Source organism: Felis catus, chromosome B3 (assembly GCF_018350175.1).
Source record: "Felis catus isolate Fca126 chromosome B3, F.catus_Fca126_mat1.0, whole genome shotgun sequence".
NCBI lineage: Eukaryota > Metazoa > Chordata > Mammalia > Carnivora > Felidae > Felis > Felis catus.
The window spans coordinates 52,578,347-52,866,704 of NC_058373.1; the positions used below are offsets into that span (position 1 = coordinate 52,578,347).

Here is a 288,358-nt window from a genome sequence, read left to right on the forward strand (position 1 = left end):
AGTTTACGTCACTGTCTCTGTAACACTTTACTCATTCATTTCCTTAGTCAGAAGTATTCTTCCTTTTCAGTGGTGCATAGACTATTGTGTCTCAATCCCAACACTTTGGGCATTCTGCCTTTTTAGATAGTTGTGTCTTGGAATCCCTTCTATTCCCTTGCCCATACCTTTACACAGTATAGGTTCAAAAATTGGTGATGAATTTACCTGGAGCAGGGATCTGATTCCTGTATCAACCACCCAAAGTTTAGCATACAGTGGAAAAATCAGGTGATTCTGTGAATCCATGACATCACTCACGAAAAAGAGTCTAGAGGAGTCACCTGTCTCTAGGGGGCCCTTTCGCTATCTAGAACATCCGTGACAAACGGTGGGAGCAAAATGATTTGCTGTCAGGAGAGTACGGCTTCTCCAATAAGTTGCAAGATGCCTTTATTGTTTATGTAAAATTAAATACCTTACGTACTTAAGTGTAAAAAAGCCCTACAGGATCTAAGATTTTCCGAGGTGGAATTTCCCGGTGACAGGCGTCGTCCTGAGGTCAACTGCCCAGACCATCACACAGTGTACCAGGGAGTGGATTAAACACAGAGGCGTGTCCCCAGAGAACTGCTGCGTGGCCTTGAGCGGCCTCTGCTCCGCCCCGCCCCCATTGGCCGCAGCCGGGAGGCTCCGAGGGAACTCCCGCAGGTCTGCGCGCGCAATCCCGGGACAAGGGTCCACGCGGCGCGCGCAATTGCCCTGGAAACCACTGCGCGCGCACGCGCAAATGCGCGGCGGGGAGCGGGACTGAGCTAAAAGCCTAGCAGCGGGAGGAGGGGTTTGCCCTCCTACTCTACTGTCGCTCCCTTGGGGGTGGGCGCGCGCACCGCCCTTCTCTTTCGGGCGGAGCGTCCTTTCCGGCACGCTCCCGGCTCACGCGCTACCTCGGCACCACCCCCCCCACTCCCGCCCCCACCCTCGCCCCCGCCCCCGCCGTACACGCACCCTTGCGCTCCTCCCGCATTTGTGCGCCGGTGCAGCAGGCAGTGGGAGCATCCGGGCATTTCCGCAGCCGAGCGGCGATCCGGGCGGCGGCAGCGGTCGAGGAGCTCCCATGGCAGGGACGAAGAAGGGGGAAGGCAAGAGGGGGGCGAGGCGTTAAGCCGGAGCCGCCGTCTGGTGGGTCCCCAGGGAGGCGGAGGGGGAAGCGCTCTCGCAGCCGGGCGCGTGGCTCGTCGCTCCTCTCGCGCAATCCCTTGTCAGCCCGGGCTTCGGAGATGCATCTGCATCAGGTCCTCACCGGGGCTGTCAACCCTGGAGACAACTGCTACTCTGTGGGCAGCGTCGGGGATGTCCCCTTCACGGTGAGCGGCGTCCGGGTACTCGAGAGGGAGAGACCGGGGGTTGAGAGCCCCTGTCCCGGCCCACGCCTCCCAGGGGAGGCTGTGAGGTGCTGGTGGGCCCCAGTTGCGTCCCCTTTGCAGCCCAATTTCGGGGGGCGGGCGTGGTACTGTGAATCCCTGGGCTGGTGTAGGAAATTACCCGTCAGGGGAAAGGATTAGGAATCCACCGCGCCGTCTGCCCTCAGCAAACGGGCCCCCAGGGGTGACTGGACTAGAAGGTTCCTCTCCTAGGGCGGCCCTGGGTCTGCGGTGGAGGAAGATGGTTGCAGTAGCTGAAACCCCAGAGTGTCCTTTTCGCACCTGCTCTCGGCGTGGAGGCGAAGACTTGGTCTCGTCTCGGAGCATGAAGGCGATGCTGCACCTGGCTCCCCTTGCCCGCCTGTGGCTTAAAACCTGATACGACCCGATCTTCTATATCTCCTGATATGCAGAATCTTAATTCGAACAAGGAAATAGGGCATTTCATTCTTTGCCCCCGAAAAAAATCTAAATGGAAGGGTTAGAGTGACAGTGGCTTGGAGAGCTTTTTATCACGAGATCAGTTTGGTAACCTTCCTAGGTAATATTTAATCCGTTTGCAAGGTAGGCTGGTTTATTTGTTTTTAAACTAAGGCAATGCGAAAATGTTATAACCGTTTTTTTGTTTGTGCGGGTAAAGTGTGTGTAAACAATAATGTATTCGAACATCTTTAATATCTCGATGGAAAAGACATGTTTTCTCAATGAGCTTGGACCATCAGTCCTTTTGGAGAATGGATGTTGTTATTACAGCTAATTCCAATTAAGCCCTAGAACCTCTTTTTACCCATAGACGGACTCCCAGGGATCAAAACGAGTTCCTTTTCTTTATTAAATTTATTCAAGATCCTTCTTTGAAGACACTGTAGTCATAAGATCTTGATCAAATACACATCGTTATTGATAGCTTGTGCTTCATAAAATTGGAAATAGCTTAATGGTATGTTTTTTACACAAGGAAAACTCTTTGATGTCTGCTTTCCAATAGCATGTGTTTAAAGCTGCAGAAATAAGAAAAGCTCCAGCAAAACTGCAGAATCATTATGTAGCACAGTGCATTCTGGAACAGAATTTATCTATCGTTACGATACATTAAAAAATAAACCCATAAGATTGCCTTTGGCCATTTTAATTTTTAAATGTAATCAACTTCGCTTTGTTTCAGTTTAGAATGAACCTTTATGGATATAATTTGGCTGACTTATTTTGTTACACATGACCTATCAGTGGTGTCATCTGTGTTTTGTATCTAAAAATCTGTGTAGAATTGAGCTGGACTTCAAGTGTATAGAGACAGTTTGGGGCATCGAGAGAGGAAATTCCCCTCTCCCCAGTTCTGTAGGTGGGGAGAAAGTTCCCTAGCCTTAGAAGAGTAGGCTTCCTTCATCAAGAAATCTGGAGCCTTGGATTATAGGGTATTTCCACACTATCATGGTGGTGGTAGTTTTCTGTTTCCATCTAAAGTGGAGCAGTGTCTCATTGTGGGAACAGTGCAAAGAGCTAAAGAGGTTCAGATGCAGTCTGGAAAAGCCAGTGCAAGAACTGTTAGCATTGCACAGGTGTGGTTATGATGTAGACCATCCATGACCAGGACCTTGAGATCATTTTCAAGTCTTTTACCACCTCCCTAATTCAACCTGTCACCAAGGGTGGCTGACTCCTTACAGTGTCTATCAGATTTATCCCTTTTCATCTTCTTAGTTACCATCTTATTGTAGTACTTAAATTGTATTACTTAAACACTTGTAAACTAGTTTTCCTGACACTCCTCTCTGATAAGTTCATCCTCCACACAGCTGCTGGGATAATTTTCTTCAAATACCATTTCACCATATCATTTTTGGCTCAAGAATATTAAGAGTTCCTGTTAGATGTGTTATGAGATTTCAACTTGTCAGATATTCTTTTGTCATCTTTGACTTTATTTTTGATTATATGTACTCCTCACCTTGGCCCCTCTGCTGTAGACCTACTAATCTTTCTTACAATGTCCTATGTTTTTATGTTGCAATACGAGAACCCTTTTTATTTTCCTAAATGTAACTCAAAATTTACTTCGTTTAGGATGCCTGCCTAGGAGTCTGATTATTTTGGCACTTTGGCATTTACAGATACATGCTGCACACCATATCATTTTAATATCTTAGTTTTGAATGAACTGATCCGGTTATAATTTCATCATGAAGTAGAAATGACCTTTTGGACTCTAAGAAGAACAGATTTGCTTAAAAAAAATTGAGAACAAGCTGTTTTCGCGTACTCTAGAATCAACTAACAATCAACTGAATGCCTACATTAGTATAGTGAAAATAAATAATAAAAAAACAAAAGTAAAGCTCTTTTACATAGAGTGTGCCATTTGCTTTGTATAGCAGTCAGATGAAAAACTTTAGTTCTGGGTCAGATGATTAAAAAGGGGACTGGCCAGGACTGGAATGGAGGTCTTGTGACTTCTCATCTGGAAGGATTTTTTCTGTAGTATGTTTCTTTCCTATCAGAGTACTTGCTTTGAAGGGTATGTGTATGTTTGAAAGGCACAAACGTGGCCAATGTGGAAAGAAAGACTGTCTTGCAAGTAGACAGTGGGTTTTAGCTAATGATATCTTTCATGATAACCTGAGGATCTTTTCAAAATAGATCATTTATTTCAGAGTTTATAAACTGCAAGTTTTTAAAAAAGAATTGTTCTAAAAGAATTTTGAAGTGTTCGTAACATTGTAGTTGAAAAACAGTGTATATATATTGCACTGTGCGTGGTGGGTAGTGGGTGGTGTGATCAACTGGGTTGTGAATGACTGCTCATGTCACCATGGCCCAATCTGTGCTATGTTGTCATGGTGGTGCAGTTTGTAGTGGACAGTCCCAGTGATGTGTGTATCTGTAGTGCTAACATGTGCTAGGATGGTTTTTCATTTGTGTTTGGGCAGTTAGTGGTTTTTAAAAGCAATTATGATTTCATAAGTGTGGTTGTATATATTATCTTTTGATCATTCAAGATCTAAGTTCTGGAAATACTGTTATCCTGTAGTAAATCAGGTACCGGCTAGTCCAAGGAGATGATTTTGCCATATATGAGCTTTGTTGTCTGTATTTGGTCAGTGAGACATTCCCAGCTACCTTCTTATAAGTGAATGTTTTAGAGCTTAATGTAACAGATAGTGTTAATTTTCCTTAATTATGTTTTTATTGCTTTCCTGAAAAATAGTCTTTAGGTTTTTAAAATTTTTTCTGTAAGCATTAAGATATCAATTAAAATAATGATGGTGCATGATTATTAATACAGTTTAACTTTTTTTCACATTTTGGCCTTAAGGGGTACAGACTGTATTTTCAGTTATATAGGACAGTTGATGTTACTCCAGTCTGATATGAATTCAACACACTAATCAAAGTTTAAAAAATTAGTCATTTTCACTCCCTACCAGGGTCATATACTGGTAGAGATTAAAAATGATATACATAATTATAATGTAAGGCAGATGAAAGAGATCACATATAGTTGGGAAGATAAAAGATTTCATGTTAAGATTGACAGTTGTAAAGACAGAAAAGTATTAGGCCTTTTTGAATGGCAAGAACAACAAAAGCCAAGGAATGGTGTGATATAACAGGTAAATTATCGGGTGACTATTCCTTCACAAAACAATTAAAAAAGCCCCCACAAGACTACCTTAGTAAATAAGAAAACACCCTCAGAATGTGGAAAAATATAATTAGCAAATGTTACCTATAGATTTTTAGCTTTTTTTTTTTTTTTCTTCAAGTACCACCAGAAAGTTAGTAATGAATGCAAAAACATTCATTTAAACGTTAGAAGTTACTGTTATATGACCTTTTCCCCCCTGGCATTTAGATATATTTTAATTCTACTGTGGTATAATAACATTCCAGTCCTAGAATTATGTCAACACCAAATTTGGAAAATGATCAGCCTGTTCATATCCATTTAGCAAATATTTGTTGAGCACATAGGTCTATGAGGCTCTCTGGAGATTAACAGCAACAGCAATATCAAGAGAACAAAAACACATAGTACTGATTTCGAGGAGTTTATTGAAGAAGTATGGGAACCTGCTATCTACTTAGAGTTAAGACATGTACTTAACCACAGCTGGCTGGCTGTGTGGTGTTGTGAGGCACTTACATTCTTGTGGGAATTCAAGAATAAGAGATCACATTTGGCCGGGAGAGTGGGGAAGTTGGACAGAAGAATGCTTCTTTAGCTGGTGGGTTATCAGTGTCTATAACAACTTTTACAGCTATTGACAGCCTGTGCTGATAGTAAAGGGAAAGACAGCAGTCAAGAATTTAGAGTGGAGTTGTTTTCCAAGAAAAGACAGCTGGTTTATTCCTGGAGAGTAGCTTCTTGTTTATGTACATTGATACCTTTCAGAGTTTTTTGTGGGCATGTGTTTGGTGTGAACCTGTAGGTAGATAGGAGGTTATATAAGTTCTTACTTATGTCCCTGTGTAGATTGTTAGTTAGCCTTTCTGCTTATAGCAGCTACCGAGAAACTGTGGTACAAGTCCCAAATAATGCCCCCTTAGAAATGAGTGGTCAGAGACCAACAACTTAAGTGACCTTGGATAAAGTATTGAAACTTTTTTTAGGGTTTTCATCTGTAAAATGAGGTTCTTAAATTAGGTTCTTTTTAAGTATTCAGACCTTGAATGAGCATTGTATGGATTTCTTTAGAAATTTGTAAGAGGCGAAAGGGAAAATGGACCAGAACTGTAATGCGGTTGTGGTGAAGTTATAGTCTCTTGTATATTGCCTCTCCACTTATAAGACAGTTGGTCTGACTTTACAGTTAGGGACGTCCTTTCTGGCTCAAGGAATAAGCTACGCAGAGTGTTTATGAAATCGTGTGTCTTCTTTGGGCTCACAGTGGAGAAGATGGCTCTTGTTTACGATTGTACCCTCAGTGGATGGTAGATAATAGTTGCCCTGGACTGTCACAGTGCAAAATGAAGTGGGAGATGGGGCCAATGTGATTGTATTCAGGTTTTTGACCCTGTAGATATACTTACTTCTCTACTTTATGTTCTTAGGATTTGAGGTATTTATAAGATGACTTTTGAAATTACAATCAGTACCTTACCTTGGGTCTTGGGAAGTTTTTAGAACGAATCAAAGTCTCAGTATTTAATTATCAAAAAGAGCACAGGGTGTTGGGTTACAACCGCAGTGGCACAGTGGAAAAACAAGTCATGCCTGACCAATTTAATTTCCTTCTATGACAGAAAGCAAAGCAGTATTTAAAAGGGGATAATGATAGAAAATATCTGTAATTCACATTTAATAAGGCTTTTCAAGCTTGTGGGTTATTTTTTAAAGAAAGTTTGGAAGTCAAATATTTTAATAGAAATGTTAGTGTTTTCAGTCTTTTTGACTTTGTAGAATCCTTTTGTATTACATTTTTGCTCTGAAACTCTATTTCATTATGTAACAGGATATAGAACCTGTTATTGAGGAAGCAGGTGCAACTTACACAGGTGGTATGACTGTATTTTCTTTCTCTTAGATATAGCTCATTGTTACCCTGGGACTTGATGCATATATGTGAACCCAATTGCCTGTGCTTTTTCTTCTCAAAACTTCTCATTTCATGATTGCTAAGGGCTTGTTTAATGCTCTCCTCTCCTCCCATTCTAAGTGCCTGCAAAATAAGATGTTTATCTCCTATCCCTCTGATAGAGAAGTCAGTAGGTATAAAAGGGCCAGTGCATAGAGGGAGACTTCTTTAAACACTAAGTACATGATAAGTTGGTGGAATGATTTGAAAACTATAAATAATACCTTCTTAGATTATCAGTGAAGACATTCCTTTAGGGCCACTTTCTCTAGAAAATCAGGCTTCTCAGGATTTAATTTAATTTGTACTAAGTCATGATGTCTTCATCCTGTGGCTTTAAGAAAAACCGGGAAAGGGCACCTGGGTGGCTCAGTTGGTTAAGCGTCCAGCTTCGTCTCAGGTCATGATCTCATGGTTCGAGCCCTGTTTTGGGCTCTGTGCTGACAACTCAGAGCCTGGAGTCTGCTTTAGATTTTGTGTCTCCCCCTCTCTGCTCCTCCCCTGCTTGCACTCTGTCTCTCTCTCGAAAATAAATAAACCTTAAAAAATTAAAAACCCAGGAAACTTGAGACCATATGGGCATTTTGCAAGGTGGCATGGATGGACCCAAAAAATATATAGAAGTTTTGGCTTAGACTCAGTTCAAAGATACACGTAGCTTATATGGTAGTTGTAGTTCAGGAACAAAATAGTAACATTTTCCTAGGAGTAATGACCTTGGTTTTATGATATGCTAGCTGTGTGTATATTTTGGAGGATCTAATCAGAAGGAGATATTCAAATTATACTGTACTCTACCCATAGCATCTTCTGTCATGCCTTTAATGTACATAAATTGTCAGTATTTCCAGCAAAGGCCATTTCTTCCATTTATACTTGTGATTTTAAACTGGGAGCAGTTTTGCCCCCTAGGGGGCATTGGCAATATCTGGAGACATTTTTGATTGTTGTGACAGGGTTGTGGGGGGAGGACAGATAATTCCTGGGGAGAGGCCAGAGAGCCTGATAAATGTCATACAGTGCAAAGGACAGCCCCCCACAGAGTCAATATTATAGAAGTTTTGAGAAATCCTCATTAATAACCTAGTTCTTATCCCCTTTAATCTACTCAAGGGCATTGTGTCAGTTTCTCCTTTTCTCTCCCGTAAAATTGCTTTTTCTTCTTTATTGAAATACTTTCTTCAATAGCTCTCTTGGTTTTCCTCTACTTCCCTTACCTGCTCCTTCTCAGTCTGATTCCAAACTTCTGTATCCAGCTGTTTCTTTGATATATCCCTCTTGAATGTGGTTGGTATATATTAAAAAAAATTTTTTTCTTTTTGAAATGGTAGTATTAATGTTGATCTTGTATTTTAAATTTATTTTATTTTTTAAGTTTATTTATTTATTTTTAGTGAGAGAGGGGCAGAGAGGAGAGGAGAGAGAATCCCAAGCCTGCTCTGCACTGACAGGACAGAGCCTGAGTGGGGCTTGAACTCAGGAACTGTGAGATCATGACTTAAGCCGAGATCAAGAGTGGGATGCTTAACAAACTGAGCCATCCAGGTGCCCCTATTTTTTATTTTACAGAGAGAGAGAGTGAGAGAGAGGCGGGATGGGGGAGAGAACACGGGTCGGGGAGAGGGGCAGAGGAAGAGAGAAAGAATGTTAAGCAGGGTCCCCACTTAGCATGGAGCCTGATGCAGGGCTTGATACCACGACTCTAGGATCATGACCTGAGCTGAAATCAAGAGTTGGTCGCTCATGTGACTGAGCCACCCAGGCGCCCCAGTGTCGATCTCCTATGTTAAATTGGCACATAAAATGAAATGTTTTTAGTTTAGACCTAGTACAGGAATTTTAGATCTGAGAATTAAAGGATTTAATCAAAGACACAGCTAGACCTGTGGCATAATTAACACTGAAATCCAAGTTTATTCATATGGCCTTGTAGGTAATATGAAAAATGCAGGAGAAAGATAAAATCATTTGTATTAGTATAACCAGAGATAACCCCTCTTAACATTTTGGTAAATTGGACATAGGCCTCATGGAGGAAGCTTATATTATTGATTTGAGAATGTTTATCTGTACTTTTTTCTTGAATAAGTTTTAGATAGTTATTTTTCTAAGAATTTATTCTTCTGTGTAGATTTTCAAATTTCTTCCTATAAAATTGTTCACAGCAACTTATTATCTTTTTAGGGTCTGCAGCATCTGTTGTATTGCTTCTTTATTCTCCTTACTGCCATTTATTGTGACTTCTCTTTTTCTTCAGAAGTTTATCAGCTTTATTAATGTTTTATAATAACTTGCTTCTAAGTTTACTGTTTTTTTTTTAATTTTATTTATTTTGAGAGGGAGAGCATACATGAGCAGGGAAGAGACAGAGAGAGGGGGAGAGAGAGAATTCCAAGCAGGTTCCTTGCTGTGAGCACAGAGCCGGATGTGGGGCTGGATCACACAAACCAAGAGATCATGACCTGAGCCTAAATCAAGAGGTGGACATTTAACCAGTTGAGCCATCCAGCAAGTCGGATGCTTAACCAACTGAGCCACTAGGCGCCTCCTAAGTTTACTAGTTTTATTACATGTTTATTTTCTATTTCATTAATTCTTATTTTTAATTATTTCCTTCTATTTGGATTAATTTTGCTCTTTTCTCCCTAACTTGTTGAGATAAATGCTTAGCTCATTTCAGTCTTTCTTTCTAATAAATACATTTAAGAATGTAAGTTTTGGGCCACCTGGGTGGCTCAGTTGGTTAAGCATCTGACTTCGCCGCTCAGGTCATGATCTTGCTGTCAGTGAGTTTGGGCCCCTCGTTGGGCTCTGTGCAGAGAGCTTAGAGCCTGGAGCCTGTTTCAGATTCTGTGTCTCCCTCTCTCTCTGCCCCTCCCCCACTCGTGCTCTGTCTCCCTCTGTCTTTGAAAAATGAATGAACCTTAAAAAAAAAAAAACATAAGTTTTAGGGGTGCCTGGGTGGCGTGGTTGGTTAAGCATTCAATTTTGGCCCAGGTTGAGTTTGAGCCCTGCGTTGGGCTCTGTGCTGACAGCTTAGAGCCTGGAGCCTGCTTCAGATTCTGTGTCTCCTTCTCACTCTCTGCCCTGCTTGTTTTTTTTTTTTCTCACTCTCTGCCCTGCTTGTTTTTTTCTCTCTCTCTCTGTCTCTCCTCTCTTTCTCTCTCCCTCTCTCAGAAATAATAAATGAATAAACTTAAAAAAAAAGTTCAGCGGTGCCTGGGTGGCTCATTCAGTTAAGTGTCTGGCTCTTGGTTTTGGCTCAGGTCATGATCTCATGGTTCGTGAGTTCGAGTCCTGAGTTGGGCTCTGTGCTGGCAGTGCGGGATTTTCTCTTACTCTCTCTCTGCCCCTTCCCCAGTTGTGCATGCTCTCTCTCTCTCTCAAAATAAATAAACATTTTTTTTAAGTTTGTCGAAATTTAAATTGGTCAATTTTTATGAATGTTCCATGTATGCTTAGATGTGTGCTCTGCAGTTGTTAGGTAGAGTTGTTAGGTAGAGTGTTCTACACCTGTCCTATTGAAATCTCCTGAAACTTTACTGGTCTGCTTATTCATTTTCTTACTGAGAGATGTATTAAAATCTATGAGTTATAGATTTAAATCCCTGTTTTCTTGTAGATTTGTCAAATTTTGCTTTATTTATTTGTGCTTACAAATTTAAAGTAATTATATCTTCCTGGTGAGTTGACCTGTTTATCATTATGAAATAAACCCTCCCCCCCTTTTTTTTATTTGTGGTAACTTTCTGTAGTCTACTTTATCTGATATTAAAATAGCTATCTTGAGTTTCTTTTGGTTAGCATTTTCCAAGCTTATCTTTTTCCATCCTTTTACTTTGAATTTTTCTGTGTAGTTGCATTTCAGAATTGTGTCTTCTAAATATCCTATGCTTGGATTTAAAATTTTTTTGTGTTAACTAGAACTTAAAATTTTTCTAATGCTTATTTATTTTTGAAAGAGAGAAAGAGCACGCTTAGGGGAGGGACAGAGAGAGAGAGGGAGAGACAGAATCTGAAGCAGGCTCCAGCTTCTGAGCTGTTAGCACAGAGCCTGACACGGGACTCGAGCCCATGAACCATGAGATCATGACCTGAGCCAAAGTCAGACGTTTAACCGACTGAGCCACCCAGGCACCCCCGAACTTTTAATTCACTTATATTTAACGTTATTACTGACATATTCATGTTTAACTTTCTCATCTCATATTTGTCTCCTTTGCTCTTGCACCCCTTTTTCTCCTTCCTTCCCTCTTTTGAAATGATTTTGTTTTCATTCCCTTTTTTCCCTGTAGTAGTCCTAAAGTTGTATACTCTGCTTCTATCCTAGAAATTACAACATGTATTCTTAAGTTGCCATTTAACTTGCCAAAGTCTGCTCAGGCATGACAGTCCTTCAGGCAATACAGGGACCCTTTATAACGTTTTTACTCTTTTCCTGCTTATGATCTCTCCTTCAGTGATAAGTCTTCATGTTTATAAATCCTGTAAGATCTTATTATTATTTGACATAGTTGGTGCTTATTTACATTTACCTATGTATTTATTATCACTTTATTCTTTATTCCCTCCTGTGTCTTTCACATTCCATTTGGGATCATTTTCTTTCTTCCTGGAGAGGCTTCTCTATAGAATTTCCTTTGGTGTGGATCTGTTGGTGTTGTAATGTCATCTTTTGTTTGCATGAACATGTCTTCATTTTGTTTCATTCTTGGGAAGGTATTTTTGCTAAGTAGAGAATGACAGTATTTTCTTTTCAGCACCGTAAAGATGCTTTGTAAAGTCCTTTGTCTTCTGGCCTCTGATGTTTCTGATGAGAAGTCGGCTACCAGCCTACTGCTTCTTTAAAAGTTGTATTTTTCCTCTAGCTTCTTTTAGATTTTTTTGTCTTTCTGAAGTTTTACTATGTTGTGTCATAGTAAAATCTTGTGAATGTGTCAATCCTGTTTGCGACTTTTGAGATTTTTGAATCGTGAATTGATGTTTTTTTATCAAATCTGGAAAAATTTCAGGTAATATCTGTTTAAAAATTGCCTCTTCCCCATTGACCTTATGAGAGTAATATATCAAACATATATTGGACCTAATCACTTTATTTCTATATCTAATATCCTTTCTCTTCTGTTTTCTTTTTTATCCTTCTTTGCGGCATTCTGGATGGTTTCTTCTAATCCATTTGCTAATCCTATTTCAGTCATGTCTAATTTGCTTTATTGCAGTTACTGCACTGACTAGTACTAGGTTTTATTTGTTTTTGTAATGTCCTATAAGATGGAGCAAATTTCCTTCTATTCCATTTTTGCTGGAAATTTTTATCATGAAGGGATCTTGAATATTGTCATATGTTTTTCCTTCACTGATTAATATGATCATGTGATTTTTCTTCTTTAGACCGTTCATATGGTGGATTACATTGATTTTTGTGAGTTGAATTAGCTTTGTATTACTTGTATATTATCCTTTTTCTTTATGGCTAGATTCAGTTTGCTAGTATTTTATTGAGTCATTTTGCATCTCTGTTCATTAAAGATATTGATCTATTGGCCCCCCCCCCCCTTGTATTGTTTTTGTTTGGTTTGGTATTGTACTGCTGATTTCATAAGATGAGTTTGGAGGTATTCATTTTCTATTTTCTGTCAGGGGTCATGTAGAGTTGTTGTCATTTATTCTTTAAATCTACTAAAATTTCTTTAACAGTTAAAGGACTATTCAGGTAATATATTTCATCTTGGGTGAGTTTTTGTAGTTTCTTGTTTTAGAGGAATTAGCATTTTTGATCCATTTCTTTGTCATATTTATGTGTATAGAATTGTTTATAGTGTTTTAGTATTACCTCTTTAATGTGTGCAAGATTAGTGCTAGTATTCCTTCCTTTATTTCTCATATTCATAATTTGTTTCTTCTCGCTTTTTCTTTGTCTTCCTGGAAGTTTATGCATTTTATTGTTCTTTTTCAAAGAACCAGATTTTTTAAAAGTTTATTTATTTAGTAATCTCTACACCCATGTGGGGCTTGAGCTCACAACCCTAAGATCAAGAGTCACATGCTCTTCTGACTGAGCCAGTCAGGCACTCCTCAAAGAACCAGATTTTTATTTCATTCATATTTTCTATTATTTTTCTCTTGTCATTTTCATTGATTTCTGGTCTTTATTATTTCCTTTCTTCAGCATGCTTTGAATTTGTTTTGCTTTCCTTTTCTGATTGATTAAGATGGAAGCTTAGATTACTGATTTGAGAGTGTTCACCTGTACCTCTTCAAGCATTTTATTGTAGCCACTTTAATGTTTTTTTTCTGATAATTTTAACATCTAGGTGTGTTGATTGTTTTTTTCCTTTACCTTGTGAGTTGAGATTCTCTTAGTTCTTTGTATTGCTGAATAATTTTGGATTGTAACCTGGACTTTTACTTATTTTTAAAGTTTATTTATTTATTTTGACAGAGACAGCGAGTTGGAGGGGGCAGAGGGAGAGGAGAACTCCCAAGTAAGCTCTGCACACGTGGTCAGAGCAGAACTCAATGCAGGGCTCAAACCCATGAAACTGTGAGATCATGACCTGAGCTGAAATCAAGAGTGGGGCACTCAACTGACTGAGCCACCCAGGCATCCCTGTAAACTGGACTTTCAAAAACATTATATTATGAAACTCTGGATCTTGTGTAAATCCTACAGAGAATGCTGATATTTTTGTTTTAGCAGACAGTCTACTTGTTTGGATTTAGGCTGGAAGTTCTCACACCAGCCTTCTATGGGTGGTTGTTTCAATGTCAGTTCCATTTTTAAAGCCTTTGAGTCCCAGTAAGATATATCCTGTGTATGTTCCTCCTAGTGGCCAGTAAAGGACCTGGTCAGTGGCCTTTCCTGTAGTTCAGTTCTCAGAGGTTTTTGCTCTTCTTTTTAAGGTGTGATCTATGCATGTGTAGCCTGGGATGGAGCCCAGGAGTTTATAAACAGTTTATTGGATCGTTGTTCTGAGCTCTTCCTTTTCTGTGGTTTCCCTAGCACTTTCTGGTTTCTAGGGCTCCCCTTTGTGGTTCCCTAGCTGCAGAGTTGAGACTTGAGTTACTCTGCACTATACTCCCTGGGTGTGTACCTGTGTTCAGTGCCAAGTAGCAGTACGATAGGGAAAGAAAAAAAGCAGTGGGGGTTCACCTCACTTTCTTGGAATCATAGCTCCTTTTATGGGAGCTGTGGGATTGCTTGGGGGCTGGAATGTGAGAAAATGGAGAAAGGAAAGGATAAATGGAGAATTCTCCATTCCTTTCTTTGAAAACTAAGACTATTTTTCCCACTTCTTCAGCCAAAAATAAATGGTTTCTCTTGGAGCTCTCTGTTTTTGCTTCTTGGTTTTGTACTAACTTTAGTTAAACTCAGTGCTGGTATGGTAGACTTCAAATTTTGATCTTTTTTCGTAGTTCACCTGCTACCATTTACTTTTCAGAGTCCTCAAATAGCAGCTTCATGCATTCTGTTCATGTTTTATGGCTGCATTCAGTGGGAGAGACATAATTTATTGTGGTTCTATTTAGAACTGGAACTATGATACTATTTTTCATGCCATTAAAAAATACCAGGGACCTAGCAGTAAGTCTAATGATGCATGTAGAACACTTCTATGGTCAAAATTTGTAAAACTTTAGAGAGATAAATTCCATATTTATGGACTGGAAGATTCATTACTGTAAATTTATCAATTCTTTCCAAATGTATTCATAGCTTTGATATATTGCCAGTCAAAATCTTACGAGGATTCTGTGGAATTTGACAGAATGATGCTAAATTTTATAGGAATAGTTGGGGCCAGGAATAGATAAGGCAGTCTTAAAGAACAGTCAAATGAGAGGACTGCTTTGTCCAGCTCAAGACTTGAAAGTCGTGAACATCAAGATAGTGTGGTAGCCTCCTCAGAACAAATACATCAGAGTAATAAAACAGAGCACCAGAAACAGACTCACACATTTATTCATGTTTGATTTATGTCAAGGATGACATGGTAGAGCAGTACAGAATGATTGATCTTTTTGTGGGACATCTTATCTATATAGGAAAGAAATAAAACTTGGCCCTGTGTCATCCCATTTACCAAAAAAAAAAAAAAAAAAAAAAAAAAAAAGAACTCCAGGCGGATTACAGATGTAGATATGAAATACGGAATGATAAAGATTTTAGAAGGAATATAGAAAATTTATTGCTGTTGAGTTGTATAAGTTCTTTATATATTTTGGATATTAATACCTTGTCAGATATATCATTTGCAAATCTTTTACTTAGCAGGTTGTCTTTTTGTTTTGTTGACGGTTTCCTTTGCTGTGCAGAAGCCTTTTATTTTGATGTAGTTCAATAGTTTATTTTTGTTTTTGTTTCCCTTACCTTAGGAGACAGATTTTTTAAAATGTTGCTAAGGCAGGGGCACCTGGGTGGCTCAGTTGGTTATGTGTCCAACTCTTGATTTTTGCTCAGGACATGATCTCACAATTTTGTGAGCTCAAGCCTCACATTGGGCTCTGTGCTGACAGTGTGGAGCCTGCTTGGGATTCTCTCCATTTTTCCCGCTCTCTCTACCCCTCTGCCACTCACACTGTCTCTGTCTCTCTCAAAATAAATAAATAAACTTAAAAAAAAGTTGCTAAGGCTGATGTCAAAGAAATTACTGCTTAATGTTCTTTTCTAGGCTTTGATGGTATCAGGTATCACATTTAGGTCTTTAACCCTTTTGAGTTTATTTTTGTGTATTGTATGAAAAAGTGGTCTTGGTTTCCTTCTTTTGCATCTAGTTGTCCCATTTTCTAAATACCATTTGTTGAAGAGACTGTCTTCCCCATTGTATATTCTTGCCTTCTTTGTCGTAGATTAATTGAGCATATAAGTGTGGGTTTATTTTTGGGCTTCCTATTCTGTTTCATTGATCTATGTGCCTGTTTTTGTGCCGGTACCATACTGTTTTGATTACTATACCTTTGTAGTATATCTTGAAATCTGGGATTGTGATACTTCCAGATTTTTTCTTCTTCAAGATTGCTTTGGCTATTTGGGGTCTTTCCATATGCATTTTAGAATTATTCTAATTCTGTGAAATATGTTGCTGATATTTTGATGGGGATTACATTGAATCTGTAGATTGCTTTGGGTGGTATAGACATTTTAACAATATTAATTCTTCTAATCCATGAACATGGAGTATATTTCTATTGTGTCATCTCCAATTTTTTTCAACAGTGTTTTATAGTTTTCAGAGTACAGGTCTTTTAACTTGGTTACATTATTCCTAGGTATTTTATTGTCTTTGGTACACTTGTAAATGGGGTTGTTTCCTTAATTTCCCTTTCTACTACCTAGTGTATAGAAACAGAACTATGATAATTCTGGGTATTAATTTTATGTTCTGTAATTTTACTGAATTTATTTACCATTTCTAATAACTTAAAGAGTTCCTATTCGCCCAATCAGGGACAATTAGAGCATATAGATAAGTGATAATAATAGATTATAACCCTTTGTATGAAGTAAGAATCCATGACCCTTACTAATATAAATAAGTACAGAAATAAAGAAAACTCTTCCTTACAGAAGAAAGCCAGCTAATAACTAACTTTCTTCCTTCCTTCCTTCCTTCCTTCCTTCCTTCCTTCCTTCCTTCCTTCCTTCCTTCCTTCCTTCTTCCTTTTCTTTTCTTTTCTTTTCTTTTCTTTTCTTTTCTTTTCTTTTCTTTTCTTTTCTTTTCTTTTCTTTTCTTTTCTTTTCTTTTCTTTCGACAGAGCATGAGCAGGGAAGGGGCAGGGAGAGAGGGATACACAGAATCTAAAGCAGGCTCCAGGCTCTGAGCTGTCAGTACAGAGCCTGATGCAGGGCTTGAACCCACAAAGGCGAGGTTATGACCTGAGCCGAAGTCGGGCATTCAACTGACTGAGTCACCCAGGTGCCCCATAAAGCCAACTAACAAATAATGAAATGACAGAATTAGATAATTGCCATTTGGCAACTATCTTAGTAGTAACTTTAGGCAAGAAATGTCTGGTAGATACTAAAACTAGTGGGTAAAAGTTTGATAAGTCACAAGTTATTTACATAGCCTCAAAATATCTTTCTACAAGGTACTTATTAATTATAAAGGAAAAAATAATTTTATAGAGGAGAAACCTGGCAGACACCACCTTTATCAACTGATCAAAGTTAACTGCCAGGAATGGGGTAAATTGACAATTGTGCCTCTTGAAAAAATGCAATGAGAAGAACACTGTGATGTTTCTGTGATAATCCTTCTCAGAATCTAATCATGAGGAAACATCAGACAAACTAACTTTTGAGACATTTTACAAAATCTTTTCTAGAAAGCTTTAAATTTACTTGACCCAGATCTGTCAAAGGAGTCACTATCCATGGTAGTTGTAGCCTTATGAAATGCATTTTTCTTTTTTTTTTAATCAAAATATATTTATTACAGGAATAGAATTTAGTGATTCATCACTTATATATAACACCCAGTGGTCATCTGAACTGAAATGTATTTCTTAAATAATGGGACTTGAAAGTTGAAATTACTCCTTGACCCATGGGCTGCAGAATAGATGTTGTGGGAGAAGGCATGAAAATAACACCAATCTCATTGTACTTCTTTGTCACAGCTCCAGGATGACCAGGTGTGTTGACAGTGAGCAGTAATATTTTGAAAGGAATCTTTTTTTCTGAGCAGCAAGACTCAAGAGTGAGCTTAAAATGTACAGTGAACCATGTTGTAAGCAGATGTGCTGTCATCCAAACTGTGTTGTTCTATTGGTAAAGCAGAGGCAAAGTATATTGAACATCATTTTTTGAGAAATATAATTTATTGTCAAATTGGCTTACATACAATACCCATAGATTGAGCATCATTTTTAAGGGCCCTAGGATTTTCAGAATAGTTGAGTATTGGCTTCAGTTTAAGTCACCAACTACCTCAGCCCCTAACAAGAGAGTCAGCCTATCCTTTGAACCCTTGAAGCTGGGCATTGACTTCTCCTCTATAGCTATGAAAGTCCTAGATGGCATCTTCTTCCAACATAAGGCTCTTTTATCTACTTTGAAAATTTGTTGCTTGGTGTAGCCATTTTCATTAATTATTTTAGCTAGATCTTATGGATGATTTGCTGCAACTTCTACATCATTACTTGCATGCTTTGCCTTTTATGTCATGGAGGTGGCTTCTTTCCTTAAACCTCATGACTCAACCTCTGCTAGCTTCAACCTTTTCTTCTGAAGCTTCTCAACCTTCATAGAATTAAAGTAGGGACCTTCCTTTCAATTAGGCTTTGGCTCAAGGGAGGGTTATTGCTGGTTTGATCTTCTGTCTAGACCACTAAAACTTTCTCTGTGTCAGCAGTAAGGCTGTTTCACTTCCTTATCATTTCGTGTGTTCACTGGAGTAGCGCTGGTAGTTTCCTTCAAGAACTCTTCCTTTGCATTCACAACTTGGCCAGCTGTTTGACACAAGAGGCCTAGATTTTGGACTATCTTAACTCTAGACATGCCTTTTTTTTTTTTTTTTTTTTTACTAAGCTTAATCTTTTCTAGATTTTGATTTTAAGTGAGAGACATGCAGGGCTGCCTGGGTGGCTCAGTCAGTTAAGCATCTGACTCTTGATTTTGGCTCAGGTTGTGATCTTACCATTCCTGAGACTGAGCTCTGCCTCAAGCTTTTGTGCTGACAGCATGGAGCCTGCTTGGATTCTCTCTCCCCACCTCTCTCTCTGCCTCTCCCCTGCTTGTGTGCATGTGCACCTGGCTGCATACTCACTTGCTCTGTCTGAATAAATAAATAAATACGTTAAAAAAAAAAAGTGAGACACATGCAACTCTTTCATTTGAACACTTAGAGGTCATCATAGGGTTATTCATTGGCCTATTTTTAAATATTGTGTCTAAGGGAATAGGGAGGCTCAAGGAGTGGGGTGGGGGGAATGGCTGGTCAGTGGAGCAGTCAGAACACATACAACGTTTATTAAGTGTGCCGTCTTCTATGGGTATGGTTTGTGGTACTCCCAAACAATTACAATAATAACATTAAAGATCACTGATAAAAGGTCACCATACCAAATATAATCATGAAAAAGTTTGAAATATTGTGAGAATTGCCAAATGTGACACAGCTACAAGTGAGCAAATGCTCTTGGAAAAATGGCACTGGTAGACTGCTTGATGCAGGGTTGCCACAGGCCTTCAATTTGTAAAAACACAGTATCTATGAAGTACAGTAAGCAAAGCATAAAAAGGGAGGTATGCCTGACATATTCTAGGTCCCAAAGAATCACATATGACTATTTTAGTAACTGTATCTCTTTTATACATCCTGTTTTGCTAGCTTTCCAGTCTGTCTTCCTCATTGCATTCTCTACTCTAATTCTATAATCTAATCATAGCCAATTCCACATTTTCTTTGAGGCCCTGTTCTATGCAGTCCCAATCTTTGTATCAGTATTGGTTTTAGCACATGGGACAGATGAACTGAAGTAAAAGCTAGGTTTATTTCAGGATACACAAAGAACTTAGGAGGTGCAGTTGGGCTTCAGGGTGATTGGAACTAAAAAGCTGGTAGAATCAAGACTGCCTTCTCTTAGGGATTTTATGTACTTGTTTTTTTCATGAGTTTTTTGTTTTTAGATATCTGATCCATTTACTTTTTAAACTGGTGGTTTCAGTTTCAAATTGCTGACTTATCCCTGAACATGTATGACTTGTCTGCTTAGCCCTTCCTTCTAACTCTGGGTCTTATGGTTTGAATTCCTGAGTGGACTTTGCCTGGCTTAGCCCATCTCTTTCATCTGGCTGATAGCTACTGGTCATTAGTCTGGACCATCCTCACATCCTGTCAGCTGTGAGTAGGGGAAAGAGTTACAACACAAAGACCATTTAGCTGGGTTTCTATGTAAAATAGTGCACACTGGATTATTTAATCTTTTTATCAGGACTTTTTGAAGCAAATTTGTGCACTCATAGAATTACAGCTTAAAAATTGAAAGGAGTCTCAGAAGTGATCTAGTCACAATCTTTCATTTGACTGATAAGGGAAATATTACAGAGAGATTGTTATAGTTAGTATTAATACCTCTGGATTCTCAGGAATATGTTCTTTCCATCATATTGATGGTATTATATCGGGAGTTTAATTATAATTTAATATTTTAATCAATTATTTGGGAAATGATTTTTGGAACACTGTCAGGACCATCTCCCTCAAAATATCAGTATTTAGCTTAACCGAATATCTGGAAATTTCCAGTAGTTGCAAAATTGGAAGTTGTCAAACATTACGTATTAATATTGGTACATATTAGATAATGTACTGTTAAGGTTCTTTGAAATGTAAAATTTATTAACAAATTAAGGAACAAAATATTGAGTCACTTATTGTCTGTATTTGTAATAATTAAATATAAAAAAATATTGTGTTTATTTAGAAGTAACCATTTAAAAAAGTAGTATTTTACTACATTATTCTTTGTGAGGCCAAACTGTTATATATCTCAAGCTTTAGAGAACAGATCTGAAGCTGAAAGGTGGGTAGGTTTTTATGCATGTTGGCCAGTCCATGAGACTTACTTTTACCAATACTGCTGTGATTTCCCTTAGAAATTTTTGATAAGTAATACTTTGAGTGATTTATTCTCAGCACTGACATAAAATAGTTATTTAGAAGAGATGATTTTTGTTTCTACTTCCACACTTACTTTTTAGTGAGAATGCATGCAAGCTGGAGATAGAGCAGTATTTGTAATATTTAATTAGGACAAATTAATTAATTATTGCATATTTCTCTTTTCAAGGTCTCCTTTGCTTATCAGATATGATTTAGCATCAGTACATTTTAAAAAACCCATGGTTTGTTCTGTGTTCAGGGTTATAGAAATAAGTTTAGTTTGTACTGTGGGTATCTGTGGTTCCCTTTAGCTTAGTATTTAGAAGTTTGTTGTAGCTCCATCTATTTTGTCAGTAAATTATCAAAATTGGTTGCTTTTTGACTAATACTAAAGATTGTTCTTTTTTTAATTTAAAGTTTTAATTTTAATTGAAGGAAGTTCTTTCAGATCTGTTGCTTGTTTGGGGTTGTTACGAAGAAATTAAAACAAAAATTTTGTCTGTTACTATTTAATCACAAACACTGTAATATTTCTTTTTTTTTCCCACTTGTAGTATTTCTTGCGTTTTTATTTTTTTCAGCCATAGATTTTTGTTTTTATATATTATTAAAAATTTGTTTTAATATTTATTTATTTTTGAGAGAGAGCGAGCGTGTGAGCAAGGGAGGGAGGGCAGAGAGAGGGAGACACAGAATCCGAAGCAGGCTCCAGGCTCTGAGCTGTCCGCATAGAGCCTGATGCAGGCTAGAACTCACAAGCCATGAGAGAATGACCTGAGCCAAAGTCGGACGCTTAACCAACTGAGCCACCCAGGCACCCCTGTTTTTATATATTACTAAGTTTTGTCTTACGTTTCACTCAGTATACCACTTGCAGCTTAGCTTTTTCCTACTTTTATAAGTAGTCTGTTAATTTTGCATATCCTGATGTGAGCTGTGTTGTTTCTAAAAGTAACAAACCTTTGGTTACCACACATACAGTCATTATTATATTATTTCTGATATTGCTTCACTTGTCGTTGACTTGGGGTAATTTTTGTGCTCTTAGCTTTTTGCATACTATTTAGTTTCTTTCTCATTTATTTCTGTTCATTCAGCATTCTTGAGTGGACTTTAGGCTGTTAGAATGATTGAATCATATTAGTAAAGTCTGTTCTTAGTCACGTGGAGAGAAGAGCTGTTTGTTCAAATACTACCCTTTCCCCCTTTTCTAACTGTATGATGGACTTAACATCTGACTGGCAAGAAGCTTATCTATTTTGGGGGTGCTGATGGTAGGCAGTGATTGATAAAGGTTAAGGGTTTGATTTTAGGTGTAGAAACCTGTAGAAAGACATATGAGGCTGATTGAATGTATTGCTGATAAGTACTCTTATTTGTAGACTTAAATTTCATTTTGAGAACTCTATATTTTTATACACAAATTTATAAACTTTCCTGGTACTTCATAAATTGGGCCTTTAAACTAGTCCATGGCCCACTGTGATCTATATATATAACTTTTCAAATTGAAATTGTGTATTATATAAATACACTATTTCAATTAAAAAATAATGATTTGCCCTTTGCTTAGTCTATCTTTAGTTCAGGCATTAAAAAAAATCTTATTAGCTATATAGACAAAGGATGGATTTCCTTAATCTGTAAAGAGCTCTTGTAAGTCATTCAGAACAGACCCAGTTAAAAAATTGACCAATAACAGGAATAGTCAGTTTTCAGAGAAAGAAATATAAATGATTGATAAATATATGAAAAGATGCTCAACTTTCCTCCTAATAACAATAGAAATTAAGACAACAGGGAGAAGCTAGGTTTTGTTGGATTGGATTATCAGGGTTAGTGAGGAAGTGGAGAAACAGGTACTTTTATACATATGGGAAATACAGTGTTTTTGGAGGGCATTTTGCAGTACTTACTGATTTTAATCACTCACCCAGTAAATTACGTCTTAGAATTTATCCTTTGGGTATACTTGCACACATATGTGTAATACCATAAATACATAGGTGTTATACTGAAGCACGTTTTATGGTAGCGAAAGACTGGAAACAACCTAAAGTAATTATGGCAAAGCCACAAAATGGAAGATTATGCAACTATTAAGAAGAATAAAATAATTCCTTCTGTGCTAAGGAAAGTTCTTCAAGACAAATTGTTAATTAAGTGGAAAAGAAATTGCAGAATTGTGTATAGCATAATCTCTTTATATAAAAAATGTTTATACATATATATACACTAAACATTTCAGGAAGGGTTCATAGGTAACTGTCAGGCAATCACTCCTTAAGTGGTCAAGGGTAAGGTGAACTAATTTTTGTATTCAGTTTTTAATTTTCAGTTTATTTATTTTGAAAGAAAGAGGTAGAGAGTGTGTCCAATGCGGGAGAGGGAGAGAGAGAATCCCAAACAGACTCTGTGCTGTCAGCATGGGTGGAGCCTGATGTGGGGCTCTATCCTACAAACTCTAAGATCATGACCTGAACCAAAACCAAAAGTCAGACACTTAACCATCTGAGCCACCCAGGCTCCCCACCGATTTAGTTTTTAAATTAGCATGTGTTGCATTTTCTATAAAAAAAGAAAATCTTGTTGCTGAAAACATTAAAATCAGACATTTAAAATGGTTTATTTAACTTACAGGTGGCTTTTATGGGTAAGTGATACATGAAAACTCTAGCTTAATAATGATCCTATTCAAAAAGGAAATCTATTTGTTTCAGAGGTTAATTTTTTTAAAGTAATCTCAGCCCAACATGGGGCTCAAATTCATGACCCCAAGATCAAGAGTTGCATGCTCCACTGACTGAACCAGCCAGGTGCCCCTAGAAGTTAATTTTTAATTCTGAGAAGCATAAGCAGTTAGCTATTTAATTATGTGACTAAAAGGAAGAGGGAAAGGATATTTTCTTGGGAAATTTTGGTTAATATGTGCTTTGTTTTCTTGATAAGATTTTTTCATAGGTCAAGGCTGGCATTTTAAGACTTTGTCTATAGATAACTTGACCCAACCAAGTAATAATCAAAGTCAGACAACCCTGTCTTCTTGTTAGCTTTTTGTTTTAGAACAGCTGAAATGAAGAATTTAAATGAATTTATGTAATTAACAAACCAGTAAGAAGAACAAAAATTTGAGCAATAGAAAACAAAATGATGGTCCTAAGTGAAGTGGATATAACAATGTAAAGAGACCTGAATTTGCCTCTCAGCCTTGTATTTACGATTAAATCCTATGAACTTCCATTTCCTTATATTAAAGTGGGGTCAATAATAGCTAACTTCTAGGATTACTGCAGTCTTGAAAAAGAGACTAGGAATGTAGATTACATAGTATGTTACCCAGCAGGCTTTCAGTAAATGGTACCTCTTATAATTCTTGTAATTATTTTTTTTAGCTCTTAATAACAAGTACCCTCATTTGTAGAAGAGTGAACATACTTAACATGAGTCAAAATTCACTCTTAGGGAGAGGTGGGAATTTAACAGTAATACTCTTGGTAAGACCACAATACCTTGTTAAATTAGATAAACCTTTCAGCATGCTTAATACCTCTTAATTCACCAGTGCTTTTCTTCTTTTAAATTTAGATACATGTCAACAGTTTTCAGCGACCTTAAACTTTGACCCTGTAACTACCAGGATGATAGAGCATCCAGGTATTCCATAGAAAATACCTATGTAATTCATTTATTTGTATTTTATGTTCTCATAGGAAAAGACATGTTTGTGTAGGATTTAAAAAAAATTTTTTTTTAATGTTTGTTTATTTTTGAGAAAGACAGAGACAGAATGCGAGTGGGTTAGGGGCAGAGAGAGAGGGAGACACAGAAGCAGAAGCAGGCTCCAGGCTCCGAGCTGTCAGCACAGAGCCTGACATGGGGCCCAAACCCACGAACTGTGAGATCATGACCTGAAGTCAGATGCTCAGCTGAGCCACTCAGGTGCCCCTGTGTAGGATTAAAAAAAAAACCAAACAACTTTTTATTTCTTTATACTTTAAGACTTAAAGGAAATCTGAAAAATTAGAACAGTATGGGATACAAGTATTTGTTTGCTTTTCTGAAAATAATGTGGTTAAGGCAATTATATATAAAACTGAAGTTAGGACCATGATTGTGTTGTGTATTCAGATACACTTAATTGTTCACAGTGACATTAACCCTCTAGAGAAGGCAGCAATATCTTTATTATGATAATAATGCATTAACTCAGAGTACCTAATGACTTCAGAAGATGATATTTAAATTTTTTTCATCAAGTGAAAATTTGATAAGGTAAAAGAAGAAGGTAACTTTGTTTTTCAGCCTCAACTAATTGGCAGTGCCTGTCTAATGAAATTTTGGATATCATGACTAAAAACAGAAAAGAATGTTGGTAATAACAAATATTCAAGTTTTAGCTTCCATAGAATTATTATGGGGTTATATGACACACCCTGCACTTTGTTAAGGAAGAGATTCTTTTTAAAAAAAATTTTAAAGTTTTATTTATTTGGAGAGAGGGAGTAAGCTACCAGGAGTGGGGGAGGGACAGAGAGAGAGGGAGAGTGAGAATCCCAAGCAGGGTCCACGCTGATAGCAGGGAGCCCACGAATTGTGAGATCGTGACCTGAGCTGAAATCAAGAGTCAGATGCCCAACTGACCAAGCCACCTGGGCTCTCCAGGAAGAGATTCTTTTAGACAAACTAATGGGATCTGTGGGTACAAGAAAACAAGCACATTCACATGACTTTAAATATAATTTCCAGGAGTTCAGAGACCTCCTGAGACCATCTATGACTTACATCCAGGTTGAAAACTCTTGGTTTTAGCGCTCAAAGCACAGACTAGTTTTCTTTTTCCTAAAAGGATGGATTTGTTTTCCAATGATAAGGTTAAAGCAAGTGAAGATTAATATATTTGAAGCATATCTTTGATGTTAGGGCTTGTGCTACAGAATTCTCTCTTAATATGATTGTCAGCTGGTTATTCTTTATCCTCATCAGGGCAGTTCAGTTCTTCCATAAAAGAAATCCTCCCACATGAATGGAGGGAAAGTGTGTTTTTCTAAGATGTTTTCTCTTTTCTTGGGATTTGTCTCTGTGTTGGGGCCAAATCATATCCTTGACTTTGAGACAAAACATTTTATAGGTTGGTACTGTTATAACTGGTGTATAGTGCTATGGCACAGCAGTGGCTCTGCCAAGAACCCGAGGGAAGAAGAACCTGGCTAAGGGATTCCGATTGCTGCAGAAAAGGCTTACTGCCCCCTTTCCTGCTTTCCAGCACGATCCTGTGGCTTACCTCCCAATATGGAATAGTGTATGCTCCGCCAAGTCCATGATATTTCTTTTACCTAGTCGGGGCGCCTGGGTGGCGCAGTCTGTTAAGCGTCCGACTTCAGCCAGGTCACGATCTCGCGGTCCGTGGGTTCGAGCCCCGCGTCCGGCTCTGGGCTGATGGCTCAGAGCCTGGAGCCTGTTTCCGATTCTGTGTGTCTCTCTCTCTCTGCCCCTCCCCCGTTCATGCTCTGTCTCTCTCTCAAAAATAAATAAAAAACGTTGAAAAAAAAAAAGAAAAAAATTACCTAGTGAAAGAGCCCACTCCTTACTCCATGGGTTCATTTTAGTAATTGTGTGTAGTTCCAGTGAGCACCCTCTTTTCCTCCTGCACTGTAAATTCTTCCTCTTAAAGACCGAATTCTGAAAAAGAAGAATGGAAACAAAATTGCTTTTGCCCTAAAATTGAGAGAATGGGAATTTCTTAAGTAATTATAGGTTTTGTATAAACCTTATTAGCTGTTGGTTTTTACCAAGTACTTTGTGCTAGGGGCTGTGGTAAATTACTTGGGATTACAAGGATGAACATAGGCCTTCTATCACTAGGAAGACATCTTAATAGAGTAGAGGTGGGGTGAGGTAGTGGGAAAGAGCAGGAGCTTTATTATAAAGCAAATGAATCCTCACTCTGTGACCTTGGGCACACTACTTACCTTTCTGGGCTTGGATTTCTCCATCTTTAAAAGGTGGCCTGTGAAGATACATTGTTCCTAAAGACTTAGCAGATGGCCTTATATCATAGTAAAGTATTCAGTAAATGATAGATTACTGAGGAGGGCTTTGGTAGATTCCCTTCTGGTAGGTCTTCTAAATCCATATACTGTTAGGCTGGAAAATCAAAATCTTTCTTTCCTTGTGTAGGTACTATTGTAAAGTTGGTCAGTTCTGTCTGAACTTCATGTTCTTTGACTAGGTTTTAAGGTGCTGAGACTTCTAGAGCCAGAAATTGGAAGATTTGGATCATTTATTCACTATATGTATATGTATTGAGGGCTGCTAATGCGAAGTGCTGGGAGTACATGGTAGAACAGGACATGGTTGTTTGCTCTGATGGACATTCCATTGTAGTGGGAACCTGACAGATTCTAAACACATGCTTATGTAAATCATTAAAATCTTGTGAGATTTCAGTTATAGAATGTATGTGATTCAGTATTGACTGATTTGGGGGCCCTTGTTTTTCCCTGCTTTAGACTCTTTAGCTAAAGAGTAAGAATATGCTTCCTCTGTACTTTGGCAAACTGTTAGTGTGCAGTAGTTTGGGGGGTTCTGCTCCCGCCATGATCATAGATATTATTATATAAAATCGTAGGTAATGCCTACTTGTGGGTTCCAGGAAGCCAGTACTAGACACAAGTTGCTCCCTTTTGATGTGAATTATTAGTTTGATGAGGAATTTGAGATCATTTTAGACTTGTGGTGTCTAAACTTTTAGTAGCTACATAGTGTTCCAGTATATGGATAGTCAGTAATTTATTTAACCTCCTTTACTGATGGACAGTATGATTATCTTCAGTTTTTGCTGTTACAAATAGTAAGGCAGTGACTATCCTTCTACATATATTTTGGCAAACTTTAAAGTATGCTTGTAGGGTAAAGTAAAGAGTTGTTTGATCAAAAAGTATATTTAAAATTTTGGTAGATATTGTCAAATTCTTTTATTCATGAAGATTTTGATTTAGTAAGTCTGGGGTGGGACCAAACAATCTGTGTGTTTAATAGGTTCCTTAGGTAATTTTGATTTTGATGCAGCCAAGTTTGAGAACATATATTGCAGCATCAGAAAGATGTCAAGGTTCCCTACAGCTAAGGAGTATAGTCCATGTACTCTGGAAAAGATCTGCATTTTGAATATCTAGGGAAGAGTAAACATCCTTTTTGGTGATTGATCAGTAAAAGCCTGTCTGTCTCTAGTAGCAGTTGCTAGAAATGGCCCATCTTTAGAGAAGCAGGGATACTAATATTTATCTGGAATACTTTAAGTATCGTTGACATGTAATGTAGGAGAAAATAGCCTAAAAATTGTAAGGACTTGAGTTGGAACATCTTCCCCTTATTAACCATATAATCTTGGGCAAATTGATGAATTTTAATCTTTATACAATGATAACGATATCTTCCTTTCAGGTTTGTTGCAAAGATTAAAGGGGGAGTAACATAACATTTATTGAGGACCTTTTGTCTTCTGATATTTTGTGGATATCTCTGTCATGGCAGTTTGTCATTTAGTTGTGACTGGTGATTCACTTGGTTATCTTCCCGTTAGACTTCCCACGTCTTGTGGTTGTATATTCCCAGTCCCTAGCACAGGCTTGGGACTTCATGCATTGTTTTTTGTTGTTGTTGTTGTTGTTTGTTTGTTTGTTTTTTCTTCTTAAATGAATGATGTGTGCTAAGCATTCTGCAAATAGATTTTCTACTTTAATTTTCACAGTTGTCTCAAGAGGTAACTGTTACTTCTAACTTAAGATCACTTAGAATGGCCGAGCCCAAATTGAAAACCCTGCATATATGATTTCAAACTAAAGTTTATGCTCTTTTTTTTTCAGCTTCTAGTAACCACTTTACTTTATTTTCAAATACAAATAATTTTTTAAAAATATAATTTATTTTCAAATTGGTTTCCAAACAACACCCGGTGCTCATCCCAACAAGTGCCCTCACCATGCCCATCACCCACTTTCCCCTCTCCCCCTATCAACCCTTAGTTTGTTCTCAGTCCTTAAGAGTCTCTTATGGTTTGCCTCTCTCCCTCTGTAACTTTTTTTCCCCCCTTCCCTTTCCCCATGGTCTTCTGTTAAGTTTCTCAAGATCCACATATGAGTGAAAACATATGGTGTCTTTCTCTGCCTGACTTATTTCACTTAGCATAATACCCTCCAGTTCCATCCACATTGTTGCAGATGGATAGATTTCATTCTTTCTCATTGCCAAGTAGTATTCCATTGTATACATAAACCACATCTTTATCCATTCATCAGTTGATGCTCTTTTCATCAATTCACTTTGTTGAGATAATACTATAAAGCACTTTGGAAAATTTGAAATATTGTTCAAAGGTAGGATTATTTTTGTAATTTTAATAAAATGTTTTCTTTTGAGGTATAATTGACATATAACATTATATTAGTTTCAGGTGTACAGCATGATTCACTATCTGTATGCATTGTGAAATGATCAGCACAGTAAGTCTAGTCAACATCCATCACCATTCATAGTTATAATTTTTTTTTCTTTTTTTGTAAGGATTAATAACGTAATTTTAAAGATTATTAGAGTGATGCAAACATTGCTTTCTCCTATGCTCAATATTCCCTTTCAGTTTTGCTTTCTTGAGTGCTTGGTGTAGTAAATCTGCCTTGTCTATAAGAATATAAGTAGTTACTTCCTCCCAGAAGTGATTTTTTTCCATATTTCCCCTGCCAATAATTCTTTTTTTTTTTTTTTTTGGTGAACTTTTTGGTATTTATTAATACATGAGTTGAAGATGGTTTATAGTAGTTGCAGTAGGATTTTGGCAGTGTTGGGAGTTATAGTAACCAGTAGAAGTAGTATTTGTCTTCCTATCTGGTCTTTATCTTCATTTTCTCTTTCATTAGCAGCCATGTGTGGATCTCATCAGGACACGGGTCATGGAGTTCGATGTCATCACATTCAGTCCTGGCTGTTGGATATCTATGTTTTGTTTGTTTGTTTATTTATTTATTTATTTATTTATTTTTAATTTTTTGGATATCTATGTTTTGTAGGACAGGACTATATTGCTTAAAGGTGTAGAAATCGTGGGATAAAATACCACCTCATAAATCATTTTTTTGGTGTATATACACACATGTGTATATAAGGGGCTTTTTCACTTCAGGATTAGATTGTTAGGTTGTTTTGAATATTTACTCACAAGTTGAGTTTGGGAGAAAAAGGAAAAGTGTCCTCACGCTCTGCCTCTGCCACTTATGTCTTCATAAAATTCACAAAGTTGCAAAACAGGAATAGCATACATCAAGAAGTGTGGCAATAGGAAGAAACATTTGGTTTTACTCGTTATAGTTTTGTTGAACAAGGAATTTTCCAGGAACTTAATTTTGTGTTCTATTTTATTTTGCAGGCTATATAGTTATACTTGTCAACATTTTATATAAATCAGTTTATTTTTAAATTAAATTAAGTTAATTAATTTGTGTGTGTGTGTGTGTGTGTGTGTGTGTGTGTGTGTGTGTGAAGCCACTTTGGGCTGGTTTCCTCTCTCCCTCACACCTTGTAAGGTTGAAGGGGAGGAGAGAGGCAGACAGCATCATGGATTCACTCTTAGGCAGTTGATGAGTTTAAGTTTAGTCTTTGCCTTAGTGCATGTAATTCTGCCTTGGGGGCTCATGTCTATTTAACTAGCTCTTTAAGCCATGTGGATTTGTGTTGGAAAATTCATCTGATTTCTTTCTTGATCTTTGTCAAGCCTGGTTTGAACCCTGGGAACACAGTTGCAGCCTTTGATGCCTTATTATTTTCAGATGGAGGTTTTATTCTTTAGGGTTCACTAAGATGAGCTTTGGAGAGAAGCTCTGAACAGGAAGATTTATGACCTGCAGGGACTTAGGCTGTAGGGTTGAAGAACTAGAAAAATCCTTTCTTTGTTAGTACTAGTTGTTGAAAGATAATTCATGGGGTGTCATCATCCTGTTTTATTATGTGGCATTTATTTATGATGTGACTTTTAATGTCTTATTTGGAAATTGATAACTAAATATTCTCACATGAACTATCTTTGTAAAAATGTGTCAGAGTCTATGGTGGCAACAAAATCTAAGGTATAATTCATAAGTTACATATCTTATATACTGTAAAACTTTTCTCTTTTAGGCGTATGGATCAGGCTGTGATATTGTTATTTTGGCAAGTGACTTTGAATGTGTGCAGATCATTCCTGGTGCTAAGCATGGAAACATCCAAGTCAGCTGTGTGGAGTGTTCTAACCAACATGGAAGAGTAAGGGATTTAATTACTTTATTAAATGCCATCTTTTAATGCATTTTTATCCTTTTATACAAGGCTTGTTTACAATTTCTTATTAATACACCTTGCTTAGATGGTTGTTGACAGGAGTGGATAAAGTGATAGGATGTGTACAAATGGTAAGGGGCCATTAAGCTGATAATGAGATGATTATTCTGCAGGTGTACACTGTCTTGAAAGTTCTGTAGGCCTTACGGTCCTGTGCATACTGATGTTCTGCTAGTTGATAATTCTAGCAACTGTTAAGCCAGTAGTAGGGAAGTAAGTCAACTTTTCTGTTGTCTGCATAGCATCCCTTATCTTGCCCAAATCACAGCAACATTAAATTTTTATAAAGAAATCTGGCTAGTTATTAGTGTCTAATATAATATTTGTCATGTAACAGCAGCTTTGTAGAGCTTCTGTTAATTTAATGAAAGTTTATTCATTAATTGAAGAATCTTAAGGTTCGTTCATTCAGACTCTAAAACACAGGGTTTATTTTAAAGTAGTTTGCATCTCACATATACCTCTCCCCCAAAATACACATCAAACATGATATACATCAAATTTTGGTTGTATGTGAAGTAAATGTAGCATATTCAGTCTATATTCTAGCAGCTCAGTAAGGCCAGTGTTGCGTAGAAGAATTCAGTATCTCCACAGTATAAAAGTGAGACTTTTCCTGTAATAATTATAATGATTTAAATAGTCTTAGTGTTCTAGCAATTGTTTTTTACTGAGAAATAACACATTTTAACAAGGATATGTTAAATCAGAATTTTCATGGTGATAAATAGTAATGATGCAAATTTATGCCAAGTAACAAATTATTATTACACTATTTCTAGCGTCCCACCTTGCTGCTTGTATCAAGCTTGTATCAAGCTTGCTGCATTTACAAGCTTTGTGTAAATGTGGCACAATATGGCAATCCAGTGATGTAATTGACCTAGTATTGAAACACTTAATTTCCTGGTGTTTTTTGACACTTGTTTCCTGCTTTTCTGATTTTTATCCTGTTTTTTTTCCCCCACTAAGCGTTGCTTACTCTTAGAAAACACTGAGAGTGCCAGATTTCTTTCATTAATTTTTCATTGTTCATTTCCTTAAACCAAGTAGGGTATCTTTAAACCTGCTTGGAGTTGTATGATAGTTCTCCCAGATGAATTTTAGTAAGTTATTTATGGGCTGGTAATGATCACAATAAATTATCTGGGAGCAAAGTTTCCTTTCATATATACGACCTTAGTGTTCATAACCCTGTTTCCACTTTTCCTTACCTGGTTGAAGATAAAGAAGGCAAAAATGACACCTTCGATTTATTGTTTTTTTTATTGCCATCTTCTTTTATTTCCTTTATTGCCAGACCTTTTGGTGATAGCTTTGTCATTTATGACTATGTTAGCTAATTATAATCATTCATTCATCAGCTGACAAGTTGAATGTGATCATTCCTAACAGTTTTTGCCTGGGTGTTTACCTCGGGTGGGCATTTGAAGTAGCTTCCTCCCTACCATTGTAGATTAAGAGCTTTTTCGTGGAGAGAGTGTTAGATATTAAGTGACAGTTAAAATCACTTTTTGGTGTGAGAGAGCCCTGAGATGACAGTAGACATTTTTTGACTGGCCTTTAAAAAATATATGTACCTAATTTAGTGTTCTAGCTGTCAGCAAGAATGGTTTTTGGTCTGTTCCCTGTAGTTGATTCCCTCTTGCCAAGAGGAGGGTGAACTGGGAATTGGCTCTCAAGGAATTATTCGAAAAATGAACAAATCAGGAGACGATAGATGCTAGAGAGGATGTGGAGAAATGGGAACCCTCTTGCACTGTTGGTGGGAATGCAAACTGGTGCAGCCACTCCGGAAAACAGTGTGGAGGCTCCTCAAAAAATTAAAACTAGATCTACCCTCTGACCCAGCAATAGCACTGCTAGGAATTTACCCGAGGGATACAAGAGTGCTGATGCATAGGGGCACTTGTACCCCCAATGTTTATAGCAGACTCTCAACAATAGCCAAATTATGGAAAGAACCTAAATGTCCATCAACTGATGAATGAATAAAGAAATTGTGGTTTATATACACAATGGAATACTATGTGGCAATGAGAAAAATGAAATATGGCCTTTTGTAGCAACATGGATGGAACCGGAGAGTGTTATGCTAAGTAAGTCTTAGAGAGAAAGACAGATACCATATGTTTTCACTCTTAGGTGGATCCTGAGAAACTTAACAGAAGACCATGGGGGAGGGGAAGAAAAAAAAAAAAGAGGTTAGAGAGGGAGGGAGCCAAAGCATAAGAGACTCTTAAAAACTGACAATAAACAAGGTTGATGGGAGGTGGGAGGGAGGGGCGGGTGGGTGATGGGTATTGAGGAGGGCACCTTTTGGGATGAGCACTGGGTGTTGTATGGAAACCAATTTGACAATAAATTTCATATTAAAAAAAATCATCTCTACCAGGCTCTGGTAGCTTCCAGGAACAGAGGATTTATGTCCCTTTTTATCAGGTATGTGACCTGGAACCCAGATCTCTATCTTAAGTCCGATGGAGATGTCTACATCAGCTCTTTCTCTTCCACTTGCAGTGGAGTCTCTGATCTCTCCTTAGTCCATTTTCTCTATTCCTTTTTCTAGATGATTTTCCCCATTGATTTTTTTTTGTTTCATAGTATAATTAATGTCATTTTATTTGATGTCTTTTGAATACCTGTTTAATACTCTTTGATATCTTTTTCTGCTTCTCATGGTTTTTATATTATTTTTCACTGGATTATAAAATTTCTGGCAAATGTGCCATTGAAATGCTATCTTTGTTAATAAAGTTATTCCTATGTTAAAAAAATTCTTACAGAAGAGGATGATTTCTTTGAATAGTTCAACCTTGTATTTGATGTGTAAACTAAAGCCTGATGAATTTTTGACAACAGAGAAGGGATTCTTAAATCCAATTCTTTTCAAGTTATATTTATGGGATGGAATAAATCATGAATACTGTATTGGGATTGTATTATATGTAATTAGCTTATACATTATTGTGAAAAGGATGTTGTCTTTATTTTCTTTTCCTAAATGTTAATGCTTTGTTCATTTCTTTTTAGATTGCAGCTTCGTATGGTAATGCTGTTTGTATTTTTGAGCCCTTGGGCATAAATTCTCATAAGAGAAATTGTGTAAGTATTCAGTGGTAGTAGAAGTTTTTTAGAGTTAAGTTTAGAATCCAGTTGATAGCAGTAAAGAGTGCCTTACAAGAGCTAGTGCTGAATGTGGTCTGGAATACCCATCTGAAGTTGGTCTGGTGCTTTTGATGGTAGGATCTTCTACATTCACTAGAGATATACCCCTAGACCTTTTAAAAACCCAGTTTTCTATAATATTGCTAATTGATATTTACCTTGTTAATTGTAATCTACCTTAGTTGAACTACTATTTTTTCTTGCCTAGATTGCTGGAGTAGTCTCTGATATGTTTTATATCCTTCTCTTTTCTTTTCTCAACACAGCAGGTCATGACACACTTCTCCACCTAAAACTCCCTATTTCTCTCAGACACAAAGCCAAAAAGCCTTACAATAGACTCTATAGTCTTTTTTCCCTGTAGTACTCACTTAACACCTCTCAGAGCTCGACTCCTACTATTTTTGTCCTCTAATGTTACTCCAGCCACACTGGCATTTTTATTCTTTGAACAGTTACTTTCCCATCTTAGGTCTTTGCATTGTTTTTTCTCTTGTCTGGGATGTTTTTCTTTCTCTGGGTAACTCCAAGGTCAGCTCCTTCAGATCCTGTAAGTATTTTCTCAATAATACCTTCCCAATGGGGATCCGCCCATTTTTAAAATTGCCCATTTTAAAACAAACCACTTTTATTTTAACCCCTCATCCTTCTATTTCAAACTTTTTTCCCACAGCATTTATCTTGTTTGTTATTTACTGTTTAGAATGTAAGCTCCATGAGGGTATGGAGCTTTGTTTCTTTTGTTCACTGGTGCATCTGAAGTACTTAGAACAAGACCTGGAACACAATAGGTGCTTCTAAATACTTGTTGAGTGAAGGAGTTAGGAGCTTAGGTAAACTCACTAATCAGCTAAATTGTCTAGCATATCATATTGAGAACCAACCATTCAAATTCATTCTAGGTGCTATATTTTATTTTACTTAAAATTCACAGGGGCGCCTGGGTGGCTCGGTCAGTTAAGCATCTGACTCTTGATTTCGGCTTAGGTCATGATCTCATGGGTTTGTGAGTTTGAGCCTTGCATCCAAATCTGCATTGATGGTGTGGAGTCTGCTCGAGATTCTCTCTCTCCCTCTCTTCCCCTCTCCCCCCACCAATAAATAAATACACTGAAATATAAATATAAATAAATATATATGTATATATTTATAAATATATATAATTATTTTTAGATAATGAAATTCAGGTTTTGCAGTTATTTTAAAATTCTGGCTCTGGATGGTCATGATACCTTGAATGAAGTATTTGTTAAGTATTTAAAAAGTATCATACAGAGAGAGGGAATTTCTGTTTATTAAATTATTACTACTTGCCAAGCAGTTGATGTATAACTTGCCTAAGGTGACGTGGCTTTACATGCACTATACTTTACATAAGGACATTTTGTATTTATGTACTACAAAGAAATATCTCAACTTTTTTTCACTTACTGTATTTCATGGCAAAGGCCTTTGACTTTTATACTTTAAATCTTTCTATCTTTTAGAATGAAAATAGAAAAAAGACTGGAAATTAGTCAAATAAATATAATACACATAATATAGATTTGTGGATTATATATATTGTGTGGTTCAAATTTGTTGACTTTGGGAGATACATCTAGTTTTATTTTAGATGTTGAGTCCATAAGATTATGATAATTTTCACTTCTTTCTAACGTGCATTTGTTTTCACAAACATGTATTGAGTGTCTGCATATGTTCCAGCTATTACAGCACTCAAGACACAAAGCTTATTATGGCATAATTCCTGCCTTGAAGAGCTGGAGTTTACTAGGAGATTCAGACACATGCATGTGGCCACTGTTAAAATGGGATGTAAAGGGTCCCATGGCTGCTGCCAGGATGTCAGCAGAGGTGGTGATTTACCTGGATATAGATGTAAGCATGGGAGCTTGCAGGTGGAGAAGAGACAAAAAGCGTGTCTTACATCTGAGAATGTGTTTATAGACATGGAAGGAAGCCTGAGAGAACATGCTTTGGGCATGGCAAGCAGCTTGATGTGGTAGAGTAAATAAGTAACTATTGGAAGTTATTTTAGGAGCAATATTTTCAAAATAATAGTGAAATAGTTACATCTTTGTTTTAGATCATAAAGTCTTAAGGTGAATAAAATGATAAAATGGTAATATTTGTGGATATTACTTTAAAAACATATGTTTCTTTTTTCTTTCTATATGTTTCAGCAACTCAAGTGTCAGTGGCTTAAAACGGGGCAGTTTTTTTTGAGTTCTGTGACATACAATTTAGCATGGGACCCTCAAGGTATTTAGTGATTATATTTAGAAATTATAAAGAGTAAATGTTCATTTAGAAATGTCTGATTACAATGTAATATAGTTTCTCATAATAAAATGGTCAGTGTAGAATATTTTCTTTTTGTTAATGAGTGTATTTTTTTTTTCTTCTTGGTATACACTGCTTTGTACAGTGCTTAATTTACTTTGAGTTCTGTGCTTTTATTCCCTGCCTTTGAATGTTTTATTCTAGGAAACAGTGATGATTTGTTTCCTTAGTTAACACTTACACTGTGTTTAATAAGAAATAAACTCAGAAATAAAACAGGGCCAAAAAAAAACCCCTATCTCATTTTTTTGTGTGTTTTAGGAAATTTTGTCTTTAAATTTGAAAGATTAGAAACCCCTAATGATAATGGCCATTGCCCCTCTTTACATTCATGATTAATAAGGTTAATTTTGTAGAAAAACAAATTTCATTAATCTTTAGTTCTGTTTTATATCCTGAGAACATTCTATGTTTACATATCAGAGTGTTTTGCGTTTGTTTTGTTATTGTACTTTTGCTTTTTTTGTTTTGTTTTGTTTTTAAGATTTACCTGATACACAGTAGCTCTTTGCCAGTAAGCTTTTCTTTTTTGTTGTCAAGTTTCACCCGAGACTTACCCTTTCTTGTGTAGTAGATTCTTAGAACTTTGAAATGGATATGTCTTGGTTTTCACAGAATAGTTTATAAACCTAAATATAAGCCCACATGTGCAATTCTTTCTCCAGATAAGCCATGCGTATTCATTAGAACTTTCTTTAATTTTCAGATAACAGATTGTTGACAGCAACCGATTCTATTCAGTTGTGGGCTCCTCCAGGAGGTGACATTCTGGAAGAGGAAGAAGAAATTGATAATAAAATTCCTCCAGTTTTAAATGATTGGAAGTGCATCTGGCAGTGCAAGTTAGTGTCTAACACTGTTGTTCTCATTAATTAAAAAAACCAGTCATCCTAAAATATGTTCCCTTGCACAGTGATCTCTGTTTTTTGATAGTACTATTACATTTAGAAGCCTAGAAAGTGGACTTCTTCTAACCCAAACCCATATTAACCTTTAGTCTGTGTTACAGTTGATTGGTTAAAAAAAGGACAAAAATATTTTTCGAGTTACAACCTCAGAACTTGGGAATTACTCCTTAATGGATGAGATGTAGATCGGGATGGGGAAGAGGAAGATGTGATACAAGTTGCCAGCTACTCTTAAGTGGAAGAATGGCTATACCACTGACAGTATGAATTATGTGCAGGGACCCACTTAGCCAGGGGAGATGGGTGAGCTCAGTTTTTAACTTCTTATATTTTGGACATTCATGGGCAGGTAAGTGGAGATGTCTTTTATGCATGTTGATTGCATTCTTCTTTGGGTCTCCAAAGTCAACTTTGGATTGGTTTTCATAATTAATTTGTATTTTAAGGGAGGTGAAAACACTCTTGTTCTGATATGTTATGAAAATCTTGTTTTGACCATTTATATATACAGTGTTCCAGATTTTAAAAATGCGGACTGGTTAACTTTTTTTTTTTTTTTTTTTAGAACCTCAGTGTCTGTACATTTGATGGAATGGTCCCCTGATGGTGAATATTTTGCTACTGCTGGAAAGGTAAAGGACCAAATAAAACATAAACAAAAGAAATAAAAAAACAAAAAAATGTTCCTTTTTCATTGTCATTTTCAGTTTTCTCATCTGAGAAAAATCGGGGTAATCATACTCTGCAAAGCTGGCCTCAGAAATAGTGATAGTATTAATGGGAGATCTGGTATGCTCCCTGTAGGTAGTAGGCACTTGGAAAATAAATGTTATTTGACTTTGTTTAAAATTTACATTTTACAAAATTAATTTTTATGTTTAAAGAATAGCATATGTATGTAATTTAAGAAGTGAAATAGTACTACTAGATTCACAATGGAAAGAATTACTCCTTTCATCCCATTCTTATTCCTGTGTCCTGAGGGAGTTACTTGTCAAATTGCGTGTTTTGGTATTTCCTTTCATGTTTCTAAGTAACTTGCTAATGTTCCCATTTCTTGATTTTTTTTTTCCTTTTAGTTTTATGTATCCTCTCTTGTCTTCTTCCTGTGGAATCTGAGACTTCAGTCCACTGGCTGATGTCCCCCATCCCCATCTCTACTTTTGCCACATATACACATTGACTTCCCTTCCTCCTGTCTTGCTGATGTAGATATCTCATAACATTTGGGTAAATATTCACATTGCTAAGATTGTGTAAAATGCTCTTCACAGAATAATTACTTTGGAGTTACTAGTAACTTTGTTTTACTGTTTGCTTCATTTTGTATATACCTAATTCACCCCCAAACCTCTGGTAGTCTTTGGATCTCCTCTTGCTGTAATCCCACATAGGAGTTACCCTGGAAACTTTTTTGCCCCCACTCTGGCTTAGTTGCTCTCCAAGCCTAAAATAGCAGAGCTGTCATTTTTGAATTTTATGAACCTTAGGAGATTCTGTTTGCCCTGTTTCTTAGCATCATTTATCTTCTTCCCTTGCCTGATAGGGATACTCTTTAGTAGATTCCTGAAAAGGGTGAATGGGAAAAAAAAAGTTGAAGGTATTGCAAACCTAAAGAGTTCTTCTTCTATGCTTGATTTGGCTAGGACTAGAATTGTGTTGAAAATTTTCTCTCAGGGTTATGTCCTGGTTCCGTTGCTTTCTAGCTACCAGTGTTGCTATTTGAGAAGTACAGTGCCATTAGGACTGCCCTCCCTGCCCATCTCCACCTTATAGAGGTTTTAACAATCTTCTGGTGTTTTGGGGTGCCTGAGTGGCTCAGTCAGTTAAGCATCTGACTTCGGCTCAGGTCATGATCTCATGGTTTGTGAGTTCGAGCCCCACGCTAGACTCTGAACTGACAGCATGTATCCTGCTTGGGATTCTCTCTCCTCCTCTCTCTGCCCCTCCTCTCCTTGCTCTCCATCTCTCTTTCTCAAAAATAAGTAAATACACATTGAAAAAAACCCACAGGATAAAGTTTAATTGTATTTAATTGTTGTATTATATACAACTTTTATATATATAACTTTTTATATGTATGTAACTTTTTTATATATATACATATATACACGTATATGTGTATATATACATACATATATACATATACTTATACATACATATATATGTATATATATATTTTATATATGTATAACTTTTTTTATATGTATAACTTTTATATTACACTAAAACACAAGAATAGGTTTTCCAAGAACACCAGAGTTTATCCTTTTTAGTTCATCTCTAGTTGTAGAACACTCTCAACTGTTTTGTGGCTGAATAATTAGTTGATCCAGAGATAGTTGCTCAACAGGTGACCTTATAGACAGGAAGACTGCACAATATTATTGACAGAGAGACTGCAATCATGTGCAGTTCAGTAGTTACCTAATAACAATTTCAAAGTAGTAAGGAGTGTAAAAACTATTTTGAGATATTTACAGCAAATGTCGTGTAATCTTAAAACATCTGTGATTTCTGTTAGAGACAGAGTCATAGGTACCACTAATACCACTTTGGTCTGTCGCTTTTATTTGTAACTGAACTTTAGCATTTCCTTCAGTTAGCAGTTATGAAAATAGAGAAGTAATTGTTTTTCACCACTCTAGTTCATGGTAACTCTGAGTCTTAGTTGTCTTGGTTTCTCAAGAAGCAGATTCTGAGACAAGGATTCAAATATAAGTAATTCATGTGGGGAATGATCACCAAGAAATATACTGGATTTAAGGCAGGGAAGTGAAGGGGCTGAATAAAGCGTATGCTATCATGCAAGTGACTAACTTCAAGTTGGGATCTCTGGGTAACTCTGGGAGCTGGTGTTCCTCACAACATCATGTTCCTCACACATGTTCTTCATATGTATCAGTTGTTGGTTGGGGGCTGGTTATGGTATGGCAGTAGTTCTCAGCACTCAAAAACAAGTCCTAGGAAACTTCAGGCAGAGATACGTAGATGCCATAAGTTAAAAGTTGCACACTAAAATGGTAAGGCATGAGAGCATACAGGGTGTATCAAAAATATCTTTATATCTTAGAATTCTATCAACAGGCTCCTGGGGTTAGAGGACCTCAAAGAACCTGTGCCCTAAAATCTGGACATTTTGTGTTTTTGTTTTCCACATTTATGTCTAAAATCTATGTGGAATCATTTTTAGATACGATTTAAGGAAGAGGTTGATTTTTTTCTATATTGTTACCCAGTTGTCCAGCACACTATTGAAAAGCCTCTTCTTTCTACATTGCTCTGTAATACCACTTTTGTCGTAGATTTCAATGTCCATATTTGTGTGGGTCTGTGTCTGGGTTATTTTCTCTAGTCCATTGGTCTTTTGTTGCACCAGTGTCACTTGTCTTAATTGCTATAGCTTTTGAATTATTTTGATATCTGGTAGAACAAGTCCTCCTATCTTGTTCTTCTTCTTAAAGATGGTCTTATGTTTTCTTGGTCCTTTGTATGTTCAAATTAGTGTTTGGGTAAATACCCAATAGTGAAATTACTGGATCATATGATACTTCTGTTTTTAAGTTTTTGAGGCACCTCCATACTGTTTTCCACAGTGGCTCCATCAGTTTACATTCCCACCACCAGTGCACGAGGCTTCCTTTTTTCCCACATCCTTGCCAAGGCCCTTGGTATTTTCATGTAAATTTTAGGATGAGCCTGAAAAATTTTAAAAAACAAAAAAACTTCTTTTGATTTCGATTGGTATTGCATTGACTCTATAGGTCAGTTTGGGGAGAATTGATATCTTTACAATTGAGTGTCCATCATGAATGCAACATATCCCTTCATTTATTTTAGAATTTTTAATTTTTCTTAGTATTCTTTTATATTTTATGTAGAGGCCCTAAACATTTATTAGATTCATTCCTAAATATTTGATATTTTTTGATATTGCTATAAATGGCATCATAATATAAATTTAATTTTATAATTGTGAATGGTAGATAGAAATGAAATTAATTTTTTATATTGGTTTTAAACCTAGCAAATATTACTGATAAAGTCACTGATTCTATTAAATCCTCTGTAGATCTTTTGTTTTTCTCTGTACATAATTATCTGTGAATATTGAGAGTTTTATTTCATCCTTTCTAAATCTCAAATGTTTTGTATCTTTTCCTTTTTTTTACTACAGTATGTGGGACCTCTAGTATAATGTTGAATAAAATTAGTGAGAGTAGATATCTTTTTCTTACTCCCAATTTCAAGAGGATACCTTTCACTGTGTTACCTTTGATTATGATGTTTACTGTAGGTGTTCTTTCTCGGCTAAAGGACATTTCCTTATTTATAGTTTGTTAGAATTTTTTTTTTTTTTAAATCACAAATGATGTTGAATCTTGGGAAATATTTTCCCTGAATCTATTGAGATTATAATTTTTTTCTTTTTACTATTTTTTTTAAAAAAATGGTTTTAATGTTTATTTTTGAGAGAGAGAGAGAGAGAGAGAGAGAGAGAGAGAGAGAGAACAAGTGGGGGAGGGGCAGAGAAAGAGGAAGACGCAGAATCTGAAGCAGGCTCTGGGCTGTCAGCACAGAGCCTGATGCGGGGCTCAAACCCACAAACTGTGAGATCATGACCTGATGCTCAACTTACTGAGCCACCAGGCGCCCCATCTTTTTTTACTCTTTTAATAAGATAAATAGGTGGGCTTATTTTCAAGTATTAAATAAGCCTTGTGTTTCTAGAATAACCCTAAATTGATTGTAATGTATTATTCTTGCTGGATTTGGTTTGCTAATATTTTCTTCAAGATTTATGAGATCTATCTGTGTGTTAGAGTAAGATCACGTTGGTATATGTTATGGACTGAACATGGCCCCCCAACCCCCATTCATATGTTAAACCCTACCCCCCAATGTGATGGGATTTGGCTATGAGGTTTTTGAAAGGTACTTACTGTTAGATGAGGTGTGATGAGCATATCACCCTCATATAGGAATAGTGAGTACTTTTATAAGAAGAGACACCAGAGAGCTTGTTCTCCTTCTGTGACATGAATACATAGCAAGAAAGTAGTTGTCTGCAAGCCAGAAAGAGAGGTCCACCAACTTGATCATTCTGGCAGCCACATCTCAGCCTCCAGCCCTCAGAACTGTGAGAAAATACATTTGTTTAAGCCACTCAGTCTATGGTATTTTGTTATGTCAGTCCAAGCTCACCAATACAGCATAGCATGCCAGACATGCTATAATCTTGCCCATTCTGAAACAAGTAAACAACAGTACCAAAACTTTCTCTTGACCTTCTCTCAGCTTTTGCCACATTTCTTTGTCCCCCTTACAACACCTTCAGAGAGTTGCTTATAGTTGCTGTCTCCAAGTTTTTCTCTTCATTCTCTCTTCTGAAAGAGTCATTAGTGAATTCCTGTTACCAAATCCTGTGGTTAGTGCTTACTTACCCTAATGGCATGAATTAACACAGTTGGTTACTTCCTCACCCTTGAACACTTTCTTCAGTTTACTTTCAGGACACCATACACTCTCTTGATTTGCTTTTTAACTCTCTGACTGCCCCTCATTAGTTTGTTGGGATCACCTTTTCTTCCCTACTTTAAAATTTTGAAGTACCCTACTTTAAAATTTCTTAGACCTCTCCTCTGACCATACTCACTCCCTTGGTGATCTCATCTTATCTCATGGCTTTAAGTGCATTTAGATTTGTATCTTTTGCCTATAACTCTCCCCTGAGCTCCAGGCTAATTGTATGTGCATGTATGTGTGTATGTATGTGCACACACTACACACATGTATACACACACTGTACACACATGTACACACACACACACTACACACATACATAAAACTAAATTTTTTAAGTTTTAAAAAAAATACATCAGATGATATACATGCCAAAATACATGTTTTAAGGAAAACCTAAGTGGATACAATAGTGCCATTAATTGTATTTGAAAGAGGGTAATAGGAAAACATGCTTCAAATGCAGCATAGCATGCACAACACTACCCAAGCTGATGTCAGGGCAGTGACTATCTGGGAATATTATAAAGCTGCTTTTCAGTGTAAATCTAGAGTAGCTCTCTGATCACACTGAGTTTGTCCTCCATTAAATCATCATGATGGCTTCATCTACAACAGATATGTTAAATCAAAGGAAAGACTAGCCTTACTAATCATTTGTGAGTATATTGTATTTGTGAGTATATTGTAACCCTAAGAAATAGAGTAACAAAAAGAACAAATCTGTGGGTATGGCCATTTTTTCATGGTCAAGTTTTAGGAGTAGTGGAATGCTAGTTTTTAAAGATGAAAGCTTTAAAGGTGACTGTCTAGTTTTAGAGATCAAAGGCAAAAATTATATTCTTTTTTTTTTAAAGTAGGCTTCATGCCCAGTGCAGAGCCCAATATGGGGCCTGAACTCATGACCCTGAGATCAAGACCTGAGCTGAGATTAAGAGTTAGACACAACCAATGGAGCCACCTAGGCGCCCCTATTCTTTTTCAAATTATTTTTCCAGTGATTCTGATGTTTTCCTTTTATTAACCTTGTTTTTCAGACATTATGGAAAACTCTTCTTGCATCTCTACATTCTACACAGAAATTAAATATTAGTTTTTTTTTCATTTGTAGGTGATTGAATTGGCTTGTCAAGTTTTTCAGTGTTTGTTGTTGTTTTTTATTTTAGAGTGTGTGTGTGTGTGTGTGTGTGTGTGTGTGTGTGTGTGAGAATGGGGGAGAGGGGCAGAGGGAGAGAAAAAGAGAATCCCAAGCAAGCTCCACACTCAGCCCAGAGCCCGATGAGGAACTCAATCCCATGACCCTGAGATCATGACCTGAGCCAAAATCAAGAATCAGATGCCCCATGATGTACTTTTTTTTTTTTTTAGAGTTTATTTATTTATTTTGAGAGAGAACAGGGGACTGGCAGAGAGAGGGAGACAGAGAGAGAGAGAGAGAGAGAGAAAGAGAGAAAGAGGGAATCTCAAGCAGGCTCTGCACTGCAGGGCTCAAACTCACCGCGAGATCGCTACCTGAGCCAAAGTTGGATGGTTAACCAACTGAGCCACCCAGGCACTCCAGTGCTCTGTTTAAATATCACTTTTTTTCAGGAAACCTCCCAGACCAGGTCAAGTCTCTCAAGTATATACTCTCACAGTATACTTTTAATTTGTAGCACTTATAATTTTATTAAAACAATAATTTGTATCTGTTGTTTTTTTTTAAAGAAGTCTCCATGCCTAGTGTGAGGCTTGAACTCAACAACCCTGAGATCAAGACCTGAGCTGAGCTGAGATCAAGAGTCTGACTCTTAATTGACTGAGCCATCCAAGCGCCCCAACAATAATTTGTATCTTTATTTACTGTTGTCTTCCCTTCTGGAGTATAAGCTCTGTACAACTAGCAATTATATTTTGTTGTCTCCTATCTCTTCCTTCCCTTCTCCTAACTATATCCCCATCAGTTTATTTATTTTTTTATTATTTTTTTTTATTCCCATCAGTTTATACAGTGCCCACATTGAGTAAGGATTTATTGTTTGAGTGAATCAAGTGACCATTTTGTAGTATATAAGCAGTTAATAGCATATCATTATCCATTTATATGTTACAGACTAATTTTGTTTTTAAGGCTGAAACAGTCTGAAAGCTGTTGAATTTTCTCAGAGTAAAATTTAGCTCTTTAGCAGATCTGTATCTGGACATGATCACATGAAATATAAGTCTTATAAAATATATTAAAATGCGTGTAATTGGATTCAATTAAGAATAGTATATTAATGTAAATTACAAGATGTCTATCTTTTCTAAGTCTACCTTCTACCCTCTAGGTCCATCTGTGTTGTTGCAGATATCAAGATTTCATTCTTTTTTATGGCTGAGTAGTATTTCTGTCTGTGTGTGTGTACACACCGTATCTTCTTTATCCATTCATCTTTTGATGGACATTTAGGTTGCTTCTATATCTTGGTGATTGTAAATAATGCTGCAGTAAATACAGCATTGCATATATCTTTCAAATTAGTGCTTTTGTTTTCTTTGGTTAAATGCCCATCAGTGAAATTACTGGATTATATGGTAATTCTATATTTAATATTTTGAGGAACATCCGTAATGTTTTCCAAAGTGGCTGCACCAATTTGCATTTCCACCAAAAGTGCATGAGGGTTCCTTTTTCTGCACATCCTCACCAACACTTGTTATTTCTTGTGTTTTTGATTTTAGCCATTCTGACAAGTGTGAAGTGATATTGTGGTTTTGACATGCATTTCGTGATGACTAGTGTTAAGCATTTTTTTCATGTGTCTGTTGGCCATCTGTATGTCTTCTTTGCAAAAATGTCTATACATGTCCTCTGCCCATTTTTTAAATTGGATTATTTGTGTGGTTTGTGTGTGTGTGTGTGTGTGTGTGTGTGTGTGTGTGTTGTATAAGTTCTTTATACGTTTTGGATATTAAACCCTTACCAGATAAATCATTTGCATATATCATTCAGTAGGTTGCCTTTTTGTTTTGTTGATGGTTTTCTTCACTGTATAAAATCTTTTTATTTTGGTATAGCCCCAATAGTTTCATTTAGCTTTTGTTTCCCTTGCTTCAGGAGACAAATCAAGAAAATGTTTCAATGGCTTATGTCAAAGAAATTACTGCCTGTTTTCTTCTAGGAGTTTTACAGTTTCAGGTCTCACATTTAGGTCTTTAATCCATTTTGAGTTTATTTTTGTATATGGTGCAAGAAAGTGGTCCAGTTTCATTCTTTTGCATGTAGTTGTCCAGCTTTTCTAGCCCTGTTTGTTGAAGAGATGGTCTTCTTTCCATTGTATATTTTTGCCACTTTTGTCATAGATTAATTGACCATATAATCATGGATTTATTTCTGGGCTCTCTATTCTGTTCCATTGATCTATGTGTCTCTTTTTGTGACAGTACCATACTGTTTTGATTACTACAACTTTGTAATATATCTTGAATTCTGGGATTGTGATACTTCCACCTTTCTCATTTGTTTTCAAGATTGCTCTGGCTATTTGGAGTCTTTGTGGTTCCATACAAATTTGAGAATTATTTGTTCTTGTTCTATGAAAATGTTGGTAATATTTTGATAGGGATTGTATTGAATCCGTAGATTGCTTTGGATACTATGGACATTTTAACAACATTAATTCTTCCAGCCCATGAGCATGGAATATCTTTCCATTTGTTTGTGTCACCTTCAAATTTTTATAATTTTTAGAGTACAGGTATTTCACCTCCGTGGTTAAGTTTAATTTTATTCTTTTTGGTACAGTTGTAAATGGGATTGTTTTCTTAATTTCTCTTTCTGCTACCTCATTATTAGTGTATGGAAATGGAACAGGATTCTGTGTATTCATTTTGCATACTGTGATTTTACTGAATCCATTCATCAGTTCTAGTAGTTTTTGGTAGAATCTTTAGGGTTTTCTGTAGACAGTATCATATCATCTGCAAATGGTGAAAATTTCATTTATTTCTTACCAATTTGGATACCTTTTATTTCTTTTTCTTTTATTGCTTTGGCTAGGACTTACAGTATTATGTTGAATAAAAGTGAGAGTGGATATTCTTGTCTTGTTCTCTTAGAGGAAGGTCTCTCAGTTTTTCAACATTGAGTATGATGTTAGCTGTGAGTTTTTTCATAGGTAGTCTTTATTTTGTTGAGGTATGTTCCCTCTAAGCCTACTTTGTTGAGGGGTTTCATCATGATTGCATGTTGTACTCTGTCAAATGTTTTTTGTACGTCTATTGAGATTCTATGGTTTTTATCCTTTTTCTTGTTAATGTGATGTATCATGTTGATTGATTTGTGAATACTGAACCACCCTTGCATCCCTGGAATACATCTCACTTGGTTGGGGTGAATGAGTTTTTAAAAGGATTCTTGGGGGCGCCTGGGTGGCGCAGTCGGTTAAACGTCCGACTTCAGCCAGGTCACGATCTTGCGGTCCGTGAGTTCGAGCCCCGCGTTGGGCTCTGGGCTGATGGCTCAGAGCCTGGAGCCTGTTTCCGATTCTGTGTCTCCCTCTCTCTCTGCCCCTCCCCCGTTCATGCTCTGTCTCTCTCTGTCCCAAAAATAAACGTTGAAAAAATAAATAAATAAAAGGATTCTTGGATTCGGTTTGGTAATATTTTGTTCAGGATTTTTGCATCTACATTCATCAGAGATATTGGCCTGTAGTTTTCTTTGTGGTGTCTTTATCTGGTTTTGGTTTCAGGGTAATGTTGGCTTCATAGAATGAATTTTCCTTCCTCTTTTATTTTTTGGAATAGTCCTTCATGTAATCTTAATGTTTCTGATTGTCTCTCTTTGCTTACTCATTGTGTTATGTTTGCCTCAGCTGTGTGTCACAACTTTGAGACTATTTTAGTATATATGATCTTTTGACGAGAGGGTCATGTGGTACATTAAAAACTATTAATGACCCATGTAAGATGATCAGTATTCATTGTTTGAACATCTACTGAATTTGAACTCTCATCTCTAATGAATCCAAAAGATTCCTTTGTACTTCAGACACAACTAATAAGACTAAAAAAGCACATCCTCTCAAATGGGACATCTAGATTTTATGCTTCTCAAAGGTGGTTCTGTGCATGTTCCATAATACTTAGTATCTTTTTCTTTGAATTTTTATTACAATAGCCTTAGCAGTTGATTATCATTTTTCCCCAAGTATTAGTCATGTTTTCTTTGCATTAAATTCTCCTAATTCTCCTAAGAGATAAGCATTCTGTAATTCTAATGGAAAGATAAGAATGCCTTACTGGTAAGGATCCTTTAGAGGTTAATAAAATGTGTCGTGGGTTTAAAAAGCTTATTTCCTCACATTTTTGAGAAGATACTACATCTATTTAAGATCTTCATGAAAAAAGAACAGAAACTAACTTTGTAATGTTGGCATTTCCCTCCCCCCCCACCCCCCATCTGTTCTGCTTCTGTTAATAAAGCCGAGTTTGTCTGACTTGATGAAACAGATGGTAACTGTGTGATCTACCACTAGAAGGCATTTTCCACCGCCTCTGCTACATATGACAGGGTTTCAGTTCAGGTGTTGTGGGACTCAAAATCAGGTACCTTGAGGATTTTTAATGTTTTTAGTATTTCAGTTCATTGAGTACTTTCTATTTTGGGGGGGCTTAATAGTAATTTAACTTTTTATCTGAACTTTAAAGTCTTACTTGTTAAAGAGCTGTTTTTTTCCCCCCACAATGTGTACCTGGTCAAATCTTCAGTTAAAGAATTGTTTGCTTTGCTTGATATGTATTTATTTAAATTTTTTAGGTTTATAAAGTTTATATTTGAACACTTTCTATAAGAGTAGGTTATTTTGTAAAATTTGAAAGTGGTTTAAAATACTATTTTCTTTGGAAACTTTTTTTTTTTAATAGAGGATTAATGCTTTTGAGTAAAATACTGGGCTTTTTAAGGGCTTGGATTAGAATTTTTGATGAGGGTGATTTTGGCAGGAAGGAAAGCAGTAGGCTACAGAATGTTTCCAGAAGGTTTTCTTCCTCTTGAAATCACTTCCCTGTTCTTAGATTCAATGTTTTGGTTATTTAAGGATTGGCTTCTTGACCTTTTTTCCTTCTTTAAAATGGAATTATCTTTACTTTTCAAATGTGATAATGTATTGTAAAAAACATGCAGAGAAAATGAAAATCCTCTGCCAAATAGTCCTACCTTAAATAAAAAAGTTCACTGTTTTCTATTCAGTATATATTCTTTCAGACTTTTTGTTTCTTTGTAAGCCACATGGAAGTATGTGTGCATATACACACACACTCAAATTAGGTCATATTCTTTAAATTGTCTTTTTCACTTAACGTATAAGATTGCTGTGTCAATCACAGCAATTCTTTTTAAAGGTGACATAATTTCCCATTATATTAATGAATATGTGTTTTAACTTAACCAGATAACTATTAATGAACATTAAATAGTTCTGTTTTTTCTATTGCTATTAAATATGAGCATCCTTGTACATAAATCTTGTCCTGTTGTTTCCTTTTTACAATTAACTTTACTGAAATATAGTTAAGATAAAATGTATATTTTATGTGTACAGTTCAGTGCGTCTTGACAGATTTATGTACTTTGTCAAGATTGCTTTTGCTATTCAAGGTCTTTCGTAGTTCCATATATATTTTAGGATTTATTGTTCTAGTTCTGTGAAAAATACTGTTGGTATTTTGATAAGGATTGCATTGAATCTATAGATTGCTTTGAGTAGTGTAGACATTTTTACAATATTAATTCTTCCAGTCTATGAATACAGTGTTATCTTTCCATTTGTTTATATCTTCTTTGATTTCTTTCATCAGGGTCTTCTAGTTTTCAGTGTATAGTTCTTTCACCTCTTTGGTTAAATATATTCCTAGGTATTTTATTATTTTTGATTCAATAGTAAATGGGATTGTTTTCTTAATTTCTTTTTTACTATTTTGTTATTAGTGTATAGAAATGCATCAGATTTCTCTATATTGATTTTGTATCCTCCAACTTTTTGGAATTCATTTAGTAGGTATGATAGTTTTTTGGTGGAATTTTTAGGGTTTTTTATATGTAGTATGTCATTTGCAAATACTAACAGTTATACTTCAAAATGCCTTTTCTTTCCTTTCTCTTGTCTGATTACTATGGCTAGGACTTCCAGTACTGTGGTGAATGATAATGGTGAGAGTGGACATTTTTGTTTTGTTTCTGATCTTAGGAGAAAGGTTTTAGCTTTTTACCATTGAGTTTGATGTTAGCTGTGGGTTTGTTATATATGGCTTTTATAATGTTGAGGTATGTTCACTCTATGCTACTTTGTTTAGTTTTTATCAAGAATGGATGTTTGTCAGATGTTTTCTCTGCATCAGTTAAGATGATCTTAGGAACTTTATCCTTCATTTTTTTAATGTAATATGTCATGCTGATTGATTTGCATAAATTTAACCATCCTTGCATCCTGGAATAAATCCTACTTAATTGTGGTGAATTTTAATTTTTTATAAATTTTAATTTATTTTTGAATTGGTTTGCTAAGATTTTGTTGAGGATTTTTGCATCTACATTCATAAGGATTATGATGTAACCTATAATTTTTTTTTCCAGAATTGTAGAACTATTTTATTTTTGTTTTTATTTTTATTTTTATGTTTATTTTCCTTCCCTTCCCTTCCCTTCCCTTCCCTTCCCTTCCCTTCCCTTCCCTCCCCTCCCCTTCCCTTCCCTTCCCTTTCGTGTGTGTGTGTGTGTGTGTGTGTGTGTGTGTGTGTGTGTGTGTGTGTCTGTCTTTGTGTCTGGTTGTGGTATCAGGGTAATGCTGGCCTCGTAGAATGAATTTAGAAGGATTTCTCCCTCTTCTATTTTTTGGAATACTTTAGAAGGATAGGTATTAACTCTTCTTTAAATATTTGGTAGAATTCACTTGTGAAGCCATCAGGTACTGGACTTTTGTTTATTGGCAGTTTTTGATTACCAGTTCAACTTGATTGCTAGTAATTGGTCTGTTCAGATTTTCTATTTCTTTATGATTCAGTTTTGGGAGATTGATGTTTGTAGGAATTTATCCATTTTTTTCTAAGTTCAGTTTGTTGGCATATAGTTTTCTTTGTCGTAATCTGTAATTTTTATGTATTTCTGTGGTATTGGTTGTAATTTCTCTTTCATTTCTGATTTTATGTCCTCTGTGTTTTTTCTTTATTAGTCTGGCTAAAGGCTTATTAAATTTATCTTTTCAAAGCACTAGCTCTTAGTCACATTGATCTTTTCTATTCATTTTTAGTCTCTATTTCATTTATTTATACTCTAATTTTTATTATTTCCTTTCTTCTACTCATTTTGGGCTTTGTCCTTTTTCTAGTTTCTTTAGCTGTGAGGTTAGATTGTTTGAGATTTGTTTGTTTGTTTCTTGAGGTACACTTGTATCTCTCTAAACTGCCCTCTTAGAACTACTTTTGTTGCATTCCACAGATTTTGGACCATTGTTTTTCATTTTCATTTGTCTCCATGTTTTTGTTATTTCTTCTTTGATTTTTTCATTGACTCATTGGTTGTTTAGTAGCATCTTGTTTTGCAAACTTCATGTATTTGTTTTTTTCTTTCAGTTTTTTTTTTCATTATAATTGATTTCTAGTTCATACGTTGTAGTTAAAAAAGATGTTGATATGATTGCAGTCTTCTCAAATTTATTTAATGACTTATTTGGCCTAATGTGACCTATCCTGGAGAATGTTCTGTGTGTACTTGAAAAGAATGTATTCTGCTGTTTTGGGGTGGAATGTTCTGTTAAGTCCATCTGGTCTAATGTGTTGTTCAAAGACACTGTTTCCTTATTGATTTTCTTCCTGGATGACCTATCCATTAATGCAAGTGGGGTATTGGGATATTTAAGTTCTGTACTATTTTTGTGTTACTATAAATTCCTCCATTTATGTCTGTTAATATTTGCCTTATATCTTTAGGTGCTCCTGTATTGGGTGCATAGATATTTACAACTGTTATAGCCTCTTGTTAGAGTGATCTCTTTATTATTATGTAAAGCCCTTTTTTGTCTTTTTACAGTTTTTGTTTTTAAGTCTGTGTTATCTGATATGAGTGCTACCTCAGCTTTTTTTTTTTCTCCTCCATTTGCATCGAATATCTTTCATAATCCCTTCACTTTGTCTGTATTGTCTTTAGGTCTGAAATGAGTCTTGTAGGCAGCATATAGATGAGTATTGTTTTCTTGTTTTTAAAATTTTAATTTATTTTTAAAATTCAAGTATAACGTACAGTATAATATTAGTTTTTGTGTGTACAATATAATGATTTAATAATTCTGTACATTACTCTGTGCTCATCACAGTAACTGTACTCTTAATTCCCATCACCTACTTTACCCATCCACCCCTCCCACCTCCCCTCTGGAAACCACCAGTTCTCTATATTTAAGAGTCTGGTTTTTCGTTTTTTTCCTTTGTACATTTATTTTGTTTCTTAAATTCCACATATGACATCAGCTGTACTGAATAAAAAGCTTTTGCACAGTGAAGGAAATCATCAATCATCAACAAAACAAAACACAATCTACTAAATGGGAGAAGATATTTGCAAATTATATATTTGATAAAAGGTTAGTATATGAAATATATAAAAAACTAGTACAACTCCACACCAACCCCTCCCCCCCAAATAATACAATTAAAAATGGGCAGAGGACCTGAAGAGACATTTTTCTTTTTTTTTTTTTTTTTTAACGTTTATTCATTTTTGAGACAGAGAGAGACAGAGCATGAATGGGAGAGGGTCAGAGAGACAGGGAGACACAGAATCCAAAACAGGCTCCAGGATCTGAGCTGTCAGCACAGAGCCCGGCCCGGGGTTTAGACTCACAGACCGAGAGATCATGACCTGAGCCGTAGTCAGACGCTCAACCGACTGAGCCACCCAGGTGGCCCTGAATAGACATTTTTCTAAAGAAAACATACAGATGGCCAACAGACAAATGAAAAGTGCTCAACATCACTAGTCATCAGGATGTGCAAATCAAAACCACAATGAGATCACCTCACAATTGTCAGAATGGCTTAAATAAAAAACACAAGAAATAACAAATGTTGGCGAGGATGTGGAGAGAAAAGAACCTTGTGCACTGTTAATGGGAATGCAAGCTAGTACAGCCACTGTGGAAAAGAGTATGGACATTTCTCAGAAATTAAAAGTAGAATTACTGTAGGATCCAGTAATTCCATTGATGGGTACTTACCCAAAGAAAACAAAACACTAATTTAAAAAGATATATGTATTCCTGTGTTTATTATAGCATTATTTACAGTTTAAGTAATTATTGATAGGTATGTACTTCTTGCCATTTTGTTCATTGTATTCTAGTTTCTTTATAGTTCATCTCTGTTTCTTTTTTGCTCTCTCCCCTGTGGTTTTATGGTTTTCTTTAGTGTTAAATTTGGGATTCTTTCTTTATTTTTAGTGTATCTATTGTGCATCTTTGGTTTGTTGTTGCCATGGAGTTATATATAATACTCTATATAAGTCTGTATTGAGTTAATGTTTGTTTAAGTTCAAACACATTATAAAAGCACTACAGGGGCGCCTGGGTGGCTCAGTCGGTTAAGCGTCCGACCTCGTCTCAGGTCATGATCTCGTGGTTTGTGCGTTCGAGCCATGCGTCGGGCTCTGTGCTGACAGCTCAGAGCCTGGACCCTGCTTCAGATTTTGTGTCTCCGTCTCTCTCTGCCCCTTCCCCACTTGTGCTCTCGCTATCAAAAATAAATAAAAAATGTAAAAAAAAAAATGAAAAAGCACTACATTTTTACTCAAGTTTTATGCATATTATATCATATTTTACATCTCTTAATTTTGTATATACCTTGACCAACTTTTGTATGTATAATTGATTTCACTACTTTTGTGTTTTAATCTTCCACCAGCTTTGAAAGTGATTGATTTACTATCTTGACTATATGTTTATTTTTGCTAGTAAAAGTTTTTTCTTTTATAGTTTTCTTCTAGTTATGGCCTTTTCTTTCTACTTAAAAGAGTTCCCTTAATATTTCTTACAAGGCTGGTTCAGAGGTGATGAACTCTTTTTTAATTAACTTTTATTTGTCTGGGAAACTCTTTATCTTTCCTTTAGTTCTGAATAATCACCTTGCCTGGTAGAGTATTCTTGGTTGTAGTATTCTTCATTGTAGAGTGTTCTTAGTTTTTCTTCTTTTCAGCGCTTTGAATATATCCTGCCGTTCTCTATTGGCCTGCAAAAGTTTCTGCTGAAATAAGCAGCTGATAACCTTATGGAGTTTCTCTTGTATGTAACCATTTTCTTTGGCTGCTTTTATGATTCTCTCTTTATCTTTAATTTTTGCCATTTTCATTGTTGTGTGTCTTGGTGTGGACCTCCTTGGGTTCATCTTGTTTGGGGCTTTCTTTGCTTCCTGGGTCTGGATATCTGTTTTCCTTCCCCACATTAGGGAGGTTTTTAGGTAATATTTCTTCAAATAAGTTTTCTATTCTCTTCTCTCTCTTCTTCTTCTAGGATCCTTATCATGTGAATGTTACTATGCTTGATGATATCACAGAGATCCCTTAACCTAGCTTCATTTTTTATGACTTTTTTCCTTTATGCTGTTCAGCTTGGATGCTTTCCCTTATTGTATCTTCCAACTAGCTGATTCGTTCTTTATCCTCTAATCTGCTGTTGAGTCTCTCTAATGTATTTTTCTTTTCAGTTATTGTGTTTTTCACCTCTGATTGGTTATTTTTTATACTTTCTATCTCTTTGTTGAAGTTCTCAATGACTTCATTCACTCTTCTCTCAGTTTCTGGTGAGCATCTTTGTGAGCATTACTTTGAACTCTTAATTGGGCGTATTGCTTGTCTCTGTTTTGTTTAGCTCTTTTGCTGCGTAATTTTGTCTTATTCTTTCATTTGGGACGTATTCTTCTGTCTTCTTATTTTCTCTAATTCTCTTGTGTTTGTTTCTTTGTATTAGGTAGGTCAGCTGTATCTCTTGGTCTTGATAGTGGTGGCCTTGTATATAGAACGGGTCCTGTGGTACTTTGCAGTGCAGTCCCCTCTGATCACTAGAACCAGGTGCCCTGGGGTTTCCAGGGGCTTCCCGGTGTGGGCTGTGTGTACCCTCCTTTGTGGTTGAGCTATGACCTGTGTGGCTGTGCTAGGGGGTGTACTCATCCTGGGTGTATGCATTGAGCTAGGTGTGGTGGGCTGGGTGCTGCTTTGGAAGTGTGCCTGCTAGGGCTGGCTGGTTGGTTGGGGCAGGTTGTAGGAGTACTCTAGGCAGAGCATGCTGGCAGATGGAGTGTCAGGACTGGCTCTGGAAAGCTTCTGGCTATCTAGGATAGGGGAAAGCAAGAAAAAATGGTGCTGGCCAGCACTTTTGTTGACAGAGAATGCTCCTGCAAATCCCTGCCTCTCTGGCACACATTCTAAAATTAGTGTATCTTCTTCACATATATCTTAGGCTGTTTTCAATCTGCTTCTTTTATGCTGTGTCTTGAGCTGAGTTATTTGGCACACTGGCTCTGTAAGGGCAGAAACCCACTTTTCTATAGCCTCTGGCTATCTTGGAGTTAAGCCCAGCTGATTTTTAAAGCCATATATTATGGGGACTCAATTTCTCAGTGCAGGTCTCCAGGGCTGGGGGTGTCTAGTGTGGGGTCTGATCTCCTTGCTCCTCCTATTTGTGGGTAGCCAGGCCAAGGGTTTGGTTCCCCGTCAAGTCTCTGCCCTTCCTACCCTTTTCAGTTTGATCATCTCTATGGTTAGCTGTGGAAGATGTGTTCTGCCAGTCTTCACGTTGTTTTCAGAGTGAATTGCAGTGCCTATTGTTGACCTTGTTGTTTCTGTTAAAGGAGGTAAAGGTCAGGATCCTTGTACTCTACTATCTTTCCTACTTTACATAGCTTTATAGTAAGTTTTGAAATTGGGTAGTGTAAGTCCTCTAACTTTATTTTTCTTTAAAAATATTTTTGGTGAGCCTCTTCCGATTCTGTGTGTCTCTCTCTCTCTCTCTCTCTCTCTCTCTCTCTCTCTCTCTCTCTCTCTCTTTCTCTGCCCCTCCCCCTGCTCACACTCTCAAATATAAATAAACATTATATTTTTGGTGGTATTATTTCTTTGATGTCATACAAATTTTAGAAGGCAGTCAGTTTCTACCAATAAGCCTGCTGTGATTTTGGTTATGTTCACATTGTATCTTTATGGATCAGTTTGGGAAGAATTGGATCAGTAACATTTGTTTTCCAGATCCATGAAGATGGTATGTTTCACTTTTTATTTAGGTCTTCTTTGTCTTAGCAGTATTTTGTAAAGTTTTTAGCATACATGTCTTATACATAATTTAAGTTTATCTTCCTAATGTAAAAGGCATTTAAACAAATTATATTTCCATTGATTGCTAACATGTAGAAAGAAAATTGCTGTTTGACTTTTGATCTTTAGTCTTAAGACCTTGATATCAGGTCTAAGTCTTTTCTTTCTTTCTTTCTTTCTTTTTTTTTTTTTTGTAGATTCCTTAGGGTTTTGTGAAAAAAGACCATTTCACTTCTTCCTTTCTAATCTGTATGTTTTTTTTCTATTTTTCTGTGAATATTTTCTATTTTTATGCTATTTCTATTTATTTTTTCCCTTGCTCAACTTATTGAGAGTATAGGACCAACTTCTAGGAAAAGCATTCAGTCTTTCCCCATTATACATGTCATCAATTGTAGGTTTACTGTAGATGTACTTAATTAGGTTGAGGATATTCCCTTCTGTTCCTTCTATTCCTAGTTTGCAGAACAGCTTTTATTTCCCTCATGAATTAATGTTTACTTTTGTCAGTTTCTTTTTCTGTATATATTAAGATAATTATAGGAGTTGTGTTTTCTTTTTTTAAGATGGTAAAGTACAGTGATTGATTTTTTTAAAATATTTTTTTAATGTTTATTTTTTTTTGACAGAGAGAGTGAGATCGAGTGCAAGCCGGGGAGGGACAGAGAGGGAGGGAGGCACAGAATCCCAAGCAGATTCCAGGCTCTGAGCTGTCAGCACAGAGCCTGATGTGGGGCTTGAACCCACGAACTGTGAGATCATGACCTGAACTGAAGTCAGATGCTCATCTGACTGAGCCACCCAGGCACCCCAGAGATTGATTTTTAAATGTTAAATTCACTTTGCTCAGATAAACTCCACTTGATAATGACTTTTTTTTTTAATATATTGCTGGATTGGGCTTGCTATATTCATGAAAGATAGTTCCTTAAAGTTGTCTTATGTCTTTGGTTTTGGTATCTGGGTAATAATACTGGTTTTATACAGTGAGACCTTTTTCTCAATTTTATGCAACAATTTATATAGAACTGGTGCTATATCTTCTCTAAATTTGGTAAAATTCATCAATGGGCCTAGAGTTTTGGTTGTAGTTTTAGGGTTTTTCTTTTGTTTCTGTTTTTGTTTTGGTGAAAGTTTCCAAATTTTTTTTCCAATATATGAAATTTATTGTCAAATTGGTTTCCATACAACACCCAGTGCTCATCCCAAAAGGTGCCCTCCTCAATACCCATCACCCACCCTCCCCTCCCTCCCCCCCCATCAACCCTCAGTTTGTTCTCAGTTTTTTTTTTTTTTTTTTTTAAACGTTTATTTACTTTTCTGGGACAGAGAGAGACAGAGCATGAACGCGGGAGGGGCAGAGAGAGAGGGAGACACAGAATCAGAAACAGGCTCCAGGCTCTGAGCCATCAGCCCAGAGCCCGACGCGGGGCTCGAACTCACGGACCGCGAGATCGTGACCTGGTTGAAGTCGGACACTTAACCGACTGCGCCACCCAGGCGCCCCTGTTCTCAGTTTTTAAGAGTCTCTTATGCTTTGGCTGTCTCCCACTCTAACCTCTTTTTTTTTTTTTTTTTTCCTTCCCCTCCTCCATGGGTTTCTGTTAAGTTTCTCAGGATCCACATAAGAGTGAAACCATATGGTATCTGTCTTTCTCTGTATGGCTTATTTCACTTAGCATCACATTCTCCAGTTCCATCCACATTGCTACAAAGGGCCATATTTCGTTCTTTCTCATTGCCATGTAGTACTCCATTGTGTATATAAACCACAATTTCTTTATCCATTCATCAGTTGATGGACATTTAGGCTCTTTCCATAATTTGGCTATTGTTGAGAGTGCTGCTATAAACATTGGGGTACAAGTGCCCCTATGCATCAGTACTCCTCTATCCCTTGGGGAAATTCCTAGCAGTGCTATTGCTGGGTCATAGGGTAGGTCTATTTTTAATTTTCTGATGAACCTCCACACTGCTTTCCAGAGTAACAATGAAACAACAGAAAGACAAATAAAGAAACTGATCCCATTCACAATTGCACCAAGAAGCATAAAATACCTAGGAATAAATCTAACCAAAGATGTAAAAGATCTGTATGCTGAAAACTATAGAAAGCTTATGAAGGAAATTGAAGAAGATATAAAGAAATGGAAACACATTCCCTGCTCATGGATTGGAAGAATAAATATTGTCAAAATGTCAATACTACCCAAAGCTATCTACACATTCAATGCAATCCCAATCAAAATTGCACCAGCATTCTTCTCGAAACTGGAACAGCCAAATTTTGAATTAAACAATTTTAATTGATCCAGAGCTGTAGAGCTAGTCAGGTTTTCTGTTTCTTTGTCCATTTTTGAAATTGTCATTCAAAAAATTTGTCCATTTAGACTAAATTATTGGATTTATTTGGAAAAATTGTTCATAGTATTTGCTCATTATTCTTTTAGTTTTTATAAGATCTGTAATCATGTCCCTCCTTTCATGATTGATAATGGTAATTTGTGTTTTTCTCTAAACATTTTTGATCACTCTAAATAGATTATTATCAGTTTTATTGATATTTTCAAAAAGTAGCTTTGGGTTCATTGATTTCACTAGCTTTTCTTTGTATTTAATTTCATTGATTTCCATTCTTTCTTACAATTACATTTATTTACTCAGGGTCCACTTTGTTCTTCTTTACATGATGCTTCAAGTAGAAGCTTAGACCATTGATTTGGGACCTTTCTCCTTTTCTGATACAAGCATTTAAAGCAGTACATTTCCTTTTAAGCACTAATGTAGCTGCATCCCCCAAATTTTGATATTTTGCTATCCTTTTCATTCAGTTCAACATATTTAAAAAATTTCTTTGTAATTTAAAAGTGTTTTGTTTAGTTTTCAAATATTTGGAAATTTTCTGGCTATCTTTCTGTTAATGATTTCTGATTCACTTTTGTGTGGTTTTAGTTTTAGGCAGTAATAGATGACAGTGGGGCTGCTCAATTTGAGTGAGGGCATGCTGGTGGGATGGGAGAAGGGGCTAGAAGGCCACCTACTCATGGAGGCGCTCTGCCTTTCCTTTATGAATCCTGAGGGGGCTCTGAGGTGTCTCTGTGTTTGTTATGGTATGTGGCCTAAAACCACTGCTATAGATTATGTAGTACATTTGATCAGGTGAAAATGATGCTAAGTTGACAAAAGTACTTGGAGGAGAGCAACGAACGAGTACATTGTTCAGTGCTTGTCTCAGACTAAGCACTTAATGAGATTTGCTGTATCATTCAAATACTCAAATAAATGATACCTTAGTAGAAATATACAGGGGTGCCTGGGTGGCTCAGTCAGTTAAGTGTCCGAGCTGAAGTCAGTTAAGTGACCTTCAGCTCAGGTCATGATCTCGCGGTTTGTGACTTTGAGCCCCATGTTGGGCTCTGTGCTGACAGCTCAGAGCCTGGAGCCTGTTTCAGATTCTGTGTCTCCCTCTTTCTCTGCCCCTCCCCTCCTCACACTCTGTCTCTCTCTCTCTCTCAAAAATAAATAAAAATAAAAAAATAAAATAAAATAAAAGAAATCTACATTATGCAGTATAAATTGAAAATGAGTACCAAGATGGTAAAAAACCAGAAATGTTTGTCTAGTCCAGGTGATAGTATTTAGACCTATACACACTTTCCAGGAATACATAATTTCATTGTTTCTTAGGGTGAGATTTTTGCATGAATTATATCATTTTATTATTTCCCTTATGGCTCTATTCACTATTGAGGATAAAACAGTATAAAGCAAATAGTTTCTGTTAAATAAGAAAATTATTTGGGCCTTTAACAAAATTCTTAGAGCTAAGTAAAATGGTAAAGTTAGTGCCTATTGTTATGCTTGTAAATATATTATTAAGTGGGCATAGAGGTGATTCCTAAATGCCTTCACTTCGTTTAGAGTGGGGATCAGAAAATTGTGGTATTTACATTTTTAAAGAGTTGTAAGAAAAAAAAAAAAAAGAAGAATCTGTATCAGAGGTTGTGTGGTCTGCAAAGCTTACTGTCTGGCCCAAGGGAAAGCTTGCTGATTCCTAACTTAGAGTCTAAGAAGCAGTTCTTATTTATTTATTTATTTATTTATTTATTTATTTATTTATGTATGTAAAATGTTTTTTATTTATTTTTGAGACAGAGAGAGACAGCATGAGCAGGGGAGGGGCAGAGAGAGAGGGAGACACAGAATCTGAAGCAGGCTCCAAGCTGTCAGCACAGAGCCAGATGTGGGGCTCGAACCCACAGACTGTGAGATCATGACCTGAGCTGAAGTCAGACGCTCAACCGACTGAGCCACCCAGGCACCCCAAAGCAGTTCATATTTAAAAAGGATTGGTTTTGGGGCGCCTGGGTGGCGCAGTCGGTTAAGCGTCCGACTTCAGCCAGGTCACGATCTCACGGTCTGTGAGTTCGAGCCCTGCGTCAGGCTCTGGGCTGATGGCTCAGAGCCTGGAGCCTGTTTCCGATTCTGTGTCTTCCTCTCTCTCTGCCCCTCCCCCATTCATGCTCTGTCTCTCTCTGTCCCAAAAATAAATAAACGTTGAAAAAAAAATTTGAAAAGGATTGGTTTTGCCCTTACAGATCTCTTCAAAAAGGAAAGGATGATAACAGTGACTGATGACATGGCATCGTTCTTATCCTTTCTTATCTTATCCAAGGGCATCTGGTTTCAGAATCTTCTCTACTGTGACTCCTGAATATTTAAATGAGGGAATTTGGCTTCAGTCTCTATTTGAAAACCACCCTTATGCAGAGGAGATTGATAATGAGCAAACTGCCCATTTATTTTTCAAGAGAAGTATTCTTTAGAGTAATCATTTTACATTTGAGTTTGTACTATATAAAGGTTACATGTTAATTTTTATAGGTAGGTTCATTTTTAAAGTTTCTTCAGATCACTTATGTTTTGAGTTTTATATATTCAGATTAATTTTATATTGACCTATATATTTTTGCAGGATGATTGTCTTTTGAAAGTGTGGTATCCTATGACTGGCTGGAAATCCTCAATTATACCTCAGGATCATCATGAGGTGAAAAGGAGACAGGCGTCTACCCAGTTTTCCTTTGTTTATTTGGCACATCCTCGAGCTGTGTCAGGTTTTTCATGGCGTAAGACTAGCAAGTATATGCCCAGGTTAGACAAATGCGTCCTATAACTTTGGTTTGTTTGCTTATGTATTTGTAAAAATAATGAAAACAAAGGTCTTTTTACTGCGCTGACTGGTGAAATTGAAGAGCATAGGCTCTGGGTGTTAACTGCCTGAATTCAAATCCTGTTGTTGTTATTTGCTTTGTGAGCTTTTGCCTAAATTTCTTAAGCTCTCTATACCTCAGTTTTCTTCTCTGTAGGTAATAGTACCTAACTCAGAGAGTGGTAGTGAGACTCAATGTGTTAGTGTATGTAAATATTGATTGAAAGTGTTTGCACGTAGTATGTGCTTAGGCAGTGTTAGCTGATATTGTTAGTGGTAGCAGCAGTAGTAAAAGATTCCAGGAAGGAAATGTTTGCAGGTAACAGAAAAGCACACTTTGAAGAAAAATAAAACATGGTAGTAAACAGTCAGTAATACACATGGTAGGAAAGCGTATCATACACAGTGAATAAAGTATCTAGGTTTTTCTTAGGGCCATGTACAGAGCCTTCTCAAAGAATTTAATATTATAAATTTTTGTCACTATTCAGCATCTCTGAAAAGTATTTAGAAAATTAAACAAACTGTAGAACAGCTCATACAAATGATTCCTGTATCATATATATAATTATAAAACAACTTGCTTAGAAATCTGTATTTATATTTGAAGGAAGGTTATTTCATCTGTGAACTGTTTACACCTGATGGGAAATATAGCACACATTATAGAGGTGTTCAGTGAATGGAGAATTCATACATTTTTAAAAAAATGTTTATTTTTGAGAGAGCGAGCGAGTGAGCATGAACAGGGGCAAGTCAGAGAGAGCAGGAGACACAGAATCTGAAGCAGGCTCCAGGCTCTGAGCAGTCAGCACAGAGCCCAATGCGGGGCTCAAACTGAAACTGTGAGATCATGACCTGATTTGAAGTTGGATGCTTCACTGACTGAGTCACCCAGGTGCCCCAAGAGAATTCGTACATTTTTGAAATCTAAATAAAAAGTTTATTCTGCTTATTTGCATCTATTGAAAACATTTGCAAAATACTTCCTTTGAGTCAGATTCTGTGTAAGCATGTTTTTTTTAAAGGGAGAGTGATTTTTTGTTATTTTATAATGAACAGTTAAGTCACTTTAGCTGCTTGATGCTGTAACATTTTTGGTTATTTTAACTTAATGGAAGTTGATTTATAGTTTGAAATTGTATTATCCTTGAAGTTTTATTTTGAAGATGCTCATTTGTTACCTGTTTATAATCTTTTAGATGGTAAGGATGATACAAGATGATATAAGTACTCCCATAAGCCATACAGTTTAATTACATTTAATGATGTTTTAATATGGTCATTCTGTAATTTTCAATGATTAGGTTTTCTCTTGCTGTTTGTTTGTTTAGAAGATATTAATATTTCTGCAGAGCTCAGTTGTCAAGCAGCATGTGTATAATTGGGCATCAATATCTGTTTCCTTTGTCAAGACTGTTTCCTAGTTTTTATGGTGTTCACATTCACAGTGTACTGTGTATGATTTCAAGCTCTTTGACCACTCTTGCTCCATACACTGTAATTTCTAAGCAATTGGAAGCATACTATACTGTTATTTAGCCTAGCTGTTCAAGACATGATTTTATTGAGTTACGGTGTCAGGGATAGCTAGGTTCTTTGTATTTTATGGTAACTGCAGCCCTATATTCAGCCTTCCACCTTGCAGGTATGAACAGGTAATAAATGGGATTGGGTAAGACTGTGAAATAGCCTGTGTAAATCCATTACCATTACTGGAAAAATAACTACTCTTGGTTCACTGATGCTATTTTTATTTGTGAAGAACCAAATATTAATAGCATTTAATCAGTGGCACTGATTTTGTTTCTTTCTCTTTGTCATTAGAGGTTCTGTCTGTAATGTGTTATTAACTTCATGCCATGATGGTGTCTGCCGACTCTGGGCAGAAACCTTATTACCAGAAGATTGTCTTTTGGGTGAGCAGATTTGTGAGACTACCACTTCTAGTGTTGCCAGCAACCTCACTCATGCTGGAAGACACAAAGATAGAATTCAGCATGCTCTTGAGGTACTGTATTATTTAAAATGGTAAATAAATTTTGAAGTTATGTGAGTTTAATGGGAATTTATAAGCTAAAATGAAGATAGTGCACATGGTACATGTAATGATGAAATTAATAATAAGTAATTCTCACTAATTTGTTTTATGCTTGTAAGACTGCTCATTTTATGCCACTTAAAAGCCCAATACAATAGTAATGATCTTAAACATGTAGTCCAGGTGAATAGTATAATTTTAATTTTTTCATTTTGCATGTCACATATGAAAATCTATTGGGATAAGCAGTTTTGATTAGTAAAACACATGAAGATCTCTGAAATTAGTTGTAATTAAAAAATGTTTTGCTTTTGTGTTAAAATTTAATTTTGCTTTTGTGTTAAAATTTACTTTTGTGTTATAATTAAAAATGTCTATTTGATTCTTAAGAATAAAGATGGTGAGATATTAAACACAAGTCAACTTTTGTATAATTGCTTTATAATTTTTATGGCTTAATATTAGGAAAGTGAAATAATTTTTCTAATTTTTAAATGCAACATATATGAAATAAAAGTGCTTCCTATAAAATTAGATTATTTATAATATAAACTTTGTGTCCATTATGACTCGGGGAAAAAAAATGAGATAAACACATTTTTGAAAATTACCAGAAATTTATTAAAACAAACCTCGATTATTAACATTTTCTTACTTTTTGCATGTGACTTTTTACTATACAAAGAATATGTGTTATTTTAAAATTAGAGAAAATGTGGAATTTTAATCCAGTTACTCCAGTTATGTGTGTATGTGTATTTTTTTTTGTATTTACAAGATTGAGATAATATTATACACTAAGGTTTTATAACTTGCTTTTTTATACTTAATGTGTTATAAGCATCTCTCTACATTACTAATTATGTTTTTACATTTTGTATTTACATGAACAGTTTCATGGTTGTGTAGCCAAAATGCTTTGCTGTTTTAGCAAGCAGAAATATTTTCTGGGGTTTGATAGACTGAGGATGTGCTTCTTAAAAGTTTTATATAAAGTAGGCTTCTTCTGATACTATCTGTGATTGGGCAGTATTTATACATTTTTTTCTTCCAAAATTCAAAACATAAATGAAATTAAAAGGTCAGAACCGTTAAAGTTGTATTTTGTTTTAATATTTATTGAAATTTAACAAGACAAAGTACTTAATTTACTGCATGTTTGTGGTCATTTATATATACCTATGTAACATTTTATCTTTAAATTACAGATGAACTTTTGGAACCTAAGTGCTTTGAGACATCTTTGTATCTACCTCCATGTTACCTTATATATTGCTTTTCAGGTGTTAAATTGAATTACTAATTGCTACATAAAATAAAAGCAAAAATATAAACATATGTAATGAATAATTTGACAAATTTTTGCAACCTTTTAGTAATGTTATTAATAGTTAAAAATTGTTTTTAACAGAAAAAGCTTAATTGTCTGATCCATAAGCTTCCCTTGCTTTCTGACATCCTTTCATATGAAACTCCTAATTGCGAGGTCTATATAATTCTTTATATACTTAAATTATACATTTTGTTCCTAGGAGAAAATAATCAACCAGGCTTGCTAATATAATTTAAAATAATAAGATAGAGGACACACCATAGACCTGATACTGTTTTTCATATGAAAAGGGGTAAGGGTTGTGGAAATTGAAAGGAAGGACCAGATATATTACTTTAATTCAGAAAGAATTGAGAGGACACCACATTTTGTTTAACTGTGTGGAACAAAGGAATAGAATTGGAAATTATTGTAAATCATGGTATTGGGGTTTGGGTAAATGACAGGATAAGGAAGTACTGTGAATTGGGGTTGTGGTGTAGAGATCTTTTCTTTTTAAAATAGTTCAGGGGCACCTGGGAGGCTTATTCAGTTAAGCGTCTGACTCTTGATTTCCGTTCAGGTCATGATACTGTGGTTCATGGGTTTGAGCCCCATCTGGGGCTCTGCACAGGGAGGAGCCTGCTTGGGATTCTGTCTATCTGTCTCTCTCTCTGCCCCTCCCCGGTTTGCACTCTCTCTCTCAAAATAAATAAAAATAAATTTTATTTTTTTAAAATGTTTTATTTATTTTTAAAAGAGAGAGTGCGATTGGGGGAGGGGCAGAGAGAGGGAGACAGAATCTGAAGCAGGCTCTGAGCTGTCAGCACAGAGCCTGACGTGGGGTTCGAACTCAAGAACTGCGAGATAATCACCTGAGCCAAAGTCTGATGCTTAACCTACTGAGCCACTTAGGTGCCCCTAAAAATAAACTTTAAAAAATAAAGTAAAATAAAATAGTTCAGATGATTGAGGATGCTAGTGGAGAATTTTTATCATATAGATACACCTCAATTTAAACAAATCCCATAGGTCAAAACTTTTTGTGAGCTATTTCCTGGCTACAGCTACCTAAGTAAATTCTCCTTATTCTGTATTTTTGTACTCTATTTTTTTTTTCTTTATAATAGGGATTGTATATGATTTGTCTGTAACTGTGTAGTTAGTTGTAAGTGAGAATTTTAGGGAGAAATACTTTTCTTCCTGATAGGAAGATTCAGAATTTTTTGTTTTGTTTTGTTTTGACTAGTAAATTTTATCTCAGTAGTGGGATATCCTGAAAAACCTAGACTTGGGACTCCTAATCTCTTCTCTTTAAAAAATGTTTACTTATTTATTTGGAGAGAAGAGAGCGTGTGTGCTAGCAGAGGGAGGGGAAGAGGGAGAGGGAAACAGAGAATCCCAAGTAGGCTGTGTGCTGTCATTGTAGAGCCCGGTGCAGGGCTTGGTCCCATGAACCATGAGATCATGACATTAGCCAAAATCACTAGTCGGCTGCTTAACTGAGCCACCCATGCACCCTGGGACTCCTGATCTTAATAGAAATTTCTATAGATAGGGGCGCCTGGGTGGCTCAGTCGGTTGAGCGACCAACTTTGGCTCGGGTCATGATCTCATGGTTTGTGAGTTTGAGCCCCACATCGGGCTCTGTGCTGACAGCTCAGAGCCTGGAGCCTGCTTCTGATTCTGTGTCTCCCTCTCTCTCTGCCCCTAACCCACTTTCATTCTGTCTCTGTCTTTCTCAAAAATAAATAAACACTAAAAAAAAAATTTTTAAAAAAAGAAATTTCTATAGATAATGAATATTTTTGCCTTGTACTCTTGTATTCTGCCTTGTACTATAAAATTTACAAAAACTGGGGTGAATATATTAGAATTTTTCAGTTGAAGTTAAAGTTTCCTTTAAAGTGTTCAGATTTTACAGAGAGGAAAATTATAAAATCCTTAATAATCAACAATACTTTGATCAGCATTTATTAGACTTTTCAGAGTTGGATTTAGCAATTATTTTTCTATTTTAGACAATACACCATTTGAAAAATTTAAGAAAAGGACAGAGGAGGTCTTCTGTTCTTGTAACTCACACAGAATTAATGCCTGACCAGATGGCAACACATGAAGTTCAGAGACACATTTCCCACCATGCAAATGCACTGTGTCATTTCCACATTGCAGCAAGCATCAATCCTGCCACAGGTAAGTAATAGTAAAGCTTTATTTCCTATAAATATGCTGAAATGAGATAAATAAATAGAAAAGTGAGACTACTTTTAGAACTCCCGTATTTTATGTTAATACTCCGTGTTTCCTTTAAAAATACTTCCTAATTCATTAGGAAGATAATATAAAGTGCCATTTCTTAAATTGAGACTAAGTGATTCTTAGGAAACAACTTCAAATAAGTATTTTTGGGACACCTCTGTTTGTCTAGTATATAGCAAGGGTTCTACATAAATTAGAGCTTTAGTTGAACCTGGGAGCACAAGTGGTAGCAGTGTAATTGGAGTGATTTCCCTGCTTTTTATATTTTCACTATTAATCTTGTCAACTCTTCTTTGTAACTTAATCTAAATATATTTTTTACATAGTTTTCTTTATATTTCAGCATATCTTGTTTTCTGCTCCCATAGACTTCCTTCTCCTACACTAAGGAAAGATATTTTTTCTTCTAACCTCGGTATTTTCTTTTTGCCCATTTCCTGCTATGAGGTTGAGAAGTGTTTTTGAGGCAAGTTGTGTTGGCCAAAGCATGTTTGAAAACTTCTATTTAAGGGCATTATTTTCTTTGTGCATGAAAATCATATGAGAAGGCCCATAGATAATTTCATATTACATTGCTGGTAGAACTAACTACATTTGTATAAAGTTACAGACATATTTTATTGGAATGGAAATCGATATATTGCTTCCGAGTGCAGAATTTATTTTTTAAAAGTTCTTTTTTTATGTTTATTTTTGAGAGAGAGAGACAGAGCGTGAACAGGGGAGGGGCAGAGAGAGAGAGGAATACACAGAATCTGAGGCTCCAGGCTCTGAGCTGTCAGCACAGAGCAAGACACGGGCCTCGAACCCATGGGCAGTAAGATCATGGAAGTCAGACACTTAACGTTTAACTGCCTGAACCACCCAGGCGCCCTAGAGGAGTTTAAATGTCTGGTTGTATAGACATGATATTTAGTAAACACAGTTCCAAAAAAGGTAATCTTTAGGACCCTCCCCCCTACATTGTAACAGTGGCTCTGCATATGTGCTGTCCAGTATAGTAGCCACTAGCCATGTGTAGCTCTGTAGTAAGCACTTGAATTATGGCTAGCCCATATTTAGAGTTATGCTGTAAAATACATACTGGATTTCTAAGACTTAGTACAATAAAAGAATGTAAAATCTTTATTTCATATTGATTACCTGTTGAGATGATAATATTTTATGTATATTGGGTGAAATAAAATATTAAAATTGTTTATTTCTTTTACCTTTTATAATGCAGTTACTAAAATAAAAATTACCTATGTGACTTGCATTTGTGGTTTGCATTATTTCTCTTGGATAGTGTTTTGCTAGCTGGTTAAACATTATTTTGCTTACTGATCTCACATCTTAATTGTATTCTAAGATCATCTTTATAATATTAACTTATTTTCAGAATGTTACTGGTTTTAGATATTTGTAAATTTTTAACCTTTTTAAAGGAAACTTATCTTGAATTATTGACTGTAGGGGCACCTGGGTGGCTCAGTTGGTTAAGCGGCCGACTTCAGCTCAGGTCTGATCTCACTGTTTGTGAGTTCAAGCCCTGCGTCGGGCTCTGTGCTGACAGCTTGGAGCCTGGAGCCCACTTTGGATTCTGCATCTCCCTCTCTGTCTGACTGTCCCCCACTCGCACTCTGTCTCTCTCTCTCTCTCTCTCAAAAATAAACATTAAAAAAAATTTTTTTGAATCATTGACTGTGATGAAGATCTGACTTCAAATAGAAGGCAATTAGTGATGGTATGCAGTAAATTCAACACACATTAGAAAGGATGACTTTTTAACTGTATATACTACCCTAATCAAATGGAATAGGATCACAGAATTGTTCCTTGTGAGTAGGTATTCTCTCACATTATTTGAGTATAGGTACTGGATATGTTCTTGTAGCCCTTGGACCTTGTCTTTCAGCATCTTTATTAAATACTCTTCACCTTTTATCTAGTTTTATCCATTTTTACTTAGTACATACTCTTTTAAAAATCATTTTGTTAAAGTATTTAACACCATGCATTTACAGGTACTGTATGTAAATATAACACTTAGTTTCGCCAAATTGATTACTAAATGCAAATAATTTTGTATTGTAGGACTCTTCCCCTTTTTCACCTTTCTTCATGATACTTTTTTTTTTAAGTGTATTTATTTTGAGAGAGATCGCTAGTGGGAGCAAGTGAGGGACAGAGAGAGATGGGGAGAGAGAGAATCCCAAGCCAGCTCCATGCTTTCAGTGCAAAGCCCAACCTGGGGCTCGATCCCACAAACCTTCAGATCATGACCTAAGCTGAAATCAAGGTCAGATGCTCAACTAACTGAGCCACCCAGGCGCCCTTCGGGAAACTTTTTGAATTTATGTTAAGGCTGAAAGCATAGTTCAGTGAATACCCATATACCCCATTAATATCTTGTATGCTTTTACTCTCCCCTTCTGCTATGGATGTATATCTTTGCTTCCTCTTCCCTAATTTTTGGCTGAGCCATTTGAAAGTAAAGTTGTCACTGTCGTTATTCTTTATCCCCTAAATATTTTATGACATTACCTAAATGTTTCAAATGTGTTTTCTAATAGAGCACAATAGCTTGCAATAGGTGGCAGTGTTTTTTGGTTTTTGGTTTTTTTTCCTAATTGTTTATTTTAAATATATAGACATTTTTATTTGCAAAAAAAATGTGGCTTCTAATAGAAAGATTTTTCTCCATTACTACAATACTGTTATTAACGGATAAGATTATATTTAATATATAGTTCATATTAAGGTACAGATTATTTTATGCATTTGATTGTCATTTCTTTTAAACTCTATTCTATAGTTCCTCTCAGTTGTCAAAAAACATCTCTTCTGTCACAAAGAAGTTATCTCTGTTATCTTTCATAGCATCTTGCAGTCTGAATATTTATGTTAAGGTTTAGGTGAAACATTTTTAGCAAGAAAACTACATAGGTACATAGGGGATGTGTTGTTTTATAGTATTCTAAATGTACAAGTCCTGTTTTATATGATTTATTTCATTTTTATCAGAAGACCAGGACTGTCATCCAGGAATTAGAAAAATAGAACAACCTGGAACTTTATTTAACATTGGTATTTATTAACAGGACTCTACCAGAATATCCTGTGCATTTTTACTTTTATTTTTATTTTTAAATTTAAATTTAATTTAATTTTCTTACAGCATGGTGGGGGAGAAGGGCAGAGGAAGAGAGTGAATCTTAAAAAAAATTTTTTTTTAACGTTTATTTATTTTTGAGAGAGAGTGTAAGCAGGAGAGGGGCACAGAGAGACACAGACACAGAATCTGAAGCAGGATCCAGGCTCTGAGCTGTCAGCACAGAGCCTGATGGAAGGCTCAAACTCAGGAACTGAGAGATCATGGTCTGAACTCAAGTCGGATGCTTAACTGACTGAGCCACCCAGGCGTCCTGAGAGAGAGTAAATCTTAAGCAGGCTCCATGTTCAGCATGGAGCCTGACGTGGGGCTGGATCCCACCACCCTGGGGATCATGACCCTGGGATAATGACCTTAGCTGAAATCAAGAGTTCGACGCTCGACCCACTGAGCCACCCAGGTGCCCCACCCTGTGGATTTTTAGACTTTCATGTCTTTACAGGGGACAGTGTTTTGTGGGGTTTTTTTGTCGTTGTTTGTTTTGCTTTTTATAGAATCAATTATTTGCAATATGAATTGGGATTAAGGAGATTAATTTTTTAAATTATACTATTTTCCATGAACTAATCTATATTGTGAACTTCAGTTACTCCAAATAGAGGAAGCCTGCTGTACTTAGAAATTTGCTTGTCTTCCTTTTTTCTTCAGCATTATATTCTTCCAACTTTTTAGTTTCAAACATTTAGAAACGTTGGAAGAATAGTACAGTGAATACTCATGTATTCTACATAGAACAATAACAGCTAACATTTTGCCCCAGTTGCTTTATTCTCTCAGTATATATATGTTGGAGGAGGGTGACATATTGAGTGAAATTTTTCCTTAATCTTTTTGAAGTAAATTATGGCACATCACTCTCACATACTTCAGAAGGTATCTCCTAATAATAAGGAAATTCTCTCACGTGATTACAATGTCATTACTATGCCTAAGAAAATTAGAAGTAATTCCATAATCTTTAATACCCAGTTCATATTTAAATTTAAATTTCTTTAGGGTTTTCTGGGTGGCTCAGTTGGTTAAGCGTCCCACCGTTGATTTTGGCCCATGTCATGATCTCATGGTTTGTTAGTTTGAGTCCCACATCGGGCTCTATGCTGACAGTGTGGAGCCTGCTTGGGATTCTCTCTCTCTCTCTCTCTCTCTCTCTCCCCCCCCCCCTGCTGTTATCCCACTCACATGTGAGCTCTATTTTTCTCTCAAAATAAATAAATAAACATTAAATAAATAAATTTAAATTCTCAGTTATTTCAGAAATGTCTTTTATGGCTGCTTTTCTGTTTTATTTTTTTGTTCCTCCATCCTGAAAGCAGGATTTAATAAAGGTTTATGCATTTGGTATATTTGATTTTTAAGTTAGTAATTTAATTCTGTTAGTAATTTAAGTCTATCCCATTAATTCTTAGCATTTACATTTACCATTAAATTCAATTAAAGTTTTTACAAATCCTACTAGAGTTGACTTGTTTAGCACCTTTTCTGTATAAGTATAGAATAGTCTTTATTAGTACTTGGTAATCTTTTTACAGACATTAAAAATTCATGTTGAAATCCTACCTTTTTTCCCCACAGATATTCCAAATGTCTTGGTTGGCACTGTATTTAACATTGATGATGGAAATGGGGGCTTTGTGGTTCATTGGTTAAACAACAAGGAGTTTCATTTTACATCATCTACTGAAATATTTATGCAGCAATTACGAAAACTTTCTGAGAAGCAGGTAGATCATGAAAGTGACGAAGGAGATAGAGAAGATGAGGAACGTTCACAGGAGGAAAGAGAGAGGGGTTTGCATATGAAACTAGACCATGGTTAGTATTCCATCTTCAGATTTTTCTTTTTGGCAAGTTAACAGCTTTGTGTGATACCACTTTTAGCTTATAATCCTTCCTTCCTGCTCTTCTTTTTTTACTTTTCTGTTCATTCCATTAATATTTACTGACTATCTGCTATCTAGCTCTGTATGCTTTGTTATACATACATTGCTTTGAGTAATGTAAACCGTTGGAAGCCATTTTCTTTTTTGGGGAACATGTTTTGCTAATGGTAATAATGATAGTATGAATGAAAATTTGATTTCTTTAGAAGTAAGAAATAATAGTAAATTTCAGTTAAGACTAGAAAATGTTTTCCCCTCTTTGTTTTTTCTACCCCTGCCTCCCCCAGTCATAAATTGGAAAAAGAATTCATAGTTTCTAAAGATAGTATGCTATGTTATACACAGCATACATAGTCGAGTATGTAGATGAATTTTTATAGTATTATTAGTATATGCTGATAAATTAGTGTGTTCTGATAAATTTATTTTCTGATTCAGAATTATCCCTGGATAGAGAATCTGAGGCAGGTACAGGATCATCAGAACATGAAGATGGAGAAAGAGAGGGAAGTCCTAGAACCTTTTCACGACCCAGTGTACCAATGCCACTGCCCACGGTCCTGCTTGATCGGAAGATTGAAATGCTGCTAACTGAATGGAATAAGAATCCTGACATGCTTTTTACTATACACCCTGTAGATGGTACCTTCCTAGTGTGGCATGTAAAGTATTTGGATGAATATAATCCTGGAATATTTAGACAAGTCCAGGTATATTTTACTGATGAAGCAATTATTACATTTCTTAAAAATAAAGATACTATTCAGATGAACCATCTTTTCAGAAATACTCAAAAGATTTGTTTTGAGAAGCAACTGAGAAGAGAATACTTGTTCTTGTCACCAAGGGGGGGATCAATGACCACAAATTTAATAAACCTGGTTAATTCAAAGTAAAGTGAATTGGGCTTTGAAATGTCATATGGACTATTTGAATATATATGTGTTGGGGTTTTTTCCCCCCTAGGAATTCACAATGTTTTGAATAAACTTAAGAAACTACCCTAAAAACGTGACTCAGGATGAGCGCCCCTCCCCCCAGTTTTATTAACTAAATCTAGCTACCTTTTTCCGTTATCTTCCTGAACTTCATTTCTATTTAGAGTTGTGGTTGTGGTCATTCAGCTGTACAAGCAAGGCACTTGAACTTTTTTCTTCAGGCTTCTCTTAGGCTGTGAATAGAGATATGATATTACATAAATAGAGGCAAGGCATTAGACCATAAAGAGGTTGAAAATGATAGTTTTTGCTAGGAAACTGAGATTTGACATTTTGAAAATAGAAGTATTTTTGGAAGACTTTTTGAGAGGCGTAAAACTACTTACATTGAATCATATTATTGTGTTTTTCAGGTTTCTTTCTCTTCTCGGATTCCTGTAGCATTTCCGTCTGGTGATGCAAGCTCTCTTAGTAAAAATATCATGATGTATGCCTGTATAAATGCTACAAAAGATCCTCCCCACACCCTGTTACACCACGAGATGATGGCTGTAGGCAGTCCTCATGGATCACAAACATACTCTAGATCACACAGTACAAATATGAATATTTTAGCTCCCACAGTAATGATGGTCTCTAAACACATAGATGGTTCTTTAAATCAGTGGGCAGTCACTTTTGCAGATAAGTCTGCCTTTACCACTGTTCTGACTGTATCTCACAAATTTAGATACTGTGGCCATCGATTTCACCTCAATGACTTGGCATGTCATTCAGTTTTGCCGTTGTTACTGACATCTTCACATCATAATGCTCTGCTGACTCCTGAGTTGGACTGTCAGTGGGACTCAGACAATAAGTTAAGTAGACTAATGGATCCCATAAGACATATAAAAGGTTCCTCAAAACAACCTCTTAGAAATGCAGCGACGCGTACATTTCATGACCCAAATGCAATATATAGTGAACTTATTCTGTGGCGTGTAGACCCAATAGGACCTTTGTCCTACACTGGAGGAGTATCAGAATTGGCTCGAATTAACTCTTTACATACATCAGCCTTCTCTAATGTTGCTTGGCTTCCGACTCTTATTCCCAGCTATTGTCTTGGTAAGTGTTCATTTTAATTGTGAAATTAATAAGAGCTTTTAAACTTTTTTTTAATACATAAAATGATTTACATTTGTCATTAGTAGAAGGATTTTTAGACTTATGTTTAGAATTTCCAGAAGTTTGTTCAAAAATTTGTTTTTAATTTTTTCCCCCCTCATCACCTATTTTCTATTGAATTCTTTTATTAATAATTTTATATCCATTAATTTTATCTGTTTAATTATGATTCTGGACTATGGTTCTGCCTAAAAAGAAAAGTGTGAATATAAGTTTCTCCTACTTCAGCCAAAAATAAAAATAAACCACATAATATAATGCAGAGCATTTACTTTCTTTAGGCACGTATTGCAATTCTGCAAGTGCTTGCTTTGTTGCTTCTGATGGCAAAAATTTGAGACTCTATCAAGCAGTGGTGGATGCAAGGAAATTATTGGATGAATTATCAGATCCTGAATCTTCAGTGAGTATTTCCTAATCTTCGTTAAAATACCTAGGCTGATAAGGAATTCTCTTTTTACTTTGTCTAGGACTTTTATTTGTTAGTTTGGGGGGTGAGCACATGTTCTAGGCTCTATGTGACAGATTTATGTGGTTTTTTTTTTCTTTTAATTTTTAAAACTTTATTTGGGAGGGAGAGAGCATGAGCAGGGGAGGGACAGAGAGAGAGGGAGAGAAAGAGGATCCCAGCAGGCTCTTCACCATCAGCATGGATCCTCACGCAGGGCTTGAACTCATGAACCTCGAGATCGTGACCTGAGCCAGAAACCGAGTCTGACACTTAACCGACTGAGCCACCCAGGTGCCCCACAAATTTACATGTTCTTAATTTGTATTCCAGGGTATATGCCTCAGTATCACACATCAATACATTTTTACATTTAAATAAATAAATGACTTTTTTCCTGAGTTACCATGATTTCTGCTTGACGTTTTTCACTCTATAGTTTGGTTCTCTTAATCTTTTCTTGCTCTAAGGCAGCTTTAGCAATCTCTTTGTTTAGGCTGGAAAATTTGAACTTTTCTGAGCATTATTGACCATTTTGAAAAATTCTGTGGTTAGAATATGTTATCAGTGAGTGGCAGTATCTTATTCTGGTAATTCTGAACCAGAAGTCATGTATATTAGTTACTGTTCAGATTTGAATAGTGAATTTTCCATCTACCTATGAAAACATGCCTTTTATAAAACACTTTTCTAATGAAAATGTTTCCAGTGTTGAAAACCAAAGTATTTTTGAGTATCTGCTATGTGTCCTTCAAAGTATGGAGAATATAAAGTATAACTTTCTGTGTGTGGCTTTAAGAAGCTTTTAATTTAGCTGAGGAGAGAAATTATTAATAAAAGATTAAATAACAGTTTAAGACAGAAGCGGTGTCTGAGGGTGGTATGTAATTTATTGCCAAACAGATGGCACTAGAAATATTTCATAATCCGGAAGAGAGAGAGATCAGATTAGGGTAGGCATAGAAGTCTTTATTACAGTATTTAGGTTTGTTTTTAGTAGGTGGATAAAGTTTAGAAAGACAAATCCTTTGCCTTGTCCTGAGTGAGAGACTGGCCTGAAAGTATGCATACAGGAAAGTACATGTATAAGTAAGACTTCTTCCAGGAGCGATGAAAAAACCACTTGGACTGGAGCCAGAGGTTTGGCATCGAGGAAGTAGCATCTTCAAATCATGGAATTGGGAGATACTTTATAGGTCACTAGTCTAACCTGATGCTTCATTCTTATCCTTGACCACATTCCTGCCAATTTGTCATCTGGCATCCTAGGTAGGGGGGAGTCTCAACTCTAAATGCAGCTCATGACACCCTTACTACTATACTGAAATTAAATTTGTATTCCTTAAATTCTGCTTGTTAGCCCTGGTTCCATTTAGAATAAGTCTAATATTCTTTACATATGAGATCACTTCAGATATTTGAAGACAACTGTCTTATAACCTATGAAACTTTTTTCTTCAGGCCAAACCTGCTCCCCCTCCACCAATAAACTAACTCTGTTTTATATTTGACCCTGGTTACTCTTCTTAGCAGTTTTCAGTTTGTCTATATGCTGGGCATTGTGTAGCAGTATTATGACCCGTCTCATTAGATTCTATTTTGTTTTGGGCAGGCATGCCAGGTTCTTTGTATGTAATGGACTCATACTGAGCTGACTCTGAATTAAATATCCAAAAGTCTCTTCTTGCCAGTAAGCCGTCCTATATTTGTGCATTTGAGTTATGGCCCAAATGTAGGCCTATTTTCACTTTACATTTTCACCTTCTAGAGTCAGTCTTTCAGTATCGCTTCGAATCCAGATCTGTTTTTTGTGTTACTGCTTTATGACTTACGTCACCAATCTGTTTGATGAATGTTGTTTCCACATCTTTATCTGAGGCAGTTATAAAAAAAAATGTTGAACAGGATAGGACTGAAAAAGAGGCTAGTAGTGTACATGTGAAATCTTTTTCCATTTTTATTGTCTTAAATGTTTCTATAGCTTGTCCCTGGGATTTCCATGAGGCAGCTTGTCATGTACTTGGCTGAAATAAATTATACCCTGTCTGCCAAATATTCTGCAGTCAAAAAGGAAGTCAAATTTGTGTGAGATGATTGTTTTAATGTATAAATAGGTTAATGTATGTACCCTGATGTCTGTTGGTGACTAAACCATTGCACTAAATAGACATCCAGCTCTTTAATCTGCCTTTTTTTCCTTTCTGAAAATTGGAATATTTACCTCTTGCTAGTATTTTGGCTGTGTCATTTCCTCTGATTTTTCAGAGAATATCTTGAGTAGTTCATTGGTCTCATTTGAAAAATTTCCCACTAACCTGGACATTACTTTTCCAGAAAATATAATTTTATTTAGAGCATTTAGATACATTCTTGAAATTTCTTAACTTATCCTGGTCTTCTACCCTCCCTGCACCAATGTACATTTTTTTCTTAAGCCTTCTATTTTTATTAATTTTTTAATGTTAAAAAGTAACACTTATTCATTGTAGAAAATTTTTGCTTTATTTTCAATTTTGTGCAAGCTAAATTCTTGAAATAGAAGACCAGAGACAAAGAAGGAATTAGGAGTTCTTTATTCTCTGAATTTTTGTTAACATTAAAGTATTAGCCTCTGTTAATGAGCTCATCTTTTCCTGTTTTTTTTTTTTTGTACTCTGAAAACAGTAATTTATTCAATTACTTACTTTTTGAATACATTTTTAATTTTGGAATAGTCCTAAGATTTACAGAAAAGTTGTACATGTAGTACAAAGTTCTCATATACATCACAACCAGTTTCCCCTATTGTTAACATCTTGTATTACCAGAATATATTTGTCACAACTAAGAAACCATCATTGGTATGATATAATCAGTTAAACTCTAGATTTTTTAAGATTTAACTGATTTTTCTGCTTATGTCCCATTTGTGTTCTAAGATCTCACCCAGAGAGGCACTTGGGTGGCTCAGCCAATTGAGCTTCTAACTTCAGCTCAGGTCATGATCTCGCTGTTAGTGGGTTCAAGCCCTGCACTGGGCTCTGTGCTGACAGCTCAGAGCCTGGAGCCTGCTTCAGATTCTGTGTCTTCCTCTCTCTCTGCCCCTCCCCTGCTTGCATTCTGTTTCTCTCTCACTCTCTGAAAAAAAATAAATAAATAAAACATTCCAAAAAAAATTTTTTTTTTTTAAATTTGAGATCTCACCCAGAAAACCACGTTATATTTAGTCATCATGAATCCTTAGACTTTTCTGGTCTGGAATAGTTTCTCAGTTTTCTTCATCTTTCTCAGTATTTCTCATGACTTTGACAGCTTTGAGTACTACTGGTCAGACAATTTGTAGAATTTTCCCTCGATTGGGATTTATTTGTCTGCTACTTTTCTCATGGTTATACCAGAGTTATGGGTTTTTGGGAAGGGTACCCCAGATATAAAGTATCCTTCTCAACACATTTTAAGAGGGTACATGCTATCAACATGGTAATTAGTGCCTTTCTTCTTTTTTTCTTTTCATTCTTGCTAGAAGTTTGTTAATTTCATTGATATTGTCAAAGAATGAGCTCTTTGGGGCGCCTGGGTGGTTCAGTTGGCTAAGCGTCCGACTTCAGCTCAGGTCATGATCTTACAGTTCGTGGGTTCGAGCCCCGCGTCAGGCTCTGTGCTGACAGCTCAGAATCTGGAGCCTGTTTCAGATTCTGTGTCACCCTGTCTCTCTGACCATCCCCCGATCATGCTCTATCTCTCTGTGTCTCAAAAATAAATAAACGTTAAAAAAAAAAATTAGGGGCGCCTGGGTGGCGCAGTCAGTTAAGCGTCCGACTTCAGCCAGGTCACAATCTCGCGGTCCGTGAGTTCGAGCCCCGCGTCAGGCTCCGGGCTGATGGCTCGGAGCCTGGAGCCTGTTTCCGATTCTGTGTCTCCCTCTCACTCTGCCCCTGCCCCGTTCATGCTCTGTCTCTCTCTGTCCCAAAAATAAATAAAAAACGTTGAAAAAAAAATTAAAAAAAAAAAAAAAAAGAATGAGCTCTTTGTTTCATTGATCTCTTTGTTTTGTTTTCATTTTCATTAATTTCTGCCCTTATTTTTATTTTCCTTCCTTACTGCCTTTTTTGGGGGGTGTTCTGGTTTCATTAAATAGGAGCTTAGAGTTTTGTAACTTTTCTTATTTTCTAACATATGCATTTAGTGCTTTAAATTTTCCTCTCAGCACTGCTTTGGCATTCTGATAAGTAGTATTTTTTTTTGTTGTTCATTTCACTATATTTTTAAATTTTCCTTGAGAATTCTTTTTTTAAAGTTTATTTATTTGAGAGAGAGAGAGAGAGAGACCAAGTTGGGGTGGGGCAGAGAGAGAGAGAGAGAGAGAGAGAGAGAGAGAGAGAGAGAGAATCCCAAGCATATTCCACTCTGTCAGTATGAAGCCTGATGTGGGGCTTGAATCCATGAACCATGAGATCATGAGCTGAGGCAAAATCAGGTCACTTAACCAACTGAGCCACTGAGGTGCCCCTCCTTGAGAATTCTTATTTGACCCATGGGTTATTTAAAAGAGTGTTGTTTAGCTGCCCAATAAATACTGGGAAGAGATTTTCCTTTTATCATCCTGTTACTGCCTTCTAGTTTGACTCCATGATGGTAGGAGAACACACTATAATTTCAGTCCTTATACTTTTATTGTAAAGTTTGTTTTATGGCCAGGACACTGTCTGTCTTAGTATGTATTCCGTGGCACTTGAACATATTCCACTATTGTTAAATGGGGTGTTCTACATATGTCAGTTAGATTTTATTCTCATTAATGTTGGTGTTGAGTTCTTGTAGATCTTTGCTAATTTTCTGTCTAGTTCTACCAATTCTTATGAGAAGGGTGTTGAAATTTCCAACCGTAATGGTGAATTTGTCCATTTCTCCTTTTAGTTCTGTTAGTTTTGTGTTTCACATGTTTTGCAACTCTGTTTTGCATATACATTTAGTCTGAAATCAGGGGGTTGGCAGGGCCATGCTCCTTATGAAGGCTCTAGGGGAAGATCCTTTCTTGTTTCTTCCTAACTTCTGGTTGCTTCTACTGATCTTTGGTGTTCTTAGACTTGAAGCTACAATACTCTAGTCTCTGTCTCTGTCTTCACATGCCCTTCTTCTCTCTGGGTGTTTTGTGTGTACTCTCCTTAGTCTAGTATGACCTTATCTTAAAGAGATTAGATCTGCAAACATCCTTTCTCTAAATAAGATGGCATTCTGAGATTCTGTGTAAACATGGATTTTGATGGGATACTATCCAGCCCATTATACTAACCAACATTTTTTCCCTCATAAGTTATATTTACAGTTGCATAGCCAGGAACCTCCAAAGTCTCTTGAGTCATTCTGACTTTCAGAGCCATATATTATGAGGAATTGTGAGATTTTTGCCTTTCTGAATGATAGACTACAGGGCATGCCTTTATTGTTGATCTTAAATTCTTAACATCGTTGCTTCCTGTCGAGTTTCCATTATTTCTGCTGATCTTTTTTGTTTTTTTTTGTAAGTCAGAGCAGCAGTTTTCTCAGTTACTTCCTCTACTGATTGTGAGTTGAAATACAGAAAGAAGTTGTCACATGCTGTCCTCTTCCTCAAATGAGATTTTTAGTAGATGGTGAGTAGAGGCTAGTTTTTTTTTTTTTTTTTCCCTCTAAGAGTCATCTGAAAAGATTTGAATTTTATTCTGGGATTGAGAGATGGATTTAGGGGACACCAAAATTTTTTGGACGGGGAATTAAAGGGGTTAGTTTGCAGGATCGAGTGTAGTTGATAAGGTATTGGAAGTCTATTGAGGTCATCAAAGCCTGTGGTAAAATAAACTTGACCTAGAGTGGTATTTGGCAGATATTGAGAAAAGGTAAAGTAGGGCTTAGTAGTTGCTTGACTATGGATACTAAAGGAAATGACTCTAAGGTTTCAAGTTTGTGATAGTGGATCCACTAGCTTTGGTAAGATACTTGTGAGGTGTTGATGATGACTTAAGTTTGAGATACATTGAGTGTGAAGTGATTGAGCTTTTAGGTAGCAAAATGTAGTTAAGATAATCGTTTTGCAGGTATTTGGAAATAAATTCCTAGTGTTACATGTCAGATACCAGTGTATATTTGGTATTTATTATTACGAAAACAGTACTTGAAATCTTGAGAGCTCTAAAGGCATTAGTAACAATTAATGTCCATAAAAGTGACCCTGAGTCATCAAGAAGGCATTTAAATTGAGAAAACTATTTATGAAGGCAGAGATTTAAAGATTTTATTTTTGATTAATCTCCATACCCAATGTGGAGCTCGAACTTCTAACCCTGAGATCAAGAGTCCCACCATCCACTGACTGAGCTAGCCAGGTGCCCGGAAGGCAGTGATTTAATTAAAGCTAAAAAGAATTTTCCAACCAAAATACTGAAGATAAAGTTGTTCTGGTGCCTGAAAGCATAAACTTTTGAACTTTCTTGCCAAGTGATGCTTGGTCAAGGGAGGTTCGTTCATTCATTCATTCCACAAGTATTTCATGAGTACTTATTAAAGTATTCTATATATTATTCTGTGATTCAGTAATGGGAAGAGAGAAGTGTGGTGTTGAAAGGTAGCTGTTGCTGTTACTAAAAACAAGCCTTTTGTTTACTTACTTAGAGAGTGTGTGTGTGTGTGTGTGTGCATGCACATGCATGTGTGCACATGTGCAGGGAGGGGCAAAGAGTGGGAGAGAGAAAATTGTAAGCAGGTTCTGCACTGTCATGGGGCTTCAACCGGAAACCTTGAGATCATGACCTGAGCCAAAATCAAGACTCCAGATGCTTAACCGATTGAGCCACGCAGGCACCCCGTCATCTCTACTTTAGAGATGAGGACACTGGTGTACAGAGAAATGTAATGACTTGTGCCAGTTCAATTAGCTAGTAGTTGTAGAGCCAGGATTTGAGCCCAGGCAGCTGGGCTCTAGAGACCAACCTCTTTTTTATTATTTATTTTTAAAGTTTATTTATTTTTGAGAGAGAGAGAGAGAGAAAGAAAACGGGAAGGGAGAGGCAGAGAGACAGAAGGAGACACAGAATCCGAAGCCGGTCCAGGCTCTGAGCTGTCAGCACAGAGCCTGACATGGGGCTCGAACTTTGAATGGTGAGATCATGATCTGAGCTGAAGTTGGATGCTTAACTGACTGAGCCAATCAGGCACCCCTAGAGACCAAGCTCTTAACCACTATGCTGTGCTGCCTCTAAAAAGCCATTTGCTTCTACATGTTTGTCAAGTTGTACCCATTGTTTTAATTCTGTAATTTAAATATATAAATTGATGATACGTGAGTATAAAAATTTTGATTTTTTTAATAAAGAAATGTTTTGGAAGTATATTGAAAAATAATTGCTGTTAATTAGGTATGGTGAGACAACTATAAAAGAATCTAGGGGGAATTGTAAAACCAAAAAACTGCACTCATTTCTTTGTAGGTATCTTTCAGTTGTTACTCCAGTTTATAAAGAACTGAAAAAGACATAGCCACGGCCTTACAGGAGGGGTTATGCAAGAAAGACGAAAGACATTTAATTCCTATTAGCAGACGCATGTACTTAAAGGCCCTCACTCTACACCAAAATACCAGTTAGTTCATGTGCATTTATGTTTTAAATAAAACAAAATATCGAAGGTATATATGTATCATTTTAAAATGATTCTCTGGGTTAAGCAACCTTGTTGAGTAATTAGTCATCTCTCTCTCAATTGTATGGGATAAGAAGGCTTATCCTGTGCATGGAAGGAACACTTAATTCAGATGGTGGTGGTTAGGGAAGAGTTTCTAGTGGAGAGGACACCTGACATGAGACTTACTGAAGGTATGAATTGAAAGTGAAGGAGGAATGACCCAGCAATAGCACTGCTAGGAATTTACCCAAGGGATACAGGAGTGCTGTTGCATAGGGGCACATGTACCCCAATGTTTATAGCAGCACTCTCAACAATAACCAAATTATGAAAAGAGCCTAAATGTCCATCAACTGATGAATGGATAAAGAAATTGTGGTTTATATATACCATGGAATACTACTTGGCAGTGAGAAAGAATGAAATATGGTCTTTTGTAGCAACGTGGATGGAACTGGAGAGTGTTATACTAAGTGAAATAAGTCATACAGAGAAAGACAGATACCATATGTTTTCACTCTTATGTGGATCCTGAGAAACTTAACAGAAACCCATGGGGGAGGGGAAGGGGAAAAAAAAGGGAGGAAGGCAAACCATAAGAGACTCTTAAAAACTGAGAACAGTCTGAGGGTTGATGGGGGGTGGGAGGGAGGGGAAAGTGGGTGATGGGCATTGAGGAGGGCACCTGTTGGGATGAGCACTGGGTGTTGTATGGAAACCAGTTTGACAATAAATTTCATATTAAAAAAAAAAGTCAAGGAGGAAAAGAATATTCTAGGTGGAAGGAACAGCCATTAAGAAGAAACAGGTATAATAAGTATAAGAAAATAGAAGAAGTATAAGAAAGTGCATGATAAACTATAAGTATTTTATTATGCCATGCCTATTATAGCCATAGCATTGAATGTAAATGGCTGTCGGAAGTAGATGAGATTGGATAGGAAGGTACAGGCTAGATTGTGGAAAAAATATATTTATTTATGATTACACCCTGCTTTCTTTTTCCTCCCTCCCATTTAATTTACCATATTTACCATTTTTAAGTGTATAGTTCCATAGTGTTAAGTATAGTCATTGTTGTTCAACAGATACTAGAACTGTTCTACAACTCTAGAACTTTGAAGTGTTTTTTCTTCAGCTTTATTGAGGTATAATTGACAAATAAAATTGTAAAATATTTAAAGTGTACATTGTGATGATTTGATAGAAGTTTGTCTTACAATACTGATACTCAGTATTCATTAATCTTTAATTCTTTTTCCTTCTTCTCCCACCAGCCTTTGGTAACCACCTTTCTACTTTCTGTTTCTGTGATGTTCACTACTTTAGGCACTTCATATGAATGGTATAATACAGTATTTGTCCTTTTGTGATTGGCTTATTTTGCTTGGTATAATGTCCCCTGGGTTTATCCACATTGTAGCAAGTGACAAGATCTTTTTAAAGGCTGCATAATATTCCATTGTATGTATATACTTTATTCTTTAACCCGTCATGGACATCTGGATTGCTTCTGTCTCTTTGACTCTTGTGAATAACACTGTGATGAACATAGATATGCAAATATCTCTTCGTGATTCTGCTTTGAATTTTGGGGGGTATATGCCCAGAAGTAGGATTGCTGGATCAGTCAGTAATTCTGTTTTTAATTTTATGAGAACCTCCCTACTGTTTTACATAGTGGTACACCATTTCACATTCCCATAAGCAGTGCACAAGGGTTCCAACTTCTCTGCATCCACTCCCACACTTATTTTCTATTCTTTTGATAGTGGCTGTTCTGATGGGTATGAGGTGATATCTCATTGTGGTTTTGATTTGCATTTCCCTGATGATTAATGATGTTGAGTACTTTTTCTTGTGCTTATTGGCCACTTGTATGTCTGTTCAGGTCTTTTGCCTATTTTGGCTTTTTTGTTGTTGTTGAGTTGTAGAAGTTGTTATGGATCCTGGATGTTAACCCTTTATCAGATGTATGATTTCTACTTAATTCTTTGATTCTGTAGGTTGCCTTTTTACTCTGTTGATTGTTTCCCTTGACAGGCAGAAGTTTTTAAGTGTGTTTTTTATTTTGTTCCCTGTGCTTTTGATGTCATATCCAAGAAATCATTGACAGAACCAATATCCTTTCCCCATGTTATCATGAATTTTAGGATTTTTTTTTCAATTTCTACACAATATGTCAGGAATTCCATTGAATATGTTGACTGGTAGTATGGACATTTCAACAATATTAAGTCTTATAATCCACAGCATGAGATATCTTTCCATTTATTTATATCTTTTATTATTTTTCTTAGGAATGGTCTGTAGTTTTCAGTGTATAAGTTTTTCTTAAGTTTATTTATTTTGAGAGAGCATGAGTGGGGGTGGGGCAGAGAGAGAGAGGGAGAGAGAATCCCAAGCAGGCTCTGTGCTATCAGTGCAGAGCTCAATGTGGGGCTTGAACTCCTGAACCATGAGATCATGACCTGAGCTGAAATTGAGAGTCAGACATTCAACTGACTGAGCCACCCAGGTGCTCCTTCAGTGTATAAGTCTTTCATCTCTTTTTTTCAGTTTCTTCTTAATTTTTTTTATCCTTTTTATCCTTTTTGATGCTCTACTAAATGAGATTGTTAATTCCCTTTTTGGATTTGTCATTGTTAATGTATAGAAACAGACTTGATTTTTTGAATAAAAAAACTTTGCTGAATTCAGTTCTAACAGAACTGTAGAACTTGTAGAACTTGTAGAATTTTTGAGGTTTTCTACAGATCATGTCATTTGCAAACAGATAATTTTATGTCTTTTCTAATTTTTCTGCTTTTTATTTTTTATTTTTTTGTCTAATTGTTCTGGCTAGAACTTCCAGTCTGTGTTGAGTAGTAGTGGTGAAAGTGGGCATTCTTGCTTTGTTCCTGATTTTAGAGAAAAAACTCTCAGTCTCTTCCCATTGAGTATGACCTTATCTTTGGGCTTTTCATATATGTCTTTTATTATATGGAGGTAGTTTCTTTCTGTTCATAGTTTGTTGAATGTTTTTTTCATGAAAGCATGTTGAATTTTTTCACTGTTAAGTCTGTGTCTCTGTGGGAGGAAGGTGGTTAAGACTTCCTTTTCCACTATTTGCTGATGTTACCTTCCCATTATGCCCTGCTTTCTTACAGTCTGTTCTCAACAGAGAAGTCAGAATGGTATTTTTAAAGTGTAATTTGGATCATGTCACTCTTTTAAGCCAGTGTCTACAGTGATCTGTAATACTGTACAGTGTCTGCCTCTTACCTCTTATCCTGCCTTCCTTCATTTCTCTGATACTGTGTTTTTCTACTTTTCCTCTACTTCATGTTGGCTTCAGCCACACCAGTCTCTTTACTGGTCCTGGAACATGGCCAACACTCTCTCATCTCAGTGTCTTTTACTTACTGTTCTCCTTGCCTGGAATATTCTTCACTCAGATAACACATGGTTGTGTTCTTGCCTCCTTTACGTCTTTAGTCAAGGGAGGCCTTCCTGACCACCCCTGTCCACTACTTCCTGTCCACTTTACCACTTTATTTTCCCCTTGGCACTTAGTACTATTTCACAGTTTGTGTACTTTCGTATTTGTGTGCTGTTTGTCTTCTTTCGAATGTAAGATAAGGCAGTGCTGTATTCCCAGTGCCTGATATCTGATAAGCACTCTTTAGATACTTGTTGAGTTGATGAATGAGTTAATGAATATCACACTGAAGAGTTTTATTACCTTGTGAAGACAATGGGAAGCTGTTCTACCAATGTGTACTTCATCAGTGCAGTATATGATACAGGTTTTCTCCATCTTTTTCTTTCTTCTATCAAAATCTTCACTATTTTGAACTGGTATCTAGTTATTTTGATTTGTGCACTTTTTATTATTGCAGAAATTGAATGGTTTTCATATTTTTATTGGCTGTTGTGTTTTGTTTTGAATTGCTTGTTCATGTTCTTTGTGGGATCATAGTATTTAAATTGAGAAGGAAGACCATACTAAGTCGGAGAAGCTACACAAAGATCTTTCTTTTGCATTTTATGGAGAAGAACACATTGGTAAGGGTTGCACTTTTTCAGGGAGAGACAATCAGTACCACTTTGTTTTAGTCTCTATGTCATTCACTCAGAGCCTAGGTGGGAAACAGATGACACACAAAGGTTTAACTGAGGAGAGTTTAATGAAAGAACTCCTTACAGAGCTGAGCACATGGTGATAATAAAGCACTCAGAGTCTGGTAACAGGATGAAGCCATTATTACCCTGTGGTAGTAAAGATGTTCCCAAAGATGTTCACATGCTAATCCCCAGAACCTGCAAATATGTTACCTCACATGGCCAAAGAGACTTTGCAGATGTAAATAAATTAAGGACCTTGAAATGTGGAAATTATCCTGGATTATTTTGGTAGGCCCAGTCTCATGAGTCCTTGAAAGCACGAGAACCTTTCTTGGCTGTGGTCAAAGAGAGATGTGACAAAAGAAGAATGGTCGGAGAGATGATATTACAGGTTTTGGGGAAGGAGAGAGGGGGCCATGAGCCAAAGAATAGGGATAACCTCTAGAAGTTGGAAAAGGCAAGGAAATCGAACTCTCCCCTAGAGCTTCCAGAAAAGAATGCAGCCCTGCTGGCAAGTTGATGTTCAACGAGACTCCTGTCAGACTTCTGGCCTACAGAACTGTAAGATATTACAGTTGTGTTGCTTTAAGCTATGAAGTGTGTGGTAATTTTTTGCAGTGGCAATAGAAAAATGTATCTCTATGCCTGAAGGGATAAGAAGAGCAATAACAGTGTACCAAAGCCTGGTGAGAGCTAACGCTGTGGAAAAGGAGCTGCCTGTTGGGAGAGGTGGCCACACAGGAACACAGCTACTGCCAGAACTGTGGGGGAGCAAAGGGGATAAATGCCCCAACTTCTCTTTCTCTTTTCTCTGCAGTCTCTGACCGGTCCCTCCCATTGACCGAATTCAGCCTGAAGCTGAAGCGGGGTTGGGAACTAGGTGATACAGTCCTGAAGTCAACCTCTTGGAGCACAGAATAAGGCAGACAAGGGTGGAGAATACACCAAGGTTTAGATGCAGATGAAGAATAGCCAGCAAAGATGCCCTTTAGCATCTATTGCTATTCTTTATTTAGATGAAGAAACTTTTATCTCCAGCACCGGGGAAACACAAATTCTGGTTTGGCATTGTATCATTGTGTAATGATGCAATGTGTAATGATGTAATGTACTTACAGTCCTACTTGGGACCTGAATTGATGTTGTCCTACTATCAGTCCTCATCACAGCAGAGAAATCAGGGAAAAAGGAACAACACAAAGGAAAGCTGTCATAACCCCTGCTTCCATAGATAGTCACAGAGCCTAAATTTGAGAATCGCAGTCTCCTCACACCACCAAATTCCACGTTCCCTTACACTTTTGTCAGCACCTTGGGTGTTTGCCTTTTTTTTTTTTTCTTTTTAAACCTGGTGGAGTGGCCCAAATGTTAGCGTTCTCATTTTCATTGAGTAGATACCCATAGTGGAATTACTAGATCATGTGGTTTTAGTGCTGTATTTTAATGCGAAAAAAATCAATGATGAACAGAATGACAAAATTTTTAAATAAAGACAAATCCTACGGTACCATGATGAGCCTCGTTGGAGCCTGGGGAAAAAGGAAGAATGTGCACTCTATAAACGTTTCTGTAATTTTTCAATGGTTAATTTTTCCCAGAACATTAAAGTAGTTGAAAAGTATTGAAAGTTGGAAGTAAGTATAGTGAAATTCACAATATTATTTTAAGTTTAAATATTTTATTTATGCCCCAAACCTTACCTTTCTGGCTTTAACAAAGCAAACACTTCAATAATCTGATCAAAATTTACTTCTTTGCTAATCCAGTTTTCAACTGAGATTTGTCAGATGTAATAAGAGAAAGTAACTTTGGAAGTATGCTTGATGAGTGTAAATGAGAGGTATGAATATAGTTCCTGAACCTGAAAATGAATTTTAAAAAAGGGACAAACTAGACATGTATGGGGGGCACCTAGATGGCTCAGTCAGTTAAGTGACTCTTGATTTCAACTCAGGTCATGATCTTGTGGTTTGTGAATTTGATCCCCACATACAGCTCCATTCTGAGTGGGGAACCTACTTAGGATTCTCTCTTTCCCTCCCACGCTCGTTCTGTCTGTGTCTCTCTTTCAAAATAAACTTTAAAAAAAATGTATGAGTTAACAGATGTGTTATTATTATTGGAAAAAGAGCCTATCAAGTAAAAATTAAGGAGATTGTGGGATTTTTTCTTAGTTTCTGACTGCTGATACAACAAATAACTACCATCAAATCGGTGGTTTTAAAACAATACTTTTATTATCTTACAGTTTTGGAGGTCAGACATCCTAAAACCCAGGTGTTGGCAGGGCCATATTCCCTCTGGAGGTTCTAGAGGAGAATCCTTTTTCTTGCTCTTTCCAGCTTCTAGAGGCCCCTGCATCTCCTGGCTCATGGCTCCTTCCTCCTTTTTAAAGTTAGGAGCGTAGCATCTTCAAATCTCTCTTTCTCTGGCCTTTGCTGCTTCTGTCACATCTTTCTCTGAATCTGACCACACTTCCTCCCTCTCATAAGGACCATTATGGTTATAGTGGGCCCTTCTACCTCTAATTCAAGATCATGTCCTCATCTCCAGATCCTCAATTTAATGACACCTACACAATCTCTTTTGTCATGTAAAGTAACATATTCATGTGTTCTGGGAATTAGGATGTGGACATTTTGGGGGGCCATTATTTTGACCCCCACAGTACAAATTAGTGCAAATACTAATTTCACGTTCAAAATGGAGGTATGAAAATTAACTGAAGTGCTTTAGATCTTGAAGTTTTAACTGGAGAAAAGTTACATTATATAGATAATCTTGTTTACAAAATGCTTGGCTCATATATGTTTTGATAGTTTAAGACTTAGGGAAATTTTGTCTGAAATAGTTTTAAGTGTCATGCAGTGTCCATGATTTATAATATAAAATCAACATTGTTGATTGGATCTTCTAAAACTGACTCACAAATTTTGCTTAGTGCAGTCTTACATTTGGAAATGTACTTGAGAACTTAAAGAAAATAATACTGGTCACAAAGTTGTCCTGCAAAAGAAGTTTCAGTAAGTTGAAGTTAATTAAAAATCATTGAAGATTGTCTCTTGGTCAAGAGACTATCAAATAAGTTGTCTGTTTTGAAAACAAGATAAGCAAAAAGTAGATTTTAAAAAAATTGATAAGTTTGCTGCCATTAAAGCCAGGAAAATAAAATAATATTCTTTTGGGATAAATAAATTTAAATTTAAAATAATGTGAATTTTAATGTACCTACTTTTCAGTAGTTTTCAACCACCTTAATGTTCTAGAAAAAAATTAACCATTTAAAAAATACATAAAAACATGTGTGTGAAGTTTTGCTCTTAGGCTCTAATATGGCTCATCAAGACACTTTTTTTTTTTTTTTTTAAGTAATCTCTACACCTAATGTGGGGCATGAACTCATGACCCCAAGATCAAGAGATGGTTGCACGCTTTTCTGACTGAGCCAGTCAGACACCTCATGACACTATTGAATGCTGTATTTAAAATTTTGATATTTGAGGGGCGCCTGGGTGGTGCAGTCGGTTGAGCGTCTGACTTCAGCCAGGTCACGATCTTGCGGTCCGTGAGTTCGAGCCCCGCGTCAGGCTCTGGGCTGATGGCTCAGAGCCTGGAGCCTATTTCCGATTCTGTGTCTCCCTCTCTCTCTGCCCCTCCCCCGTTCATGCTCTGTCTCTCTCTGTCCCAAAAATAAATAAAAAATGTTGAAAAAAAATTTTGATATTTGATTCATTTTGAATTTTTTTGCATTGATTTTGATTTAAAAATCATTTAAGATATTATTTATCTTGATTATTGAGTTTTTGGCACCCCCTCTTAAATTTTGTATTCAGGGTGAGTATTTTCACTCACTTTATCCTAATTCTGGTTCTATCTTCTGCGTAAAATGGGTTCCTTTGTTGGAGGTGGGGTAGGATCCTGTAGTGTTAAATAAGGCATTTGTTAAGGCCATTAGTTATAGTTCCAGGAGAAGAGTTGTTTGCAGGCAAGGCAAATCCTTAGCTGGAATGGGTATCCCTACCAGGGGATTACAGCCTTGGCTGCATGTCAGAAGCACCTGAGGAGCTTATAAAATGCCTGATGCTCAGATTGTACCCTAGACGAATACATCAATCTGTGTGCGTGGGACCTAAGTATCAATGGTTGTTAAAGTTCCTCAGGTGATTGATTGTGCAGCCAAGGCTGAGAACTGTTGGTTTACATCAGTATTTATTAAACTTCAGCATGTACACAAATCATCTAGAGATTGTACATGAGATTAAAATGCAGATATATTCACTTCAGAGCCTGAGAGTTGCATTTATAAAAAGCTTCTGGATGCTGCTATCGTTGCTGGTCCATTGACCACACTTGAGAAGCAAAGATTCATGGTGTATTAGAGATATTCCCGTGTTTTAACCTCACCACCTGTAGGCATCCAGATTTCAGTGAACAAACCCAGCCGACTGTTAACACCACTTGCAGGTGTCTGAGCTAACACTTTAAATACGGAATCTTGGGTGAAGGTACTTGTAACAATAAATTCAGCCCTACCCAACCACCACGTATCTTGTCCTCCTTGGTCTAATAACCCTAGAATCTGTTCCCATACATGGTTTCTGGAATCCTGCTGACAAGAAAGATCCTACAGCTCCAGAGTATGTGCTGTTTTCCCAGAGCCAATCTTGTATAAATGCCCCTAGGCTAAGCTGGGATCTAACCCCTCTTCGTGGCCTGGAGGTGGTAAGAAGTAATAGAGGTGATTGATACTAAGGAGATTGGGCAGTTCCTTGTGAGGCAACTGCTTCAGGTGAAGTTACTGAAAGGTTTTCATGCAAGAGAAGCCTGATTGGAAAAAGGGAAAAGGGACTGTTTTTTTCAGCACAAGGGTTTTGGAGTTTGGGGGTCCAAAGTTAGGCTTCCTGTGTTAGTTCGAACATCCTCATTTCAAGGCAGAGTCTCACTTCTCAGCCATCGCCCTTACCTTCTAACTGGCAGAATTGTACTTTTATTTTTTTAAGTTTTTAAAAATTTATTTATTTTGAGAGAATAAGCAGGGGAGGGGCAGAAAGGGGGGGGGATGGAGGATCAGAAGCAGGTTCCGTGCTGATAGCAGAGAGCCTGTTGTGGGGCTTGAACTCACAGAGATCATGATCTGAGCCAAAGTCGGACACTGAACCGACTGAGCCATTCAGGTGCTCCTAATTTTTAAAAATATTTATTTATTTATTTCGAGAGAGAGACTGGGAGAGAGCAGGGGAGGAGCAGAGAGAGAGAGGGAGAGGGAGAGTATCCCATGCAGTCTCCATGCCTAGTGTGGGGCCAGACATGGGGCTTGATTCAATGACCCTGGGATCATGACCTGAGTCAAAATCGAGAGTCAGATGCTCAACCTACTGAGCCACCCAGGTGCCCCCAGACTTTAAATGGTATTGCAGATCTGCAAACCATACACATGGGCATTGGGCCAGACCCTCAGCCATGTCCGTCTTGAAGCTTTAAGACAGCAAAATGAGACATGTTGAAAAGAACTAGATGCCTTGAAGTTAAGCACTATTTAGGTAAACACTATAGATTTTTCTAATTGGTTTGTTAATGTTAAACATGAGAATAAGATTGAATATAGAAGTTTGAAATATTTCTTTGAATGTATGAATTGCCATTGCCAGTAAGTGAATATTTAGAGGATCCCTCAATGTCTGAGGTGCTATATCATATTGACAGATTCATGCATTGTTGATCATTAACATTTTGTGTTTTTTGTTTACAGAAACTTATTGGAGAAGTGTTTAATATTGTGAGCCAACAGTCTACTGCTCGACCTGGCTGCATTATTGAACTCGATGCAATAACCAACCAAGTAAAAACATGCTTGTGAATTGGGGATATTAATATACTTCATCCCAGAATGCTTTATTTGCATCTATTTCATTCTCAGAATAATTTTCTTGTTTAGTACTAAATGTAGCCAGTTTCTCTTGATTTCCATAATGAAAATCTAATGATTTAGGAATTACTCTCCAGTTGAATTGTACCTGTAGCCCTATTTCCTATTTAAAGGTCATTTGATTGAGTGAGGGAAACCATGAAGGAAAATACAGTACAGCTGCATAGGAGCTTGGTTAGTGGTTTCTCTTTATATTATTACTTATTTCAGCTCAGTTGATAGTTTCAGCTTCAGAGTGTTGGCCTTGTTAGGCTGAATGTTAGATATTTTATATCCAGTAGAATGCAGATGAAAGTATACATGTACTTTCTAATCACAGTCTTTTGTGTAGTCACTGTTCTTCCCAGCTACTATCTCGGAAAGAGGGAGAACCCTTCTCCCTACAGCCACTTTGTAAATTCCTTTCTAGCCCTTAGGATATTTGTTTCTTCAGGATCATGTTGATGGACTAAGGGATAGAACTAATATATTCATTCTAAATAGGAAAAAAAAAAAGATTTTTTTGGTGAGGAAGTTAGCAATATTTTCAAACAAGGAAATGAGGAATGAGCTAATCATATTTAAAAATAAATATAGTTATGTTGTTATTTTTTCCATGATGCCTTGCGTATTCTGTTGGGGAAAATGTAATAATTTCCAGCAATGAAGAGAAACTATCATGTCAGCTCTTGGCAACAGAAATGTGGCTGCCAGACTCAAATTACTAATGCCTTCAAGGAGGTCCTTAACCTGTGATTTCCTTTTTCTCTCCTCCATAGAGGTATAGGAGAAGAGTGGATTGTCTTCATTCCCATAAAGGTCTTAATTTTTGAAGGACTGGGTGTTAAAGTCATCTCCCACTTTAGCTCCTTCTCTTCGGGGGCCACTCTCACTTAGCATTATGTTTTTTACTTCATACCTGTTCAAGATTTTTTCCCCTCTAGTTGTGGTTATCTTTAACACAATGGCTGGTAAACAGCAAGCACTGATAAATGGCTTAGGCTTATAAATTACAAAGTTTAAAACTCATTCTAGGTGTGGGCCCAATGTGCTGTATGATTTTTATATCCATGAAGACGTCACCCTTCCCTTTTCATTTATTTTTTTTTCCTTTGGGGCGGTTACCTTTTGTTTTTATTATAAATGTGAAGGGAATTTTGGTTTCTATCTGGAGAGACATAAAAATACTATATAACTTTCATAAAAATTCTGTGGGTCAGCCTAATCTTACAGTTCTTTTATTTCTGTGTACTTTGCAAGGAGGTTGATTTCCTTTATTCTGTAAGATTCAGCCCACAAGGAAGATTCATTCCTTCCTTGAAATCTGTGGCGTAGTCATCCAGTTATCTTGACACACTTCCATAATAAGATTTTGTTTGGATTTAGTCTTTCCTTGAATTTCAGCTCACTTTTGTGATTATAAGGAGCCATTTGTGATTATTTTTATCTTTTTTTCTGTATTGTTCAAAACCACATTTAGCATAGCAGTAGCAGCTCACAGTGATGTGTCATCCCTCCTTTTAGAAATCCTAGTTACCTACATGTAGCTACATTAATCCAGAGATGTGTCACTCAGCTGCCTGTTATAGGGCCCCTCATAATTCCCTCTAGACAGACTGGGAATGCTTTGAGGATTTATTTGGGTTCTCAAGTGGAATTAGGAAAACCAAGTGAATCCTGTACCAGTTACCTTATTACATAGTCAGCATAGCCTTCTCCAGCCAGTCACGAGACCTGATATTTTTGAGTTCCCAATTGTATAGATCACTTATGGTTGTGTGTGTGTGTGTGTGTGTGTGTGTGTGTGTGTGTGTGTGTATTCAGAAGCAGATCTGTTCATTTCTTTTGATTATTCAATTCTGCTATGGGCTGTAGCATCTTTTAAAGCAGTTTTCTCTGCCCAGGTGATTTAATGATTTTTTTCCTGTTGCTTTTTCCTTTCTAATTCATTAGTTAATAAAGAATAGAAATTGTTAGATTTATTTCTTATACATTAGTGTTCTTAGGAGATGAGGGGTGGAAGATAGGGAATTTCAATGATAAAACTTCATTTTTTTTTCATATTTGTAGTGTGGCTCAAATACACAGTTGCTTCATGTGTTTCAAGAAGACTTCATTATAGGATACAAACCGCATAAGGAAGATATGGAGAAAAAGGAAACAGAAATATTTTTTCAGCCATCACAAGGTACTTTTAAAAAATAGTCTTGACTTTGATACCTTAATATTAAAAAAAAAATCTCCAAATTTATATTGAGTGTGGATCTTTATATCAAAAGTCATCATTCATAATTTTTAGTAAATAATACCATGTGATTCTGTAAAAATTGCTTGTTTGTGAAGAAGGCATGTGAGTGAAACTTACATTTTTAAAGATAGTTTCATTGATGACCTAGATTTTGCCAAGAAAATGTTAGTTATGAAACCTAGTTTAACTGTTTTAAAAATAATTTTAATTGTTCAATTCTACAAGTAAATTGTTTTGATTGGTAGTAAGTTTCCTGTGGTGTCTTAAGCAAACCATTTAATTTTAGTGTAAGTATTTTTTTTAAATTTTTTAATGTTTATTTATTTTTGAGAGAGAGAAAGACACAGAGTATGAGCAGGGGAGGGGCAGAGAGAGAGGGAGACACAGAATCTGAAGCAGACTCCAGGCTCTCATCTGTCAGCATACAAGCCGATGCAGGGCTCAAACTCACGAATGGTGAGATCACGACCTGAGCCAAATTTGGACCCTTAACCGACTGAGCCACCCAGGAGCCCCTTAGTGTAAATTTTTAAAAGTCCCCAATAAATTGCTAGAGACCACTGATGAATATAGAATATAAGACATTGTTTTGTATGCTATATCAGGAACCTCAGATACACTGGGAATTAAAGGTACCACCTCATAATTTCCCCCTCTGATGTGTTGTATTTGTTTTTGTGTTTTGGAAGAAAGTAGTTTTCCATAAGAGCTTTCAGGAATAGACCCCATATGATGTTTAGTTGAAACTTTATTATTTAGCTTAAAATGTTTCTTTTAAAAGTCAGAACTTTGTAATTATAAAACAGTCATGTTCTCTTTGAATGTAGAACGTATTTGAACATAGAACAAATAGAATGTTTTCTTTTTGAAAGAAGGAAAGACATATTCTACTTTAAGAATGCGTTTTATATGATGAACATTCTTTTAGTTTACAAAAGGTTTCCAGATGTTTTATCTCATTTGGTTATAGATTGTAAGTATCTAAATGGACATATTTAATTTTCTTGGTATAGCTTGTATCACAGAAGTATATATAGATATTTCAGTACAGTATTTCTACCAAATTTATACAGTTAAGTGCCTTTTCTTTAGTGAAAAATAAGAAAGAATGAATTTTTATCTTCTATGAGGCTTACCTTAAACATATCTTCACTGCTTACTAGTAATTTTTTTCCTTTTATGTATTTTGCTTTTTATTTGAATACTTTTCTTCTTGATAAAGTTATTAGTTGTCACATTGTTTTATTTCACTGTCACTAGGGCATAAAATTACTGCTTTATAGATTTAAAACGTGCTTTTCCATAGTATTTCACCTTTACAAAGATTTAAACTCTTTTATATGCTTTCCAACAGACCTAGGTACTGTTTATCGTTCTACTTCTAACAAGAAATTCATGCCAGTCTACTAGAAAATGCTTATAGAAAGTATTTTATTATAATATTTTTAATTGAAAGACTTAAATTTAAAAATATTTTATTTCCCTCTTTTGACATTTCTTTATGTCATTGCAAAATTATGCCAAAGGATTTCCCAATGCCTTTCTTGGTTTTCCTTTAGATGTTGTACGAAATTTCTTTGACATTCTTCTTGATTTGGAAGCTATTTTCTTAAAAGACTTAATAGGTAGACTTTCTTTTTTTTCCTGCCCCTACCTTATTTTGTACTTTCTAAGTTTTAATTAAAATTTAATTTCTTTTAATTAAGAAAAATGCCTATTACAGACAAAAGTAGAGTGCATAGTCTAAAGATTTTAAGATTTTGTTGCACTTGCTTTACCTATCTTATTTTCTTTTCCTTTGTTCCTGAATATTTTATTTTATTGTATTTTTATAAGTTTTATTTATTTGTTTTGAGAGAGAGAGAGAGAGAGAGAGCGAGCGCGCACACAAGCAGAGGAGGGGTAGGGAGAGATGGAGAGAGAGGATCCCTAGAAGGCTCCCTGCTGTGAGTGCAGAGCCCAATGGGGCTTGAACTCAAAACCATGAGATCATGACCTGAGCCGAAATCAAGAGTTGGATACTTGGACTGAGCCACCCAGGTGCCCCTTGAAACATTTTAAAACAAACCTAGTCATCATATTGTTTCACTCCTGTGTACTTCCATATGCATTTCTAAAAATGACCTTCTTACATGAGTGCTTTTATCACATTGATAAATAACAAAATTCCTCAGAATTGTGTAATACCTAGCCCATGTTAACTTGATTCAGTTGTCTCAAAAATGTCAAAATTTATTTTTTAATTTGTTTGGATCTGTATCCAAATAAAGTTCACACATTGTATTTCATTTTTGAGAGTCTTTTAAACTAACGTGACCCCCCCTCCCCATTTATACTCTCATTATGCTACTTGATGTAGAGAAAGTTATTTTATAGCAATTTCTCTAAGTAGTTACTTGCGGTGTCATTCAAACTTTCTCCTGTAAAGTACAAATTACCTCTGTAGATTTTATTAGATCCAGGTTCAACTTCCTAGGTGAAGCTGTGTCCTTTATAGAAGGACATAAGAAAGAACATCACTTAGGATGTCTCATTTTTAGTGATGCTAAGATGCAGAAGATTCATATGATAGGTGATTCCAGTGTAATATTTGCCAGCAATCTGCTATATCATGGTTTCTTTTTCTTTTTTTTTAATTTCTTTTTACATTTATTTATTTTTGAGAGACAAAGTGAGACAGAGCACAAGTGGGGGAGGGTAGAGACAGAAGGAGACACAGAATCCTAAGCAGGCTCCAGGCTCTGAGCAAGCACTCAGCACAGAGCCTGACATGGGGCTCGAACCCACGAACTGCGAGATCATGACCTAAGTCGAAGTCGGTCACCCAACCGACTGAGCCACCCAGGTGTCCCTCTTTTTCTTTTTAAAAAAATGTATATTTATTTATTTTGAGAGAGAGTGCCTGAACAAGCAGGGGAGGGGCAGGCAGCGAGAGAAGGAGAAGTCTCCCAAGCATGCACTGTGCTCTCAATGCAGAGCCCAGTGCAGGGCTCAATCCCATGAACTGTGAGATCATGTCCTGAGCCAAAAGCAAAAGTTGGACTTTCAGCCAACTGAGCCACCCAGACATCCTGTCTACTATATCATGGTTTCTTCCATGAGTGTTTTTTACTCCATTATTTCATTAAGGATTGCAAAGTTATGTTTTCCTAATCTTATCAGTTTTCATTTATTATCTGGAAAGTATTTGTAAAGAAAAGCTTTCCCTTATCAACTGAAGCTATTTGGTTACTTTGAAATACAGAGTTATTTTTAGGAAATGTATGGTAAGTATTTAGCTTCTTCCCTTTAATTGGCAATTTCAGAGGAAGGAGTTTGTGCCCAAGTTATCAGCAGGTATTACTGATGAATATGATGTTGTTTGGTTCAAGTTGGTCCAAGTTTGTCCTGAGTCCTTTTGACACAATCTCATTGTTCTTGCTAGTTTACTTTCTTTCAGGCACCATAAGTCATCCTAAGCTCAGGTTACAGATATCCTTTGCAAAAATGGAGTCATCCCTCCAAACTGTTCTTTTTAATGAGGTGTGGTATTTAGAGACCACAATTAGAGCTCTAGCAGTGCTCGTTGAGTTGTCATTGAATGTCAATGAGTTGTCATTATGGATTTTCTTTCTTTCTTTTTAATTTTATTTGAGAGAGAGAGAGAGAGAGAGAGAGAGAGAGAGAGAGAGAGAGAGAGAGAGAAAGAGAAAGGGAGAGAATCTTAGCCAGGCTCTATGCTTAGTGTGAAGCCTGACACAGGGCTCTGTCCCACAACCCTGGGATCATGACCTGAGCTAAAATCAAGAGTCAGATGCTCAACTGACTGAGCCACCCAGGCGCCCTGGGTTTTCATTTTTAAAGACAGTTTTTGCTCAATATCACTCATAAGCAAGGAAATGCAAATCAAAACCATAATATCACCTCACACCTGTCAAAATGGCTAATATCTAAAATACAAGAAATAACAAGTGTTGGCAAGGTTGTGGAGGAAAAGGAACCCTCATGCATTGTTAGTGGGGATGTAAACTGGCAGAGCCACTGTGGAAAAAGTATGAAAGTTCCTCAAAAAATTAAAAACAGAGCTAGCCTATGATGCAATAATCATACTACTGAGTATTTACAGAAAGAATATGAAAACACTGATTCAAAAGGATATATGCACCCCTATGTTTATCACAGCATTATTTACAATAGCCAAAATATGGAAGCAACCCAGATGTCCATTGATAGATGAGTGGATAAAGAGGATGTGGTATGTGTATGTATGTATATACACACATACATACACACATACGTACACACACACACAATAGAATATTTTTCAATCATGAAAAAGAATGAAATCTTGCTATTTCCAGCAATATGGTTGGCACTAGGGAGTATGGTGCTAAGTGAAATAAGCCAGTGAGAGAAAGACAAATAACATGTGATTTCACTCATAACTGGAATTTAAGAAACAAACTAACAAAGGGAAAAAAAGAGACAAACCAAAAAACAAACTCTTATCTATAGAAAATAGATGGTTACTAGAGAGGAGGTAGGTGGGAGGATTGGTGAAATAGGTAAAAGGATTAATAGTATGCTTATTTTGATAAGCACGGAGTATATGTAGCGTTGTTGAATCAGTATATTGTACGCCTGAAACTAATGTAATATTATATGTTAACTACATAGAAGAAAAAATATAAAAAGTTTTTGTTCTGTGTAGATCTCATTTTCGTATATGAAAAATAAAATTGTCAACAGGGAAAATTACTTCCGCAATGCCTTATCATAAAAAAATGCATGAAATTTCTAAACAGTCTTTTCTATATCACCACTACTGCCCCTCCTCGTGACTTTTAATTTTTTTAATGCTATTTTCATATAGGAAAATCAAGATAAATGTTACTTCAGTTTTCCAAATAAGGAGTTAATGCCCCAGTTACTGTGAGGGGCATTGAGTGAAGCTGACTATGCTCTTGCATACTCTCTTCCTTTTTGCTCTATGTCTTTCTTCTTTTTTCTCTCTCCTTCCCTCCCTCTCTCTGCCTCCCTCTCTCCCCCCGTTTCTCTTCCTTCCATTCCTTTTGTTTTTTCTTGTCCTTCCTTTCCTTTTTCTCTTATGTGCCCTTTCTTTCTCTTTTGGTATTTTTATAAACTCATGGTTTTCTCTATAGTCAATATGTTCTAATAAATTACATTCACTTATTCTTTGATGCTCAAATTGTCCATCTTTGACCAATAGGTATACCTTCATATTGGCTTTTGTGTACTTTTGACATAGCCTCATTAGTCTTTGACAGCTACCTAACTTTTGACATAAAAATGAAATATAATTACTCCTAAATATCCATTCTGCCATCTTCTTCCTAACTTGTATATATATCAAGAGATGTTTTTAAAAAGTATCTTTCTTTTAACCCAATAGAAAAATAACTTAAATAAACTTTTCCTTTGAACAATAGGGTATCGTCCACCACCGTTTTCAGAAAAGTTCTTTCTAGTAGTAATTGAAAAGGACAGCAATAATTACTCTATTCTCCATATGTGGCACCTTCATCTTAAATCTGTACAGGCATGTTTAGGTAAGTAATTGTATTATAATTGTATGCAGAGATGATATGAAGTGAATTCATTTTACTGAATGTTTTAGGTTGATCAATTCTTTAAAATGAAGATCCAGTGAGCTATAAATTGAGTTGCTGGATTGAAGTATGGATATGCCAAGATTTTAATTACGAGATCATACATAATTGATGAAACAGGTTAATATAAAAACAAACCAGTCATGGGTGTGTTAGACATCTATTTAAAAAGTTTGATCAATTTATTTTTTTCAGTTAATATTTATTGAATTGTTCTAGGTACTGTTCTAGATACTGTTTCTGTAAATCTGTTTTTACCAAAGAATTAATATTGTGCTTTTCTGTGGATTAATACACACTGCACACACAGTATACATTAGCTTTAGCATCACTCTGAGAAGCAGATTTTCTATTTATAAAAACACGATGGAACATCTGAAGCTCATAAGTAGAACTGTGTAGAATGTTAAGAAATCCAGCAATACATTATTTTAGCCATGGTTTTGCTGTACACATTCATGTTAATTTCATAGCATATTAGAAAATCTGTAGTATGAAACAAAGAAATTGATCATGGATCTTTCTTTTACAACAAACTTTTATTTTTTTTTTAAATCTTTTTTTTTTCAACGTCTATTTATTTTTGGGACAGAGAGAGACAGAGCATGAACGGGGGAGGGGCAGAGAGAGAGGGAGACACAGAATCGGAAACAGGCTCCAGGCTCTGAGCCATCAGCCCAGAGCCTGATGCGGGGCTCGAACTCCCGGACCGCGAGATCGTGACCTGGCTGAAGTCAGATGCTTAACTGACTGCGCCACCCAGGCACCCCAAACTTACTTTTTGAGAGATCATTGTTAAAATGAACTGCACAGATAGCCATACCAAACTGTAGCTGCTTTAAATTGGTTAACTCAGAATACTTAAGAGTTTTTTTTTTTAATTTTTTTTTAACGTTTATTTATTTTTGAGACAGAGAGAGACAGAGCATGAACGGGGGAGGGGCAGAGAGAGAGGGAGACACAGTATCGGAAGCAGGCTCCAGGCTCTGAGCCGTCAGCCCAGAGCCCGACGCGGGGCTCGAACTCACAGACTGCGAGATTGTGACCTGAGCCAAAGTCGGACACTTAACCGACTGAGCCACCCAGGCGCCCCTGGAATACTTAAGAGTTTTCAAAAGATTTTATTTTTTCTGGTGGTTATATTATTCAGCTGATTTTATACACATTAAACATTTAAAATACAAGTCAACTAATATATATTTTTTCATTCCCTTTGTAATTCACATTATCATATAACTGTAAATAGCTGTTCTAACTGGGCCATGAACTAGTGTTAGAAAAGCCAAATGATTTGATAGAAACTTTACTTGTGCCCAGTTGAGCCTAATCATTTTGAGGCAGCAGGAATCCAAAAGTTCTTTCAAAAGAAAGTTCTGAAGTTAATTCTTGGTGTTACATATTGTTTCACAAAAATGGAAGAATAGAGTGATCTTAAACCAACTTGTCAGGAAGAGAATTTTTAACACACTGGAGTTGGACACAGAACCAGGAATGGTTCTGAAGAGATTAATAGAGGTAGTAACAGATCCTTGTGGTAGGACAGGAAGAATGTGATACCTTCTGTCCCCACTGCTTATGAGGGAAGTGTTCCCACTGCTATTCCCCTAAAGCCAGGGCTAGTATAGAGTTGCTTGCTTACTCTGTTTCTAATAGTAGTAGAAGGTCACAAATAAGAAGATTACAGTAGAGGCAAACAAATAATATGCTCCCTTCAACTACAACAGGAAGCATCTTCTATCTTTTGGTTCTAACGTTCACAAGAGATGTAATATAGTATATATTGTCATTCACAGCTTATACTTGACTATATCAGTATGTTGAAAATCCTGGCAGAGAATGAAATTATGGGCTTTAAATTTAGATGGGGAAGGAACAGGTTTACTACCTTTCAAGTGCCAGGCACTGAGATAGATAAATACTTTATATGTGTGAGATAGATATTATCCCCAGTGTAGTAATGGAATAATATTAAGTAACTTGACCAAGTCCCACATCTAGCTTATCATAGGACCAAGTTTCAAAATCAGGTTTTCTGGCTCTACAGCCTTTGTTTTTTTTTTTCTTGCTCTTATTTTCTTTCTTAGCATGAGATATACATTAGAAAATTGCCTGGTTTACAGGAAGAGGAATAATATAGTTCAACCTTATTTTGCAGATGAGAAAATAACCAGAGATGGTCAGATGCCTTGTGTGAGGAAACATATCTAGTTAGTGGTAGAGCTAGGAGTAGTGCTTTTTTTCTGCTGAATACTGATGCAAGTTTGTAGTCTCATTCTCTTTTATGGACAATGTTTTTATATTTCTCATCTAGTGGTCTGCCATTCTAAAGTAGATGGATACATTTGCCATCCACCAGAAGCAAAAGGGGATTACTTACCATCTCTTATTAATCTACAATTAATATACAAAGCAAGCATCATCCTTGCCCTTGATAAAGTCATAGTCTAATTGGAGTAGACAGGCACACAAGTAAATAAATGCAATTCAGAGTGTCCCTCCCATGTATCAGAAGCACAGATAACTGAATCTGCTTAGAGATTTATATTCCATTCTAATGTAAAAGCTGGAAACTCTTGGGAAGAAGATCAAGGTCAATATCCCTTACAAAGCTAGTCAACTAATAATGTCTTAAAATTGCTTAGAACTTTATTTTTTGTGTTTGTTTCTGAAATCATCTTGTTGCAACACTTGGTAGTCAAGAGGCTGGTGTTTTAGTGTCTTCTTTGCTCCTAGCTAATTATATGGCTTTAGGAAAGTCATTATGCTCTCCAAACCTAAGTTCTTTCATCTACTATGTGAGGTAATACCTTGTTATTTCTCAAAGTTTGATTCATGATGCTATGTTTCAGAAACACCTGGGATGCTTATTAATACAGATTTTTGTGGTCTACCCCAAAACAACTGAATCATTCTTTGTGTGGTGAGGCCCAGGAATCTGCAAGTTAATAAGTTCCACCTCAAGCTTTTGATATTTTTTATAAAGGTTGAAAACATTGGACTAGATAACTTGAGGTTTTTTTCTAGCTTTTACATGTGATTAAGTCTGTCTGTGTGATGGAGTTGGTGATAGTAAAATAGTTAAAAATCTGTCAGTGTAACTGAGCAAAAGTCTAAAAATTGGCCTTGTCTCCAGAGCACTTTAAAAAAAACCATGTTTCTTAAATGATAACAACATATTATTCTAGCTAATGTATATAGTGATGATAGTAACATATTTCATAATTTATTTTCAAAGCTAAAGCTTCAGAAGGTATTTCATCAGAGAGTCTACTTTCAGTCCCTGGACAGAAGAATGTAGACTCTTCTCCAGAAACATCTCCTAGTGTGAGCCCCATGCCACATTCTGCATCAATTGCCAATCTTCAAACTGCTAGTAAACTTATTCTGAGTTCTAGACTGGTATATAGCCAACCTCTTGATCTCCCAGAAGGGGTTGAAGTAATAAGAGCAACACCTTCAGCAGGTAAGGTAACTTTAAGACTGGGCATTTGCAGCTCAGAGTGGTCTTCAGTCATGAAATGCACAAACCCTTCTGAAATATGTGCTATGGTGACAATTGTTAATTTTCTGGTAATGACGTATATGTTTAGAAATATGTCTTTATTAGTTTTCTGTGATGAAGATAATCGGCCTGACAGAAAATGATGTAAATATTTTAATGTGAAGTTTCTTGCCTGCACTATGATTTCCTATAAATAGGAATGGTATGATAGTACAATTGTAAAGAACATATGTATCCATTTGCAGATAATCAAAACTTTTTTTTTAATTAAGCCTTTTCATTTATGTTGTGCTAATCATGTGTCACTTTTATTAAATAAGTTTGAAGAGGAATTGGCAGATACTTTGGGGAAAAAATGTAGGATATGAGATTATAGTTTGGCTAGCCTAGAATGATACTGAATTTAACAAGGTGGATAAGACAATTTGGAGGGCAGGTATATTTAAAATGATCTGTCACTTGTAGAACCATAATTGAAGAGTTCCTAGAATAGTATTTTTTGGGAACTAAAATTGGAGAGTCAAGCCTATTCCAGTTACTGGTGAATGATTTTGAATATGAGAGTTCTTTTATTCATCCATAAGATAGGTTTGAATTCAGAGTTAGAAAGATGACATTAATGGTTTACTCTGGGCTTTCGTGGCTGGTGCAGATATGGGCCAGTTTTTGAATCTTTCACAGTATTTGGAAAGTTTGGGATGTACTCAAAATAAATTTATTGGAATTGATAAAAATAAATTCTGTTTTGTAGGGGCTTTATAAAATGTTTTTAAATGTGTTAATTGGCAGTAACACTCCAAGGGAAGTAGTAACATGACCCCTACTATTTAGATGGAACAGGCTCAGATGTTTAAGTGGCTTTCTCACTGTGCAAAGGTATTGATAGACCAGAACTTGAATCCAGGTCTTCTGAACCCAGTCCTTATTACTGTTACTCCTTAGGTTATAGTTGACAGTGGATGTGTGGTGTTAGCCTTCAGCAGTCAGGAATAAATATGAGGATTCTGATTCACTGTTAAGAGAATATGAATTAACCCTGGTAAAAATGGTGAGATCTAGCAGTCTGTTTAGCTGTCTGAAAACATTTTGATGGTAGGGGTAGATCGAGGGTCTGGATTATTCGAGGGCAGGTTAGGGACATTTGAATGGGAAATTGTAATGACTACTTAAGAATCCACGTGGAGAAAGACAGATACCATATGTTTTCACTCTTATGTGGATCCTGAGAAACTTAACAGAAGACCATGGGGGAGGGAAAGGAAAAAAAAGCTGGAGAGGGAGGAAGCCAAACCATAAGAGACTCTTAAAAACTGAGAACAAACTGAGGGTTGATGGTGGGGGGGAGGGAAGAGAGGGTGAGTGATGGGTATTGAGGAGGGCACCTGTTGGGATGAGCACTGGGTGTTGTATGGAAACCAATTTGACAATAAATTTCATATTTAAAAAAAAATCTATGATGAAAGGGGAAGCTGGGTGGCTCAGTTGGTTAAGCTTCTGACTTCAGCTCAGATCATGATCTCATGGTTCGTGAGTTCAAACCCTGCGTCGGGCTCTGTGATTACAGCTTAGAGCCTGGAGCCTGCTTTGGATTCTGTCTGTCTGTCTCTCTCACTCTCTTTCCCTCCCCTGCTCGCTCTCTCTCTCTCTCTCTCTCTCTCTCTCTCTCTCTCTCTCTCAAGAATAAAATAAACATTAAAAAAACTGAAAAAAAAGAACCTATGATGAAAAGGATTAAAAATGGAGACTGAATTCCAGTGAAGGCATATATAAATTATAGCAGATAACAGATTTAGTGATTAAGGATTGACTTGTTTTATTGTGTTTGAATTTTATTTTAATGGAATATTCACCTCATTTAAACGTAATTACCTAAAAACTAATTGATGATTATTGCATATTTTTATTTCACCACTGGACTGTTTAAGCTTCATATAGATACTTTAGCCAGTGAACATTTAGTATAAAGCCCTAGTTAAGGGGAGTTTGCAGAATTATGAAGAAGCTTATAGTGGCTTTGGATTTATCACATTCTAAAACTTGATTATTAGCATTTTATTTTATGGTTCTATTGTCATGACTATCTGATTTTTCTTTTTTAAGGCCATCTGAGTTCTTCTTCAATTTATCCAGTATGCCTCGCACCTTATTTAGTGGTTACAACTTGTTCTGACAATAAAGTACGCTTCTGGAAGTGTAGTATGGAAACCAGCCTGCAATGTAAAACTGATGAGAAGGAAGCTTACCATTGGAGGAGATGGCCCTTGATGAATGATGAAGGAGAAGATAATAGCAGTACAGTGAGCATTGTGGGAAGACCAGTTGCTGTTAGCTGTTCATACACAGGTCGCCTTGCCGTGGCTTACAAACAGCCTATCCACCACAATGGTTTTGTTTCTAAAGAATTTTCCATGCATGTTTGCATCTTTGAATGTGAATCTACAGGAGGATCAGAATGGGTTTTAGAACAAACAATTCATCTTGATGATTTGGTCAAGGTTGGGAGTGTACTTGATTCAAGGGTCAGTGTTGACAGTAACCTATTTGTGTACAGCAAATCAGATGCACTTTTGAGCAAGGATAGATACCTTATTCCGAATATCAAACATTTAGTACATTTGGATTGGGTATCAAAAGAAGATGGCTCCCACATTCTCACAGTGGGTGTTGGCGCTAATATCTTCATGTATGGGCGGCTTTCAGGAATTGTGACTGAGCAGACCAATAGTAAGGATGGAGTAGCTGTCATTACTTTACCACTAGGTGGTAGTATCAAGCAAGGAGTTAGGTCAAGGTGGGTTCTTCTTAGATCTATAGACTTAGTGTCTTCTGTGGATGGTACACCTTCACTGCCTGTTTCTCTCTCCTGGGTGAGAGATGGGATATTGGTGGTAGGAATGGATTGTGAAATGCATGTATATGCACAGTGGAAGCATGCTGTCAAATTTGGAGACATTGAAGCTGATATTCCCTATGCAGAAGAGACAGTAATACAAGATCATTCTGCCTTTAAATCTAATATGTTGTCAAGAAAAAGCATCGTTGAAGGAACAGCTATTGCTGATGATGTTTTTTGTTCACCAACTGTAGTCCAAGATGGTGGCTTATTTGAGGCTGCACATGTACTTTCACCTACTCTCCCACAGTATCATCCAACTCAGCTGTTAGAATTGATGGATTTAGGGAAAGTTAGAAGGGCTAAAGCTATTCTCTCTCATTTAGTAAAATGTATTGCAGGTGAAGTTGCAATAGTTAGGGATGCTGATGCTGGAGAAGGAACTAAGCGACATCTTTCCCGAACCATTAGCGTTAGTGGCAGTACAGCAAAGGATACAGTCACCATAGGAAAGGATGGTACTCGAGATTATACTGAGATAGATTCTATTCCTCCACTACCATTATATGCACTGCTTGCTGCAGATCAAGATACAACCTACAGAATTTCAGAAGAAAGTACAAAAATACCACAGGGCTATGAAGATCCTACCAAAAGTGAACCAGAAGATCAGTATTCAGAGCTGTTCCAAATCCAGGATATAACAACAGATGATATAGATTTAGAGCCAGAAAAGAGAGAAAACAAATCAAAAGTAATAAATCTTTCTCAATATGGACCTGCTTACTTTGGCCAAGAACATGCTAGGGTACTTTCAAGTCACCTTATGCACTCAAGTCTACCAGGCCTTACCCGTTTGGAGCAGATGTTCCTTGTAGCTTTGGCTGATACAGTGGCTACCACCAGTACTGAGCTTGATGAAAACAGAGATAAGAGTTATTCAGGTAAAAATTCCCACTAAAATTTATTAAGTTATGAATAGAACCATTTGTATAATTTATATAGTGACTCACGTATTAAATTGCAGTCTTTTTATAACCTTGCAGTGAAAAGACTTCTCTAGCTAACAGTTACTGTTAAATAATATGATTAGTTGTAAAAGAAAAGACAGTTGGGGTAGGCTGTGACTTGCACATGATTTCATGAATTTTGATGTCTTTGTGTGTGTTCTTGTATGAGTTTTTACTCTGAAAGTTTTGTGTGATTTTAGATATATGTAGTCTTTTGTTTTTTCAAACATATTGACTCCTGTGACTTATTTTAATTTTTATTTACTTTTAATAATAATAATGGACCATTTGTTAGTTTTACTATTGAACCATGAGACTTATAGGGACCATGAACTCAACCGTTTCTAGGTATAAATATTTTTTTACAATTACCTAATTTCTCCAAAAAGTCTCTTGAGAAGGAGGTTTTATACATTTTACTATAATGTGTGTCTTGATTAATTTGCTCTAAACCAGAACATTTTTGGCTGTCTCCTGAAACTAGATTCCATTCTCTTTTATGCAGATAGTTGAATTATAAATGATGGCATTTGTGTTGATTATAAATGATGGCATTAGCAAAGGAAACCGAAAATTATTGATCATTCATTCATTCAGTAAATATTGTGGAGGAGTGAACAATGGCTATGTGCCAGGCACTTTATGTACTTTATCATACTTAATTATCACAACAATCTTCTGGTAGGTAGCTATTATTATACTAAATTTTGTAGATGAAAACACTGATCCTTAGGGAGATGAAGTGACATATGAGATCACACAGGTAGTAAGTGGCAGAACTGGGGTTCATATGTGGATAACATTGCCTCCCAGCCTGTACCCTTACTATTTCACAAGATTTCTAAATTTGACGGTAAAAGACTGTTCCTCAGAGCTACCTGGAATATCTCTCTTCATATAGGTTTATATACTTAAATCTCCAAAGTTTTCTCTTCATAGATTAAAATAACTAGAGACCTTAGGTTTTTCTATGACCTATTTTCTAAACGTGTTAATTTTAAAAATTCTGATTATTATGATAAATTGTGTGCAATAGAGCAAGCTTCTCCCCAGAATAGCCTTAAGCCTTTGTTGAAAATTTAATATACATTAGAATTTTTACTCTGGGATATTAAGAAGATAAATATGCCACAATCCATGAAAAACAGTTTAAACTTTCGGATACAAAACAATATGATTGGCTAGGCAGTGTAAAAATGGCTCTTCCTGGTTACAGTGGACTTTCATGAAGTAGATAGCAGGACTTAATGTCTCCATTTCACAGGTAGGAAAGTGAAGCTCAGAGTTTAAATATGTTGCACATCTCAGTGAATAGATTCTAAGTAAATGGATTCTTTTAAATGGAATTAGAGGCATTCCTGACTCTGTTTTCTTTCACACCCCATATCCAGTCTCCTGACAAATGCTACTGGTTCTTTCATATCCAGAATTCAGTCATTTCTCACCACCTCTCCTGTTAACACTCTGGTCCAGGTCACTGTCACCTCTTTCCTGGTTATTGACGGTCTCCTAAACTGCCTCAGTCTTGTCACCTCAGTCTGTTCTCACATAGGATCCAGTGATTAATCACATTTAATCTCTCTGGTGCTCAACATACACGAGTGGCTTGCTATCTCACTTTAGACTAAAAGCCAGAGATCCCTGTGTGACCTGTGTTCATTTTCATTCTACTACATTGACCTCCTTGCCAATGTACAAAGTACACTACACACATTCCTGTCTCAAGGTCTTTGCACATATTGTTTCCTCTGTGTAGAATGCTCTTTTTCCAAATTTATGCCTGGCTCATTCCCTTACCTCATCAGATTTCTGCTGAAACATCATCTTCTTGGAAAGTTCTTCCCTGGCTATACTTGATAAAATAGAACCTTCTTACTCCAGTACTCTCTGTCAAACCTACTTTTTATTTCTCTCTATAGCATTAACTTTCCACCAGACACTTTTTGTTTGTTGTTTCTGTGTCCTAAAATATAAGCACTATAAGAGGAAGGATTTCCTCTTACTCACTGCCAAATCCCCAGCACCTAAACTATGACTCACTTGTAGTAGATGCTTGATTTGTTGAATGAATGAATGAATGAATGAATGAGTGAATGAATATAACTAATGGGAAGTAGAGCTGGAACTTGAACTTTGAGAATTTAAAACATTTTATTTTCTTCTAGAAAATATTATTTGATTCAACATTCTTAGCACTTTCTAAGTGGCAGTTACTGGGCTGGGTGCTGTTAATAGTTTTGCATTGCTTTTTTCCAACAGTGGCTGTAGTTTGATTAAGCTCACCATACTTTCATACCTTCATGCAACTTGTAAATAAGAGTAAGTTTGTGGAATTAGGTTAAGATTCAGCCTTAACTCTGGAAAACTAGCCTAGGGAATCAAATTTCAAATCTTTCATGGTACTATATTTCAGTTGAGCTAACCAAACTAGAAGATACTGCCTAATTAATGATAATAATGATAATAATGATATCATTTTAGATATGTAATTCCTATATTTTAAATCTCACCTAGGAAATGCTTTTTAAAATTATACTTAGCTTACTATAGTTAATATATTCTTTATTGGATTTCAAGATTCCATTTATTATGAATAGCTATAATGACTGTTATTACCTGTACTAATAGACAATTATGTTTTCTCCAGTCATTTTCATTTGGGAATTTTAGCCTTTACACATTTTTTTTTGTAAAGATACATGTTCTATATATACTTTATATATATATACTTAAGTGTTCACAAAGGAATACACTCAAACATACATTTTGTATATATTATTATTACTGAATTTAATGTTTATTTCCTAATTTTTTTATTGGTTTGTTACCTATTTCCTTAAATATATTTTCTGCTTACTTTATAGGAAGAGACACATTAGATGAGTGTGGTTTGAGATACTTATTAGCTATGCGTTTGCACACATGCCTTTTGACATCACTGCCTCCTTTATACCGAGTACAGCTACTTCATCAAGGTATTTAACTCATTGTCTGAACCTTTGTGCAACTTTTATTTCATATTGAAATGAAATACTTGGATTTATATTTGTGTATAATATGCATATTTATCATTAGCCTTAAGATCTTCTTGTCACATAGTACCTACTTAACCACTTTACTGTGCATCTTTTAGCTCTGTTCTGTGACTTTTACTATTTAGTTTCTATTTCAGTTTCTCAGCTTTTACTCGCTGAAGTTGTAGTAGCCTAGGAGTAAACCTGATAAGCTTGAGGCCATAACCCAAAGTCGCCCTGAATTTCTGTGACGTCTGATGTCTTTTCTATAAAAATTATGTAAATTTTTCCCTGTGTTTTTTATGTTTATCTTAGTATAAGCATTTTAAGTCCTGTACTCACAAGTAAAGCTGATATTCCAAGAATATCTGCCATCTAGAGATGCAGTAGCTTTGCATACTTGTAGCACAGTGCCACACCCCCTGATTTGAGATGTAAGGATTTCTACCAGCTGCCTAATTTACAGATTGAAAAACTGAAACTTTTTATAAAGTGACCCGCCTAGGATAGAAGGCTATTTGTGAATAGAGTTGGAATTAGAATCCCAGCCCAGTGCATTTTTCATTAGACTATGTTTCTTTTTAAACCAGCATCCTGGACACAGTCTCATAATTAATGCTTTAGTATTGAAGGAATTAGAATATCAGACTTTATATAACACTTACCCTTTACCCTCATAAATGTTCTTTGAAAATTTGATTTTAAATAGCTGTCTAATATTCTGTCATGTCTCTAAACTGTGTTTCATCTATCCAGTCCTTTATTTTTGAAACAAATATTGCTGATTTTCTTTTCTATTTGAATTATCGCTGTAATGAATGACCTTAAAACCTTGCATATAAATATTTTTGTGTATATCTGATTATTTCCTCATGTTACTTTTCCATCATGGAGTTACAGTATTAGAGGGCTTGAAAATTCTTAACTCTTTTTTTTTTTTTTTAAAGATAGTTGTTTTTATTTTTATTTTTTTTTTAAATTTTTTTTTTTCAACGTTTATTTATTTTTGGGACAGAGAGAGACAGAGCATGAATGGGGGAGGGGCAGAGAGAGAGGGAGACACAGAATCGGAAACAGGCTCCAGGCTCTGAGCCATCAGCCCAGAGCCTGACGCGGGCTCGAACTCACTGACCGCGAGATCGTGACCTGGCTGAAGTCGGACGCTTAACCGACTGCGCCACCCAGGCGCCCCTGTTTTTATTTTTAATGTTTGGGTTGACAGTTTACAGTATCGCCAGGCTAGTTTTCTAAACTCTGAACCTAACTATATCTTAGTATCTTTTATTCAAATATAATTAATATACCATCTTAATTTCAGGTGTACAATATAATGATTCATCAATTCTGTACAGTTTTCAGTGCTCATCAAGATAAATGTTTCACCTGTTCCCCCACCCACCTCCCCTCTGGCAGCCACCAGTTTGTTCTCTGTACTGAAGAGTAAAATTTCATAACTCTTGATAAGTATTGCCACAGACAGAAACTGTACTCATTTACATTCCAAGAGGCAATGTTTGATGATTTCAATAACACATTGTTAACACTTGATATTATCATTTTAAACAATCTGTGCCATTTGGATAGGTTTAAAAAATGTTAACCAAAGGTCTTTTAAATTTTCATTTTAAATGATAGTCAAATAGTACTGAATCACTTAATAACAATTATGTACTTTCCTAGGGAGATCTAACACACCTCTAATTTCTAAAGCTTTGTTAAATTCCATTTTCTCTTTGACACAGTTAAAATATTGGAGATAAGTGACTGGTGTTACAGGTGATGATCTTTGGGAATAGGTCTCGGGAGAAAAGTTAAGTAGCCAGTCTATAGATAGAAAGGCTAAGAAGAACAAGGAAAAACTGCAAAGAATAGCCTGCTATTTAAACCAAAACCAAAAAAACTGGCTGTTTGTTCCTCTGTTTTTTTTTCTTCTTAATATCTTTTTTTTTTTTTTTTTTTTTTTTTTTGGTATTAAGATATGTGGCAGGTCACTTTAATCTCTGTAGTTACGATTTTTTAATCTATAAATTAGGGGGCTGATATAAATCCTTGTATCTCAAATCAGGGGGTGTGGCAGTGTGTTACAAGTATGCAAATCTTCTGGATTACTGTATGGCACATATTCCTGAAACATCAGCTTTACTTGTGAGTATATGACTTATAACACAGTGCTTATATTAAAACAAACATAAATAGTTAGGCTTCCAAATATATTCACTGATCTTTTAATCTTGCTTTCCAAACCTAATTTCCCCTGACATACATATGTTTTTTTGTTGTTGTTTTCTCTTAATCATACCAAAAATTGAACTAATCAAATTTCATTTAAAGGTATAGAATGTAGCATATTTTATATTATTCTTTATATTATAAATTTGCTGTTATCAAAAGTATACTGTATGCATTGCTATGTAATAATAACTTTTAAAGCAAAGTTTGAGTTATTTGATGTAGTGATTATTTCTTAAATCGGGCAAAGATTTAAATGAGAAAATTAATCTTCCTTTTAGGTTCTGAAAAACTACAAATTGGTGTTTCTTAAATTTTGACAATTTTCCCCTAAATTTATGGTGACAAAGTTTGTTGCATTGATTTTTGTGATGTGATTTCAAACACAGTTGTATATAAATGTTAGTAATGGGAAATTTAAGAGTTAAGATTATTATTCAAAATGGTCATAATAGTTTTTTCTTTTTTTTGAGAGACAGAGAGTGAGCGAGTGTGTGTATGTGTGTGTGTGCGTGCGCGCGTGCGTGTGCGTTGGGGGGAGAGAGGCAGAGGGAGAGGGAGAGGAGAATCTTAAGCAGGCTTCATGCTTAGCGTGGAGCCTGACATGAGGCTCCATCCCATGACCCTGGGACCATGACCTGAGCTGAAGTCAAGAGTCAGATGCTTAACCGACTGAACTACCCAGGTACCCCAGTTTTTCCCTTTATACTTTCTAAAGGAACTGTTGTGAAACCGTAAGGATTAGAAAAACTATATTGTAAGTCTATATAGTAGTTGTTAATGAAAAAATTATATGTAGTAATGTCTATGGTCTTATAGCATGGAGAAGCCTGTGTTGTGACTGTCATTGACCTCAGACATGTCTTTGTTTCAAAAACTGGTCCATATAGATGGCTACTTGGACCAGTTTAGGCTTGCTCCTAGGCTCCTGTGGGTTCTTCTGGGCTTTCTCACTTACCTGTCACCACTCTGTATGTGTCATTTCCCTCATGCTTCCTCTTCACCTGCTCTGAGTGGAATAAAGTGTTATCAATAGTTAAACTATTGATAAACTTCCTTGTACTTCCAAGTCTGACGGTGTCACTAAACCCATTTTCTTGCCTCTAAGTACAGGCTAGAGCCCTGTCATTCTTCTACCAGGGTGGAACAAATTTGCCATATACCATCAGTATTTGGCAGCTTTAACTACTTTTAACTGAGGTGCTGAAGGCAGAGTAATGTGTCTCCTGACTGTTGTTCCCTTGAACTCTCTTGAAGGTTAGAGTTTACTATAAAATGATACTTAGTTCCTTGGCCAGAGGGATGAATGGGGCAGTTTTCAGTATTCAATACTAAAATTCATATTATGGTCTACAAGCAAGTGGCATTGTGAAAAAACACCCAGAGACACAGGGCCAAGATATTTTATTTTGACCAAAGCTTTCATTGTTGATAAATTTGGTGTGTGTGTGTGTGTGTGTGTGTGTGTGTGTGTGTGTGTGTGTATAAATGACTCAGTGTTCAAATATCTTTCCAGTGATCACGTTTTGTTGTCTCTAGTTTTGCAGAGAAAAAAAGCAAATACTTTGGAAAAAAGATGGATATTTTAGTTTTGTGTATCCTGCCATTGATCTTGTATTTAGAAGCTTAGAGTGTAAAGTCCTGAATGATAAAAGACTTCCTTTCACCCATTTTTTTTGCTTGAAAATTCTTCTCCAGGATGAGTGAATACAGGACTATGTGAAAAACTGTTTTTGTTATTTTTGGATATAGTTCTGAAGGTTATTATTTTGCATTTCTAATTTAGGTGTGTCTACCTGCCATTTTGCCTGGGCTTTTCATTCTGAGGCTGAGGAAGAACTAATTAATATGATTCCGGCAATTCAGAGAGGGGACCCTCAGTGGTCTGAGCTAAGAGCTATGGGAATAGGTTGGTGGGTCAGGAATATTAACACTCTTCGAAGATGCATTGAAAAGGTAACTTTACTTCATTGGATGTTGAAGTTAAAAAAAAAAATCTTAAAGGATAAAAGATATCATGTTCCAGAAAATCTGTAGTGGGGAATTAGTTTGTACATCTTGAGATCTTAAAAATTTCTTAAATAAAAAGTTTTGGAGATTCCAAAAACTTGAACTTTATAAAATATGTAGTGTATCAGTTGCCTTTTACCATATATTCTGAGTTTATAATATTTGTAGAATTACTTATGTTCTGCTATCAGTTGAGGTGGTTCCTAGTTTGGGAAAATGCAAAAATCTTTTTTTTTGATTACTGAAAGTTTGTCACAGTTATGAAAATTACAGCATAGAGAATATAGCCAATAAAATTATAATAATACTGTACTGTGATAGATGGTGACTGTACTTACTGTGGTGAACATTACATAATGTGTAGTATTGTCAAATCACTGTTGTACACCTGAAATTAATATAGCATTGTGTGTCAGCTGTACTTTAATAACGATATTAAAAAAAGAAAACAAATCTAAATTTAGAAAGCAAACTTTGGTTCTTATCAGATCATGTTAATTATATATGAGAATTCTTTTTATATAAAGGATTCTCTGTATGACTAGGTTAGTAAATAGCAAACTTCCTTTGCACACTTAAAATACCATTCCATAAAAGATTTTGATTTATGTGCACTTGAAGAACATATCTGTGGCAGCAAATTAAACATGCTATTAAATTTTTTTTGAGAGAGAGCATGAATGTGCACATGAGTGGGGGAGGGGTAGAGAGGAAGAGCGAGAGAGAATCTCAGGCAGGCTCCATGCCCAGCACGAAGTCCAACAAGGGGCTCAGTCTCATGACTCTCAGGTCACGACCTGAGCTGAAATCAATAGTTGGATGCTTGACCGACTGAGCCACCCAGGCGCCCCACTACAAAATTTTTTAAAGCAGGTTTTTGGAATCTGTTTTCTGGTAGATTCCCTTTAGAAAAAAAATTTATTAAGTAAGTTGTTAGTGGAAGCTGCAGGTTCTTTCAGTGTTGCAGGAACTAACCATTATTGGGCACCCTCTGCGTACCAGGTTTGTGCTAGTTGCTTTTCATAAATTATTTCATTAATCATTTCATCAGTCCTGTGTTACCATCTCCATTTCCACCTGATGGAACTAGGACTAGAGAGGTTAGATAACCAGCCCAAACTGCCAACATTTATAAGTGTTAGATTTAGTCCGTGCCCTTTCTACTCTATAGGGGTTAGGAAAGTGGAATTCTCATTTATTGTTTACTTTTAGGGGTTCATTGACATTCTCGGAAATACAGTTAATGGTACTACATTTGTGAAGTATAAATTTATTTCTCCCAAGAGGAATTCATTCCTCTACAATGGGTGTCTTCAAATTTTAGTGTCAGAAGAATCACCTGTCAAACTTATTTAAAATGCATATCCCCCAGTCCCATTTTCATTTGGTAGGTTGAAGGTGGTTAGGGATGTTCCATATTCATCTCCCTTAAAATCTTGTGTTGCTGGTATTTATCATGCCCCTCAGATCCCTTTGAAATGTGAGCACAGAGGTGTCATTTTTCCTGTTACATGTAAGGTAGCTGATATCAGTGTTTCTCCCTCAAAATAGGCACAAATGTAAGAAGGAATTTATTCTCACACCAACCAAATAATGTAGTTTCTGGTATATAGGGAAAGTTAATTGTTACAGCATGTAAATAACACAGTACCTACATTAAATTTTTTATATTCCAAAGCAGTGGGAAAAAGAGGGCCTATTTTATCTGAAATGTTTCAGATGTTGTCTACAAAGATCTCTTTAATTTCTTGTCAGCAGTGTGTTTTGTCATTATAATTAAGTATCTCTGATATGTACATATGATTTATTTCCATAAGAAATACTAAAATTGAATCAAAGGGATATGTGAATTTGTTGCCTTGAGATGTATTATAAATAATTAGCAAAAAATGAATAAAAATTTCTCTAAAAATTACGACACATCAAAATACTAAGTTAAATGATTGAAGGCAAGAACATACTAAAAAAGAAGAGGAATAAGCAAGTATTGAGAGTAAATCAGTTTCCATGATGCGGTTTCCCACTCTTCCATGCCTTGGTAGTTTCCTGTTTCACCATCAGTCAATGTGAGCTAATAAAACATCTGTTGTTTTTTACTGTTATATTTCTCAACTTAGTGATTTGCAGAAGTTATCTAAGTATCTTTGAGAAATAAGATACGGTCAGTATGGTACCATGTTCAGAACAATATAATCATATTACAATAATGTTACTGGCTTAATTTTTAAACTTTTTAACAATGACTTGATCAGTTCTGTATGAATTCAGCAACTTTGGTTATATGGCTCCATGGAGATTATCAGTTATGTCCTCAAGACTCCCATGGAATTTCTAAGAACTGAAATTTGTCAGCACTTTAAAATAATGGAGCTTCAACCTTCTGTATTTTAATTACATACCAGAAAGAAGATGTCATTCCTTTAGAATTGTCAAAATTTGATTGGAAAAATACTAGAAAAGAATGTTTTTTAAAAAGTATGTTTAAAAAAAACTGGAACACTTAATTTTGTTTGTAGTTTTTAAATGTGTGTGTCTAGTTCCCAAGTCACAATATATAATAAATATTTATTCAATGAGTTGAGAGAATTTTAAATTGTGAAATCACATATACTGTAGCATTTAGCATTTTCGCTTTTACCCAATGTTATGAAAGGTAACGTTTAATTTTCAAGAAAAGGTCATATCTATTGAATATTCTGCCTTCTTTCTCTAGTTTTCTATGATAGACAGTTATTACTGCCTGGCTTCTAATCCCTTTTCTGCCCCTTACACTGTGACCTTAGAAAATTCACTTAACCTGTCTGTGTCTCATTTGCTTCCAGGAAGTAAAAAGGGGGTAATAATAGTACCTCATGGATTGTGGTGATTGAGATAAGTGAAAGGCACTTAGATGGTGCCTGGTGCATGGGAAGTAATCAGTACATGCTAGTTGCTGTTATTATTTTTATTATGATTACTGGCATACAAATGGTTGTCTCTAGGAGTATATATTATAAGCTGCTGGAGATTGTGGAATAGAGCCAACTTTTCTCATTTCCATGGTTACTGTCAATTGTTGGTTAATCGGTTGTAATTCTTTTATCAAATAGTTAATTTAATAGAATATTTTATTTATCATTTAGGTTGCCAAAGCTTCTTTTCAAAGGAACAATGATGCCTTGGATGCTGCATTATTCTACCTTTCAATGAAGAAGAAAGCAGTAGTGTGGGGTCTTTTTAGGTAAATTTCCTCAGTTGTTAACATGATTTAATGGAGTTTTTCTGTGCTGTGAGTCTTCTGATGCTAATGCTTTTGAAAGTACTTAGATGTGTGAGCTTTGAACTTGATCAAATCAACTTACTTTTTTGTATCTTGGTTTCTTTATCTGCAAAAAAATGGGCATAATATTTAGGTTAAGTTCAACTTAACCTAAAGGGTGGGATGTTGTTAAAAAAAAATTGACAAAAGCATTTTGAAAAGTAAAAAATGCTCTTGCTTTCTATTTACATGTATACAAGATATTTTGAACTTTCCTTATTAGAAGTGAAGTTTGATTACAGATATCTATCACTGAAGTTACTATTTTTTAGATGGATGTTTGAGGTTATTTTCGCTTAATCTACAAAGGATTCAAAATATTTTAAATTTCCTTATCTGCTGATATTTGTGTTCTGGTTCCCAGGTCACAGCATGATGAAAAAATGACAACATTTTTCAGCCACAACTTTAATGAAGATAGATGGCGTAAAGCCGCTTTGAAAAATGCTTTCTCTTTACTTGGAAAACAACGCTTTGAACAATCTGCTGCTTTTTTCTTGTTAGCTGGTTCATTGAAAGATGCCATAGAGGTATAAATAAGAAAACATGACATGAAATACTTCTAAGAGATTGCAAATCTGGAAAGGTCATAGACGAGAATGTAATTTTTTATCTTAAGTTTGTAAGGACAACAAATAACTACAGAGGTTACTGAACGTAAATAGTGGCATGGCGATAAAAAAAAATTATAAATAAATTCAAGTGTGAAACCTAAATGAAAAATTTTATATAGGGAATATTGCATTTCAAGATAAGTATATGCATTTCAAACATATATGTATGAAAAAATGGCAAAAATGGTTTATGAATATTTTCTTCCTAGCCATCTTATGATTCTGAACTATTTGAAGTGTGTGTAGGTCACAATCTCCTTCTCTGGTGTAGACAGGCAGGTACTTTAAGTTCTTTTTCTTCTAACTGAAGTTCATAGATAAGGAACTGAAATTCCAATTTATACTGTTTTGCAATGCAGTCATCTTAGATGGTAGAAAATGAATGAAGAGGTAAAACACTGCATTTTTTGATATATAATCTTGGCAGCTGATTAAGAGAGAAATTATGAATGTTTCTGTTTATTTATGAGCTCTTTCTCTTAGGATACTTAGTATCATTCTGAACAATCCTAAAAGGTGAAGGAAAAATACTAGATATAACTGGAATGTACTACATGATAGAATAAATAGGAAATATCCAATAAAGAGAAATTCTTTACATTTAGAATTGGTCATATTTTCAAAATTATCTCTGATGTATGATTTTTTTAAATAAAAAATACTTATAATTTTGAATGAGAAGTTTAACTTAGAAGACATTTAGGTGAAGAAGAGAAATGTTGATTGACTGAGACATGCTTTTATTGCCCAAATGACCTCAGATTCTCAATATGAATAATTACATTAGAATATAAATTTAACAGTAAAAATAGAATATGTGGCTTTATTTCATGTTTTTTTTGTTATGTAATTAAAAGGTTCTTTCAAAATAGTAATAATTATGCTTATGTGGAAATGTATTTGGAAATTAAGAGGAACTGATACATATAAATTCAAATGTCGTAAGTATATTTAATTTAAAATGAATGTTATTAATTTAAATTGGCCTAAGTCTGATGAGATGTTGATATATGTCTTAGGCTTATTTTGTTTTATGTCTCATCTTTCTAGCTACTAAGTTCTAGTTTCTTACTCTTCTTGCTATTCCTTAATCTCCTATCAAACAGTCATTTAATTGCCTTTTACTATCCCAACCTCTGGACCCCTCCCTCCACTATGATAATATAAATGCTAGTTTTCAGGGTATCAGTGGAATATTTCATATCTCTAAATAATTTTCATCAAATAGGTATTTCTTAATATCTTAATTTGTAGGTATGTCTTGAAAAAATGGAAGATATTCAGCTAGCCATGGTTATCGCCCGTTTGTATGAATCTGAATTTGAGACTTCATCCACTTATATATCCATCCTAAATCAGAAGATTTTGGGTTGCCAAAAGGATGGCTCAGGATTTGATTGCAAAAGGTTACATCCTGATCCTTTCCTGCGTAGCCTTGCCTATTGGGTAATGAAAGATTATACCCGAGCTTTAGACACATTATTGGAACAAACACCAAAGGAGGATGATGAATATCAAGGTAGGACATTTGAGGGTTTCTCTTTTTCTTTCTTTCTGTTTTGTTTTTAAGATTTTATTTTTAAGTAATCCCCACACCCAGTGTGGGGCTTGAACTTAAACCCCGAGATCAAGAGTCACATGCTCCACTGACTGAGCCAGCCAGGTGCCCCTCTTCTTCTTTTTTAAAAGAAGACTATTTCTGAACTTACGTTCATTTAGGAAAAAATACAAAACAAAAAAAATTTTATTAAACTGAAACATGCATAACCTTTACCCATTATATAGTTCTTCCATATTATCATACAGCCATTTTTTTTTTTTTTAAGTAGAAATTTAGTTGTTACACATACTGGTTTAGAGCATGGGCCTTCATTCTTATGTGGTAAGCATTCTTTACTTCTAATTATCCCAAATAGTTTAGATTTTTCAAAGTATCTGGAGGGTATTTATTAGCACTGTTTGCAATAATTTTTTAAAAATAGAACATTTTAATTGTTTGTTAGTAGAATAATTAAATGATTTATGGTGTATCCATACTACAGAAATAGTGTGCCATTAGAAAATGAAGTAGATCAATGTATTAATATTTGCTGTATTATTAAGTGAAAAAAGCTAGATGCAGAACAGTGTGATTCTTGTTGCATTTTATTTACATATGCATGTTGCAAACACATGCATGTGTGTGCATATACGTACTGCATCTAGTCTCCCTCTTCCTCTCCTTTGTTGTTTTCTGGAACAAATCAAAAGTAACTGAATACTGGTTACTGCTTAACTTTGGGGAATAGGTGTGGGGAGATAAAAAGCTTTTACTTTTCATTCTGTGTTTTCTAGTTACAATTGGATGATGGGTATTAAGGAGGGCACTTGGTTGTGATGAGCACTGGGTGTTATATGTAAGTGATAAATCACTAAACTCTGCTCCTGAAATGAGTATTACCCTGTATGTTAACTAACTAGAATTTAAATAACAACTTGAAAAATTTTTTATTACATATTATTTTTAAATGCTAAAAAGCTTGCATGGGTAAAGGGACTAGGGTACCCATTTTTACATTCTTCTTCATAAAGAAGAAATATTTTAATAAATAATATTAACAATTTTAAAGGAAAGGTAATAAAGCCGTTAGGAGAAAAAATAAGTATCTGAGTTTCCCAGGTAATTTTATTAAAATGTATACATTTTTATAGAAGGAAGATTATTTTTATTTCTTAATGTTTTATAGGTTATTTTTTAAACGCTTGTTATTGTGGAAAACTGCAAATATATATTAAAAAAGTGAATAATAGATCTAAAGTCTATGAATCTATCACCCGGCTTCAGTAGTTATCAACTGAAACCAACTTTATGTCATATATACACCCACCATTTTTACCCCCTCCCATTCTAAACATAGATTTATTTTGAAGCAATTTCCAGCATATCATTTCTTTTGTAAATATTTCAACGTGAATCTCCAAAAAATGACTCTTAAACATGACACATGTCACCATAACAAAATTTGATTAGTAATCAAAGTAGGCAGTGTTCAGATTTTCCTGGTTGTCTCATAAAATCTTATACAATTGATTTGTATAAGATCCTCAAGATTGCTGAGATGTCTCTTTTGTCTACTTTATTATTATTTTTCAATGTTTATTTTGAGAGAGAGTATGTGTGCACATGGGGTGGGAAGAAGGGCAGAGAGAAAGGGAGAGAGAATCCCAAGCAGGCTTCAAGCAGTCCATGCCAAATCCTACATGGGGCTCAAACTCACAAACTGTGAAATCATGACCTGAGCTGAAATCCAGAGTCAGACACTTAACTGACTGAGCCACCAAGGTGCCCCTGTCTACTTTAATTCGTAGTTTTTCCTCCTTCCTTTTTCTTGTCCCTTGTAATATATTTGTTAAAGAAGTCAGATTGTTTATTTTGTAGTTTCTTACTTTTTAGATTTTGTGTCATTTCATGTTTTTCCCCCCATGTTGTCTGTATTTCATATATATTGGTAATTTATGAGATTTTTGGCAGAAATATTTCCTGGTGGTGTGGAGTACTTCTATTAGGGAACTCACAATGTCTGCTTGTTGAGCTTTTTGTTGTGCTAACAGAAATCAGTGATCACTGCATAGATCCGTTATTTCATTAGTGTTCGTCAAGTGATGATACTCGAATTGTGTCATTCTATTCTTCTCTTATGAATTGGAATACTTGCCGAGAGTGTAGTCTCCCTAAGCAGCTGTTTGATTACTCTAAATCCAGTGGTATGCATAATGAAGGGAACATAAGTGTTTGATTCTTTCTCTTTACCAGTTTTCAAAATAAGTTTGGTTCACTAGCATACTACAAAGGCAACTAATGAGCTTTTATTTTTATTTATCTGAACTCACAGATTTAGATAGATTTGTGTCTTAATCCATTGTACTTTATTATGGTTGCTCAGATTATCTCATTTTTAACCAGTTGGAGCCTCTACAAGTTCTTGAATCCTTTTGGCATTATTTGTTGATAGTGTCTTTACTTTTTGTTCTGGCAAGATGTTTCAGGCTCATCTTAATACATTTCATATCCCAGACCTGGAAATGGACATCTTTTAGAAGAAGGATCCTTTTAGGTGGGGAATAATAGAGACTACAGCCTGGACATAGGGATCCTCATTTGCTGTTGGTTTGGTCATTGTTTCTAGGCTGTTTTAATGAATGGAGCTAGGATATATATATGTGTGTATATATGTACATATTACACACATATATATGCATATATATATCCATTTTTTTAAACATGAGCATTCATGAGTTCACACTGAAATTTTTAATTCAATATAAATTATAGATTTTTTCTTTTTAGATTTCAAATCTGTATATAATTAAAAGCTTGAATTCTCATAGCATTAACATATTTGTTATTTTATATGTATGTGGTTGCTTCAGAATAATGATACAAAAATTCTTCATAGCAACATGTTTTCATAGCAACAGTTTAAGCTTTTTTACTTGTTTGTTTGTTTTTAGTAGTTATTTTTGTTTTTGTGGTATATCCCAGTCAGGATGTACAGTCAAATTGCCTATTTTAAAGTCACTTTATAGTTCTTCTCTGTGTGGTTGTGCTACCAGCTTGATATACAGAATCACTTGTTTAATTTTGCTTTTGCTTTTCTTGTGATTTTTTAAATTTTAAATTTTAAATTTTTCTTTTAAAATTACATACAATGTTGACATGGTTTTTAAATAAAGTATATAAAAACAAGGTATTTTCAGAGAAATCTAGCTTCTTTCCTGACTTCTCTATCCTGTTCTTCCCTCCCTTTTTTGCAAAGGAACCAATTAATTTTTGTGTATGTGTTTTCTTTCCATTTAAAATATATAAGCAATATTGGGGCTCCTGGGTGGCTCAGTTGGTTGGGCATCCGACTTCAGCTCAGTTCATGATCTCACAGTTCATGGGTTCAAGCCCTGCTTTGGGCTCTGTGCTGACAGCTCAGAGCCTGGATCCTGCTTCAGATTCTGTGTCTCCCTATCTCTCTGCTCCTTCCCTACTTGTTTCTCTCTCTCTCTCTCTCTCTCTCTCTCTCTCTCTCTCTCTCTCCCTCTCTCCCTCTCTCCCTCTCCCTCTCCCTCTCCCTCTCCCTCTCCCTCTCCCTCTCTCCCTCCCTCCCTCCCTCCCTCCCTCTCTCCCCCTCTCCCTCTCCCTCTCTCTCTCTCTCAAATATAAACATTAAAAAATTCTAAAAATATATATGTAAGCAATATTAAAATATATAATTTTTAAATATCCTTTATTTTGAGAAAGTGCTGACATTTTATTCTTCTGTAATGTAAGTGCAAATTGACATAGTAACTTGTATCTGTTTCACTTCTATAGTTATCATCAAATCTTGTAACCCAGTGGTGTTTAGTTTCTACAACTACCTTCGAACTCATCCTTTGCTTATTCGAAGAAACCTTGCCTCCCCTGAAGGAACTTTGGCAACCTTAGGTCTCAAAACTGAAAAAAACTTTGTTGATAAAATTAACCTTATAGAAAGAAAATTGTTCTTTACCACTGCAAATGCTCATTTTAAAGTTGGATGTCCTGTTCTAGCCTTGGAGGTACTCTCCAAAATTCCAAAAGTTACCAAAATATCTGCCTTACCTTCAGAAAAAGGTCAGCCTGACCATATTTCTAAAAAGACAGATGATGTACCTTCAGAATCAAAGACTCTGAGTGATGTCAGTAGAAGTTCTGGCATTGATTGGTCAAATGTAACTTCATCACAGTTTGACTGGAGTCAGCCAATAGTAAAAGTTGATGAGGAACCTCTTAATCTTGATTGGGGTGAAGAGCATGATAGTGCCTTAGAAGAAGAAGAAGAAGATGCTGTTGGCTTAATAATGAAAAGTACAGATGCCAGGGAAACAGATAGACAAGATCAGAAGGCTTCAGACCCTAGTATGTTACTGACTCCTCAGGAAGAGGATTGTCTTGAAGGTGATACTGAAGTTGATGTGATTGCTGAACAACTAAAATTCAGAGCTTGTTTAAAGATCCTCATGACTGAACTAAGAACATTGGCTACAGGTTATGAAGTAGATGGTGGAAAACTCAGATTTCAACTCTATAACTGGCTTGAAAAGGAAATTGCTGCCTTGCATGAGATATGTAACCATGAATCAGTTATTAAAGAATATGCCAGTAAAACGTATTCTAAGGTAGAGAGTGATCTTTTGGACCAGGAAGAAATGATGGACAAACCAGATATAGGTTCCTATGAGCGCCACCAAATAGAAAGACGGAGATTGCAGGCTAAACGAGAACATGCAGAAAGACGAAAGTTGTGGTTACAGAAAAACCAAGATCTCCTCAGAGTGTTTCTTAGTTACTGTAGCCTTCACGGGGCCCAGGGTGGTGGTCTGGCCTCAGTAAGGATGGAACTCAAATTTTTGCTACAAGAATCACAGCAGGTATGAACTTCACTTTTGTTTTCATTCTTGGTTATTTTAATAATTTTAGTCATTCTTTTTTGCTAGTTAATGTAAATATGCCCATTTCCTCTCTTCATAGGAGGCAGATATTTATGCTCTGCATGTGTCTTTTTAGATCAAAGTTATAGTGATTATGAGTAGGCTTAACAGCTTGAGAGCACAGCTGTTGTCATACTCGCCTTCATATCTTCTGCATCTTACATAGCAACTGGTACAGATTGGGTGCTCAATAAAGTTTTGTAGAATGAGTGAATAAATACTGCTTTTATTCAGTTGTTCATCACCAGTGTTTTTTCAAAAAAATATTTATTTATTTTGAGAGAGAGCGAGAGCATGAGTTGGGGAGGGGCAGAGAGAGGGAGAAAGAGAATCCTAAGCTGACAGTGCAGAGCCCGATTCGGGGCTTGATCTCAGTCTCGTGAGATCATGACCTGAGCTGAAATCACGAATTGAATGCTTAACCAATTGAGCCACCCAGGTGCCCCTTATCACTAGTATTTTTATCATATAACTATTTTTTTAAGTTTATTTATTTTGAGAGAGACAGACGTGAGCAGGGGAGGGGCAGAGAGAGAGAGAGAGAGAGCGAGCGGAGAATCCCAAGCAGGCTTCTGGCAGCCAGTGCAGAGCCTGACATGGGGCTCGAACTTAAACAAAACTATGAGTTGGATGCTTAACTGAGCCACTATTAATTGATTTTTTTTTGTCCTTCATTTTAACTGTCTTGAAAAAAAATCCACTGTAACCCACAGGAAACTACAGTGAAGCAACTCCAGTCTCCACTACCATTGCCTACCACCCTACCTCTGCTTTCAGCAAGTATTGCTTCAACAAAAACAGTCATAGCTAATCCTGTATTATACTTAAATAATCACATCCATGATATACTTTACACTATTGTTCAGATGAAAACACCACCTCATCCCAGTGTTGGAGATGTGAAGGTAATGTAAAGTTTATATCAGTTGATATTGTACACATTGAGAAGGTAAATATGTTATACTTGTCTTCCTGTTGAACTTAGAGGAAATATTGTAAAGTGCTCTTAATGTGCTACTTCCCCAATCCTAATCAGTTGAAGACTCTTTGTCCAATGAACGTAATTTAAAAGGAAGCATTCCTCTTAATTATGGAAAAGTAGTTTAAGACAAATACTTTTTTGATTATAAAATTATTTTTCTAGACACTGTTCTTATCTCTTAATATTCCTTTCAATCTTCCATTTCCATTAAATGAATCATTAATTCAGAAATGTTTATGACTATGTGCCAGGATATTGTGAAAGTATAAGCTCAGGGAGTATCTTTGAGAAAACTACGACTGATCGGAAATATCCCAGAGAAAGTATCCTCGCTACTATTTCCCTGATGATTGTGTTTGCTGGAGGCTGTGCAGTAGTGAGGGGCCATCAGGTTTCAAAGAGTTACTACCTCCAGATGAAACCCATACCCTGTGCTGAAAACTTAAGAACAGATAGATTCCAAAAAACAGTAGGAAGCTTGGCAGGATTTGGAATTGATCAGATAACCTCTGTGCTAGCCTATGTATATTTGTGCTATGCTTTTTCCAGTTCCAGTGGTTGATGTCCCCAACATCTTTGTTTTTTATTTATTTTACTTCAAAGGCATGTTTGACCTCTAGGAGTACGTTCTTCTGAAGGACCCATGAGTTACATCAACCTATTAGAGACTTCCAACCCATAGCATGAATTAATCTGTATTAGTATTTAAGCAGAGATTACTTAAATTATTTGTTAGGTGAATATGGACACTTAGAAAAGGCACTAAATTCTAAGTAAACGTTTCCATTCCTAGAAATTTGTATAAGACATTCAAAGAGTATGAAACTATTTCTAAGTTCCCTTCAAATTTTAAGATTTTATGGGTCTGAAAATGTTGATTCAGTGTGGCATTTTAGGATGTACTTTTGATAATGATAATTTTTAAACTTTCTAAATTTAAAATTCTAAGAGTATGCACTACTCATAAGTACTAAATAAGTTACTTGCTTTCTGAAAACTCAGCCATTTCATACAGTGATTGATATATCTAAACATTTAATTCATTTTTATTGCTAAGATCAAGTATTTATTTTCATCAAGGGAAATTTTGTAAGGCAGTTTAAAATAAAAGCTCTGAAAATTGTATACTTATTTTTATTCTTCTTTTTTTTTTTGGAATACTAATCTTTAAGCTAATCATTAGCAGGTAGAACAGTCCCAGTAATAGATGAACATTGGCACTTTGCTCAGGGTCTGGTAAATGGCAGGCTCACAGTTAGTAAATATTTGATAAATGTGTTCTGAATCAGCTTTGTTGTGGGCATTCATATTAAGTTGGGTGAGTGTTATTTTATAAGTTTTAAAGTAGAGTTAGTAGTCTTAGGATTTAGTGTTATTTATGATATTGCCACTCTGCTGGGTATTTTTTAATATTTAAGATATTACTGTTGTATAGAAATGTTAGTATAAAATGTAATTGTGGCTGTTTTGGTTTTAGGTGCACACACTTCATTCACTAGCAGCATCACTTTCTGCATCAATTTACCAAGCATTATGTGACAGTCATAGCTACAGGTAAAAAAAAAAAAAAAAAAAAAAGAAATCATGCTAAATTATTAATACAGCAAAAACATTAAAATGTGCTGGAGTTTATACCAAAGTTCTATTTCCTAGGGATGGACATATCCTCAAATATGACTGCCATGTATACTCTAATAGATGAGAGGGAATGAGAAATAAAATAACTTTAATTTAGCTGTCACCTAGTAACAACAGAGGCATACAGAAAATGATAAATAGTAAATGGAAATTATCATCATCACTGTCTTTTTTGATTTTAAGAAAAGAATTTTTCACTATTTACTATTTTTCTTTAGGAACCCTTTCTTTTAGCATTGGATTAGCTCCTATATTGCTTAAGTGTTTTCAGTTGGAAAAGGAAATACTTTTTAAAAAATCAAAAAGGACATTTCTTAACAAAGAATTATTAAAATCATTCTTTCTTACCCATTTACATATAACATAGAAGTCTTTGAAAATGATACCGATGAGAAGTAATGGTTTAAATTTTTCTAAATGTCCTATTACCTTTATTAGTATATACTGTACATTTTAATGATGAGGGCAGCGTAAGTAGTAAATTGAATCACTAGGAAAGATGACCCAGATTTAAGTGAATTATTAAATGAAAAACCTTGTAATATAAATAGAATCATATTAAATTTATATTAAACATATGTCTAGATTTTTTTTCATGTAAATTCAGGAGCCTCTTGTGAGAAGATTTGATACAGGCCTCAAAATGGCCTGTACTCTGCTTTCAGTTCAATAAGGATGCGTCGGAAATGTAAATAAGGGAAAAAGAGTTTATTTAATTTACTATGATCATCATAATGATCAAAGCCAACTTGTTTGATATCAGTCACTGGTTAAAATGGCACTAAATGAGAATTCAAATAAATATTTTTTAAATGTGTATTTTCTCATCCTTAGGCTATGATTGACCCTCAAGGGAGTTAGCTTTACTTTCTGCTTTTGTATTTTCCCCAGCTCCACAAAGAGGAGAGAAATAAATATTTAGTCACATTTGGCTTTAGGATTTGATATTTCTAAAATATGATTCTCCAGATTGTAGTTCATATTTTAGTTCAAAGTTAAGGTTGCACAACTTTGCAGAGCTAAGAAATGCAAGAAAATAGCACCCTGAAACTTTTCTGATATAGTCTAGTGCTAATAGTACTCTTCTTACTTTCAGGCTCTTTTTTTTTTTTTAATAAAAATGGGTGAATATAGAAAAGATTTTCAACCATCTTGAAAAGTTTTTAAAAGGAGTAAATGTCATTCTAATCATCTAAAATAAATATGTATAAAGCACAATTGCCAGTTACCTCTGTTAGGGTGATAAATAACCAAACCTTATTTGTTTTAGCAGTCAGACAGAAGGAAACCAGTTTACAGGAATGGCTTATCAAGGACTTCTTTTAAGTGATCGTCGAAGACTCAGGACCGAAAGTATTGAAGAACATGCAACACCGAATTCTTCTCCTGCTCAGTGGCCAGGTGAGCATTTAAGTGTTTTGGTTTTTAAACCTTATTTGGCAATTCCATTTTAAAAAGTTACTAACTGGTTTCCTGATTGTTGTTCTTTGTGGAATTGGTGAATGGTTTTTTTATTTGTTTGTTTTTCATGATGTTTTCTGCCATGGGTTAGGAATTATTAAGTACTGTAATGTCTGAAGACTCAGGAAGTTAAGGCTTCAAAACCCAGCTGTGTTGACCAGCATAAAAAAGCAAGGTTTAACATCTTTCACAAGGGTGAGCACATCCTCTTCCTTACCCTTAGAAATTTCAAATTAGAGAGCAGTATCACAGAGACATTTTCACAGATGTATCAGAAAGAATACGATTACTCTCAAGTGTAAATTTGTATGTTGGGATAAGAGTGACCATTCTGTGCTGTCTGCCAGTCCTTCTCTTTTTCTGGTTAGCTCTTTTTCTCATCATCCACGTCAGTTATTTCAGACTTCTCCACTCTCTTCATACCTTTTCCTGGTTTGCTGTGTCATTCAGGTTTTACTCTACTTGCTTTATAACTCTGAGTTCACACATTAGTGATTGTTGTGAAGAGTGGCAGTAGAAAGAGGTGACAAACTCAAACTGGATATTTAAAATTGATTTGTGTGTAAGTTTCTAGAAACATTGTTTCCATTTTCATTTTTATTGGAATAAATGAGACTTACAAGAAATTGAAAAAACAGTACAAAGAATTTTTGTATAGCCCCCACCCAGATTCTCCACATGTTAACATTTTGCCATACCTGCTTTAGCATTCATCCTTCTCTTTCTCTCACTGTGTGTGTGTATTTACGTACTTTTTTTGAAGTATTTGGGAGCAAGTTGTATACATGATACCCTTTTACATCTAAATATATCATGAGTCTTTCCTAAAAACATTCTCTTACATAACTGTAGCACAGTATTCAAATTCAGCATCTTAACATTGTACAATATTGTTCTTCTCATCTGTAGATCTTTCAGAAATCTCTCCAGCTACCTCACTCGTGTCTTCCATGTGACATTTAATTGTAATGTCTCATGAATCTCCTCTGTCTTAGAGTAGTTCTTAATTCTTTTTTTTTTTTTTTTTTGTCTTTCATGATTGATACTTTTGCAGAGTAGTAGACAATTATTTTTTAGAATGTCCCTCAATTTGGGTTTTCCTAACCTTAGTATTAGATTCAGGTTGTATATGTTTGGCATGGATACCACAAAAAAGACACTGTGTGCCCTTAGTTCAGACTGTCAAGAGGCATATGACGTCAGTTAGTTCCATAATTGGTGTTATTAACTCTGATCACCTGTTAAGGTAGTTGCTGCCAAATTTCACATTTGTTAAGCTAATATTTTTTCTTTGTAATCAATAAGTTTCTTTTGAAGAGGTAGTTTGAGACTGTGTAAAATATTATGCTTTCACCCACTAATTTTAGCATCCATTCTTGCCTGAATCAGATATTACTGTGGGGATTACTAGATGGTGATTTTTCTGATTTTATCATTCCTTTTACTTTTAGTTGAAATTGTACTATGAGAAAGAGCTTTCATTTCTCCCCTTTTTATTTATTTATTCACTCATTTATTATATCAGTATAAACTGTGGGCTTATTTTATTCCATAGATTATTATCCATTTCTGTCATTTATCTTGTTGCTCAATTATGGATATATTACATAGTATGGATACATAATTTTGGTTAAGTTGCAGATTTGGATTTTTTCTTCTGGAGCTTTTTGCTGATACACTTCTTATGATATTATATACCCATACAGGTGTAAGCTCACTCATTAATCTCTTGAGTTCAGCTCAAGATGAAGACCAGCCAAAATTGAACATTTTGTTGTGTGAAGCTGTTGTTGCTGTTTACTTAAGTTTATTGATACATGCTCTTGCTACAAATTCCTCCAATGAATTGTTTCGACTTGCAGCCCACCCATTAAATAATCGGATGTGGGCTGCTGTTTTTGGAGGGGGTGTGAAGCTTGTTGTGAAACCTCAAAAACAAGCAGAAAATATTGCAGGTAAGATAAATTTGATACCAATTAATATATGTAAATGTAAATAATTTCCAGTGCAAAAGTAAAAGATTTTCTAATGTTACAAGAATTTTTATTTTGAAAATCAGTGATGTTTAAAATCTCATCACTTAGGTTAGAATAGTAAATAACTAAACTCATGTTCAAATAAAAATAAAGTTTCAGTTGAACATTTTTTGATAAACCAGGACAAATTTGAGGAGGATAAAAAAGAAATAGAGGACAGGTGAAGGTAAGTGAGGAGAGTGTTAAAGAATGGAAAGGGAAAAGGATAGTTTTTAGAGAAAAAAGATTTAAATAAATCATCATAATCTTTACAGAGCATGAGAACAGTTGGCTTCATATTAGGTTCATGGTCATGTGCAAGATAGCTTTTCCAGTCATGCATATGGTTTTTAAAATTCCATTTTCTGCCTTTTTTTTTTTTTGGTATTTTTTATCCCACTTTTAAAGATGGAAGGATATGTAAGGTGTAGACTGATGATATAGGAAGAGTTTCCATCTTGGTGCTGAAACAGAAATCATGTTAATTCATCCTTGGAAATTATCCTACTACAGATGGGGAATCAATGGCACAAAGAGTTTAAATGGCACTGGCTCTCATCTGTGTCCTTACTGCCCAAGGTTGAATTAATAAGTTTCTGTATACGTCAAAGTAGGGGAGGATGTCTTAGCCACTTTCATTGCTTTCACTCCCCCGTATGTGGGTGGGTGACTCTTCATCTTTATCTTGTTCCTACCTTGTTGTAGCCAATCTTAAATTTGAAAGTTTTCCCCTCAAATCACTTCTTTCTCTTTCTGAATTTTCTATTATTTTTTTTTCATGGTAATCCATTCATCAAGTCATCCATGCTTAAAACTTCTGAGTGCAGATTCATATTTGCATTCATTTAACACCTACTACGTGACAAAGCAGCGTTGTCGGCTTTGGGATGAATAACACAGACAACCCCTTACCTTCATGAAGCTTACATGTAGTGGAGGTTAGCACACAGTAAACAAATTAACAAATAATAGTATTTCAGTTATGATAAGAACTATGATAAAAATAAAGCAGAGTTAAATGGAGAGTCATGAAGGAAAGGGTTTGGGAACAGTTTAGTTAGAATGCTCAGAAAACACATTTCTGATGAGAGCATGTGAGCAGAGTCCTGGAGAAGTCAGGGATCATACCATGCAGATATCTGGGGTCAGAGTCTTTCAGGCTCTGTAATTTCAGGCAATTACAGATGGTGAAGGGAGTACCAAGGTCATGAGGCATGAGGTAGGACTGAGTTTGGCCTTTTCCAGGAACTACAGAGGAGGCCAGGATGGCTGTTTTAGCTGGGGAAGTTTGGATGGAGATAGGGTAAGACAACCAGCTGGGAGCAAGGTCATTTAGGATGGTGAAAACTTCAGTAGTTATTATAAAGAAAGATAGGAAACTATTGGCAGGAGTGGCCTAATCTGATTTAGGTTTTTCAGCTCTAGCTGCTATGTGGAGAATAGACTATAGAACAAGAATAAAAGAAGGGGGCTATTGTAATGGTCCACTTAAAAGATAATTGTGGGTTACCATCAAGAATGAATGCATAAACAAAATGTGGTATATATATATATGTGTGTGTGTGTATATATATACATATATATACACATACACACACATATACATACATACATACATACATACATACATACATACAGTGGAGTGTTAGTCATTAAAAAGGAACAAAGTACTGATACATGCCATACCAGCATAAAGCTCAAAACTATGCTAAGTGAAAGAAGCCAGACACAGAAGGCCATGTATTTTATTATTCCATTATATGAAATATCCAGAATAGGTAAACCCATAGAGACAGAAAGCAGATTGGTTGTCCAAGGGCTAGAGGGAGGGAAGAGTATGGAGTAACTGTGTAATGACTCTAGAGTTTACATTTGGGAATGAAATGGGATGAGAATGCTCTGGAACTAGATAGAGATGGTGGTGGCATAACATTGTGAATGTACTAAATGACACTGAATTGTACACTTAAAAATCTTTATTTTTATGTAAATTTTACTAAAAAAAGATAAATGTGGTTTAGCTGAGAGTGGTAGTTGTAGGGCGAAAAGTGGTTATATTCTGGCTATAATTTGATATTGCTGATGGATTTGTTGATGAATTGTGTGTGGGATATGATGGAAGAGGGAACAAGATAGAATTATCATTTCCTGTGACTAGTTTTAAGAGAGGAGCTGTTGACTTCTACTTTCTGGCCTTCCTCTAGTTAGTTCCTGAATCCTTTTGGTGTTACTTTTATGTGTTCCTCATATCTAACTCTTCTCAGTCTTTACTACCCACTGTACTCGTTCGCTCTTCTTACATCATCATCTTCCATCTTCTCTGTCATTGACCGAGCAATAGTACCTCACCCTGTGACTAACTTAAGAAGTGTTTGTGAGGATCACCATAGGATAAGCTCCTAGCTTCACATCCACAGCCTAGTCCCAGCCCAGCTCTGCACTCTTCTTGTTATTCCCCTCCTCAGTCAACTGAAGTTGACTCCTTGTCATCCGGGGGAAAAAAGAAAGCAAGATTGCAAGCTGCCAAATAAAATGTATGTGTTTATTTAGGATCTTAGGGATTGCAGACTGGGAGACACCGAGTCAACCAAAATCAAAAGCATGCTCTGGAGAGACAAAGGAGGCTAGAGTTTTTAAGGAGGAAAGAGGGAATTTACAGAAGTTGTTTTGAAGGAAATGTGATTGGTGCTGGTATAGCTACAGTTACATTCATCTATATGTGATTGGTTGCTAGGGCTGGTGTTAGGTGGAAAGTCCATTCATGTCCATTCTAAATGCAGCAGATGCCTCAGCTTTTAGTGGGGTTCAGCAACAATTACAGAGAATGTGAGACAGGAGATGTGCATAAGCCCCACTTCCTCAATGTCCTCTTGGGTTCATTTTAAATAACCCTCTTAGCAGTGTTTACTCCATTATGTTCCTCTGTTATCATCGTCATTCACCTAAACCTCTAGTTACTGGTTTCTCTTGTCCCTTCTTTTTTTTCACGTGGAGCTTCTCCCTTCTTTTTTAAAGGCATGCTTTACATCCTACAGCTTCAGTGAATCTTTCTTAAACAGCATGGCCAGAAATAATTACTCAAGCACTAATGAATATGTCATGTATTTAATGCACTGTAAATAGAATTACTTTAATCTTTGTTCTGAATAGCACACAGTCTGCTTCATGGCAAGATATTCTTTTATGCTCTATCCTCATGTGTGTCTCTGCCATGGTTCCTGGAAAACTAATGCAGATACAAGTAATTTAGTCTAAACTAAAACGTGGCAGGAGTATGTTGAAAGGAAAGTTAACTTTAACTCTAAGATAAATGCTGTTTTCTCCCTCTATCTTTATTCAGCACCTCCTGTTCCTTCCGAAGACATAGATAAACATCGTAGAAGATTTAACATGCGAATGCTCGTCCCTGGACGACCTGTAAAAGATGCTACCCCCCCACCAGTGCCTGCAGAGAGACCATCTTACAAAGAAAAATTTATTCCTCCTGAACTTAGTATGTGGGATTATTTTGTTGCAAAGGTAAGGGGTGTAAGGAATATAAGCTTTTATGTGGGTTTTTTTTTTTTTTTTATTCTTATGTGTGCATCACATAGGAATGGTGAGGCAGCCTCTGGGTGGAACAAGTATAGTTTAGATATTTAATTTCTCAAGTCCAGAAACTGAATATTCATTCAGGGATGATAAGATGATGATGGTCAGATACTTGATATGGATGGGACAAATGAAAATTGTATAGGATTTGGGTCTAAACCAGAAGTCACTTTTATTAACATATAATCAGCATCCTTGTTTTCTAGTGACTGGAATACTTGTGTCTGCCACCTAGTTCCCTTTGTCTAATTATCAGTATTTCCCTTGGTCACCATGGAATTAGAGCAAGAGGACATAAATGGATATTTGGGGGTTTCATCAGGCCAGAGTTCAGCCCCATGACATGTCTCTCTTTCTCCAAAGCAGATAGAACTCTGGGTATCAGAATACTCCCAGAGACTAGATCCATTGTAGTTGCATTTCATATCATGTTCAGTACATGCTACTAGTACTTTCTTTCAGCGCTTTGCTTTTTCAGACTAATCACCTTCCTTCTATTAATGTTGTCCTCTTTACACATGCTAATGCTGTGGTCACCTTGCTGTATGTCCATATAGGAAATATATCTTTCATCATGCCACCTTCCATTTAAAAATTTTATTAGATCTCAGAGTTCTTGAGGTATTGATCCCACTTTTAAAAAGTCTTTCAAGGTGAGTTCTGAAGATTTGCTTTTGTTATCGTAACCAGTTATTTTTCCTTTCCTCCCAACTTTTGTTATCTTTGTCATAGATTAATTTCTTATACATATACTACTTTTGGACTGTATTTCCATTGATCAATATCTAGGCTGCACTTCTTTTAATTACTTGTTTTAATATCCACTACAAATGATATCTTTCACCTTAAAAAGATTTCTCAGCTAATCTTGTCTATTTTTTCTTCCCTATGAACTTTGGAATCATCATAAAGCCTCAAAAAAGGAAAAGAAATACCCAGGGGGATTTTTATGGCAATTAACTTAAAACTTAAAAATTAATTTTAAAGAATTATAGTTTTTACATGTCTGAGTCTCCTTATATAGCTTTTAGAAGGATTTGTGCTTTCCTTCACTATAGCTGTCTGTTTTCATAAGGTTTTTCCTTTGATATTTTATGTTTTTCAGTGTGTCTTTTTTCTTTCAACTTGTCTAACTAGTTCTCTTGATATATAAGAAAAGGCTTGTTTTCTAATATTTCTGTGATATACTTTTTCTTAAGTATTTATTTGAGAGAGAGAGAGAGCCAGAGGGGAAGGGGGAGAGAGAGGGAGAATCCCAAGAAGGCTCCACGCTGTCAGCAGAGCCCCACACTGGGCTCAGTGTCACAAACATGAGATGACCTGAGCCAAAGTCAGGAGTCAGATGCTCAACCAGCTGAGCCACCCAGGCACCCCTCTGTGACATATGTTTTACTATTTCTTTTAATTTACTTTTTGTTGAAGTATAGTTGACATACAGTGTTTCAGGTGTACAAACAGTGATTCAGCAATTCTATACATCACTCTGTACTAACCACAGTAAGTGTATCTCTCAGCTGTCATCATGCAACATTATTGCAGTATTATTGACCCTATTCCCTATGCTGTATTTATCATCCCTGTGAACTATTTATTTTATAACTGGAACTTTGTACCTCTTAATCCTTTTTGCCTCTTTTGCCCATCTCCCTCTGCTCTGGAAACCACTAGTTCTCTGTATGATTTTGTTCCTGTTTTTTTGTTTATTTGTTTTGTTTTTTAGATTCTACATATAAGTGAATCATATGGTATTTGTTTTCTCTGACTCACTTCACTCAGCATAATACCCTCTAGGTCATCCATGTTGTCACAGATGGCGAGATCTCATTCTTTTTAATGGCTGAGTAGTACTTCTCTGTGCATGTGCCACATCTTTATAGATTATCAATGGACACTTAGTTTGCTTCTATAACTTGGCTATTATAATTAATGCTCTAGAAGTATTTATATTGTATCTAGGTATTGAGTTTTTTTATTGAATCTGAGAGTTTTGACTAGTTTTCTTGACTTGCGTAGGCCTAGTATCATTTGTGAAAGGAAGTTTTTATTTAGACACCACTTAAAAATGTTCATTATTAAGTTAGGACAAAAACAACCTGATTATATATTTAAAAAATAACTTTATCTTTTATTGCAGCCATTTCTCCCTTTGTCTGATAGTGGTGTTATATATGATTCTGATGAAAGCATTCATAGTGATGAAGAAGAAGATGATGCTTTTTTTTCAGATACACAAATACAGGAGCACCAAGATCCAAATTCCTATAGGTAACTTTCCTCTCTCTCTCTCTCTCTCTCTCTCTCTCTCTCTCTCTCTCTCTCTCTCTCTCGTAAAAAAAAAATCCTGATGTTAGGAATTTTAAGTAATACTATCATGAATTTATTATACAAGAGCTGACTTACATTTTCAGGTTTAGTAATTCTGTATCTTTGAGGTTAAATTTCTAGAGAGTAGAGTATTTCTTTCACATCTAGTGTCTAAGAATAGCTTACATGTAGAGTGGAAACACAAACATTTTCAGTTAGAAAAAATATGTAATTTATTGATGTGACATTAGAACTTAGTATATGTTCATTGATATGCCATTAGATTGTGTGTGACTATAAATCTTTTTCCATTAGGTGGTTTTCAGATATTATAAGTGTATTCCAATTGTACATTGTTAACATATTTTCTATTATATGACAAAGATTTAAGTTGTTAGAAAAGAAACAACTTTTTTTCTGGATTGGAGATTGGGCTAAACAATTGACAGGAATCGTTACTATGCTTCTCTCATGATGTTATTTTCAGTGAAGGAGAACTTTTTGTTTGTTTGTTTCCCTTGAACAGCTGGGCTCTTCTGCATTTGACAATGGTTAAGCTAGTACTTCACAACGTCAAGAATTTCTTTCCCATTGCTGGATTGGAATTCTCTGGTAGGTAATTAATGTTCTTAAATATATTAGCATCAAGTTTGTCTTCATAGAAATCTACATAAAAGAGCGTTTGGTACTAAAAATTGGAGATTTGATGAGATCTTGTGTACTTTAGGCTCCAGTCTATGGTTTTAATTCATAGCAAGAACCACTGTTTACCCAGAGGGTTGAAAGAAAAAGCAGGAAATCAGACTGGAGAAGCTAGACATTTTCTTGCTCAATTTAGAGAGCTGGCCTTCTGTTTTGTTAAAAGCACTAAGAATTCAAATAGTATTAGATCAACATTTTCAGGTTTATTTGTATTTTCAGAGGTTTTGGCTCCAAAAATTTCAGAGTTTTTAAATATGTGCATGATGATCAACATTTTTATGAAAACAAGTTGGCATTTCTGTCCTCTTTTAGAATTGCCTGTAACATCACCATTAGGTATTGCTGTCATTAAAAACTTGGAGAACTGGGAACAGATATTGCAAGAGAAAATGGATCAGTTTGAAGGTCCACCACCTAACTATATCAACACTTACCCAACTGACCTTTCAGTAGGAGCCGGACCAGCTATTCTTCGAAACAAAGCAATGCTAGAACCTGAAAATACTCCATTCAAGTAAGGATGCTTATAATGCCCATGAAAATGTAGCCTGGTTTAACTTTTCTGGAAGGTAGTTTGGCAAAATATGCTTATATTATGTTTTTGTAAAAACATTCATAACTTTGAACCTACAGTTCTATTTCTAGCAATATATGTGAAGGAAAACATTAGAATAATCTGGATAGAAAACATTTTTCCCAGGATGACCAATAATTGAATAGATGTATTACTTTTTTAATCAGGAAAAAGCATTTATTATATTTTTGCCATTTTAAGAATTCATACAGAAATATTTTGGGATAATAATCTACATATACAAACAAGGTGCTACTTACATTTTGGCAATAATTTAATAGTAGATATATTAAGGTTTTTTATTGATGTTTTGGTCTTCTACCTGCCCTCCTGTCTGTCCTTTGGATAAGCAGCATACTTTTTGTGAGGCACCTGTCCTGTGATTAAGAGTATCACTGATAAACTTGAAAAAACAGGCTTTTTAGCTTTGGGGGGGGTTGTTAAAAATGAACTCTGTGACTTTATATTCATTGGTGATGTTATGTAACCAACAGAACCAACCTACAATATAATTTAAAAAGAGAATAATAGCTTCTTTTGACTCTCAGCTCAACCTGTTCATTCAGAGAACCATGTAATTAGAGAATTAATTGCCAGATAAAGGAGTATTTTTAGAAGAACTAAAAATTAAAGGAAAAAAAATTATAAAACTTTGCTGAACTTAATGATGGATCTTCTTTGCAATAGATAATGGAGGTTTTTTTTTTAAAGTTTCTGCAGATATGAAGCACATTTTCTACAGAATTAAATAAGATGTATTCCTTTTTTTTTAATAGGTCCCGGGATTCTTCTGCACTTCCAGTCAAAAGACTCTGGCATTTCCTTGTGAAACAAGAAGTCCTTCAAGAGACATTTATTAGATATATCTTCACTAAGAAAAGAAAGCAGAGTGAGGTATTTTGGAAAAAAAAATGTTTTGTAATTTTTGTTTAGTTTTAACTTTTTTAATGATTTACTTTTTGGTTGCAGCCTAATTATCTTTCATACATTATGGGTAATAGTTTACCTGACTACAGTGGATTTCTTCTATAAGATAAAATCTTAGACTTTTCATTTTATAACAATGAGACAACATAGGTCCCTTGGTAAATCACGTATAACCAAGTGAAAGTTGGTACTTCTTTGCAAGGCTTTCCGTTGGGCTTTTACAAATAATAAATATTGTGATGGATTATTTGGGTGATTTAATATATAAATGAGTGTACTCTCTGTTATGATTCTTTGAATATCATTTAACAGGAAATCTAACATAGCCCTTTAAAAGTATTTTGTTTATTTAGCATTTAGAAATGAACAGGATAAACTTTGGAAACAAATTCAGGATAATTTTTATGAAAGAGTATAAACTACAGAAATATGAATATGTGATGAAGGAAGTTTGCTTTTACAAAGTGATGCAGAAGTTCGGCACGGCACAGTGATTTTTAAGCTGATTGTGAATTAGTAATTTAATGTCATACAGGGTTCAAGAAGAATCAGGAATTTGGGAGACTGGTACTTTAGAACTTAAAAATATCTCTTATAAAAGAGGAGGGCACAGATCTGTTACATGAGCATATCAGTCCTTGTGGCTACTTCATGAGATAATGGGCAGCATAGAGAGTGTACAGAGTAGAGTGTCAGATTAGATTAAAGATTTGGCAAACAAAATCTATGAGAACAGAACAATGAATTATATTTCACTTAGAAAATTGAAAACTGAGAAGGACAGTTAATATGGCTCTATTTTCCAAGGTAAAATAGAGAACCACATCTCCATTTGTTAGGGTTCGTTAGGGAAATCACAGATTTCATTCTCTTTCATTTAGTTGACTGTTGACAGTATTTCCTGTAGTGATGCTTTATCCAAATTTCATAAACTAAGAAATAGATTTAACATAAAAGATACCTGCTCAATTAGGACTCTGTTATTCACAGAAAGCCAGTATATTAAAGGATCAGTTTTTTGAGTGTTTAGTTCTTCTAATTATTAAATGTAAGGATTCCTTGAAAATGGAATATGTTTAATTATTCAGAAGGTTTGTAGCATGGTTTGGTTGGATTGTCAGAGCCTCAAGAGTTGTGGGAAATGAGGTGTCTAGGTTGCTTGAACCCTTAGTCTTGTCTTCAGGATCTGTTCTCTTAGGTTTCCTTCTTCTGTAACTAAGCCTCTCCCTCCTTCTGCCCCTTAGTCTCTCCTTTATATCCCTCAGTCTCTGTGTGGTTGGTATCAGCAGCCCCATATACTGTGTGTTCTCTTCAGATTTTCTACAAGCAGAGGGTCTCCATGAACAGCGAGGTGAAATTTCTTAAAATGCTCTGTAAGCATTGGTTGGCTTCAAGGATGGGAAGTACATGGTAGGAGTTTGGTTGGGAGGAAGAATTTTTATCATGTACCCTTTTGTACCTTTTGGATTTCAAATTATTGTGTGGAATTACTATCTTGTTCAGTGCTGTCCAATAGAACTTTCTGTGATAATGGAAATCTATATCTTTTGTATACAGTACAATAGTTATTAGGCACATACAGTTACTGAACACTTGAAATGTACCTAGTATGGGCACCTGGGTGGCTCAGTTGGTTAGGCATCCAACTCTTGATTTTGGCTCAGGTCATGATCTCACAGTTTGTGCGTTCGAGCCCTGTGTTGGGGTCTACACTGACAGCATAGAGCTTTCTTGGGATTCTCTCTCTCTCTCTCTCTCTCTCTCTCTCTCTCTCTCCCTCCCTCCCTCCCTCCCTCCCTCCCTCCCTCTCTGTCTTGCTCTCCTCTCCATGCATGCTCTCTCTCTCTCTTTCTCTCTCAAAATAGGTAAATATGCTTAAAAAAAAAGTAGCTAGTGTGACTTAATTTTGTTTAAATGGTCACATATGGTTAATGGCTACTGTTTTAAATAGCACAGATCTACTGAAAATTTGTTTTCAGTAAGGAAAAAATTGAAAAAAAGTGTTAAAGCTGTTAAGATAAAATAAAAACGGGTCACTAAGCTCAGAAATATGGAACATTTGTCAAAATTATCCATTCAGTAAGAGTGGATTATTTTTTAAATTATTAAGTAGGATTGTAGTACTCATAAATTTGGTAAATTCAGTGAATTGATTAATTAGTCAAATTGAAAAACATCCTAAAAATTCTAAAATGTTGGCTCATTTTAAAAAATTACTTAGAAAATTCTCCTGAGAAATGCTGAAATTTTAGGTATATTCATAAGATATTTTTACTCATTGAATAGGTTAAAGAAGAATATTCCACAAGACAGTTTTTGTGAAATCAGTAAATGTTGCAAAGTCCGCTATTTATGATTAAAGGCAAACAGGTTGTTTAGCAGTTTGGCTTTTGTTGAGTGGGCCTTGCACATAGTTACCTTTCTGTCATTGTTCCTCTGTAGCATCCCTAGGCAGTCGCTGAAGGCGTGCACAGAGAATTTGGCCCTTTTGGTTGAAAGTGAAGCAATCACTTCAAGAGATATTAGGAGGGGTGTATTGCTATGATCAAACCTTCAGAGGTTTCCACAGAAGAGCAGAAATATTATTCTGACTGTAGCCATCCTTGATGACCCTGTCATCAACCAGGAGTAAGCTCTTTGTGTGATTTCTTTCTTGTGCGCCATTTTATCAAACATCTATTTACTTGTAAGGAGAAAATATCGTTTATAGTGAACAGCTGATGTGAATTTCAGTCCCTGACTACCCCTTCATGGATATATTTCTTATGAGTAAGAGTGAAATAATTATCAGTACTTTGAATCTGTGTTTAGAAATAGTGTTAATTTGTATTTGAAATAAACCTCTGTAGGCTAGGAATCTGTGCAGTGCATTTTCTCATACAAGCAGGTTTTATTTTTTAGACACTGCAGTTTAAATTAGAGCTTTAAGTTACATAACTGGCATACAAATAACTAATTTTTATTTTGAGACAGCTTTTGTGTATGTAATAGGCACATTAATTTTGCCTGTTTTGCTTTGTATTGTGTTCATCTGATGACATCACATTTTACTTAGTTTTTCTTTCTTGATTTTGTGCTTTTAAAAGGGAAGTTTACAAATTACCATCTTTAAGTTATGGAGTGACCACTTCAGTTTGAAATTTTTCATTCTCTTTATAATTTCATTTCATGCATGTGTTTTGTGTTTGTGACGGTGTGGTGTTACTTAGTCTGTAGAAGAACGTGTGGAACAGGTCAGACAAAACTGCGTAGCAGAGGATTGCCACAGCAAGGTAGTGTTCCACGCTCTTGTATTTTTAGCTCATTCTTAAATTTCGAGGAGCTAACCTTCATCTCTAATACTAACCCGTTGGCTAGCCAGCTAATCGAAATACTCGTTGATCCCATACATCTCAGTGGTGTAGGTTAGGAAACACTCCACCATGTCTGACTTGCTCTTCCTAAGCATTGGTTCTTCTCTTTCCTTCTTCCTGTTCCATCTTCACTTCTGTCCCCTTTTCCAGCCTGTTCTTAAACACGTGGTTATCTTATCTTTCCTCCTTGATCCTGCATCTTCTTTCCTTCTGTCACCTTTGACCCTAAGCCAGTGCACCTTCCTCTCATCAGTCTCCTTCATCCCTTTCTAACTGTTCTTCCCAACTTGTCCTTCTTCCTGTCTTATTACTCTCTTTTAAAATGTTTAATTTCTTACGTGACTTGTTTGTCTTACTGTCTTTTTCTTCCACCCTGTGCCTCTTACTGCATACAAATTTTTACTGCAGTGTCCGCACACTTTTGGAAGAGATGCAGCCGGCACGTTGCTGTTACAAATACTAATAAAAACTTACCAGTTATCTTTCATGACAGTTAGTATCCTGTCATCATAATGGAAATCTTTATAGTCAGGATGATTACAGGACATCAGAATTTAAGCTAATTCCAAAGTTAATTCTCAACATACTAAAATTACTGGTACCTTTTTTCTTGCTTCTGCTGCTGCTACACTTTCTTCTTATCCTTCTTTTAATTCTGTGGAATGTGTGTGTGTCTCGCATGGAGTTACACAACAACTAACTGCCGGTAACGTTTTGCAGGTTGAAGCTGATCTGGGCTATCCGGGTGGAAAGGCGAAAATCATTCATAAGGAATCAGATATGATCATGGCATTTTCCATTAATAAGGTAAAAGCTTTAGTCATTGTAAAGATTGTGCCATTATTTTAGTGAAGTCACTTAAATTATTGACTCTGCCTTTGCTTTATAGTCAAACTGTAACGAAATTGTCTTGGCTTCAACACATGATGTACAAGAACTTGATGTTACTTCTCTGCTGGCCTGTCAGTCGTATATATGGATTGGAGAAGAATATGACAGAGAATCCAAAAGGTTAGTCTGCCTTGTGTAGTCCATTTTAAACGTAGTATTCTTAAAAAAGAACCCATTAAATGGTTATGCAGATTTGAATTATCTTGAAAAGTATATATATCTCTTTATTTGGGTAGGAAACCAACATAATTGGTTTAGGTGCCAATGAAAGGCTCTTCTTTTTAAAGTTTGTTTTTTTTTTAATTTTTTTTTCAACGTTTATTTATTTTTGGGACAGAGAGAGACAGAGCATGAATGGGGGAGGGGCAGAGAGAGAGGGAGACACAGAATCGGAACCAGGCTCCAGGCTCTGAGCCATCAGCCCAGAGCCTGACGCGGGGCTTGAACTCACGGACCGCGAGATCGTGACCTGGCTGAAGTCGGACGCTTAACCGACTGCGCCACCCAGGCGCCCCGAAAGGCTCTTCTTAAATCAGTGAACAAATTACTCATACTTCTGCCATTCCACACGGAACTATTCATAGTGTTTGACTCAGAATAATCCCCAACACCAAAGCCTAATGCCAATAACTACAACATTGACATTTAACCCTAACAAAGAAATGTCAGGAATTACACAGTATTCAGCGAATTCAGTTGGTTTGGATAATTAAAACAAAAAGCAGAATATACCAATATGTTAATAAGACTGATTGATAGGTCACATTTAGTGGTAAATTTCATCATTCCTTCTTGATTATCACCTTACAGGCATACCTTTTTTACAGATGAAGATGTAGACAAGTTCATTTTTCAGTAACGCTGTGGATACTGCACCAAGAGTGTTTTGCAACACTTTCCTATTTTGGGGTTTCTCCTCCACATTCGCCCCCCCCTCTTGCTTTTCTCCACACTCTTGGACATTTTATGTGCTTGGGAATGGTGCCATCATCACCTCTCTCCTTGTTCTGTAGGGTTCTGTTTTCTTAGGATATAATATTACTAGGTCTCAGTATCATACTGTCAGAGTTGATATAACCATGTAATATGATATAGTCCATCATAAAAATTACTGTAACATTTTTACGTGATTACTAGTACTTGAAGAAGCCTTTAAACTCAGATTTCTTTAAAATGTATGAGTTTGATACATGGGATATCTATATTTGAAGAGACCTTATAATCTTTTTCTATACATGGTAAAAATAATATTTGTGTTAAATTCTTCAGAGAAAACATTTGTTCCATCTTGTGTGCAGTAAAATATTTTGTCTCAAGGGGAAAAGTTAACGGATACTAAAATTGCCTCTGATTAGAAACTATATCTAAGTTTTCCTTATGGATATTTATTCATTTTTTAAAAAGTAAAGGCTGTCCTGTGGATACATAAGAAGCTGTGTAATTGGAATGTGTGTTAAGAGAACACTTCGTAGTAACACACGCATGTTGTTCACAGTTCAGATGATATTGATTACCGTGGTTCCACTACAACTCTTTACCAGCCCAGTGCCACATCCTATTCAGCAAGTCAGGTGCACCCACCTTCCTCTCTGCCGTGGCTGGGCAGTGGGCAGACGAGCACGGGAGCTAGTGTGGTATGTTACTTACGATTCAGTGTGGTTTCTGGGTGTGGACTCACTCCAGAATAAGTGGAAGTCACTCTGACTCAGGAACGATCCTCAAGACGAGGGCAATGACTAGTTAGCACCCCATAACTAATAATGTTAGTTAGCTAACATACTGTGACTTTCTGTCAGGAGCATGCTTTTCCTCACAACAGCCCTAGGTGGTAGGTGACAGTATTATCTCCCATTGTATAGATGGGCAAACTGAGAGGTGCAAAGTGGTAAAGCAGAGACAAAGAGGAGTTGTGTCTACTCTATTTGAAAAATGCATCTATAACATTGTTGTTAGTCACTGTGGTTGAAGGGATCCCATTCTCATGTTCTATTCTGACGAGTCTGGAGAGACTCCTGATTGTCCTCAGGGAGAGCACTTGGAGGAGAGTTCCCTTTATTCTAGATGAAGCCGCTTGGTACCCACATGGTCCATACGGGCCAGGGCTGTGCCAGTACGTGACTGCTGCTGCAGCCTTCAGACAGGTATCATGTGTTCAGTGGTTCAGAACACCCACAACAGGGTATATGTTAGTAATATTCCAGTTGTAAGAGAATAAAGGCTATGAGAATTAGAGTTGGCCTTCCCCTCTCTTCTGCAATGCACTAAATGAATTTGGTTTTTTATCTTCTTTTAAAGCTTATGAAAAGGAATCTCCATAACGTTAAGAGAATGACGTCCCACCCAGTCCATCAGTACTGTAAGTATTTTATTTATGATCCAAAGGATTATAGATGGCCTCTGTCATTTTGAAGTTCATTTATAGAATGGAAAATATTGGAACTCTTTAGCTTTTTCATTTTTTATTTTCTGCTTTTCCTTTTGTGTTTTAGATCTTACAGGTGCTCAGGATGGCAGTGTACGAATGTTTGAATGGACACGACCTCAGCAACTTGTCTGTTTCCGCCAAGCTGGCAATGCAAGAGTTACCAGATTATATTTTAATTCACAAGGCAACAAGGTTGGTTTGGGGTGGGGTGGGGGGTTACTGCACACTTCATCTGAAAAAGGTATTTATGAGGAGATGTTTAGTAAAACTACATCTAAAAACCAATTCAGTGACGCTGGGTTTAAGCTAGGCAGATGGTTTATTGGTGTCTGTTTATATGCCCCCTTGGCTCCCAGTAAAACACAGATCTTCAGGTTGTTTTATGGGTCAGTCATCTACCTAAAGATATTAAATACTCTGTGAAGGTAAAGAACTCTATTTCTGTTGAGTGTGTTGGTGGTACGTAATAAAAGCACCTGAAATCTTCCAGTTTCTTACTAAAGGAAAACAAAAAAATAAGTATGGAAGAGCACTTAAAAGGTTTCAGGGTATTTTTAGTGCTTAGCTTTCCTGGGACCTACACTATAGAAATAGGTGCAGGCAGAATGTTAAGTGAGATTTCAGTGACTCTCAATCAATGATTTTGCCTTCGATATGGTTATAAGAAGCTGTGTTTAATATTTGTGCCATTCTTACAGTGTGGTGTTGCAGATGGAGAGGGTTTTCTGAGTATCTGGCAAGTAAACCAAACTGCATCAAATCCTAAACCTTACATGGTAAGTATCACTCAGCACTCCCAGAGCACGTCCAGAAGCTGCTTATTTATCAAGTGTCTGTTTAAGACACTAAATCTCATTGGAGATTCACTCAATGGATCTGTTGAAAAAGGGACACCTCTGCCCAGCAGCACAGCACCCATTATTTGCCCTAGTTATAGACCTAAATGACTAAAAAGCAAAAAAGCTTCCTTTTCAGAACTTGAAGGATGACCACTGTATTTGAAAATGTTGAGAGGCTTCCTTATAAGTGTTTCTACTTTTTTGAAAACTCTTAACTTCTTGATAGATTTTTAAAAAAAAATTTTAAGTGTTTATTTTTGAGAGAGAGAGAGAGAACGAGCACAAGTGGAAAAGGGGCAGAGAGAGGGAGACGCAGAATCCGAAGCAGGATCCAGGCTCTGGGCTGTCAGCACAGAGCCCAACGCAGGGCTCGAACCCACGAACTGTGAGATCATGACCTGAGCCAAAGTTGGACACCCCACCGACTGAGCCACCCAGGCACACCCTTTCTTGATATATTTTTAATATAGTACCTAAAGTGAATCACTACCCAATTCTGACAGGTTTCATGTATTCTAGTTTGCTCCAGAATTTTTCTTACTACATTATAAATTAACCAATCCCAATGGGCCACTTCACTCGTTAATCCAAATCATGTTAAAACATTTGATGATGTAGATAAGCCTATCTTCACTTGGTGGGGGCTCAGTTGGGGTAGGAAGGCTGGAGGGTAATGCTGTCCTGCACAGAACTTCTTCTGCACAACTTCATATATGTTAATTTTCTTTTCTAGACTATATATGTGTGTTCTTAATTATGTATATGCGACAAGATATTTCTCTTAAATTAGTGCCCTGTAGACTGTCATAAAGTTTTTACAGAAACGAAAGTGTTCTTGAATCTGTCCTCTTACCTTCACTCACATCTATATCATGATCATTCCAAACAGAAGAATGTTTTTTAAAATACCTGGACACCCTACTGAGTCTTCACCTCCAGGTTTCTATTCATTCACCTTATCCAACAAGCAAAGTCATGCCTTGGCTCAGTAAATGGTTTCCCACATACTGGAACATCCTTAAGAGCGGTTTTGGGCAGCCTAAGGCTATAGATTATTTGCAGGACATTTGACCTTGTTTTTATTACTGCTAAAATCTTTACAGGGAAGGGAAGATGAGGGCAGGGAGCACAGAGATGGTATGGAAGATGGATGCTTGCATTTAAGTTATGAAGTTAATTTGACTTGAGTTCCTCACAGTGTAGTGTAAGACTAGATGGGCAGGTGGGAGTGTCCCTCTTTGGGCTATTGTTGTTTATTATGATTTATATTTTTATGTAAAGTTTATTAAATGTATTTGAGATCATTAGCAAAAATTGTTAAATGGCTTGGTTAAGTTCATCCTATTACTTTGTTAGATAATCTATAAAAACAACCTTTACTTGCATATTATTACCAACTCTTCCAGTTTTAAAGTATCACTGGATATTAGTGAAGAATACGCCAATAATAGCTAATCTGCTTATCATTTTATTGTAGATTTTTAAAACCTGTTCTTTGCGCATGCATATACTGCTAGCAGAACTCTGTGTTTGTGCTGTTTACCAGATTTTACTGGATTTTTAGGTAACATCATTTGCACTTTATTTTTCATAGAATTGGCAGTGCCACAGTAAAGCCACAAGCGACTTTGCATTTATTACCTCTTCAAGTCTAGTTGCCACATCTGGACAGTCCAATGATAACAGGTGGGTTGACAGAAGCATAAATAATCACATTTTTAAGCAGAAAGGTATTCTTGCTACCAAGTATGGGTTTTTTTACTTAGGAGTTTTTGCACCTCTGGATAAAAAACTTGGTTACATAATTCTTAGTAGTTTTCCTTACCAAAAAGAGAAAAACAATGTAGGTTATCAACAAGTATATGTAATTATGTTAAAGTTTTTTTTTTTTTTTTTGCACTTTTGTCAGCTTCTTGAGACACTGTAGCCACCATACTCTGTACTTTTTTTGACCTGACATCATGTTCATTGGTGATACTTCCATGAGTAAACACCTCATTTCCCTGTGGTGGTTACCCCTGGGGGTACAGAAGCATCCCCTCTCCTCAGGAAATCATGTCTCCGTTTCCCTGGAGTGGTAATGGAAAAGAGATGGGCTTGAGGGATGAGATGGCAGAGACAGGTGGGGTCTTGTGAGACACACTGTGTGGTTTGAACAGGATAAACTCTTACAAGAGCTACATCCCCAGCTTTTATCCTGATCCTACTTGAGAATCATTGCTGTATAAATCCGAGTGAACAAAAAAGTAAGATGCAATACGTAAAAATATTTGACTTGAAGACAATAACAAAAAACACCTCAAAAATTACTGTTTTCTCTCTATAAGAAATGTATGCCTCTGGGACACATTGGTATCACCTGGAAACAGCCTCATTCATGGTAAGTGAGTTAAGATCTATGATTTTTAATACCCTATGAAGGAATGCTTTCCTGGTTTTATTCTAGCCAGTGAGTGTTTATTCAAGGATGTAAATGAGTGGCTATCTTGCTGAGGTAAAGATCCAACTAGCATAGAATAGCGTTCGTTTTTTTTACATTTCAAAATATGAAGATTGGTTCTGCTAACGAGGCTTTTTAAGAATTAGTTGCAAAGTATTTGAGCTCAATAGAAAGGAGATATGCTAAAGAATTACCTAACAATAAAGTAAGAACAAGAAATATAAACAGTGCTATTTAAATATTCCTTTGGGGTGCCTGGGTGGTTCAATTAAGCATCCAACTCTTGATTTCAGCTCAGGTCATGACCTCAGGGTCTTAAGATGGAGCCCTGCATTGGGCTTCATGCTGAGTGTGGAGCCTCCTTGGGACTCTGTCTCTCCCTCTTTCTCTCTGCCCTTTCCTCACTCTCTTTCAAGATAAATAAGCATTTAAGAAGTTTTTTTAATACTATTTCTTTTAAGGCAGTTTTTCCAATTGGAAAAGATACCCTTTTCTTTCTGTTGAAAGAAGGCTCCATGCTCCAATACATTTGGGTTAAACAAAGCTAGATGGATTCTTTTACAGAAAGATTTCTCAGTCTTGTATTATACATACTGATACACATTCTGAAAATATAGTTATTTCTCAGTTTTGATGGCAGTTTTTTTCTGTGAATAATTAATAGCTCTTAAAGATTTGCCCCATATTGGTAGAAGGCTTTAGTTATATTAAAATGCAGAGAATGCTGGGAAAGGTAACTCTTTCCCTATAGCTGGTCATTTTCACACTGCTGTAGTTGAGTTTGTTACTTACCATACAAGCTGTATGGGCAGGAACTAGGATAGTGTAAATACTCGTTGTGGTGGGGATTAATGTGGTGGCTGAGTGTGTCATTGGGAAGCTTGGTCTCCTCTGCACTTTGGCTGCTATAGGCTTCTTACAAGGCAGCATAACTTAGTGTGGGCTTAAGGTTTAAGCTTCCTGCAGGTGTTTTCATATTGAGATTATGGGTAAGGATGTTTTTTCTGTCAGCGCTTGGAATCTTTTTTTTAATACTTGGATCATGATTACACAAATTGAAATTAAAAATTGGTAATTTCTGTATTATTTAAACGTGCATTCAAACATTACCAGAATTGCAAGATTATTTGGGAAAGACTCAGTATTTTTCTTCTTCAGGTTTCACATGCCATGATCACGGTGCCACCGTGCTCCAGTACGCGCCAAAACAGCAGCTCCTCATCTCCGGTGGTCGGAAAGGCTATGTCTGCATTTTTGACATCAGGCAAAGACAGCTACTTCACACGTTCCAGGCGCATGACTCCGCTATTAAGGCTCTGGCCCTGGCTCCCTGTGAGGAGTATTTCACTACAGGCTCAGCAGAAGGGAACATAAAGGTGAGTCAGTATAAAAAGTTGGAACATGCTAAGTGTTATCTGTATCTGCTGTGAAGACTGGGGAAAAAATGACCCCACTGCACTCTTTGAAATGTGGCCATAAAGTAAGGCTTTGTGAGATAGTGAAGGCCTCTTGACACCCTTCCTCCCTTAGTACTATGTGGTTCTTTCTAGCTTAAGAAGCTTTAAAGAACTCTGTTTTGAATTAAGAGTTGTTAGTACATAGAATTTTTTGTAACATTATTTTGGCTCCTCAGGACCTCCTGTCTCCCCTCTTCTGCCTCCTAGTACTTTACTCTGCTGTGTATAGTTGAGGTGAAGTTTCTGAAAAGGGAGATGGTAAGGTTCTACTTATAATGCCCCAGGGCTTCCCTTGACATTAGCAATGTATCTAATTCGCTTAAATATTTAATTGAATTAGAGATGGAGGTATATGTGGTTAATATGAAACTATAAGAGGATGTGAAGAAGAGACAGTGAAATGTAACAATAGTAAATGAATCACGTGAATGGCATCAATCAGGTAAGCCTTTAGGAAGGTGGGGTGGGGGCGTGGGTACTGGGAAGTTGGGCCAGTTCAGGGCAACAGAAATGAAGGGCATGTTTCTGCTTTTGGTCTCTTTCTGTTTTTTAAAGACTTACACTTTGTGTTTTCACTTTCTTCTCAACTAGGTTTGGAGATTGACAGGCCATGGCCTGATTCATTCATTCAAAAATGAGCATGCGAAGCAGTCCATATTCAGAAACCTTGGGGCTGGGGTCATGCAGATTGACATCATCCCTGGCAACCGGATCTTCTCCTGTGGGGCGGATGGCACGCTCAAAACAAGGGTTTTGCCCAATGCTTTTAACATCCCTAACAGAATTCTTGACATTCTATAGACTTAAAGATTGGGGCTTTATTTTTATAAACACTTCAGTTAAAAAATACTCTAGTAATTAATAGGCATTTCTGCTTTCCAAGCAGCTGTTAACACCTTGAAAACAATACAGAGAATCTCTGTAGAATTGGGAACTGATCAAGCTGAGTGTTGCCCATACAGGTTGGTAGAATGACTGTGCATGTACCTTGTCATCATGCTGACATACTTAAAAACAAAAAACCTAGTGTTGTACGAAGGGTAGCTATTCTTTACAGCATTTAGCAAACCTGATTCAGAAAACATCTGAGGTTAGAAGTTAGCATATTAGTAATTTACAACAACAGGAAGGACCTTCATACCAAATTGAGGAAAGAAATGTTGCTGATTCAGGTTTTCCTTTCTTGTCTTCCCACTGATGGAAGCATGCCTGCAGCTCCTGCGTTGAATGAAGGATAGTCACAAGGTGTTAGAAAGTCTAGATCACCAGAAACACTTTCTGAGCTGTGGAGCAGTGTGCAGTGACTAGTTCTCTGCTGGGAGAGGTCATTTCCATTCTTTACTGCTGATTATTTTTCCTGTTAGTGTTTATACTGAGCTAGTACTGTAACTTGCAAATGAGTGCAAATTTAAATGCAATGTTTTCCTCACAATTTGCACACTCACATTTTTTGGACTGCTCATTTTTCTATTTAAATATTTGCCTTCATGTTAGGAATGTAATACTTGTGACCATGACATATTTGTAGTTGACCTAACATACCAGTTTAGTACTTTTTCTTTCAGGGTTAAACCCCCACAACATTTAAGCTATGTTGAAACTACACCAATAGAGCATTTCATATCATAATTTGAATGAATGTTAGGCTTTTTGTGGCCAGTTAATAGTTGATGAGATTGGTGATATTATTTATTACCACAGCCTATTGTATAAACTATGCAGAGTTAAATATTATTTGCTTATAAATTATTAGCCAGTGTCCTATTTTGATGTACCTCCTTGGTTATGACCAAAAAATGTTCTTGAGATACTGAAACCAATGTCTGTGTGTTTAAATGTTTACCAGCAAATTGTCTCATCATGTTAATGAGAATGTTAAATGCCTGTGTGGTAAATAGTAAAATTTAATGGCATAAAAGCACCTTTCTCTGAAGGCAATGTGATGTTCAGGCTGTGAAATACATATGTAAAAGAAAAATAAATGTTATTTGTTAGAGTTTTACCTTAGTTTGGTCTGGAATTCTTTAATATTTTTAACTACTTGAGATCATTTTAAATTTGAATCAAATATTTCAATAGAGTTTGTAAGCTACTAGGCAGTTCATTTATGCACAGATATTTACTGAGTACTTTCTAGATCAGAAGCCATTCTAGGAAATGGGACACACCCATGAGCCAGACAGCACTCAGCAATGGCATTTAGTGGGGTAAGAACTAACTTCACTGTACCTTCTCTCGTTTATTGAATTACATGCGGAGTTTGGTGAGGACACTGGTGAAGGACCCAAGTCAGGAGCAGTGCTGTGTGGAGAAGGTGGACGTCTGAGTACACAGAAACGCAAATTGGGCAGAAACCACACATCTATACATACGCTTCCCACAATTTAGTACCCAGTAACCTGAGCATGTTGCATCCCCTCCATTTTTGTCTGTTCTAACATAGGACCAGCTGATTCAGTCAGTCTGAACTGAGATTCAGACTTCTCAGTGGCTGCCACTATTTGCTGGAAAGACTAACCTTTCTCTGCTGAATTGTCAAAGGTTAGTTGACTGCATTTTGTAGACCCACTTCTGGACTCTGTCCTACTGATCTGTCTCTTCTTTTGCCAGTACCATACGGTCTTGATTATAGTAAATCTTGAAGCATTTTCTGCACCTATTGATTGATTTTTCTTCTTTAGCCTATTGATAGGGTAGATTACATTAATTGGTTTTTGAATATTGAACCGGTTTTACAAAACTAGAGTTAATCTCAGTCATGGTTTCTAATTCCTTATATGCGTTTCTGTATCCAGAAACGCATATAGAGTGAAGATAAACAAATGAAAAGCTAGTCTGTGCTCATGGATTGGAAGGACAAATATTATTAACATGCTCATACTGCTCAAAGCAATCTACAGATTCAGTGCAATTCTTATCAAAATACCAATAGTGTTTTTCAAAGAACTAGAAGAAATAATTATAAAATGTTTGGAACCACACACACACACATACACACACGCACACCCAAATAGCTAAAGAAGTCTTGAAAAAGAAGAGCAAAGCTGGAGGTATCCTAATTCCAGATTTCAAGATATACCAGAGAGCTGTAGCAAACCAGTGTGGTACTGACACAAAAAAAGATGCATATACTGTTGGAACAGAATAGAGAGCACAGAAATAAATCCATGAGTATTTGGTTAAGTAACCTATGACAAAGGCGATAACAATATGCAACGCAAAGATAGTCTCTTCAACAAATGTGTTGGGAAAACTTGACAGCCACTGCAAAATAATGAAACTGGATCACTTTCTTACACTATACATAAAAATAAGCTTGACAGGGATTAAAGATGTAAATGTGAGACCTGAATACTCTAGAAGACAGCATAGGAAGTAGTTTCTCTGACATTGGACATAGTAACATTTTTCTAGATCGGTCTCCAGAGGTGGGGGAAACAAAAGCAAAAATAAACTACTGGGACCTCATCAAAATAAAAAGCTGCCGTACAGCAAAGGAAATGATCAACAAAAAAAGGGAACCTACTGAATGAGAAGATATTTGCAAATGACATATCTAATAAAGGGTTTGTATCCAGATATACGAAGACCTCCTACAACTCAACACCCAAAAAACAAATAATTAAAAAATGGGCAGAGACAAGAACAGACATTTCTCCAGATATCTAGATGGCCAACAGACACATGAAAAGATGCTCAACATCACTAATCGTCAAGGAAATACAAATCAAAAGTGCAATGAGATATCACCTCACACCTATCAGAATGGATAAAATTGAAAACACAAGAAACAACAAATGTTGACAAGGATTTGGAAAAAAAGGAACCTTCATACACCATTGATAGGAATGCAAACTGGTACAGCTTCTGTGGAAAACACAATGGATGTTCCTCAAAAATTAAAAACAGAATGACCATAAGACCCAGTAATTCCACTCCTGGGTATTTACCCAAAGAATACAAAAATGCTAATTCAAAAGGGTATATGCACCCCTATGTTATTGTAGCATTATTTATTATAACCAAATTACAGAAAGCAACACAGGTGTCCATCAAGAGCTGAATGGGCAAAGAAGACTGGTACACACACACACACACACACAGGAATATTAGTCACAAAAAAAATGAAATCTTTCCATTTCCAATAACATGGATGAATCTAGAGGGTATTATGCTAAGTGAAATAAGTCACAGAAAGACAGTAAATACCCTAAGATTTTATTCGTATGTGGAATTTAACAAAACAAATGATCCAAAAAAAGGAGGACAAGATCCTCCCACACCTAGGTTCTTAAATATATAGAGTTGGTGGTTACCAGAGGGGAGGTGGGGGAGAGGATAGGTGAAATAGATGAAGGGGATTAAAAGTACACTTATCTTGATGAGCACTGAGTAATGTATACAATTTTGAATCACTATATTATATACCTGGAATATAACACTATGTTCATTATACTGGAATTAAAATTGTTAAAGAAAAAATTCAGCCAAATCAACTGCACAGAGGGAAGCTTTTCCAAAACCTTTTTCAGGAATAAAGTACTCGGTCACTTGGTGTTAATCTAGAGGCATTATGACTTTAGATGGTTGATAATAAAAAATTACAGTATGTTGTTAAAAAAAAAATTTACTGAGAGTACATTAAAGACTTGAAAGTGAGACCAGAAACCGTAAAACTCATAGATGAAAACACAGGGGTTAAGGTTCTAGTCACTGGTTATGGCAATGGGTTTTGGTTGTGACACCAAAAGCAAGGGCAGAAAAGGCAAAACTAAACAAGTGGGACTCCATCAAACTGAAAAGCTTCTGTAAAGCTAAGGACATTATCAACAAAATGAAAAGGCCAGATATACAAGGGGAGAAACTATTTGTAAAGCATGTATCTGATGAGGTGAATATCCACAATATATAAAGATAGCAACAAAAGTGTGATTAAATATGGGCAGAGGATCTCAACAGACATTTGCCAAAGAAGTCATATGGAGGGCCAAGAGTTAAATGCTCTATATCACTCCTCATCAGCAAAATGCAAATCAAAACCACAATGACATATCTCACAACTGCTACCTGGCTATCATCAAGAAGCCAAGACATTAGTGTTGGTGAGGATGTAGAGAAGGGTGAGCCCTTGGATGCCCTTGGTGGCAATGTAAATTGACACAGCCACTATGGAAGACAGAATGGAGATTCCTCAAAACATTAAAAATAGAACTACCATGTGATCCTGCAACTCTGCTTCTGAGTATCCAAAGAAAATAAAAACACTAACTTGAGAAGACACATGCACCCCCATGCTTACTGCAGCATACTTACAATAGGCAAGGTATGGAAACAACAGAAGTGTCCACAGGTGGATGAATGGATAGAGAAAATGGGGTGTATATGTACACAATGGGATCATGTGTACATAAACAAGAAGGCTTATTTGCAACAACACAGATGGACTTTGGGAATATTGTGCCCAGTGTAATGAATCAGACTGATCTCACTTACTGGTGGAATCTTAACAAGAAAAAAAAAAAAAAAAAAAAAACAAGAAACAAACTCAAAAACCAAACTGAGTTCATAGATCTAGAGAAAAATTTGGTGGTTTCCAGAGGCAGGGAAAAGTGGGAGGTAGATGAGTGGGTGACTAAGGTTAAAAAGCACCAACTCCCAGCTTTAGGAAAAACAAAAAGTCCAGGGATGTAATGTACATACAGCACAGTAATTACCATTACTAATACTGTACTGTGTATTTGAAAGTTAAGAGAATACATCTTAAAAGTTCTCGGGGGCGCCTGGGTGGCTCAGTCGGTTAAGTGTCCGACTTCTCAGGTCATGGTCTCACGGTTCATGGGTTTGAGCGCCGCAATGGATTCTGTGCTGACAGCTCAGAGCCTGATGCCTGCTTCACATTCTGTGTCTCTTCCTCTCTCTGCCCCTCCCCTGCCCATGCTCTCTCTCTTTCTCAAAAATAAATAAACATTAAAAAAATCAAAATAGTGTGGTATTGGCATAAAAATGGACACAAAGGAACAGAATAGGGAACCTAGAAATAAACCCACTCATCTGTGACCACCTTATGACCAGGAGTCAAGAGTAAACAATGGAAAGAAGATAGTCTCTGCAATAAATTGCTGGGAAAAGTAGACAGCCACAGGCAAAAGGATGAGAGTGGACTCCTCTCTTACACCATATACGAAAGAATCAACTCGAATTGGGTTAAAGACATGAACATGAGACCTGAAATCCTAAAACTCCTAGGTGAAAACACAGTAGGTAAGTTCTTTGATGTAAATCTTGGCAATGATTTTTTTGATTTGTCCCCCAAAGCAAAGGCAACCAAAGCAAAAACAAACAAGTGAGATTACACCAAACTAAAAAGCTCCCACCCAGCCAAGGAATCCGTTAGGAAATGAAAAGGCAAGCTGCAGAATGGGAGAACAAACATTAACACATCATATCTGATCGGGGTTGATATCCATAACATCTAACAAATGCATATGACTCAGTAGAAAGAAATGAAACCATCCAATTAGAAAATGCCCAAGGGCACCAAGTAGATAGACATTTCCCCCAAATAAGACAGAGTAGCCAGGAGGTGAAAGGGGGCTCAACATCATGAATTAGAGCGATGCAAATCTAAACCACAATGACAGCACTTCACACCTGTTAAAACAACAAAGAGATAACATCAAATAGAAATGTAACAAAGGGATAACAAGTATCGGTAAGGATGAGAAAAAGGGATTTCCTTTTCACTGTTGTTGGCAATATAAATTGCTACGGTGATATAGAGAATATCATGGAGGTTCAAATTATTAAAAATTGAACTTTCATATGATTCCATATTCCAGTCTGGGTATATACCCAAAGGGAATGAAATCTCTATCTGAAAAAGCTGTTTGCATCCAAATGTTCATTGTAGCCATAGCTATAATTACAATGACAGCCTAATTCAGAAACAACCTATTTGATCATTCACCCTGAGGCTCATGCTTGAGGGCATTATGCTCAGTGAAATTAAGTCTGGCAGAGAAAGATATTCTTATGATCTCACTTACATGTGGAATCTAAGAAAATCCAATTTAAGGAGATAGAGAATAGATTATTTGTTGGGGGGGAGGGGGCTTGTCAGTGGGAAATACATGAATGTGAGGTAAAGGTAACAGCTTCCAGTTATAGAATATATAAGTTCTGAGGATAGAATGTATAACGTCTATATTTAACAATACCATATTGCATAATTGATGATTGCTAGAAGAGTAGACTTTTTAAAGTTCTCATCACACACACACACACACACACACAGTTCCCATCACAAGAAAAGAATTTATGTAAGGTGATAGATGTTAGCTAAACTTACTGTGATAATTTTTTCACTTTACATATATCCTATAATTATGTTGTACACCTAAAACTAAGGAACGTTATAGGTCAATTATCGCTCAAACTGGGGATAAAAGCAAGGGAGACCTAATTGCCTTGCCAAAAAAGAAGCACAAAAAGAATGTGAAATAAAGACTTCAACAAAGAAAAGGTAAATGAATTTATCACCAGCAGATCTGCACTAAGAAATGTGAAAGTCATGTATAGGAAGTCAGTCCCTCAATCCAAAGAGGAATGATACTAGATGGAGATCTATCTGCACAAAGAAACACAAATCACCAACACTGGTAACTACATAGGCAAAGAATAGACTTCTTTCTTCATTATTAAAATATATTTAAAAGATGACTGTCTACTTGAATCAAAAATACTAATACTTGCTGGTTGCATACCATATGTACAAGTACAATGCATAAGAACAATAGCGCAAAGGCCAGGAGAAGAGAATGGAAATATATTGTTCTAAGTTTCTTGTGCTAAAAAAGTACAGGTACACTGATAAAAATACACACGATAAACTCTAAAGGAAAATAAAACAACAGTAAGTTGTTTGTAACAACTTACACTTATTATAACCAAAAGCCCAGAAAGAAAATAAGGTGGAGTTATTAAAAAATTCAATCAGTTCAAAAAACAGCAGAAAAAGAAAAACAACAGATGAGACAATATCAAGATTATATATTTAAGTAAACCATAACAATAATTACATTAAATGTAAATGGTCTAGCCAAGGGTCAGCAAACCTTTTCTTAAAGGGCTAAATAGTAATTATTTTATGTTTGCAGCAGGTTTCTGTAGCAATTACATAACTCTGCTGTTGTAGCACAAAAAAAAACAAAAAACAAAACAGTGTTAGTCAATACATAAAGAAATGAGTGTGGCTGCATTCTAATAAAACATTATTTACAAAAATAGGTAACCTAGCAGACTGTAGTTCACTAATTCCTTGTTTAAATACCTCCATTAAAAGGCAGAATGATTGTTGCAAGGGAATATCTCATTGTGGTTTTGATTTGTATTTCTCTGATAGTGATATTGACCATCTTTTCATGTGTTGGCCATTTGTATGTCTTCTTTGGAAAAATGTCTATTCAGGTCTTTTGTCCATTTTTTAAATCATCATCATCATCAGGTGTTGAATATAATGGCTAGTATCAAAGAGACGAGAAACAACACGTGTTGGCAAGGATGTAGAGACAAGGGAACCCTCGTGTACTGTTGGTGGGAAGGTAAATTGGTGCAGCCACTGTGGATAACAGTATGAAGTTTCCTAAAAAAATTAAAAACAGAAGTACCATATGATGCAGTAACTCAACTTCTTGGTATCTACCTGAAGGAAACAAACACTAATTTGTAAAGATACACACATCCCTATGCTTACTGCGGTGTTATTTACAATAGCCAAGATATGGAAGCAACCTAAGTGTCCAATGATAGATGAATAGGTAAAGAAAGATGTGGTGTATATACACAATGGACTATTACTCAGCCATAAGAAAGAATGAGACTCTTGCTATTGAGTCTCTTGCTATTTGAGACAACATAGATGGACCTAGAGGATATTATGATAAGTAAAATAAGCCAAAGACAAATACAATATGATTTCACTTATATGCAGAATTGAAAAAACAAAATGCACACAAAAAAAGCATAAATAGAATGTAAGTACAGAGAAGAAACTGGTGGTTGCCAGAGGGGAGGAGGCGAAGGGAGTGGGAGACACAAGCTTCTAGTTATGGAATGAGTCAGTCACAGGGATAAAAAATACAATATAGGGAATATAATCAATGATATTGTAATAGCGTTCTATGATGACAGATGGTAGTTATACTTGTGGTGAGTTTAATAGAGTTGTCGAACCACTATGTTGTACATCTGAAAATAATGTCACATTATGTGTCAACTAAACTTCAATAAAACAAAAAGAGGAACAGACTCATAAATACAGAAAATACATTAAGTCCTTTGGGTTTTTAATGGAGGCTTCATTACACAGCCATGATTGATTAAATCACTGGCCGCTGGCAACTGATTTAACCTCCAACCCATCTCTCCCTGGAGGTCAGGGTGGGACTCAAAGTTCCAACCTTCTAATGACATATTTGGGTGCCCTGGCAACCAGCCTCCATCCTTAGGTTGTTTAGGGGCTTTTCAAAAGTCACCCCATTAACAATAAAAGACATTTTTTATGGCTCTAATCAGAGGAAATTCCAATAGTTTTAGGAGCTCTGTGTAAGAAAAGGGGACAAAGAACAAATATGTATGTCTAATTCTAAATCACAGTATCACACCAAGGGTCAGCAAACCGCACTGTAGGTCAAATAAAGCCTACCACCTGTTTTTGTACAATCTGTAAGCTAAGAATGGTTTTCTACATTTTTAAATAGTTGAGAGTCAAAAGAAAAACATTTTATGACACTTGAAAATTATAAAATTCTAATTTCAATGCCCAGAAAGTTTTTTTGAAATATAGCCATGCTTCCTCACTTATGTGTGGTCTAGGATTGTTTTTAGCTACAACAGCAGAGTTAAACAGTTAAGCAGAGACAGTGTGGCCTACAAAGCCTAAATTATTATCAGACCTTTTGCAGAAAAAAAATTGCCAACAAGCTTACTTAGTGTAACCCAGCCCTGAATTTCCTGTGTTTCCAAATGACCACAAATACTACACACAATGAAATTTGGAAGCAGCCAACCTAGATATCCCCATCCCATACGGCAGGTTCCGAATCTTTCCCTGTCTGGGTCCTCACCTTGGTACAGCGAACTTCTCTGACTGTGAGTTTCACCTTCTTCTGAGCTTGGCAACTCTGATCAAGTCCAAGGTCGGGTCCTCATTTTTTCCTGCTCTCCCCTGCAAGAGATGAGAGCCTCTTTGTATGCTGCGAAGGAGGCCCTACCTGGGCTTTCTCACGTAGCTTTCACTTGGCAATTAATTGGTTTCAGCGTTTTATCTTTTTCCAGAGGGCCAATCAAGCTTAGCAACAGCCTCCCTCCTGATTTTGTTTCCTTTTTAGTCCCTATTTCTCCCTAATTCTCAAACATCTGATACATAACATTAGCTAAGGTATTCCTTTCCACTGGTATACCATTCATCACCAAAGTCTTAACAAATGGACCATCGCATTGTCCCAAAGGCTAATTGTGCTCAATCTACTACCAGCAATGGGGTCCTCATTGTAAACAGGTGGTGAATGATCCAGCTCCAAAACCTGATCTCAGTGGCTTCTTTTTAGGACCACATCTGTTTAGGGTTACAGGACTCCCAGTCAAATTAGAATTTCAGACAAACAAGTTTTAGTTGTAAATATATTCTGTACCATACCTGGGACATACTTACACTAAAAATGTTGTGACTGTTCTTCATCTCAATTTAAGTTTTAACTGGGCATCCTGGAGTTTATCTGGCAACTCTACAATAGGTTGGGTTTCCCAGGAAGCAAGCTCTGGGATGGAGTTCAGCCAGGAGGATGTCATTGAGAAGTGCCCTTGATTCAGCACCTGTGGAAGGGAGGATGGAAGGGCAGAGGGAAAAGTCCATTTTTTTCATTATTAGAGTCAGTTTTATTGTAAATTCGTTACATTGCTAAGAACCATTTTTGGGGATGTGAAGTGTTAACCGCCTAATCAAACAGGCCAGCAGACAGAAACTGTGGTGTGGTGTCCCTGATGTAGTCCCTCAACCCTCGAATAAGGCTGCAAGAATCTGATTCTCCATAAGGATGAACTGTAAAAGTAACCATAATTTATCAAGAATTATATCATTTTCATAGCATTTGTCATTTGACACAGAAAAATCAAAGGAGGTAAGTAATACTATTATACATTTTACAGATGAAACAGAGGCTGAGGGATTAAGATACCTGCCCCAAATCACACCAATTCAGTTTTTTAAAATCTGTCTTATTTTATTTTTAGATCAAAATGTTATGTTCTTTCCAATTGCTTTGCCTATGTCAATAAATCAGCAGATCTTCACTGAGTTTATGTCTGTCTCTAGTTCTAGTTACTGGTTCCTACATTTTTCGGGTTTTCCTATAGAGAACACATAGTCCGTATCAACGACTTTTCAGTATTCAGGAGTCAGCAAATTCCAAGAGTTTCAACAGAGGAGCAACCAATGTAATTCTTCCACAATATTGCTTTGGGTTGTTATTTTTTCTTGTAAATGTTACATGTAAATCAACAGGAGGTAAAAATAAGAATACACTTGTTTCAACGTATGACTTATTTTATTGACTAACGTTAAATAAACGGCAACCAAAAGAGAGACATTCACCATGATTCATTTGTTGTTCAGAATTGTTCAGATCTGTGGTTACAGATTGGACATCCCATCTTTTAATAGTGCGCTTGCTACACCAGGTCCCAGCAGCAGCGGAGAAACTGAAAAGCCCTATCACATACCTCTTCATGTGGTTTGACATCAGTCACAGACAAAATGTACCTTGAAGTTGGAAAGTGACTCCTGGCTCTTCAAGGATCATAGCGTCTCATTGGCCCCTCACTTAGCAACCTTGAAGGGAATGACTGCGAAGGACCTAAGCCCGGAACTCCTCATTTTAATTTTTTATTAACATTTATTTATTTTTGAGACAGAGAAAGACACAGAGCATGCGCAGGGGAAGGGCAGAGAGAGAGGGAGACACAGAATCCAAAGCAGGCTCCAGGCTCTCAGCTGTCAATACAGAGTCCAAGGCGGGGCTCAAACTCCTGAAAACGAGATCATGACTTGGGCTGAGGTCAGACGCTTAACTGACTGAGCCGCCCAGGTGCCCCTGAACTCCTCATTTTAAAGCTTTCACCCCAGAACTCTTTCTCTGTCATAACATCTGTGCTTAGTGATCCACCTGAGACCATGACCACCTGCACGGCTTTGATACGACACATTATCACTTTGAGAGAAAATGCTTTGAAATAGTGTCTGGCCTACATTTGAGGTTGGGAGGACAGTTTTATTTACTTTCCAGGGGAAAGCTATCTATTTTAGATTAAAGAAGAATTAGGAAATTATCTGCTTTGATTCTGACATCAGAAGTGCAGATATTTGAAAAGTGCTTTAAAGCAACTTTGATTATAAGTGACAATGTAAACTTCTAAAATGGTATCTTGACTTAAAAACATTATGTTGTACATTCTACTTTAGCAGTGAGCCCAAGCCTTTTTTTTTTTTTAATAAAGTAGTATTTGCAGGCAAGAAGGAGTAAAATCTGGATTCTTTGCCTTGTGTAAAGACAAACCTTCAACCCTATTATATTGTTACTTACACCTTGCTCAGACTCAGTTATCCCGATATTAGTCCTCCATGGGGGAAAAAAAAAATCCCAGTATGAACTTCCCTAGCAGTGAGTATATAATCCCATACCCACAATTAAGGGAATCAGGATAGTTCAGATATCAAGACTGAGGTTTCTAAAAAATTTTTTCTGAAAGGAATATGTGCTAATTCAACAAGATTCTTTGGTTGCTACCATATATATAATTAGTATTGGATGTATATATTACTAATACCACTATTACTATGAAACTGTATTCATATCCAGGTCCCCTATGTCCAGAAACAGAAACACATATATTCAAATACTTTAAAAGACTAGTATTCTCTAGATGCACTGATCTTAAGTATGAAACTATTTTACTTTGTTACAAAACATGAATCTGAAGAGTATTTTTTTTTTAAGCTATGCTGACAGGACACAACCAATCTAACAGAGAAGTTAAGAAAAGCTTTCAAATATCCATTATTTTGAGAATACAACAACAAAGAAGTCCCCAGTAGCTGCCTAAGTGTTTTCAGGGGGTGGGGAGATTTAAATACCCAAATATGTATAGCCCATTAAGTTTCAAAATGCTTCCATTAAATAAGTGATCAGGCCACACTCGGGGCCCCCAAGTATGAAAAACCCTGAGTGTGTGGCTCTCCTCCAACACACACACGAATTCAGTGAAGGCAAACAGATAAAAAAATCTTTACATAAGATTTCTCTGGGTCCCCTTCCTTCCTGGCTGTGGGACCCCAGTAACTTTCCAGATTCCTCTCTCCTCTCAGCAGCCCTGCCCATACACCAGGCTGCAGGATGTCTGAAGAACTGAATCGGCAGAAAATACATACTTAAGGGCATTCAGGTGCAAGTTAAACTGGATTTTTCTCCTAGCTTCCAATGGGATCAGATGACATCCTTTGAAACTACATTAGGGAAAGAGCGGTTTACTAACCGCTTTGGGGGAGGGCCACTTAATTTTATGCTGTTCTCACCCTTCCCCTCGACCAAACACTCAAACCGTATTATTACTCTTTCTTTGTCTGGAATAAAACAAAACATAACAAACAGCCTCTGGCGAATAAGCCCTGCCAAAAATCAGCCTCACTTTATAGCCCAGAAGTTGGCAAACTTTTGGTGTAAAGGGCCAAAGGGTAAATGTTCTAGGCTTTGCAGGGCCCCTACTCAACTTTTTCGCAACAACTCAATTCTGCCACCGTAGAGCAAAAGTAGTCACAAACTCTGATACACAAGCAAAGGCGAGTGACCCTGTTCCAATACAACTTCACAAAAACTTGCAATGGTCTAGCTTTGGCCTAAGGGCCATGGTTTGCCCGTCCCTGTTCTAGATAATAATCACAAATGGTGCCTCTTCCAAAAACTGCAAAGGGCTTCCCATGGTTCTAGCCAGATTAATGCCTACTCACATAATATTTAGTAGTTGATAGCAGATGCGTAGCAGTGAAAGCAGCAGCCAGGGTGACGTGAGGATTCAGTGTTTGTGATCTACAGCAGGATCAGAGACTGATAGGAACCTGGAAGTGCCTGTTTCTGTTTCATTAGCAAGCCTGAGCGTGTAGCTGTGCCTGGCTTTTTTAACTTTGGAGCGGCAATCGCGAGCCCAGGATGATGCTCATTCCAGCGCTGTGGTGGCTGGTGCGGACGCAGAGAATGGTAGTAAATTATGGGTAATGTGGTCCCTCCACAGCCTTAAAGGGTCCATGCAGCTTCCCAAGGCACTGAACACAAGTCACTACTAAGGAATTCATTGCTCAAGTGTTCGGGCTTATCTCGGAGGTAAATTTGCTCAGCATGTGGCTAAAAACCAAAAAACCAAACCAAATATGTAACAGCTGTGAAAGCAGTAACAGCCGAGAAGCACAGAAATCCCTACAGGTGGAGGGAATCTTGCCAGTCATCTTTGGCAGCCCTTTCATATTACCAGTCAGGAAAACAAGGCTCACAGAGAGAAGGGTAACTTGCCCAGATAGTCTGTGGAGAAATCACCAAATCATAGCCATCTTGACCTCCAGTTTGTTGCTATTTTCCTCTAAGGAATCTGAATTTAAAGGGGGTTCCCTGACCATATAAACACTCATGTCATGAGATTATGACAGCTAAGGACCTGGTTCCCCTAAAGACAAGTTTTATGTTGGAATATTCATGGTACCAGAGAACATCTGAAACTTGTCAAGGGGGAACAGAATGCATCTCATCACTGGTTTATTGTAGCTGACAAAAACCGCACAGGATAAAGCATTAAATGACCATCTTCCCATGAATATAAATGCTGGTCTCTCATATTGTAGGATAACATGGCAAGAACAGACTGGGAAGTTCTTAAATTAAAGTTTGCATTGATCTGTTTCCCTCCTAACAAATCAAAGGCAAATGTTATCCTCAGATCTTTGGTGTCCGTGACATAAAGGATCCCTTGGGCAATGAAGGCGTTACCAGCCTTGGTCTTGGGGTATGTGGTATTAATGTGTTGCACCACAGAGAATGTCCTCTCATCCAACTGGGCGACAAGAATGCTTGAGCCATCCACACTTGAAGCATAGATAATCCAAAGACCCTTTTCATCCACAGCTAAATTGAAGTAAGTCTTGGAATTTGCAAAGAGGTATTTTCGATCAAAATACAGGGCATTTTCAAGTTTCAGAGTTTGGGATGTTTCTTTGCCAAATTCAAATCTGAAATGTGAAAAAGGTAGATATGAGTCAGCATTTTTGTGGACAATGGTAGGTTTTTTGTTTTTTGCTTTTTGTTTTTGTTTTGCCTCTATTAAACTGGAGTGGGGCTTGGGATTCTGCATTTCTAAATTCTAGGTCTACTGGTTTACCCACAATGCTCTGCATACCAAGGATGTAAAGGATGCCGACTACATCTAAAGTGTCCACCTTCGTGCCACGTGCCCCAGGAAAATTCCTTACCCTCATGACTCCTCAGTTGTTTGCCAACCTCCTGAAATGCCCTAAGATTCTTAGATCTGCAAAGGGCCTTAAAAAATGATCTAGTCCAGTCTTTTCATTTTACACATGAGAAAGTGACTAGCCCAGGAATATGAGTAAGTAGCCAGAGTTAGAATTTAGGTTTTCTAACTGCAATTTTGGGGGTTCTTCCTCTACCCCATGCTGGAATTTTTACGACAAAAATGTCACAGTGGTCTAAATGAAGAAGAAAGTTGTCAGCTGAGAAGAAACGTAGCCAAGTCAAGGCCATGCAGTTTTCTTGTCAGGAAAGTGACTGGATAAATTCAGCTACAGCATGGAATCCCATGCCCTCAGCTCCTGGAGGCTGTCTGACCAGACAGACTCCAAATCCAGACCATATCTAAAAGTTGATTATGATTCAAAAGTTACCTAATTCCAGGAATGAAAATTCACGAACATTAGGCTAAATGAGAAGAAAAACACAAGAGGGTGCCATTGAGCAGGAGAAGAAATAGGGGAAGCATGAATCTGCAGATATGCGGTGGAGCCTAAACTAACAAACTTGGAGTCAATCAAGAGACCCTGAGGTAAGTGTGAGAGACACCAGAGAAAATAAGGCCTTGAGAACAGCCTGCCTGCCCACCTCTGCTTCTTCCTCGGAATGTCTGGAGCTCAGAACTGCCAATCAGTCCATCAGTACCGTTGGTCTGGTACCTAGCAGCTGCATTTCTTGAGGAGGCCTGTCCCCTCACAAGAAAAACAGGGTCTTATTCCAGCCTGCCTGCCCCCGGGCCCCGCCTGTGGCCTGGCATAGAGCAGGCCGAAGTAGTGTGTCAGACACACGTAGCTTCGTTAGAAGACACTCTTGGAGAGGCCAATCCTCTTTCTGGGGCTCACTCATCCTGGAACTCCCTTACCACCCTCATCCCTATGTAAAAACAGTGCTGTGGCAGTAGGGAGCTGCAGAATTAAATGAGGAGAAATGTCATGGGAAGGAATGTGTCTGGGGAGTACTGGCTTCTGAACAGGAGGTGGGTTGGTTGTTGTTTGCTGTTAACACAAGACTCTGCCCAATGAGGTAGCCAGGGAGATATGGAAATGATGGGGAGGCCTGGGAGAGGGAGATGAGAGGGGGAGGAGGAGATGCTTCCAGCCACAGCTGACATGTGTCCCACCCCCATCCTCACCCACACTCAATGCCAGCAAGGTTGTTGCGATTGGACCTCACCAAGTGGAGGAGGGCCGTGAGGGCAAGGGAAGAGGGACCCAGCCCTCTCTCAGGTCCTTATCTCTTGTTTTGGATGACTAGGACCATGGCTTTCATAATACTGGAATTATCTCAGATAAGGGTACAGCTGGAGGGCTGCAGACCACAGGAGGTGGTGTCTTGTCTGAGGCCATGGAGTGAGTAGGAGAAGTTGGAACCTGACTTGAGCTCCCTACTCTCTTCATTTCCCAAGATGCCCTGCCTCGGCCCAAAACCTGATTTCTTCTTGAGCCACAAAGACAAAATTTTAGCAATTCTTTTGGGGAGTCAGGAAGACATGGCTGCCACCCCGAGCACAGCTTACCCAGGTGACCACTTTCCTTCCCCTTGGTAAGCAGAGAGGAAGACAGGTGGCCTGGCAAGGGCTCCATCAAGATGACAGATCAATCTGAACGCAAAGTTCCCTGGCTTTGCACTGTCATCCTTAGTCTTCAATGATCTCAGCTGGGACATGAAATTCTTCACACCCAAAGTTCTTCAGAAACTTTGAGTGTGTGTGAACCTTCCTGGCTAGGGAGAGCTAGGTTCTGGCTGCTTCTTTTCTCAAAGGATGACAAAGCTGCAGCCCTAATCACACCAGGTCTGCTTCTCTCTGGCTCTGACCTTAGTCTTGGTGTCCCAAGCAGCAATGTTGCAGATCTCAGGTCAGGGCTGGGTCATGGGGCTCACTCACTGTTTCCTGTGGTTCATTCAGTCAGAAAACCCTGACTGACCTCTGTGTGCCAGGCTCTGGGGACAGGAAGATGATGGCACCACAGTCCCAAACCCTAAGTAGCTCTCAGATTACTAAAGCACCACACAGGTGCTGTCTGGGATGCGGAAAGACAGCTGTGACCCAAATGACTCACCTCACTATGGTGTTGGAGCCTCCTTTGTGGTAGTAGAGACAGTTGTTGTGAACGGCATGCCCGCAGCCATGGAAATAATATGGGAGATGCACGAGAGTGTAACTGCCATTCAACAGGGAGGGTTGGTCTTTGAATTCCTTCACCCTGATGCCTGCAGGGGGAAAGCCAGGGAGAGGCAATCACAGCTTGGGAGTGAGTCAGGGGAGAGAGTTAGAAAGAGGGAACTTGAGAGTCAGGTGTCCTGCAAGGGTTCATGTCCAGGTTAGAGTCTCAGACTCCCAAACTCAAAGTCCAGTTTTCTTCTCTGGATTCCTAAACCATGCTTCAAAGGTAGGAGCCACAGAGTTGGCTTTACTCCTCCTAGGAAAACTGTATCACTCCCTCCCAGCATACCCTAGATTGTTTATAAAATCTATCAGACCAATATAGGCCTATACTGGGAATAGCAAACACTTGGCACTTGGGCAGTCACCTCCTGCCTCCTCCTGCCACTGCTAATTCACAGTGTTCCTCTTTCCTTCTGAGCCAGCGTCCTTCTTGGCTGGCAACCCACGCAGTCACTACCCGCCGATCACTTGGCCCTGATGAAATGAAGCAGAGTGTCTCAGCTATCGCTCTGACCAGTGAATATGGTCAGACCCCTTCTGGAATGAGGCTACTGCTACCCTCACTGGCAATCCCTGACCACGTCCCTCTGGGGCAGTATAACTAGGGTCATGCTTAGATGCAGTGTGTCTGCAAGATGGCACTTCACCTTCTCCCCTGGGCTCTCTGTCCAACAGATATCTGAGAAAGACGGCCAAAAGTACTCTCCTTAAAGAAAGATGGACAGTGCACAAGAATTTGTCTGATATTTCTTCCACATTATGGTTTGGGGCTTTTTAAGACTGGAGTCATAATGATATTTGCTTCCTTCTGGATAAGCTAAATTGGGAATACCCCGGTCATGTCCTTGTGACCTGAACTGCAAGGCTTGTCACCAGTGTGCTCAGCTGAGAAAAGTGTTCTGCCCACTCATTTGTGCTGTCTGAAATAAAGGGCAGTTCTGTGACACCAGTCAGCAGGGATTTCAGACACACAGAGATAGAAGAAGCCTGAAGGCAGGCAACAGATTAAAGGCACAACTACCACAATGATGTGGGTCATTGTCAAGTGAAGGTACCTGAGAAATGTTCAGTCACCCAGATCCGCTCATCACTCTTGTTAGCAGACTCTCTTATCCAAGTCCCAAATGTCTCTTTAACTTTCAGTACTTGTGTTGGATTTCCAATGGAAGCGATCATGGATTCTGTCAAAAGAGGAGAAAGGAAAGTCATTCACCTACCAATTATGACTTTAAGACATCCAATTTCTGAATTTCAAAACAAGATGCTTTGCCTCTGCACCTGCTTGCGGAGAATGGTGTTCCCCGCCTTTCTCATCAGCTTTTCCAACCAAGGTATCATCATTTGGTATGGCGCATGTCTCCCCTAAAACAACGACAACGGCAATGATCAGAGCCAATGCAGGCAGCGCAGTGAGACTCATGTAACTTTATTATTGGTGCTCTCCCCCACCTCATTCCAGACTCTAGTCCTATAAACTTTCTTTATAATAGGTCTACCAAGTTTTTTGGTTGCTTGCTTTTAAGCAACAAGTCATATACTCCCAATTCCACACCCTCGCCCCTCACCTCCACCACTTGGTGCGATCCTAATACGCTTTCTAGGAGCACAGTTGCTAAAGTAATACAATCTCAAGAGGCTGTCAGTAAAAGGGAACAAGTGGTCTGTCCAAGCCCTCAGAATTCTGGGGGGGGGGGGTGGGGGGTGGGAAGAGACTTACTGATAATTTCCTGGCCCCTCTGGGCAGGTGGTAGGTATCACTATCATGGATTGCATTTTCCAGGAAGGATTTTCACTTTCAGGGAAGATGATGGGTCCTCATGAGAGGGTGGCCCCCTTTACCCTGTCTTTCTGGATGCCAGAGGGAGGCATCACAGAAGAAGGAGCCCAGAGATGTTTGAACTCCCCCCCACCACTTTCCACCTGTGTCTGCTTGAAGGTCTGTGGGATGTAGGTCCTTGACAGGCGCCCAATTTATAGTTGGTTTGAAGCTATACCTAAGCAAGAAGCCATCAGGCCTGGGTTGTAATTGTTATCTTTAACAGACGGGCTTAATTCAGACCTTGGTGAAGAGGTGTCTTGGGGCAGCAGAAGTAGGACAGAGAAGGAGGGGAGGAATATACCAGTGTGAAGACAGGGAGTGGGTCGGCTGGGGAGAAGGACCTGGTCTGGGGCAGGCTGAGGCAAATCAGGCTTTCCAGAGAAGTTCAGGTTCACTTGCCTAGACAAATTCTAAGAGGTTCAAGTCACCTGTAGTTGCTAGATAGAAAGGATTACCTCCATTGTCCCAAGAGCAGCTCATGGAATAATCTGGAGAGATTTTTTTATTAGTAAAATAAAGGGCAGGACCCTCTGCAGTCTAAGCTTCTTTCTAGCAGGATGAGCCTATATTTGCCTCAAGTCCTCCTGTCCCCTGATGAAAGCAGTTTTGGGGAATCTGTTATGATTCCCCGCTCCCCATGCAATTCTGCTGCCTCTGAGTTTCATCTGGACTTTCTACTAAGGAACTTGAGTTTCGTACAGGAAAGGGACAGAGAGACCCTCCTGTTCTTCATCTAAAGAAAAGGCTCTCATTAATTCATGTTGTACCAGCCTGCTTCTAAAGCTGTGGGGGCGGAAGGGAGCTTAAAGAAATGGAATTGGAGCAGGAGAGAAGGCCAAGTTCAGATGCAAGATGCCTGGCAACAGAGGACTCATTTCTAGGAGGCCGAGTGGGAGATTATGGCCTCTCCTTTAAAGCAGTTTTCACAACTCTGAGGCCCAGCCCCTGCTCAGTAGGCAGGCCAGGCAGAGGCAGGTGTTGCTCCAGCACCCATGCCCTGGCTGACGTAGTCTTTGGCAAATTGGGACTCTGCAAAAGCTCAAGTCAGATTCCCTCTTCTTCCAGGCGAAGGTTCCTGTTCAGCTCATTCTCCAAGGGCAGCTGAACAAAGGGCTGAAACTAACAGAGGGGGTGGTGCTGAGCCCTGGGCCGAGGGGGGCAGCTCGGCCCTGAGGCTGTGATTTCTAACTAACTGCTGGGCAGAATCATAATCAGGCTGCACTGACTGGGGGGTGGGGTGGGGGTGACATCTTTGAAAGCACTGATTTGCCCACTTTGACAGCTGATGTGGGCCCCCAAAAGCCTTCCTAAAAGACCAGGGCACCAAACAGAACTAAAGACCATGTAGGAAAGCAGCAGGGAAGCCCACAGCAAGTGTGAAAGAAACTCCAGTCGGTATCCTCCTCTCTGCCACTGACATGATGCCATCAAGTGGTGCCTTCTCGTGGCCTGACCAGGAGTCGGTCCCGGGTCACCACTCTGGGAAGAAGTTCTAGCATCACCTTAGAAGTATTTTCTATTTATATGGCCCTTGATTTCTAATTAGCTTTCAATCCTATGGCCACCTCTGTCACAGACTGGCCGACAGACAAGTCCTCTTGGCCTGCCAGAGATCAGGCGTCCCTTGCCCTGGGTTGGCTTAGTCTCAATGTGTGGATTTCCATCTCTGAAAGGAAGATGCTCTAAGAGAAGGACTTTAGAGGCAGGCAGACATGGGTTTGAATCCAAGCTCTGTCACTTACTAATTGAGTGACCTTGGGTAAGCTACAATAGCTCCTTAGCATTTCAGTTTTGTATCTATAATTTGGTGGCAATACCAATTCCTGTATCATTTCGTGAACCAAGTACTTAGCACTGTGCCCTACATGTGGTTAGCACACAAAGCTTTGCGGTGGTGAGGGCAGAACTGTAGTACTGTGGGGAGTTAACCAATCTGAACCTCCCCCTCGACTCCCCAGCATCAGTCAAGCCCTTCACGTTCCCAGAGTAAATAGCTTAGCCTTTGAGACCCTTTCAGGGGAAAGGGATGGTGAATTTGGCAAAGAAGAAGAATAGACTGGTGACAGATGAGGGGAGAGTGATGAGGGAAGGGTGTGGGAGGCCAATTCTAAACCTGCTACCAGTTCTCCCCTGGGGCAGACTGCCCAAGCCATTTGCATGTTGCAAGGGGGAATCTCTAGCTTACGGCAAAATTTCCCTCTGTTTAAAAAATCTGGTTGCAAAGCCTGGGTAAAGCCCGAGAGTTTGGGATCATTAGCTGAAGGGGTAGGTTCTCTGGGGCAGGGGCTCGTAACCTGGGCACTGGCCATTGAACATGTTTGGCTGCCGTAGGCCTTTAGATCTTCTGCTTCCAGGGGGTCCTGGGGGACCTGGAGGGCCTGGGGGCCCAGGTGGGCCAGGCGGGCCAGGTGGGCCTTGGTCACCTTTGGCACCTGGAGAGAGAGAAAAGGGTGCAGGGAGAGAGATTGATTCAAGAGCCATAAACAGAGATGGGTTTCTCCCAGGGGAAAAGAGAATGAACAGCCCTGGGGAGGACTGATGAGCCCCCATTCCCAGGCATAACTGTATTCTAGCCCTGGCCGTCCAAAGTCGAGAAAGTTCCCATGGCAGATGTTGAGTTCCAACTATGTGCCAGGAACTGCACTAAGAAGTTTACACATCTCCTCCTCCATTGTTCTTCCCAACCATTCTGTGAGACAGTATTAGTAGCCCCTCAGTGACCTCAGTCTCGGGGAAGTTCAGTGCTTTGCCCACGGTCACAACTGGGAACAGGCCTGCAACTTAACCTCAGGTATGTCTCACACCAAAGCTCATGCTCATGTCACTGGCCACGTTGAAGGATCTCAACCCTGACTGCTTATTAGAGTCACCTAGAGTCAGTCTAACACAATTCTACTGCTTGGACCCCATCCAGAACAGTTAGATCAAAATGGTGAGGAGATTGGTCATCTGTATTTTTTAAAACCTCCTAATATGCTGCCAGGTATGAGAAGCACTGCTCTGTGTGGTAGGAGAAATCAGGAGATCTTGTCCAGCCTGTGACCTTGGGCAGGCAGCTTAACCCTCTGAGCCTGTTTCTTTACTTCCAGACTGAGTCTCATCCTCCCTGTCCTGCCCTGTGATAACCCACTGAGGTCATTGGCGTGAGTGGGCAAGCCAGGGCCACAGAGGCTAGAGGCAGGTCCAAGCCCACTCAGAAAGGGGCAGAGATCTGTAGGCAGAGCAGACATGATCTGCCCTCATAGGTCTTGTCTGCTCTCTGACCAGGGAATACTCAGCTCTGCCTGGTCTCTGGAATTGGGGTACACTCAGTGATGTTGCTTTTCTGAATGGTTTGTCATCACCCCTCACTTGTTCAGTAGTATAGGGGAGTGCGGTGTTCTGGATGTGTAGATTCCCATATAAGTGAAGTATAACACGATCTCATATTTTCAAAGTTTATTCACGAGTCTATGATCCTGTCAAAATACTTCTTAAATTATATATATTTTGCATAGCAACCTCCCTGTGTATGAAACAAAGCATGCTAAACATAACTTGAGCTTTCCTTGATGCTTTGGTCCTAGCACAGTGCCTGGCAAAGAGTAAGTGCTCAACAAATTTTGAGTGGCTAGATGGGTGACTGATTCAGGGTCATTATTCTTGAACATCTATCATCCTAGCTTCTTGAGGACAGATGTCCTGTCTTACTCATTTTCATATTCATATTCTCAGCTACTACCAAAGTCTCTAATTCATAAATGGTGTTCTTTGATATTCGAAAAGGTTTATTGACTACATTAATAGGATAGTTATGTCTCTGAAGTACTGTGCTTTTAAAATTCTTCTGCCCCTTCCTCGTCCATGCCCATCAGCTGTCACCACCACCACAATCTTTCCACCATGTGATTGTCCTTCTGGTTTGTTGTGCCTCTACCTCCCCACCCCACCCCAGATGCCATCCATCTGCTTTGAACCTGGGCTGGGAGCCAGAAAAAGAAGATCGGCAACCGTGTCTGCCCAATTCTACATCCAAAAGCTGAGGATTAAGGTCTGAAGATGATCCTACCTCGGTTGTGAAGAAAATGCCTGAGCTTTCTGTCAGTTTGTCCTCTGACAGAATCTTAAATTGCTTGCTTACTTGTCTTATTCTATATTGTGCTAGGCTTAATAAATATTTGGAAAAAGGAAGCTCCTGTCATCCTAATTCAATCTAATCATGATGTTTAGACCTGAATTATCTAAACTGTTTATGCTGAGATCTCAGATTTGGTCTCGCCAACCTTGGGGTAACATGCACAATTTTTTCCTTCTTGGAAGCACAGCACTCTAAAACATGCTGCAAAGCAGATGGGCACACAAAGTAGAAAAGGAGAGAAAACTTGTGCTGCCTCTGTACTAAAAACCAGGCTGGTTTGTGGGCCTGATCACCCTGGGAGACAGCCCAAGTGCCAGCCACTTACCTGTGGGGAGCACATCATTGGACACATCCCCTTTGTCTCCTTTGTCCCCCTTTGGCCCTGGTGGGCCCTCATTTCCAGTCAAACCCAGCTCACCAGGGTCTCCCTTTTCCCCTGGAGTTCCTGTGGCTCCAGGTGGCCCTGAGGGGGGGAAAATAATTTATTAGCCTGTAGCGCAAGAAACTCTGGTACACGACTTTGTGATATTGTACTTTGTATGTTTAAGATGAAGTGGCTTCAGGAGCCAAATGCAGAAGACTCTGTAACCATTTTAGGACAGCAGCATGATTATAAATTCATTGACAAATAGTATTTCCAGGTGGCTCTTCTGAATACTTTAGGGACATTTGCCTGAGCCAACAGGTTGAAGAGAGAGGAGTGGACCAGAAAGGGACAATCACAGCAAGGGCAGAAGGAAGGTAAGGCCTGATCAGAAGTTTGCCACGCAGGAGGAGCGGAGCACTCAGATGGGACTGTTCGGTGCCAGAAGGGTACGTGCATTACTTGGTTTATTCCTCACCACATACTGGAGTGGTGAGCTAGTAACATATCCTTACTGTCATTTCATAGAAGCTGGAACTCAGGCTTACAGTGGTTATCACTGATGCCACTAAGTGAGCAGGCAGAGATCTTCTGATTCCATCTCTGGTTCCTTTTCTGTGACACTTCAATGCAAAATGCTTTTAATCAAAATAGCAAAACAGGTAGAGTTGCTCTAGCACAAGCATGAAGAGGGATGATGATAGTGTGAACACGATGCTGTGTGTGAAATGTCTGCCTCTGTTCCTGGGGAGTCCTGACTATGGGAATTGCAGACCTGTCGCTCACAGCTCAAAATAGGTAAGAATCTATGCAATGGCCCATCTCAGCACGGACTATTCAGAGTACAGCATTCTGATCCCTGAGAGAAAGGAAGCAAACTTGGTGCATAATATGATTACTATGCACTGCTGGCAGGTAGTTTCCAGATAGCAGCACCATTATTTGCATTGATCCTCCCTCCAGATTTTAAAATCTGGACCCACTTCCTACCAGCCCCATAGGATCCCAACAGAACTGTCTCAAGAGAATCAGAGGATTAGGGATTGGAAGGCACCTCAGAGGTGACTCGGAGTAACCTCCCATCCTACCCTAAAAGCCCCTCTGCACTATCTGATAGGCCCTTCTCAAAAGTCCTGTCAGCAATGGGGAAGTTATTACATCACATCATATCACAGATCGTACTGGAATACTCTGCATTGCCATCAAAGGCAGTATCCCCCCAAAACCTACAGCTGCAGTTCTTGGCACCTTTTCTTTATGCTGGGAAGTGATAAATGTTCAATATGGTTTTTGCTCTTCCAGCTACGGACCGCCCCAAGGAAGACAGAAGTGTGCTCAAGAACCTTAAAGTACTGATCACTGTTAGACAACACAGTGAGCAGAGAAACGTCTGCTGGATTTCAACCAACCATAAAAACCACACCTGCACGAAAGCCATGAAATTCAGCTGTGGCAGAGGGAGTAGGAGGCGCCGGCTTGCCTGCCTCTGCCAGTGGTGATGTCGGGTGGGTATCATGCACTGGGACGCCCAATTCCCAGTGAAGAGCTGGGAACACAGTGGAAGAGGGTGTGAACAAGAGTAGGGGCAGCCCTTCCGTTGTGGGCACTTGCTCTGCTATGGATTCCGTCACACAGATGGCAAACCAAGCCCACTGGGGGGGTGGGGGGGAGGGCATGGCTCATCATGCATCTCTCACAACAGCTCTGAAAGCCCGTGGTTCTGGGTCATCCCTGCCCACAGTCATTAGGACGTCTTGCTGGAAAGTGGTTCACTCACTTAAGAAGAGCCCTTAATCAGTGACCTCTGCACACGAAGACGTCCTTTTGTCAGTATTTTAAATAGGCAATTTGGCACATTATCTGAAGGACACAAAAGACTAGAACGTTGCCATAGAGTCTGGCCAGCACATTGCACCAAGCGTAACTGATAACCTTCTAAAGGTTTCACATGACCCCGATTCAGCAATGCTCAGGGAAATGGTATTTTCTAGTTATTTCAGGGTTTTCTTTTTCAGGCACTTATTCAAAGAGCCTTACTGCATCAGCATCCAGTTTCCCCTTCTTTGCCTTTATTCCTTCCTTGTATGTCTTTTCTTTTCCTTCTCTAAAAGGCCACATATGAATCAGGAAAACGTTCATACTGGGGGCGCCTGGGTGGCTCAGTCGGTTGAGTGTCTGACTTCGGCTCAGGTCATGATCTCATGGTCTGTGGGTTCGAGCCCCGCGTCGGGCTCTGTGCTGAGGCTCAGAGCCTGTGCTCAGAGCCTGGAGCCTGCTTCGGATTCTGTGTCTCCCTCTCTCTCTGACCCTCCCCTGTTCATGCTCTGTCTCTCTCTGTTTCAAAAATAAACATTAAAAAAATTAAAAAAAAAAAAAAAGAGAAAACGTTCATACCGTAAGGCAGCTGTTGTAATGCTGCCCCCACAGGGGTGAGTACACAAAACCAAAGATCTTAAAGACCTCTGCTTAAGAATATATTTTGATTTGGGGCGACTGGGTAGCTCAGTCGGTTGAGCGTCTGACTTCGGCTCAGGTCATGATCTCACGGTTGGTGAGTTCGGGCCGCACATCAGGTTCTGTGCTGACAGCTTGGAGCCCAGAGCCTGTTCAGATTCTGTGGCTTTCTCTCTCTCTGCCCCTCCCCCCCACACACCCTGTCTCTCTCTGCCTCTCAAAAATAAAGAAAACTTATTTTAAAAAATTAAAAAAAGAATGTATTTTGATTCTTAGCTGGGTGTGCATGATCATTTTTAAGTTTTCCTTCTGAAAGGGTGGGGGATGCTTTGTCTCTACACAGCGTTTTTCTTACAACCAATGCCTCCGACAAAGTTTCCTCTCGTCCCACCTTGGCCGTGCCCTGGCCATGCCACGTCAGAAGTACAGCACCACCTAACCGCATTCACCATCAGAGGCGCCGTGAGCGGCACTTTCCAGCCTGGCCAGCCTCAGCAGTGCACAGCAATGCTGTTCCACTGTGTAGCCTGGCCCCTGACATGGTGTGTCCCGTGATTTCTGGCGGGCTTGAGTCAGCACATTCTGCAGAGAAGAGAGGCCAGCTTCTTGCCTGACTCACATGCTGCAAGTGTCTCTCTGCTATTTTCCTTCTCCAGCGGTGCCCACGCAAAACAAACTGTCTCACCAGCTTTAGAGTTTGGGGTTGTGTGATGTCCCTGGGGTCAACGCCAGCATCTTCACGGCAGGGGGTGAGGGAGGACGGCTTATTTCTGGCAGAACCATCTGTCACTGACTGAGGCAGGGAGGCACAAGGGGGCCAGAGGGTGTCACAGGAAACCCAGTCCCAAGAGGAAGAGGAGAGCATTTATTTCTGTTTTATGAGGATTCCATTTTTCAAGACGACAATGCAGTATTAACTCTCAATGAGAAAGTGAGAGACAGATGGAAAAAAAGAAAATGCTTGGTTTTGAGGCAAGAGAATGTCAGACTTCATCAAAGATGTTAGTTGCAAAATTGACAACATTTAAGACCCTTTAGGTCTCTCTCTCCAAACCTCAGTCAGCGCTTTCAAATGAATACTGGCATTTCAACTTAGATTTCCTTTTGGATTAAAATCAAGTTTTGGAAATGACAGCTAATACTAATATAGCACTTAGTATGTGTCAGGCCCTGTTCTAAGCACTACATATATATGTCTCATTTAATCTTATAAATGACATTATGAGGTTGATACTGCTATTGTCCCCATTTTACAGATGAGGACACTGGCACAGAGTGATTAAGCAACTTGCCCAAGGACACACAGCTAGTAAGTAGAAGAGCCAGAGCCCAAACCTGGCCCATGCCATCAGCTCCATGCTATCCCATCGTTGTTCAGCCAAGGGCGGAATCTGAGGGTTATCTCTGCTACTTCAGTCTCCTGGAAACAGTGGTTCTAGATCCCTTTCCTCTGGTTTCATCAGGTTTTTCATCTTCTCAAGAGCCTACAGAGGCCCCCCCGCTGCCTCCTGCAGACATGATCCTGCCTGGGTCCCCACTAGCATCCAGGGGCAGTCTCACTAATAGTCTCTCTGGGCTCAGTCTTCCTGTTCTCCCCATGCAATGCCCTCCCCAGCTCCGCTCTAATTACTTCTGAGATATTGATCACAGTTCTCTCTCTTGTTCCTTACACTTAGCCCTACTACACAACCCATCTTCTACACAGGGCCCTATTTGTCCATTGTTTGCGCAGGAGGGTTCAGCTTTCTCTTCTGTCAGTATTACCTGCTGTGCAGTAGAAAGCAGTCTTCAAATCTGAACAACCAGCTTTTGAGTATCTGCCACGTGTAAGATACATCCTCTCTTTCAACTGGACGGGAAGCTATTATGGAGGAAGCTATGCTCTATTCTTCTCATTCATGCACACACGTATGCATGCACGCCTCTATACTTCATTCATCAATTCTTTATAGAGCCTCACCTGGGCCTGGCAGAGAGCTGTGCCAAATAATAGAATACATAAGACATGGTCTCTCCTTCAGAGACAAGCACAGAAGAAGACTATTTAAAAACTGGAAACCATGTAGGACTTGTGGGAACCCACCCTCCTCAGTGTACAGGTGAGACCAAGGCAAGGCCCTATGGTACGGTGACCTGTCCAAGGCCTCAGAGCCAGTCGAGGACAGAGGCAGATGCTCCTGGGACTCATTCCACTGCACTCCTCTGCCTGAAAGCAGGGCAGGAAATAAGAGGCACAAAGCCAACTCTGTCTCTCTGCCAGGTTATTACGCACTGAACTGCATGTTCTTGCACGTGTCCTGCAGACTTCTTTGAAGGACTGGCCACCTCCTGGCCCTCACAGTAAGACTCGGCATTAGGCTCAGGCCCAAGGGGGTGAGCAGCCCTGTGTCCTTCAGTAATTAACGGCACAGCTCCCACTCTGTGGTACCTCTGGTGATGCCGCTCTCACAACTCGGGGCCACCCCCTCCATCCTGGAAGTTCAGTGTGGTCCTGTTTAAGAGGCAGGGTCCAGGAGTCAGAGAGACCTGGTTTCAGGTCCTGCCTCCTCCGATTCTTACCTTTTTGATATTGGACAAGTTTTGCCTATTCGTTTCAACAATGACATTATTGCCCCACTTCTCCGGGTGTCCCAGGCCCTGGAGGTTAGGACTAAGCAGACAGACATGGCTTGACCGTCATGGACCTCACATTCTCCCTAGGGAATCAGATCATCGGTGCATTGACAAGCAAATGCAAGGAATTTTGGGGGAGGGATATGTGTTTTGAAAGAACAGGGAACGTGACTATGTTTGTGAGGCAGGGGCTAGACACAGAGGTCAGGGATGAACTGGAAGAAGGATGACACATGAGCTGACACCTGAAACAGGACTAGATGCAGGAACAGCAGGGAAAGGGTATTCCAGTCAGTGGGCACAGCAGTGCAAAGGTCCTGGGGCATGGGTGGGTTTGGCCTGTTGTAGAAACAGAAAATAAGGCTTTTTCACCCGGAAAAATTATGGCCAACCCAAATATTCACCTCCTTAGGGTTGTTTTGAAGACCACATTAAGGTAAGTGAAGAGAGTACTTGGTAGCATGCCTGACAGTAAATACTACCTATTTGCATGCTTTGTTCAGAGGACCACTGCTAGAGGGTGTGGTCCAGCCTGAGTCCTGTCTCTGTGGAACACAGGCTCTTTTTCCTGTTTTTAGAAATAGCACTTGTTGTTCCCTCTTTCTGGAATGTGCACCCACTCCTCCTCTCTCCCACCCCTGCCTGGCAAACCACTATTGATCCTGGAATCACACTCTCAGCTGGAATCACAATCCTTCCTTCTCCATAGTTATGACCCTGGCCCAGTGGGTCACATCCTGTATGAGACCCTGTGGTGCCTTCCTGGGAGCTGACCGGGAGACCCAGACTACTGACCTGAAGGCTCTGGAAGGGCCTGATCCCTGCCTCCAGCCTCACCTCCCTGCACACGTCCCTTCCCCCAGCCACACCTGTTGGGCTGTGTGCTGTAGGTGTGCACCACCCTCTGTGTGGTTTCTTCCTTCAAGTCTGACCTCAGACTTTACTTCCCTGACGCTCCCTCTTTGTATTCTATCTCTTCACACTCTGTTCTTTCCTTCAGATAGGCATCTCACATTGTGACTGCAGATGTATTTGATTATTGACTGGTAATTTTTTGCCTTCCCACCAAAGATGGAAAGTTCCAGAATAGGGGCTGCATCTGTTGTGTTTCCCCTCTAGAACTGGGAACATGCTCAATAAATACTTGCTGACAGATGTCCCCACCCTCTCTTGCTATTCCTCTTGCTACTCAGTTCTGTCCTTGGCCTCCTTTGCTGTCTCCTCCCCTCCTGCTTGGTCTTCAGATGTTGTTGCTTCTCAGGGCTCAACCCAAGCCCTCCTCTCCCGTTAGCTCCCTCCAAAAGTGAGGGCACCCGTGCGCACATGCCCACTACTTCAGGTGACCCCCTTATGTATACCTCTAGACCCAGGGTCTCCTCTGACTATAGACCTGCCTGTATCTCCAAGGCCCCCTGACATCTCTGCCTGGGCATTTCAAGGCATTTCAGCACCTCCCATGCTGAGTTATGCTTGAACCTGAGCTGATACGGGTCTCCCCTCCTCAGGAAAGAGCAGTCATCAGGGACAGAGATCTCAGAGTCAGTTTGGTGGTCTCCTTCCCCCTTTCTCCTTATATCTACCCACCACCAGGTACTGCTGATTTCACCGCAGGATATCACTCACCTACACTGGTCTCCCCACACTCCGAGCTGCCGTCCCCTCTACCTACATACTGAGTAGCTTCTGAACTGTCTCTCTACTTCTGTCCTTGTTCCTCTCATGTGCTCTCCATGCAGCAGCCACGGTGTTGTTTTAGAAAAGCAGGCCTGGTCTTGTCACTCTCTCCTCCTTGCAACCCCTCAGTGGCTTCTTGATGCCCTCAGAACAAAGTGCAGGCCCCCTGGCTAGCTGGTCTCTCCTCCTTGCAAGAGCACTGAGTGCCAGGTAGGAATGCCAACCCATCCCAGGCTAAAGATCAGCTTCAGGGCTCCGGCAGGGTGACTGGGCCCTTGCACTGGAGTTCGGTGGTCCAGGTCAGAATCTGAGTTGGCCCACAGCTGAGCGGTACTTCCAACAACCTCTCTTTAGAACCAGGCTCATCAAATAATCCTTGTGTTTGTACATCTAGGCTGGTGCTAGTCTCCCCTTCCCCTGGCCCTGGGCGAGAACAACTGCCTGGGCCCTTAATGACTCAAGTTCTCTGCTCAACCTTAGTGTTCTCATTCTAACACTGCTGACCCCCAGAGGCCTCTCTTGCTGCGAGACAGCTGCAGAGAGGATCTGCGTCTTTGTTTAGCGTCCACGGGATCTCTGGGAAACCAAGGATTTGCCCAATGTCCACTGATACACAGACTCTGGCACCTCTCAGTGCTCCACTGGTGCCTCCTCCCTTCCCTCCCGTAGCCTCCATCAGCATAGCTGCCAGGGCGATCCTCTCCCAGTGAATCTGGGAAGGTCTCTGCACTGCTGCAAATCCTCCCAGCGCAGTCTGAGTACGAACCACAGTCCTTGAGATGCCCAGGGTCAACCTGATTTGGCCGCTACCTCTCTGGCATCAACTCCACCGCATTCGCTTTGTATCCCTCTGTCCGGCCACCCTGGTCATCTTGCTGACCCTCAGACCCTGTGGGCACACCGGACTCACACACTCTGCTGGAACCCTCTCCCCCGCAGCCACCCCATGGCCCCCTCTCTCCCTTCCTCCAGGTGTTTGCTTAAAGGTCCCATCTAAGGAGGCCTTACCTGGCCTCTCCATCTACAGTACCCCCCTCCCTCCCCACCACATACACACACTTGTCGGTCAATTTCCTTGCCACTGTGTTTTCTCTGTACCACTTAGCACCATGTAAGATGATACTGTCTACTTATTTATCTTGTTTGTTATCAATCTTCCCAGACTAGAATGTAAGTTTCATGAAGGTAAGGATCTTGTCAGCTTTTTCATTTCTGGATCTCCAGCACCTAGAATAGTACCTGCCATATAAATAGGTGTTATGTAAATGAATGAACTTGTTTTTTTTTTCATGGTTTCACTGGGTTGTGGGCTGCATATCAAGCATGCCTCTTCAAAGCCAGGGATCTGTAAACCTTTTTGAACATCACTCTTTTGCCACCTGCTCTGTACCCAATGCTAGCATGGTGGTCTCCTCCCCCTCATAGTTGGCCCTCAGAATGCTCAGGGCTGAATCCTCAGGATTGGATTACATTTCTGGGGCCTTTCTGGGATAAACAAAATGTCTGCACACTGATAGCCATCGTTATTCAACACCGATTCTCATTTATAATTATGATTATTATCAACACGTAAGGATCAATTCTGTTCCGCAATTAAAGCTGTAATGGCTGGCCTTCTGCGGACTGAGCTGCCTTGGACCCTGTGGGCCATCAGCCATCACACAGCCCAGGGAGTGTCCCTGGGCTGCCCCTGCCCCTGGCATCTGTCAGTCTGCACTAGAGCAGGCAGAAGAGCGGGAGTCAGTTCCCAGGGAGGCTGCTCTCCAGTTGGATATAAACCTTTGTTAGGGATGCACTAAAAAGAATGCTCTTGGCACCTCAGCTCATAGTTTCCAGGCAAGAATTAAACCAGTTCTGCATGCAAAGATGTAACAGTTTCCTCCCACTACACCCAGCTTTGGCCCATCCAAAAAGCAATAATTGAGACAAGTAACAAGGAAAAATTAACTAGGAAAGTTGCCAAAATACCCATTTTTCCTCTTTTTCCAGTTGCTCCTTTTTCTCCTTTCGGGCCCTGGGGACCAGGCTGTCCATCTGATCCATTGTGTCCTGGTAACCCACCAACTCCCGGAGGTCCTGCGTCAAAACATGGGAAACAAGAACATTTAAAAAAGTCTTCACTGGGGTTAACATGGTTTCCTTGAGCCAGTGAAACTGGACAGGTGATGCCTCTTCCAGATCTTCTCCTGCCTCTTCCCTTCATTTTCCACTTGTGCTGCCGCCACCTGATGCAGTGACAGATGGGGAATGGTAATGGCAGGTTCTCAAGTGGGAGCAGACAGGAGAGCTGGTAATTTGGGTAGAAAGAAGGAGGGGGACACATTCATAGTCAAGGCCGACTCCAGATTCTACCTCCCTTCCCACCTCAGTCCCTTCTGAGGGATCCTGGGGAACTAGTCCCCCCACATCCTCCCCATGACGTAGGAAAATCCATGGGTTCTTACCTGGTGGGCCAGGTGGTCCTACAACAGAAAAAGAAATTAGGTGATAAAGCATGGGTGGAAGAAAGTGCAGTCAGCACCACAACCCCAAAATCAAAGAGCACCTTCCCTCTCTTAACAAGAACTAATCAGGGGCGCCTGGGTGGCTCAGTCGGTTAAGCGTCTGACTTCAGCTCAGGTCATGATCTCGCGGTCCGTGAGTTCGAGCCCCGTGTTGGGCTCTGTGCTGACTGCTCAGAGCCTGGAGCCTGTTTCAGATTCTGTGTCTCCCTCTCTCTGACCCTCCCCCATTCATGCTCTGTCTCCCTCTGTCTCAAAAATAAATAAACGTTAAAAAAAATTTAAAACAAAACAAACAAAAAAACAAGTACTAATCATCTACTGGCCCTAAGCAACCACTCCAAGCCTTTTATTTAGAACTTGGTATAGGGGTGCCTAGGTGGCTCCATCGGTTAAGCATCCAGCTTGGTTTTTGCTCTGGTCATGATCTCAAGGTTTCGTGAGTTCAAGCCCTGCACTGGGCTCTGTGCTGATGGTACGGAACCTGCTTGGGATTTCTCTCTCTCCCTCTCTCTGCCCCTCCCCAAGTCACCCTGTCTCTGTTTCTCTCAAAACAAATAAACTTAGAACCCAGCATATTTGCCCAAAAGATCCTTAAAAGCAATTCAGCATTTGCTGATAAAAACCACTTCTGCTTAAGTTTCAATGGACCAAGAATAATTTCTGAGTGGGCCTCACCACAGATTCATAAATCAGTCATCTCGCAAGCAACCAACTTAATTAAATGAGGTTTGGTAGCAACACAGAAGGGCACTAGTGCAGCCTGGCACAGGTAAATGTCAGCAAATGGTCATGTTGTCATTGCAGGGCTGAGATCTGGCTGTTACAAGAAAGCAGTTCCAAGAGCTCTCACCCAGCCAGCTTGTCTCCTCCAGGCCCCCCAAGGGTGATTGAGAGCAGAAGCTGGTTCTCAGGTCTCTTTCTGTTACATGAAATAGCCTGAGAACAACTGAGTGCCCAGATCAGGTAACAAACACCTTGCTTAACGTGTAATTACCCTAGGACCTAAGGGGCTCAGATGAACCATTTACACATAATCTAACCAAACAAATAGGAGAGTCTTATTGTCAATTATTTTATTTAAGCACTCAGACAAGCTGGTGAGCTTATGCCATGAGCAGTTGAGGTCCTTTTTTTCTCCAGAACACATACAGTGAATACCCTTATTGAAGTGGAAAGGTCTTTCTATAAATCAAAGTCCGTGACTTTGCAGAAGACCACCATTTACTAAGCACTTACTGTGTGCACTAAAATCAACCAAGAAGCAGAAATCTTGGTCCCTATGTCTGCTGTGTTTACAATCCAGCTGGGAAAGGCAGACACTTTGAAATCACAATGAAATATGAGTGAGGGAGTTTCAGAGAAGGAACCCCTCAAAGGAGTACTGAGCAGCCTGGACATGTGGTGATCTGAGGCCTCCAGAGACAGTGAGCCTTGAGCTGTGACACTGAAGAAACAATGGGCATAACATGGCCGTGGGGGTGAGGGCTGGGCATCCCATGTAGGGAGCCAGCAAGAGCAAAGGCACAGGGGTGGGAACTTGAATGATGCAGGGTGAGAGAAAGGAGGAAGATAGGCCAACCCGCCATGTGTAGAGATGAGGCTAAGTACTTGGTGGGGTGAATGTAGGGCAGCAGCGTTTGAATGCCAAGCAGAAAGGTATAGGTGCTATCTGCAAGGCAATGGGGAGCTATGGTAGATCTTAAGTGGTGAATGATGCCGTGAAATCAGTGTGTTTTTGAGCTCTTCTCTGTAGATGGAAGTTGAGTACAACTAGGGAACAAGATGAGAGAGAAAGAGAGGTGGGGTGGGGAGAAAATACCCAGAGGATCTTTGTAGTTAAAATTAGGGGCAAGGTTGTGGACAAACGCAGTTGGTAACTGTAGAGCTGTATAGAAAACTAAAAATTCAAGAGGTTTTTCAGAATAATGAGCAGGGCTCCATGTCTGATTGGGTAGGAAGCAAATGAGAAGGACTCTCAGATGACTGGAAGCCTAGGATATTGATGGAAAGAGGTTATTTGATAGACACGAGGGCTCTTGGAAGGGTAAGTGTTGAATGCATGCTTTCAATACACACTGTCCTACTTGGGGCAAAAATGATTTGCTGAAAATGGCACCATATTTTCTAGGGTCAGTGTAGCCTGTGGCTACATGACTTTACCACCAGCTGGCATATCATGTACACACACATAAGGGGGGGTGATGTGAACAGTTGACAGATGTCAGAAGAAACCAATCATCATTCCTGACTATAGATGGAGCCAAATTCAGAGGTGCAGATTGGTAGAAAAAAGGTAAACAATCAATAATTGACTGTATATTGTAGGTTTCAAGAGTTCTCAGGACAGTCCAATAACCATTTCTATGTAGCAGTAGTAGTGGAGAGAGGTCCTGCCTAGAGCTGTATGTTTAGGACACTTCTGTCATGACTAAGAGTGTCAGTGTGGTGAAATGTTTAGATTAGGGTTTCCTGATATTGACCTGAAGTTCCTTGACACCTATGGCTACAGTTCTTAGTCATTTGAGTCCATAGAATCACCCAAAATGCGTGTTACAATGCAGATACCCAGACCCTAGCTGGAGATTCTATTTCAGTTTGGATTTAGAGTGAGGCCCAGGAGCACACAGTTTTACCAAGCACTACATGCAGGTGATTGGGAAGCAGATGGTCCGGGGTACTCCAGACCTGAGGGGAAACTTTTCTGGGAAAACAATCAGTCACTATCAATGAACCCTTAAAGGGGTCCCTGACCTCAGAAAGGTTGAGAGTTATTAGTATGGAGGCAAGATTAAAATGTCCAAGCCACATTTGGGGATGGAAAGAGAGGTGAAAGCACACCACATCTGGAGGAAGGCAGGTGAGAGACAAGGTATCAGGAAAGAGAGTGAAACTGAAGATGTGGAGGGAATCCAGGAAGTCCTGAGCCCTGAAATTAATGGAGAAGAGAATTTCAGAAGAGAGAGGATGACAAATACTTCCAAAGAGCTCAGAAGCATAGCTATAGCGATGGTAAGCCTCTATCTCAGTCCCCTCTCAGGATGTCAACAGAGCTGCCCAAGGGCCCCTTGTACCTGGAGGAAGCTCTAAATATGTGTTATTATAATGATGTCAAACATCAAATATGTGCCAACTGGGCCTTTAGAAAACTATTTTGCAGGACGTTTTTTCACCTCTTGACTCTTCTCTTCTTGAATAACAGAACCTCTGGAAATACACGTAGACAGCCAAGTTCATGTTAGCACAGTATGCAGGGCTGGTCCCATGGGATAATGGAGCATGTTTGGGGACTTGGAGCCTTGGTTCATATGTGGTCCTGTCTCCCACCACCTTCCTGTTGCCCACTGCCTCTGGCCTCCCTAGGACAATTTTTCTCTGTTGCCTACTCCTGTTTTTCTGTTTCTATTCTTGCTTCTGATGTGTCTGCCCTGCTCCCCGCCCAGTCAGTGATGGCTGCCACCTTCCACACTGGTGGGGGCCCAAGGGTGAGTGTGAAGGCTAGGATTGGACATGTGCCCTGCATACCTTAGTCACAGAGTGGGGTCTCCTGTCCTTCTGAGGACCTGTTCTTGTGCTGTGAGCATCCCACCCTGAAGAGTATAACACTAAATAGCAAATAAAAAGCCCCCATAGCAGGTGGAGAGGGAAACCATAGAAAAAGGAAGGAAGCCCTTTTCCTGCTTTTTTGAACAAGGGGGCCTGCATTTTCACTTTGCACTGGGCCCTGCCAATGCTACAGCTGGCTCTGACTGCCCCAACTGACATTCCTAGCCAGAATCGATTAGAAGTGGGTGGATGCTATAGCTGAGCCACTTAGAGTTTTTGCCTCCTTGACATCTGAGATTGACCCATGATGCCCCTAGTTATGTAAATGAGAGGTCTGTGGATAGCCAAGTAAGGTAAAACAATGCCTGTCTGCAGAGAGATAATCTGAGAAATGAGGTGGTGACTGATGTTGACATGACAGAACCACAAGATGGCAGCACTGGGATTCTGGAGTCACCAGAACCAACTTGGAGCACCCTGGACTTTGCGGCAGAAAAAAGCCTCTTTAGCTGTGTTATGCCACTGAGATTTTATGATTTAATTGTTACCAGAGCGTGGCTTAGCCTATCTTGATAAATACATCTCTCTATCTTTACAATAACTGGCAACCCCTTGCCTTTTTTCTTTTCTCAAATAAGCTCTGGCGGGTTTCTGGTACTAGCGAACAGAAGAATCTCAGACAGGAAATACAGATACAACAGTTATGAGGAATGAGTAATAAAGAAGCACTTCCTGTCTTTAAGGGTGGGCACTGGCTTGCTGTGGCTCACACTACAGGCCTCTGGAAGGCCTGCCCATGGGGCTCCTCTCACCATGGCCATTCCAAATCACAGGGAAAGGTTTTACTAGCTTCCCCCTTCACACTGAGATGGTTGCCAGTTTCAAGGCACCTGCTTAGCACAGCAATGACCACAGGGGACGTAGCTACACATTTCCCAAAGTCTTGCCAATTGAGGAAAACAAAGAAGCCCTCAAATAAAAAATCCAGAAAGGAATATTTCAGAAAATGAGGTCTGGTTCTGCTGCTTTAGAAAGAGCTAGTAAAAGAAACAGCTTCATAAGCCTGATACAGTCAGGCCTGGTGCCTGTGAGGTCTGTGGTCCTGATTCTTTCCCTCTCTTGCTCCCATCAGGGACTTCCCAGGGCTTGGGATTCATGCCAGCCACAGCTTCAGGGCCAGACAGGAGCTCTGGCCAGAGGGAGTGTGACTCCCCTTTTCCTTGGGAGCTAGGAATACTTGGCTATCCTTTAGCGATGGCCTGAGAGGGCCTAAGCTCTCACATGTGGAGCTGGGATCTACCAACTATAATAGACAATAGGCTAGTTGCTCAGTGAGGCCAGCTGAGTGAGAGCCTGACCAGCTACACTAGCTGTTTCTGAGAACAGCCTGTCGATCAGTTTACCAAATGTTGCAGTGGCCACAGCTTTGAGGCCTCAGTACCCTCCCTACGTGTACAGCCTCTGCAGCTGCCCCTGCCACCGATTATTGGGCCAGTCCCAGGATGCTTAACTTGGAAAGGCATCTTTCTTCACGTGTTCCCACTAAACAGCAGCTTTGGTCTCGTCCCATTTATTTGGTGCATTTCAACTTTGAACTGTGGCATGGCAACCTTAAAAAATTAGAGTAGGGATGGAAAATGGGTTTGATTTCAAGTGCTAATTCTAATCAATTAGTACAGCTCTCTGGAACACCAGGAAAGAATTACATGAGGCCATGCTCAGTGGCGACTGTGATCCATTATTAATGTCTGCCTGGGTGCAGGATGAGTAGTGACTAGTGCCATCACTGGGTTTGGAGTCACTTGGCTATAAGGAGAACAGGCACTGTGGATGTGAAGCACCTCAGCCCTAATAAGCAGTTCAGTAATGTGATAGTTCAGAGGTTTTCCAGCAAGCCCATATGCAGAGTCCACTGGAAGGGAAGAATAACCCAAGAATCTGCCTTCTTCAGGACACCTGCTATTCCAGCAGATATGCTTCTGAGGTCCTAAGGAACTCTGGGCTTATGGTCAGGATGCATCAAGAAAAGCATGCTGTTTACTCAAAAAGCACAAACTTGGCACTAGTAAAAACGCCTAGCTACTCTACCTAGTGACTTGCCCTCACTTTGCCTGAGAGGTTACAGATGGTACACATCTGTCCTTGTCCCCATAGCAACGGCAGCTGCATCCAGAAAAAGGAGCAGGGATGGGGTTTCACAGTCACAACTGGAATAGCCTCAAGTCATAGCTCCTGCTTTTTCAAAGATGAGTCCAGTGTAAAGCTAGACCTTGTTCTCAGGCCTCAGGCCCCAAGCCTGGAGTCTGCTCTGGGAGCCCCTCCTGCCAGCATCTTCTTGGGGCTCTGGACCAAGGCTCTCTGCCCTTCCCCCTGTAGTTGCCAATTCGGTTCTGGGTCCTGTCACCTTCCTGCCTCGAGTCCAGACAGCTTGGTCTCTCCCAAGGTACCACCTCACTCCGCAACTTGTACTTTTCACACCTAAGTTTTAATTGAAGAGCTTTCTATGTAAAGGGGGACCCAATTTCCAGCTGGCATGAAAGGAGAAGGTGCTGGCTTCTGAAAAGATTTTGAGGTACCGAAGAATAACCTCCTCCACCCATTTCCAGCACATATTTGATCCCCTCCCCCAGTCTTCTCTAAGTGGTCTCAACAGCTCCACCTGCATTCACTGAACAGCCTGGCTCTCCTTCTATCACGTCTATAATAAATATCAAAAAGGAAGAGGCTTTTCCTGTGCCTCTCAACAGGGCTTTTGTGCCTGTAATTCCATCCATCTGAGCATTTTTCTAGCGCTCATTACTGTCACACGGGGGAACTCTGAAAAGGACTTCCAAAGATGGGAGAAAGGTGCTTAAGACACAAGAGTTTCAGAATGAAGGACCACGCTGTTCTGAAGATATTTAATTTTCTGTGAGGGCTGAAATGTGACTTGAGTAATTCAATTAGCATTTCCCAAGAAGCCACAGGATTACAGCTTTTCTCTCTAACATCAAACTAAGCAAACAAGAGTCAGATTTGGATGCAGGGTAAGTGTCTTTCTTACCAGCCCGCCAACCCTGATTTAAGCATTTACAGAAATGATAGGTTTAGTCATTCAACAAACTCCCATTGCGCTCCTAATGCATGGTAGGTACCAAGCAGTTCTGGGGAGAATACTGCAGTACTGGACGAGGTTTCTTAGAACTGGATGCACACTGCAGGGGTTCTTTTTTTTTTTTTTTTAAGTTTACTTATTTATTTAGAAAGAGAGAGAGTGCACAGGATAGCGGCAGGGGTGGGGGGAGGGGTAGGTGGGCTCAATTTCACAAACTGTGGGATCATGACCTGAGCTGAAGTCAAGAGTCAGATGCTTAGCCCAATGAGCCACCCAGGCACAAGGAAAATGCAGGGTTTCTTAACCTCCAGCAGTGCTGCCTGGTCAACAGGGGCCTCCCCAGAGCCTAAGGCCATAGGCAAAGGTTCAACAAAAGCTTCACCTGGCTTCAAAGTCTTGTGGTTATGTTTCAAAGTTCACGACCATAAAATACTCTTAAATACAGAGAACATACTGAGGGTTGCTAGAGGGGGGTGACGGGCATTAAAGGGGTGACGGGCATTAAGGAGGACGTCATATGTAAGAGATATGACATGGGTGTCATATGTAAGAGATAAATCACTGGGTTCTACTCCTGAAGCCAAGACTACACGGTATGTCAACTAACTTGAATTAAAAAAAAAAAGAAAAAAGAAAAAATGTATATGGCTCACGAGAGCTCTGCATTTACTTCATATTATATTTTTAATGCAAAAATAATTTCCCCATTTCCTCAGAATGGAGGAGAGAAGTAGTCAATGCTGTGTCTGAAATCAGGCTCTGTAGGCCCATTCTTGGGCCTGGACAGAGCCTCCCTCTGCCTGGGGTGCAACACATTGGGTGAATGTTCTGGGGTCTGTGTTCTTCCTTTTCCCAAGCTTCTAAACACAGAAGGCAGGCACCCCTCCCCTCAGGCAAGAGGCAGGACTCTGTTAGATTCAGGTGTACATGAACATATCCATAGCACTCTCCTCCTCCCCTGCCCAACCCATCAGCCACTCTGTGTCCCTTGGCTTGATGTGCCTCAGGGTTGATTTCCCTCCCTCCTGTTTCTTTGTCCTTGATTCATCAAGTGGAGGGGACCTGTGTATGACATAACTTTCCGTCTCACCTAGCACACAGTAGGCCCCACACACAGAGCACTCTTCATCAAAAGTATTCTGATTTATCAGTAGTTTGCTTCTAGAACTTTCCATTTATGCCATACATATGATGTAAGGAAAGAATTACTTCTGCTAAGGTCTCTTTCCTTCCTTTCTTTTCTCTTTTAAAAATTAATGTGAATAAGGAAAACATCTATGGCCCCAGTTCAAGGTACCACACGTTTCTAATTACCCAAGACCCAGTTATTTTCCATGGCTATATTTCTATGGCAGTACCAAAAAATGTTCTTTTTCATAATTATATTACAATTGATTTTCATTTCATTAAAAACATCTGGTAAAAGTAAACCAACATGTGTTTTTATCACCCGCAGCATTCCCAGGTGTTCATTCTGCTCTGGCCCTTTGGCTACCACACGTGTTTGTGGTGTGAGCCACTCCTGCTCAGTTCCAGGCTGGCCTACCTGTCAGGCAGATGCCCTTGGTGCTGTTACATAGATCCACCATCACTCGGATCTGCAAAGAGAGAGGATGATTAATAGCAGCACAGAAGACAGTGGACCCCAAACTTGCCCTTTATCCAGGCAAAAAGCAAGCAATGAGAAAGATTCACAAAGTAACCTCAGGAGGATATTCAAAAGTCTGAGGAAAAGTTAACGTAGAACTGAAAAGGAAACTCTTAAATGATCTCAAGATATGTGATGACAGAAGCTCATCTGTCAATATTGTCAACTGATCTCCTTGACGTCTATCCTCTGAGAAGACAAAGGATGGCGAAGGAATTGCTCAATCCAATTTTGAAGGTTGTATTGAGCCAGCCCTCCAGCATTTGAAGGGCCCAATCTGTGGGTGGGTTGAGTAAAGAGGGCAGGCTTTGTGGTTGGGAGTGTGCACTTACTAGCTGGGTGAGCACAGACATGGTACTTAGCCTCTGGACACTTGGGTTTTCTCTGGAAATGTAACTACTCTGAGCACTTGTCTTGAGTTCTGCCCCTCAAGGGCAGCATGGATGCTGCCCAGATGATAGTAATTTTCATGTCACATGGATACTGTCCACTCGTCACTGGATGGCCCATCTGTGATAGGTGGTCACTGCAGCGTGGTATTAGCCTGGTATCTGATTTCCCCACACCGGCTTTGCGGTCCCTTCCCCAATCCACTCTCCATGCTGTGCCCAGTGAGTGTCACAAAAAAACAAATCTGACTGGATCAGCCCTGATTCACATACTGTTGTGATTCTTTGCTGTTCTAAAGATAGAACAAAGCTCCCCCTTCTCTGAATTCATCTCATACCACTCCCCTTTCCCTGTCTGTCTCCCAGCTATACTTTGCCTCAGTTTGCTCATCTATAACATGGAGATAGAAATAGTGATTATTTCTTAGGACTGTTGTGAAGAGTAAGTGAAATCATTATATGTGAAGTTCTTGGAGCAATGCCTAGCATGTAGGAAGCACACACAAACATGTTTTCCATTTGGTGGAGGCAGCAGAGACTATAGATAGGAGCAAGGATTCTGAAGTCAACCTGCCTATATTTGAATCATGGCTTTGCCATTCACAAGCATTGTGATCTTGAGGAAGTTATTTAACCTCTCCGTGCTTCAGTGTTCTTATCTGTAAATGGAGCTAATAGCACCTACCTTATAGCATGGTTATATGGATTAAATGAGCAAATACATGCAACACATTTAGAACAGGGCCTGACACATGGTAATCACACTATATTTATGCTACTGTTTTAATAGTTCCTTAAATATGCCAAGAATGACATAGTTTAATTTACCATCCAATTGTTTTCAATTTACAGACTCAGTAATCTTTAGACCCAAATTAATGTGACATTTCAAAACTGTGGAGAGAAAACTTATTACTTAAGAAGTGAATTTGAGACAGCTGGATAGACATCTGGGATAGATATATGGGGGATAAACAAAAAGTTTAATCCTTACTTCACTCATTACACTAAATAAGTTCATTAAACGATACTGATAAAACATTTAGAAGTGAAAAACAAATTCATAAAAGTACTGGAAGAAAACTTGGGGAAAAAAATTATAATGGCATTGGAGTAGGAAAGATTTTTCCAAGAAAGAAATGACCCCCATACTATATATATAGGAAGGATGTATAAATTTGATTGTCTAGTAATTTAAAATTTCTGCAAGAGGTAAAATACTACAAGTGATAACAAATGAGAAACATAGACCTTGAACAATAATTGCGAAGGGCTAGTATATAAAGAGCTGTTACAAAGCAATACAGAACAAGAAACCAAAAGGAAAATGGGCAATGGACCCACACAGGAAGTTCAGAGAAAAAAAACAAGAGTGCTCATTTTCATTTATAAAGAAATAAATTCAAACGATGAAATGCTATTTTCCACCTCTTAAATTTGTTAATAAAAAGACTAGCAGAGCACATTATCATGGGAGTGTCAGGAAAGCAGAACTCTCTTTTTTCCCCCAAATTTTATTTAAATTCTAGTTGGTTAACATACATTGCAATATTGGCTTCAGGAATAGAATTCAGCGATTCATCACTTACATACAACACCTAATGCTCATCACAACAAGTGACCTCCTTACTACACATCACCCATCTAGCCCATCACTCACCCACCTCCCTCCATCAACCCTCAGTTTGTTCTCTATCACTGAGTCTCGGTTTGTTTCCATCTCTTCTCTTTTTGCCCTCCTTCCCATATGTTCATCTGTTTTGTTTCTTAAATTCCACATATGAGTGAAATCATATGGTATTTGTCTTCCTCTGACTGACTTATTTTGCTTAGCATAATACATTCTAGTTCTGTCCACATCATTGTAAGTGGAAAGATTTCATTCTTTTTTGATGGCTGAGTATATATACACATACACCACACCTTCTTTACCCATTCATTGGTCGATGGACATTTGGGCTCTTTCTATAGTTTGGCTATTGTTGATATGCATGAAAGCAGCACTCTCTTACTCTGTTGATCAAGTGTAAAGGCATGCTATCTCTTTGGAGGGCATTTTGACAGTAACTACTAAAATTTAAATGGGTCTACCTTCTGCACTTTGGGATTTATTCTTCAGATATATACACACAAGGAGATAGAAGTACAAAGATGGTTGCTGCAGAAATGTGAGCAAGAACAAAAGCAACCCAAATATTTATCAGAGGGGTCTGGTTAAATAAAGTGTAGCATACCCACAAAATGAAATGCTGTGAAAAAGAATGAATTTAAATCTGTAAGAATGATATTGAAACATCTCCAAGATAAATGAAAAATGCAAAGTATAGAGCAGCATGTGTAACATACTTTAATTTATGTAAAAAATTGTTGTGCATGCAAATGTTTCCATATGCTTCTCTCTTGCTGCTTTCAAGACTCTCTGTTTTTGGCTTTCTCGAATATTTATGGAAAGAAACCTAAAAAGCCTCAAGTGAGGATGAATGGAGGGCTAGGGCAGGAGGAAGCTGTACTAAGCATGATACACCTTTTTGCTTCATTGGAAATTTTCACTGATTATGCTTTCAATTAAACTCTTGTTAAAAAGAATTATTTTTAAAGATTTTTATTTTTAAGTAATCTTTACACCCAATGTGGGGCTTGAACCCACAACCCCAAGATCAAGAGTTGCATGCTCTACTGACTGAGCCAGCCAGATGTGTCTAGAAAAACATGTTTTGATTTGAGGGGAAAAACTGTTTTGACTTCTACCTAGGTTTATTCCATTTGCTAGGAGATCCAGACTAAAACTCATGCTGTATTTACTTCTTGTCAAGTATGTCAACAGGTATCTACTGACAGCTTTAGAAATTTATTGTGAAATGTACATATCACAAATACACCGATGTGTACAATTTCAAGATGAATAATAAAACAAACATATATATCTGACCCCCCAGGTAAAGAACGGGAGGTGCTTCTCCCCATAATGCTCCAGCCCCACCAACTCTCTGACACAAGGTATATTGTACAATATGCCTCTCCCTCTTATACAAGTAAGAACATAGAAGCTTAGAGAGGTGACATCATTTACTCAAGGTTCCATCACTTGTAGTGGAAGAGCTGGACTCAACTCCAGCCTTCCTGTTTCCAGGTCTGCTGTGCTTTCTATTATGGCTCTGATGACTATCTCAACCCAACCACACAGAAGAAATTTTGACTTACCATTTTAGTCATTTTCATAAATGAATGTAATCAGCTGCACTATGGACAAAATTTATTATCTTAAAAAATGTATAATTGCCCATTGAGAGAACAAAATGTTTCATTTGTTGCCTGGGGGATCACGGCTGAAGGAGTCATTTGAAACAACAGAAGCATCAATAGGGAAAATTAGCCTTTATCTTTCATATATTCACTGTCAGTCAAAGACAGTGAAGAGTTTTCATTTCCTGACCTTTTGGCTCCATTTATATGCTAAATGTCAATTTAGATATTTACCAGTAAATTGTGTTAATCTTCACACAAGAATATTCTTTTAACAGACTTGGGCTATTTAAGATTGTATCACGGTGAAACATATGGTATGAAAAGTTATGGCCACAAGAAACTCAAAAACATTTTTTCCTGATGATAATGATTAAGAATTTGGAACAAAATAAGAGAATTCAAAATTGGTTGTCACATAATCTAGATTGTCAAATTAAAGAATCACATTTGGCATAGAGAGCTTTCTAAATCTTAATTTAGGACTTGAGAATGGCAAAGCTGGAAGAGGCCTTACAGCTCATTGTCCTGAGGGGTGTCAGGCACAATACATCTATGAGGTGGCCCTGCTCCCTCCCCAAGTCCATCTTCTACCACTTTCCCCCTGTCACTCTGCTCCAGTCACATTGGCCATCATCACTCGTCTTGTCTGTGCCTCTAGGCTGTGCTCACAACTTCACTGAAACCTCAGCTCAAATGTCACCCCTTTAGGAACACTTTCCCTGACTCTCCAGCTGAAAATAGCCCCAGTGGCCACTCTCCATCACCTCACCTGGCTCTTTGTCTCTGTAACGCTCATTGTTATCTAATATTATCTTACTTATGTCTGCATTTATTTATTACTTGCTCCTGAGTGGAAGCATTTTGAGAGAATTTGCTGTTTTGTTTCTATCCCCTATGCATAAAACAGTGTCTGTTCCCAGACCTAGAACTTCCCTGGGGTGATAGAGTTCAAGGAGGAAAGTATGTCAGTGGTCTCCAAGGGAGAGCTTACCTTGACAGAAAGGTGACAATAAATTGTTAACCTGGGTTTATGATGTGAGAATCTGATGGTGTTAGGAAGAGGGTGGGTGAGGTGCAGAAACAGCTCCACAGCAGTGGTGGGAAGTTCCTCCCAACCCACAGATGCCATTTGGGGGACACACTGTATGAGAAAATATGGCTGTCACCCTGAGTCATAAAGAATGGTACCTCTGAGAGCTCAGGCTTAGTGCACCCTTGGTCAATGGGTCACCGAGGTGGAATCATCTCCCCAGAAGAAACACCATGGCTCGTCAGGTCATCTCCCCAGTGAGAAGATTAAGACAGTAATGGACAGGGACATATCACATTGTATGGGGACTTATTCTTAGTGGTGACAACATGTGGTACTGATGAGAGAAAAGACAGTCAAAATGGATCCTACTACTGGCCTAACTAGACCTTCCAGTTTTCTCTCTGGACACAAACTGGTGTTGCTGGGTTAAAAGATCTCATGGGATCTTGAACAATCTATAGGCAAAGAAGAGGCCCCAGGAGAAAAATAATGAATTTCCTGCTAACTTGGCATCAGACAGCAAATGCTGGCTTTAAATTCAACTGAAAAGAGATGGGACATAATTTGGCAGTATCCATTAGAAAGAAAATGCTGTGAATTGGGAATCTCACTTGTAGGAAGAGTATACAAGTGTTAAAAAAACAAAACTCTACCAAGTAAATTTGAAGATCTGATTGGCTTTATTAAACAATTCATGAATTGGGCAGCATCTCTTGAAGCAAGTAGAGGGAAGCTTTGCTAAACAAACAAACAAACAAACAAACAAACAAAGGATTTTAAAGGCAGAGGAAGGGCATTAGAAAAAAGAAGAAAGGAATTTATTAGCACAGAATGCATTGTGTAGGCAAGGTTGCCCTCCTAAGGGGAGCAGAAGGGGTCTATCAGTAAATGTCCTAGTACTGATCAGGGAATTCCATGTTGACTGGCTAAAGGTTACATTTTTGGGGTGGGGGGGGGGTGGAGTTCTGGGGTGGGAGGTGAAACTGCTGTTAGGTTAGGTATTAACCTTGGTTTGCTGACTTGGCCTAAGTGATGCTATTTTGGGGCCTGCAGTTGTCTTTTTAACAAATCCCCCCCTTTGCTTGGACTCTCAGCTCAACTGAGAGATGTGATCAAAAGTTAAGGCATTAGCATCACTCTTAGCTACTGCCCTGAAATTCTTGCAGTTTCTGTTGTTCCTTTCTATGGTCCCCATAGGTCATGACGTTTTGACTTTATCTCTGTCACATTCACAGGTGATAGCTTAAGGCTTACATTCTTTAAGTTGGTCAAACTTTTGGCTCCTTTTTTGACAATCCAGTCTTAAGGAGATCATTTACTTGATGGCTAGTGGCTGTGAACATACATTTAGAGTTTTTGAAAGAATACCAGGGAGATTATTATGATTACTAGAAGCAGGATAATTCCTAATTTTTGGAGTGCATTTTGAAGCCATGGTCCCCAATACCCAAACCAATCAGAATCAAAAAAAAAAAAAAAAGACCCCACTGAAGGAGCACCCTAGTAAGCTAAGTTGTTTCAGAATGGGCTGAAGCCCCAAGAGGGACCTTGGGCCAAGTCCTTGGGTCCCTCATCATGAGGTTTCTTGGTTTTGCTCAAGAAAGAATTCAACAGCAAGCCATTTGGAAGAGGAGACAAAGATTTATTAAGTAGAGAAGTAAGAAAGGAACTACGTCACAAAGTAGCAGTCTCTCCTCCCAGAGGGGGAAGAGGATCCTCCTTTTCCTGTAATGAAGAACTTTGTAAGTTTTTAAAATTAACTAACCATATAGGGAGGGGCTTACTCTTTAACTTTGGGCTTATCATTTACATGGGGAAGTTAGTTTTTCCATTGTCCTAGGGTTGTGAAATTACCTACAGGGAGCAATTTTGAGAATGTCTAGACTTTGTGGCTTTTACTGCTGGAGGGAGAAGGGTCTTGTGGTCTTCCATGAATCAGATCTCGTGACTTTTTTTTTTTAAGACTTGCTGTCTTTTGGGGCGCCTGGGTGGCGCAGTCGGTTAAGCGTCCGACTTCAGCCAGGTCACGATCTCGCGGTCCGTGAGTTCGAGCCCCGCGTCAGGCTCTGGGCTGATGGCTCAGAGCCTGGAGCCTGTTTCCGATTCTGTTTCTCCCTCTCTCTCTCTGCCCCTCCCCCGTTCATGCTCTGTCTCTCTCTGTCCCAAAAATAAATAAACGTTGAAAAAAAAAAAAAAAAAAAAAAAAGACTTGCTGTCTTTTAAGTTAACGTTCAGCCTAAAACCAAAATGGCTTTACTTTAGTCAACTTGTCGCCTGCATCTCCCTTTCCTCCTGCCTCAAATGTACAGCACATGGTATTGGCCATAGCACAGACACCTCCCTGCTCAGCTAAAAGAGAGCCAAGGGATATCCCGTTATCAAAAACAACTTTGGCCAGAGAATCTAAGGATCTTTGCTGGGCAGTATTGCTTTAGCAGCAGATTCTGCAATAATTTCTAGAATTCAGAAGTTAGCCTTTACATTTATCCCTAACCAGGGGAGTAGGGCAGTCAGAAGATCTCCTAGCCTATTCTAAATTCCAGAGGTTGCCCCCCTTAACAACAGCCTTGGAAATGAAGATGAGGCCATTACCTTTTAGGCCAATACCAGAATAAAGGAAGGGAAAATAAGGAGAAAGGGTTTCATGTTTAGTTAAAGTAAGAAGTCTTGATCTGTTCTCTTGGGTAGAAGCAGTCTATCTGGATTTCAGATACTTCTCTTCCTTGTCAATTTGATTTAAAAGTCTCAAGATTCTGTACAAGTGAAGCCTTTGTGAGCTGTGTGGTGTGCACCCATGATGTATATTGCTTCTAGCTTTGTAGCAGTGTCAGTGGTCAGGAGCACTCGGTGAGATCCCCTTTCCAGTGGGGCTTGAGGGCTGTCTTTTTCTGATGATGTTTCCAGAACACCCAATCACCAGGCTCTAACTTGTGGCCAGTTTAGATTCTCTGAACTGGATCTCAGAAGAATTTTTTTTTTAAGTTTATTTATTTATTTTGAGAGAGAGGAAAAGAGCACAAGTTGGGGGGGGGGGCAGAGAGAGAGGGAGAGAGAGAATCCCAAGCAGGCTCTACACGGAGAGCGTGGCTCAATCCCAGGAACTGGACGGTGAGATCAAGACCTAAGCCAAAACCAAGAGTCAGACATTTTTTTTTTTTTAATTTTTTTTTTTTTTCAACGTTTACTTATTTTTGGGACAGAGAGAGACAGAGCATGAACGGGGGAGGGCCAGAGAGAGAGGGAGACACAGAATTGGAAACAGGCTCCAGGCTCTGAGCCATCAGCCCAGAGCCTGACGCGGGGCTCGAACTCCCGGACCGCGAGATCGTGACCTGGCTGAAGTCGGACGCTTAACCGACTGCGCCACCCAGGCGCCCCAAGAGTCAGACATTTAACCAACTGAGCCACCCAGGCACCCCTGGGAAGGCTTCTTGAGTTTAGACATTAGACTTACAGTAGCTGGTCATACTAGCATGGGATGACAGGGGAAAGCAGAAGGTTTGTTACTGATCAAATTTTAAGAAGTCTGTAAAGTTTTTGCTAAGGCTCATATGATTTTTCCAGTGAAGTGGGTGCCTCAATCACTGGAGACCACGGAAGGTATAACCCAAGTGGGAAATGTACTTTTTAACTGTTTCTTCGCTACAGTGAGGGTATCAGTCTTGCAACAGGGGAAAGCTTTAGCTCCTCTGGAAAACACACATATAGTCACAAGAACATATTATAACCCATAGTAAGTGGTAGTTGAATGAAGTCCAGCTGCAGGTATTAAAAGGGTTCAGAGGGAGGTCTGAGGTCTCTGGGAATAAAAACAGTTTTTTTTCAGGATTATGGACCTGACAAGTCAGAGAGGGCTAGACTGTGCAATTTGATATAAGTCTCCCTATCAATGTCTATTCATAATTTGAGTCATCTTAAATGCACTTGGTTGGGGAAGGAATGAAAAAAAATTTTTAATTTTAAGTTGCAGAGAGGAACCAAGCCATCTGGGGTTTCCCATAGCCCCAACTGTTCATTTCATTTACAGCCATTGCTTACCCATCCTAGTTTCTCTGATTTAGGAGCAGACTGTCGCCATATTATTAGGACATCAAGGTGGCAAAAGTCTGGCAATGAGGGGCCATTTTTGCCGAAGCAGAAGAGACTTTATCCACATATACTATGATCTTTATAGCCTGTTGCCAGTGCCTTTGCATGAAAGCCACCCTGATCATATATTAACATTTCTTTCTAAAGATCTCCTTCCCCACAAACTCTCTACAAGTTTATTTTTTACATTTAGATTTTGTCTTACAGTTTTTCTCTTTAAATAATCAGCCCTGCTTTAGGAAATTACTTTCCTTTCCCTCAACAAAAAAATGTATTTTTTGTTACATAAAGGTGCCCCTTTATGGTGCAGTTTTTCAATAAAGCACCAAACGTGTTTACTAACAGACCCAAACTTATCTTTAGTTTCTCTGTAATAAAACAAAAGTAGATAAACCTATGTTCAGTATTTAATGTTTCATTGTTTTATCTTATTTGGAAATGATCTAGATATTCAATGAATTTAACTTAACTCATCACTTAGCTTCAGGTTACCAAAGCCTTCAGGTTACCAAAAAGATTTGGGGAAACTATTTTTAAGTACACATACCATAAAATATAATTGTTGTAAAAAAATATGTATCTATGGGGCACCTGGGTGGCTCAGTCGGTTAAGTATCCAACTTCAGCTCAGTTCATGATCTCATGGTTCATGGGTTTGAGCCCCATGTCAGGCTCTCCAGCTCAGAGCCTGGAGCCTGCCTCAGATTCTGTGTCTCCTTCTCGCTGTAACCCTCCCCCACTCATGCTCTGTCTCTCTTTCTCTCAAAACGAAATAAACATTAAAATTTTTTTTAATTTAAAAAATTAAAAAATATGTATTTATAAACTCTTATTTCACTTACATCTAAATTATTTGCTCCCAATAATTACATTTAGATTACCTATGAAAACTTTAGGAGACATCAAAGTCAGCCACTCTCCTACTAAGCTATTGTTTTTTTTTGTTGACAGATCCTGCAAGAGATAATATGAACTTAACTTGTCCAGTGAAGTCAGATAGAGTAAAAGTTTTAATTTATATTTAATGTTGATAACTCTATAGACATGTTTGTTTTAATTAAATCATCAACCTTAAGCTAGCTTTTATAGAGAATATTTTCCCAGATCATGTGAACTTAAAAAACATTTGGGGGAGCCTGGGTGGCTCAGTCAGTTAATCATCCGACTCTTGATTTCTGTGCTCTCAGTGCAGAGCCTGCTTGGGATTCTCTCTCTCTCCCTCTCTCTTTGCCCTTCCACCAGTCATGCTCTCTCTCTCTCTCTCTCATAATAAATAAACATTAAAAAATAAATAAAAATATTTTGGTTAGTTTCTATCTTTCTGAGATAACTAAATAGAGCTCTTTTACAAATTAACTTTAGCAATTCCATCTAAAGATAGAAAAATACCCCGCATTTACAACATATATATGGATGCACATGCAGACAGATGTAAAGGCCTTATAGTTATAAATATTTGTGGAGAAGATTTTTAAGATTCATATTTGTTCCTGGAATTAAATAGGCTGTGCTAGAGTTTGTGCATTTAACCATTTGTATTTTAACCATTTGTATTTTAAAAAGGCTTTGCTCGGGGCACCTGGGTGGCTCAGACAGTTAAGCGTCTGACTTCAGCTCAGGTCATGATCTCATCATGGTTCATGAGTTTGCGCCTTGAATCAGGCTCGCTGCTGTCAGCACAGAGCCTGCTCTGGATCCTCTGTCTCCCTCTCTCTGCCCCTCCCCTGCTCATGTGGAGGGTGGGGGAGAGAGAGTGCTCCCTCACTCTCTCTCTCAAAAATAAGAATAAACATTAAAAAAATTTTGCTTCTTGAAAATTTCAAAGACCACTGGATTTTAAATCCCTTTTCTGGGATGAGATTAAGTATCCTTCAGTCTCAGGTAATTGTGGACTTTGTTTATATTTCAAAGACACGATAAAATGTATACATCAAGGAACAGAGAAAGAATATAAGTTCTCCCAGGAAGGGCTTGGGTTTCCTAAAGCCAATAATCTACAAGACAAACAAGAAGAGTTTTGGATTTGGTAAAGGAATAGGTGAGTTTTTAATTGCCTCTAGAGCTAACTTTGGTTTTGTAAAAAATATATAACATTTGGATAATGGCTCTCAATTCCTCCGAGTTAAGCTATAACTTAAATGACATCATAGATTGATTCACCTATGCAACTACATTATTCTTAATTGGTTTCTTTCCTTTTGGGGACATAGTTCCAGTTTTGAATATCTCTGGCAGTACTGCATAACTCTCCTGGGTATAACACAAGGGGGTGCAAAGAGTATTGCCTTCCCCAAATCCAGAGCCTCTCTCAAACACAGCCCAAAGAAAGAAACAGCAATCTGCTTGTCCCAGTCAGGAAGAAAGCAAAACCCATTTATGTAAAACAAGACAAGCCAGGAGGCAATAAATATCCTTGGGAAAGAAGGAATCAACAAACAATGGTTTTGGATTTGGAAAGGAAGGCACGGCATATTTTATTTTCCTCTCTTGACAGGGTACTACAGACAGAGATTCAGAAGAGCTGCTTCTGGTAAGAATTTTCACCTCTCACTGACTTATGCCAATGCTTCTCAGGTTCCCTCTGCAGGCTCTGGTATCTACCAGAGTATCCCCTTGGTTGTTGCTGTTTTTTTTTGTTTGTTTGTTTTTAGAAAGAGAGCACTCAAGTAGGGGAGAGGGGCAGAGAGAGAGAGAGAGAGAGAGAGAGAGAGAGAGAGAGAGAGGGAGGGAGGGAGAGGAAGAGAGAGAATCTTAAGCAGGCTCCATGCTCAGTGCAGAGCCTGATGCAGGGCTCGATGTCACAACACTGGGATCATGATCTGAGCCAAAATCAAGAGTCAGATGCTTAATGGACTAAGCCACCCAGGTGCCTGCCCTTGGCTGTTTAAAGGAATAATGAGCAGTTTGCAAGAAAACTTCTCAGTTTTGTCATCTTTGGAAGGGGTCAATTTGGGGGCCCTCCTTTGAAGGTAGATATGAGGGTGGCTCTAAGGCCATTAATTTGGCAGCCTTTTGTTTACAGTTGCATAGTTTTTTCACGGTGGAAAAACAATTCAGACACAGGATTAGTAGAATGAGTACTTAGAGGGAATGGGAGCAGTCAGAGTCTCCATCAATAACTAAGACTTCCACTTGATAATTAAAACTGGTATCCCATTCTGTTTAATTTGGGAGACCTCACTTTCAAGTGTACCTCTTAAATGATCTTATCTAATTGGAACATTCCCTACCATGGCCATTATATTTCTAGGCTGCAATTCCTCTGAGAGTTGGTAGCAGTTTCGTAGGACCCTATCAAGTGGAGTTAACCTACATTTCTGTCTGGCCATGTCTAGCCATAATTGGGGTACAACTCACATTTCTGTTTGGCCTTATTTTGGGGCCTGCCACCTGATGGTGACTAAGCCAAGTTCTTTAGGACATAAAATAAGCTTGCATACTTTTATGACTTCCAGGACCAAATTGTAAGATATAAAATAAGCAACTGTGCTAGAAGGTAGAATACTTAACTCTTTAGAATTTAAGGATCCCATTACTAAGTCTTTATTTACACAAAACAGGACAAAACAAACATGAGCACCTGAATGCAGCAGCAGGAACCAAAGGATTTCTCCATCGATTGGCCAAGAGAAGACCGTGTATGCCACCAGCAATTCCCATTGTGGACTAAACCAGCAAACCCCAGTAAATGGGGACTGTGGACTGGACCAGAACTGGGAAGGGACTCCAAATTGGCACTGTGGACTGAACCAAGAGCTAAGGACTGGTGATCTGTTAGAGCCTCCTGTCAGTCTACCCTGACCGGATAACCCTAGACTAGAAAGCCAGTTAGATCAGGAGCTCTAACGCAAAAAAAGCAGAGCTCAAACCAGGAGGGACTCACCAGCAGCCCTCAGAAATGGCAAGAAAGACAGTGAACTCAAAGGGCTTACAGGGTACCAGGACTGTGTTTCTGGTTGTCCCCAAAATGCCATCAGAAGTCAGCTTTATATCCTACTGCTGCCACCAAATCTGTAAAAAAACAAAATTCAACTGAGTAAATTTGAAGATCTAATTGGCTTTAGTAAATGATTCATGAACCAGGAGCATCCCATCTAGCAAGCACAGGGGAGCTCTGTTGAGCTAAACAAAAGAAATAAATTCAGAGAGAGGGCATTTAAAAAAAGAAGAATTTATTAGCACGGAATGCAATGTGTAGGCAAGGTTGCCCTCCTAAGGGGAGCAGAAGGGGTCTATCAGTAAATTTCCTAGTATTGGCCAAGAAATTCCATGTTGATTGGCTAAAGGTTACATTCCTTGGAGGGGGTGGTGGGTTGAAAGTGCTGTTAGGTTAAGTGTTCAGTCTCGGTTTGCTGACGTGGCCTAAGTGATGCCATTTTGGGGCCTGCAGTTTTCTTTTTAACAGAAGGGTATCCTGGACAAGAATGTTCATGGAAACATCGTGATGGCAAAAGCACTGGAACAACCTAAATGTTCATCAGTAAGGCAGTTGTTAAACAGATGAAAACAAATGAGGTAAAATGATATACACTCATCTGATAGAGGGCCTTAGCGTACTTCTAAGCAAGGTGCATTTGCAGCCACAACAGACAATACAACTTTCTGGTTAAAAAGGGATATTTAGGGGTGCCTGGATGGCTCAGCTGGTTAAGCATTCGACTTTGGCTCAGGTCATGATCTCATGGTTTGTAAGGGTTCAAGCCCCACACCAGGCTTACTGTCATCAGCGTGGAGCCTGCTTCAGATCCTCTGTTTCCCTTCTCTCTCTGCTTCTTCCCTGCTCATGCTTTCTCTCTCTCTCTCAAAGTAAATAAATAAACATTTTTTTTAAAAAGGATATCTTAGACATGTCTGGAGAAGCACAAAAAAAAGTTGGGAGTGTCATGAGATTCTTTTTTCTCCTGGTGACTGAGATCAAGGCAATAAGAAAGATTTTCACTTCATAGTATATACAGTTTTAAAAGATACTTCTTTAAAAGATTGTCACTTTGTTAGGTTTTTAGTAATTTAGAGGGAGAGATGTGAGCATGCAAACATTATGTGAACTCAAAAGATGGATCTAATGGCCCAGCTTTCCCTGGAACCCAAATATCATGCCTTCACAATTACTCCCATCACTTGGAATAACTCAGACAGACCCCTGTTGCTTCTAGACAAATGACCATAGAATGAACTAGAACAGTTGTCTAGTCCAGTGATTTTCAAAGTGTTCATTAGTCATAAGATTTTTCTTTTTCCCACATAAATTGCCAAACCCCCAAATATAAAACAAACAAAAATGGAGCTACTCTGGGTGAACTAGGGTGATGTTGGCCTTATTTATCTGTAAAATGAGAGGTTTGGACTAGACATGATTTCAAACTCTGCTCCAACCAGAGGATGGGGGAGAGGAGGTAGGGAGGGACACCCAGAGACCTAGAGTCAGAGGGAAGAGAGGGAAGAGAAAGCTGAGGACCAGAGAGAACAAGTGGAGTATCTGGCCCAGTTTCACTCAGCTGGCTTCCAGAGCTGAGTGCTATTTTCTCCCACAACTACCTTTTCATACTGCTGAGCCTTTGCAAAAGGAACTGTCTCAATTCCACTCAAAATGCAAATTTTTGCTTTCGTTTAGTTTTAATATGAATAGGGCATTAGATTTTCACTAGTTGAAGATACATCAATCTTAAGAAATCTTTTCTGTGCAAAAGTGAAAGGTTTAATGAAAAGTATGTCTTGTCAGCACAAGTATTGCTAAATGCAGCAAGTCCCCACTGTTCATCTGAACACAAAACTGTGTGGTGGTTGGCTGGCTACCCTCTTGACCTACCTTCCTCACACCTTCTACTCTCAGGACTGATTCATGAAAAAGAGAGCAAACCTGCCCATCCACACCAGTTTGTTCTGGTTTGAGCACTGCGTAAACAATGTGTGCTGCTGAGGCTTCTCTGTAGCTCCCCCAGTACAGGCTCTAGTTTGCTAGCTAAAACACTGTTCAAATTCCAAGTTACCTTTCAGATCTGACCTATTCTGTAACTTAAATTCCATTTTTCTTAGACAAATGAACACTCGTTATGACTCTCTGCAATTATGCAAATTGCTGTTATTATGCACATACAAATGATCCTTCAGAAACAGCTCCTGAGAGCTGATAATCAGCCTACCATTGACTGTAGAGATAGGGCTGTGAATGTAGTGGTCCAGCTGCTGGAGCTAGACCACAGGTGTTGGAGGAATCCCTCATGCAGGCCAAAGCTGGGGTAAGTCACCCGGGACTCAGCCCTGTGAAAGACGAGAATTCACACTGGGGCCAAGACATGGTATGACAATCTGCAATTCCCAATGGGAAGATGGACTTTGCCTTTTATGGGGGTGAAATTCTTGAGTATGACCTTGTTCCTGCAGGCCTGCAGGAGGATCAGTCAAAGGTCCAGGCATTTGTCAGCTCAGATGATCACTCAGGTGAGTGATCCTGTCAGTTTATCCTGACTGGAATCCTGAGGGTCCATAAAACCCTGCCCAGGTCTTACCCCAAAGACCTCCGTTCCCACTGACTGTTCCCAGTTTGAGCCCAGCAGCATTACCATATGGCTGATTGTTGGCACCCTTTTTCATGTGTTGCTCTGGCTTCTCAACCAGATGGTTCTTATTGGTAGGGACTGTTTCATCCTTTTTCTGTATGCCCCATTCACTCCTTAGTTCTCTTTCCCAGCATTAGAATGGCATTAGGCACAAAGTAAGTACTCGATAAACACTTCATAATTGGTTACTCAATTAGGAGGAGAATATACTCCTCAAACAATTATATTATTCTTTTCCAACCAGCAGTAACATTGTTTTATGAGAAATGAACATCTAGCATGTGGTTACCTATCTCTCTTTGTGACTGCTTGTTTAAGATAACTTTATTTTGGAAGACATGCCACTAATGCCTAGAAACAGGAGCATGGAGCTGCCAGGATTATCCTAGACATAATCCCTGAGACATCACTGTCCCCTTCCTGTCCGTATCAACATCACTACAAAACCAGAAATAATAGATATTCCCCCTGGTATGCAGGGGAATAACCTAGACCTTTAATGCTGTCTTGAGTAGAGGCACCTGCATGAGCTCTGCACCCAGCTGGTTAGGGCTGGGTCAGCTAGGCAGAGATGGGGATGCTGACATGAAAAGGAGTCTCAAACATCAATGAAAATCCAATGCCATGGGGAACCATGCCATTCACCAACAACTCTTGCTTTACCAAGTGGATTAGGATGGGTATGGAGGCCAGTCTGCCCTCCAAGGAGCAGTGGTTGGACTACTTCTCCCTCAGGCATTTATTTTGCAGAGCTATAGAACTGCTGGAGACAGTACAGCTTCCTGCCACCTTCCTTCTTACCCTGCCTTAGTCACTGCCCGGATTCTAACAAAATGCTAAACAAATAATTAAAGAGTGTTGGTTCAGAGTCCACCCACAAGCCTTGGCCAGCCCTCTGGCACACAGTCACAGAAGCAGCTGGGGTTGGGCTCAGGACTCACTGACAATCCCAGTTGGAAGAGATGGTTCCAGCAAACATCCTCATCCAGTGTCTCCAGCAAAATTGCTTTCAGCTGGGATCAGGGCCTCAGGACATTTATTAACACTGAGAACATATGAAAATGTGCAGTGCAAGTCCCTGAAGGAGCATTTCCTCCCCCAAGTGTGCTTCAAGGCCTTCTTCAGGCTCTGACCTCAGGTCAAACAGTGGTGGCAGATATCTGTTGTTTCTTGTTGACTGCACAGGACTTAGTACAAGTGCCCCAGACCCTTGACAAAATAGGACTCATGACAATACTTACCCTAGGAAGCATCTGGGAGGAGTAATAAAGTCATGATAAAAACAACTTTATATGTTTGTATTGGTATTTTATAAAGATACCATTTCATGATTTGAACATAAACGGGCTGGTTCTGATTTTTGAAAAATCATTAATTCATACTATTTAATAAAAGTATTTGACTAAAGTCTAGTTGCTATCTTTAAAATGGAAAACAGAGTAGGATTTATAGAAATAGCCAGACATAAATTGATAAGCTCCCTAACCCATTAAACAGAAGTTGCTATTGGTCATTATGACCCCCTTCTTAAGCCTTTCCCTTCTCCCACCAGGTGCCTCTCAGGCACCAACAAGCCCCAGGTTCTCAGTCTTGTCCTGTGGGCAGTTCAAGCAGCTGCATCTCAGGAATGGCCAGACCTTTTGGTTTTCCTTATGTTGATAGGCTGGGTCAGAGTTTTTGGCAGTAAGGAGCCCTCCTCTCATGAATGGGCTTACCCAACTGCAGAACCAGAAACTTGGGCCACTCTCTCAGAAACACATTCTCCCAGTATCTCCTGTGCTCACATCTTTCTTCCATCAGGTGCAAACACAGTCAATGTGACATTGAATCTATCTGAGACAATTCTCCCCCAAACCCCAAAATTCAAAAGAAAGAAAGAAAAAGTAGCATTTTAAGTCAAGTTACTAATCTCAAATCCTTGCCCTTACTTTAAGAAGTTGTTTTGTAGTGAATTGCCTATTTTCAAATCCAGCAATCTATTAACTAATTCTGGCTAATTGTTTCTTAAGGGAGAAAGAAAGGTTCCTTTTATCTCTGTATAGTTAAAACACATGCAAATGTGTTGGAACAGTTTTCAAATGAAATTATATGTAACTATGAGTAAATAGAGGTGATGATTTGATCTTAAGATCTTAAGATAGGGAAGAACATTCTAAGCATAAAAGAAAAAGAAGAACCCATAAATGAAAGGCTTTACAGATTTTACTACCTGAAATGAAAAATGTTCAACTCCCAAAAGGTGTGGTGTAAAGAACACAGGCTTTAGAGTCAGATCCAACTCCATCTGATCTGAATTCCATTTTTTTCACTCACCAGCTTTGTGATCTTAAGCACGATGTTTAACCTCTGTAAACCTCAGTGACCTGTCAGCCATGTGGAAGTTACCCAAGGCTGTGTGTTTTCTACTCCTCGATATAAAGAGTGCCTAATTGAGCTATAAGCACCCCCCAATAAGGTAAAATCACAATGTCTAGCATCCAAGAGCAAATTACCAGACCTGCAAAGAAGCAGGAAAACACAACCCATAATGAGGAAAAAAAATCAATCAAGTGAAACTCACGCAGAAATGATACAAATGAATGCATTAGTAGGCAAAGACAATGAAACATTTATTTTAACTGTATTCCAAATGTTCAAGAAACTAAAGCAAGATTGAACATGTTAAATAGAAACACAAAAAATATAAAAAAACACCTAATTCAAACTTTTAGCAATGAAAATTACAATGTCTAGATGGAAAGTACACTGAATGGGACTAAAATCAGATTAGACATTGCTGAAGAAAGATTGGTGAATGTGAAGACACAGCAATAGCAACTAACCAAAATGGAACACACAGAGAAAAAAGACATAAAAAGTGAAGAGATCATCAGTGAGCTGTAGGACAGCTCCAAGTAGCCCAACACATATGTAATTAGAGTCCCTGACTGGCAGGCGTAGAGAAGGGGTCAGAAAAATATTGAAGAAATAATAGCAGAAAACCTTCCAAGATTTCAAGAAAACTATAAATCTGTATCTCCAACAAGCTCAACAAAACCCAAGCACAGGAACCATGAAGAAAATGACACTAGGGCATATCATAATAAAACTGCTTAAACATGTATTAAAGGGAAAATCTTAGGGGTAGCCGGGGGTGGGGGGGAGACACAATCCATACAGGGGAACAAAGACAAGGATAACAACAGTCTTCTTCTTGGAAACAAAGCAAGTAAGAAGATGGTGGGATAACATCTTTAAATTCTGTATTCACAGTTTCTGTATTCAAAATAATTTTCAACAACAAAGGCAAAGACTTTCAGATATTTTTATGTCAACCCATATCATGCTTGAGTTAAAACAAAGCACCTGCTGTTCAAGTCCCTTCTTGCCTCCACCCAGTACTTGCCTTGTGAAGTCCTGTCCATCCTTCTAGCCTTGGCTCAAATGCTGCCTCTTTCTTGACACCTTTCTTGATTGCCCACTGGATTTTCATCTTATTTCTCTTAGAATCCTATTATCCTTTGCTTTGTGTCACAAGTTTTTGAGGATTTGTCTTTTTCTTCCCACTAGCCAATAAATTTGTTGGGGATTCCTTTCCTATTCTTCCTCATCATCCACAGTGTGCACCCACACTGCCCAGAACAGGCACTTAGCATTTGTTACATTAACTTACATATTACTTAGTTGCTAAAAGATTTCTTTTGAATTTATTTCTAAAATATTTCTGAATGATTAGAAGTACCTATTTATTTATCAGCAAACACTTGATAAGCTGGGCTCTGTGCTTATAAAGGTAAGACAAAATCTTTGGGCACAAAAGGCTCACAATACAGTTAATTGGTTTAATCTAGTTATTTGTAAAAGAGGTTTTTTTTAATGTTTTTATTTATTTTTGAGAGACAGAGCATAAGTGGTGTAGGAGCAGAGCGAGAGGAGGACAGAGAATCTGAAAGAGGCTCCAGGCTCTGAGCTGTCAGCACAGAGCCCGATATGGGGCTTGAACTCATTAATTGTGAGATCATGACCTGAGCCGAAGTAGGACACTCAACCAACTGAGCCACCCAGGCGCCCCGAGTTGTTATTTTTTTTCCCAACAGTCTGAGTTTAATAAGGAGTGGATAGATTCTTGGTTAGAGCCTGCCAGTGTCCAGGTAATAAATATGCTCATACTCAGCACTTCTGCTATTTTCTGGGGACACTTCCAACTGGGACCCCTTCCCAGACTCTGGTATGCATCTCCCTCTTGGACCTCTTCACTTGAACATCTCAAGGAAATCTCAATGTTAACATGCCCCATACTGAACTCCTGATATTCCTATTACAGTTATAGTTCTGCCATCTCAGTTAAAGGCAATTCCATTGGCTTGGCCAATAACCTTGAAGTCATTTAATATCTATTTTCCTCCTCACACTTATATTCAGATTGTGAGCAAACGCCATCAGCTCGACCATCAGATTTATCTAGGTACTGTCCACTTCTTATCATTTCTGCTGCCAGCACCCTGGTCTAAGCCACTATCTTATTTCATCTAGATTATCACAATAGGTATCTAAAAGGCCTTCCTGGGGCGCCTGGGTGGCGCAGTTGGTTAAGCGTCCGACTTCAGCCAGGTCACGATCTCGCGGTCCTGGAGTTCGAGCCCCGCATCAGGCTCTGGGCTGATGGCTCGGAGCCTGGAGCCTGTTTCCGATTCTGTGTCTCCCTCTCTCTCTGCCCCTCCCCCGTTCATGCTCTGTCTCTCTCTGTCCCAAAAATAAATAAAAAACGTTGAAAAAAAAAAATTTAAAAGGCCTTCCTGCTTCCACTGCCAACCCTGCCCCATACAGAATCTAGTGTCATCACAGGGATTCACTGAAAAGGAAGGTCAGATCATGTCACTCCTCTGCCTGAAAACCTCCAAACACTCCCGATAAACGTCAGTGTCCTTACAACAGCTTACAAAGCAATATGCGAACTGTTATCTGGCCCCCTCAATTATCTTTCTGACCTCCTTTCTGACCGGCTTCTCCCTCCCACTCACTCCGCTCCAGTTGCCTTTTTTGTGGCCTTTGCACTTGCTGTTCCCTCTGCCTGAATGGCCCTTCCCCAGATATTTACATGGCTCATTTCCCCCTTCTTCAAGTGTTTGCTCAAACATCACCTTCTCAGTGAAGCCTTCCCTACTCACATGACTGGTAATCGCATCTTCCTGTTTCCCCCTCTTTAATCCTCACCCCTACTTTATCATTTTCCATAGCACTTATCACCCCTAATACTGTATGTATTTTGTACTTTGGTTTTTGCCTGCCCTTCCCTTCCAGAACATAAAGTCCAAGAGGACGGGGATTTGTATGCTTCATTCATACTGTCTCTCATGCACCCACAATAGTGCCTGGGACATAGTAGTTGCTCAGTAACCACATATTGAATGAATGAATCTCTGACAGGTGGAGCAGGCCTCTAAGTCTTACCAATACCATCTCCTATTTGGTGGCTAGCATGAATTCTGAGTAAAGAATTTAAAAAATGCTCTAGGACCCACCTTCAAAACTCTTAGCAGGACAAGAAACCAGATTCAGAAACTGACAGATACCTCACTTTAGATTTGCACTTGTTGAGTTGTGGATGAATTCTTCAGTGAAGAGGTATTCATCAACTACCTCACTAGAGGCACAGCGAAGAATGGTGAGATGTATTTAAGGAGACAAGGTGCCTAAAGGTGACAAATTGGAGACCAAAACTGTACACAGAGTTTTAGTTTGTGTGATACAGACAAGTAAGTGCAGAAGGAGTTAGGAAAGAAAGAGATGAGTGTTTTGAAGTGAGCTGAGAATCACTTGTCTCCTCCTGGTCTCTAATGGAGTTTTCTGAAGCATGAATGTTGCTGGAATAATCTTTCACCAACTGTTAATAACAATATTTTGTGCTCACATTGTTCCCTTCAACAAGCATCTTCAGGTAATTTCTGATTTTTATCTAAGCATTCTTATCCTTACCTTATAGTCAGAAAAGTATACATAAACCATAGCAAGTAACTTGTCCAGTGTTGGGAAATGGACAAAGAATTAAACCATTATCTCAAAACTCTGCCCTGTGGCATTCTTTGTACATAGCAAAAACATTTGTGAAGATGTTTTGTCAACCTACTCTTTGCTCAGCCCCCTCCTCCCTCCTCCTTGTTTCAGGGAATAGCTGTAAGTGGTTACTCCAGAAAACATTTGGAGAAGGTCCTTAGGGGTGAGATGCTCACCCAAAAAAATAATTATTGATGCATTTAGCATCAGAACACTTGCTGATTGGGACCACTGGTCTGAAAAACATGCTGTTCTGGGGCACCTGGGTGGCTCAGTTGGGTGAGCATCTGACTTCGGCTCAGGTCATGATCTTGCATTTCACAAGTTTGAGCCCTGCGTTGGGCTGTGCTGACAGCTCAGAGCCTGGAACCTACTTTGGATTCCATGTCCCCCTCTCTCTCTGCCTCCTCCAGCTCATACTCTCTCAATAATAAATAAAACATTAAAAAAATTTTTTTTGAAAAACATGCTGTTCTTATGAGGTTCAAAAAGATTTGGTCAATGAAGGAATGAATGAGTTCACATTGGACATGAATAAAGATATTTGTAAATTATGCTTCATATAATTAAATTCCCTAAATATCCTATGTATATATACATATATATACATATATATATACATATATATGTGTGTGTATATATATATATATATACACGTATATATATATATATATACACGTATATATATATATATTTTATATACACGTATATATATATATATATATACACGTATATATATATATATTTATATATATATTTTTTTTTTTTTTGGATCCAGTAACCAGAAAAACAACTATCTGGGAAACAGCATTCTTTCTAGAGATCTGTGTGTTCCCCTAATCACCTGAGATTCCAAACTTTTGAGTCATCCTAGAATCTGCCCTTTCTCTGGCAAATTCTGTTGATTCAATCTGTATTGTTTTTATTACAAGGTGTCAAAATTCCCTGAAGCACAGAAAGGAAGTATTTGAGAAATACTGAAATATCAGTAATAATAAGCTAACAGGTTTATTAACTTGTATACACCATGCTAAAGAGTTTACATGAATTATTGAATTGAATACTTATGTGACACCTAAGATAGACACTGCTATCATTGCCTTCTTAAGGATGAGAGAACTGAGGCACAGAGAGGTTGAGTGAGCTGTCAAAGGTCACACACCTCAAAGGGAGTCAGGAGTAAACACAGTATGATTCTAGCACTCAATCTAAAGGTTTTGGGTGTGCCTATTACTTTTCAGACTTGTGAAGACCTCTCTCTCACAGAGAAGACAAGAGTTCTTAGAAGCAGGATGTTCTCCTTTCTCTGAATACTCTTTTCTTCCTCAGTTTTCCTTCCCTTCCCCCCCAACCTTTTCATCTCATATTCAGTCTCAAAATACATTCAGCATCCTCACTTCTAAATTAACTTGCTTCAGTGTTTCCTCAATCCTGCCAGTGATGCCACCATCCTTCTCAGTATTGGATGGATCTAGACTAAATGGTTCCTTTCTCTTTATTATATCCAATTAGTTACCAGTTCAATTCATTCTTCTGTCTTGGTATTTGTAGGACATATATCTTCTTCTCCATTTCTGATGCCACCACCTTAGCCAGACATGAATCATTTCTTGCCTGGACTAAGGCAATAACTTCCTAATTTTCTTCTTGCCTCTGGTCTCTTTCCTGCCTTTCCTGCATTGCACTACCAGACCAGTGCTACAGAATGACTTTCTTCATGACTCCTTCCTGATAAAGGGTCTACAATGCTCCCAATTGCCCATCAGATTCAGACTCAACTTCTCAAAAGTGTAAATTCAAGGAATTCCACCCCCTCCCCCCCCAGCCCAAACTCCCCAATGCAGCAAGACCTCCTTGGTTCCTTGCTCTTCCAGCCTGGTACCATTTTCATTCCAGTCCCTTGAGCTTGGCTTAAGTTATTATCTGCCCTTGGAGTGATTTGACCTCCTTGCCTGCCCAAATCTTACCAGCCCTATATTGCTCACTTCACATTCTGTTTCCTCCATGATAACTTCCTTCATCACCTTAGTGAGAATTGATTTCTCTCTTCTTGACTGCCCCAATGCTAATCACACAGCTCACTGTAAAGGATTTTTGTCTAAAGGTCTCCCTGTTCAGAGGGATTAATTCTAAGGTCCTCAAGTTTTGCCTAGAGGCATATTCCACCCTCAAGTAAAAATGATTCCAGACTCCAATACTCACACATTAGGTTACTGAAAAACCAGGGAATAATTTGGAGTAGCAGTTCATCATTTAACTTGGATATAGTTGTCCACAATTTTTTCCCAAGTACTTCACAGTTTTTACATACAGCTCAGGCAGGGTCTCCAAAGTTTCCAGCACTTTGCTAAGTACAGGAAACTTTCTGAATGGCAGAGGAAAGGGTTACTCTATTGCATTCAGAACAAACTCCACAAATTGCATCTTGAATGATATTTAGTTGGCCTTGTTGTTTTAACTCTACCCTTAAGTGAAGAAAATTGTGTCTTGAACTTCAGTTAAACTAGAAGTAAATTATATCTACTTAAAATATAGAGCTGTTAAAACCCAAAGAGCTACATAAAAGCAACTGATGGGCTGAAAAATGCTCCCTTTGTAGCAGAATCACAACCTAAAAGCTTCAGCTTATTTCACACAACATGACCTTTAGTCTGTAGATAAAATGCATGTAAATTAAGCTTGAATGTCAACTAGATTTGGCCAAGGATTTCTTTTTCAGAGGCAAGGGGGTAAGTTTGAGGAATGCAGAGAAAAAAAATTTTTTTTCTCAAATAAGTATGTTTTATCAGATATAAAACCTGTTCTGATAGTTCCTACATAGTTAATCATATCCTGGAGAACATGAGACCCCTAAGAAGTAAACTGTTCTTCTTTCTTAGAAGTTGTTTTGCTCTACCTTTTACTGTCATTTTCTCAATTTTCCAAATGAAAGCATCCAAAGCACTTTTTAGGACTGTGACCAACAGTAACCAGTAGAAGTTATAATCAGCTAAGCCAATTAGAAAGGGTGTCAAGATGACTTCCTCTTCATGGTTGTCAAACCTTGTCATCAGTGGCCATGCAGAAGGGGTGAGGGCCCAGGAAATCCTGACCTGCTCAAGAAGCCCTGTCAGCATATTAAGCTCACTCTGTTTTATTTTCACAAGATGATTTAGGTTGGTATGATGTCAATCTAGGTGTCAAGAGGCCAAATATTATCCCAAAGCAGCAGCTGACAGAAGTACCTATGGATAGACAACTTGGCATTCTGAAGGAATTGGTGATAAAGAATAAACCCAGAAATAAGATGCTGAGAGCATGGGGCAAGAAGGGCTAATGATAAAGTAATAATGAAAAATCTTCACAACAGTAACAATGAATAGCTATTGGGAACCTGGCTATACCAGGCGCTATACTTTATCTACATCATTTCCCTTAAATCTCCTAAGAACAAGATAAGGTGCATGCTATTATCTCAGTCTTACAGATGAGCAAACTGAAGTTTGGAGAAGTTAATGTGAGGAATAGGCCCACTGACCCGATCAAAGGAGGGGCACAGAGACTCGGAGCACAGTGAAGTGAGACTTTAATCAACATTCTTGTAAGAGCAGGTGCCTGATGGACAGGCACACTTGGGGCAGTTACAGCAGACAATTTATCTCCTAGCATGCAAGTCCCTCCCCTGGTTCCTCATCGGCTGAGTACTACAGAAGTTAGAGCCTTACCTAGAAGTCACCTATGCCCATGTAAGGCAAAAAGTAGTCTGATTGGAACAAATGTACATTCCCTCAGGTGACACTTTCATTCTCTCCTCCCTTTGCTCTTTGGCTCATGCTCATTGCAAAGTCCATGCAAATAAGCCCATAAAAATAAGCCCACAAAACAGAGAGGGGAAGAAGAACCAAGAAGTAAAGTGCCTAAAGGTTTGGGACTCCATTGTTGCAGCATCGGCGGGGGGGGGGGGGGGAGGGGGGGCGGGGGGGATGGGGGCGGAAAGAGGGTTCATACATTTTTTCCAATAGGTTGTAAACCTACCATTAACTAGACAGCACAGCTTTTATTTGGTTATTTCTGAAAATGAATCATCTCCTTTACTTCTCACATTAAAAGACTTGCCCAAGGTGGCCCAGCTACAAGGCTGTGGGCCCAGAATGTGAATCTGTCTGACTCCCGGGGCCACACTGCTCACCACTACAACATACTCAGGGAAGCATGAGGGAGAGAGAATTTGGCTGGGAACCTGAAAGTGCGGAAGGAATCCCAGGTTACTCAAGTTAGGGTGGGCACACAGTGGCCAAAGGTGTAAGGAGTACCATGTGATGGTGAGTCTGGACTAGCCATAGAAAGATCCTGGGATGAGAGCAATGGCAAAGATAAATAATCTCTTAGCAATGGAAGACTCCTACTCTAAGAAGTTGTTCTGGAACTCACCCAGAAAGGTCCCTCTTCTCAAGCATCTCTCAGCCTGTGGTCTATTGGGCCACTAAATGACGGGCTGGTTTGGGGGCTCTGCTGTCTCTCCAGAGTGGAGTGGTACTATTCCAGGGGGGCATGTGCCTTTGAGTTCCAAAGGAAAACAATTCATTTTATCTCTGGCATAGAGGCAATAAAGGTTGAAGGAAAGGCAGGAAACAGAGAGAGTGGGCAATATATTAGGCCCCAGAAGTTCCATCCTGTTCAGGCTATAGCCTGCTATAGCTTAGCAGGCTTGTAACTGCTGCCCTCACCTCTAACACTTTGGCTAGTAAGAGACTAAGAGCTTTTGAATAGCTCCAGGATCTGGGAGTGGTTCCAAATGGCTTAATGCCATTCACATGGTCAACACAACTGCCCTGTTCTCGGTGGGTCTAGATGCTCAGTCTTGGCCGACTTGGTTTTTACATATGTCCTTAGAGAATCGCGACAATTATGTATCTGCATTGAGTGTTTTATTTGCATGTGTGCAAAATGTGTTTTGACAAAGAAAGTGTCCGAAGGATGTAACTAAGGAGCTAGCTCTCACTTGTCTTCCTCAACATGCCATCATGAGTCAAGTTTACGGGTGTGTTTGCAGTACCAACTATGAGCATAGTTGTATTCCAACAAAACATTATTTATGACTAATGAAATTTGAATTTTACATAATGTTTGTGTCATGTAATATCATTATTCTTTTGATTTTTTTCCCCTAACCATTTATACATGTAAAAATCTTACTTTGTGGGCTGTACAAAATCAAGTGACAAACTTGATTTGGTTACAGGGCATAGTTTGTTGATCCCTAGTCTAAATCCTCAGTTTGTTTTTGTTTTGAAGTTTATTTATTTATTTTCAGAGAGACAGAGAGAGTACGAGTAGAGGAGGGGCAAAGAGGGAGAGAGAGAGAGAATCTGAAGCAGGATCTGCACTGTCAGCACAGAGCTCCATGAGGGGACTTGTGAACTCATGAACTGTGAGATCATGACCTGAGCCCAAGTCAAGAGTTAGAAGCTTAACCGACTGAGCCAGCCAGGCGCCCCTAAATCCTCAGCTTTTATATCACCTGGAAGTGATTCACTCCAAGAAGTAGGAAAGGGAGGTAAACCCTGGCACAGCCAAGTTAGGGCCTTCAAGGAAATATAGCATCCAATCAAACAAGAGCTCTGAGTGTAGGTAATATGATGTCCCCCTATAAACAAGATAATGTATAGATCCATAAAAGCGTACCTCATTACAGTCATCACAAAAAGCTCTGATTGTCATAATAATGCATTACATAGCTTAACACCGCTGGCATCTCCTCCTTGAGAACTATCCTCCAAACTGGAGCACATGCTTTTGAAAAGCCACAGTGACGGGAAATCTCCATCCACTGAAGGTGGAGTTGATTTTTAGAAAGCCAAAAAACAAAACAAAACCCAAACCAAACCAAACACACAAAGAAACCCATCTCCACTCAACCAACAATAACAGTGGCAGAGTTACCGCTATCCTTGCAGAACCAGGGTAGGAAATGAGTGGGGGAGGGGATGTGGTGGAGCGAAATAAAGCCATTTTTGTTTAAAACCACTCATGATTATAAGAAGAGACTGCTCAGAACTAAGCTCGGTAGTCCCAGCACGGCCCTTAACAATGTGAGTGTTGTTTGGCCAACGCACTCAGCCAGTTAAAAATATTTTTTTGGAATTTTTGTCAATATTTCAAAGCCAAGAGATTTCAAATAAAGAGTCAGATTTTTAAACTTCTCTTCAAAAAAAAAATCAACAATCTTGCTCTTGTACAGCAACAATCATTGAGAGCCTCCCTTTAGACACAGTGCATGAACTTCAGGCTGGCAAAGTCTCTGCCACACCCTATTGTCCCCCAGTCCAGGGTCAGCGGCCATGTAGCCTTGTGGTTATGGCCTTTTTACTCACAATTAGAGTAACACAATAATACGGTTCAAATGTCAAAATAATACACAAAGCTATACAGTGAAAGTCTCATTCCCATTTTATCCCCACTCTCCCTAAGTAAGTACTTTTGTTAGTATCTTCACTTATTTTTCTGCTTCTTCCTTATACAAGGTAATACAATATATATTTTTCTCTGCCTTGATTTCTTCACTTAAAATATATCCCAAGGACTGTTCCAATAATTGCACATAGAGAATTTCCTCATTCTCATTTTACAGCTACCTATTCCAGTGGGTGCATAGGTTAGTTTATTTAACTAGTTCCGTACTGACGGGCACAGGTTGTTAATAAAAATATTTTGCTTTTACAAATATTCCACACTGCATATGGGCATATATCATTTCATAGGATATGAATATATCCTGAATATATAAAAAAATATATATTTTTTGTATATTCAGGATAAATTCCCACAAGTGATATTTCTGGGTCACAGGGTAAACGTATTTGTAATGTTTTTAGGTATTGCCAAATTGCCTTCCATATGGGTTATACTAATTTGCAGTCCAAACAGCAATGCAAAAGCATGTCTATTTCTCTTCAGCTTCCCCAAGAGAATGTGTGGTCAGACGTTTGTAGTTTTGTCATTCTGACAGGTGAAAATTATGTTTCAGGACAGGTGTAATTTGTATTTTTAAGCTTAGACATCTTTTCTTACATGTTTACTTAGAAACATTTGTATTTCTTTTTCTGAGAACTGTGTTCCATTTTCCTATTGGATTCCTATGTTTGCTGATTTTCTTATTAAATTCTTGTGGTTTTTTTTCCTTATTAACTTATAGGAATGCTATATATATTCAGAAGATTAGCCTTATATCTATAGTTGAGCTGCAAATTTTTTTTTCCAGTTTGTCATTTATCTTTTACGTTTGTTTACGGGGTGCATGTGCTTGTTTTTGTTGTTGTGTGTGCTTTTTAAATGCAGTTATATTTGTTTACTATTTGCTTCTGGCTTTCTAGTTGTTTAAAAGAAAGATTTTCCCCATTCTAACATTAAAAATGAATTTACCCTTCTTTTCCTCTAGTAATTTTAGAGTTTCATTTTTTAAAAATGTAAATCTTCAACCATTTAGAGCTTCTTAGGGTGTTCATTGTGAGAAATAAAACCCTTTTCCTACTGGGGGCATGACCCTAGATTTTGGACAGGATGATGAAGCTACCAGAACACCAGTAAGTGTAAGACCTAGAGAATGGGATGAGAGAGCAGCCGATGGGGAAAGTGAGATGGGGGGCAGTGTGAAGTGGGGCGGGGACTAAACAGAGGCCGTATTTCCTGCATGAGTTCCTGGCAGATGGGTTCCCAATGCTGGTCTAGCTCAGTGGTACCCAGGCCCTTATGACTTTTCTCCAAAGTACCCAGTTGTTTTTAAGGATTTAATGCGTTTGGCTGTGCCAAACTAACTGTTCTTAAGTAATGATTAGTTATGTTGCCCTTCCAACAACCAGTTTCTGGGCAGAATGTGCTAAGCAGGATTACCATGCTGAGCTGATATATACTCTCAGCCAAAAGCACAGAATTTGAAGTGCCAGTTAGCTTGAGGAGGCTCATCTTGGATAAATGAGCCTTTTTGAAATGCTGACATTAATCTGCCTACCACTTATTTTTTTGTTCCTAGATCTCTAAGGACATGGAACCTCAGTGGAGTGGGGTGGCAGGGCGGAGGGGAACCTCTGCTCTCATCCTCATTCAAAACCTCCTGGTGCTGTATAAAAGGGTGGGGGAAGGTATAGATTTCAACCATAACATGTGTGCACAGTGACCTCCATGATGTATAAACAGTTCTCTTAGCAACTTAACTTTTTTTTTTAATAGTTTTTAATGTTTATTTTTGAGAGAGAGAGAGACAGAGCACGAGCAGGTGAAGGGCAGAGAGAGAAGACACAGATTCCTAAGCAGGCTCCAGGGCTTTGAGCTGTCAGTACAGAGCCTGACATGGGGCTTGAACTTATGAACCGTGAGATCACGACCTGAGCTGAAGTCAGATGCTTACCAACTGAGCCACCCAGGCGCCTTTCTTAGCAACTTTTCTACTAGAGGTGCTTGTGAAAGTGCTTTTTAAAACACCATTTCCTCATGTGAATAATTCTCTGTTCTGAGAAAGGCAGAGAGTAAAAATGAGAAAAATTTGCAAAGATGAATGATAAGAATATGGCTAGAATAAAGTAAAGGGCTTCAGCAATAAAATTGGTTCCTCTGCTTGAAGCAGAGACCTCAAAAGAGACCTGGTGGAAGTGAGATGCTTAATGCTGCTCACTGTCATCAGGAAGGTATGCCAATGTCCGGGCACCCCAGGCTGCACCTCTAACAATTCAGAATCTCTGGTCGTGGGATCCAGGCATCAGTCATGCTTAAATCTCCCTACGTGATTTCAATGTGCAACCATCACTCTAGAACCGTGGTATTCAAAGTGTGGTCCTCAAACCAGCAGCTTTGATATCAGCGGAAGCTTATGAGAACTGCAGAATCTCAAGCCTGAAATTAGACCTTCTGAGTCAGAATCTGCATTTGAAAAAGATCATCAGGATATTCATGTGCATATTAAAGTAGAGAAGTGGTGTGGGCATCTGAGTGGCTCTTGATTTCAGCTCAGGTCTTGATCTCAAGGTTTGGTAGTGAGATGGAGCCCTGGCCCCTGGGCTCAGTGCTGAGAGCACACAGCCTGCTTGTGATTCTCTCTCTCCCTCTTTCTCTGCCCCTCTCCTGCTCACTTATTTGTGCACGTGCAAGCATTTTCTCTCTTTCTCTCTCTCTCTCTCAAAATAAATAAGTAAACACTAAAAAAATAAAAAATAAAGTAGAGAAGCAGTGATCTAAAGCAGCTTTCTCAAAGTGGCCCCTGGACCCCTGTATCAAACTCACAAGGGGGTGGGAAGGTGGGGGAATGGGAATCAGAGGACTTCTTAAGGAAGACAATTCTGGGGATGATAATTTTATAAGTATGAGGGTGCGACCCTGGAATCTGCATTTTCGTGTGCTTCCAGGTTGACCCCTAGACTACTGCTTGAGAACTACTCCCAACCAGAAAGCCAGCAATATGACAGTTGCTTCCTCCAGACCTGCATGGAAATTCCTTCAATGACACTATAAGCTCAAAGCATACCCATTACACGTGGTGGGTGAGTTGGTGATAATCTATGAATGCTTCTCAGCCTGACAAATGTGATGTTTCTGCCCTCTGACCTATAACAGAGAAGGTGGTAGTAGTTAAATCTGGCTTTCAGGCTAACACAGAAATGGATCTCTCCATCCCGTTGGGTTAGTGACTGAACAGGCTGCAATACAGAAGCTTCTAGATTTAAAATGTAAAATGTTGATGCTCAGATGCATCCTTCTTGAAGGGTTTCAAAAAAACCCTCAAAATACATGGTAGGGAACCAACAGAAAGAGTAAATTCCCCAAAGTGTGTCTATGTCTTCTTCATTTTAGAGAGGTCTTTTAAAAAATTTGCTTGGATCCAGATAGTTAAATGATGACATAGGTTTAAAAAAAGAAGACGACGAAGAAGAAGCCAGGAACGGAAACATTTGGTCTCTCTCAAAAGATGTATTGCAGTGTGTAATACTTCCATGTTGTAGTTGCAAAAGCATGTCTGCTCATATAAGATATTTAAAAGTTTCTATGATAACAGAAGCTTTAAGTGAGTTTATCTTCAAATACCTAGGATTCTGAAGTATGGCTCACTCTTGGGACGACAGAACTGAAATCTTTGTAATTATAAAATGAAACAAGACTCCTGTGGTTGTAAAGGATAATGAAATGGAATGGGGAACTGCAATGTGATCTGAATGTAATTGTTAGATAATTATTGAGTTGAAAACAGCAAAAGCAAAAAAACTTGAAACTGGAAAAAAAAGAGTTTTGAGGCTTTGCTTTAAGTCCTTTTTTTTTTTTTTTTTTAAGAGCAGAGTTTCTTAAATCTTCTTGGGGGAGTGCAAATCGAATGAAAAGCTAATGAAATTAATCTAATGCACTCTCCCTAGATGCACGGCCCCTTGAGTGCACACTGGTAATTTCTGGAGTTCCATAGACCCGCTGGAGCCCACATTAGAACCTCAGCTTTCACGGTGAATTTTAAGCAAATTTCTCTATATCAATCTTCCCATTTGGAATCGCTTTACCTAAGAGCAACTTTTTTATGCATCAAGGTCCCAGGTGATTGATAAAATTAGAGTGGACTGTGTTCGCTTTAACCGATCTCGTGAAGATGGTCCGAGGCCAGGTGAAAAGCCAGACCACTAGATGAAGCCAGGAAAAGAATCCTTTTATTGAAGAAGCCTGCGCCCTCAGAAATGTCTTCCCCGTGCTGTGAAAAGTTTTGTTCGAAGTAAGGAAGGAAAGTAGGCTCTTAAAAACACTGCCTGCGCCCCTCATTTATCTGCCAACTCAAAAAAGGATGAGGAACAGATGAGGAAACTGACCTCAGAGGGCTAAGGTGCTGGCCCAGGTGACATTCCCAGCCGTGCTCAAGCCCAGGGCCCTCTCTCGGCTCCTCGCCATCCATCCAGGGGAGCACAGGACCTCTGGGCCTCTCTCCCCGCGCTGCCCAACGCCCACCCCAGCGGAGGCGCCACTGGGAGCCAAGCCCCCGCCTACCGGCACCATGGAGTAGGTCATCATCATCAGCATGTCGTGGCTCTCTGCGCGGATGTGCGGCGCGGGCTCCCCGCCGTGGCTGCGCTTATTGCGCGCGGCGCTTGCGGGGTCCGGGGGAGGAGCCGGCGCCTTGCGCCGCGCGCGACTCAACTCGGCCAGGAAGGAGCGCAGGGCGCTGTCCTCGCGCTGCTCCCGGCCCTGCTGAGCCTCCAGCGCCTGCACCGCCGCGCTCAGCCCGCGCCACTGGCACAGCGCGAACACCGTGCCAGCGGCATTGAGCGCCGAGAGCAGCGCCACCGCCGCCAGAGCGCCCCGCAGCCCCCAGCCGGCGTCCCCGCGACCTCGCTCCGCGCCCCTGGCCATGCTCTGCGCGCCTCGGGCCGGGCAGGAGTCGCCGCGGCCCGCCGGGCGGCCTTTATATGCCTCGGGCAAGCCGTGGGCTGGTGGCAGCGCCGCCGCCGCCGTGAGTCACGCTGCCCTTTGCTCAGGCTGGCGGGGCGGGTTGGGGACAGTAGTGGTGGCGCCTGAGCAGCCCGGAGGGACAGGCGGGTGAGAGAGGGAGAGGAGCTAGTGGAGACTGCAGGCTGGCAGAAAAAGGGTGGGCAGGACTGATGCTCCTGGTGCCTGGCCAAGAAAACCAGCAAACCCAGGTCTCCCTCCTTTTCTCACTGCCCTGCCCGTGGGCACTGCTGTGGCCCAGGCTGGCAGAGCGAGGGTCAGACTGAGGAGGAGGACAGGAATTCTTAAGGCTGGAGAAGTCACTGGATTCCACCCCCTTCCCCCCCCCCCCCCCCCCCCCCCCCACACACACACACTGACCTCTCTGGAGAAAAGGATCAGCATGCCCAGAAGCCAAGGCATGTGCCCATTGTCCCTAGGTTTGCTGCTGGGCAGCAAACCCAGGCTACCCATCATGTGGCCACTGAAGACCCCAGGAGATCTTTCCAAGGAAGGGGATGGATAGAAACAGGGAGACAGTTGGTACTGGAGGATTAAAAAAGCCACCCATCAGAACCAGAAAAGCCTTGCCTGCCTGAGATGAAGGAGCCTTCTGTGAAGGGAGACTTCTTGGATATGACAGGCCAAGAACTGCCGTGAGACCCATACTCAGGAGGCAGCAGGGTGATGAGAAAAAAACTCAAGAATGGACATCAGGAGACCTGGTTCTAACTCCATTCTGCTACTGCTCAGCTGAGGGGTTTTGAGCATGCCCCAAGACCACTCTGCAATTGATTTTGAGGGGATTTCTGGCTGAAGAGTTGGGCTCTGGCCAGAGCCTTTCTGGACCTTACTCAGCCTGCCTTGCTTGAGGGGGCAGTTGCCTCATGCCTCCTAGTTACCCCTTCACAGTACCCTCCCTTTCCTATCACCTCAGTTGCCCGATGTACCTCAAGGTACAAGTGATAGAGGATGTATCACTATCCTCCAAATAGAGTCACTTCTCAGTCTCCTCAGAGGACCTCTTCACTCCCTTTCTCAGCTTTCCCCAGAATGGCTCTGCTTCCCTGGACAAATTTGCCTCCTGGAGGCCTTGGTGGTGTTGGAAGACCCCAATCAAAAGCCAGGATTGCTGTTTCCACAGCCCATTATTTCAGGGGAGGAGGTGGCCCCCTACCATTGAGCCAGCTAGAGCGCTCAAGGTTCTGTGTCAAGCTCTGGATTGAACTGCGACATTGACCAACTTGCATATTCTAAGGAGGGCATCCAGGATGAGGAGGAATTAGGAAAGCATGAAGTTCCAAGTGGTTCATGAAAGACCTCAACTATGGGGGCATGATATCCAGGAGGGGATGGAGGTGATACAGACTAATTTGTCCAGTTTCTCCAACTCTAGCATACTGTATTTGAAGAATGTCACCTATCCTTATCTCATCCAGGCTTAGGATGCCAACTGTCAGGCTTAAGACCAATGGAGAGAAGCCACAGAGAGACAGAGCTGAGTCAGGCCTAGTAAGATCTTCATTTAAATAAATGGTCCATTTCCAGGCATCTCATTTCTTCTTTCCTTTTTCCCCTTCCCTTCCCTTCCCTTCCCTTCCCTTCCCTTCCCTTCCCTTCCCTTCCCTTCCCTTCCCTTCCCTTCCTTTCCCTTCCAAGTGTGTGCAGGCAGGGAAAGGCACAAAGGGGGAGAGAGAAAAAAAAATCTTAAGCAGTCTCTATACTTAGCACAGAGCCAGATATGGGGCTTGATCCCACAACCCTGGGATCATGACCTGAGCTGAAATCAAGAGTCAGACACTCAACCAACTGAGCCACCAGGCACCCCAGTAAGATCTTCATTTAATTCACTAAAAATTTACTGAGCACCTACTGTGTGTCAGGCATAGTGATGGGTATTAGAGGTGTAGAAATGAACAAGGCAAGCAGCTTGCAGTGAGTCCCATGGAGCCTCCTGAGCTTCTCTTTATCCTAACATTCATTATAGTTAGTTACTATTGCCTGACCATCTGTTGTCAATGCCCATCATCAATAACAGTATACAGCTCCTGAGATTAGGGGCCACATATTGTTTGACCTTATCTCCCCCAACACCTAGCACAGTCCTTGGCTTGAAATAGCCATTCATTAATTACCTGTTGAATGAGTGAACGAGCAAATGAATAAAAGGCTGTAGAGTGATCACATGTCTGTGTAAAACGATGTATGCCTAGTGGTGGTAGAGCTTAAGCACAAAACTCTGCTTGTGCCACTGAATTAGACCTACCTTCCTTGGAATGCTGTCTGTCCAGTGGTAGGGAGAGTGACTGTAGTCTGATACACATGCCCCCAAACCCTCTGGTTCAGAGACCATAGTCAGTAGAAGGAATGTAGTTCTGGTTCCATTTGGGACCAGCCAGGCTTTATCAGGCAACCTCAGGCCAAGATGCTACCCTTCTTGGGATGTAGGACTCAAAAAGTTTGTGACATGGACTTTAGGCTGGCTGGCTGGAGTATCTGAGATAATGCACTCAGAGAGAGCAAAGAGTGATAGACAGCAAAGGAAAGGAAAGAGGAGATTCCTTTTCCACCCAACTGTTCTTCCAGTCTTCTCCACGTCTGTGTAGGAATATAATATTTTATAAGAAAGAAGAAGGGTGCGTCAAGTCTTTACAACATACAAGGCAGGTGTCCTCATTAACCACTCCTCCCAAGATGACTGTATCCAAGCAGCTGGCTTCACTCTGTACTCCTTCCCCTTTCTTCTCTGTCATCTCTCTACATCCTCATTCCACGACAGCTCCATGCATTGACCTTCCTCCTTCTCTCTCTTATCTCAGTGAGCATTGTGCCTGGTTAAGGCCTAGTTCAGAACCATGTTCCTCATCAAGCCTTGCCTTCCATGCCAGCCTCAATTCTCCCTCTCCCTGAACTCTACAAGCCCCAGGAACTCAGAGGCTATGAGCATGGGCTTTGGAATCAGATAGAACTAAGTTTGAAACTCTTTAAAAATTTTTTCTTAATGTTTGTTTATTTTTGAGAGAGAGAGAGAGAGAGAGAGCATGAGCAGGGGAGGGGCAGAGAGAGAGGGACACACAGAATCCAAAGCAGGCTCCAGACTCTGAGCCATCAGCACAGAGCCCGATGAGGGGCTCGAAATCTTGGACCGTGAGATCATGACCTGAGCCAAAGTCAGACGCTCAACTGACTGAGCCACCCAAGTGCCCCTTGGAACTGCTTTTTAAATTTACATCCTTGGGTATGTTACTCAGCTTTTCAAAGGAGAGTGTAATCATATCTATCTCATAGCTAGCTCAGTGGTCATTAGTGCTATTGGCTGTGGGCTGTCTGAACTTTGCTAACACTTATGCTGTACCTTGTGTTGTTGACCAACATTATAGTTCTTCCAAATCTTACTTCTTTTGTTGGGTTATAATATCCTTAAGAAAGGGACACCTTTTCACTATGACACAATAGGGCTTATGCCAAGTAGGAATATTTGATAAATAATTTGATTAGCTAATTACAGTTTTTCTGATGCTTTTTGAGGAATAAAACTTTTCAATTCATGATAAACTTGGCTTCTTTTCTGAACACAGTAGCCTTGAGATTATTTAGGGCCTTTCCATCTCTAGCTTCCTAAGCCTCCTATGGCTCCTTGAGGGGCAGATACATCTATATAGACTGTCCTACCTAGTATTTCTCAGGATGGGCTGGTAGTTTTAGTAATAAGTAATTCTAAAAAAAAGAGTTAGCTATTAATCTGGCCTATTTTGTTGACATAGGGGTTCAAGATATAGTGAGGACACAGGGAGATATCTGACTTTCCTTTTCTGGAGACCAAAGAGGCCAAGAACATTGTGTGCTATCTTTACAATGAGAAGTACCTTTTCCATTAGAAGGCAGATGCTTTCATTTTCAAAGGTTAAATAGAATGGTCCTTAAAAAATGATTCCAGCTAGTAAACTTTAGGGCCCTGGAGAAAAATATCCAATTCAAGAATATACTCCAACTTTAATTCCACAGCATTTCCTACTGTAAAGTGAATAATTTTCACTTACTCTAAGGCCTGGAAGTTGGGTATTTTGATCCTCTGTGATGAGGTTGGCAGGTATGCTGTGACTGCTGATGGTGCTGTGCTGCCTCGCCACCCCCATCCTGCCCTCTGGCCAGGGGTTAGGGAGAAAATCTCCATAATAGTTGCTACCAAACACATCTTCCACCCAACCATGTCTGGTTTTTAACTCTCCATTTCTACATTTTAACTGCACGAAATTTCAAGCCTCCCAACCAAAAACAAACAAAAAACTCCAGAAATTTCTTTGTTCATTCACTCATTCATTTATTCATTTATTCAACAAATTGGGTGCTTCCTATCTGCCAGGAATTGTGCTAGGAGCTAAGAATAGGATGGAGAGCAAAACCAGACATCAGTTCTGCCTTCCTGAAGCCTGTGGTCTAAGTGGGGAGATGGAATTAGCCAAGTAATTTGCATGAGGATATAATTCTAAATGAGATAAAGAGATAGATGTCCTAAAGAAAGGAGTGTGATTCTGTGAGATCATATCACTGAGAAACCTATCCTAGATGTAGGGTGTGGGGTCACCTAGTTAACTAGGTGTTGGTGTGGGTGGGAGAGTCATAGGCAGAGGGGATAGCATGTGTGAGATCCTATGACAGGAGGCAACATGGTTTATTTGAGGAACCACAAGAAGGCCAATGTGGCTGTAGCATAAAGAACCTAAGGGGCAAGGAGGAAAAGGGAATGAAGTAAGGCTGGAGACTAAGTTAGGGGCCAGACTCTGGGTGGGACCATGTAGGACTGAGGTTTTTATTGTAAGAACAATGGGAAGTTAGTTAGGGGTTTTAAGTGTGTGCAGGGGATGGAGGGTTGGGTTAACAGATGACATATTTTCATTTTCAAGGATTATCTTTTATTGCCAGGATTTGCAGTGGCTTCTGTCACTACAGAAACTATCTCTGACCTCTACCAGGCTAAATCTCAACCTTCAAACCCATCTTTCCAAATGAAATAAGAAGACAATGAATTCTAGAAAATGCTATTTTTCTCTTTCATTGCACATTTAAAGATAGTTGAAACATAGAACCATGACTAACATTTAGGTGATTTGGCTAATCTTGATACTAGCTGGGGTTATTTTATGATACCCAGCAGATATTTGCATTTTTTGAGAAGTCAGCCTTTGGTACTTCAAGGTGAGATCATCAAATCAGGTCATCTCTAGCACTGGGAATAAGAATACAAGATATTGCTTCCCTTATGAAATCCTGTTCTAAGTTAGGCGAGTAACAACAGATTTCCACCTATCATAAGTACAGTATCTGAGTCACCCAATCATTGTTAGACACGGATCTGTCTGAGGTTGTACAGCAGGGCTCTTTCAAATTGTCCCTCTACCCTTCCTGTATGTTCCTTATTTTCTTGTTTTTCAATATACATGCCCCTCCCCACCCCACCCATTCTGCCTTACTGGTACATCATAGCTGATTATTATAGGTTGGGTTCTCTGGAACAGATGCTGAGATGGAATCCAGTGTGCAAGATGTTTATTAGGGATCAGCATCTGTGAAGGAAAGAGAGGAAGTAGGTTTGGGTAGAGGATGAAGTCCAACTCAATGCAGTCTTGCAAAGCCTCAGCCAACTGCATGGGGAGCTCTGAATCCAGTGTTGCCCAACACAATGTCACTTGTCAGGCCAGAATAGGCTTAGATTTCACCCCAATCTCACCCAGTCACAGGGCAGATGTTGGCTGCCCCAGGAAGGGTGTGACCTTGGGCCAGGTGATTCTCAAAGCTGAGGCACACCCTGACCTCACTCCCTGCAGCTGGACAGCAAGTCCTTTCTTGAAAGGAGAAGTGGGGCACATCTCCATGTCTACCACATCAGCCACCTGATGTGTATGGTGTAAGAATCCTGATTAGTGTCAAAGACAGGTCTGCAAGTCTAATGGTAGTGAACTTTAAATTGTAATCCTATCAGACAGTGGAGAGAAGCCTTCTTTTTCACCCAGAGTTATGGCCTTTCAGTAAATAAAAAAGCAATTGTTTTCAGAGACAGAATGAACTTATAAAGAAAAGCTCTACCAATAGCTTCGAAATGGCTAAATCCATGGAAATAACTTAATACTGCAAAGCCCCACTTAAGAAACTTGAACCACTGTTTTTGAAAGGACAAAATAAAGCTTTACACAGTGTAGGGCACTTCAGTTTTCAAAGTACTTTCTCATGTCATTTGAGCCCTATAATAAGCTTGTGAAGTGAGCAGGGGAGATCTTATAACCATTTCACAGATGAGAAAGTGAGGCTCACGAAGTTTAAGTGACTTGCTCAAGATCACACTGTTGAAACCACACCAGCATTCATCCACACTCTCTTCATTGAAAGTGGGAACCTTCTTGACCCAAATCTAGGGCCAGTCAGGAATGCTCAAGATGATGGACAGGAAGTGGAAAAACAGGGCAGGGAAAGGATTCAAACTGATGAAATGGAAAAGGGCTTAGAGCGGCTTGGCTCCAAGACTTAAAAACAAAGGCGGGGCAAGCACTGATTGCTAGAATATGTAAACTACGCAAGAGAGAGAAAGCCAGTCCCCAGCCTAGCATTTTATGGAGGGTTCAGGGAGAGCAATGATGTCAGAATGATTTCCTGGAGACCAGGTAGGGGAACTGTCATCCCTACATCTCAGAGATGAATATGGAACCTGAACAAAAGGTGAATTTGGGGATTGAGAGACCAAAGCTTTTCCTCCTTGAGGTCAGAAGCCAGAATGACAAGCAAGATTAGATGTGCCCCACCTCTCCAAAGTCTAAGTGAAAGAGACTAAAAGGGATTCCTGCAATGCCAAGTCTGGAGAGATGGCACTCCATCTGCAGAACCAGGGGACTGGAGGACTGTCCCCAGCCAGGGGGAATGCAGGTCAGACTACAGACTCTGAACTGAGATGACTTCTTTTTTAAGAGATGTGCATAACTGTGAGATATTAGGCTATATCTCTCCTACTCTTTACTTCCTCTCTCCCTCCCCACTCCTCCCCTCCCTTCCCCTCTCCTTCACCCACCCTTCCCTCCCTTCCTTCCTTCTTTCCTTCTCTTCTTTCTTCTTTCGTTTTAAAGTCTGACCAAGTTATTAGGAATGAATTATTCTCACATGTCATTTTTCCCTGTTTCTTTTTTAAAAAAATTTATGTTATTGTGGTAAGAACACTTACACAAGATCTCCTCTCTTAGCAAATTTTTAGTTGTATGATACAGTATTGTTGCATATAGGTACAATGTTGTATGGCAGATCTCTAAAACTTACTCATCTTGCTTAAATAAAACATTATGTCCTTTCATTAGTGACTTCCCATTTCCTCCTTACCTCACTCCCCAACAACTATTAATTCCAGTCTTTGATTCTATGAATTTGAATGTTTTAGATACCTCATATTAGTAAAATCATGTGGTATTTGTCTATGATGGGCTTACTTAGCATAATGTCTTCAAGGCTCATCCATGTTGTCTCATATTGCAGAATTTCTTTTTTAAGGATAAGTAATATTCCAGGTATGTATATGCCACATATTCTTTTCCCATCTGTCAATGGATATTTAAGTTGTTTCCACATCTTGGCTATTGTGAATAGTGCTGCGATGAACGCTGGAATGCAGATATCTCTTCAAGATCCTGATTTCAATTCTTTTGCATAAATACCCAGAGTGGGTTTGCTGGATCATGTGATAGTTCTATTTTTAATTTTTTGAGGAAACTCCGTACTGTTTTCCATAGCAGCTGCACCATCTGACAGTTCCACCGACAGTGTCCAATTTCTCTATGACACTTGTTGTCTTTTGTTTTGTTTTGGTAATAGCCATTCTGATAGGTGTGAGGGTAATATCTCGTTGTTTTGGTTTGCCTTTCCCTGATGATTAGTGATGTTGAGCATTTTTTTATATGCCTATTGGCCATTTGTGTGGCTTCTTTGGGGGAAGTATCTACTCAAGTACTTAGCCCATTTTTAATTGGGTTATTAGGATTTTTGTTTGTTTTTGCAACTGAGTTATATGGGTTCTTTATATATTTTGGAGGCCAACCCTTTATCAGATATATGGTTTGAAAATATTTTTCCCCATTTCATATGTTGCCTTTTCAGTCTTGATTTTTTTTTTTTTTTTTTTTTTTGCTGTGAGGAAGTTTTTTAGTTTGATGTAGTCCCACTTGTCTATTTTTGCTTTTGCTGCCTGCTTTTGTGTCAGATCATGAAATTATTACCAAGACCACTGTCATGAAGCTTTTTCACTATTTCTTCTAGGAGTTCTACAGTTTCAGGTCTTAAATTTAAGTCTTTAATCCATTTTGAGTTGATTTTTGTGTATGGTGTAAGATAAGAATCCAGTATCATTCCTCGTATATTTACATCCAGTTTTCTCAACACTGTTTGTTGAAGAGATTATTCTTTTCCCATTGCATATTCTTGTCACACTTGTTAATTACATATGCATGGATTTATTTCTGTGTTCTCTATTTTGTTCCATTTGTCTATACGTCTTTCCTTATGCCAGTACTATGCTGTTTTGATTATTTGATTATTTTGATCTGGAGACAATCATGTGATTTTTATCCTTTATTCTGTTAACATGAGGTATCTCATTAATTGAATTTTATATGTTGAAACATCCTTGTATCCCAGGGATAAATTCCACCTGGCTTTGGTGTATGATCCTTTTAATGTGCTGCTGGATTCAATTTGTAAGTATTTCACTGAACATTTTTGCATCTTTATTCATCAGGGATATTGCCCTACAATTTTATTTTTTCATATATGGTGTCTTTGCTTTTGGTATCAGGATTATGCTGCCCATAAAATGAGTGTGAAAGTGTTCCTTTCTTTTCAATCTTTTCTAAAAGTTTGAGGATTGGCATTAATTCTTTAAATGTTTTGTAGAATTCACCAGTGAAGCCATCTGGTCCTGGGCTTTTGTTTATTAGGAGGTTTTTAATTACTGATTCAACCTGAATGCTAATTATAGGTCTGTTTAGATTTTCTATATCTTTATGATTCAGTCTTGGTAGGTTGTATGTTTCTAGGAATTTATCCATTTCTTCTAGGTTATTCAATTTGTTACTGCATGATTGTTCATAGTAGCCTGTTATGATCCTCTTTTATTTCTGTGGCATCAGAGGTAATGTCTCCTCTTTCATTACTGATTTTATTTATTTTAGCCTTCTTTTTTCCTTAGTCTATCTAAGGATTATTCAATTTCGTTTATCTTTGGTTCTTGAAAGAACCATTTCTTGGTTTCATTTTGTTGTTGTTATTGTTGTTGTTTTTGTTTTGATGTGGGGGCAGAGGGATAAGGAAGAGACAGAACCCCAAGCAGGCTCCACGCCAAGCACAGAGCCCAACATGGGACTGAACCCACAACTGTGAGATCATGATGTAAGTCCAAATCAAGAGTTGGAGTGTAAACAACTGAGCCAGCCAGGCACCCCAGTTTTTGTTTTTGATTTAATATAATTTAATTTTTTAACCTATTTAATTTGAGAGAGACAGAGACAGTGTGAGTGAGGGAGGGATACAGAGAGAGAGAGAGGGAGAAGGAGAGAGAGAGAGAGAGAGAGAGAGAGAGAGAGAGAACGAGAGAGAATCCCAAGCAGGCTCTGCATTGTCAGCACAGAGCCTGATCCAGGGCTCAGACCCATGAAACTGTGAGACCACGACATGAGCCAAAACCAAAAATCAGATGCTTAACTGAATGAGCCACCCAGGAGAACCTGTTTTGTTTTTGTTTTTTAAATTAATTTCTTATTCTCTGTTTCATTGATTTTTGCACCAATCTTTTGTTATTTCCTTGCTAATTTTTGGCTGAGTTTGTTCTTTTTCTAGCTCCTTGAGGTGTAAAGTTAGGTTGTTTATTTGAGATCTTTATTCTCTCTATCCCTTCTTCTTTTTACTCTCAACAAATTTCCCTTTTAGTACTGCTTTTGCTACATATCATAAATCTTGGTGAGTCATAGGTTTTTTGTTGTTGTTGTTGTTGGTTTGACCTGATGTATTTTCTAATTTCCTTTTGATTTCTTCTTTGAACCAATTTTTGTTCAAGAATATGTTGCTTAGGGGTGTCTGAGTGGTGTTCAACTTTGAAGCACTTTGGAGGATCCAACTTAGCTCAGATCATGATCTCCTGGTTCATGGGTTTGGGCTCCACATCAGGTTCTCTTCTGACAGCTCAGATCCTGGAGGCTGCTTCAGCTCCTGTGTCTCCCTCTCTCTCTGCCCCTCCCCTGCTCACACTCTGCCCTCTCTCTCAAAAATAATAAATAAACATTAACAAAAGAGTATGTTATTTAATTTCCATGTATCTGTAAATTTCACAGATTCCTTTTGGTATTGATTTCTAGATTCATTTCATAAAAGATACTTGGTATGATTTCAGTCTTCTTAAACTTGTTAAGCCTGGTTTTGTAACCTAACATGTGATCTATCCTGGAGAAAATTCCATGTGTACTTGAGAAGAATGTATGTTCTCCTGCTGTTGGTTAGATATGCCTCTTAGGTTCATTTGGTCCACAGTGTTGTTCAAATCCTGTGTTTCCTTATTGGTTTTCTGTCTGAATGTTCTATTCATTATTAAAAGTGAAGTATTGAAGTCTCCTGCTATTATTGTATTGCTATCTATTTCTCCCTACAGTTCTGTCAATGTTTGCCTTATATACTGAAGTGTTCTAATATTGGGTGCAATTATATATTTATAATTGTCATATCTTCCTAGTAAATTGACCCTTTTATCCTCATATAATGCTCTTCTTTGTTTCTTCTAATAGTTTTTGACGCAAAGTTTATTTTGTGTGGTATATCTATAGCCACCTCTGTTCTCTCTTGGTTACCATATGTATGGACTCTCTTTTCCCATCTGTTCACTTTCAGCCTATGTATGTACTTAAACTTAAGTTGAGTTTCTTATAGATAGCATATTGTTGGGTCTTTTTTTCTTATCTATCCAGACACTTTATGTCTTTTGATTGGGGAGTTTAATCCATTCACATTTAAATTACTTGTAGGCAAGGATTTAATATTGCCATTTTGTTTTCTGTTAGTCTTGTAATTCTTTTTGTGTCTTTCCCTCTCTTGCTGTCTTATTTTGTATTTTGTTGATTTTTTGGTATTGATATTTAAAAAAAATTTTTTTTAACGTTTATTTACTTTTGAGAGAGAGACAGAGAGACAGAGGTGTGAGCAGGGGAGGGGCAGAGAGAGGGAGACACAATCTGAAGCAGGCTCCAGGTGCTGAGCTGTCAGCACAGAGTCTGACATCGGGCTCAAACTCATACACTGCAAGATCATGACCTGAGCTGAAGTTGGATGCCTAACAGACTGAGCCACCCAGGCACCCCATAGTATTGATATTTTTAAAATTCTTTTCTTTTTCTTTTGTGTAATTTCTATAGATATTTTTGGTGTTGGTGGTTACTTTTGGCTTATGTAAAATATCTCATAATTATAACAATCTATTTTAAGCTCATAAAAACAGTCTATTTTAAGTTGTGCAATCACATATAAAAACTTTACGCTATAACTTCTCTCTTCACATTCTTTTTTTTAATTTTAATTTTTATTTTATTATTTTTTTTTACTTTATAAAACTCAATTTTTATTTGAACACCCATGTTTCCCACAGAGGTAGTAGGAAACTTAAACTCAGTCCTATTCATAATTTTCTTTCTCCTTGTGGGGCTCTCAGAGTGCCCTGGAATTCAGGAGTTGGACCTCTCCAATCTTCAAGCATCTCTTCACATTCTTTGTTGTTGTCACAATCATATCTATTCATACTGTTTCTCTTTTAATGAATTGTTAGTTATAGTTAATACTTTCGTCTTTTTTATACTAGGATTAAAACTAATTTACCTACTACCATTACAGTAACACAGTATTCTGTATTTGCGTATATATTTACCTTTACTAACACATTTTATACTTTCTTATGCTATTGTGCTGATGTCTGGTGCCTTTTCATTTCAACTTGAAGAACTTCCTTTAGTATTTCTTGTAAGGAGGTCTAATGGTGATGAACTCCCTTTACCTTTTGTCTGAAAGTCTTTATCTCGGCTTCATTTTGCAGGATAGTTTTGTTGGGTACAGTATTCTTGGTTGCTGGTTTTTTTTTCCCTTGAGTACTTAAAATTTATCATACCACTTCTTTCTAACCTGCAAGGTTTCTGCTAAGAAATCACTGATAGTCTTATGACTATCTTATGAATATGATAGTCTTGGAATTTTGACAATTTGATTATAATGTGTCTCAGTGTGATCTTTTTTTTTTTTTTTTTTTTTTTTTTGCTTCTTCTTTTTTGATCTTTTTTGGGCTTCTTGGACTTGGATATCCATTTCCTTACCCAGACCTGGGGAGAAATGTTCAGCTGTTATTTCTTTGAATAAGCTTCTTGGTCCTTTGTCTCTTTTCTCCTTCTGGAATTCCCCCAATGTGTATGTCAGCTTGTTTGGTGATGTCTCATAAGTCCCTTAAGCTTTCTACACTCTTTAATTCTTCCCCCCACCCCCCTTTTCTCCTCTGACTGAATTATTTCCTATGACTTATCTTAAGATTCACTGACCCTTTCTTCTATTTGATCTAGTCTTTGAACCAGCTCTAGTGAATTTTTAAGTTTAGCTATTGTGTTCTTCAGCTCCATAATTTCTATTTGTCCTTTTTTACATTTTCTATTTCTTTATTGAAATTATCACTTTATTCATATTCTCCTGGCCTCAGTGTGCATTTTTATGACAAGTTATTTTGAATTCTCTGTCAGGCATAGCATATAACTCTATTTCATTAGGATTGTTTTGTGAAGATTTATTGTGTTCCTTTGTGACATCTTTGCCTGATCCTTCACTTTGCTTGATGCTGGGTTGGTCTGCAGTAGACAAAACAGCCACCTCTCCCAGACTGGCTGTGTACAGGAGAAGACCCACACCAATCAGCCTTGCCAGAGATTCTAGGGACCTCCCAATCTTTTGTGCTAATCTAACCCACTTTCTATGTTCTTTGCAGCTCCTAGATGTCTAGAGTATGCTGGGTCCTATCAGTGCACTGGAACAAGTGAGATTGAAGCCATCAAAGCCAAACTTGGGACCATCTGTCCAATTTTTCCTTCCTCAGGGAGAATCTTGGAACTGTCTATCTATCTATTTATCTATCGATCTATCTATCTATCTCTGCTTGTTCTGTGCTGAACCAGGAAAGTATACTATGGTGACTGTCAACCCAAATCTCTGTAGCTGTTCTCACTAGCCCCCAGGCAGTCAGATTATGTCAGGTCATATCAGCACTCCAAGACAGGCAAGTTAGAACCAGTCCTTTGGGAAGCTCCCAGGAAAGTTGTGGTGTTGGAAGCCTGAACCAGCTCTTTCCCTTGCCAGGGAGAAGCAGGCAGCTATGGTTTAGCTTGCTTTCTCTGTGCTGAGCAGAGGGGGAGATGCCATGGGATTTCCCAGTCCAAGTCATTGTCTCTGTTCCCCCTCTGAGTGGCTAGACTGTGTTGGGCTCATAAGAGCCCCAAGACTGGCAAGACAGAAGCCAATTCTCTGGGGAGCCCTTTTTGGAAAAGTTGGACCATGGGATGAACAAACTAACTCTTTCCCTCCCTGTGAAAACCTAGGACCTAGGGAGTCTCTTCCTGATCATAAGGTACTGTGCTGAGGGTAGGAATTCTGGCAAAAATTATGTCCTGAATTTCCCTCCTGGCTACAGTGACCCTGGCTTCATGTTTGCCTGGGGTGAAAAACCTTTCAATTAGTTTCCGAACTTCTCACAAAAGGAACTTGTCTGTGAATTGTTGCTGAATAAACGTGTTTGTGGATAAAGAGGGTCTTCCCACTCTGCCATCTTGCTCATGTCACTCTGGGATATGTTCTTGAATGGAATGTGTGTTGCTTTCTTAAAGCTGTGCATGTAAGCACATAGTCTTCAAACTTCCCCTTCTTCTGTGATCAGAAGAAGACCCCAGTATCTGGGCACCAGTAGGTATCCTGGCAAAGAGACCCAGCTGGATGTCTTTGAGGGAGAGGGATTGTACAGGTTCCCTGTGCTCTACCTCCATTCCCAAGACTGGGCAATATAAGAAAACTGGGAAATGAGAGTCTTCCTCCTGGGGCCATGGCTGGGGTAAAACTACCCACCACTTGTGGGTCTGCCCCTCTTAAAGCACCCCAGTGATTGGCATTGATCCCAGAGAGCAGAAAACATTACTATGATACCTAAGGAGCTCAGCAATACTCTTAGAAAAGAGGCTTGCATACAACCAAGCCACTAGAGAACAATAACTTTAAAAATAATAATAACATTAGAATGTAAAGATTTCAGTAGAGCACCAAAAAAAAAAAAAAAACTTTCTGAAGCCAAAAGACAAGATCTGCAAATTAAGTAGATAGAAAAGAGAGAGATAATACTTAAGTAGTAGAAAATAAATTCCCCAAGCTAAAAAAAGACCCAAGTCTGCTGATTGGAAGATTTTGGCAAGTTCTGGGCAAGACAAATGAGTCATAGCTTGGTAAATGCCTGAAGTCTAAGGATAAAAAGAAAATCTTACAATTTTCCAGAAAGAAAGTACAAGTTACTTACAGAGGAAGAAGGATCATGGGGCATCAACTTTCTCTTTTGTAACACTTGAAGCAGAGAAGATTGAGGTGAATCATGTGAAGATTACTAAGGAAAAAAATAGTTCATACCAAAAATCCTGTAGCAAGACATTGTTCCCCTGTCAGAGTTAAAGAAATACATTTGAGGATATGCAAAGATTCAAAGGATGTGTCATCCACATCTTCCATCAGTAAAAAAGATATTAATAAAAGATCTAACCAAATAATAAATGAATCAGTTTAAAGGCTTCAAGATGGAGGGAGGATAAAAAGGAAACAAACTGTGATGAGCAAGAATCCTTACAATATATAACTAGTTACACTCATATGGATAATAATAGACTATTTGGGGATGTGTAATAGAAGTACTCAAAATAGAAAAGACATATTTGAAGGGAAATGTTAATAATAGCCTGGAACTAAAAGTACTAAAGAAGAAAGAGGGGAAGGAAAACTTTACCACAGGTCTCATTTTGGTGTGAGAGTGGGAAGTGAAAGCATTCTAAAGGATTCATCCTTCAGAGGAAAAAGAACAGCGTTTTGGGGGGGAAACAGTTGGACTCTTATCTTCATATAATGGAAGATATCCATTTTGTCACCCTATGTAGAGATCCCAGATTAACAAGGAAAATAAAAGAATTGAATAGCAATTCTAACTAATTAACACAAAGGGAGTGGGGGGTGAAATAAGTAATAAACAAAATAGAAGAAACAAGTCACTGAGGACTTGTTTGCTAAATACAGTGCATACTTTTCAGTGTGAAGGTCAATCTTACTTGACCTCTCTGCAACCTTTGGTGGTCTTCACCACTCCCTCCTTCTTGCCATTTCTTCCCATCTTGGCTTCCTTGACATTATTTTCTCCTATGTTCTCTCCTATTTTTTTGACCATTCCTTCTTAGGCTCCTTCAACTGTTCTTTAATCTCTATTCACCTTGATTGCTAGTGTTCTCCAGGGTTTTGCCCTACTTCCTCTGTACAGACTCTCCCTTGGTGATTTAACCTACTTCCAAAGCTTCTGACCATCACCTAACATAGATGACTTCCAAAATTTCTCGGCATACAGGGCTTCTCTTCTGAGTGCTAGACCCACAGGGCCAACTACCAGTGGTGTGGTTCCATTTGGAGACCCACAGGGACCTCAAACTCGGCACATCCAAACTTTCCCCAAGTCTCCTGTTCTTGTATTCCCTAAAAACAAAACAAAACAAAAACCTTTATGAAGTCAGTGGAAGAAAGTACCATATCACTCAATTTTTTTAAATGTATATTTACTTTGAGAGAAATAGAAGCAGAGAGAGAAGAAGAGAGAGAATCCCAAGCAGACTCTGCTGTCAGCATAGAGCTCAATGCAGGACTTGAACCCACAAACCATGAGATCATGACCTGAGCCAAAGTCAGATGCTTAACCATCTGAGTCACCTAGACACCCCATATCAATTTACTTTTTATTGCTTTATTAGTTATAGCAAGATTTTTTCATGTTTTGTCGATCAGTTGTGTGTGTGTGTGTGTGTGTGTGTGTGTGTGTGTGCAAATCTTTGCTTGATATTCTTTATACCCCTTCCTTCCTCTCTGACTTGTGCCTTAACTTGGGTCCTGATAAACACCTCAATCAAATTACTGCAACACTTTCCTGAGTGTTCCTCCTGCTCCTGGTCTGCTAGTTTATGCAACCAGACTAAATTCTTCAGTCTGAGTGATAGATTTATTAGACAACTCTGACTGTGCCACTCTCCTGCTTAAAATATTTCAATGGCTTCCTGTTGCCTTTGGAATGAAAACCAGGCATGCTATCATGGCCCACACAGTGCCTCCATGATCCAACTCCTGCCTTCTCTTTCTAGCCTAGTTCTTGCTACTCCACACTTCTACCTTATATCCTTTCTTCTAGCTTCTGGGAGGTGCATCTCCTCTGTTTCATGCTATTACAGTACTCATCTCTGCCTTTTGTGCCCTTTCCCCCTTCTCCCTCTGGTTAACTTTCATTCATTCTTCAAAACCCACCTCTGGTGTTCCCTCTGGTGAGCCTTCCTCACTCCTGACCCCACCTCTCTGGAAGGGTTAGCTGCCCCAACTAGGAGCCCCTACTGCAATTGTGTTTACACATCCTGGTGGTACAGCCCATTGTTTTATAATTGCCTTTTCATTTGTCTGTCTTCTTGCCAGTCTGTGAGCTCCTTGAGTATAGGTCTACATCTTCCTCATCATTATAGTCTCAGAACTTAAAGCAAACCTAGCATACAGTAAACATTCAATACATTTTTGAATGATTGAAGTTGTGATAAAATGAAGCACTCTTGCTATACTTTCTTTCTGAGACTCCTTTCCTGACCATAGAATTAATTCATTTATTTAGAAGGGGGAGTAATCAAAGTAATCGAAATGCCTCCATCCCCTCTGCTCAGTGAGAGAGGGTGCCTCCTTGAGAAATTTTCTCCACCCCGGGTAGTGTTTGAAGAAGGTTCCCTATATCTGCTTACTTTGTAAAATTTCCATCTTTGGGCCCTGGCCTTGTTGACCTTCCTGTTACACTTCTTTGGGAGCACTGTTAATACCATGTCTTCCCCTAAAAGCCCTCCCTCCCTGTTTCATAAAAGCACCCAAGCCTGAATGTCCAAGCAGACACTGGACAGGTTCCAGTCAGCTCTAAAGGGTGCCTTGTTGGAGTCCTCTCCCCTTTCTGTTTGCCATTGCTTGATTCATGCTGAGTTTCAGGTGGGGTCCTATGAGCTGCAGCTGGGGCCTCCTGATATAGTGCTTCAGACTGTTTTATGGTGGACCCTCCTGGAGTGGGGGACCAGAGGGCAGAAGGCAGTACAAGGCAAGGACATTGTTCAGACTTGAACAGGAATGTATTAGTTAGAACTCTTCAGAGAAACAGAAGTACCCCATCCTATTGGCTGTATATATATATATATATATATATATATATATATATGATGTATAGACAGGTTTTATATGCACTTATATATGTAAATTATATATTATATATATAAATATTGTATATATTATAAAGAAATATATACTACATAATATATATGCTATTTATATTATACATAATATATGTATATATATATAGTTTATGTATATACTATAAGGAATTGGGTTAAGGTGATTATGGAGGCTGACAAGATGTGCAGCATGAGTTGGCAAGGTGGAGACTTAGGAGATCTGATGATGTGGTTCCAGTGAAGTAGCTAGTAGTCTTGAGACTCAGAAAGAGCCAGTGTTTCAGTTTGAGTCCTAAGGCAGGAAAAAGTTGATGTCCCAGTCTAAGGCAATCAGGCAGGAGGAATTCTCTCTTACTCTAGGGAGAGTTAGCCTTTTTGTTCTACTCAGGCCTTCACCTAATTGGATGAGAACCACCCACATTGGAAGGGGCAATTTGCCTTACCCAGTCTATGAATTTAAATGCTAATTCCATCCCAAAACACTCTCACAGAAATACTCAGAATGTTTGACCAAATATCTGGGCACCCCATGGCACACAAGCTGGCACATAAAATTAACCATTTCAGAAGGCAATAGAGTGAGAAGGTGGTCCCTACCTCGAGCAGTTGGAAGAAACAGATAACCTACACACACACAAACACATGCGTGCACACACACGCATGCACACACACACACCTGCCCTGTAACTAGGCTTCTCAGAAAGGGTAGTTTGACTTCCTAATAGGTAATTTTGGGAATTTATGGAGGCATTTGTCACTATCACAATTTGTCACAGTGATGGGAGTGGGAGTGCCACTGGATGGGGGTGTCAGATGTTCTGCCATGGTCGGGATACTCTATACCGCAAGGTACTGTCAACATGACTTTCAAATGTACCACTAGATGTTTATGTCCATGAAAACCCTGTTTGTAATTATCTGGGTCTAGCATGCAACTCCATCTTACGTATAAACATGAAGGATTTTTTTTTTCAGTTTTAACATAAACTGAATTTCTCTAGGAATGCAAAATTGAATGAAGGTGGTACATTTTGTTCAGGACTTTACTGAGAATTGTTCCTAGCAATGCCAATCACAGTATTTGAGTCTACACATAGTTGCAGACATCTAACTACTCATTAGGTCTTCCACTGTAGCTGTGTACACATTTTTCCAGGTATTTAAATACTTAATATTTTACTATAAAATTGCTTTTCTTGCTTTGATTATAACACAGTGAGTACTTATTTATAATTTTTTGAAATTATGGATTTTGAAGGGGAAATTCTGTATGTAGGCAGATTACATTATTTATGGTTTTCATTTGAGAATAACAAAGGGAGAGTTATAATTATTTGTTAAAAAAAGAGGCATTTGGGTCTAATGTGGCTGAGAGCCACTATTCTAAGTGAACCATTGCCTCCGAAGAAATGCTCATCTATCTGTCATACCCAAGCCTGGCTCCAACAGGTCTCATGCTGTGAGGAGGCTAGGTAGGTCCCCAATAATTTATCTTCCATTTTGGGAAACTTCAGAAATTCACAAGTCCCAGGGCACTTGGCTGTCTCAGTCAGTGGAGCATGTGACTCTTGATGTCAGGGTTGTGAGTTCGAACCCCACCTTGGGTGTAGAGATTACTTTAAAAAATCTTTAAAAAAATTAACAAGTCTCTAAGTTACTGGCTAATACGCCTACTCATTAGTGTCACTGAGATATTTCTTTGTTCAATCACAGGCTGGCAAGATCAAGAGGGATTTGTGTCTATTTCCTTCTAAGGACTTACAGATTCTGCCTCCTCCAATGAAAGCTGCCTGGATCAAGTGTACCTTGAGGAAGCTCTCTCTCCCCTTCTCTCCTCTGCCTACACTTGCTCCACCTTAAATTCTTTTTAATGAGATCATTTACCTCCTCAAATGGATTATAAATTCCTTGAGAAGAGAAATTGATGTCCCACCTCCCAAGGCGCTCATTAAAAATGTTGAATGAATGGGGGCACCTGGATGGCTCGGTTGAGTGTCCAACTTTGGCTCAGGTCATGATCTCACGGTCCATGAGTTTGAGCCCCACGTAGGGCTCTGTGCTGACAGCTCAGAGCCTAGCTCAGAGCCTGGAGCCTGCTTCAGATTCTGTGTCTCCCTCTCTCTCTGCCCCTCCCACACTCATGCTCTGTCTCTGTCAAAAATAAACATTAAAAAAAAATTTAAAAATGTTGAATGAACAAATAAATGAAGGATGAATGAATAAATGAATGCATAATTTGGGGGAGTATAAGAGATGGTGCTACCAATTTAATACCAATATCTTTGGAAACCAAATGGGGGGACTATTTTGTGCTTTATACCCAGCCAGCTCACTAGCTGAACTCCTAGTGATGCCTTGGGCTTTAATCAGGAATTTAATTAGCCCTGGCACTTGATTCTGGAAGAAATGGAGAACAACAATGAGCACAAGTAGGAGAGAACTAGATTGCTACCAGCCTGACATATGGTGCCATGTATCATCCACTGGCTTTCATTTAGGTCTGGACTAAGTCCTAGGTAACTCTACTTCTAAATGTTAGAAGTGCTTATTTTCTTTCTAGATTCCAGATGATTAAGACCTTTTATTGGCTGTCTGAAACCAAAAGCATGAGGTCCTTTGAATGATTAGGGGTATATACAAAATAGTTGCCGATATAGCAGGTATAGGTAACACAGTTCAAAACACTGGGCTTGATTCCTGACATTTTCCACCAATTAGCTGTATGGCAATGCACAAGCCAGTTGATATTTCCAGGTAGAAAAGTCTCTGAATCAACACAATGCAGTAAACAACTATTTAAATGAATAACACTGTGGGGCGCCTGGGTGGCGCAGTCGGTTAAGCGTCCGACTTCAGCCAGGTCACAATCTCGCGGTCCATGAGTTCGAGCCCCGCGTCGGGCTCTGGGCTGATGGCTCAGAGCCTGGAGCCTGTTTCTGATTCTGTGTCTCCCTCTCTCTCTGCCCCTCCCCCGTTCATGCTCTGTCTCTCTCTCTGTCCCAAAAATAAATAAATGTTGAAAAAAAAATTAAAAAAAAAAATGAATAACACTGTGATGTACCATGAAGCTAAAGAACCTCAAACTTTAAGGCCCTTCATTGCACTGGCCTCTTTCCAAGGCTCTGTGCCTCCTTTTATCAGATGGTATTATTACCCTAAACCTGGGTCTCCTGTTAAGGTTCCTTCCAGGTTCAAAATTCTGTTTCTGGCGAATGGCCTTGAAGAGGGGCATTTTCTACTATACAACTTATCCAGTTTTATAACTTGCTGTTTTTGAATTTCCAAGGCCAATGCTGTGTCTAGGTACATTGCTCCTAGATACTTAGTACAATTTTGGACCGTTCTGATAAAGAAAAAAACTCTAAGTGAAAGTCTAGATCTGTGAGATTTACCAGTACAATGTTTGAACTTGAGCCACATTCTATGTTTTCTTGTAGCTGAGAATTCTACCAGAAAAATTATTTTACTGTAAGGTCCATGTCATGTACCAATTAGTTTTGCTCAGGTTCCATTTCTTGTTGTTCCAGAGTCCCAACATTTGACTTAAATATTGCAGAGGCACTTCCTTCATTTTCCTAGAGGAGTTTTGGCCTCTTGGAACCCATGGCTGGGAGGTGCTGGGGAAACCATGAGTTGAGCTGACAGTGTTCAGTAAAACAGGTCTTTACTGTGTAGCAACCTGATTTAGGCATCTACAGTAAGCGAACTGGGAAATTTGGGGGGGTTCTTAGGAAGTCTTCATTATTTGCCAGGTAAGTATGAGGCACAAGCCCCAAGGTTTAGTGTCATATTGCTAGCCCAAGAGGATAGAACAGAGAAGGCTGATGGTGGAGGAGGTGAATATCTTCAGGCTGAAAGTCCTTACAATGAAACCTTTCTTCACAGTCTTCTGAGTCTTCACAACTTCTTGCCCTCCCAACAATAGGCACCACGGGGTACCTGTCCTCAACTGCTTTCCACAGCCACTATAAGGGCCTTGTCCTAGAACAACCTGGTTTGGGCACTCACCCCAATCAAACTGAGAGTTTATCTGGGCTCAGGAATTCTCTTAATAACTTCATTTTTCTTGTTACTGGCATTTTATTACTTTTTTTTGTGGAAAGGGGATCAAGAACTCTTTTCTGTTTATTCTTCTTGATTTTCATAAAAAAATGGTTATAACTCCACTTCTGACTTCAATTTGTGTCAAACACAAGCTGCAGCATTCTGTTATTGTTTTGTCTCTTAACCCTATTTTCCCAATATGTAATCACTTTCTCCTCAGAATTATGACCCACTAGGATCCCTACTGTTGACAGTAACAACTCCAGATCAGTGGACCACTTAAATGGATTTCCTGTTAACATTTACTCTGCCTGTCTGAAATTTGCATTTCTATTTATGCTTTTTTTCATTTAATTTACATCTATTTGTTAGTTGAATTTAGATTGGTGTTTGGTTTTGAACCAGCTTTGAATTTGTCTTTTTATTTTTGGCTCATAATTATCTTTTAGTTTATATTATTTTCCTGTTTCTCAACCATCCATGAACTGGATTAGAACTGTGCTCTAGGGGTGCCTGAGTGGCTCAGTCTGCTGAGTGACCAACTCTTGATTTTGGCTTGGGTCATTATCTCATAATTGTGGGATCAAGCCCCACATCGGGCTCTGAGGTGAGTGTGGAGTCAGCTTGAGAGTGAGCGTGGGCTCTCTCTCTCTCAAATAAAAAACAAAAAGAACTGTGTTCTAACCCAGCTCTGATCAGTGTGTGACCTTGTCTTCCAGCATGCATTACTTGATTTGATCGTACTAGGTCTTAATAAACATGGTTTTTACTCACTTATTTCTATGTTAGCATTTTTGGACCAATTCCCAAACTTACTTGGGAATACATTGTTATCATATGAGCCTAATGGTAATTAGGAATAGCCAGAATAATTCCCAATAAGTTACGACTTTATAAATATTAATCTTTGGAAATGAGAAACGTCTACATTTAAACAAAGGAGAGTATCCACTCTGTTAGGGGCTGGTGGACTGTCCTCTGACTGAGAGGAGTATGTAAGGATAGCCCCATTCCATGTGCTGTCTGATTTTAAAATAGCACCAAGCCTATCATTGTGCTGCCCAGTCTTCAAGGGGTCTGAGAGATGCTGTGAATAGTGTCAGGAGGGACACGTTGTTGTGTAGGTTAAAAAAAAAAAAAAAAGCACGGTCTTTAGGTCTCCTGATTTTGTCCACAACTTAGATCCTCCTCTTTCCCACCCTGCATGCCAGTCTTCTGTTGTCCTGTTGCAGAGCGTGTCAAAAACCCTGCGGTTTCAGAGATTTGGAGTGTTTTCTTTTGGGGTAGGGGGAAATCCACACAGAAAAACATTTGAAATCCCTGCGATGATTAAGAGGTGGAGAGGAGACGCAGCATGGGGAAGGCTGGAAGGGAACATGCTAGCATCTTTCTCTCCTTCACTCTTCTCCCAGGGTTTCTGAGTAGTGGAACTAAGAAGGAGATGACTTAGAGGGGTGTTCCAGACACACCTGCGGGTGGCGGGTGGAGGCGTGGGAGGGCTATGCTGTGCTTTACAGTTTGCAAGCACTTTAATGTTATTTCATGAGGATAGGTCAGTGGCTCCAGAGCCATTTTATAGTCATAGAAAATCAGATTTCAGGGTGGTTAAATAAATTTCCCAAGAGCACACATTTGTAAAAGAAAGGGTAGAGCCACACCAAAATCCAAAAATCTGGTGTTGGAAAGCTCCCATGCTACAAAATATCCTCTCTTGGTTCATCTTTGACACCTCAACTTCTACTTCTTTAGGAACTTGATGGATTTTTTTCTCCTATAGGACATCTGCATTTTAATTCCTTACGAAGCATTATGTCTCAGTGTGAATTAGCCAGTTGGCTCCTTCCCACCCAAAAGCAGCTTCCCAAAGAAGGACTTTTTTAGCAAGCAGGGAAGGAGAGGGCTGGAGAGGGCCAGGCATGGTGTGCACTTATAGGCCACCCAAGAGCCCAGACTCTTGTGGTGGTGATGGCACAGTGGTAGGGGTGTGGAGAGAGCTCCAGAGAAGGTGGCCTAGGAGACCACTGGAGGACAAAGCAGAAAAAGGGCAGAAGGTCAACTTCATTCTTTATACTGGGCCAGCTAAGGCCTGTCCAGAACCCTTGTGGTTCCAGCAGTCATTTGGTATAAAAGAAAATACTGAATTCCTTTGAGCCATTATTGAGGCTTGAAAGTTTGGAACCTCTGTGTTAGTAGCACTCTGGGAACAGTTCAGCCAGAAGTGGGATATGTTCCCTGCAGACCTATAATTCTAGGAACTGCATTGTTTCCTAATTGGATCACTAGTTCTGAACTCATGGCACTATAAAAGGGGCCCTTATTAGCAGAAGAGAAACTCAGAGGTCCTATAATCAGCAACTGACACCCACAGGAGTAGGGACTTGCCCAAGGCCACACAGTACGTTCACTTCATCCAAAGTTGTTGCAATCAAGTGCACTTGAAAAACCCTAATGGGAGAGGTTGGGGAGGGAAGGTGGAAAACATTTTGTCAAGCATTAGATCATGACAAGTTCTTCTCAGAAGATTCTCTATACTTCCAGAAGTTTAAAAATGTGATGACTGAAGAGGGGGGGGGGCTAGTGTATATTTTTAAGCATTTTGGTAGTATTACTGACATTTGAGGATTTCCACTTGGCTTTTACTGTTTGGATGGTTAACAGCAGCAGCAACAAACTCTTATATAAAACTTATTTCTAAATGCCAAAAGCAGTTTCTCTAAATACAGTATACAAAAAGAGAGAGGCATTTGCATAAAGTAGCTATTAATTTCCCTTTGTGCTACCAGATCAGGTAAGGGCCACACAGTTAAGAGAAAGCCCCTGCTTGTTCCCTGCTCATTCAGCAGCAGATCAGGGAAGAGCACTGGGCTTGGCAATCAGGTCTCCTTCCTCTGAAGAGGTCAGAGCCCTCAAAACTCACTCATGAGTCCCCCACAGTGAGGCAGGAAGGTGCTCACAGGGCTCTACTCAGTCTACTTCATGTGCAGGAAGCAGGCCCTTCACCTGCACATCCCAGCTCTGGCCTGTGGTGGCCAGAACAGAGCTACCTACTGGTCTACTGGTCCACAGTCCCATCTCTCACACAAAAGGAGGAGTTTGCTCCCTGACAGTTGCTGCTCTCAGGAATTTTATTCATCAGGTTTTTTTCTAAATAGCACTTCTCTCCATTTAGTTCATAGTGTATTGATGGGGTTCTCTCCCTTTGGCTCCTCCATGAGGGCCTAGGCCTCCCCCTTTCCAGGATAGAGTCCAGCCTGTCTGCATAATTCTTCATGGGCCTTGTGTCCCTGTTGTTGTCCGTGTGCTCTGCCTACATCTGCTTAGTTCAGTAGACGTTCATTGAGGATTGACTCTGGAATGTGTCTGCAGCACATGGCAATGGAAACATCTGCTCTCTTGACCTTGTGGAGCCTAGAGGCCAGGGAGGGAGACAGTTTTGGGGACAGGAAGGGGTAGAGCTGAAAGGAACCTCAAGAGTGGGGTTGAGGAAAGAGGGGAGATGATGTAGATTCCATGTCTCCCCAAACTGAAGTATTTTTAGGGTTTGTTGGGGCCACAGAGAGCTTCAAGAATTTCTAGTGTTCCCAAGTGGAGCATCTAGGAATCTCCCTCTTTCCTTATTACTCACCTGACACCTGAACACATACTGTTTTATGTTCAACTGTTGCTTACTGTGTCTCTGAGTTTCTGCCTTGGCCAGATGACACGCCTCCTCAAGACAGTGCCAATTGAATCCCATATGCTTTCTCCGGGGCTGAGGTGGAAGTAGGTGCTCCACAGGTACTTGGCTAACACACTTGTGTTGGGGAAAGTCAAGCAGCTGGGGCTGGGAGTAGGGTTCAGGGACAGTACAGGCCTCAGGGTCTTGGCTGCCTTCCCTTGGTCTCTCCCTTTTGTGTGGCTCTGGAGGACTAATTTGCTGCCATGCTTAAGGACAACACCTAAATGTGCTCTTTGTATGACATAGCCATGAGCAGGGATGGTGCCATGGAGTATGCCTTCTCCCAAAGAGGAAAGAGCATCAGACAGGGAGACCCAGGTGTGGACCTCAGGTCCACCATGCTTACTCACTTGACTCTCTACATCTGTAAAAGGGGAAAATGACATCTCCCAGTGTTGTGACGATTAAAAGTCAATGTATGTGATAAAATGGCTAATGTATGAGTGTTGCTTCATGACCTGTAAGGGATTTCCCGTCCATGATCTCATTTGAACCTCATGGTAGAGCAAATATTGCTATCGTTTGTATTTTACAGATGAAAAGCCTGAGGTTCAGAGTGTGTAAATGACTTAGTAGAGATCACACAACTATTAAGAGGTAGAGCTGGGCCTGGAGCCCAGCTGGACTTTGGCCACCATCTGTTACTATGTTAAAGGACAGCTGGCATATGTACTATGTTATACAGGGTTTCAAGGTCCTTTCATGTCCACCAACTGCTTATGCTTCCTGGGGGGCCATATAATGTGTTGCCATATATGAAACATCTAGGGCATAATTTTAATGAGAATGTTGCAGTCCAGGAAGCAGTGAGCCTTTGGTAATCATGGGAATCCAACCACTTAACTGGCCATCACTTTTGGGTGACAATAACAGATCATAAGGATTGTATAAGAACCAATGATAAGAATGTCTACAAGGTTTGTAATGACAAGCTCTGGTGATAGTTTGCCCACACAACAATGCATGAGCATGTTTGTAAGAATTGTGCTGCTGAATCTGACAAAATCTGCTTATATCTTCAGAAAACTTTGTTATGAACAAATTGAAATTACTCTTCCATATCTGATTTTAGATACTTTAAGTGGTGCATTTGAGAATAGGAACATTGATTATAGTATTTATAAGGAAATGGAAGAATGTTTTACTAATAACTATTAAAATCTGCTAGACTTAGGCTAAGCCTAATAAATCTAGTTAAAATAAGGGAAACACATTCTATCTTTGGCCTGATTAGGAAGAGGGTGTGGGGTGAGAGTCTTAGGCTGAGCTTGGCAAGGAAGAGTGTTTTGCCAACAGGAAGGGAGGTTATACAAGAATGGGGTGGACCGGTGATGACCCAGGGCAAAACCTGGCAAAGTACTTGGCCTCCTGTAGTTGGGCAGAGAATACAGAGGGGACAAGGATCCATCTGTCGCCTTCAGCTCTGCAGGCCACATCTTAGGGTGTTTCCTGTGAAAGTTCCAGAAAAAAACCAGTGTGGTCAGCTTAGGGGAATATGTGGTTTATGCTGGAACACTGGACATACCACATTACTGGAAAGATGCACACTGGATGACCGGCAAAATAAAACTCAACTTTCCAAATGTTGGCAATGATAGGAGATTCAGTTCTAATGACCAGTTGTCTATTGAATGGATGCCAGTACAAATCATAACAAATTCATTCTAACCATGACAGCCACAGGAAGGACACAAAGAATTCAGTGTCCCTTATTCCATGAAACAGCTCACTGGAATCTGTGAATTCTAGAACCCAGGATGGGAGGACTCTGGGATCCTTGTCACATGACCAACCAAGACAGAGAATCCTGGGAGGCCTGAGGCCACAAAGATCTTGGCATCTGTGGGTCTACCTCCCCAGGAAGTCCCTCACCCATGTGAGGGTCACATGTAGGGCATGGGTGATAAGATTCCTGGATAGGACATTGACTCCCGATTGTAGGTGGGATGCGCAGAGCTGGGATCTGGCCCTGGTCAACCTATCAAACTCGGTAAGTCCTTGCTGTTTTGAGTAATAATAGGAGACTGTTGCATGCTTTGGCAGGGATTGAGAAGAAATTAGAATGTGGGGCTAAGAACACAGTTTTGGAGTTGAACAAATGTGGCTTTGTACTTCAACAGTGCCATCAACTGAGTGACTCTGGGTAGTAGTTTCATTTCTTAGAGCTTCAGTTTCTTCATCTTTGTTGTAAAATAAGAGTGGTATTATAATTTTCTTGGTAGACTACTGAAGGCAGTAACTTAGATAAATATATATAGAATATCCAGCACTGTGCCTGACACATGGGTACTTACCACATAGCACAGCAGCACCCTGGCCACTGTAGCCTCCTCATGGGGTTGGCTAAGCAGGGATCCAAGGAAGAATCCTCTGACTTCAAGGTAGGTCTGGATCCTGGGGCACCTGTGTGGCTCATTCGGTTAAGCATCCATCTCTTGACATGAACTCAGGTCATGATCTCATGGTTCGTGAGTTCAAGCCCCATACTGAGCTCTGCACTGACAGTGCGGAGCCTGCTTGGGATTCTCTATCTCTGCCTCTCTCTCTCTCAAAATAAATAAATAAACTTAAAAAAAAAAAAGGTAGGTCTAGATCCTAAACCTCTAGCAACTCCTGAAGTTTCCTTCTAATGGTGTGGGGGTGTGAGAAGGGCACAGTCTAGTTCCCTGGCTGTGTCAAAGTGTAAAACCTCCGTTCCTACCATTTTTGCCCTAGACTTGCTCAAAGACACACAGAACTATGGTATGGCACTAGGCCAAGTGTCAGTAGAATTGCGATAGGCTCTGCGGCTTACTGGCTGGATGACCTTGAACAAGTCCTGTAATCTGCCAAGGCTGGGGTTTCTTCATCCACAAATGGAAACAAGCTTATCTGCTCTGTTTTCCCATCAGAGGGTCAAGTGCAATGTCGTCAGCCTGGCATTCAAGATCCTTCCATCATATTCTCTGGCCTCATCTCATATAAATCCTCTTCATGTTGACACAGCCCTGCCAAGTCAAACCTTTCTTAGGATCTCCTTCACACCAGAATGAGCCTTCCTGCCCAATTCTTTGTGTATCCAAATCCTATCTACCTCTACATCCCCTGCAACATCTAGCACAGGGTTTTGCATAAAATGGATGATTATTTTATCAGTTAGGGTTAGGTGACAGGTTAGGGTTACATGTGACAGGAAAACTAAAATGACAGTAGCTTAAAGAAGACAGAAATTATTTATCTCTTATGGCAAAGAGGTCCAGCAGAAAATACCGAGGGCTGGGATGGTGGTTCCAGGTGTCAGGGACCCAACTCCTTCTGTCTTGTTGTTCCACCATTCTTAGCATATCACCTCATGGTCCACTATGGCTATCAAATTCCAGACATCTTATTCTCATTCAGCCAACAGAAAGGAGAGGAAAAAGGCAAAGTGCATATTGTCCCCCTTTGGAGAAGCTTTACATAGATGCTACACATGACATTTCTGCTCATATCTTATCAGCTAGAACTTAGTCACATGATCATCTTAGCTGCAAGGGAAGCTGGGGAATATAGTTTTAAACTGGGCATATTGCCATGTCTGGTTTTTTTTTTTTTTTTAGGTTTATTTATCTATTTTGAGAGAGAGTGCAAGCAGGGGAGGGGGCAGAGAGAGGGTGAGAGAATCCCAAGCAGGCTCCATGCCATCAGAGCAGAGTCCAAAGTGGGGCTCAAACCCACGAATCATGAGATCATGACTTGAGCCAAAATCAAGAGTCAGATGCTTAACAACTGAGCCACCCATGTGTCCCTGGGCATATTTCCATTTCTAATAAAACTGGTAGGGAAGTGGGGCAGTGGATATTGATATACCCGTATTGTTGCCTCTGCCACAGTTATTAAAAAAATTAAAAATATGAAAACTCACTACCAAGTTTAAAGCCCCTTATAACGTATAAGATTATGATCACAAAAACACTTACCTCATTTGTAATGATATGGGTATCCTGATATTTAGATTGGAAACAGCCAAATTCTTCTTCACCTCTGGTGGGAATGTGGTGACATGTTTATTAATAGAAGGATAACTCAGAGCTGTGAATGAAGATAAATTATGAGTCCTTCTCTTTACTGCATTTTACCAATGAGGAAACCGAACTCCAGAGGCTGTGATTTGCCTATGGGCATGGAGTTGATGAAGGAGCCAGGACGAGAATTTGAGTTTCTAGATTCCATCAAGGCTTTTCACAGATCCTCCCTGATGAGTGGCCCATTCAACTTCTGAAGGCCTTGAATTCTGTGGATCTCCCTGCTCATCCAGAACCCCTGGGAGCAGATCTCGGTCACTATGTTGTCAGCTGCATTCCTGCTAGCATGCAGTTCAAAAACCTTCAGTCTGGAAAAAGGGAAATACCAAGAAATAGAACATTCTATTTAAACAATGAGGGCTTTTTTCCAAAAGCAAATGATTACCTCCTTCTCTTTGCACCTAGAATACATAGGGCCCTGAATCAGGCACTGAAGGGAGATATAAAAAAGCATATAAAATGGTTATTGCCCTTGGTGTATAGATTCATTCTCCTCTCCATTCATTTATTAAAAAATGATTTGAGCATCTAGGAGAGGTACACACTGGGCCCCACACTGGGTATGCCAAAATAAACTGTGCAGATACAGTTTTTGTTCTGAAATTGCTTATAGCCTACTGGGAGACAGAGACCAGTAAACAGGCAACTATAAAATAGAATTAAAAATAAGAATGGGCAGAGGGTTGGCTCAGTCAGTGGAACGTACCACTTGATGTTGGGGTTGTAAGTTTGAGCCCCACATTGGGTGTAAAGATTACTTAATAAAATCTTTAAAATAAAAAGTATGGTGATGGGGAGGAGACAAGGTACTCTGAGTAGGTCACCTAGACTTGAGTGTGTGTTTGAGGGCTCAGGGGTCAAGGCTTAGTGGATGAGATAATACTGACTGGAGACCTGAAGACTGAATATGTGTAGGCAAAGCAAGTGCTGTGTGAGAGGCATGGTAGGTGGGCAGGAAGAGGATTCCAGATAGAATGTCCAGGAGAGTGGGTGTGTCCAGGAGTGTGAGGTGCTGAGAAGGATTTATCATGACCAGAACATGGCAGGCCTCAGTGATAATGGTGGAAGGCATTGGTAGGGGGAGCAGAATAAGAAATGTGACTGAAAAGGTGAGCAGGGACCAGTCAATGAAGGCCTTTGAAAGGTCTGTTGGAAAGTTCATATTTTATTTTGAGGCCAGAGGGATAAAGGGTTTGAGGCAGGTTTGTATTTTTTGTATTTGCAACAGTCCTCTGGCCTCAGGGTAGAGAATGAATTGGAAGGGTTGGTCCAGATGCAGGAGACTTAGGAGGCTGTTGCAGTAATGGTGGCCTGAACCAGAGAATGACCTTGAAGGGTGAAGAGAAGTTGATGGATTTAAGATAGTTTTGAGAGGTACAACCAACAGGTTTTGGTGACTAGCTGGAAGAAAGAAATGAGAAAGATGGGGGAAACAAACATTCATGAAGGAAAAATTAAAGTAACAGATGCTAACAAAGCCAAGAATAAGAGCTATCCAAAAGGAAAATGGGGATATGACTGTGTGTTTTGAGGAAGGGATAATTGTTGTGGGCTAGAAAGATTTTGGAGGGCTTTCTGGAAGAGTTGAGATTGGCATTGGGCCTTGTATATGGGTAGGATTTTGGTGAGTGGAGAGGACATTCCAGGCTGAACTATGATGTAAGATTATTGAGACAGAACAGTGTGTGATTTTTAGCAGATGGTTTGGTCATGGTTGTTTTTTTGTTGTTGTTTTTTGTTTGTTTGTTTGTTTGTTTGGTTAGGGGGAGAGATACAGAGACCTGGTTCTCTAGGGGGATGCAACTAAAACTTGAAGGGAAGGACTGAAGAGATGAATCCCATTACTCTCCCAGAGTGGTTTAGAGCTCTTTGTGTATCCCCAAAACCATTTGTGTTGGAACCTCAAGAGGTCTGTGGACCACTAGATAGTCCATCATGACCAAACCCCCACAGATCCCAGTTTCCACCATAAGAAAAAAAGTCTTCCTTCCCCAAAGGGATTACTGTTATGTTTGTGAGTCTTCTGCAGTGACCTAGGTCCTCATGTTGAAAGCTACCATGCTAGGGTATTGTTTTCCTATCTCTAGGCCTCTCCAGAGCCCAGCCTAGCAGCTTGCATTGTAAGGCCTGACCACCAGGGAGACTGCTTTAACCCAAGGCTGTGGAAAATACAGCTGTGTAACTGGGTGTGTGGAGTAGCCCCTCTGGTCCTGGGGTGTGAACTCTTGCCAGGCACCATGCCCTGCCTGAGCACCCTGCACCACACCTCTGGTTACTGACCCTAGCCTACATGCTAATGGCATCTTGGTCCCACCTTTTCTGGCCCAAAACCCACTGGTGTCTTCTGCTTTGGCCCAGCCTCCAGGCTCTGACACTGGCTCTGGTCTAAGGACTGCTACAAATATTCCCAGGGAACCCTTTCTAGGGGCACTGGCCCTAGGTAAGGTGAATACTGATAACTTCTAATTGGCCAGTACTACCACTTAAGGACCCACAGTGTCCTAGTGCTGCACTGGCCTCTAGTACATCATTTCTCACAGTCACAACCCTCTTACAAAGCACATAGTATCCCAATTTTACCAAAGAAGAAATTGAAGGATATTAAGACTGTCCAAGCCCACCCAGTCTACCTGTCCTCTGTCCTAAATATCCTGTAGGTGAGTTGGGGAACTCCAGGAGATAACTGTGGCAGACATTACATTTTATCCTCACAAGGACCTTATCAAGAGAAGTACTATTCCCCTTTTATAAATGAGATGCAGAGAGGTTAAGTACTTATCCCAGGGTTACATAGCTAGGAATTGGTAGAAGCAGGATCCAAGCCTAAGTCTGCCACCAAACCCTCCTCTCTCTACCTCTCCAGGTACCTAAAACAGGTGAGGGTTCAACCTCTTTTCCTGAATCAAGGTTCCAATGTCCACGTAGGAAAGCACAGTGATTCAGAAAAGTAATTTCAGTAAGGTCATGTACCTTAGTCCCAGCACACTCTTCTGTGATCCTTTTATAGATGGGAAAACAGAAGCCCAGAGATGTGCAAGGGCTTCACACCATGCTATCACTGTATTTTCTCAGTCCCTTCTGCCCATTCCATGGAACATGGGCACAGCTCCTGGGATTTGAGCCCATTGCCCCAGCTTGGGTGGTACCTACCCCCCACCTCATCCTCCCCACCACCCAGTCTCCTGTTCAAAGGCCCAGACGACTCAGCTTTGATTCAGGTTGAATGAGTCATTAAGGGTAAAACAAAGAAAAGAATGCCTATTTCCTTGCTAGATGAAATAAACCCACCCACCTTTTGACATCTTTTTGTTCTGAAACGATGATGGTATGCAATGACTCAGAATTAGCATACTCAAAGAGACTTTTCTTGAAAACGAAGGGACAATGTGTGAATAAATGAGCTGAAATTGGCTCATGAAGGGAGGGAAGGATGACCTCCGGCACATCAATGCAGAGTGGAGGCTGAATGAATGTGCAATAATGGGACGGAATGTGCAATTCTCCAGGGGGTAGGAGAGCAGAGAGGAAGCCCATGTGAGGGCCAAGCAGCAAGCCCTTCAAGTCCCCTTAATGGTAAAATCTGAAGAAGCAACCACTAATTCCCAAGCCTACTTGACTCAACGCCAAGCACATTCACAAGCATCTAGAAGAAGGGGAAGAAAGACATTTTCAATGCCAAGAGAGCCTTTCCATGCCAAGCAGCCTGGCTAGTGGCAATGAGGGACTGGGAGAGGGACAATGTGTATTGAAGCCAACTCTTAACACCGTGTTCCTCTCCAGAGGAATGAACTGAGAGTATCTAATGTACTACAGCCTGCCCTTAAAATGTGGAGTAACTGGCCTCTTGCCCAGTAGTTGCAGGTCATAGCTTGGCAATGCCCAGATCCTCTGGTTCTTGGTGGTGGGAAAAGAGGACAGAATTGGAAGCCAGAAGAGTTGGCACTTTCTCAAGCTTAGTACTAGATGGACTGGGGTAAAACTCTCAACCTCTCTCAGACTGTTTCCTCTGAGGAAACAGGAGGTGACTGCTACAACCTGCATCAGGAGTTGGTGGTTGGGAGGAGGAAATGTGATAATGCAGGAAAGAGAACTGCTCTGTCAACTGTAAGATGCTATTCAAGTGGTTGTTATTGTGTTTACAGATATAGATTTAACATATTCTGACAGACCTGACATCAAACTAGGAATCTGAGGCCATGGGTGCATTCCATTCCATTCCTTAGCCTCTGAAAAAACATGAGATTAGAAATGCATTTATTGGGAGTGAAAGTTTTCAGCAGAGCTTCCTTTCCTTTGCAATGAATTCCAGGCCTCCCATGATGCTCAAAGAACTCTGCAGGAGGCTGCTGGGGAAGGCTAAACTCCATTATGGTTGCTATAAAACTTCATTTTGGGTTCTGTTCTGGGAGCTTCTCCATTTCAGTTACCTGCACCATTACAAAGGGTGGAAAGACTCTTGACAGGAAAGTGGTTTCTTGTTTCATAGCATTAGCTTTTCATAAATAATGTTATCAGTTTGAACAGAAAAAGGCCACAGAAGAGCTGATTATGGGGCAATTATTTTAGAACAGGAAGGAAATTAGAAACTCGTAGTAAAACCCTGAGATTTTCTAGATGAGGAACTGCAGCCCATGTAGGGTAATTGGTATTCCCTGGGTCTCACACTTGAATCAGTGAGCTGGGATTAATCCCTAGGAGTCCAGCTCCTATTCATGTGACCCTTCCCTGACACCAAGGTGGAAAATTCAGATGTCTTCAGGGTCTAAGAAGGAGGGTATTGGTGGGTAAGGCCATAGGGAATGGTGGATGTTCAGTTCAGTTTTCTTTCAGTTTACCCTGTTTGGGGTTTGCTGAGCTGTTTGAATCTGTAAACATATCTTTCACCAAATTTGGGAAATCTTTAGCCATTATTTTTTTCAACTATTTTCTTCTTATTTATTTATTTATTTATTTATTTATTTATTTTTTCAACGTTTATTTATTTTTGGGACAGAGAGAGACAGAGCATGAACGGGAGAGGGGCAGAGAGAGAGGGAGACACAGAATCCGAAACAGGCTCCAGGCTCTGAGCCATCAGCCCAGAGCCTGACGCGGGGCTTGAACTCACGGACCGCGAGATCGTGACGTGGCTGAAGTCAGATGCTTAACCGACTGAGCCACCCAGGCGCCCCTCAACTATTTTCTTCTATATCAAGCTTTCTCTGTTCCCTTAAGAACTACAATGACATGAATGTTAGACTGATATTCCACAGATCCCAGAGGCTCTATTCACTATTTTTCAAACATTTTTCTCTGTGTTCTTCAGATTAGATAACTCCTATGGATCTCTCTTCCAGTCTACTGGCTCTTCCCTCTGTCATTTGCATCCTGTTATTGAGCCCATCCAGGGAATTTTTTAATTTCAGATATTGTATATCTCAGTTATAAAATTTCCATTTCAAAAAAGTTTCTATTTCTCTACTGATAACTAATTTTTATTCATTTCAAGAGTTAAGGTAAACACCTTAACATCATAAAGAATGATTGTAACAAATTGCTTCAAAATCTTTTTTTTCTTGTAATTTCAACATTGTCTTTCATCTTTTCCCTTGAGAATTGCTCACCTTTTCCTAGTTCTTATCACATTGAGTAATTTTGGATTGTATCTTAAGATATTTTATATGGGATGTTATATAACTCTGGGTCCCGTTAAAATCAGAGCAAGTTGGGGGCGCCTGGGTGGCGCAGTCGGTTAAGCGTCCGACTTCAGCCAGGTCACAATCTCGCGGTCCGTGAGTTCGAGCCCCGTGTCGGCTCTGGGCTGATGGCTCAGAGCCTGGAGCCTGTTTCGGATTCTGTGTCTCCCTCTCTCTCTGCCCCTCCCCCGTTCATGCTCTGTCTCTCTCTGTCCCAAAAATAAATAAAAAAACATTGAAAAAAAAAATCAGAGCAAGTTGATTTTTTGTTTTGGTTCATCATTCAAGCAAACCAGTTAAGTGAAGACTGCAAGTTCTGTCTCACCTTCTGTATGCAGAGGTTCTGCTGTCACCTCAGGTTCCAAAGCCTCTGCTGTGTGTCTGGGTATGCTCCACACATGTGTGGCTCGGAGGGAAAGTCCAGGACTTACGTCGGTTCATACATGGAATCCCTTCCTTCCTCTCTTTTCTCTTCCGGATTTCCCTCACATCCATCAGCTTAACAGGGTCACCTATCATCTTTCTGGCTAGAAAGATAGAGCTCTTTCTCAGAGTTATAGTCACTAATGGCATCACAAAGTTTTATTCTACTAGGCCTTTCCTCTGGATAAAGTGGCAAGAGAAAAGAGAAAAAAAAAAAAAAACAAGGACTCCTCTCATACTCTTCATATAACAGAGGCCCTCTTCTACATTCTTCTGTCCTGAGATAACAAGATTTTCCTCTCGGGGATTTTAGGTGCCCAAGCTGCTGCCATGGTGATGACAGTGTGGTTTGGAAGCTGCATCTGGCCTTGAGAATGAACTGAGAGAGAAAATATATGAGGACAAGAACAAGAAGAATCTTTCCCACACACTCTGGCTTGCAAGGGCCCCTTTTCCAGGTCATTAGTCCAGAAAGATTGGCTGTTTCATATAGTTGTTGTGGTCTATGACCACTGTGCAGTTTCATGAGTCACCTCACCCTCAGATCAAAGCCAGGAGAAAAATTCTACGAAACTCACTGTCACCATATTGGTCATGTAATGAGTTATTTCTTTCACCAATCCACCTACTTTTACTTATTTTTCAGAGTCCTCAATTAATTGCTGTGTGTGTGTGTGTGTGTGTGTGTGTGTGTGTGTGTGTGTGTGTATTTTGTTCACAGTGTTTAGTTGTAATCAGTTTTCCTCCTCCATTTGGTCAGACCTGAAAGTCTAGCAACACACCTGGAATCCATCTCTTTTGGTTGGTACTCCCCCCCACACCCACCCCAGGGCTTACTGGCAGAGGGCCACTGATGGAAACTGTTATATTTAAGAATCTTATATTCCCTAGTCTGAAGGTGTCAGGTCCCAGGAGTCAATGGCTCCAAGTTTTCCACCTTGTTTGGGTTGATACTTGATATTGATGTTCACTCAACAAAGGTGTATGGAATGTCCCTATGTGCTATCTTTGGGGGCTACAAAAATGGTCCTCAACCTTAATGAGCTTGCAATTCAGTGAAATAATAGGAATTTGGATTAGAAATTTAGGATCCAAGCTCAAAATCTTTCTCAAAGTCTTTTGTATGCCCTCAGAACCACAACACATCATTAGAGAGCATTTTACAGCCTGATTCTGGGGCTTTCCCTTTCTAGAAGACATCTTTGATAGTCTTTTTCTTTTGAGGGGAAACGGCAAACCACTTTTATAGATCAGTATATAAAGTGCTACTTTTAGTTTCGTGAACTCTACAAAAATGGCAAGATGACTCTGTATTATGGTCTTCTTGTCTACTAAACATAGTCTTAAGAGAATATAGTCTGGTTTGGGGCTCCAGAACTCAAAAGGGAAATGAAGACATTGGAGAGTATCCAGAGTAGCACTTGAAGTAGAAAAAGGATGAAATCTGATATTAAAAAAAAGAAAAGAGTAGGAGAAGCTGAGGCCATTTGCCAAGGAGTTAATTCTTCATAAGGAAGATTACTTCCCCAGCCCATCTTACTGTCTCTTCTCTTTGAAAGCACTTACCTTCTCTTTCTACATCAAAGTAATGCCAGTGGGTTGAATCTGCGAAGGGAGATAAATATCAGGAGAAAGAATAGGGGTTAGCCATTTAGCTAGCACAAGTAGATGTTATGCATCAGCAAGAGTGTTCTGTGCATCAGTTATCTTACCATCCTCATGACAGTCCAGCAAGCCTTTGTGATTAGTTTTGTGATTCCTATATGGCAGACAGGGAGACAGACTCAAAGGGCGATGTGATTTTTCTCAGGGTCCTAAAAAGGGAAACATAGACTAGAACCTAGGTATCTTGAGTTCAGGTTCTGTTTTCTTCACTCCATCAGCCTCTAAGACATTGGGGTCTGAATGGTTTCCCTTCTCACACTACTAGAGCCACAGTGGTTTTCTATGTAACATGTGGGTCATTCTGAGGAGTTTGGGGAAGAGATACTACTACCAGTGGTGGGATCTGGAGGCTCCCAAGAGAGAAAGAAGTTCACTGGGAAGCCAGGCCCCAGGTCCTCCAGACCTGTATGTCCTTGGAACATAATTCAAGAAAGTGCTTATCGTCCTCTCTCAAAAATAAAAAATTCAGAAACTGACCATGAGACAAAGGAAAGAAAGGTGAAGTAAGAGTGAGATCATTTTCCACGACCTCTTCTGACCAGGAAGGTGACTTGGGGATGGAGGAGGGACTGCTTTGTGGGGATTAGTAGCAGCAGAGTGGTGGAGTCATCCCTAATTCCCACTGGGCCTCAGTGCTGGCCTTGGCTGAGGAGAGCTGAGAGTGTTGAGCTGGTAGGGCTCTCTCCTTCCTAAGGGGTCAGTGAAGAGCAGCTTCTCTTCGATTTCTGGTAACGTTGGTGGAACCTGCTTGTTGCATTCCAGAACACACAGGGCTTCTCCTTGTCAGTCTCCTTATGGCTCCTGTCTATCACCATCTCATCCCCTCTTTCTAATTTAATAGCAAGGAGAAAGGAAGTGAACATTGATAGAGCCCTAAGTGTTCAGCATCATGCTAAACTTTACATTCATTAGTTTCTAGCAGAGGATTTGGTACACTGTAGGTGCTCAATAGATGTTGGTGCCCCCATCTCTTCCATCTCACTAGTCTCCAAATATGAGGCAGTGAGTGCCTGCTCAGTTTTATGACCGTTGAAGAATGGAGGCAAAAACAATGTCAAAATGGCAAGGGTGAAAATGAGACTAGCATTTGGGCTAATCACGCTGGCTTCTCGGGGTTCTCCTCTTTTAAGGATAACTGTTTCTGTGAGGAAAGTGAGGTGATCCAGAAACTGGCAGCCTAGCAGAGGACTGAACAAAAAGTTATGTAGAAGCCTAGGAAACTTAGGGCTTGAGCAGCGCCCCTTGGCACCTGAAGAGCATCTTTAAAAGTTGGCTCCCACTTGTCCCAAAGCAAGCAGACTTTTACACCATTATAATACTCTGTTCCAGGTGTGACCCATTTTTAATCTCTGAAGTTCTCAATCAGTCATGAGCTAATTCTCTAAAAAAGTCACTGTAAGTCCACATACAATTGTATTTCTCTGCAAAGAGAAAGGAAGGTTGCCTGAGACCACTGGTCCCCACTAAACAAGCAGGGTCTTGGCCAAAATCTTTGAAAGTTTGTGACATCAATAAATTCCCTATTAAAGGATAATTCACATCCTTTAGATTTTTCTGTATATTATATTCTGAATGCCATCTTCTCCTCTCCTTTCCCCCTGCCCTGGCTGGGTCCTTATCACTTTTGCCATAAACTCCCAATGGGCTCCCTGCCTCCAATCCAAACACAACTGACCATGGATCTTCGTGAAACATTTGCTTTTGTTGGATCCAAAAAGACTTCAGTGGCTTTCGATTGCATATAGGAAAAGCCTAGATTCAGTAATATTTTCCAAACATCTCCCCTACTTCCTCTGACATGAATCCTACCTTCAGCCCAACTGAATTACTTATTGCTACACAAATATGCCTAGACTCTTCCAACTTTCCCAACTTTTTCCTGCCCTATGCCAGCACATTCCTCCACCCTCCCACCCCCGCTTCTCAGTCCTCACCACCAATGGGAGATCACTCCTCTTTTAAAGATGGGCTGGTCACCTGAACACAAGACAGCTCCTCTGCAATTATACCTTTGATTATCTGGACTCCTTGTGCCACATATAATCATCCTGTATTGTTAATTGCCTTTATATGTCTATAATTTGCTTCCACCTGTGGATATGACAGCACTGTGCCATATTCTTCTCACAGAAGAGGCATTTGATATTCTATTACACACTTTACAAGAGCTATAAAGATGATTTTGTCATTAAAATGTTTTATTATTTTCAGTGAACATCTGGGGCATTGAGATGGTAGAAGAAAAGGAGATGGAAGGATTTCTTTTCTAAAGCTATTTGTCCTTCCTATGTACATTATATAACCTCTGATTATTTCCAGTGTTAAAGAAATAGTCCCTCTGGACCTTTTATAATGATTCAAACACTGAAATGATTCACCAGTTCACAAGGAACTGGTGTGACCCATTTTTTAAAAAAGAATAAAACGAGAGAAAAACCAAATATTGGCTCATTTGAGGGGAAAAATAAACTGGCTGCCCTTCTATTTTTTAAATATTTTTAAAGAACTGAAAACGCACCACAAAATGCAAGGGTTTGCTTTTGTACTTTTGGAATCAAGTAGCGACATGAAAGTAAACAACTAAATTTCAGGGAAGAAATTTGCCAAGTCTCATGGGACAAAAATTAAGTATTTACCTTTGAATGAAACACATTTTTGATGTCTCATTGGGGTATAAACATCATCTCTGGATTCTCTACTTTCCACCCGTCTCTTGTCGGGCAGGGGAAGTCACAGAGCTGCAGCTGACATCACTCACCTGGGCATTCCTCTAGAGAAGGAAAGACTCAGGAGTTTAGTTTCTACCACGGGGATCCTTAGGAAGCAGGTAGGGCTTTTTTTTTTTTTTTTTTTTGCCTGACTTTATACTTTAGCATCTCTCACTGATGACCTGACCAGAATGTTTGCTCCCCAGATTCTCATAGGACTCTAGAGCTTATCTCCTCCTCTGTCTTCAACATTTACTCCCTCTTTACCCACTGAACGAGTTTTCTCTTGCTACATAACAAATTACCACAAACTTGGTGGCTTTTAAAACAACATAAATTTATTATCCCATGTAGGCCTGGCATAGGTATGGGATAGCTGCTCAAGGTCTTACCAGGATGGAATCAAGGTGTTGGCCAGGGCTGGAATGTTACTTGAGGCTTAGAGTTCTCTTCCAAGCTCACTGCTTGTTTAATTCACTTGCAGCTCCTAGAGGCCACATGTTGTTCCCTGCCATGTGGTTCTCTCTACAGCATGGCAGATTGCTTCTTCAAGGCCAATAGGAAAGCCTCTCTTCTGCTTGGAATCACTCTGACTTCTGGGAAGGCCTGCACCCTTTTAAAGACTTCACCTGCTTATTTCAGGCCCAGGATAATCTCCCTTTTTAATTAACTCAAAGTCAACTGATTAGGGACCTTGATTATACCTACAAAACCCCTTTTACTATATAAAGTAACATAGTCACAGGTGTGAAATTAGATCTTCACAAATCCTTTTCACTCTCATGGGGAGAGAATTCTACAGGGGGTGGAGATTATCTTAGAATTCCACCCATTACATCTACCCCCTCAGGTTCTTGGTCCATTGGGTTCAGTCTTCCACTTAACAGTTTGCCAGAATAAGTCCCAGATAAATCACTTTGTCATTCCTGAGCCCTTCTCTTGATGTGGACTCCTGGCTCTCCTCTCTGGGTCTCTATCCCCAGATCCTCTGTCATTGCCCCCTCCCCAGTGTACCTGATGAATTAGTGCAAGTGTCTCCTCCTTTGTAACTCCCCCCCCCCTTATTTATTCTCTGCCCTCCTGTGCCAAGCAAAATTAGCTCTCTGGGCTCCCTAACACCCTGTATGAGCCTTTGTGTCAGCACTCATCTGTTTTACTATCACCTTAGCACAGCTGCCTCTCCTCTAGGCTCATGTCTCTTTAGGGAAAGGATCTGTCATGTCCATTTCTGTCATCTCAGAGCAAAGATGCAGTAAAAGGCACATGCTAGGGGTTCAATAAAAGTTGGATGCATGAATGGAAAGCCCAACAGCAGTCCAGCAGAAAGTATGTGGGGACAAAGGGAATGTTGTCAACTGGCTCAGAGCATGGAGGTGTGAAGAGAGCAGTGGAGGGCAGTGAGTAATACCTGGTGCTTCATGCGTGAAGCTCATAGTGTCCAGCTTTGGTTTTGAGACATCTTAACCATATGACTATGTTCTCCATTTATCCCTGCTAGCTAAGTTTTTCTTAGACATATGACATAGGACATGCCCTTATAGTTCTTTTCTCAGGAATTTTCCAAAACCACATTTTCCTGTAATGCACTGAAGAGTTGATACTCATGAGTGATGTCCTACATTGAAAGGAAGAGAAGCAGTCACTTGGGAGTAGTAAACTGTTTTCAATTACAATCCTAAAGCTGACCTTACAGAGTTTATACTCATGTATCTTTTTAAAAAATAAATTTTAAAAACCTGAATATTATGCTGTGAATCTTCTCCTAAAAGAGACTCAGAGGCATTGCCATGTCACTGAGAATGTCATGGCTTATGAGGATTCTCTTACAAGACTTTCTACGAGTGAGAACTCCAATCACCTTCAATGTACTTTTCTTTCTTCAAAAAAGACAAATTTAACTATGGAAGTAGTAGTTGGGAAATGTAAATAAAATAAGGATTCCCCATAAACTCACCACCCCCTGAAAGCCACGAAAGCCACTGTTAACATGATTTAGTTTGGAAAAATGTAGGGAGAGAGTTTTACTCCTGGAAAGGACTACTGTCTCTCTTCTACACTCACTGCAAACATCAGCCTAAGAGATGCTGGGTGGAGAAGAAGCACAAGTCACGTAAAGGTGACTTTATTTGGCAAAATTTACTTCCTGGCTAGCACCTAAAGGGAGATGAACAGAGAGAAAGGGATGGTTTCCACAACACCCCCAAGACAAGGAATGCACTATGCAAATCCAGCACCAGGGAGAGCGCCAAGTGGGCGCTTCAACTCAACATTTATAGAGCCATCAATGTCTCCCAACCCAGAAAAACAGCAAAAATGTTAATTTTTTTAAATCACTAAGTAAATACAATGTCAATACTTAACTTAAACAAAGTTGCCCTTATAGCACACTTAAGGTTTCTAATGACTTCTTCCTCCCCCATCTTATATTTTTTTCTCCCTGGCCTTATATTTCTGGACTTTTCTGCTGCAATTGATGAGCTCAGAAGCACCAAAAACACTACCACCACTATCATCATCACCTCTCTCACCCCATCTTTTTCATTTGAACACCCCCTGCATCCTGCACCCTGCCCTTTCATTTGCACTTGCTGCTTTGCAGGATCCATGCACTCCCTGTGACCCTCGGCCCCATGTATTCACAGCCTGGGATCTTCAGGCTCCTAAGGGACATTTCTCATTATTGACTTACCAACAAGTCGAAGTTGAATTCATCATCATGTCTCTCTTCAAATTGGCCTCTCTCTCCCCCTCTCACTGCTTCCTGCCATCTAACCAAATTCACTTGTTGGTTTCTTTTTAAAAATTTTTTAATGTTTATTTTCGAGAAAGAGAGAGGAGGAGGAGGAGAGAGAGAGAGAGAGAGAGGGCACCAGCATAAGCTGGGGAGGGGCGGGGGGGGGAGGACAGAGGATCTAAAGTGGGCTCTGTGCTGACAGGAACAAGCCCGATGTGGGGCTTGAACCTACAAACTGTGAGATCATGACCTGAGCAGAAGTCAGAGGCTTAACCAACTGAGCCACCCAGGTGCCCCCACTTGTCAGTCTCTTAGGGAGGGCCCTCTCTTCACTCATTGCCCATTCCCTATGCACTCAAGACCGCTGGTTTTCACCTCCTTATCTTTGCTCAGACTGTTTCCATCACCAAGAGGCAGAGGTTTCAAAATCTGCATTGACACTTCAAAAACTCTACCAAAATCCAACTATACTTGGTACCTCCAAGCACTCCACGTGTTTAGGGTGGGCTATGTGTCTACGTCATTTATGTTCTTATTAGTAATGACATTAATGATTACTACTTATGTAAGGGCTATTCTATGCCAGGACACACATCTTTTTTTAAAAAGGCATAGGTAGAAAGAGAACAAAAGTAGCTCAGAATACTAAGGGGCTATGATTGGAGGGGTGTCAAGAAATAGCCCCCCCAACCCACCAAATTCCTTCCTTGCCCAGTCTGTCATGCCTAAATCCTCTAATAGGAGTACAATAATAGGAGTACATGTCATTGAGGAGTTAAAATCTTCACCCTTACCTCCTTCAGCACTCTCCCAACCCCTTCCCATCCCACCCCTCTGTTCAGTGCAAAGACTTATGGGAGCAGCAACATTCTAAGCTGTTAACAGCTAAAGCCTTCATAGAGGATTCTGTCCCACAGTGACAGTTGGCTGAAGACAGTGAAAGAGAGAGGTCCTTCAGGAATGGGTTGGGAGTGAGAATGGAAGGGGAAAGGAAAGAACCAGCTTTATAAGAGGTATATCCCAGATTCAGGCTCTACCCAGCCTACTGACAGAGTGTGTTTTACTGTGTTTAGAGTCTTGCCCTTCCTGAGCCATTCCTGCATGCCTTCAAGAGAGCCCACTGACTCAGCCCTGCAGGGGACCCAGAGATGAATCAGACATGGATCCTGCACTCGAGGAGCTTACTGTCTAGTGGTAGAAAGTGAAAAGTACCATAGCAAAGACAATTCAAGGGGGCATAGGGCTTCAAAAGAGAGAAAGATATAGGCTGTACATCAAGGAAGGCCTGCCAAGGGAGGTCGCATTTGAGCTGGACTTAGGAAGGTGATGGGGAATTTTCCATAGGCAGAGATTGGAGGTGGTGCTAGTTATGGTGATGGACACCTTCAGTCCAACACTGTGATCTGTAGGGGCAGGGGTAGCTGGAGAAAGGTGAGAAAAAGCCAAAGGATACTCTAGGTGTGTTTTCTAGTAAAAGGACACCAAGGATGACACTTTGCCTGCTTTAACATTTTTCCCAATGTTTCCCAGATGAAAGCAGGTCATAATTTATAAGGCATGATGGCTAAAAGTTGAGAACTTAAGGCTGGAATGACAAGTGCTCTCTGAGGGTGGTGGTGAGGTGGACCCTCAACCCCATTATTCTATGAGTCTGTGTTTGGAGGGGGAGCGAATGATACACCTCTGGGCCTAGGTAAGTTGTCTCCATGAATGCCCTCAAGTGAGCAGTGAGGCTTCACAGTAGAACTGGAGATGGGACACCAAAGAGTGAATATGCTGAGGCCTGTTCACTTGAATTTGCAAGAGTATCAGGTTGGTATTTAGTTCATGTCTGCCAGCAGAAACAGTATAGGCACATGTTTTGAAGACTCTGTAGGCAGAAATCAAAGAAGAGGACTGCAGCTGACATGGGTGGGGAGAAGTTGGTAATAAACTGCTTGATGAGAACAACAAAATGGCCAAGAAGGGGCAACTGAATGATAATTTAAAGACAAAAGGGGAAACTTATTTAAGAAGTCCACACTTTACATACTTAATCCAGTTCTTTTTCCCTTTGTTGCCATTTTAGAATTGTAGCTCTACCATTTTGTAGAGGTTACAGAGGGAATCTTGCGAAAGCGTTTCCTTGGCAGAGAAGCCATTACCCAAATATTACACCTTTAAAAATGTTTGTACAACTTCCAAGAACAATTTTTAATCTTTGGTGGCATCACACCCTTGGGACTTTTGTTTTTAAGCCCAAACATAGCTGGTACTTAACCAGGATTCTATTCATTCCCAGTGAGCTGAATTTAGTCAGCAGTAACCCCAGCCCTGGAGAGACAAAGCAACCCAGTAATACTGTATGGATGAAAAGCTGGCAGATAAATCAGGTCTAGTCAATCAAAGGATGAAGAGCACAAGACTCAGGCCTGAGAGTGTAGTAGCTTGCCTTGGATGGCAGCATTAAAAAAAAAAAAAAAAAAAAAAAAAGGGAAGGTAGGCATGGTGGGTTAGCCAGAGTAGGGTCAGCATGCAGACCTGTGGTCCCTGATTCTAAGAATCTTCTGGAGGAAGGAGGGGACATTCATTCTCTGCTTGACCTTTTATACACCTAGCTGAGCAGGGGAGCCTTGACCTTGGAGGTATAGCCCCTGCATCCAGAATGAGGTGAATTCTGCCTCTGGTCAAACAGGATTTTTATAAAGCCAAAACTGACCTAATTTGGAAAGCAAGCTTTGTGCCCTCTAAGTTTTATGCTCAGTGTCTGCTATTGTTGGGCAAGAACTTCCATAAAATAGTGCAAATCATCTCAGTATCATCAGAGAGGGGGAGGCAAATAACAAGGGGCAACATGGACAAGTCAATAACTTGGGCTCAGGACTGGCAATATGGCCAGTGTGATAACTTGTCTTTGGGGATTTTCCTACATCATTTCAGCCTCCAAACTCTCTCTAACCTCTGCCTCCTATGAGTTGCCTTAAAAGTCTAGCTTTTCTATGCCTGTTCCCAGCTCAAGCAAAATGCCCCTGTAACCCTTACTCTGGTAGGTCCCTTGAGATCTGATTTCTCTCTAAGAGCTTCTCCACTCCCTGGTTTGATTGCATTATCTCACCTGGGAAGGTAGTTTCCTTTTTTAGCTTTCTGTTCATTTCTCTTCGCCTCTTTCTCCTTCCTGCTGTTTCTCTGATAGCACTTTGCTGGCCTTCTATCATATTGGTGTCAATTTGTCACCTACTATTGTTTTCTGTTTTTGGGGGTGATGATTTTAAGGGTAATGTTCTTGTTGTTACACTTTTAAACAAAAAACAATAGTTTCATCAAAAGGGATCCTCAATCATTTGATACAGTAAAAAGGCACCAAAGATAGATGCAATTTGGGGAAAATGTTCTTCCTTGTAGGAGGGAAAAGCAGTAGGAGCTGGTTCCCAGTGTAGGGATAGACAAGGAGCTGATGGTGGTACTGCTTAGACTCTGCAGGAGGCACAGGAGGTCTAGAGCTCCAAAACATGGCAGCTATGGTGGAGCAGGTGCTTTAGGGTTTTATTTTTAAAAGTCTCTGCCCTATTGGCAGAGTGAAACTGACCCCTTAATGTTGTCACATGTGACTCAAACCTCTTTCTAGTGCACTTGATCATTTTCTCCAGAGATTATTTCCTATGAAAAGAGCTGAAAAGTGCCTAAGTGATTTCTAGAGAGTCTTAGCTCTCAAAGACAAGCTAATAGGCTGTAGACTTTCTTGTTAGTTGTGGTTTGGTGTACAAGCATAGAACACTCAGTAACTTATGTAGAAAAATGTTGGAAGACTCCAAAGAAGCCTAGACAAAGAGGGAATCAGGTGAATCGAGATCATGGAGTTGCTTTTTAAGGACTCTTTAGGGGTTACTTTCCTCTCAAAATGCTCTATGAATTTCTATGAAGAAATGGGTACGAAGAGTTTTACTCAAACTGGGTTCAAGACTCCTGGTGGCTCAGGATTCTCAGGCTGACAAACTGGAAGAGTGTCTGCGGTGACATGGTCTGTCTTGCGTCATCGGAAGCTCTTCCACCCTCCCTGCTGCTCAGTTTGGCTCTGCATTCTACTGTCTTCACACAGAAGCAGCTGCATAAATGAAGGCCCTCCCATCTCCATTTCTGTCCAGTGAAATTCTACCTCTCCTTTGGCCCAGCTTAAATGTCACCTCCTCTGTAGAAACTTCCATGAGTGTCCTGTTGGAAGTCAACATTTCCTTCTCTGGGCTCAACAACCATTTGGTTGGGCACTCCCCTAGACTCTTAAAACCTGGACAGCATATTAGTGGAGGTCTTTTCTTCCCCCACTAGGCCGTAAACTACAAATGAAGATATTGAGCCCCAATGTGATGCTAAGGCCAGAAAGGTGGCTTTATTTTTTCAGCCATTAAATTCCTAAAAAGGGACTTCTCATTGCTCTCTCTCTGTGGAAAAGTGCCTAAAAGGGCTCCTCATGGCCTTGTCTTTGCAAGGGCATAGTCAAGTCTACAGAAGTATTTGAGCAGCTGTGGCAAGGCAATCCTGACCACATGGCCCATCTTTTTCATTCTCCAGCTGATTTGATCAAAGGCCACTTTGGGAACAGCTCTGTCCTAAGAGCCACTAAGAGCTGTGGGGGCAGGAGTAGGGAGGAAAGACAAATGTCAGAATTCTTGATGATCCTTTGTAGCAACTGGCCAACTGGGGGATGAGAATGGGTGACAGAGCCTTTCACCTTTAGGGTCAACAGCATGCCAGGCTACAGGGCCAGGAGGCCAGAACATCTGTCAGCTGGGCAGCAGCTCCTATGAATGAATTGCCTTTGTCTTGTTGGGGGCAGGGATGAATGTGTGTTTATTTGCTCAACAGAAAGCCATGTAAACCAGGGATCAAAAGGAAGCCCTGGTGATGGTAAGCCCAGTTACCACCAGACAGAAAATGCCACCAGCAATAGAAAGGAGTACTTGGGGTCTCAGGAGGAAGAGTCCTCTGTTTTGGCAGAAGTCCCCTTGCCTCTTTATGAAGCGTCCAGAGGCAGAGGATTGAAGGAGTCAGAAAGTACCCTTGCTGGCTCCAAGAAATCTACACAGATGGAGCTGGCCAGTGGGGGCCTGGCCCAGCCACCTTCTTTCCCAGCTTCCCACAAGCCATGCAGCAAGTTTACATTTGCAGTCAGCTCAGGACTTGTTTTCTAATAAGAAAAATAGTAATCCATTATCCTAGGGGTGATTCTTTGCCCCCAACCCAGTTCCTTTTTCTCACTTTACCTAGTCCTGTTGGCTCTTCCTCAGCAACAACTAAAGTGGGACAATGATCATTAGCATTTGAGCAATTTTTTAGACAACAAACTAGCAATGCTAAGAGTTTCTGAGAAAGCAAGGGTTCAGGGTTTCAGAAGCAAAGGATGCACAATATAGGCATGGAAGGAAATGTTCTGGACCACTGTTTAATAAAAGAATCCCTTAGGGGCGCCTGGGTGGCGCAGTCGGTTAAGCGTCCGACTTCAGCCAGGTCACGATCTCGCTGTCTGTGAGTTCGAGCCCCGCGTCGGGCTCTGGGCTGATGGCTCAGAGCCTGGAGCCTGTTCTGATTCTGTGTCTCCCTCTCTCTCTGCCCCTCCCCCGTTCATGCTCTGTCTCTCTCTCTGTCCCCCCCAAAAATAAATAAACGTTGAAAAAAAAATTTAAAAAAAATAAAAATAAAAAAATAAAAGAATCCCTTAAATTCCATCATAATAAAGGCAAATCTGGAAGAGTCCTTAGAAGCCATCTATTCCATTTTTCCCCCCTCTCTATGCAACTGTTTTCTTTCTATGATAATAAAGTAAAGTGAACAGTAGTAAGGGATGAGATACTTAGTGCCAGGAGCTGAGCCAGGGTGAGAAGCCAAGTCTTCCTGATTCCCACATGATCTTTCTACAAAGATAGAATGTTTCTGGATTCTTTTATGTTAAATAATACACATCAACTTTTAAAAACACAAGCTCATGACACATCTCTAAATATCTTATCATAGCATGCACTATGAAGTAGTTATATCATTACTATTAATCATCACCCAAGGGCATAAATGGTAGTGAGATGTCAATGTAACAATTGAAACAATTTCTTATACTTAATTTTTCATGGCATGGGCTCCATAAAAGTTTGAATTATTCTATTGGCTCTAAAAATGATAAATAAGTCAAAAATATAGAATAACTTAAATGACATTTGGGCATTAAATATCAGCTTATAGTCAGTGAACAGATAACCTTATACCATCACCTGGGGCTTCACCCAAATCAGTAAAGGAGGGCCATTTAATTTTATGCTACCCCAAAGAGTAGCTGCATCCCAGCTGGTGGGTCCTCCCTGTCTCTTACTGCAATTCTCCTTTCCAGTCTTTCTTTGCTCTCTGATGTCAATTCTGTGACTAGGGGCAGAGATCTGGGTTTAGAAGATCCTTTCTCTGCCTCTAACTCATTCTTCAAATTTCTTCTCTGTGAAACTTTCCTAGGTCCTCCATCCATTCCTCAGAATGGCCCAAATCCTGCACCCTCACCCCCGTTGTCATGCTCCTATGGTACCCTGTCCATAATGTCCCTTACAGCCCCAGCATAAGGTGACTCTACTAGGTCTCCACCAGCCCTAGAGGTGTTCTTGTTTATAATTCCTGACCTTTCAGCCTCAAAGGCAACTGTGAAAATGTAAATGCTAGTTGGTAGAACTGGGATTCCCACAAGGTCTGCTTCACTAAAAAGAAGATAACACTCCTGGGGTTGGCACTGAACAGGGAGGAGAGCGAGGGAGCTGGCAGAGAAGGAACCTGCAGGAAAGCCTTGTTGAAATTGTGGAGGTTGAGGTAGACTATAGGAGCCTGGGCCTTAGAGCTGACCCCTGGGTCATTGGAAAAGAAGCTCCTCTAGGAGGGGACTGAGGAGGGGCTGCAGCAGCAGTTCTGAGTGATACAATCAAGAAGGCATTAAACACTGAAGCAACAGCCATTATTATAGACAAGAAAATGGCTCTCTATTCCCATGTACCACCCTCTAGGCCTAGCTGCTATTTGGCTTGCAACTTGCCTGCTGGGAAAGAGGAGGTTGCCATTGATCCTGAGCCAGGGGCAAGTTAGAGATGGGAGAGGGACACCTGGGGGTTTGGAGACTGGGCCTCTTGTCTTGGCTCTACTGCTAGTTGTTTTTGTGGCTTTGGGCAAATCTCCCTCTGATAGGGCCTCAGAATAATCCAGATTAGGTGACAAAAATAATTCTAAAACTCCTTCCAGGCCTAAAGGTCTGAGATCTCAAGCGCTACATGAGCTTGATTTCCACCACACACCTGTTCATTGGTGTCTCTGTTTAAGGTGGGCTTCCAAGGAAATAATTCACAATTCATCTGACACACTGGCTTGAGGGTGTGAGTCCTAACCAGGGAGACCAACCAGAAATGTCTTTTCTTGGGTGCTCAAAATAATTTAATTGTTTTCTAAAACTGTATTTTGGAGATATATAAACATTAGTTTCAGAACAATTATTCCCAATAATTTATTTCACAAACAGGAACATGAAAAATAAATGGCAGTGGTGACAGAGGGAGGACTCATGAGGAACAGCATTATTTTCTTTTGCTAAGTAAAGACATGGAGGGAAAAACCAAACTCTGATCTACTGTCATTGTTTCATGTTCAGCATAGACCATTTTAATACCAAAAAAAGTGAAGAGGATATAATCTCAGCATAAAGGGCAGTCCTTTACATTGAATGCAGCTTAAAAAAAAAAGGAACCTCATTTCAGTGAGAAGTTTCCTATGGAAAGACACTGGTCCATGGACTGGCACTGAGGATCATCAGTCTAGAGGTGATAGTGCCATGTGATGAAGGTCAGTGGATCCACATTACTGCTTGTTCTTTTAAGTGTCTAGCCCACACTATAAAGAATTGACTGTGAAGGTCTCCATTCCTGTTACCCTGTGTGTGTGCCATCTTGATTTAGGAGAGGGGTACTCATGAAAGCATGTCAAATCCACAGCCATTCTTTTCTATTTCAAATCCTCCAATCTCAGAGGAAGAATGTATTTTACTTCTCCTCAGACTCGTTCTCTCAAGGCCCTTTCTACCATAACCCCTCCCCAGATGTTTGCTGCTAAAATGAACTCCCAACACCTGCCCCCTCCCCCAGCCGCAGTCTGACAAAGATGCCACCCCACCCCCCACCCCCAACCTGTTATCCCCTATTGCTCTGGAAATGTGTAGTCTTTGCCCTGCTGCCTCCCACTCTCCCAAGACCTTCTTACTTCTCTTCTTCCTGGCTTCTATTCTCACCTCTCAGGAGACAATGGAAAAATTGAGATGCAACTTCCTGAAACCTAGGGGCCTTTCCTTTGTTGTCCTCAAACTCAATCTGTCTGCAATCTTTAAAATGCTTCCACACACCTTGAAACATCCTTCTGCTTGCCTTGGTCAGCCTGGCCATATTTTCCTGAGTCACTTCTCTCTTTTCTCACTCTTCTCTGCACTCCCCAAACTCCCCTAATGCCAGAGCTTTGTGACCTGTGATAGGGCCAGCTTTCTTTCCCCAAACAGACCTGACCTGTTGGCTCCTCAGTCTTCTCAGGAAATGTGAAGAAGTTGACTGCCTCAGTCAAGTCCAGTGGGATGGAGGAAGGAAGCATCCATGAGTTTGGATTTTTTTTTCCATTTTTATTCCAGTCTCTCACTTAACTCTAGCGGTCTATACCCAACATCAATGTCTTCCTGAGAGCCTCCTAGGTGTGAAGTACTCTGGTGTGCTTTTGAGGACAAGGATGTTAATATTAATACCCCATGGTCTCTGCCTTTATAGGGTTCCCCAGCTCATGGGGTGATAGTGGGGGATTGGTGTTTTGGTTTACCTGGAGGCAAGGCAATTTGGTAGGAACTCCATGAGAGAGGGGCAGTAGGTTAGGGAAGTGTAAATGCAAAGGAAGATCTCTGGTGGGAATTGAGAGGAAAACTGGCCAGGGTAAAGCTGGTCTGGACTCCTGCTTAATGCTTTGGTCAACGTTTCACTTGTCCTTCTGAATCACCCTGGCATTATCAACAAAGAATAATACATGATCCTTCTGGGAGTAAAAAGCATTTAGTAACTCTTCACAAAAAAATCTTTTGTAAATATTGTGTCCTACCTCAAAATTATTATTTTTTTTTAAGAAAAGAACATTGTTAATTCACTGCAAGCCCACTCAGCCACTGAAGAATTTAGAGTATTTGGCCAGAGAGCTCTGTAATAAACAAGTGGTTCAATTATTCTAGTTTCATTATACAATGTATCAGACATTCTTTGGCATCAAGGAATTAAAGCACATTTTCTCTGGCAAATGGCAATAATTTTTGAAGACCTATCCTACACAAGCGGTTCTTGACTAAATGTAGTTCCATTAAAAAATAAGGGTTTTCACGTGATTTAACCTCTTATAGTCTAGTCTCATTGGGCTCATTCAAGGGTGGGGGCAGGAGCTCAGACTTGCTAATTTTCTGTTTAAAATAATTTGGGCAAATTCTGCAGTTGACACCATTTGGCACCAGGCATTGAACCCCTAAGGCTTGTTCCCTACAACTCAGCAGATCATCAGGGCTCCTTTCCCTGTGTTACCAGTGTTCCTCCCTCAGGTAGACCTTTCGTGGAGCACCGAACCTCAGCTCTCCTGGCAAGCCCCTCAATGCTGGGCAGAGAAGCAGAGTGCCTGGTCCTTGGGGACTGGGCCTGTGGCCACTAAAGGGCCCCTATCAGAGAAAAGGGCTTCTCCTGAGGAGACAGCTGCTCTCCACCCATGTTGAAGGACCCCAGTCCCCCTCCCAATGTAAATGTATAGGCCCAAGCTCCTTTGTGCAATTTAGAAAAAGGTGTCCCATCTGGATGGATATAACACTTGGCAAAGAAGCAGGGGCTGGATTTCACTCACACTTGACTCCTGTGCGTGTGGCCCCAAGTAAAGGGAGGTCTCCCCTTGGCTTTTTACATCATTCTCCTTGGACAGCCTCCTCTCCAAAGGCAGAAGAAATGGGAAGAGGCCAAGGAGTAGGCTACATTTGTGAAAGTTAGATATGATTTGCCAGTCTATGAAAATGCTCAAAGCTTTCTATGGTATTTTTGGGACTACAAGACTCCTTGCCAGCCTGAGCCATTCCCACTGCTGCTTGGAGGGCTAGGCGAGATGATCTCCCAGATTCTAGCATCATACTAGACAGTATCTACCTTTATAGGCCAGTGATTGTGGCAGAATTACTACCAGTGAGGAGCTAGGGTTGAAAGGTGGGGTTACAAAACTGCTGAACGAAAGTGTGGTCTGTCCAGGGGTGATACATAATCTGGTTGTGGATGATTTCTCTCTTTAAGCATTGCATGGGTTAAGAATGGGGTGATTAAGCCTGTGCAGTTCAGTTGGCTGTCCAAAGAGCCCCTCCAGGCCTCCCACCTTTTCCAGTCCTCTCCTCTCTTACTGCCAAATTTTTTGAAAGAAGAGTCCATACTTGCTATCTCAGTGGCTCCCCTGCCCACCACCTGACTGGATCTGATTGATGGAGAGCACCACTGTGATCCTTGCTGAAGCTGCTGGCCTTTTCTTGGTTCTTTTTGTTGTTGTTGTTTGTTTTATGTTTCACTCATTTGTCAGTGTCAAGTGTTCTAAGCTGATGGTTTCTCTTTCCTGTTTTTACACTGTCCTCCTTTGGACTCCAGTTAAACGGCTCTCTCCCGGATTTCATTCTACTCTGGCGGCATCTATTCTGCTTCTTCATCAGTTCCTCAGCCGAGGGTATCCCTCAGGGCTCCAGCCTGAGCTTTTGACCCTGATCTCTACCCTCTATGTGGGAGATTTGATGTGTCCTGGAGTTTCCAATGTAATGGCCATTCAACTCACTGACCCCCAGATTCATATCTTCTGGTCCTGATCTATTTCCAGATCTCCATGCCCACATTTCAAACTGCAGGCTGCACTGCTGCCCGTCTCGCCAGCCCCTTGACATGTTCAAAGCCATTTTCTACCTTCTATTTTGCTTCTCCTTTTGGCTTCTCTAGAGAAACATTCTGCAGTGCAAAGGGCAAGGACTTTGGGGTCACACCCCTAGATTAGAATCCTGGTTCTATACTTTTCTGTGTAGCCTTTGAAGGAAGATCTTTTTTCTCTTTTTCCATGGATGCTACCAATGGTCATTCTGTAATAAGTACTTGTTAAATGTTGGTCCTTTTGCCCATTTCTTGTTATCATGAACTTGTCCCTCTAAAGTGGGCTTGCCTCATTCCCGGGTGATTCCTGGTAACCTGCACAGGAACCTCAAGTCAGGTAGAAACTGAGGAGTTAGAGGAATGTGGCTTAGCCAGGGGACCAGCCAGGGAAGACGGCATTCAGGAGCTGGTTTTACAATTGTTCAGTTAATGTAATTACTTTCCTTTTCCCTATACCTTCCCAAATCCATGCCAATTCTTCCAAACCATCTCTCACATTGGTCCCCTCCTTTCTACCTTGAGGGGAAATTATCTGGGTCCATGGCCAGTCTCTCTGCCCTTAGGTTCTTCCCATTCCAATCCACCTTTCCCATTGCCACTGCCTGAAACACAGCTCTGATGGTATGAATTCCATGTTAAAAACTTTCAGTGTCCTCACCCCTGATTCCATATATTCACTTTCAAGGTTTTTATAATCTGCCTCCCAACCTAGTTTTCTGCCAAATTTAGGCTGGCCCAATCGCAAGGCATGCTGGGACCAAACTTACACATACTCTAGGGGCAAGGGAAGGGAAGGGAAGGGAAGGGTAACTAGTGTTCCACCCACTGGTGTTCAATCTAAAGGTTGGGCACAATGCTGTGGGGCCCTGGTGATGTTCAAAGTGAAGTGGCTGCTTCACCTGCACCTAGGTGCTGTGCTCTAGCCCTCAGGGCAAGAAGCATGGCAAGTCTTAGGCAGAGGATCCAAGCCTCTGCCCAGGCTAAGCAGTTTTAGAAGTCAAGGCACTACTAGAGGACCAGTTAGAAATCCAGACAGTCTCAGGAAATGGAGACAAAATTCTAATGCCTAGATGCAGAGCAATGTGACAGGGCAGTGGGGAGGAAAAAAAAAAAAAAACCAATGCTATGATCCTGGGCTTAAGGCACCAATATTAACTCTGTACTCTGAAGGCAGAACCTCAGCTGTTTATCTTCTGCTTCTTGGCTTTAGGTAAGAATCTTGCAAATATTGCTTGTTTAATTGGTTTTAACACACCTCACTAGCTCACCTCATTCTGTAGAAGGTGCCAGGTCCTTTGAAAGTTCTCTACAGCATCTGGCCATTGGAATTCTCACAGCCAAGACAGAAGACAGATGGGTAGTGTTTTGGTCATAAATCTCCATCTTAGCACTGAGCAAGATGTTTACCTACTGGATGAAAACTTTTTTCAAACTCTCCTGGAGATTTAGGAATAAGGAACTCCTATCATGGTCCTTTGGCTGACAGGCATTATTTTTCCACTCCGAAGAACTGAAACTTTCTCCAGTTCAGAAACATGAAATGAATAGTCTACCATGTGTTGGGAATGTAATGGCCTACAACCATCTCAGTCCCTTGACCAGGCCTAGCAAGTATCCCATGAATCCCATTCTGGACTTATTCGTTTTATTATTAACAGCTAACATTTACTGAGTGCTTACTATGTGCCAGGCACAGTGCAAAGGTAAACACACTGCCTCCTTCCCAGGTGGCTCCTGGGAAACTGAGTAGGAATGTGAAGAAAAGAGAAACTCTGAAGAGTTAGGGGAGAGCAGGCCCAGGCAGGCTGGGACCAGCCAAGGAAGACAGCTTTCAAAAGATGGTTTTGTGACTCAACTTCAATTTCACACCTGCTGTCTGCCTGCCACTCACCCACTAGTGGGCCTGAAGTTCACTGGTGGGGAAGGGGCATGGTGGAGGGATGTGGCAGCTGTTCATGCTTGACACTCACCAGCTTCTTCTGGGTCTGACAGTATGAGTGTGTGTAGGACATTGGAGCACTGGAAGAGAGCCTCCCCTAACTCCTTCAGTCCCCTGAGGTTCAATGCAAATATTCCTACAATGGGAGAAGGTCTCATTCTTTGATTCACTGGTAAAAGGCTTAAAATACAAATAGCTCTAGAGAAGGTAACAGGGTTGCCTCCCACTTATAAGAAGAGATGAATGCCTCAGGAAAGTTTTCTGGCAATGGCTGGGGAAAGGATGACCCAAAATCTCCTGAAGCGAGTGGGGAGAAAAGAGGGCAGCTGAGAGTTTTGAGGGCAAATGTGCCCTCAAAGCATTGAAGAAGGTCCCAAAGTACCCACCCAGCTAGAGACAGGACGGTGGTTTATATCTTCTTCTTGGAAGATGGAAGAAGCCAAGATCTTGGCTTGGAAGAAGCAAAGAAAGATGACAAGCAAAGCCAAGTTCACATCCTTGTTGATGAGAGAATGACTCTTGGAAAATGAAGCTTGGATGGGAGTCAGGTACAGGGGCACCTGGGAGAGCTGCTCCATGCCCTTAACCATTCCCAAGAACTGCACAAGCAATGGTGTGGTCACCTACTCATCCAAGGGCCCTCTTTTCCCAAATTCATGATTTGAGAAGGAATTCTTTTAAAATGTTTTTGGAAATGTGTATGAAGTCTAACAAGGCACTTGAAATACAGACACATGTATATTTAATAAAGCAAAAAACAAATTACCTTCTTTGAATAAAACACCAGGAAAGTGGGACTGTCCCAGATAATTTCAGCATGTCTGGTTGTGAAAAATCTGTATCCCATATCCCCTCCTTCCATGACAAATGTAACCAAAAACTCTAGTTCTATATTCTATAGCAGTAAACTCATTTCAGAACAACCCCTCCGGCTTAGCACACCTTCCATTTCTCTTGGCAGTACAAGAAGGAAGCTGGAATACAAGTTGTGTGTGTGTGTGTGTGTGTGTGTGTGTGTGTGTGTGTGTGTGTGTTGGGGGGGTGGCTGTCATGCACCATATTTCAGATCCTTTTGTTGTATTAAAAGCTGGCAAAACATGGGGCGCCTGGGTGGCGCAGTCGGTTAAGCGTCCGACTTCAGCCAGGTCACGATCTCGCGGTCCGTGAGTTCGAGCCCCGCGTCAGGCTCTGGGCTGATGGCTCAGAGCCTGGAGCCTGTTTCCGATTCTGTGTCTCCCTCTCTCTCTGCCCCTCCCCCGTTCATGCTCTGTCTCTGTCCCAAAAATAAATAAAAGTTGAAAAAAAAATAAATAAAAGCTGGCAAAACAGTCTGAAAGACAGCAAGACCTTCTCATCAACAGTGGGCAGATCATGCAATAACTAGAGGGACAGATGGGAGGGCAAAGGGCACAGCAACCTCCTATCATGATTTAAACAAATGGTCAGTACCAGAGGTTCACAAAATGGAGGTGGGGTATGTCCCATCAGAGTTGCAAAGCAGAGACCAGGCCTAGAGCAGAGAGGAATAGTCCTGAGTTTAACAGGGAGCGAGCTGTTGGGCCAGGGGTTCATATCAGGGCCTCTGGGGCTTCTGTTTCCAGGGAGTAGAATAGAAAGTGAGGGCAGGGGGTGGAGAATAAAAGCAGAGGAGCAGGCTAAGGGGATAAATGAGCTGCAGGAGCATGTGGCAGAGTGAGGAGGTAGAGCTATAGTGCTCACTAGACAGGCTGATCCAGAGCAAGGAAACAAGGTCCAACACTCCTGGGTACCTAGTGGTAAAGCCTCAGGTGCAAGAGTCCCAAGTTTCAGCAGGAGAATCATAAGGGGTGTGGGATGGTGGAATCTGTGACTTGAATAGCAGCTGTGGAACACTAGGAGTCAGCTCCAGGGCACCAAGGCCCGAACTAGACTCCTGGGGGTGGGCAGTGAGTTGGAACCACACTGGACAGTGGGCAGAGTTGTGGCCACTTGAATTCTTATCTCAAGACGTGATTTGTTTGGGAATGGGGCATGATTGACAGCTCAGATAACTCAGTTGTCAGGATCTGAGAAAGACCAGGGAAGGTAGGGGCTGATGACATGAGGCAAAGGGTAAACAGTTTCATTCTTTCAAAAATCACTGCCCAAATACTAAATGCTATAGGCATTTAGGCAGCCCAGAGATAGGAAGATGAGTAAGACATGGTCCTTACTCTTGAGTGGTTCATAAATTTTTAGGGGAGATAGGCTGGGGAAAGATAGACTCCAGTGCCTTAAGATGATATGTCCAATTCATGGTTCTTTTAAATTATTGTACAAAAGCAGCTATTACATTTCACTCCAATAATACTTGTTAGCTTAAGTATATCAAATCTACTCTTCCACAGACTATTTCACTGAGGCATTGAACTTCTCAACATTCCACCTTCAATTCACACCCCACCTCCCAAGATACATATAAGTTGGAACTTCCTGTTAGTTGTCAGTATAAACTCATCTGGTGACCTGGACCTGCTTTGTGTTGGACATCAAGAAGGTGGTGCTTCTGTTTCCTTTAATAGCTTTAGCCCTGAATCACTGAAGAGCATCAGGAGTCTATTTAGTATTCCTTTGGGAGTTTTAACTGAAGGACTGGGGAAAGGGGCCATTTGAGAGTAGGAAGAAGACCTGGCCAGGGCAGACTCAGGGAAAAGGTGCTTGGGCCCAGGAGAGGAGAAGAGGCCTGGGGGATCTGTGGAGGAACAGAGCTACAGCTGCCTGACAACCTGACAGGAGCCTCACAACATCCTTAAGGAACCGGCACACTGGAAGAAGCCCAAGTTCAAATGGGCTTGGTTTTTCCTGGTTGCTTCAAAACAGACCTGTCCAAATTTGCCAGAGAAACATGCCACATCAGGGTTCACCTTGCTTTAGTAATGCCTCTTGGAAACAGTCATGCTAACCCATTGCACGCCACCTTCTCTCTTGGCCAAAGAGTCTTGATTTTTCTTTTTTTTTTAATTTTTTCTTTTATTATTTATTTATTTGTTTGTTTGTCTATTTTTCAATATATGAAGTTTATTGTCAAATTTGTTTCCATACAACACCCAGTGCTCATCCCAAAAGGTGCCCTCCTCAATACCCATCACCCACTCTCCCCTCCCTCCCACCCCCCGTCAACCCTCAGTTTGGTTGTTTTTTCTTTAAAGAACATATTTTCCATTACTTTGGGATTAGTCTAGGGAAGGACAGGATGAGTAAGGAAAGAAAGACTGATAAATTTTCTAGCTCATCCAAAAATTCTGTTTTGTTTGGAGTGGGAGTCACTTGGATGAGTTATGAGTGGGAGGAATACATGGTGGAAAGCCCCACTCTTGTCCATGGCACCCAAAGATGGAAATGATAGTAGGGTGAACTGAAAGCTTTTCCTGCTGGAATCATCCTCAGTTGGAGCGGCACCTCCTGTCATCTCTAGAGGACTCCTAAAGGTGTATTCTGAATCTGCCACAGCTTACCTCTCTCAAGATATCATGGGCATGAAGTGTCCACTTCTTGCTTGTACACCAGCCATTGTATCTCCTGTGCATTATCCCTGCCTTTTATTTCCTTCTGGGTGACTTTCATCAACCTTCTACTGATTGCCTGCTCCATGCTTACAAATCAGCAAATCCCCTGCAGAACGAAAACAGTTGGGAAACCCTGAATGGGGAGGAGGTGATGATGTCTGGAGCATACACAATATGAAAATATTTGCTCTGCTTGGGAGGATTCCCTTAGGCTATCAAAAGACTTGGAGGGTATAGACAGAAAAACACACTCTTCTTGAGGCAGATTCGCTTAAGCTATCAAAGGACTGAAGACTTTACACAGTGGGCTTTGGACATGCCTAGTATTCAGGGCACACAGCCTCAAAATGTGATGTGATGAGTGAAATAAGAATCACTTTGTACTCTGCTGGTTGAAAATTGTGGTTCAGACAGGGGAAAAAATGCAACAAAACAAGTTCCTGAAGATAGAGCAGTTAGTTTTTTGTTTCTTGGCCTGTACCTTAGCCCACCTCATTTAAAGACATGTGTCTCTCCTAGGCTTGAGCAATCGGGTACAGAGGGGTGGGGTGGGGGGAGGGTGCTTACCTGCAGATCAGAGGTGGCTGATGTACAGAGGAGGTGACATACAGGTAGAAAGAGGAAGGACACAGGGATAGATGAACTCACAGGGGGTCAGAAGAAACAGGAGGATGGAGAGTAGTTTGATTTACGAGAATTTTGTTCAGTTTAATTGTACTTTGCTGAAACAACATTGTTGGCTTATAACTGTGTTGCAATTGTGTTGCAGTTAGTGATTCTCTCCATTTTTTTCCTCTGGAGAATTAGAATATTTCAATTAGTAGGCTCTGTGAAATTTGTTCAGTGTGAACATCAGCGTATACACCTTGTATACATCACTTCATTAAGTTCAAGAAGACCCTTAGCTTCTATTTGCTTCCACGTTTCCCTCACCACATCATATTCTTCTCTTGTCTCCCATCCCTCTCCCCAGTCTTTTCTTACTCAGTAAACTACTTAACAGATGTGTATAATTAATACCTGTAAGCTGCCAAAGGCAGTGACTAGAAGTAAATTACCAGCTGTGAAGAGGGTCATCTGGGGCCAGACAATGTATGAGAACATCATGGTTCTTTGCCCAAGAAAGGGAGTAAAATTGGAATGTGTGGTGGTGCTTGTTGGGCTGTAATCTTTTGTTATGTTAATTATCACACAAATCATAGTCCAAGAGCTCCCTGCCTTGAATGAATGTCTGGTAACAAAATAAGTTGGACACATGTGCTTGCTCTGGAGTGAGTGGTGGTTGGTGGACTCTTCATTGTGGTCCTTAACATATCAGAGCAAGGTATCTCAAAGGCTTCCTAGAACAAGGTTGTTGTAACTCCTGGAATGGCAAGCTGGCTTCCAGAGTGTTGGTATGACCACAGCAGTGGGAATTTGGTGTGGATGGAAGCCATATTTTCTGTGGCAGGGATGGAGAGGGAGAGGGCAGGGAGAAGAAGGGGTGTTCCAGCACAAGAGATGGGATAGAGTTATTACAGGTAAATTTTCCTGAATAGTTGGATAAGGCCTATTGCTGGTGACAGGTATAAGAAGAACAAGTCTTTGCCAAGCACCCAAGTGATACACTATGTCTGGCCTTGCTCTTTAGGTAATTGTTGGAGAACTGGTGGGTGTGCATGTGGACGGGCATATACCCCACAAAACCAGGATGCAATCTGGATGAGGAGCAAGATGTTTACAGGAATTTTTGTTGAGTAGAGCTGTAACATTGTGCCAAAAGGGGAAGATGAAATGTGATGCTTTAAGGCCTCCCATCAATGCAAGGGAGAGGCGAGGCCATAAGGGGGGGTGCAGGGGGCATGATCAGGGAAGGCAACTATAACCATGTGTGTCTTGAAGTCTGTTCACCATTGGCTCAGGCCTCTGTGTCTCAAGTTCTTAGCATGCCAGAAGTCCCTGTGGACTACAATGAAGGTTTTTGAATCCAGAGAGGCAATCAGCACAAGGGCAAGTTCGGTTGCCATACCTCTGGCCAGCATGAGCAGCTGTCCTCTGATACAGCAGACCCTCTGCCCCTTTATCTCATGCCTCCCAAAGGTGCTCTAGAGTTCAGATTGAGGCAGTTGTGCTTTGCTGCCCTTGCTCCCCAAACCCAACTTTCTAATAGTAACTACTGGGCTGGGTGGCTGGAGGTGACTTTTCCAGGGCAGGCCTTCCTCTGGTGCCCTGGATTCAAACAGTAGCTTTCTGCCTAGCACATGGCATCTGGCAAGGTAAAATTGCTTGGAAAAAGCAAACTTTTTAGTGATGGTCAAGCTTCTACTAGGTTGCATGCAGAGGTCCTTCTTGAGAGGACTCCAAACACTTGAAGTAGCCTCCATCCTTATCTAGCAGGTCATGCTCCTCTACAGGCCTCTTCTGGGAATTTCCTGGAGAAATATGAAGAGAGTTGCAGGCCACTACCCTGGAACTTTCCAGGATAGGAGTGGGTCCTTCCTACCTTGTAGCTAAAGAGGGTCCTGTGTGAGCCTTTCTAGAAATGGTGTCTTGGATTCCCATACAGGAGAGGCAAGTCCTGGAGAAATTACTGACAGTTGGCAGCAGGCAGTCAATGGATCCAGATCTTCAAGTGCTCGGTCAGGAGTGGAATTGGGACACTGGATTCCCTAACAAAAGGCACCAGCAGTGGCAGCCACTTTTGCAGAGAATGCCTTGGGGCTTGAGGTCTCTCAGTGTAACATCTCCTGATCTGGAGGCAGGAGCCCACTGTTAAGAGTTCCCAGCTGCTCCCCCATTCCTGAGATTGGGAGATGGAGCTTGCATGGGCTGGGCAGCATCCCAGTAGTGGTGGGGTCAAGGTGTGGGGGATCTGTGGTTCCATGGACTTGTGAATAAGTGGCCTGCCACACTGTGGGACCCAAAATGACTCCAGACTGCATTCCTTGGTGCAAACAGTTACATGCATGCAAAAAAAAAGTTTCTTTCAAAGATTCAAGTGGGGACATTTGTAGGCAAAGCCTTTATGGATCCAAGCCTATTTCCTTTAGCCACATAGTGTTGACAACTGGGTGGATCCTTCATAGACAATTGCATTTCCTCACCTCCACCCAGGTAGGTGAAAGCCTGGAGCCTGCCAAGGTCTGGTATCCAGAATGGTGCCTCCTGATAGGCAAAGAAGATGTGGGGCCTCATGTCTCAGAGGTAGCAGCTAAGAATCCAAAGCAAATGGCCACAAGGCACAGGGGAGAGCCAAATCAGAGCCAAAGGAGTAGAAATACCAGAATTGATGGGTAAGAAGAAGGGTGGGCCTTTATTTATAACTGAGGTGCAAAATACAAATGCCTATAGAATATGCTCCTTTGGAGGGAACCAGGCATATGGGATACAGGGCCAAGTAATAGTTGAACCCCCTTGGGCCCATCCCTTCTGCTTGTTTTCTCCTTTGACTTAGAATTTAAGAAAACATTTGATTCTAAATGAATGTGTTCTAAATGCAAAAGCCCTGTACAAAGTACTTGGAATAGGGGAAAGAAAAGCATGAGGTGGCTTCTGCTTCTGGGAACATAGAGTGGGGTTCACGGCTTCTTTCCCCTTTAGACTCTTCTTCCTCTTTCTTATTCCTTCAACTGGTATTTCCTAAGTACTGAATATATGTTTGGACATTTTTATTTCTCTTGCCTTTTTCTACCTGTAATTCTTCTATCTTGGATCCCTTCCCTTTCTACTTCCATCTCTCTCTCTCTCTCTCTCTCAAAAAAAGGGGGGGGGGAATAAAGAGAAATTTGGGGATCAGAAGGAAGAAAAAGACTTTAAGGGAAAATGTATGCTTAGTTGGTACACCTGGGTTTATTCTGTGATGCTCGCATGCTCTGTGTCCATGTCACTCACAGCGTAGGTTGGGGAGAGTCAGAGTTTCATTTCCTCCTGTAATGAACTCCTACTGAGCATTAACCTCATTCCATTTGCACAGGTTGTATTTTTTTTAACTTCTATATATTCCTAAATAAATTCAAGCTGGTTGTGGGTCTTATATCTACTCTGTAAATGAGAGAGTGTAAACAATGATGCCAATCTGACAGTGACCAGAACTAAAGAGTGAGAAAGCCAGACCTCTCGCCATTCCACCTGGTGTGTCCATCCCAGCCTACAGCTCTCTCTCCAACATACAGTCTATCACAGTCAAGCCAAAGGCATCAAGTCTTCTAGGATGACAAGCATTTTGGAGGTTAGTAAGGGGGAAAAAAATCTCTAGGATCCTACGTATCCTTTTTACCTCTTATCTTATTT

The 288,358-nt window shown here is 39.4% G+C and overlaps 2 protein-coding genes and 1 long non-coding RNA gene across 32 annotated transcripts in view; 1 reads left to right on the forward strand and 2 right to left on the reverse strand.

The window, feature by feature from the left end:
• Positions 1-1,036: 1,036 nt before the first annotated feature.
• Positions 1,037-152,729, forward strand: DMXL2 (Dmx like 2). Of its 5 annotated transcripts, none has more exons than XM_011282863.4 (44): positions 1,037-1,346; positions 30,760-30,885; positions 33,994-34,065; positions 36,315-36,393; positions 37,181-37,316; positions 37,948-38,014; positions 61,193-61,371; positions 63,257-63,440; positions 66,804-66,978; positions 71,771-72,010; positions 72,517-72,788; positions 73,430-74,126; positions 74,468-74,589; positions 92,126-92,215; positions 94,352-94,469; positions 99,959-100,078; positions 103,374-103,601; positions 105,741-107,417; positions 110,348-110,458; positions 114,513-114,682; positions 117,859-117,956; positions 118,399-118,564; positions 119,903-120,167; positions 123,990-125,068; positions 125,842-126,033; positions 127,588-127,664; positions 129,019-129,149; positions 130,916-131,164; positions 134,565-134,743; positions 136,950-137,080; positions 137,646-137,731; positions 138,134-138,335; positions 139,172-139,289; positions 142,532-142,594; positions 143,396-143,482; positions 143,565-143,686; positions 145,062-145,200; positions 145,862-145,922; positions 146,056-146,183; positions 146,690-146,767; positions 148,425-148,516; positions 149,158-149,210; positions 150,429-150,646; positions 151,319-152,729. In XM_011282863.4, exons 1-44 carry the CDS (start codon positions 1,260-1,262, stop codon positions 151,526-151,528), a joined length of 9,174 nt encoding a protein of 3,057 aa, XP_011281165.2. In that variant the 5' UTR covers positions 1,037-1,259; the 3' UTR covers positions 151,529-152,729. The 5 variants fall into 5 exon arrangements, with proteins under 5 accessions (XP_011281165.2, XP_019687979.2, XP_019687980.2 ...); XM_019832420.3 differs by having other exon boundaries at positions 129,022-129,149; XM_019832421.3 differs by lacking the exon at positions 142,532-142,594.
• A 12,829-nt stretch (positions 152,730-165,558) lies between these two features.
• On the reverse strand, positions 165,559-268,562 carry GLDN (gliomedin). 26 transcript variants are annotated; one of them, XM_045059308.1, is made up of 16 exons: positions 268,487-268,505; positions 267,648-267,726; positions 265,351-266,573; positions 264,887-265,020; positions 262,298-262,399; positions 262,152-262,190; positions 254,383-254,795; positions 192,243-192,294; positions 184,000-184,017; positions 183,524-183,631; positions 174,776-174,913; positions 172,628-172,765; positions 169,793-169,876; positions 169,570-169,695; positions 168,408-168,558; positions 165,559-166,052 (listed from the first exon to the last, which is right to left on the reverse strand). In XM_045059308.1, exons 8-16 carry the CDS (start codon positions 192,283-192,285, stop codon positions 165,575-165,577), a joined length of 1,284 nt encoding a protein of 427 aa, XP_044915243.1. In that variant the 5' UTR covers positions 192,286-192,294; positions 254,383-254,795; positions 262,152-262,190; positions 262,298-262,399; positions 264,887-265,020; positions 265,351-266,573; positions 267,648-267,726; positions 268,487-268,505; the 3' UTR covers positions 165,559-165,574. The 26 variants fall into 26 exon arrangements, 18 of the variants coding, with proteins under 18 accessions (XP_044915243.1, XP_044915244.1, XP_044915249.1 ...); XM_045059309.1 differs by lacking the exon at positions 267,648-267,726 and having other exon boundaries at positions 268,487-268,559; XM_045059314.1 differs by lacking the exon at positions 265,351-266,573 and having other exon boundaries at positions 268,487-268,501.
• A 15,158-nt stretch (positions 268,563-283,720) lies between these two features.
• Positions 283,721-288,358, reverse strand: part of LOC123385943 — a 7,390-nt gene continuing 2,752 nt past the window's right edge. The window contains exon 3 of the long non-coding RNA XR_006599248.1: positions 283,721-284,195. This is a non-coding gene — a long non-coding RNA (uncharacterized LOC123385943). The remainder of the gene's footprint in view (positions 284,196-288,358) is intronic.

Excerpts from the sequence above, each read along its gene's own strand:
- DMXL2 (XM_011282863.4), top strand. The coding sequence starts at position 1,260 with ATGCATCTGCATCAGGTCCTCACCGGGGCTGTCAACCCTGGAGACAAC. Across the intron at positions 120,168-123,989 it reads GGAGGATGATGAATATCAAG|TTATCATCAAATCTTGTAAC; the intron begins GTAGGACATTTG and ends TCACTTCTATAG. Across the intron at positions 125,069-125,841 it reads TGCTACAAGAATCACAGCAG|GAAACTACAGTGAAGCAACT; the intron begins GTATGAACTTCA and ends TGTAACCCACAG.
- GLDN (XM_003987139.6), bottom strand. The coding sequence starts at position 225,040 with ATGGCCAGGGGCGCGGAGCGAGGTCGCGGGGACGCCGGCTGGGGGCTG. Across the intron at positions 172,766-174,775 it reads CAATGATGTGCTCCCCACAG|GTGCCAAAGGTGACCAAGGC; the intron begins GTAAGTGGCTGG and ends CTCTCTCTCCAG. Across the intron at positions 169,696-169,792 it reads ACACCATTCTCCGCAAGCAG|AATCCATGATCGCTTCCATT; the intron begins GTGCAGAGGCAA and ends CTCTTTTGACAG.